The sequence below is a fragment of the Sorex araneus genome, chromosome 1 (genome assembly GCF_027595985.1).
Source record: "Sorex araneus isolate mSorAra2 chromosome 1, mSorAra2.pri, whole genome shotgun sequence".
NCBI classification, from domain to species: Eukaryota; Metazoa; Chordata; class Mammalia; order Eulipotyphla; family Soricidae; genus Sorex; species Sorex araneus.
Genome location: NC_073302.1, coordinates 450583020 through 450853866, shown reverse-complemented (window position 1 = coordinate 450853866; position 270847 = coordinate 450583020). Strand labels below are relative to the sequence as shown.

Sequence of the window (270847 nt, the reverse complement as noted above, 5' to 3'; positions counted from 1 at the left end):
CTCTCAGGTGAGGTGAAGGGACAGGAACGGGCCGGGGCTGGCGGGTGGGCCCGGCCCCGCCTCCTCCGCCTAGTTCACGTGTGGGCGTGTGAGCAGGATCGTTGTTGTGTGTGTGTGGGGGGGGTTCGGGGCTGCGGGGGGGGGGCACGGCGTCATGTTTAAAGCTTGGGGCAGATGGGCAGACAGATAGCACAGCGGGGAGGGCGCCAGCCTTGATACAGCCGACCCGGGTTCGATCCCTGGCATCCCACAGGGCTCCCCGAGCACCGCCAGGGGTGGCTCTGGAGTGCAGAGCCAGGAGGAACCCCGAGCATCGCCGGGTGTGGCCCCCAAACCAAAACCAACACAGCCTGGGGCAGAGAAGCAGAGTCCGGAACACGGGTCCAGAGAAAGTCGGCGAGCGCCAGCGGCAGCGCAGAGGGCAGCTCGGCACTACGGAGAGCCAGCAAGCGTGTTTGCCAGCCACGGCCGCCCCTGTCCAAGCTCCCAAACATTTGGGGTCACAGGTCTGGCCTGTCCCCGTGGTGAGGGCCGCTGGGCACCCGCACATCTCCCGGGTGTTTGCTGGGAGGGACCAGACGAGGGAACGAAGGAACGTGGTGCCAGGCCAGTGGCCAGGCGGGCAGAGAGTGGAGGGAGGCCACGACGGCGAGCCTGGGGCAGTGCTGGCAGTGGCCGCTGGCCAGCTCGGGGCTCACCTGCTCCGACGCCGCGTCCCTGCGCTGCGGTGTCTGATCCCCGCCACAGGCCCCGCACACCCGGGCGCCCTCAGCCGGACTCGCCAGCTCTGTTCGCAAACACCGTCCGTCTGACGACTTCTCACCAGCTTTGTTCGCATCTGATGGTCTCAGGACCAGCAGCGTCCCTCCCCCCCCCCCCCCCCGCTCCTGTCACACCCCCTACCACCAAAGAAGCATTTCCCAGGGAAGTGGGTGGCCTGCTCAGGAGGCTGACCGGCAGGTCAGAATCTGGGAGGTTCCTGTCGGAAAGATGCTTCCGTGGCCTTCTGCGGCGTGAAGAGGGGCCAGGAGGAGCGAGGAGGGGGAGGGGAAGCCGGCTGTGTCGGTCAGACCCCTCTCTGAGTGCTTCGATCCTAAACCAGGCTTTGCTGATTTGGCTCAAGGTCAGCACATGCAGTACAAGGCCAAGCGACCTGTAAGCCGTGGCAAGAAGGTGGCAGAAAACACGCGGCAGAAAAGCCGTCCACACTCAGTGTTCATGGCAGCACTGTTCACAGTAGCCAGAATCTGGGACAACCCGAGTGTCCGGGAACAGACGACTGGTTAAAGAAACTATGGCACATCTACACAATGGAATACTACGCAGCCATTAAGAATGAATTGAAGAGATTTGCTTACACGTGGGTGGTGAGTGTCATGCTGAGAGATGTGAGTAAAGGGAGAGGGACAGACTTAGAAGGAATGACTGCGCTCGTTGGGAGGATGTAGAAATACAGCAGGAGAATAATACTTAAAGGCAGTAGGAAAAAAGGGCCAGGAGGACTGGTCCATGGCAGGAAGCTGCCCCAAGTGGTGGGGGAAGAGGGCAGTTAGGACAGAGAAGGGACCTCTGTGACAATGGTAGGTGGAAATGATCTCTCTGGACTGAAGGAAGTACTGTGTGTGCTGAAGAAAGTACAGTGATACGCAACCTTTCAGTAATGGTATTGCAGACCACAGTGCCCGAAAGGAGAGAGAGAGAGAGAGGAGAGAGAGGAGAGAGAGGAGAGAGAGGAGAGAGAGGGGAGAGAAGAGAGAGAGAGGGGGGGAGAGAGAGAGGAGAGAGGAGAGAGGGGAGAGGAGAGAGGGGAGAGGAGAGAGAGGAGAGGAGAGAGAGGAGAGAGAGGAGAGAGAGAGGGAGAGAGAGAGAAAGAGAGAGAGGAGAGAGAGAAAGAGGAGAGAGAGAGAGGAGAGAGAGAGAGAGGAGAGAGGAGAGAGGGGAGAGGAGAGGGGAGAGGAGAGAGAGAAGAGAGAGAGAGACAGTCTGCCAGTGGCAGGGAACGCACACAGTGAAGAGAGGGGAGGGTGTTGGAACAATGTATAACCCAGTCATGAACGACAACATTGTAACAGTGTCTTAAGGTGATTCAATTTTTAAAATGTGGCGTGTTTTCTTTTCCTTTTTTCTTTGCGAGGGGGGAGGAGGTGAGCGATGTTTTCCATCTTTGGAGACCTTCTGCGTCAGGCAGGTGAGGACGCCGTGGTCTCAACCTGTGTCAGGTGACCCCAGGGGCCCAGGAAAGGATCTGCCGTCCTTCTTCTCATCCTTCTGACGCTGGGTCGGTCTCGACAAGAAGGAGGCATTGCAGGAAGCGGTTCCAATGCCAGGCTCGGGGTCATTCAGATCCGCGTTGCTTTGGGTTAGTTAGTGACCCCTTGGGTAAAACACTGGGTTTTGTCTTCCATCAAGAAGAGAAATGCGGGCTGGAGCCATAGCACAGCAGGGAGGGCGTTTGCCTTGCACGCGGCCGACCCAGGTTCGATTCCCAGCATCCCATATGGTCCCCCGAGCACTGCCAGGAGTAATTCCTGAGTGCATGAGCCAGGAGTAACCCCTGTGCATCGCCGGGTGTGACCCAAAAACCAAAAAAAAAAAAAAAAAAGAGAGAGAGAAATATTGGTTTGGGGCCATCAAGAACATTGTTGGATAAAGACAGGAAGGACAAGCGCTCTAGACCCGCGGTCAGTCACCCCAAATGCCAACGCTTTCCTGAGAAGCATCGCCTGGGGGCTTGAGCTTCGGGGCCTTGGCGAGCACTGGCCCTGGAGTCTTCCTGCCACCACCCTGCTGGCTTCCTGCCTGCTCAGCTCAGCGATGGAATCACGTTCAAACTTAAGGGGGTTTTTTGGGGGGGCCTCACCCGGAGATGCTCAGGGGTTCCTCCTGGCTCTGCTCTCAAAATCACTCCTGGTGCTCCTCGGGGGTTGACTCCTATGGGATGCCGGGGATTGAACCCGGGTCGGCCACGTGCAAGGCAAACCCCCCCCCCCCTGCCATGCTGCGCTATTGCTCTGGCCCCATTTCCTTGTTTACTTTGGTCCAGGGCTGCACCCAGTAGAGACCAGGTGGGACCAGGCGCAGCTCAGCGCTGGGACCGGGGTCGGCCCTTTCACAGTCTGGCCTGGTTCACACTTGGTGGTGTTCGGGGGCCCTGGAGGGCCAGAGTCCGGGGCTCCTGTGCGCAGCTGCCGGGAGAGGGGAGTTCTCGGGCCGTGACACACAGGCGGGCCAGGAGGGCAACACGCTGAGGGGAAGAGGCGAGTGCCACAAGGAAAGACACTGGGGCCCGCAGCCAGGATGGGAAGTAGGCTGGGGGTCCCAGGGGCCAGGGAGGGCGCTGGGGGGCTACTGAGGCTTACGGGAGGCAAAGTTCTCCCGTAACTGAGACCCTGAAACTCTCCTCCCTGGATTCAAAGTGGTGAGGATGGGGCGTCTGGTGCTGTGTGTGTGTCTGCCCATAAATAAAGGGTGGGCAAGAGAGCACTGGAAGGGAGCACTTGGAAGAGAGCACTCTGCCAAGACGCGCCTGTTCCCTGCTTTTCCCCATGAGCCTCGGTGAAATCCCAGCCCCCGGCTTCCAGCTTCGTCCCTCCCAACCCCACTTCCAGCTCACGCATTTTTTTTAATTTTAATTTAATTTTTTTCTTTAGTTTTAGGGTCTCACCCAGCGATGCCCAGAGGTTACTCTTGGCTCTGCTCTCAGGAATCAATCACCGGCAGTATTCGGTGGCCCATACGGGATTGTGCAGTGCTGGAGATCGAACCCGGGCTGGGCACCAAAGGCAAACGCCCCATCCACCGCCCTCTGGCCCCAGCCCCTAACTCACACTGCTGCCCCTGTTTTCTCCCTCAGTGACTCCCCGGGCCCTGATACAGTGCTCGCACCCCTCTGGTCTCCGTGACAAGGCAGAAGCCAGCCCCGGCCCCTCCTCCTCCTCCCTGATTTTCGCATCATCACTGAACTCCTCGGGAAGAAAGGGCAGGGGCTGGAGCAATAGCACAGCGGGGAGGGCATTTACCTTGCACGAGGCCGACCCGGGTTCGAATCCCAGCATCCCATAGGGTCCCCCGAGCACCACTAGGGGTAATTCCTGAGTGCAGAGCCAGGAGTGACCCCTGAGCATTGCTGGCTATGACCCAAAAAGCAAACACACACACACACACAAATAATAATGATAAAAGAAAGGGCAGGTGTAATCCGGACCCCCGAGACCCCTCACTCATGTGCTCTGGGGGCGTGAGAGCCGCCCGCCTCCTACTCAACTGACTCGGGATGTGGCCCCGGCAGCTCTCCCCCCTCCCCTCACCCCCCACCATTCTTTTCCTTCGTTTCTCACAGCTGCCGCCTGGGGCTTGCGGTTCCTGGAACAGCCCTTCCCAGAAGGGGCGGACGGGACGGAGGTTCCTGAGCTCTTGCAAAACCCGCCCGGGTTCCTGGTAACGGCGAGGAAGGCCCGGGGTGCCGGCAGCCCCTGTGCGAGGTGCCCCCCCCCCCCGCGCCCTTCCCCGGCTGCTGCTCCTCCGTGTGGTGTTAGACACTCACCTGGCGGGCCGTAGGTGTCTGTTTGGCTGTGGGTTTGCTTGGGGCCACACCCAGCAGTGTTCAGGGGTGAGCGCCGCACTCAGGGGTCACTCCTGGGGGGCTCCCCGGCGCCTGTCTTTGGAGCCGGCTGTGTCCCTGGCGTCCCCCACCTATGAGTAGTGCCAGCACTGCAGGGGCCCTGCTGGCTCCCAACACTGAGGACCCAAGCACCGCCCAGTCCTCGGACCCTCACATTGAACCGCTGACCCCAAGGGTCGAGAATGGCCAGGGAGGCCCCGTCACCCCCACAGAAAGCCACAGCTTGAGTCTTTCCACCCTCAGCCGCGGGGGCCGTCCAGGAGCCCAGCGTGGCTGGCCAGCAGGGGGCGCTGCTCAGGTGCCAGGACCTATTGGCACCCAGAGGCTGCCCCCATGGCACTGGTCACTGTCCTCCGAGCCAAGGTGGCCTGTCCCCACGGGCAGCATGCAGGGAGGTGGAGGCCACGGGGCCCCCAGCCCCCGGCCAGAGGGAAAAGCAAGTCACAGGGGACGTGCGGGGACGGAGGTGGAGCCTCGGCAACGTCCAGGACGGGGGCTGGTGCCAGAGGAACGGCCATGAAGGACAGACCCTGTGGCAGGCTGGCCCTGTGACCGCGGGGTGGCGCCGAGCCTTGATTCCCAGGGGGGCAGCGTTGGGCGCAGGGGGCCGGGGGAGGGGCCCGCGTGCTGGACACTCAGTCTGTTGCGGCTTTAAGGCTCTGAGTGGGGGCCGAGAGATGGGACACTGAGCCGGGCACTTGCCTCGCATGTGACTGACCCGGGGTTGGTCCCCTGAGCACAGAGCCAGGAGTCAGCCATGCACAGCTGGGTGTGGCCCAACACCGTGTCCCCCAAAACCAAAACACTGGATTTGAAATAGCCCCGGGGCAAGTGTGAAGATTCAACCAGGTGGGCCGAGAGCGCGCGTCCCTGTGGCTCCGTCTGCCGCTCCCCCGGGCCTGTGGCCTCTGATGACGAACACGTGGAGGTTCCGTTGCACTCGGGATTCACGGAAAAGCTCTTTACGACCGCCCTGACTCACGGCGTGTTTGTCTTGCAGTGGGCCCCGACCAGGGGCCCGGAGTGATCCGGCACAGGGCCGGGACCCAGAGTAATCCAGCACAGAATGGGGATCCAGAGTAATCCGGCACAGAGCCGGGGTCTGGGACAGTCCAGCGCAGTGGACACTACTTGCGGCACCCAGTGTGTCCAGGCTGTCAGGGCCGGGCGAGGTGGCCATGCGGGCACTGGGGGGCGTCACCGTGAGAACGGCAGCTTCAGGACCAGGCGGACCAGGGCTCCCTGCACAGACAGGCCCCCTGCAGACCCGCGGCCGGCGCTGGGCTTCCTGGGACACGGTAGCAGTCAGGGCCGCGCCCCAGGGCCCCCTCCTGGGCCCTCCCGCTGGCGGGCGCTGACCGGGATGTGTCCGAGCCGGCGTGGCCGGGCTGTCCTCTGCTGTGTCTCGGGGCTGTTCCGGCAGGCGGTGGCGTCCACAGAACCGCGGCCCTTCCTGCCTGGACGTTCCTCAGGTTTGGGGTTGGGTTTGTCACTTGGGGTCATGCTCAGGGCGTGTTCCTGGCTCCGCACTCGGGGTCACTCCTGGCGGGCTCAGGGGACCATTGGAGGAGCCAGGACCAGACCTGGGTCAGCCCGTCCCGTCTCTCCTGCCCCCGGACACTTCTTGGTGAGCAGGAGAGAAACTCCTTCCTCCCGGGGACAGCGGGGTGTCCTGCCCCCTCCGCCTCATGTGTCTGCGGCCCCCTCAGCGCCCCGAGAGGTCACCGTGTCCTGTGGCAGGTTGTGGGCAGAGCAGGGCGGCGTGGTGTGCCAGGGACACACCGGGGACGGCCATCAGGGGAGGCCCAGAGTGGCCCCCGCCCAGCCCCAGCACCCCAGAGGGAGGACAAAGGTACTCGGTGGGGACAGAGCTCAGCTGAGGGGAGATAGAAAGTTCTGGAATGGGGGGCTGAGCAGGGTGGGAAGGGGCGGCCTTTATCAACACGCCTCTAGGGAGGAGAGAATCGGAGGCTCCACCCTGAGGGGCAGAAAGTTCTGGATGGCCTGGAGCCTTCTCCCTGCCAAGCTGTGGGCAGGAGGGTCCCTGGGGGGAGGCCGAGTCACTCCTCCCGCTCACAGCTGGCCCGGGCCCACAGAGAGGAGGTGGCCCCTGGGGTCCCCAGGGAGACCGGGCTGGCCTGGCAGGCGGAGGGGGAGGGGCTGAGCCCCGCAGGGCCGAGCCCCCGGGCCAGAGGCGGGTACTGCCCGCAGGGCCGAGGCCGGTCTGTGCGGGGGGGAGGACAAAGGCCGTGGGACGAGATCACGGGCCCATGGGGCCTCCCGGTCCTCAGAGGCTGCGGGCGCGGCCAGGCCGGCAAAAGGCTTTTCTTGCACAACCCGTCACGGGCCCCTGGGGAGCGGCGACACCGGGCACCCTGGCCCCGCCCACCCGCCACCGAGACCCCCCAGCGGGCAGGCGAGGGGCCCAGGGCACCCGGCCAGCACACGCCTCCGCACGCCTGGGGCAGCCTTGCTCTGTCCTGTCCATGAGCCACCCCCGGCCCTCCAGGAGGGCTCGGCCCGCAGTGGATAGTGCCTGTGCTGCGGGGACCCTGGGGTGCTGGGCGCTGCTCCCCCACGCCCCTGCACCCCGTTCCTCAGGGCTCTGGGGTCCCCGACACGCCCCGTGACTGGGACCCCTGATCAGGTGACAGTCGGGGGCCGTCTCTGCTTTGGGGCGTGCAGCACCCTAGCCCTGACACCCCCTGGGGGTCAGCTGCAGAACTGGGTCCCGTGTCATTCCGCGCATGGGGACACCCCCGGCAAATGGGCGCACGCGGGGGCGGGTGGGAGAGGAGAGGCGTGGCCAGAAGGGGGCGCTCCAGAGCGCTCCCAGGAACCGGCCTCAGGGCTCCCTGCTGGGCCTTGGGGTCTCCCCTGGGACAGAGCAGGGACCAGAAAGACGGAGCCCATCAGAAAACAGCCGCCCCCAGACGAGGAGGGGCTGGCGGCAGACAGAACCCGGGTGTGCAGGGCTCTCTGTCTCTGTCTCTGTCTGTCTCTGTCTGTCTCTGTCTCTGCCTGTCTCTCTCTGTTACTCTATCTGCCTCTGTCTCTGATTCTGTCTGTCTCTCTGTCTCTGTCTCTCTGACTCTGTCTCTGTCTCTCCCTCTCTGTCTCTCCCTCTCCTTTCCCAAGCAACCCCCCCCCCTGCCATTTCCAGCTGAGGACAGGAACAGGTATGAATATTCTGGTTCTACCACTTACTAATGACAGGCTCGAGAAATGCTAATTAACCTTTCTAAGCCGCATGTCTTTCCTTTGTAAAATGGGATATTACTTTTGTTTCACTGACTTGTTGCTTGAAGAATAAAATATACCCAAACAGAGTGTTTCTTTTATTGTTTTCCCATTTCAGAACTCACTGCATACAGGCCAACATTCACTTCATAGATGAAATAATTCCATCATCGCCAAACTGAACCGGGGCGAGGCAAGCCTTTTGCATTGCTATTGGTGTCTCGGTCACGGCAATTCTCTGGGAAAACATAATTATATGTGTATAGGTGTCTACACTCATGTATGCACATGCATTTGCATTATCATGTCATGTCATATATAAGGTTTCCAAAAAGGATTTCTAAGAGAAAAAAAAGGGATAGTCAAAGACTGCTGCCATTTAAATACTCCTGACTCAGCAGGTGGGAGTATCAATTAAGGCATTTCTGAGATGCATTTTATTATCTCGAGTCTTAAGATCTTTAAATATTTTGATCACTTCCAGAAACTCGTCCTTAAGAACATATTAAAGCGTAACCTGTTCCGAGGAGTTTATGACAGCCATTTTCATAAGCACAAACTTGGGAACCTGCCCACGTGTCTCACAGGAGAGAAGGTGAGGAAGCCTTCGGGAAGGGTGTCGGGAGCTGAGAGTCAGGAGGCATTTTGCAGGCGAGCTCGGGCCCTCTCAGCCCGCGCCAGCCTGAGCTGAGGGCGGAGGTGACGCTGCTCCTTAGTAGTTTGACATTTTAAAATTTCACAAGTTTACTTTTGTCAAAAAAAAAAAAAAATCCCTAATGCCAAGGGAGCAAACACACTGGGAGAGAGGGTAAGGGCGAGGCCCGCCTGGCCCCGGCACCGCCTCTGAGTCTGCAGCTCCGGGGGGCCGTGCCTGCCCAGCACAGAGCAGGAGTGCAGGGCGCGGGGGGAGGGGCAGCCAGGAGGGGTGCAGGGCACGCCCTCCCCTCCGGGCCCCCACAGCTCTGGGCCGAGACTCCCCTCAGTCGCCCTCCCCTCCCAGACCCCGGCTCCGGATATTCTCCCGCCCGCGGCTGCCTCTGGGGGCTCAGGAGAGCTCTGCCATGCCCACGGGGCCCCCAGCACACCCAGCCGGGGGAGCCCTCAGGGGCAGGGTCCGGGCAAACGTCAGATCCCAGGAGACCCGCGGGATGGCCAGGGGCTGGCCTGGCATGCGGTCCACTCAGGTTGGGTCTCCGGCTCCCCATGGGGTCCCTCGAGACCCACCAGGACTAATTCCTGAGCACAGAGCCAGGGACGACCCCTGGGCATCGAGAGGGGTGGCCCCCGCAAGACGGCCCGCTGGACTGCTGGACGCAGGGGGGAGAGCTGAGGTGGGAGTGTCCTGAGGGCACAGGGGGGAGAAGTGCAGGGGGAGGGGTGCAGAGGGGTGCTGGGGGGAGGGGTGCAGGGGGAGGGGTGCGGGGGGAGGGCACCGTGAGGGAGGGGCGGGGAGGCGAGGGCGGCCCAGGGCCCCTTCTGTCGGGAGGGTGGTTCTGGTCTCAGTCTCTGTGAACAGAAGAAGCAAGTGTCTTCAGAGGATGTGATGGTGTCGGGTCCATGTATGTACACACGCATGTGCACCTCAAGCACACACAGGCACACATACATGCACACACACCTCAAGCATGCACACGCAGGCACACACAGTCACCTGTGCGTACACACAGGCACGTTACAGGCACAGATTCGATGTACAGGCGCACACACATGTGCACACGTAGAGACACACAGGCACGTTACAGGCACAGATGCATGTACAGGCGCACACGCGTGTGCACACGTAGAGACACACAGGCACGTTACAGGCACAGATGCATGTACAGGCGCACACATGTGCACACGTAGAGACACACAGGCACGTTACAGGCACAGATGCATGTACAGGCGCACACATGTGCACACGTAGAGACACACAGGCACGTTACAGGCACAGATGCATGTACAGGCGCACACGTGTGTGCACACGTAGAGACACACAGGCACGTTACTGGCACAGATGCATGCACAGGCGCACACGCGTGTGCACACGTAGAGACACACCGGCACGCACACCGCGTGGAGGCCTGACACGCGAGAGCTGAGTGTGCCCAGGCGGCCGCCCTAGTGCGGGCAGTGCCCACAGCACACGGTGCCCGCGGGGCGCTGGGGGTCGCGGCAGAGGGAAGGGAGCAGGAGCCCTCCCGCTGCTCTCCTGCTGGGAACACGCGCGATGCGGCAGCCGGGGGTCCCTCACTGCAAGCGGGAAAGGGCCCGGGGACCAGAGGCCAGAACTGGGGTCTGCGGGCGGGCGGGCGGCCGCGGGGGCGTGGCCCCTCCGGAGTCCGGTCTGCGGCCTGGCTGGACGCTGTCGGGGCCTGCCCAGCCTGGGCTGGGCGCCGGGGCCAGCGGGCCTGGACGCCGCTGAGACAGGGTGAGGTCAGGCCTTGGCCGGGGCTGCCCAGGCCACTGCGGCCGGAAGCAGAGAGACACGGGAGGTGGGGGAGGGGCGCAGGGGCCCTGAAGGGCGGCTGGTGGGCGCGGGCGGGCGGGGGCGCGGGGGTGGGCCTGATTGCTGCCCTCCCTCTGCCCCTCGCCCCCCTGCCCAGGGCTCGCCTTGAGCTGGGGGACCCTGCCCGGGAGACTCCCGAGCACCCCGTCACAGAGCAGCCTTTGGTGGGTGCCTCCCCGCCCCTGAGCAGTCGGGTGGGGCCGCACCAGGGGCCGCTGCCGGCTCGGGGCTCAGACCCAGCAGAGCGTCTGTGCCCGCGTGGGTCCACTCCCCGCGCCCACGGGCTTAGTTTATTTATTTATTTATTTATTTATTTACTTTTTTGGTTTTTTTTTTTTTCTTTTTGGGTCACACCCGGCGATGCTCAGGGGTTACTCCTGGCTCTGCACTCAGGAATTACCCCTGGTGGTGCTCAGGGGACCATATGGGATGCTGGGATTCGAACCCGGGTCGGCCGCGGACAAGACCAACGCCCTCCCCGCTGTGCTGTCGCTCCAGCCCCACTCGGTTATCTTCGACTCACTTTGGTTGCTTCGTTTGCCGTTGTTATTTATTATTTGTTATTTTGTTATTTATCCTCCAATGTGAGGGGAACCATCTAGAAAGTGTCTTGCACTTCCTGCCTCCCAGGAGTCGCACCCGCAGCCCGGCCGGAGGCTGAGTGGACGCGTGTCCTGCTTTGGCCGTCCGCCGCCTGCGCCAGTGGCCAGAGCGTGGTGCTGGGCCCTGACTCCCGTCTTCGAGCTGCTGTGCACACGGGGTCTGTCTGTCTGTCTGTCTGTCTCGTTTCCTCTTGTGGATTTGGGGCCACCCCAGCAGTGCTCCTGGCTCTGTGCTCGGAGCCTGCATCTCCAGGACCCCAGCAGATTGCTTGGCTGTGCACAGGCGAGCGCCCTCCCCGCTGAGCTCTCTGGGCCCGGATCTCTGTGAGTTTCCGAACCTTCGGAGGAGCCCCAACAGGGGTCAGACCGGGCCCCGCTGCTTCCGCCCGAGTCTTCCTGGGGCTCCCCGTGCTGTGCCCGCAGCTGCTGCGCCTGCCCACGCCCGGCCCCGACGCCCTTGCCCATCACTGCTGCAGAAGCAGGACGGAGGGTCCCTGCCATCGGAACAGCAGGGCAGTGAGCGGCCTCTGCTGGCCCACCGAGTCAGGCTCCCTCCTGGCCAAAGTCCTGGGGCCTCTGCTGGGCTGAAAACCCAACGGACCTCCAGGACATGCTGGCAGGAACCGGCCCCCCAAGGGCACAAGAGAAGCGGCCCCCCAATCCCGCTCCAGCCCACGTCTCTCAGCCCCTCAGTCCCTCCTGAAAGGGGCCCTGGGCTCCTGGGCTGCTCATCCTCACAGCCTGACGTCCCCCTCGGTCCCTCCTGAAAGGGGCCCCGGGCTCCTGGGCCGCTCACCCTCACAGCCCCGACACCCCCCGCGCCCCGTCCTGGAGTCAGAATGCGTCGGCCAATCACGTCGGGGTGGAAAAGGAAAGAAATGGGTAAGAGTGTGTCTGAGCGGGCGCGTGGAGGTCACCGTGGAAAAGGCCCAAGGACAGACTGAGGCGGCGAGAAACTCTGACCCCGGACTGCCCTTGGCCAAGACAAACACGCAGGACACCCTCACCGCTGCCTTCCACAAACACTCGATTGTTCAATATTTAACAAATCCACCTCTCGGAAAAGCTGCAATTCGCCCAAGGAAACTCACCCAGCAGAACATTTTCTTATGGTCAGCTGGATGGTCTCAGTCGAGCTGTAGAGAGTTGGTCCTCTGGGCCGACCCCCACCTGGACATCCCCCACCTGGACATCCCCCCACCTGGACCATCCCCCCACCTGGGCCATCCCCCCACCTGGACATCCCCCACCTGGACATCCCCCCACCTGGACCATCCCCCCACCTGGACATCCCCCCACCTGGACATCCCCCACCTGGGCCATCCCCCCACCTGGACATCCCCCCACCTGGACATCCCCCACCTGGACATCCCCCCACCTGGACCATCCCCCCACCTGGACATCCCCCCACCTGGACATCCCCCACCTGGGCCATCCCCCCACCTGGACATCCCCCCACCTGGACCATCCCCCCACCTGGGCCATCCCCCCACCTGGGCCATCCCTCCACCTGGGCCATCCCTCCACCTGGACCCTCGGCCCCACCTGGACATCCCCCCACCTGGACCATCCCCCCACCTGGACCATCCCCCCACCTGGACCATCCCCACCTGGACCATCCCCCCACCTGGACATCCCCCCACCTGGGCATCCCCCACCTGGACCCTCGCCCCACCTGGACCAACCCCCCACCTGGGCCATCCCCCCACCTGGGCATCCCTCCACCTGGACCCTCGCCCCACCTGGACCAACCCCCCACCTGGACCAACCCCCCACCTGGACCATCCCCCCACCTGGACCATCCCCCCACCTGGACCATCCCCCCACCTGGGCCATCCTCCAACCTGGACAATCCCCCCACCTGGACCATCCCCCCACCTGGACCATCCCCCCACCTGGGCCATCCCCCAACCTGGACAATCCCCCCACCTGGGCCATCATCCCTCTCTGAGGTGGCCCCGTTGCTGGCCCACACGGGACACCAGCCTCCCCCCGGGGCAGCCTTCCACTGAGCCCTGCGGTGCCAGCGGCCAGCCTCTCCAGCAGGGCTCCGGCTGGGGCTGCCGCCCGAGAGAAGCTGGGGCAGGGGCCTTTGCTCGGCCTCTGGGATTCCCTGGCCGCTCAGTCAGGTGCTCAGAGCGTGCCCTGAGGTGCCGGCCACCCCCCCCCCCCCCGCCCCAGTCTGGTGGCAGGAGTGACTTGGTGCTGTGTGTCCGGCGCCCTCCGGCTCTGTGCGTCCATCCCCAGGCCAGGCCGCGGTTGGAAGGAGCTTCCTGCCCTGTCCCTGATGGCCAAGCGCCTCCGGTCAGGGCCGTGTTTCCCACTCAGGGTGGGCGGACAGGGCTGTGGGGCTGTGACAGAAGGGAAAGGGGGTCCCACCGTCGGGAGGTGGGCAGGGGGCGCCCGGCCCCAGGGAAGATGTTTGCTGACCGCCTGGAGCTGGTCAGTCCTGGGCCTCAGCCCACACCACAGGGCATCGCCCCAGGGCTGGCCGGGCCCCTGGCGGTGGCTCGGCCCCTGCACGCTGGACCGCGTGGCTCAGGGCACACAGGCCCCGGCTGCGGGGGGCACTGGCCTTGCTGCTGGCCGCATCTCAGCCCCCGGCTCCGACAAAGGGCGTTTGCCGTCCCTGGGCACCGGGAGGGAACCTTGTCCTGGACTGTCCCCGGGCCCTGCAGAGCCAAAGGAGATGGGAACGTCCCAGAGACGGGCGTTAGGGACGTGCTGCGGCCCCCAGGAGCACGTCCTCCAGCACGCCCGGGTCTGACGCCACGGGCCAGCGCCGTGCTCGGCACCCGGCCAGCCGCGCCCCCGGGCCGGGGCCAGAACGGGCGGCCTGAGGGGCTGACAGGAGCAGTGTGCAGACGAGTGTGTGGCACCGGAGGCTTCAGGCCAGCTGGTTCAGGTGACAGAAGAGCAGTCGGGGTCTGGGAAGCTTGAAAACTGGTGAGGGGGGCTGGAGCGATAGCACAGCGGGGAGGGCGTTTCCCTTGCACGCGGCCAACCCGGGTTTGATTCCCAGCATCCCATAGGGTCCCCTGAGCACCGCCAGGAGTAATTCCTGAGTGCAGAGCCAGGAGTAACACCTGTGCATCGCCGGGTGTGACCCAAAAACCAAAAAAAAAAAAACCTGGTGAGGGGTCGAGAGACGATACGGAGGTTAGGCCTGACCCGGGTTCGACCCCAGCACAGCCAGCGGTGCCCCAGCCCCCAGGAGAGCCCGGAGAACGCTCTGAGCACCAGTGTGGCCCGAATGCATGCCCCCTCTCGGGATTCCTGGCCCAGGAGAGAGTTAGGTCTTAGACAGGCCTTAGTCGAGTGGGTCAGTAGTTCAAGGGTGGGTCCCTGCGTGCGGAGGCCTCAGTCGTGCCCAGCCCTGCATGGTCCAGGTGATGCCCCCAAAGACAGACATAACCTTGAGGTTTCTAAAACATAGTGTGTGTGTGTGGGGGGGTGTCAGGGCTTAGTTAGAACCGGCTCTCGAGGCCGGGGGCATCTCCAGGACGCTGCTTCTCGGCCTCAGAGAAGGGCTGAGAGGAAATTCGGGGGTGGCCAGCAGCTGTCTCCGATCTCCTCAGATCCCAGGAGAAACACCAGCAGTCACACACGCTCACACAAGAGACAGGGCAAGGCGTCTCCGGAAACGCCCCGAGCTGTAGCCTGCCTGGTGCAGAGAGAGGCGTCAAGAGACCCAGCAGGCAGACAGGGGCAGGTGGCTGCTCTTGGGTGACAGGGGTGGTGACACCCTGCCAGGCTGCCCGGAGCCGGCCCTGCTGGGCGTGTGCACGGGGAGCATGAGGCAGACTCCGGGCAGAGGTGGGCAGGGCTCAGGGCTCAGGGACGAAGCACTCGGGCCGAGGGAGACGCGAGCCACCAGAGTCACCTGGTGAGCGGGGCACGGGCGACAGCAGGGTCCGTGCGGTTAAAGGAGTCTCTCAGAGCCCAGCTGGCAGTGGGAAGCGCGGAGGGGAGGACTGCAGAGCGATGGTCCAGATGAAGAAGAAAGACGGCGATGAGACAGACCTCTGAGGCGCCCAGAAAGTGCTGTCACCTGTGACAGACCCCATTGAGAGGAACAGGCTCTCCTGAGGGGAAAGGCTCGCCCATGACAGACCCCACTGAGGGGACAGGCTCGCCTGCGACAGGCCACACTGAGGGGACAGGCTCGCCCGTGACAGACCCCACTGAGGGGACAGGCTCGCCTGCAACAGGCCACACTGAGGGGAAAGGCTCTCCTGCGACAGGCCACACTGAGGGGAAAGGCTCTCCTGCAACAGGCCACACTGAGGGGAAAGGCTCTCCTGCGACAGGCCACACTGAGGGGGCAGGCTCTCCTGCGACAGACCCCACTGAAGGGACAGGCTCGCCCGCGACAGGCCACACTGAGAGGAAAGGCTCGCCCGTGACAGACCCCACTGAGGGGACAGGCTCGCCCGCGACAGGCCACACTGAGGGGAAAGGCTCACCTGCGACAGGCCACACTGAGGGGACAGGCTCGCCTGTGACAGACCCTATTAAGGGGGATAGGCTCACCTCTGACAGACACTGCTGAGGGGAACAGGATCACCCTTGACAGACCCTATTGTGGGAACAGGATCACCTGTGACAGACCCCGCTGAGGATACAGGATCACCTGTGACAGACCCCGCTGAGGAGACAGGATCACCTGTGACAGACCCCGCTAAGGGAGACAGACTCACCCATGACAGGCCCTGCTGAGAGGGACAGGCTCACCTGTGACAGACCCCGCAGAGGGGGGCAGGCTTGCCTGTGACAGACTGTGCTGAGGAGCAGAGACTCCAGGGACAAGACAGAGCCCGCCTGCACCAGGTTCATTCCCTTTTGTGGCAAAACAACTTGCAATTTAGCAGCCCAAAGCGGATCCACTTTCTTGCCCCTCTAGCAGCCCAGAGAGGGGCGGAGATGAGGCCTCAGGGCCTCGTGAGCCTGAAGGAGGTGTCGGCTTGGCCGTCCCCTGCTCTGAGCTCGAGTTCTCTTCCACACTCGCTGACTGGGGTTCGACTCAGTTTCCCCTCGTCAGGAAAAGGCTTCAGCTCCTGGCCGTGCACCCTCGCCACGGCAGGAGAGTCTCGTGCTCCGGGTCCTTGACTTCTTTCCTGTCTCTGGTGGCCAACTCTCACGTAAACCACTCGAGCGATAGCACAGCAGGTAGGGCATTTGGGCCGACCCGGGTTCAATCTCCGGCATCCCATACGGTCTCCCGAGCGCCGCCAGGAGTAATTCCTGAGTGCAGAGCCAGGAGTCACCCCTAGCATTGCTGGGTGTGACACCCCCCCCCAAAAAAAAACAATGATTCGGTGTGGCCACTCCCCACCCCGCACCCCGATTCTTGACCTTCTAATTAATTTAAAGCCACTTTTTGGGAAGGCCGTCTGAAAAGGAACTTCCACTTTGCCCAGATTTCTTTCTCTCTTTAAAGCAGTGCCATAATAAAGCAACCCCCAAGTACCTGCCTGATGGGAAGATACATGGTCTGCTCACGTAGAGACGGTCTGATCTTGACAAATGGGCGGGAATAGGTGGAGACGCTCCGTGAAGCCGACTTCTAAGAGCTTCCAGTCACCGTGACCAGTGTGGCAGGATTTGTCTGTTGACTTGAGACTACAGTGGTATATTGTATGGGGAATGAGAGAGCATGTTTTTTTTTTTTTAATTATAACATTCCCTATAAAACTTAGGATCAGGATTCTTAGAACAAGCCTGAAGAAAAAAGAACATGGAAGTAGATAAAATTTTGTATCAACCCAAGCTAGGTAGACAGGTGACTGAGAGATATCTCCACAGAGACACAGATTTATAATAATATAAATTTTCACATACATACGTGCATATTTATTGCTAAATGATGAAAGTGCAATCATACAGAAGATAATGGGCATTGCCTCGAGGGTATAACCTGGAGTCCCCATTCATCAAGAGAAGAAACCAGAGGGAAGGAATGAACTAGACGATTCTGGAACATCTTGAGAAACCAAATGGCAAAAGAACAACCAAGCTTGTGCCAGAACCACTCGGGAGTTCCTGGGGGTCACAGATAGGACAAATTAAGACTCACCGAAGATGGGAATTGAGAGCACTGAAAGACAGCTGTAAATTCACAATGGTTCTGAATAAACACTCACCACTCGCTCCTGATGACAGACCAGCAATCACCGCCTGGAGAACTGAGTGAGTGAAGAGCCGGACGGTCCACTTGCCCCGACTTTGCGTCTGGGCAGCGTCCCCGGGTAGCCCAGCAGCGGGGGGAGGGGAGCGTACGGCTCTCGACACTGTGAGTTGTTACGGCGGTGACAGCTGGCAGCGCTTGGGGGGTGGCGGAGGGGGTGGGGCGCACAGTGCTGGGAACAGCGTCGAGCCTCACCCCCCCCACCACGTGCTCTCCGCCCTGGCCCAGCCGATTCCACTGACAACTGTCCCCGACGGCTGGGCCTCAGCCTCGAGGGGGGGGCTGCGAGGTCCCTCTGAGCAGGACCCGCGTCTCCTGAACACAGGGCTCGTGGCCGGCAGTCCTGCCAAGGGAGGGCGCGAGTGTTCCCGGCCGGCCGGTTCCGCTGCCAGCTTGCAGGGGGGCGGAGCGTGCGCCAGCCGGGGTGAAGCCCGCCCCCGGGAACGCGGCGGGAGAGGGCACGGTGGGCAGGCCGCCGGCCTCGCGCACACCTGGCCTGGGTTCAGTCCCGGCATCCCCCCTGGGCCCCAGGCCCCACCCGGAGTAGGCCCCCGAGCACTGGTGGTGAGTGGGAGAGAAAGACGCACGCACGCACACACACACACACACACACACACACACACACACGCACACACGGGGGTGTCTGGCCGTGCTAAGGTGGGCAGAGCGGAGCAGGCCCGTGAGGAGCGGCCGCCCTTCCCCCCAGACAGCTGTGCGCCCGGGCCCCCCGCGGCCACACGGTGCTCCCAAGGGCTCTTGGCCTTCGCACTTGCATCCCCTTGCTCGGCTTTGAAGGATTCCCCTGCAGTCCCTGCTCCCCGCCCCCGCGACCCTGGGCGACCCCCACCTCTGGGCCCTGATGCGGGGGCTGCTGGGCCAGGCGGGGTGACAGAGTGACAGAGTGAGCGACTCCAGGGGCAGGAGGGGCAGGACAAGCACCTGTTTGCGGAGGGGCAGAGAGCGTTCGCCTGTGGGGGAGACTCAGGAGACCCTCAGGTGAGGGTGTGTGTGTGTGTGTGTGTGTGTGTGTGTGTGTGTGTGAGTGTATGTGAGATAGTGTGTGTGTCTGTGTATGAGTGTGAGTGTATGTGAGTGTATGAGGGTACATGTGAGTGTGTGAGCGTGTGAGTGTGTGTGAGTGTGTGAGAGTGTGAGTGTGTGAATGTGTGAGTGTGTGAGAGTGTGAGAGTGTGAGTGTGTGAGTGTGAGAGTGTGTGAGTGTGAGAGTGTGTGAGTGTGTGTGAGTGTGTGAGTGTGAGTGTATGCGTGTGTGTGAGTGTGTGAGTGTGTGAGAGTGTGAGAGTGTGAGTGTGTGAGTGTGAGAGTGTGAGTGTATGCGTGTGTGTGAGTGTGTGAGTGTGTGAGAGTGTGAGTGTGTGAGTGTGTGAGAGTGTGTGTGTGAGTGTGTGTGAAAGTGTGAGTGTGAGTGTGTGAGAGTGTGTGTGTGTTTCCATGGGCCAGACCCGCCAGGACGAGGCTCCCCGCTAGGAAGGCAGCCCTGAGGAGAGAGGCTCACGCCAGGCAGGGCTGAGAGGCCCCTGGGTGTGCCCAGCGCGAGCAGCCGGCCTAGCGGACAAACCGTCCGTTTAGCCTTTTCACACTGGACATGCTTTTCACTTTTATTTATTTTCTTGCCACACCTGGCCGTGCTCAGGGCTTGCTCCCGGCTGAGTGCTCAGGGCTTAGGGAGACAGAGGTACTTGCTGTCTGTTCCTACCTTCTCCTTCGCTCCCAACTCTGAGCCAAGCGGAGGGCAGGAGGGGCAGAAGGACGGATGGGAGCCAGGACAACTGTACTGACCCTGCAGCAGAATCCAGGCCGGCTGCCTCCGCCCGCGGGCACCCCAGGACCCAGACAGTGACCCCGCAGGCCCACCCCATTATCCGAACCGGCCTTATCCGTGCACAAAAGAGCCACCAAGTGTAAAGACCTGGTCAAGGGACCAACGTCCTACTCCAGGTGAGTGTGGGCCGAGAGGGAGGAAGAGAGAGAGGAAACAGAGAGAGGCAGAGAGTAAGAGAGCGAGAGGGAGAGAGAGGGAGAGAGGAAAAAGAGAGAGAGGGAGACAGAGTGAGAGGGAGAGAGAAGGAGAGACAGAGAGAGGGAGAGGACAGAGTGAGAGAGAGAGGGAGTGAGACAGAGTGAGAGGGAGAAAGAGGGAGAGAGAAGGAGAGATGGAGAGAGAGGGAGAGGGGAGAGAGAGAGAGAGAGGGAGAGACAGAGGGAGAGACAGAGAGAGGGAGAGACAGAGTGAGATGGGGAGAGAAAGGGAGAGTGAGGGAGAGAGAGGGAGAAAGACAGAGTGAGAAGAGAGGGAGAGAGAGGGAGGAGAGAGGAGAGAGAGGAGAGAGAGGGAGAGACAGAGAGAGGGAGAGACAGAGTGAGATGGGGAGAGAGAGGGAGAGAGAGGGAGAAAGACAGAGAGAGGGAGAGAGAGGGGAGAGAGGGGAGAGACACAGAGAGACAGGGAGAGAGGGAGAGAGAGGGAGAGAGGGAGAGACGGAGAGAGAGGGAGAGAGAGTGAGAGAGAGAGGGAGGAGAGAGAGAGATGGAGAGAGAGGGAGAGAGGGGGAGAGAGAGAGACAGAGAGAGAGGAAGAGAGGGGAGAGAGAGAGAGGGAGAGAGTGAGAGAGAGAGGGAGAGAGAGACGGAGAGAGAGGGAGAGAGGGGGAGAGAGAGAGGGAGAGAGAGACGGAAGAGAGAGGGAGAGAGGGGGAGAGAGAGAGGGAGAGAGGGGGAGAGAGAGGGAGAGAGGGGGAGAGAGAGAGGGAGAGAGAGGGAGAGAGTGAGAGACGGAGAGAGGGAGAGACAGAGTGAGAGAGAGGGAGAGAGGGAGAGAGAGAAAGGGGGAGAGAGAGGGAGAGAGGGGGAGAGAAGGAGAGAAAGGGAGAGAGAGGGAGAGATGAACTGTGTCCGAGAGCCAGCTGGGAGGACCTTCTGCGACTCACACACAATCACCGCAGGCACTTTCAATCCCTCCAACCTTTACTTGCCAATTAAATAAAGCCAAAATTTTGCCCAGAACCACACACCCTCTGTGGGTGTGCCCCCCTCCTGCAGGAGAGCCGCGCCCCTGCCCAGGGAGGGCACTCAGGCGAGGGAGACGCCAGAGGCAGAGCCGCAGGGCACCCGCGGCCGGGGCAGGCCGGGCGCGAGCGGCCAGCTGCCACTTCTGCCGTGAACTTGCCCGCGCTGAACCTCCCGGCCTTGTCCGCGCCTGCCCGGGTCAGGCCCCAGCACCTCGCACAGTCCCGGGGTCACCTCTTCCTCTTCCTCTCCTCCCGTCCTCCCTCCCTCCCCCCTCCCTCCCTCCCTCCCCGCCTCCTCCCGCCCTTCCTCCCCGCCCTCAGCTCGCCCACATCCTGCTAATAATCACGCCTGCATTTCGGGGCGCTGCTCCCCGCCTGCCCACCAGGCCGCACCGTTATTATCTCCGCTTCGTAATGAGCAGCCAGCCCCGCCCGGTCAGAGGGTCAGCCAAGTGTCCAGCAAGGGCCGAGCCCACCTCACCCCCTCTCGGCGGGGACTCCCTCTCAGTGCTCAGTCAGCCTGCAGGCAGGCGGGAAAAGGCTGTCCTGGCTCTGGGGCCTCCCCTAAACTTGCTTCTCTGGGACCCCTGGGGGCCGTGGTCCCGTGCCCAGCCCCAGGGAAACCGCCTGGTTCCCCCGAACGTTTCCGGAGCAGAGGGCGGGTAGAGGTGCCCGGGTGCCCAGCCACAGCTGCTGACCGAGGCCACCGTGTCTGGCCGCGGGGCCTTTCCAGGCTGCTTCTCCCTCTGGGTCCCCTGGCTGCCATGGGGGGTCACAGGGATGGGCTGACCCCCAGCTCTGCCGGGAAGGAGCCCCCAGGGGAGCTGGTGCCCAAGGCCTGCCCTACACCCAGACCCCTTCCCCGCCTTCCTACAACCACCCCTTCCTGGGGTCGGGGCGGGGAGCCCGGTGGAGTCCGGGGCATAGGCTGACCATGGGGGATGGCTCGGGGAAGGCAGCCGGTCCCTGGCCCCCCCAGCCAGAATGTGTGGAAAATGCCAGAAACAGAGCAAAGGAGGAACCAGGGCAGACCCTGTCCGTGTCTCACTGCACCCTGTCCGTGTCTCGCTGCACCCCTGTCCGTGTCTCACTGCACCCTGTCCATGTCTCACTGCACCCCTGTCCGTGTCTCACTGCACCCTGTCCGTGTCTCACTGCACCCCTGTCCATGTCTCACTGCACCCTGTCCGTGTCTCACTGCACCCTGTCCGTGTCTCACTGCACCCCTGTCCATGTCTCACTGCACCCTGTCCGTGTCTCACTGCACCCCTGTCCGTGTCTCACTGCACCCCTGCCCACGTTTCACTGCACCCCTGTCCATGTCTCACTGCACTCTGTCCGTGTTTCACTGCACCCTGTCCGTGTCTCGCTGCACCCCTGTCCGTGTCTCACTGCACCCTGTCCATGTCTCACTGCACCCCTGTCCGTGTCTCACTGCACCCTGTCCGTGTCTCACTGCACCCTGTCCATGTCTCACTGCACCCTGTCCGTGTCTCACTGCACCCTGTCCGTGTCTCACTGCACCCCTGTCCGTGTCTCACTGCACCCCTGTCCGTGTCTCACTGCACCCTGTCCGTGTCTCACTGCACCCCTGTCCGTGTCTCACTGCACCCTTTCCGTGTCTCACTGCACCCCTGTCCATGTCTCACTGCACCCTGTCCGTGTCTCACTGCACCCTGTCCATGTCTCACTGCACCCCTGTCCATGTCTCACTGCACCCCTGCCCACGTTTCACTGCACCCCTGTCCGTGTCTCACTGCACCCCTGTCCATGTTTCACTGCACCCCGTCCGTGTCTCACTGCACCCTGTCCGTGTCTCACTGCACCCCTGTCCATGTCTCACTGCACCCCGTCCGTGTCTCACTGCACCCCTGCCCATGTTTCACTGCACCCCTGTTCGTGTTTCACTGCACCCCTGCCCATGTTTCACTGCACCCTGTCCGTGTTTCACTGCACCCCTGTCCATGTTTCACTGCACCCTGTCCGTGTCTCACTGCACCCCTGTCCGTGTCTCACTGCACCCCTGCCCATGTTTCACTGCACCCTGTCCGTGTTTCACTGCACCCCTGTCCATGTTTCACTGCACCCTGTCCGTGTCTCACTGCACCCCTGTCCGTGTTTCACTGCACCCCTGTCCATGTCTCACTGCACCCCTGCCCATGTTTCACTGCACCCCTGTCCATGTCTCACTGCACTCTGTCCGTGTTTCACTGCACCCTGTCCGTGTCTCACTGCACCCCTGTCCATGTCTCACTGCACCCTGTCCATGTCTCACTGCACCCTGTCCGTGTCTCACTGCACCCTGTCCGTGTTTCACTGCACTCTGTCCGTGTCTCACTGCACCCTGTCCGTGTCTCACTGCACCCCTGTCCATGTCTCACTGCACCCCGTCCGTGTCTCACTGCACCCCTGCCCATGTTTCACTGCACCCCTGTTCGTGTTTCACTGCACCCCTGCCCATGTTTCACTGCACCCTGTCCGTGTTTCACTGCACCCCTGTCCATGTTTCACTGCACCCTGTCCGTGTCTCACTGCACCCCTGTCCGTGTCTCACTGCACCCCTGCCCATGTTTCACTGCACCCTGTCCGTGTTTCACTGCACCCCTGTCCATGTTTCACTGCACCCTGTCCGTGTCTCACTGCACCCCTGTCCGTGTTTCACTGCACCCCTGTCCATGTCTCACTGCACCCCTGCCCATGTTTCACTGCACCCCTGTCCATGTCTCACTGCACTCTGTCCGTGTTTCACTGCACCCTGTCCGTGTCTCACTGCACCCCTGTCCATGTCTCACTGCACCCTGTCCATGTCTCACTGCACCCTGTCCGTGTCTCACTGCACCCTGTCCGTGTCTCACTGCACCCTGTCCGTGTCTCACTGCACCCCTGCCCATGTTTCACTGCACCCTGTCCATGTCTCACTGCACCCTGTCCGTGTCTCACTGCACCCTGTCCGTGTTTCACTGCACCCTGTCCGTGTCTCACTGCACCCCTGCCCATGTTTCACTGCACCCTGTCCATGTTTCACTGCACCCTGTCCGTGTCTCACTGCACCCCTGTCCGTGTCTCACTGCACCCCTGTCCATGTCTCACTGCACCCCTGTCCATGTCTCACTGCACCCTGTCCGTGTCTCACTGCACCCTGTCCATGTCTCACTGCACCCTGTCCGTGTCTCACTGCACCCCTGTCCATGTCTCACTGCACCCCTGTCCCTGTTTCACTGCACCCCTGTCCATGTCTCACTGCACCCTGTCCGTGTCTCACTGCACCCCTGTCCATGTCTCACTGCACCCCTGTCCGTGTCTCACTGCACCCTGTCCATGTCTCACTGCACCCTGTCCGTGTCTCGCTGCACCCCTGTCCATGTCTCACTGCACCCTGTCCGTGTCTCACTGCACCCTGTCCGTGTCTCACTGCACCCCTGTCCATGTCTCACTGCACCCTGTCCGTGTCTCGCTGCACCCCTGCCCATGTCTCACTGCACCCTGTCCGTGTCTCACTGCACCCCTGTCCGTGTCTCACTGCACCCCTGTCCGTGTCTCGCTGCACCCCTGTCCGTGTCTCACTGCACCCCTGTCCATGTCTCACTGCACCCCTGCCCATGTTTCACTGCACCCTGTCCATGTCTCACTGCACCCTGTCCGTGTCTCACTGCACCCCTGTCCATGTCTCACTGCACCCCTGTCCGTGTCTCACTGCACCCTGTCCGTGTCTCACTGCACCCCTGTCCGTGTCTCACTGCACCCCTGTCCGTGTCTCACTGCACCCCTGCCCACGTTTCACTGCACCCTGTCCGTGTCTCACTGCACCCCTGTCCGTGTCTCACTGCACCCCTGCCCACGTTTCACTGCACCCTGTCCGTGTCTCACTGCACCCCTGTCCGTGTCTCACTGCACCCCTGCCCACGTTTCACTGCACCCTGTCCGTGTCTCACTGCACCCCTGTCCGTGTCTCACTGCACCCTGCCTGTGTTTCCAGCCCATTAGCCACCGTAGGCGTCAGCCTCATCAGTTGTTCATGGGTGAAGCTGATTCCTGGAAAGAGCCTCTGTATAAACAGCCATTTTCTTTTTTCTTTTTGGGTCACACCTGGCGATGCACAGGGGTCACTCCTGGCTTTGCACTCAGGAATTACTCCTGGCGGTGCTCAGGGGACCATATGGGGTGCTGGGAATCGAACCCGGGTCGGCTGCGTGCAAGGCAAACGCCCTCCCCGCTGTGCTACCACTCCAGCCCCTAAACAGCCATTTTCTAATTCACGTTCTTGTCTCTCCCTCAGGTAGGTCAGCGCTTTCAGTTAGCCGTTAACTCCGTCATTACCGAGACGACAGGGAACGAAACAGACTTTCAGACCAGCGACGCTGAGCCAAAACACCGAGAGGCGCTCGGGGCCTGGCCAGGCGTCTGGGGCGAAGGGGCTGTGTGGGGGGCAGAGCCACAAAAGCTTCTCCCACCGGTGGCGACGGGAGCGTTGGCTGGTCACAAGCCTGAAAACAAAACACGGAAACAGACACTGGAACCGCGTCTCACAGCGTTCATAAAACTGGACTCGGGGCCCCGGAGACAGCGCAGGGGGAGGGCGCGGGACGGCGTGCACGGATGCCGCTTGTATCCTGGCACCGCGAGGATGCCGGGGGCGGCTCCGGAGGTGGCCTGAGGGTCCCAGGCACTGGGGGGCGCCAGCAGCGAGGTGCCCTGGGGACTGTGTGCTGACAGACGGCCCAACTGGGCAAGAAACAGCAGTGGGGTCCGAGTACTGCTCGGAGCACCCCAGACTGAGTCCAAAGTAGATTAAAGACCTCAAGATTAGACTAGACCAGCAGATGCGCCAGAGAACACGCAGGCAGCCCGTGCACCCCCTGGTGTGGCCCTCAGGGGGTCCTCAGGACCCTGCTCTGGTGGCAGAGATAACAGAGAAGGCAACGGGACCGTGCCAGATTTATAAAGGGTTTGCACAGCAAGGCAAGCTCAGCTGGAGAGACTGACGGGGGTCATCAGAGAAAAGGCCAATATCCAGGCACTGAAGTCACTCTCAAGGCTCACCGGTTGCCACAAGGCCAACAAGCGGCAATCCCGTGCAGGGGAGGGGAGAGGTCGTCAGAGACGCGCCCGGGGAGGTCATGATGGCCAGTTCTCATGTGGGCAAGTGCCCACGGTCACCGGGATCGGGAAAATACGGGTGGAAACCACCATGAGACATTACCTCACAGGGGTGAGAGTGGCCACAACCCGAGCAGGCGGGGACGCGGGACGGGGAGCGTCTTTCCCTGCTGGCGGAGGTGACGCCGCTTCAGCCTCTGTGGGAGGCAGCGCGGCAAGTCCTCAGCGAAGAACCGAGCTCCCCCATGACCGGGACATTCCGCTTCCTTCCCGGCCTCTACCCCCCACCACACACATAAAAACGTTTATTCAGAGGGCTGGAGCAATAGCACAGCGGGGAGGGCGTTTGCCTTGCACGCGGCCGACCTGGGTTCGATTCCCAGCATCCCATAGGGTCCCCCGAGCACTGCCAGGAGTAATTCCTGAGTGCAGAGCCAGGAGTCAGCCCTGAGCATCGCCGGGTGTGACCCAAAAAGAAAAAAAAACACGTTTATTCAAAACGACAAACCCACGCCCATAGTCACCGCGAGCTGTTGGTACGACAGCCAGGACACAGGAACAACCCAAGGGTCCAAGGGTCCAGCCACGGCTGGTGGGGCAGGAAGCCGCGGTCTGTGCGCGACGGAGCACTGTGAGAGCAGGAGAGACGGAGCCGCGCAGCCGCCGCAACACGGACGGGCCTCACGGTGGGCAGGGCAGGGCAGGGCAGGGCGGCAGCCACGCCCGGGCTCGACGGGCTCATGGCAGCGGAGAGAGGAGGGCCGGGCGCCGGGCGCGCAGTGACCGCCCAGCTCTGGATACGAGGCAGCAAGTGAGGGTCACGCTCCGAGTCGCCCCTGCAGACTCCCGGGCAGGTACAGAGTTGTCGCATCACGGCCTGGGAGACGCTTCTGGATGCTTTCTGGAAACGCTGCCCACTTGCCAGTGCCCACTGTGACTGCGGGGCAGCTGTCTCGGGCTGAGCCGCGCTGGCTGCGACCATGCCGGGGTGGCCGGGAACAGCCCCGCACGGCTTCCCGGCACCCGCTGTGACGCCAGCAAGTCCCCTCTCGGCGGGAGAGCTGCGGAGAACCGCCAGGGCGAGAGGGAAGTGTGCGGCAGGGGTGGGGCCATGCGCCCTGCCTCCCTGCCTCCCCCCTCCCGGAGAGCGGGTCAGGCGGCAGCCAGCCCCGCCGTCCCCGCCGCAGATGGATCGATTGTCGGTAATGTCCATTACAGCGGCCCCTCCGCGCTGGCCTGAGTCCCCCGGGCCTGCTTCCTGCTGCCCTGCTCGCCACCCCGTCCTGTTCGCAGTCATCTGCAGGAGACGCACGCCCTCGGGGGCCTCGGCCCTGGCGGCCGTGCCTCCCGCTTTCCCGTCCCGACTCTGCAGAGGACCCTCTGGGGGTGCATCCCCGCGGGTGCCGGGGCTGCTCAGGGCACCCTGCCGTGCCGGGACTTGAACCCAGGCTCCCGGTGCCAAGGCCACGCTGATGCTGGGCGGCCTGGCCTTGGCGCCCGGGAATCCCGTTCCGAAGGGACAGGGTTCCGGCCTGGGCTTTTCCACTGCACGGTGGGGCCGGCTGGTGGCTTTCTCGCATCAACATCCTCAGAGCCTGGCTCGGCTCCCGCCGCGGTGCTGCCCCTGCCAGCCCCTCGGCCTGCCCCTGCGGCTCGGTGTGGGCGGCCTGCACCCGGCTCGGCTTTCGTGCCTTTGACGCTGGCCGGTTGTTATTATTGCAGAAGGGAAACGTGCGTTTGGAGTGTGTGCTCTCCGGAGTCAGCCTCCGCCGGCCTGCCCGTCTGCCCTTCTGCCCGTCTGTCTGTCTGTCTGTCCCAGAGACCCCTCCCTTGTCTCTGCTGGCCCCCCCGTGTCCCCACAGTCTCCCCCCGGGGCGGGCGCAGCCTGGACCTCACCTGGCGTCTACACTCAAGCCTCAGTCGCTTCTGCCTCACGACTGGAAACGTCACGAAATCCTGCCCCAGCGCCCAGGGCCCTCCCCCGCCGTCCCTCTAGCTGCCCCGCGCCCGCGGACACCGGGAAACGTGCGTTTTAGCCGCCTCCTGAAACGCTGCCCTCGTGCCAGTTTCAAGCGACCGTGGGGGCAGCTGTCCCCGGCCTGAGGACAGCCTGGGTGTGGCTGGCCGGGGGCAGGGAGCAGCCCCTCAAGCTTCCCAGCAGACGCCACGTCTGGCCCCTCGCGGGTTCCTGAGGCGCGTCCCCCCTGCTCCCCGCCCTGCCCGCCCGGCCCTCGCCACTGACAGCCCCTGCGGCTCGTCCCTCTCAGCCTCCCGTCACCAGCTGCTGCCCGGGCCTCTCTCTGCTGCCAGATCGTTGTCGACGCCCTCCCAGCCCGGGCCCGGCCCCTCCAGCCTCCCCGCTGCCCACGCTCCCCAAAAACATCTGTCCAGAGGGTCCTGGGGGCATGGTGCCAGCTGCCTGCAGGAGAGGGTTGGCCGGAGGGGCTGCAGCTGCGGGGGGAGGGGGGTCCCCGGCCTCCCTCTGCCCCCCACTCCCCACCTCCCCATCTGTGCCCCCTCGGTCCTGGTCCACCATAGCTGGGACAGGGGCCAGGCCTGTGCGGGTTCTGGGCCACAGGAGCCCCTGCCGCAGAGCGTAGCCCCACTGGGCAGCGGGAGGGCACTGGCCTTGCATGCAGCTGCCCCGGGTTCAATTCCCTGCCCAGCTTAGGGTCCCCCGAGCCCTTCCAGGCGTGATCCTTGAGCACAGAGCCAGGAGTCAGCCCTGAGCACCACGGGATGAGGCCCCCAAAGCCAGATATAAGCCAGCAGGACACGCGGCCCCTCCGTGTCCCTTCAGCGCACACGCGTGTCCCTTCTGCGTGTGTGGCCTGGCTCTCCAGGATCTGCCCAACCGTCCCGGGCCCCCGGAGTCCAACCCTGTGCCCGCAGGGTGCCAGGGGGCTCCCTGGGCCCCACTCCACGCCAGAAAGGCCTGGTCCAGAGCCTCAGACTCCAGGCCCCGCCGTGCTCAGGCCTTGGGCAATAGGGAAATGTTTTCTCTGCCAGTCAAAGGTCGGCAATCTTGGCAATCAGGATTTTTTTTCCTTCTTTCTTTTGTTTTTTGGACCGTACCCAAGGTGCTCAGGGCTTACTCTTGGCTCTGTGCTCGGGACTCACTGCTGGTGGGCTTGAAGGGCGTCACAGCAAGCCGGGGATTGAACCTGGGTCGGCCAAGTGCAAGGCAAGCGCCTTATGCCCCTTCCCCAGTTCTGGGGCGGGGGTGGGGCTGGGGGCCGCTCAGACTTTTGGGTTTGGGGATCCAGCGGTGCTCAGGGGTTACTCCTGGCTCTGTGCTCCTCGTTCCGGGCGGTGCTGGGAGGATATGAGCGCGGGGGGCAAGCAGGGCCACGCACACAGCTGGGCGTGCCCAAGTCTCGCCCAGCCCCTGGTTTTGGGGTTTTGTTTTGTTTTTTTTTTTGTCTTCTCGGAGGGTGAGGAGCTGCTTCAGGCACCGGGAAACGTCCCCGCTGGGCCCGGGGTGGCTCTCGGTGGCTGGGGCTGCTGGGGGCGTGGCGATGTCCCCGTGACCTTGTCCTGCTGCGAGTCCGACTTGGAACGCCGTCCCCGCCTGCTCTGGGCCTTGCACCACCCGCCCGTTATATTTAGGCACATTTTACAAAATATCATTTTGCCCCACCTGGCAAAACCGCTATGTCCTTGAAGGAGAACCAGGCAGGGCCCTCGGGCTCGGCCCCTGGGGCCTGTCCCGCTGGGCACCGAGGCCCTCGCTGCAGGGGAGAGGCGGGGGGCAGAGCCGGGTGGGGGGGTGTGCGCGTCGGGGCACGCAGAGGCAGGGCGGTGGGACTCTGCAGACCCAAGCACCGCCCCCCGCGGGTACAGACCTCCTGGTCTGGGTCCACGCGGGACCCCGCCAGAGACCCTCGAACCCAGTTCACACCCGGCAGCAGCCCGGCACCAGCCCCGTGGCCAGCACCGAGGGACCGAAGCAGCTCTACCGGCCTGAGCAATCCTTCGGGTGCTCGCGAGCCCGGAGCCACAGGCCAGAGGAGAGGGGCCCCAGGCCCAGCCGGTCACTAGGCCAGGGGTCACGGGGAGCCTGGACGCCCAGTCCCCGCCGTGTCCCCACAGCCCCTGCACAGCGCGCAGACGCCCCGGCCCACCTGCGGGACTCCCCAGGGCACAGCCGCGCTCTGCCTGCCGGGACACAGGCGCGGGAAGGGGGTCCACAGCACAGGGCCACAGGGAGGGGGCAGGAGGGACGGGCAGGGCCTCGCCCTGCACGCAGCCGAGCCTGGGTCAATCCCCAGCACCGCATAGGCCCCCCCCGAGCCCACCAGGGGCCCCAGCTCAGAGCCACAAGGGAGCCCTGAGCACGGCCGGGCGTGCCCCCAAACCTCCCGCTAACAAATCAAGGGGGTCCGTGCCCTCCCCAACAGGCTGTCCTCCCTCCACCTGGGCTCGCCTCTGCCCCCACCGTCCCGCGGGACCAAGGCTCCCTCTGCACAGGCCCCCGAACCAGCCCAGGTTTCGCAACCCGTGCCCAGGCCGAAGGGAAACAGGAGGCTGGAATGTGACTCTTGGCCCTGGTTTGCACAACGCGATAACACCCTCGGCCAGGCGGCCGGGGAAGAGGCCGCTCCAGGCCTCAGTGCAGACGGGGGCTCGTGGAGCATCAGTGGGGGCCCTGGAGTATCAGTGGGTATCAGTGGGGGCCCTGGAGTATCAGTGGGTATCAGTGGGGGCCCTGGAGTATCGGGGGGACCCTAGAGTATCAGTGGGGACCCTGGAGTATCAGTGAGGGCCATGGAGTATCAGTGGGGACCCTGGAGTATCAGTGGGGCCCTGGAGTATCAGTGGGGACCCTGGAGTATCAGTGGGGCCCTGGAGTATCAGTGGGGACCCTGGAGTATCAGTGGGGCCCTGGAGTATCAGTGAGGGCCATGGAGTATCAGTGGGGACACTGGAGTATCAGTGGGATCATGGAGTGTCAGTGGGGACCCTGGAGTATCAGTGGGGGCCATGGAGTATCTGTGGGGACTATGGAGTATCCGTGGGGACCCTGGAGTATCAGTGGGGCCACGGAGTATCAGTGGGGTCACGGAGTATCAGTGGGGACACTGGAGTATCAGTGGGATCATGGAGTGTCAGTGGGGGCCCTGGAGTATCAGTGGGGGCCATGGAGTATCTGTGGGGACTATGGAGTATCAGTGGGGCCATGGAGTATCCGTGGGGGCCCTGGAGTATCTGTGGGGGCTCTGGAGTATCTGTGGGGGCCCTGGAGTATCAGTGGGGTCATGGAGTATCAGTGGGGGCCCTGGAGTATTAGTGTGGGTCCTGAAGTATCATTGGGGCCATGGAGTATCTGTGGGGGTCCTGGAGTATCAGTGGGGGCCATGGAGTATCTGTGGGGGCCCTGGAGTATCTGTGGGGGCCCTGGAGTATCAGTGGGGGCCCTGGAGTATCAGTGGGGCCATGGAGTATCAGTGGGGGCCCTGGAGCATCAGTGGGGCCCTGGAGTATCTGTGGGGGCCCTGGAGTATCAGTGGGGCCATGGAGTATCCGTGGGGGCCCTGGAGCATCAGTGGGGCCATGGAGTATCAGTGGGGCCATGGAGTATCCATGGGGGCCCTGGAGCATCAGTGGGGCCATGGAGTATCAGTGGGGCCATGGAGTATCCATGGGGGCCCTGGAGCATCAGTGGGGCCATGGAGTCCAGATGGGGCTCACGTGCTCAGTCACTGCTCTACAGGGCCAAGTGTCTGGTTTCCTGCATTTATTACTTTTCACCTTTTTAGATGACTGTTTGGGCCACCCTGGATCAGCCTGGGGTCACTCTCAGGTGCTTGGCCTCTGCGGTGCCAGGGATGGAGCTGGGGCTCGGCCGCAAAGGCCGTGCTCAGCCCCGGGGCGTCACCGGGCACCTCTCCCCCACGCTGGCCTGCCCGAGGGGTCCCTGCCGCAATGGCCAGTGGACGGGCATGCAGTGACCTCGCTCAGGGGCTGTCTGGAGCACCTCCCCGGGGGCGGTCAGGAAGCTCGTTCCCTTCTTCCGGGCCACGGGGCACACGGCCACCCGCCACACAGTGCCCCTGCCCCCACCCCCGAGTCCCCGCCGGGACAGGCCGGCCTCGGGCAGTGCCGCTCTCTGGCCTGGAGCCCCCACGGCCTCCGCCGAGCTGGTGTGTGCAGTGCTCGGAGTCAGCCTGGGTGGGTGTGGTGTGGCCACGGGGGTGAGGCTGCCTGGGCGCTGATGGGGTGCAGCCTGGGGTCAGCCTGGGGTCAGCGAACGGCCCCGTACACGAGAGACACCTGGACCAAGGCAGCCCGCAGGACAGGGCCCCAAGCCCATCGCTTGCTTTAACTTTAAAACCCATCTTGGGGGGCTGGAGCGACAGCACAGAGGGGAGGGTGTCTGCCTTGCACGTGGCCAACCTGGGTTCGATTCCCAGCATCCCACAGGGTTCCCTGAGCACCGTCAGGGGTCATTCCTGAGTGCAGAGCCAGGAGTGACCCCTGAGCACCGCCGGGTGTGACCCAAAATGAAAAGAAAAAAAAAACCTATCTTGGGTTCGGGGGTCGTACCCGGCAGTGCTGGGGCTACTCCGAGGTTGGAGAAGGGGCAGCAGGAGCCGCAATCGGGGGCCATGGGGGGGCAGGGCTCACACCTGGGCTTCCCGCACCCAGTGCACCGGCCTCTGTCATAGCCTGGCAGCGCTGGGGTGGCCCCTGGCACTGCTCCCGCGGGCCTCGCCAGTGCCCGGCCCCGGAGTGCTGGGGCGGGGCCGGGCTGCCCGGGGCGCTGCAGGGGTGGGGGCGCGGGGTCATTCGGCCTCAGAGAGACAACACTGGCCGGGCCCACCCCTGCGCCAAGCCCACAGTCCCTGCTCGCTGTATTTCCATCTTTTTGTCAAGTTCAGACGCGAGATGAGCAGAGCCATAAAACAGACGCAGCACGAGGACAGAGTCCAAGGCCCAGGAGGGGCCTCGGGAGCTTCCAAAGGCCAGGCCTGGTGGCCGCACCTGGTGGCCGCACCTGGGGCGGGGCAGAGGACCGGGCTCTGGACACGGGCGCGAGCGGGGAGCGACAGGGGCCTCACCTGGCCTCGGCCGCTGGAGGGGCCGAGCCAGAGAAAGTCGGGATCTGCTTCGGGGACCGCGGGGGCCCGGGAGCGCCTCCGGCCAGGACGTGGTCAGCCCCACAGCGCGGCCATCACGCGTGGCCACTGTCCGAGCGAGGCCGCTCAGTGGGTCACGCTGCTGACGCGGGGAGGACCCCGCGGAGCTCACCCCTGCACGTGGGCTGCGGCCGGGGGTCCCTGTGTTAGAGCGCCAGGTGTCACGCCCGTGCCAGGTCACCGAGAGCCGCCTGTGGACTAGGTCATTGCATGAGCGGGAAAAAATTCACGAGACGCCCAAAGCTCAGCCCCGGTGGTTGATACCCCAGGGCCGCCCTCTCCGGGCAAGTCTGGGCCCGGCAGCACGTAATTACCCGAACCTCAGCGGGTCTCAGCGCCTTCACCCGAGTCAAACGCGAGGGACTCGCCCCTCGGTCCTGTTTGCCGCCTGGAAGCCACAGGCTCTGAGCGAACCAGGGTGCCTGCGGGGGCCGGGGCGGGGGTTGGCGGGCAGAGAGGAATATGCGACTCCTCAGCTCACTGCCTGACCCGGAAATGCATCACAGGGATTCTGCCAGACGCTGGTCAGAGTTAATGACCTTTTTACACTGGCAGAGAGAGAGAGGGAGAGGGAGAGAGGGAGAGGGAGGGAGAGGGAGAGGGAGAGGGAGAGAGGGAGGGAGAGAGAGAGGGAGGGAGAGGGAGAGGGAGAGAGAGGGAGAGGGACAAGGAGAGAGGGAGAGAGGGAGAGAGAGAGAAAGAGGGAGAGGGAGAGAGAGGGAGAGGGACAGGGACAGGGAGAGAGGGAGAGAGAGACGGAGAAGGAGAGAGGGAGAGAGAGGGAGAGGGAGAGAGAGAGAGGGAGAGAGAGAGAGGGAGAGGGAGAGAGAGGGAGAGGGAGGGAAAAAGAGAGAAAAAGAGAGAGGGAGAGAGAAAGAGGGAGAGAGAAGGAGAGGGAGAGAGGGAGGGAGAGGGAGAGAGGGAGAGGGAGAAAGAAAGGGAGAGGAAGAGAGAGAGGAGAAAGGGAGGGGGTAGAGAGGAAGAGGGAGGTAGGGGGAGGGAGAGGGAGGGGGAGAGGGAGGGGGCCACACTGCTATTGGGTGTGGACTCCCCCTCTACACATACGCGTACACCAACACTGTACATGGGCCCGGAGTCTCCGTGAACCTGGGGTTAGTGCTGAGCTGAACAGGGCTGGGAGCTGAGACCAGAGACAGGTCTGTCGTTTAGACTGTGACCCTCTGCCCAGCACCCTCTCTTCTGTGCATGTGTGGGGGTCTCCCAAGTGCTGCTCAGGCGGTGCAGGGCCCCTCATGGTACTTCCCAGTGTCTGCAAAGGCCGGGGCTGGGGTGCTGGGACGCCTGGAGTCAGGACGGGACGGCCCCTCGGGCCTGCAGGAGCACTCAGCTCAGAGAACCAGCACGGAGGGGGCAGGGCCCGGGCGCGCCCAAATGGGCAACTACCGAGCTGCTCCCCGGCCCCATTCCACAAGGCCCACCGCCCCTGGGCCTTAGCCCAGCAGCTTTAAAGTCTTTTCCCAAGCAGAGGCCAGGCTGGCCAGTCCTTCCCTCCCCTCCGCCCCGCGCCACCTACAAGGCATGTCAGGAGCACTGACATGGGGACCCCAGATTCACACGAAACACAGGCAGTGTTTCAACGGGGGCAAGACGCGCTGCGGCATGGCAGGGCTCGGGCCTCCGGGGCCTGTGCGGTGCCAGGGATCAAACCCGGGTCAGCCCGCGCAGACCCGCAGCAGGACCACAGCAGGCCCGAAAAACGTTTAAACTCAGGACGCTGCACTCAAGCTCCCTGCCAGGAAAGTGACCCTGGGGAGCAAACAGACTCGGGGAACAAACAGACTCGGGGACAAACAGACTCCACTGTGCTCGAGGCCCAGGGCCGGTGCCAGCGTGCCTGAGTGGGCCAGGGTGCCCCCAGCCAGAACTGGTGCCCGGGGCCCGGGGCTGCGGGCACTGCCCGGCCCGGCCTTCCTTGCAGAGGGCTGAGGGGAGCAGCAGGGGGGGCAGGGCCTGCCCTCCCCAGGTCTGGGAATGTCCCCACAACCCACCAGGAAAGGCCACAGCTGGAGGCCCGACGGCCACCTGACTTGGGGGTCTTGGGGTCCCAGCAGGCTGAGGAGTGCCCGGGGGCCGGTGGTCTGCGGGGCGAGTGGGAGGGGAGGGGCGAGGGCCGCAAACGCGGATTGCAGCGGAGGCCAGAACTAGCGAGGAAGGGGGGGGGGCATGGAAGGGGCGACCCTCCTCCCGGGGCGCAGGCTCCTGAGACGTGTCCAGGGGCCTCTGGGCTACCTCGGTCTCCGGACCCGGCCGAGGAGAGGAGGGAGAGCCGGGGGTCCCCGGCGGGGATGGGGGCGGGGGCAGCCGGCCGCCTCTGCACCCCCCAACCCCCGCCCCCCGCCCCCCCCCCCGCCCGCTGGCGCCCCGCGTCCCTCCGGCGTCTGGGGGCGGCGGCACGTGCGCGCGGTCGGGGCGCGCCCACCCCGGCCCGGCCCCGCGGGAGGAGCCCCGGGCCCGCCCCGCCGCCGCGCCCGGCCCCCCGCGACCCAATGGCGAGGCCCGGCCGGCCCGGCGCCGCCTCCTCCCGCCCAGGGGGCCGGACCCGCCGCCGCCGGCGCGTTTATCCCGCGGCCGCCGCCCCGCGCCGCCCGCGCCCCGCAGCGCCCCGGCCCTGCACCTGCCCAGCGCCCCGGCCGGCCGGGGGAGGAGCCGAGGGCGGGGACGGTCGCGCCGCGCGCCGGAGGAAGCAGAACTCGGCCACCCGCGGGAGCCCCGACGCCCGCCGGCCCCGGGCGCGCTCCGGACCCCACGCGGTGTCGCCGCCGCCTCGGACCCCGGGCGCGGGATCCACCCGGGGCGCGAGTTATGGGCAGCGCGGCCATGGACACCAAGAAGAAGAAGGACGGCGCCAGCCCCGGCGGGAGCGGCCCCAAGAAGACCCCCGGGCCCAAGAGGCGCTCGCTGCGCGTGCACATCCCGGTGAGACCCCCGGCCCGAGACGCGCGTGTGCGGCTCGGGGCTCCGCGGGCGGCTCCGGGCAGGTCTCGCGGGCGTCCGCTCAGCCCCCGGCGGGTGCGGTGTCCGCTCAGTGTCCGCAGGGTGCGGGTGTCCACTCAGTGTCCGCCGGGTGCAGGTGTCCACGCAGAGACCGCCGGGCGCGGGGGTCCGCTCAGTCCCCGGCGGGTGCGGTGTCCGCCCGGTGTCGCCGGCTGCGGGTGTCCGCCCAGTGCCCGCCCGGCGCGGGTGTCCGCTCGGTGTCCTCCGGTGCGGGGTGTCCGCTCGGTGTCCGCTCAGTGTCCGCCGTGCGCGGGTGTCCACTCAGTGCCCGCCGGGCGCGGCGCGGGCGCGGGGGGAGGGCGGCGGCGCGGCGTGTTGTTTTGCTGAGGGCGGTGTGGACGGCGCGGGGAGGAGGAGCCGCGTCCGGGACCGCGGGGCGGGGCGGGGGAGGGGACAGCGCGGGGCAGGGGATGTGTCGGCTCCCGGCCCCCAGGTTTCCCCGGGGTGCCTCTGAGCCCGGGGCTGGGGGTCCGCCGCCCTCCCGGGGAGCGCGCCCTGCGCCCCCGTGGGGTCTGCGGGAACTGCCGCGAACTTCCGCCCGGGCCACGCCGTGCGACCTGCCCTCGGGGCCCGGGACCCCCGGGTGGGGTGTCGGACCTACTGCCCGGGAGGAGGGAACGCCCCCCTGACCACACCCCCGGTGTCCACCAACCAAGTCCGTGTTTGCCTAAACGCAGGAGCAGGCGAGGCGGACCACAGGCACGCACACGCGCGCGCGGATACACAAGCACACACACACACACACACACACACGCACGCACGCAGGCGCGCGCGCACACACAACACGCACACATATATGCGCGCGCACACACACACGCGCGCGCGCGCGCGGGGGTGCTGGGTCTGGGGCGCGGGGTGGGTCTGGGCTGGCCGCAGGGGCGGGGCTGGGCGGGGCTGCCCCGGCTCCTGCCTGCCTTCTGGGCCCCCCTCTGCAGGTCCGCTCTCTGGGTCGGTGACCTGCCCACCTGGGTGGCGACCCCCGTGTTCCCGGCGCCTTCTCCCTGGGAAGGAGCAGTCCCGGGCCCTGGGTCGGCGGCAGCCTGGCACCTGTCCGTGTGTGAGGTTGGTGGCGGGCACGGGCGCACGCAGCAGCCGAGACGCGCCGGAGCCACGGCCCCCCGCCGGCGCCGCCTGAGCCCTGCGCTGCGCTCCTCTGCCCGGGAGTTGGAGGTGCCCTGTGGGGCTGAGCACTGCGGGGCTGAGTCCCTGCTCTGGGAAGGACTGCGGGCAGGACGCTTGCGCTGGACCCGGCTGACTCCAGCCCCCCAGATGGCTTCTTGAGCCGGGAGTGGTCCCTGCGCGCCGCTGGTGTGGCCCCAAACCCATACACATAAAGAGGCAGTCGGGGCTGGAGGGCAGATCCGAGGGCCCCCCAGAGTGGTGTATGGGGGTGTGGGTGCCCAGCGGACAGAGGCTGAGCTGAGGCGGGGGAGCCCCCGACACCCCCAGATGCACTTTCGCTAGGAGCCGCCCCGCTGACCTGCTGAGATTCCAGCGGGACCGGGCGGCCTGTTGGGTGCCTGCAAATCAGGCCCAGGGAGGGCCCCGCCGCGGGGTGCCCGCGCCCTGCCCCGGGGTGGCCCTGGGGCTCAGCTCCACCCTTGCCGGCCTCTCCCCGGGGAGCCGGACCCGGGCCGAGTCCCTGCGGGCCTCAGCCTCTCTCTGAGGCACTTGGGCGATGTGACGGAAACCAGGGGTCTGGCGAGGGGAGGGCGGAGGGCGGTGGGCACGTCCTGGGCTCCGTCAGCTAGCTCTGGAGGGGCCGCGCCCAGCTGGGGGGAGCCGTCCTGGGCCCTGCCCTGCCGCTCGCCAGCACCCAGGCCTGGAAGCGAGAGGGGCGTGTGGGGTTCCCGCCCCCACCCCACCTTGCCGGTGAGAGCAGGAAGAACAAGGAAGGTTCTGGAAGGGATTTGGAAGAGCTCGTCAGCAGCAGGGCCAGGCGGGGCGCCTGCCAGGGCCTGGGCGGGGGGGGGGGGGGGGATGCAGGGCGAGTGGGGCCCCCGCGTCCGCCCCCCAGGAATGTCGCCGGGGCCGCGGGCCGGCTGCTCTGGGTGTCTGAGTGGCCCCGGCGAAGGCCGGCTGGGGAGAGGAGCGGGCAGGGGCCGGGACACTGGGCAGCGGGCAGAGCGGCCCAGGGGTTGGGGCTCACGGGGCACGGGAAAGGCCAGTTCACACGGCCGAGGCCGGCTGGGCGGCTCGGGAGACCCGGGGACGAGGCCCGGCCTGCGGGGCCGCGGGGGCCGCCTTCGTCCAGCCCTGCACCCTCTGCCCAGGTTCCCCCCAAAGGAGGGCACTGTGGGGGCGTAGGAGGAACAAGGGTGGGGGTCCTTGGGGCTGGGGGTCCACTGACCACAGCTCACTGTCCCGCACCTCCCCGAAGCCACCCAGGGTGAAAGCCCGGGGGCAAAGGTCAGGCTCGCTGGCACAGGGGCGCCTCGGTCTTGGTCAGCTGTCCTGCCCTCAGCAAGGCTTGTGTTCCAAAGGGGGCTCCTCTGGGGGCCTCGGCAGACCCCAGTATTGGCTTAAGGATAAATGCAGGTGCCACCCCTTCCTGCCCGGCCAGCAGTGATCGTGCCAAGGTGCTTCTCTCCGTCTGCAGGAAACATGTGCTGTTCTGTCTGTTTCTCTGCCCTCGGCTTCCTCCCTCCCCTCCTTCCTCCCTCCCCTCCTTCCTTCCTCCCTTCCTTCCTTCCTTCCTCCCTTCCTTCCTTCCTTCCTTCCTTCCTTCCTTCCTTCCTTCCTTCCTCCCTTCCTTCCTCCCTTCCTTCCTTCCTTCCTTCCTCCCTTCCTCCCTTCCTCCCTTCCTTTCTTCCTCCCTCCCTCCCTCCCTCCCTTCCTCCCTCTCTTCCTTTCTCCCTTTCTCCCTCCCTCCCTCCCTCCTTCCCTCCCTCCCTCTTACCCATCTTCCCTTAAGTTTATCCATGGATTGATCCATCCGTCTGTCCATTCGTATGTTCATTCATCCATTCATCTGTTTATCCATCCATCCATCCATTTCTTTATTTGTCCATTCATCCTTTCTCCCATCGATACATCTTTCCATTCACTCATCTCCCATCCGTCCTCCGCCCATCCCCCACCCACGCTATCTGTCCCCTGTCACTGTCGCTGGGAGGAGTTGTCCTGGGTCCCGACTGTCCCACAAAGCGTGGACGCTTCCGGCTGTGCCTCCGGCTGGGGTTCCCGTGCTGCCTCTCACCTCTGCCCGCAGGGCCCATCCTGTGCTGCCCTGAGCATCGGGTCGAGCTAACGGTGATGCGCCCAGAACTGTCCCAGGTCCTGGGATTCTTTTCTGTTTGTTTTGGGGTCACGCTCAGCAGTGCTCGGGGTCACTCCTGTTGGGCTCAGGGGACCAGCTGGGCTGCTGGGATTGAACCCGGGTCAGCCTTGGGGCTGGGCCCCGTCTCCCTGGGGGGCTCCGAGCACTCAGGAGGCCCCGGGGCCCCCAGCTGTTCTCCGTCACACAGCCACGGTTCCCTGCATGGGCCTGGATGAGGCGCGGGGGCTCCCCCGGGAACCCAGGAGCGTCTGGGGTCCTGGAGGACTGTACCCCCTGGTGCCCGGGGCCATGGGTTCGAGGGCTCCAGCCCCGTCGATGCGTGCAAGGCTGGAGGCCCCGGCCCGCTGTCCCCTGGCCCTCCTTGTCCTCCCCACCCCTGCCCCGCCAGGCCCGGTTCTGTTGTGATGACCAGGCTTGCACATCTGGCTTCCTCGGCCCTTGGGCTGTGCTCGGAGACCCCTGGCACGGCCGGACCCGCAGTCACAGCGCGGGGGCAGGAGGGCGGGGCCGCCACGACCACACTTGGCACAGGTGGTGACACTGGGGCTCGAACTCACAAGGCAGGTACCTGTGCCCCTGAGCCATCCCTGCCCCCCTCGGCCTCCAGTGCCCAGTGGGGCCTAAGAGCCATGAAGACGTGCTCTGCCCCCTCCCCAGCGCTGCCGCCTGGCCCGCTCTGCCCTGGGTTCGAGGTGGAAGGGTCCGAGCCCGTCAGGGTCCCATCAGCGGCTCTGATGACCCAAACCTACTTCCCCCAAACGCGGCCACCTGGACGGTGGCTGCCCTGCGGTGGGGCGTGCGCTCCCCTCGCCTCCTGTGGCGGCTCCCACTGACCCCCAGTGGCCCTGCCTGAGTGACCCGCCCCGCCCACGGCTCCCCCACTGGGCACAGGCGGTGACTCTGGTGCGACTCTCCGGCAGGAAGCACTTAGGGACATGTTGCCGCCCCGTCACCTGCCCCAGTGCGCCCGCTGGGGGTCTGAGCGGGCCCCCTGCCGTGCACACGGACGGACAGACGGATGGCCGTGCCCCAGACAGGGACTTCCTCTCTCGCTTCCTGTTTTCCGCGGTGGGGGCCTCTGCTTGCTGCCGACACTTTCCCTTTCGGGGGACCTTCCTTTAGGGGGGGTGGGCGCGGGATAGAGCCCACCCTCCATGGCCACACAGAGGGTCCCACGTCCCCAGCGTCCCGGGGAGGGACGGGCCCAACCCCGTCACCCCAGGGAGTCCTGTTTCGCTAGGAGGCCACCAGGGGTCCAGGCAGTGCAGCGGAAGGGCTGACTCCAGCCCCAGCGCGGGGGCTGGGGGCGAGCAGAGGGTCAGAGCCCCACGCTGGGCACCATGGCGGGCAGGCGGGGCCGCCCGTCAGCGCCTGACTGTGTCCTGACACACGGGTCCCACCGTGAGAAACCGTCCTTCTCGGGACTGTAAGTCCGGGTCCCCGTCCCCGAGGTGGAGAGTGTCCAAGAGACACACACCGGCGGAGAAGCATCTCCACAGCGGCCTGCGGGACCCGCACCACCAGCTTCTCTCTCTGTTGGTTCACTGGCGTGACGTGGCTCCAGGGCGGGCGCAGGGTGCCCCACGGAACTAGGGCTGTGTCCCCAAAGCCCCGCCAGCCCCGGGGCCCTGCTGGGGAGGAGAGGGGGGCAGCGCGGGCCCCCTCCGGCCTCGCGAGGCGCCGGCTAATCTGATTCTCGCTCCCCACTCGCTCCCTCTACCTCCTCTGACATAATTTGATCTCCATCCTTTCTTCCTGTTGACAGGAAGCCCTTGTGTGCCAGCTCGCGGCCTGCCGCGGGCCAATCAGTGCTCACCGGGCGCTGGGCCCGCCGGGCTCCCGCTTTGATCTGCTCTGCCCTGGCAGGGAAGCGGCTGCGGCTCTGGCAACAAAGGCCGCGGGGCCCTGGGAAACCCCGGGGGTGCGGGGCTGCCCGGCGGGGTCACTCGGGCTGCGTGGGCCGACGGGCGTGCCGGGGCGGGCACCGGGGGCCGGCCGGGGGATCCGCAGGCCGCTGCTGGCACTTACGTCGGGGTGGGGTGGCCGTGGGCCGACCCGTCCCCCCCAGAGATCCGCCGGAGTCCTCCCCTCAGCTCCGGAACCACCTCCCCTGGGGACGGGGGTGCTGCCCGCGCCGCCCCCGCAAGGACAGGCCCCCGCCGCCCGTCCCCACCTGTCTCCTTCCTGTGCCCCCCCGCCCCGTGATTCTCACCCGTGACCCCCTTGGAATGTCCTGGGGCCCTCGGAGCCCTGAGGAAGAGGGAGTGGGGCGGCCAGTGGGGGAGGGGCGTGTGCCAGGGGCCCGGGCAGGGTGGGCCGCGGGCGGCCTTGCTGGTGCCCGGCCCGCCCTGAGCGTCCAAGCCCCCGTTAGTGGCCTTGGCCTTCACCTGCCCACACCAGGCCACCAAAGGCCTCGGCGACATCCCGCAGGCTGTGCGCAAGTGTGGGTGGGGGCGGGGCCGGGGAGGCTCCAGCGTCCACTCGGAGGCCCGCCCTCCCAGGTCCCGGGGTGGGCGGAGACTCCCGGAGGCCCCAGGGCTCCCGAGGGCCCGAGATGGGGAGCAGGAGCTCAGCACCCGGAGTCCGGGGCAGCGGCCAGGGCGGCACATGGTCACGGGCAGGCTGACAGGGCGGCCCCGAGAGCCTCGCCCGCTGCTCGGCGCTGGCCGGGGGTCAGCGTCACTGGGGACCAGGGGCGGGCACACGGTGGACACGGGCGGAGCCCCCACTTCCTGCTCTCTGTCTCGGTCAGGGCGGCCGGGCTGGCTGGGGCGTCGTGACCTGGGGTCGCTGCCCCCTGCTGACCGAGGCCGATACGTGACGACGCAGGAGCCACAGTTCTGTGGTGTTTGGGGCCTTTGGTTTGCTTGTTTAATTTTGGGGCCACGCCCAGTATTCTCAAGGCTCAGTGCTCAGTGCTCACTTCGGGTGGGGCTCAGGGGACCTTACAGGGAGCTGGGGCCCCAGCCCAGGCTGGCCGTGTGTGTGGAAAACCTGCCTGCTATGCTGCCGCTCCAGCCCCTGTATTTCGTTTTTGGGGGGGTCACACCTGGCGGTGCTTTGGGGGGCTGCTTCCTGCTTAGTGCTCAGGGAGGCTCACTGCAGTGCTCGGACCGTGCGGTGCTGGGGTTGAACCAGATTCCCCAGTGTGTGCAGCCAGCACTCGGGCCCCTGGAGCTTCTTTCATCGCGTGCCCAGGTGTGACGTGAGAACACGCCGAGCTCTCAAACAGGCTCACATAGTCGTGGAGTTTCTAAGCCCGTAGTTACACGCTAATCCCAGGTGTCCGGACACACGCAGCACAGGCTCGAGGGTGGCCTCGGGGCAGCAACCGTGCTCGGTCCCTGGGCCTGGGGTCCGGGCTCCCCACCCCCTCCGCCTCCGGGAGAGAAACCCCAGCCGCCTGCTGGGGGCTGTGGCCAGGGCAGAGGCAAGAGAATGTTCTAGGCTCCAGGACAGAGGCCCCGGGGGCAGCAGCCGGCCTGGGGGGGGATGTGGGCCAGGTGACGCCCACCCCGGGCCCGTGGATGGGGCCCCCAGAGCTGGTGCCTGGCCAGAGGGCACGGGGTGGGCCCGTGGCACGGCAGGGCCCGGGAGTGTTGGGAGGAGACAAGCCCTCTGCTGGCGGGCAGTCCTCTCTGGAACCTTCCCTCTGGCACCCGCACCCCTGCGTGGCTTCCGTGACGCTGCCAAGCCACGGTGGCAGTGGGCAGGGGCTGTTCCTCTGTGCCGCCCCAGGGCCCTCCCCAGGTGTGGCCTTCTGGGCAGTTGGGGAGGCCTGGAGCTTGGGCTGGGCAGGCAGTGTAGACCTTAACCCGCTTGAAAGGCCTGACATTTGCCCCATCGTCACCGATCGTCCCCTCACTGTCCTTGTTACCCTCACCTGAAAGGGACTCTCAGCCAGCAAGGTCCCCGGCTTCTGTCTGACCTTCAGGGCTGGGGGGGAAGAAAGCCGGGCCCTCCGACGTGGACCGGGAGGCATTGGTGGGGGCCGGCTCCGGCCCTCTGGAACATTCCAGAACTGTACCGACCCTGAGATTGTCCCAGGCGCGGGCCAGGGGGGTGAGGCGCCTCTGCCTTCTCTGGCTGGCTGGTGCAGGGGTGAGGCCGGCAGCCCTGGTGACCCTGGGTTTGAGGGCACTGTCCGTGTGTCGGCGGCAGTGGCACGCGTTGGTGATGACGCTGGTGTCGTGGACGGCGCGGGCGGCCGTGTTGCTGCTGAGGCTGCTGAGTGTCACTGTGTCGGGGCTGGGGACGAGGGCGGTGACGGTCGCGCTGGTGCTGCTGTTGTGTTGATGACCCTCCGAGGAGGAGGAGGAGGAGTGGGGGGGCACGGATAACCGAATTTACGGGGGTCAGATGACGACGCGGTCACTGGGAACCGAGTGCTTAGTTAAGTCGCTCAGTTACCTGCCCAGATCTCGGCAGATTATTCACAAATCCCGCAAGACCCAGATGTGCAGCGTGAGTGTTTCTCCGACGCGCTCCTGCTGCTTGCGGGGGAGCCGTCCTGAGCAGCGTCACTGCGCCGGCCCCTTCCCCTCTCGCCTCGGGACCGTGATGTGGTGAGCTCACGGGTGCGAGCGTCACGCATGGCTGAGGGGGCGAGGCATCAGAGCCCTGGAGCAGGGGTGGGGCTGGCAAGGGGCAGGGAGCACGAGCAGGAGGGGCCAGTCTGTCTCCTGGGGCGCAGTCGGTGGGGACGCCCTCCCTCCCGCGAGGACAGCTTGGTCCCCGCCGTGTCCGTGGGGAGGGGGAGCTGCGGCTCTGTGGGGGGGTGCGTGGGGGCTGGCTTGGGCGCGGGGGCCGAGGCTGTGATTCACGGAGGCCTCTGCTTCCCTGTGCTCTCGGGCAGTTGACCCATGTCCTCGGGCTGCCCTCCGGGGGCTGGGGGTGTGGCGAGGCGGCTCAGTGCCACCCAGCGGGCCGGAAGCAGGCGTTCCTCTGCCGGCGGGGCTGAGGGCGGCCGCGGGCTCGGTTTCAGTTCTCTGCCGCCTCCCTCCCAGCCTGGCCGGTGCCGCCCGCCCTGCTCTCTGGTTATGGCCCCCAAAGCCCCCAAATGTGTCCTGCAGGAACCCGTGAGACCGGGGAGTCGGGCTCCTGGGGCTCCACGGGAGAGAGGCCGCAGAGCACGACACCCTCGACTGTGCTCGAACATTCCGTGTGTTCTCCGGAGAGCTGTGCTGGATTTGTTTCGTGTCCGTCTTTCTAATTTATCTGTTAACAGTTATGCCCCCTGACGTCCTTTGGAACGCTCCTCTTCCATGTTTCACTCGTTTTTCTCCTTTATAGCTAAGACGGCCCCTGGCCACTTAGTTCTGCAGTGAAAAGGTTTGTGGGTTCGACCCCAAACCCTCTAGAACTGTCGTTTCCTCTCCCTCAGGAAGGGGTTGGGCGCGGCAACGCCACGTTGGCTCCGGCTGTGAATTTCTAGGGTGGCCCTGAAGGCAGGCACACACGCACACTCGCAAGCACGCACACATGCACGCAGACACACATACACACATGCAGACACACATGCACACAGACACACATACACACATGCAGACACACATGTAGACATGCACACACTGCACGCGTGAAGACAGGCACACACACATGTTTGCAAGCACGCACATATGCACGCAGACATACACACGTGCAGACACACATACATATACACATACTCAGGCACACATGAAGGCAGGTACACACACATGCTTGCAAGCACACACATGCACGCACATGCACATGCATGCACACACATGCACGGAGACACATGCAGAAACATACATGTAGACATTCACACAGTCAGGCACGCATGAAGGCAGGCACACACTCTCACAAGCACACACATGCAGGCATAAACAGGCATGCAGGCATGCATGTGCACACATGCAGACACGCATGTAGACATGCAGTTAAACACGTAGGCAAGCACGTACACATGCAGGCATACACACATGCTTGCAAGCATGCATACATGCAGGCATGCACACAAGCATGCGTGCACATGGGCAGGCATGCACACACACATGCAGACACGTGTGTAGACATGCGCACATGCAGACAGCACGCAGGCAGATCACTGTTGCTTTGTGGCTCACAGGGGATTCCTCTCGCCTCTGGCTCTCCGCGGGCAGGTGCTCGTGGGTCCTGAGTGCCGTTTCCACAGCAGGACACGTGCTCCCGGCTCAGAACCGGAGCGAGAAGGCGGTGTTCCTGCAGACTGGGTGGTCGGGACACGCGTGGGTGTGCACGCCCCCAGCAGCTGCCGCTTCCCCGGCTCCACTGCTCCCGGGCAGGCTTGTGGGGGGGGGGGGTTGCAGGATCACAGGCCCCGAGCCTGCCCCCACGGGGAGTCTCTGACCCATTCTGGGGCATACCCCAGTCCCTCCACTTGCAAGGACTGAGCGTGTCCGGACCCTCTGCTGGTAGAGGCAGGCGAGGCGGGACCTGCAAGGAGGGGGCGTCCAGGAGCGGGGCTGGGCCCCTCCCGTGCCCTCCCAGTGCCCGGCGCGCCCGCCAGAGGGTCCCGCAGGTGGGGTTCCGCCCTGTAGCATTTTGCTGCCTGGCTTGACTCAACCGTAAGCAAGACCCTTCGGTCCAGTGCTGTTTGCGGTAGCAGAGTGTCAGCCAGCGGGGCCCCAGGAGCCGTGGGCTTGCGGGAGGGAGGCCACCGCTGGCCTGGTGACAGGGAGCCAGCCCCTGACCTCTGTCCTTGCTCACGCTTCTGCGCCCGCAGACCTGGGAGTCTGCCGAGACTTTCTCGTGGCCTCTCCGAGGTGACAGCGGTCAGCAGTGTGAGCGCTTGTGTTTCCGGACTCCCTGTGGCCACATGTCCACCAGAGGCGTCTTCCCGGCCACCTCAGCTGGCAGCCAGCCTGCGCGTCGGTTTGGTTTACCTCTTCCGTGCTTGGCCCTGCACCTCCTGTGCAGACGGGGGTGGCACTGGTGCCCTCTGCCAGCTTGGGGAAGGGGCTCCTCCGAGGACCCTCGGGCTGTGAGGGTGAGGCAGAGGGACAGCCACTGGTCCCAGTGCAGGTCCCCTAGGAGCCGGCGCCTGGTGGCCACTAAGTGTGTGACCGCACAGCCACCAAGTGTGCTTGTCTGTATGATTGTCCCCACCACTGAGTGTGTGACTGACCTGCGCCACTGAGTATGCATGTGTGTGTGTGCATGTGTGCATGTGTGTGCATGTATATGCATGTGTGTGCATGTGCATTGTGTGCGTGTGTGTATGTGTGTGTGCATGTATGTGTATGTGTTTGCATGTGTGTGCATCTGTGTGCATGTGTGAGTGTGTGCATGTGTGTGCATGTATGTGCATGTGTGTACATGTGTGTACGTTTATGTGTACATGTGTGCATGTATGTGCATGTGTGTGCGTGTATGTGTTTACATGTGTGTGTGAGTGTGTGCATCTGTGTGCATGTGTGTGAGTGTGTGCATGTGTGTGTGTGTGTGTGTGCATGATTGTCTCCGGCCGCTGCGTGTGCACAACTGTCCACGGCCACCAAGTGCAGGACTGCCAAGGCCACAGAGTATGCTCAGTGACCATCCCTGACCACCAGGTGCAGAGTGCGTCCTGTCGCTGTGCCTCGCCGTGTCTGTGCCCGCCCAGGAACCCGCACAGAAGGGCCCCTGGAAGCCCAGCCCTGATCTCCCAGCCCCAAAGGCCAGCCCAGGGGGCAGGCCTCATGCCCCCGAGGACACGTGTGGTGGGGACACGCGTGGCTGTGCTTTAGGCGGGAGCTGGTGGCTTCCAGGCGCCCCGTCTGCATCTCTGTGCACCTTCCACTGCTGAGGAGCCCTCCTTGGGCACAGATGGCCTCTGCAGGGACCCCCGCCCCGGGCCTCTGCAGGGACCCCCCCCCGGCCTCTGCAGGGACCCCCACACCCCTGGGCCCGTCCACTTAGCGGAGAGGGAGGCTCTGTGTCAGGCCTGTCCTGGCACGGGCCCTCTGGGCAGCAGAACTGGCCTCTCCCCCTGCCCTCTGGCCCTCCCGCCCCTCTAACCCCTCTGCTCTGTGGCCACGCAGGGAGGATCCACGACTGTGTTTGCTGCCCCGAGTGACTCACTTCTGAGAGCTGGTTGGTGTCCGCTGTGGTCACGAGGCTGCGCATGGGGGTCTCCGTGCTGGCTGCCCCTCACGCCCCCTGCTGCACCCCCACTGCGCCACCCCCGTGATGCCCCCCACCAAGCCCCCTGCCCCTCCCCCGCCGCCTCTGGCCCCAGTCCCGCCTTGGCTGCGTTCCTTCAGAGCGCAGCGTCGCCGGGCTTGAGAAACCTGCCTCTGACCCAGTTCTCGGCCCGGGGGTGCCAGTGTGCCCTGCCTGGCAGCCGCCGCCCCTTCCCGGCCCTGGGGGCCCCCGTGAAGCGAGGCGGCCCTTTCCCAGGCACCGTGGCCGGCTCCTGTTTGGGGCTGGGCTGGGGCCGGGGCCGGGGACACGGTGGGGCGGGCTGTGCCCAGATGCTCTCGCCCATCCACCCTGATGGCTCCTGGGCGCGGGGGGGACTCGGGGGCCGGGCTGTGACCCCGGCCTGGGGGAGCCGGAGTCCCACCCGGGAAGGGCCCACGGCAGCGGCTCGGGTGGGTCTGAGCAGCCAGTCTCGGGGTCGGCCCGAGCCGCCCGGACCTGGGTCTGTCGCGAGTCACAGCCCTGCGCCCGTCTCAGCCAGACTGGCCGCAGAGGGAGGGAGAGGCCGGGGCGGGGCTGCGGCTGTGGGACTCACCCGCCCAGTTCCCCGACCCCTTATCTCCCTGCGCAGCGCCCGGTGGCATGGGCGGGGCCGGGAGTCTCCGTGCTCAGGGAGCTCTGGGCAGCGGGGGTGGGCAGCTGGGCCCCGTCCAGCATGTTCCCCGCCCGCCGCCCCTTCCCTGATGGCGCGTCCCCCACACAGCTGCCACTCCGGCTGCCTCCTGCCTCCGCGGGATGGCGGGTGTGCCGGGAGACGGGAGACGGGAGACGGGCTGGCAGCAGGCGGGTGCCCAGGGAGGGGGGGCAGACGGTGGCTGCAAGGGTATGGACAGTGGGGTGGACAGCGGGGAGGACAGTGGTGTGGACGGGGTGGTCGGGAGTGGAACGTGAGATGAAGGGGTTTAGATGGCGGTGTGGACAGTGGGGGGACAGCGGGGTGGACAGTGGGGGGACAGCGGGGTGGACAGTGGGGGGACATTGGCGTGGATGTGTGTGCAGAGAGTGCTATGGACAGTGGTGTGGACAGTGTGTGTGGACCTTAGGGTGGGCAGTGGGGTGGAGAGTGGTGCAGGCTCCACTCGGGATCCTGGGCGGGGCGTCCAGCCCCCCGTGGAGCCCTGGGCTGGGCATCGGGGTCCCCCACCTGAGGTGAGTCGGGTGGTGGAGCCCCCAGCAATTTTGCCTCGGAAATGATTTTTTTTATTTTGTTTTGTTTTCTTGTTTGGGGTCACTCCTGGCGATGCACAGGGGTCACTCCTGGCTCTGCACTCAGGAATTACTCCAAGTGGTGCTCAGGGGACCATATAGGATGCTGGGAATCGAACCCGGGTCGGCCACGTGCAAGGCAAACGCCCTCCTCGCTGTGCTATGGCTCGGGCCCTGGAAACGCTGGTCCCGGAGGAACTTGTGGAAAATAGCAGAAGCCGCATGTCTCGGGAGGGTGGCTGGGCCCCTGGTGTGCTGCCCCGCACCCCTCACCCCTTCCTGTCTGCCCAAGGCCAAGGCGGCGGCCATGCAGGGGGGGCTGGGGTGCAGGCGTGTGGGGGACCCAGGCACCCGCCCTTCCAGAAGCTTCTGCGCCTGCTCATCCTGCCAGGCAGTGAAGGGGTCCCCACAGCCAGGACCCTGGGAATGGCCTGACACGGGACTTTCTGCAGAAAATGGGCGTGGCCCGGTGGCCGGGAGGGCACCCTGGCACTGCGACACCAGCCCCACGCGGGGCTTTCCTGAAAAGGGGAAGCGGAGGGGCAGAAGCAGAAGCGTCTCAGCCAGGGCCTGAGCTCTCGTCTCCGCAGGCTGCAGCCCTGCACCCTCCCCTCCCCCTCCCTCCCCTCTGCAGCCCTGCACCCCTCCCCCTCCCACCCCTCTGCAGCCCTGCACCCTCCCCTCCCCCTCCCTCCCCCTGCAGCCCTGCACCCTCCCCTCCCTCCCCCATGCAGCCCTGCACCCCCTCCCCCTCCCTCCCCAGGCTGCAGCCCTGCACCCTCCCCTCCCCTCCCCTCCTTCCCCCCTGCAGCCCTGCACCCTCCCCTCCCCTCCTCTCCCCTCCTTCCCCCCTGCAGCCCTGCACCCTCCCCTCCCCCTCCCTCATGGCTGCAGCCCTGCACCCTCCCCTCCCCCTCCCTCCCCCTGCAGCCCTGCACCCTCCCCTCCCCCTCCCTCCCCCCCTGCAGCCCTGCACCCTCCCCTCCCCCTCCCTCCCCCTGCAGCCCTGCACCCTTCTGACTGCAGGAGGGGGCCGAGGCAGTGCCCGGGTGTCCCGCCTTGCTCTGTGCTGTTCCCAGGTGGCTGAGACCCTGTTCATGCTCCTGCTGTGTCCCAGGTAAAGCCCGTGCCTGGGCCTCAGCCGGAGCACTGGGTGACCTGCAGGGTGACCTGCAGCCCCTCGTCTGTGGCGGCAGGGGTGGTCATGAGCCCGGTTGGTGGCAGTCCCTGGGGCCCTGGGTGACAGTGACGGCCTGGGGGGGGTGGTCTGAGGCAGCGAGGGGTGGGGGGTGGGGTGCAGCTGGTGCCCGGTGCCCCTCTGTGTCCACGGGGGACCCAGGGAATGCCACGCCCCCCCATGATTGGCAGCTCTGCTCGGCTGTGGGGCGGGGGTTGGCAGGGGCCGGCGCTCCTGGACGCAGGCCTGAGGGGCAGGAGGCACTGGGCAGCGGGAGGCCTTGGCGTCCAGCCCGGTTCAAGTCTGCCCGTGACGCTGGGGGATGGGTGCCCTCCCCGGTGGGGCCGGGGGTGCCAGCCGAGGCGTCACCGTGCGGTGGGAACCGGGCAGGTCCGCTGTCCCTCCAGGACAAACTCACCCCCGACCCGCACCTGCGCCTTCCACAGCGCTCCAGAGGAAGCTTCTAGAATGCACCTTAGGGAAGCCCCCGCCCGGGAACGGGACTGCAGGCTCTCGTCGCTTCTCCTGCGGCTGCGCGTTTTCAGGCTCCCTGTGCGTCTGCGCTGCGTCCCCGCGCCCCTCCTGCCGTCTTCTGCGTCTGGACTCGGGGAACTGAGGCATTCATCCCCCAGGGGGTCAGTGGGTGTCCCGGGGCATGTCTCAGCCTCTCGGCACCCCTCCTGCCCTGTCTCCTCCCTGTGGCCCCATGGCTGGGAGTAGGGGACAGACGCCACAGACCCAAACCAAGTGTCCCTTTAGCCCCCACGCTGTCTCTGCACAGAAATCACAGCCAAGTTTGGGCAAGAGGCGATGGGCAGCAGTGGCCACTAGGCAGTGATGGGCAGCAGTGGGCAGCAGTGGGCAGTGGACAATGGTGGGCAGCGGTGGGGAGCGGTGGCAGGTGGCAGGTGGCAGGTGCGTCTCCCAGGAGTTGGGTGATGGCTCTGCTGAGTCTCCATCACTGTTTCGAAAGGCTGGTGGGACTGACCACATCCAGCAAGGCCTGTCTCTCAAGGAAGGCGTTAGGAGAAGGGTAGGTGTGATCAGTTATGGCTGGGGATCAGGTGTGATCAGGTGTGATTGGGGATCAGGTTGATCAGGGATCAGGTATGATCAGATGTGGCTGGGGATCGGGTATGTGATCAGGTGTGCCTGGGGGATTGAGTATCATCAGGGATCTGTGTGATCAAGTGTGACTGGGGATCAGGTATGATCAAGGACCTGGTGCGATCAGGTGTGACTAGGGGTTGGGTGTGATCGTGGATCTGGTGCGATTGAAGTGACTGGGGATCTGATGTAATCGTGTGTGACTGGGGGTCAGATGTGATCAGGGATCTGATGTAATCGTGTGTGACTGAGGATCGCGTGTGATCATTGCTCTGAAGCCTCCCTGGGGCGGGTCTGCTCTGACCTGCTGCAGCCTCCAAGTGCCCGCTGACAGATGCCCCATGATGGTGGCCAGTGGCCGTGGGAACTCAGCACCCTGCAGAGACCCCTCCCCTCCCCGGTTCTCCACCTGCAGCGTCAGAGCGGGGGTGGATGGGGGTGGATTTCTGTGACCCCCAGACTGCCCTGCTCCCCTCCCCAGAGAATCAGCTGCGGAAGTCTCCCTGTCTCCGGGGAGGCAGCCAGTGACCGCAGCAGCGGGGCCAGCAGAGCCCAAGGCCCGAGGCCACGGCCCCTGTCCACCGCAGTCCTGAAGGCCAGACTGGCCGTCGCTGCCAGGCCTGGGCCTCCGCCCTGACGCCCAGTGCTGTGCCCTGGGCCTGACCCGGCTTGTGCATGAGTCTCACAGAGGCAGCAGAGTCACCCACCTTTGATGGGGAAACTGAGGCCCAGAGACCTGGGCTTGGTGCCGTGCTCCAGCTTCACTGCAGCCCTGGGGAGAATCCCGGCGGGGGGGACACAGCACATTCTGCCCCCAGACCAGGACACGGCCTTCGAGGCATCGAGGCAGCGGTTCCAGGCTCGCAGGAGAACCTGCTCTTGCCGCCGTGACCTTGTCTCCAGCAAGCAGAGCGCGGTCAGGAGAACTTTGTGTCCAGACTGCGGTGACCCCCGAGGCTGCTGGCGTGAGGGACAGCCAGGCCGGGCTGGGTGTCGCACGAGTCACGGGGCCCTGAGCTAGGGAGCTCCCGCCTGGGCCGCCCCCAGGCTCCCCCGAGGGCACCGTGGGCTGCGTCGCCTCTGGACTAGCGGCCCCCGTGGGAGTGTGGGGGCGTGGCTGCTCCCCACAGCCCCCGCACAGGCGTGGACCCCGCCCCGCGCTGGGGGCTCTGGAGGAGACGGGGAAAGCCTGGACCCCGACTCTCTGCAGACCAGTCTGGCCTCTGCGTGTGTCAAGTACTCAGATGCACACACACGCAACACACACTCACACTCATACACACACTCACACTCATACACACACTCACACTCATACACACTGTCACACTCATACACACACTCACACTCATACACACACACCGCACACACTCATACACACACACTCATACACACACTTACACTCATACACACACTCACACTCATACACACTCACACTCATACACACTGTCACATTCATACACACTGTCACACTCATACACACACACTCATACTCATACACACACTCACACTCATACACACTGTCACACTCATACACACTGTCACACTCATACACACACCGCACACACTCATACACATACACTCATACACACTCACACTCATACACACTCACACTCATACACTGCACACACTCATACACACTCACACTCATACACACAGTTACACTCATAAATCACTCACACTCATACACCGCACACACTCATACACACACTCACACACCGCACACACTCATACACACATTCATACTCATAAACTGCACACACTCATACACACACTCACACTCATACACACCACACACACTCATACACACTCACACTCATACACTGCACACACTCATACACACACTCACACTCATACACACTCATACTCATACACACACTCACACTCATACACACTCATACTCATACACACACTCATACACTGCACACACTCATACACACACTCACACTCATACACATGCTCACACACATGCCCGTAACGCACACTCACACACACACAGTCACACAGGTGCTCACACAATCACACAGTGCTTGCACTCATATGCTACACACATGCTTTTGCTCACAGTCACCTACGCGCTTACACTCACATTCGCAGTCACACCTGCACTCACACTCACACACATGCTCACACTCACATGCTCCCTCACATGTTCACACACCCACATGTGCCCACACCCTGGCGTGGCGTGCTGCCGTGTTAGTGACGGCGCTGACCCGGGACCTCTCCTGGCGGTTCCCTCCTCAGTGTGGAGCTCCCGGGCCCTGACCCCACCCTTGGCCACCTGGGGCTGCGGCCCTAGAGGAGAGGCCAGCAGGGACAAGTGTGTGCGCTCCCCCTCGCCTGCCCCTCGTCAGAGACGCTCCCCCTCGCCTGCCCCTCGTCAGAGACGCTCCCCCTCGCCTCCCCCTCGTCAGAGACCTCCGCAGTCGACCTCGGCCAGCCCGGCCGGAATGGGTCTGGGCTGCTCCGCGCCCCGGGCCCTGACTGCCCCCCTCCGGCTCCTGGGAAGGGGCCCGCCTGCCCCAGCTGACCCAGCGAGATGTCAGAGTGGTCCCGGTGGATGGCCAGACCCCCACAGGTCTCCCAGTGGCCTTTCCCGGCCTTGCTGGGGTCGCTGCGTCCCACCCAGCCCCGTGCACTGAGCCCCCAGACCTGCTGCAGTGGGGCACTTCCCTCCTGCCGCCTGCCGGGACCCTCGTCCTGCTGGGGGCGGGCACACGAGCCCCCCGGGCTGGGCCTTCCAGCCCCTCCGCTGGTTCTCCAGGCGGGCCCCCACCCCTCACCCCACACGCAGGTGCTGGTCTCTGCTGGGGGGTCCTGGCGGGTGGGGTGTGCACCTCCCTAGGGAGTGATACGGCCAGCACGTACCCCCGGCAGTTGGCCGGTTCCTGAGTCGCTTGTCCTGTGCCTCAGTTTCCGTCCAGGTTCCTTATCAGACACACGATTCGACACCCACTCCGCCCAGCCTCGGGCTGTCTTCGGTCAGTCCGAGACACCAGACACCAGGCTCCAGCCCTGGACGTGTCTCCCGCCTGTGTGGTCAGGACCCAGCGCTGCCCCGGCCTCCTCCCTGTCGCCCACTCTGGGCGCAGCTTTCCAGCCCGACTGTCTCTGGCCCTGGTTCCTTCGGGCAGAGCAGCTGGGATGCTCTTGGTCTGGCACAGCCCCGGGGCTGGGCAGCTTCCGTGGCAGCCACTGCAACCGCGGTGACACCTCTCGGATGGACGGACGGGTGACTGGGCGGGACGGACAGAAATATGGACAGGTGAATGGCGGGCGGGCTGGTTGGGTGGCTGGGTGGTTGGACGGGTAGATTAGTGGTGGTTGGAGGGAGGGAGGGAGGATGGATGGGAGGATGGACAGACGGGCAGACAGATGAACAGACGGAAGCCCGAGGCCATGGTGACGAGCAGGTCCCAGGCGGTGAGGCACGGTGTTCTGCATGGAGTGAGCAGCACTGGCTAGAGGCAGGGAGGACGTCGGTGCCGGGGACGTCAGCTTCTGGCGCTTTCTCCCTGGGAGCTCCAGTCTCACAGCGCAGGCTGGGTCCTTACGGGGAAACCGGGAGGAAGGGCAAGGGGGGTCGGCTTCCTCCGGCACTGCCGCGGGAAATGGAAACAGGAAGTGGGCGGGGACGGTGGGCGGGGACAGTGGGCAGGGGAGACCTGCGCCCTCCCTGCTAGGTGACCGCTGCCCAGGTTCTCTTGGAAGTGGGCGGGACCGCTTGGGTCGTGGAGCTTCTTGCTGGAAACGTGGGCAGAGGGGCAGGGAGACGCTCCCGGGCGGGCGCGCATGCCAAGGCCCCGGGGCCCCACGGCACCACCGGATTGCCGCGTCTGTTGTCGTCATTGGCCGAGCGTGGCCGGGAGTGGCCCGGGGCTGGGGGCAGCCCTGGGGAGACAGACACCTGCTGGTCACCTGGCCCTGGGCGTGACCGTTGCTGGACTTCCGTTCGGAGCTTTGACGGTGTCCTGGGACGGGGCGGGTGGCTTCCAGGGATGTGGGGTCGGGCCCGGGGTCCAAAGTGCTGCCAGGTGCAGAGAGGGGCCGCGGGGCGGAGGGGACCCAGGCCCAGGCAGGGGCCCCCGGCCCCCTTTGTGCTGGTGCCCCCCTCGCTGGCCCGCTCCCGCCCACGCCGGGCTCCCGGCCGTCTGCAGGGAGGGTGTCGGGCGCTGACACCCCGGGGAGGGTGTGGACGCGCGGGCAGCGAGAACTGCGGTTCCTAGAAACCGTGTTCCTGGCAGAGACCCCAGCCCAGGTGCTGGACCGGGTTCAGGCCTCTCCCGCTCACACAACTCAAGGGGAGGCTTGGGGGGGAGACGGGGGGACCGAGCTCAGAGGGGCGGCAACAGACTGGGCGAGGGCTGGGCTGGCCACGGACCCCGTCCTGGCTCCCGTGCCCCCGAAGCCAGTGTCTGGGGCCGTGCTGCCTCCTGTCCCGGGGCGCGGGGGACCCAGCCAGGGCAGCCCCCCCCCCCGCCCGAGTGGCCAGTGGGTTCTCCAGGCTGCTGGCGCAGGCGGGACCGGAACGCAGAGGCTGGTTTCCTGCACGGAGCCTCCACTCAGCCCGGGCCCGCCCAGCACCCGGGAACTCTAGAACCTGGGTGCCAGAAGGCAGCAGGGTGACGCACAGGGGGGCAGCTCGGTGCCACCCAAGCCGGGCAGGACCCTCTGGTGGCTGGCCCGAACCCCCACCCTGGCAGGGAGCAGCCCCATTCGGGAGCCTGCAGCCTGGTGAGCACGGAGGGAGCATGGAGGAGCAGGCGGGGGCAGAGGTGCCCCTGGGCCCCTCCCCCAGGCTCTGAGATGCTGAGCTGCGAAGGAGCCCCCCGAGGGGTGGAGGGCAGGACCCTCTCCTTGCAGGTGCTGGCTTGCTGGACTCCGTCCTTGGCAGCTGGAAGTGACCCCTGAGAGCTGTTGGGTGTGGCCCAGAGAGTGAAGGAATCAACTGCAGGAGGCTCAGGACCAGCCAGACCCGGCCCAGGCATGGCGGTCTGTCCCCAGGGGCCCCTCTGTGGGACGCTGACCCCCGAGGGAGCAGGGACCCCCGATCCCGGTGGAGCAGGGCCAGAGTCCAGGGTGCCCTGCCCACGGGGCAGCCGTGAGGCCACGAGGGGACAGGGACAGACAGGCAGGTGACGCCAGCTCACAGAGGTGACCGTGCACCGCTGGCCCAGGGGGCAGCCGAGTCTGCTCCCGAGCCCCCGCCCCCCAGCTGGGCCCAGATGGTTCTGTCTGCACCTGAGGGCCCCTGCCCCCAGATGGGAACTGAGCCAGCGCGGCTGGGCACCAAGTCTGGGGGCTTTGGGGGATCCCTGTGCTGTCAGTCCTGAGTGGTCAGCGGGTTGGGGGCCCTGGGGGTTCCTGTGCTGTCAGTCCTGGTGGCCAGCAGGTTGGGGTCCCTGGGGGCCCCTGTGCTGTCCGTCCTGAGTGGTCAGTGGGTTGGGGGCTCTGGGGGTCCCTGTGGCTGTCCGTCCTGGTGGTCAGCAGGTTGGGGGCTCTTGGGGGCTCTGGGGGTCCCTGTGTTGTCAGTCCTGGTGGTCAGCAGGTTGGGGACTCTGGGGGTCCCTGTGGCTGTCCGTCCTGAGTGGTCAGCGGGTTGGGGGGCTCTGGGGGCCCCTGTGGCTGTCCGTCCTGAGTGGTCAGTGTGTTGGGGGCTCTGGGGGGCCCTGTGGCTGTCCGTCCTGGTGGTCAGCAGGTTGGGGGCTCAGGAATCCCTGTGACTGCCTGGGTGCCTTGGCAAGGTGGCCTCTCCCCTACTGGACAGGGGAGGGGCCTGCAGGTGTGGTGGACACTGGGCGTGGCTCCTTCCTCCTGGGTGCCCCTTGGGTCGGTTCCTTTGCGAGCGCCAGTAGCCCACGGGGCTCGGGGCTGGTGCAGCATGGGGGCGCGGGTTGTGCCGGACGGGCTGTGGCTCTGCATGCACCCCACGCCGTTCCCCGGCCCCAGGGGTGAGACCTTGGGCCCTGGGGAGCCTGCCCCAGGTCCCGGCACTCCCAGCGTGCAGACCAGCTGCTCTCCCGGAGCTGGTCTGCGTGTTTGGGGCCCGCCCTCGGGGGGCCCCGGGGGTGCTTAGAACCCGCAGGGCACACTGGGCCTGGCTGGGCCAGCCGGGGGGGCCCCACTGTCCATTGAGTACGCAGGTGGCCCCGCACACTTGCCCGTGTCCACCCGCCTTGCTGAGCCCATGGCGGGGACAGGGCCAGTGTCCCAGGCAGATGCTTCCCAGAGGGCCAGGGCCCGGGGGCCACCCGGGGGCTCATTTACTGGCCAGAAGACCCCCGGTGTGTGTCTGGCCAGGCGGGGGCAGCTCGGGCCCAGGCCCTCAGGCCATTGAATGAACCAGAGACAGACGGACAGATGGACAGTGACTGCCCCGACCCTTCCTGCAGGGCCGAGGGGACCCCCGGAGCCCCCAGCCCTGCCCCACCCTCCCAGGCGCCCGCCCACTCAGCTGTTCATTTCCTCCCCCCCCACTCACACGGCCAGCGGGTCTGTGTCCACCCCTGCTCCGCCCTCCCCCCCACACACACCCTGCGGCCTCGCCTAAGCCTGCGGGTGCCAGTCAAGGACACAGAAGGCTGCTCAGGGGGTCCCCCAGGCGCGAGAGCTCCCCGCCACCTTCCCCGGGACACCCCCAGAAAGAAGGGCTGAACGGGGTCAGGCTGGTTCCAGAGCGGGTGCAGTGGGGCTCGGAAGCGGAGACCCCCGCTGCCTCCGACAAGGCCTCACAGACCAAAGCCACCCTCGCCCGCCCGCGGGGGCAGGGGCTGGGGTTGTTGAATCAGGTGGCGTCAGGCGCACCCCACAGAGGAAGGGGTGCCGAGTGCGAGTGCAGGGAGGGGCGGGGCCGGGTCACTCTGGGGGCCCTGGCCTGGGGCGTGTGGGCGGTGGGAGTTTGCAGGTGAAGGACGAGCCCCGGAGCTCCCCAGGGAGGCCCCGACATGGTGAGGGTCCGGGCCAGAGCCGGGGGCCGCAGCAGTCTCGCCACTCGCCCCAGGACAGCCAAGGGGCTGCCTCACCCCCGGGCGGCATGACCGTCCCCCCCACTGTGGGCCTGGCTCCCGCTCCCCGGCGCCACTCCAGGGACTGGCACCCGCCCAGCCCGTCCCCGCCTGGCTGCTGCCGCCGCGAAGCCTGGGACTCGCCCGAGCCGGAGGGGCCGGAGCCTTCTTCCCGCCCGCCAGAGGAGCCCGGCGCCCGCGGGCCGAGTGAGTGAGGGGGCGCGAGGGGGCTCGCCCTGCTGGGCAGGACCCGGCCACTCCCCAGGCAGCAGCAAGTGTCCCCCGGGCTGTTCGTCCTTATGTAACTCCCGGGGGCTTGCGGAGACACCCCGTGGGCATGTCCGGGTGGGCAGCGTTGGGGCCCCCCCTCCCCGGCCCTGCCCGGCCCACCCGCCCTGGAGTCACTCAGGGGAGGGGGAAGGAGTGTGCCCCAGGCGGACCCTGGGACCCCAGCCCCAGTAGGAACCGGTCAGCCGCAGGACGGTGAGCCACGGGGTGCTCTTGGGCACGGACAGAGGCGGGGGAGAGGCCGTGGGGGGGCGGGTAGGAGAGGAGGTGCCCCTCCCCAGCCGGGCCCACCCTTGACTGGGCCCCAGGCTGGGAGAGAGCAGCCGCAGCGCCCCCCTTCCCTGGGGGTCTCCTCTCTCCTGGGTCAGCTCAGGGCTGGGGCTCCCGCCCGGGCACACTGACCTGCACGCCGGGGACGGGGCTCCAGCGGCCATGGGCTCCGTGGCAGTGGCTTGGGGTGCTCTGTGGTTTGGGTTGCTCTGTGTTTTGGGGGTGCTCTGTGTTTTGGGGTGCTAACACCGATCGCCTGCCTGGACACAGTGGCCGAGGTCCTGGACGGGGCCCACGCAGCTTCTGGGCGGGCGGGAGCAGGACCCCCGTCCCCAGGCGAGGCTGCCTCCGCCGTGGGCACTGTGGACGGGAGTCCAGGACTGTCAGCATTCGCTGTGTGAGCCAGGAGCAGGCCCCCGGCCTCCGAACCCCGTTTCTCAGCCCCCAGATGGGCCGTAAGTCCCGGCGCTGGGCGCACGGCCCGTTTGCCGGCAGCGTGGCTCCTCCTCGGCCCACTCGCCATCTGCTCTGGTCTCGGCTGTGGTGTTCGGGCCACACGCGGTTGTGTTCAGGGGCTCGGGCCCTCTCGGTGTGGTGCTCAGGGGATGCCCACGCTCGGGCACCGTCAGGTGACAGCTGTGCCAGTTGGTGCCAGGAGCACTGGGTGTCGAGCCCCCAGGGCGGGGTGGCCAGCTGGACCTGGGCAGGGCCGTCAGAGCCACCGGGAGCAGAATCTTCCAGGAGCTGGACCGCGGTGTGTCACCGTCAGTCTCGGGGGAGCCCCCGGGCAGAGTGGGGGGTCCTGTCAGCGGGGCCCCGGGCTCACCTCAGCACCGAGATGCCGCCCTGGGCGCTCCTGCTCCCCCAGCCCCCGGGCCTTTGCAGCCGAGCCCCCCAGCTGAGGGTACGCCTGGCTCGGGCGCAGGGGCTGGAGGGGCGTCGGGGTGTGTCCCCCAGGAAGGGGTCTGGGGGCCTGTTTGGGGGGAGTCTGGCAGCCCCCGCCCCCAGGAGGGTCCGGCTCGTGTGGGGAGAGCAGGGCAGGTGCGGGGCAGCCGGGGGTCTGCTGGGCAGCCAGGGGACAGCGGGGCAGAGGGCAGTGCTGTAGGGACCTGCCCCCACAGGCTGCGGTGGGGACTTGACCCCCCCCAGAAGCGCCTGTTCGGGCTGGGTTGTGGCAGGCGCCCACCCCTGTCCCGGGCTCACATGCCGGCCAGCGGCCACTGCGCCTGCGCTGCCGGGGGCTTCACGCAGCCTGTGGGAGGGTGTCCCCTCCACCACCAGCCTGTTCTTCATCACCTTTCAGTCACTCCTGGACCCACAGGGCGCCTGAGAGAGGCCACCGTGCTCCCCCGGGCTGGGGCACAGGACGCTGACTTCCCTGGCTGGTGCTGGGGGCTGGGGCTGGAGGAAGGGAGCGGAGACACCTGTGTGAGTCGTCACGGGGGTGTGGCGCTGGAGGGGGACAGCTAGCAGTCCCGTGTGCCGGGACGAATCGTCAGCCCTGCCGGACTGTGAGGGGGAGAGGGTGGGGCCCCCCTCACTGCCCACCGCCCCCCTGCACCAACCGTGGTCTCCAGCACCCACCGCCAAGTTCCAGCCCCGGGTGAGAGGGGCTGGTTACGACCGGCTACAGAGCAGCACGTCTCTCTGGGCGCCGAGGGTCCCGTGTCCCTGCAGCCCCAGTGGGGGTGTCTGTGGGGACCCCCGAGCCCCCGTCCTGCCGGGACGGCCGCGCTGCGAAGCAGACGCTCCAATGAGTAAACACGCCCGCGGTGCTCACAGCTCCCTCCATCTCCCATCCCTCCCGGCTCTCCCCCTCGGCCTGTTTTGAAAGATTATCTAACAAGCGCCGGACCGTGGTCCGAGGCTCCGGGTCAGCGGGAGAAGCAGCGGCCAAGCCGCGGGGCTCCAGCAGAGATGCGCTCTGCCGCCGTGGGGCCACCGGGCGCGGCCAGAGCGGGCACAGCGCGGGGGCCTGTAGCCTCCCCGTGGCCCGGACACCCCGGGGGGGGGGCCTGTGCCACCCTCCCAGCCCGCCTCTGCCCTGCCCTCTGAACTGCCCTGGGGCTTGAGAGCCGGGGGCGGGCCGAGCCGGACACATCACACTCTCGGGAGCTCGGGGTCCCCTGAGCCCGGGCTGGGATGCCTGGGGGAGCCCGTGTGTGCTCCGGCGACCCGTGGGCCCGCGTGTCTTTGCGACTCTGCTGAAAGATGCTGAAGCTGGGTGGGGCGGCAGGTCCCGCCGGAGGCCCCGCGGCGTGACTGTGGCGCTTTTCGAGGCCCCAGGTCCACAGAAGCGGGCTGGGCAGTGCCAGGCACGGCTGCCACGTCCCGCCAACCAGCCGAACCCAGGGATCTGATGGCAGGACCACTGTGGGGACCGTGGGGAGAGACCCGGGCTGGGTGAGCAAGGACCCTTGCGTGTGTATAGGGGGGGACCCACCTGTCTCACACCTGGAGTAGGCGCACCTGGACACCCCCTTCACACCTCCTCACGCCCCTTTCACACCCCTTCACCCCCCTTTACACCTCTCCATGCCCCCTTCACCCCTCTTCACCCCCCTTCACACCCCTTCACACCACTTCACCCCCCTTTGCACCTCCCCACGCCCCCTTCACACCCCTTCACCCCCCCTTCACGCCCCTTCACCCCCCTTCACACCTCCCCACACCCCTACCCACCCCTACACGGCTCCTTTCACAGGCTCCTCTGGCAGTGGAGAGAGAAGCTTCACCGTGGGCAGGGCTGCATCTGTGGGTGAGGGGCCCCCCCAAGGGTGCCCCAAGCTGAGGGCATCTACAGGGGCACCCCTTTCTGTTGGCAAAGAGGGGAGACATTTTACCTCTACCTTTGTGGCACCCTGAGCGGAGCCCCAGTTCTCAGGGGTGATTTGGGGTGTGGCAGGCCCAGCCCGTTGTTTTCCCATCTGTTGAGGGGTGTTTTGTCAACTCCTGGTTCAGCTCACACGGACTCTCACGTGGCAAAGGGCCTTATTACTGTGCCGGGCTACGCCCAGAGGCGCCTGGGGTGAGTGCCGCGGGTCCTGCCTGGAGTCCTGTCTGCCCCGGGGTGGCCCCAGCTGAGCCTCTCCCCCCGGCACCTTACCCCGGTGAGCACACCTGGAGCCAGAAGTGGCCCGTGGTTTCCCGGGGACTCTGGGGTCCCAACAGGGGCTGCGGCTGGGGGTACAGGTGGCGGTAAGTTAGTCCACATGTCTCCAGATCGGGGGACAGTGGGCGCACCCTCCTGCACTGGATCCCCTCGCTGGATCCCAGTGCTGGACCTTCATGCTAGACCCCCTCGCTGGCTCCCCGTGGTAGATCCCCATGCAGGATCTCCATGCTAGATTCTCCCACTGGGTCCCCACACTAAACCCCCACGCTAAATCCCTCAGTTGATCCCCGCGCTGGATCCCTGCACTGGATCCCCGTGCTGGATCCCTGCACTGGATCCCCGTGCTGGATCTCCATGCTGGATCCCCATGCCAGATCCCCGTGCTGGATCTCCATGCCGGACCCCCATGCTGGATCCCCACGCTGGATCCCCGCGCTGGATCTCCATGCTGGATCCCCATGCCGGATCCCTGTGCTGGATCTCCATGCTGGATCCCCATGCCGGATCCCTGTGCTGGATCCCCATGCTGGATCCCCATGCCGGATCCCCGTGCTGGATCTCCATGCTGGATCCCCATGCCGGATCCCTGCGCTGGATCCCCACGCTGGATCTCCACGCTAGGTCCCCTCGTGGCTCCCTGGACTGGCTCCAAGAGGCAGAGCCCACGTGCTCGCCCAATTCCCCCGGCTGCTCCCCGGAGCATCATGGCTGCCTGCATGGTGCCTTCAGAACCATCTGGATAGAAGAGCCTCAAACTCGGGGGCCCTGACCCCCAAACTGCAGGTGGGGTGGATGAAGGGTGCTGGGACCAGGAGGAGACAGAGCGGGGCTGTTTCTGGCAGTGGGAAGTGGGGGCTGGGCCCCTTCTCAGCCCCTGTGTTCCACAACATCCTCTCGGGGTCTCCTTGGCCGACTCCGTGCAGGGGTTCCTCTTCTTCCTGCCCCCCCCAGGTAGCGTGGGGACCCCACTCAGCTCCAGGGCCTCTGTGGGACCAGCTCTCGCTCAGGCCAACACAGGGCTGGGCCTGTTGCAAGGCCTGCAGGGGCCAAGGTATCAGCACTGGACATGGGCAGTGACCAGGAGCAGGAAGACACAGAGGTACCGCCAGACAGACACCCTCGACTCCGGACAGCCCTTGGGCCCTGCCCCCACCAGAGACCCCAGGCCCGCCCTGCAGGGAGGAAGGGTTGGAGCATGGCCGGAAGGAGGGAGAAGGTGTGTGGCCGGCTACTATTGGACAGACGGCGGAGTTTGTGCCTGTTCCTATCCAGACAGGGTGGAGGGGGGGGAGTCTGTGCCTGTTCCTACCCAGACAGGGTGGGGGGAGTCTGTGCCTGTTGCTATCCAGACAGGGGTGGGTTGGGGGGAGTTTGTGCCTGTTGCTACCCAGACAGGGGTGGGGGGGATTTTGTGCCGGTTGCTATCCAGACGTTGGGGGGGGGGGGGTTCGCCTGCTGCTATCGGGACGGGGGGTTGTGTTTGTTACTATAGGATGCACGAGGGAAGGTTCGTGCTGAGTGAAGTGAGTCATAAGGGACAGAGACAGACATTTGGGCGGCTTGTGTGCGGAGACAAACATGGCGAGGGAGGGACTAACGCCCACGACGGAGACGGGGAGCAGCAGAGCTGGTCCTTAGAGGGGACTCGCCACTGGGGAGGGCCACTGCGGCAGAGACGGGGACGCGGCCACTCTGGGAGGAGGCAGCCCACGTGCACAGTCCGCATCAGCGACAGTATTGCGAACAGCGGTGCCTAGAAGAGATAAAGATAATAAGCAAAGAGGGAACTGAAACACGCCTGCCATCGAGGCAGGCTGCACGCGCGGGGGGACAGCCGGGGGCTCGCGGAGTGGGCACTGGGGAAGGGACAGGAACTCGAACACTGCACGGCTGAAACCCGGTCCTGAATGTCTCTGTGAGTCACAGTGATTGACTCAAGGCGAGGAGCAGCGGTGCGTGCAGGGCGGGGGGGGAGGGGAGTCTGTCCCGGCAGCACACGCACTCCACACCGCACAGATTCGGGCACACAGTGCTGAGAGATCAGGGGGGCCCAGCGGACATACTCACGCCCTCATGGCCTCGGCAGTCCCCAGGCCCTGCTCCCCTGTCCCCTGAAATCTCCCCGGGCCCCCAAAAAGCGCTTCCAGGACAGAAGATGCGGCGTGGCCATGTGGGGCCCTGGCATGCGATGGCCTCGGACCCCAGCCCAGAGAAGGGCCTGGCCTCACTGCGGAGCCTCTCAGTGGCCGTGTGGGCCTGTCGCTGTGAGAACGGGGCCGTGTTCCTGCGGCGGCTGCTCCCTGGCCGTCACTCTGTACGCCCCGTGTCCGCTGCCGCCCAGGGCCCCTGCACCCCCAGGACCCAGCGCGGTGCCTGCAGAAACGGGGGAGCCTCAGGTTTGGGGGTTCTAGACATGCTCGTTTGCTCTCCAGAAATCCCGAGCTGCGGGCCGGGCCGGGGGCACCTACTGAGCCTCTCTGGGGGCTGACGGGAGAGCGTCCCTGCGTCACACTGGGCCCAGCCCTCTCTGTGTCTCGGCCTCAGCAGCCCCCCACGGGCCCCGGGGACTCGCCAGCTCCCCTCTCGCTCCTGGGGGTCTTTCCCTTCTCCAGCCGGAGGTGAGGCCACACCCCAAGAGCTCTGGCATGCAGGCACGAGCTGGGGGCCCGCGTTCTCCCGTGGGCGCTCAGCCCCCCTCGCCAAGCCCAGAGCAGCCGTCCTGGCCCCATGGGGTGTGTGCAGGGCGCTCACGGGCACGGACAGAGCCCTGGAGATAAGGAGGGTTGGGTCCCAGATGGCCCCGACTGGCCTCCATCTATCCTCTGGGGAGCCAGAAGACCCCTCCCTGCCCGCCACCCGCCTTGGGCTGTGGACACTCACGGGGAGGGAGCTCGGCCACCCGGGCCGCGTGTTTTGGGGCACAGAGCCCCTCGGGGTCCTGCTGCGCCAGCGGGGGAGGTGACAGCTGCCAGGGAGGAGACGTGCTTGTCCTGGGGCAGCATCGGGGCCAGCTGACCTGGCGTTTCTAGGTGCCAGGGAAGGGTCAGTTCTGCTTCCTGCCGCCCACTGTGTGTCCAGGCCTGGGACCCGGGTGCCGTGTGAGCAGACGCAGAGCTGTGGGGACGCAGCCCTCCCTCCTGTCGACATCCTGCCCACAGACAGATCTGGAACTGGCCCGGTCTTGGTTCGGCCGCCCGCCGGGTCCTGCCCCTACCCAGTTCCAGTTCTCAGGGTTTGCACCTTTTCTGAGGTTGTGTGACTCGGGTGTTTCTGAAAGGATCCAATGGACAGGACCCTACGTGCCCCCACCCGACACACACGCATGCACATGCACAGACGTATGTATACATATGCACGCATATGCACGCACATGCACACATCTCTGCACATGTACGCACATGCATGCACATATGTATACACACACGCACACGTACACATACTTATGCACATGTGGATGCATGCACACACACGTGGGTCCGCCGTGCCGTCTGGAGACTGTGCAGAGCCAGCTGGACTGAGATGTCCTGTGCTACCCCCCAGGGTCACCCTGGCCTCTCCAAGGGAGAACGTCAGATCCACGTGCCAGGGCTCAGACAGGCGGGCCACATCAGACAGGAGACGGTGGCCAGGGGCCCCGCCCAAGAGACCAGTCCCCATGGCTCCAGGGGTCCCCGGCGGCCTCCGTGAAGCTCCCACAGGGCACATCCGGCACTGGGGCTCAGGTCCTGAAGGCCGAGGGACCTCAGCCATGACGGAACAGCCCAGGTGGCCCTCGGGACTGGGTGGGGGCAGCTGGCAGGAGGCCTGTGTGCCTGGACGCGCTGTCCCGGGCCCCGGAGCCTGCGGCCGTCTGGACGTGGGACAGCTGGTGGCCGAGTGGACTGTCGTCCACCAGTTCTTCCCATGGTTCTGATCCCACTTGCTGTCAGGTCAACAGAGAGCACCGAGGAGCATCTTCCAGAACATTCAGGAGCCTTCCAGAGACTTGAGCCCAGTCCCCTGTGCCCCCCAGTGGCAGCCTCTGGCTTTGTGTGCCCTGGTTCTCTGTGCGGAGACCTGGGGGTGCTGCCCTATGGCCTAGGCTGCCCAGAGCCAGCTGGCCAGGCACGTGCTCGCTGCTCTGCGGGAGCGAGTGACCCCAGGAAGGAATGCTGGCCGCGATCCCACGGCCCTCAGGTGCGGCCCCTGACACGTGCGGCTTTTCCATGCGTCCTTCTCTGGGGCCCTGCAGGGCTCGTTCTGGGGTGCCCAGCTGCATCAACAAGCGAGGGCTGAGCAGGAGAAGCCTCGGACGGTCAGCCCTGGACCTGCTGTCCCCAGCCCGGGGGGCTCGTCCAGGTCAGAGCCCCAAGGAGAAGGGCCGAGAGGTTGGTGGGGAGCGTTAGGAAGAGCCTAACTCGGGCTGCGGGCAGGAGGGGGCGCGGCTGTCAGAAAGACCCCCAGCCCTTCCCGGCCCCAGAGAGGAGCAGGCGATGACACGGGACCCCTGAACTCTGGGATGTCAGTGTGTCACATGTGCAATGGCCCCGGGAGGAACGTGGGCCTGGACCCGTGCTGACACGCCTTCCCCTACTCTAGGCTGCTGGGAACATGGACCCCCGGCCTCCCCGCTGCTGACTCTGGGGGGGCTGCAAGTGGGGCAGAGCCGGGGGGCCTGTGAGTGGGGCAGAGCCGGGGGGTGGGCTGTGAGCAGGGCCGGGCCCTGGCCGCACAGGGCTGAGGCGGGGCAGCCTGGCACAGGGCCTGCTCTCCTGCTGCCAACCGTGGGCACAGCTGGCCTCGCTGAGCCTCAGCACCCTCGGGGTCTGCACGGGGGCACGTGGCTCTCCATGTGTGGTCTGCTCCGGGGCCCACAGAAGGTTCCAGAAGGATGCTTGTGGGCCAGGGCCGGGTGCCTCGAAGGGCAGAGTGCAGGCTCTGCGTGTGGGAGCCCAGGTTTTGTGCCCCCAAAACCGCTGCCAGGAGCAGCCCACGCGGTGCCAGGGACGATGGGCGGAGGGTGAGGCTGGCTCGGCTGCCCACAGCGCGTTTGGGGCTCTGATGAGTGCTGCACGGGTGAACATGGGGCCCTGGGCCAGGCTCCCGCGGCCGGATCCCTGGGCTGTGGGCGGAGCCAGGACTCGTCCCGAGGTTCCTGTCCATGGCAGGTGCCCGTCTGGCAAGAGGCCAGAGGAAGGAGCTGGTGGCGGGATGATGGGTGGGGGTGCCCCTCCTCTTCCCAGTCGTCTTGGACCCGGGCCCGGCCCAGCCCCCACACAGCCGGAACTTTCTCACATCCTGGGGTCATGCCTCGGGGATCCTGTTTTCCTGCCAGCGTGAGTCTGTCCGCAGCCCGGAGACACCCCCGTGCCCCTGCTGCCTCCCGGCTCTTTCCTGGCCTTCCTGGGCTGCGGGTCATAGCTACGCACCTGGGAGGATGCGCAGAGAGCGGGGGTGCCGACACCTCTGAAGGACGTGACACGGTGTCCCCCTCCCCACGGGGACCCCCACCCCCAAGGGGTTGCCATTTGAGGAAGACTCGGGAAGGGCATGACATGGGCATGGTCAGGGGGTACCTGGGGGCTCGGGACTGACCAGTATCCACTTCCCTCGCAGGACCTGAGTGCCTTCGCCATGCCACTCCTGGACGGAGACCTGGACAGTTCCGAGAAGCCTTCCCGGAAGGTAGCCCCGCCCCCACTCCGCCCGCCCCAGCCCTGCCCCACGCCCTGCTCTCCCGAGCCCACCAAGCCAGACCAAAGGCAGTGCTCCCAGATGTGCTCCTACCTGCACACGCACCTGTGCTCCACCTGCACATACACCTGTGCTCCCACTGACACATAACCTGTGCTCCCACCTGCACCAACCTACACACACCTGTGCTCCACCTGCTCATACACCTGTGCTCCCACTGACACATAACCTGTGCTCCCACCTGCACCAACCTACACACACCTGTGCTCCACCTGCACACACACCTGTGCTCCCACTGACACATAACCTGTGCTCCCACCTGCACCAACCTACACACACCTGTGCTCCACCTGCACACACACCTGTGCTCCACCTGCACATACACCTATGCTCCCACCTGTACACACACCTTTGCTCCACCTGCACATACACCTGTGCTCTACCTGCATGCACACCTGTGCTCCACCTGCACATACACCTGTGCTCACCTACATATATACCTGTGCTCCACCTGCACATACACCTGTGCTCCCACTGACACATAACCTGTGCTCCCACCTGCACCAACCTACACACACCTGTGCTCCACCTGCTCATACACCTGTGCTCCCACTGACACATAACCTGTGCTCCCACCTGCACCAACCTACACACACCTGTGCTCCACCTGCACATACACCTGTGCTCCCACCTGTACACACACCTTTGCTCCACCTGCACATACACCTGTGCTCCACCTGCATGCACACCTGTGCTCCACCTGCACATACACCTGTGCTCCCACCTACACATACACCTGTGCTCCACCTGCACATACATCTGTGCTCCACCTGCACATACACCTGTGCTCCCACCTGTAAATGCATCTGTGCTCCCACCTGCACACACACCTGTGCTCCCATCTACACACACCTGTGCTCCACCTGCACATACACCTGTGCTCCCACCTGCACATACACCTGTGCTCACCTACATATATACCTGTGCTCCACCTGCATGCACACCTTTGCTCCACCTGCATGCACACCTGTGCTCCACCTGCACATACACCTGTGCTCCCACCTGTAAATGCACCTGTGCTCCCACCTGCACACACACCTGTGCTCCCATCTATACACACCTGTGCTCCACCTGCACATACACCTGTGCTTCACCTGCATACACACCTGTGCTCCCACCTGCACATACACCTGTGCTCACCTACATATATACCTGTGCTCCACCTGCATGCACACCTGTTCTCCCACCTGCACATACACTCGTGCTCCCACCAAGTCCCCACCTGCATACTCATCTGTGCTCTCATCTGAAATTCTGCTCCCACCTGTGCCTCCATCTGGCTCCCTTCCGCGTGCCCCCAGCACTGGGGGGAGGCTGAGACCACCCTCAGGATGGCCCCGGCCTCGGCCATGTCAGGGGGTGCAAGGGAAGAACCAGCCCTCCTTCCTCCTCCCCACCCCTGCTTGGCTCCCCCAAGGGCCGCGGTCCTGGGGACCCTGCAGGAAGCAGGGCCAGAGACCCCCACTCCAAGGCCTCCTTCCTCCCCCACCGCCCCCCTGCACCTGCCATCCACCCTCCTCATCCCCTCCCGGCTGCTCGTTAGGGGCCAGAACCCTGGGCAGGGGGAGCCAAGGCAGAAGGGGACGAAGCCCTGCAACCAGTAACTGAAAGCGGGGCCCTACGGGCCAGCAGGGGTGGGGCTGGACCTGGACACGGCGGGGGCCTCCAGGCACCCCCAAGGGCAGCCTGCTGTTCCCACGCGAGGCCCGTGGGTGCAGGCGCGGCTGGGGCTCCCTGCTGAGGCGGGGGTGGGGGCCAGCCAGACGCTGCAGGGGTGAGTGGGTGCCTCCACCCTGGCAGCCAGTGCCGGGCCCCACGGGGCAGCGCCCAGCCAAGCCGCTTCTCCATGCCAGCCCGGGAATCTTCCAGCACCCACGGGCCAGCCTGTGGCACCCTCTGGTGGTGCGGGACTCCCAGAGGTGTGGACGGGTCAGAGCTCTCGTGGGCCTTCCCAGCCCTGCAGGGAGTCGGGGTCTCCGCCAGCCGGACTGTCCCAGCCCCGTCCCATCCCTCCTCCCGGCCTGCAGTTCAGGGGTGACGCGGGCGGCCGGGGCCGAGTGTGAGCACGGCGCCCTGTCTGCTCAACAGCACTGAGGGCAGCCGTGGTGCCTTGGTCCCGGGGGTCCCCCACCCCAGGCCGGCACGTCTCTGGGCGACACTGTGTCTCGGGAGAGAGCTGCAAGTGAAGCGGGGCCCGGGAGACCTCGTCCAGCCCGGAGCCGGGAGCTCGCCACGGGCGGACCCTGGGCCTTCCCGGACGAGCCCCTCTAAGCCAGACGCCCCTCGGGCGGCAGACGCCACGGAGCGCACCGGGGCCACGCATCCGTCCTTGCTGCCCACTGGACGCATCCCTGGGGTCCCCAGAGCAGCTCCGTGGGCGGGGGCAGGGGGGCGTCAGTGTCAGACTTGCCGGGAGGGGGGAGGTGCCAGCGGCGGTGGGTTTCTGTGCTCAGAGACGCTTCAGGTGGCGCCTCCGGTGGCGCTTCGGGTGGCTTGGCAGCTGTCAGGGGACCAGCAGGACAGGCGCAGTCTCGAGTGGGGGGCGGAGACGGGCTGCCCGCAGGCTGAGGGGCTCTGCCCAGGCCCCAGGCCACCAGGGGCCCCGCTCCCGGCAGAGCCCGGCGAGCTCTGGGCGCAGTGCCGGCGGGGACACTGGGCGTGACGCGGCCTCGGTCTGTCTCTCCACAGGGGGACGGTGTCTTCAGCTCGGGCAGCCCCTCCAAAGGCTTCTTCTCCCGAGGCCCCCAGCACCGGCCCTCCAGCCCCGTGTCTGCTCCCGTGAGGCCCAAGACCAGCCCCAGCTCCCCCAAAACCGTCTTCCCCTTCTGCCAGGAGTCGCCGCCGCGCTCCCCACGCCGCATGAGCTTCAGCGGCATCTTCCGCTCCTCGTCCAAAGAGTCTTCGCCCAACTCCAACCCGTCCACCTCTCCCGGGGGCATCCGCTTCTTCTCGCGCTCCAGAAAAAGTAAGGCCTGAACTGCGGCCGGGGGCTGCCGCGAGGCCCGTCTCTCCGGAGCAGCGCGCCCTGCGGGCTCAGTTTCCCTGCCACGCTTTTCCCGCCCCGTGTCCGCCCAGCTCCCGGGGGCCCACCTGCGCCCCCAGAGCTCGCTGTGCTCTTGATGCCAGAGGTTGGAGCCAGCGGGAGAGCCTCGGGGTCAGGAGGTGGGGAGGACGCGGACAAGGCAAGGGGGCGGGGTGTGTTGCGAGCCCACAGACACCCCACGGAGCTGAGTGTGAGGGTGTAGATGTCGCGGAGTCACGCCGGGGGATGATCTGGGCAGCTGGGGGCCCTCGTCCTGGCCCCCTGGGCTCTGGCGGGCCTCAGTTCCTTGACAAGCTCTGCCTCTTCCCAGCCCCTCAGGCCCCTCCCCAGGGCCTCCCTCCGCCCTCAGGGCCTTCCCCTCCAGGCCTCCCACCTCAGGGCCCCAGCCCCCGAGGGCGCCTCCTCTGAGGGCCCCTCTATGAAGAGCCTCTCTCTCCCCTCAGAGCCCCTCTCCCCCCTCAGGCCCCCTCTCTCCCCTCAGGCCCCCTCTGTCCCCTCAGACCCCTCTGTCCCCTCAGGCCCCTTCTCCCCCCTCAGGCCCCCTCTCCCCCCTCAGGCCCCCTCTGTCCCCTCAGGCCCCCTCTCTCCCCTCAGGCCCCCTCTGTCCCCTCAGGCCCCTCTCTCCCCTCAGGCCCCTCGGCCCCCTCTCTCCCTCAGGCCCCCTCTCTCCCCTCAGGCCCCTCTCTCCCCTCAGGCCCCCTCTCTCCCCTCAGGCCCCCTCTCTCCCCTCAGGCCCCTCTCTCCCCTCAGGCCCTCTCTCCCCTCAGGCCCCTTCTCTCCCCTCAGGCCCTCTCTCCCCTCAGGCCCCCTCTGTCCCCTCAGGCCCCCTCTCTCCCCTCAGGCCCTCTCTCCCCTCAGGCCCCCTCTGTCCCCTCAGGCCCCCTCTGTCCCCTCAGGCCCCCTCTCTCCCCTCAGGCCCTCTCTCCCCTCAGGCCCCCTCTCTCCCCTCAGGCCCCCTCTCTCCCCTCAGGCCCCCTCTCTCCCCTCAGGCCCCCTCTCTCCCCTCAGGCCCCTCTCTCCCCTCAGGCCCCCTCTCTCCCTTCAGGCCCCTCTCTCCCCTCAGGCCCCCTCTCCCCCCTCAGGCCCCTCTCCCCCCTCAGGCCCCCTCTCTCCCCTCAGGCCCCCTCTGTCCCCTCAGGCCCCTTCTCTCCCCTCAGGCCCCTCAGGCCCCCTCAGGCCCCTCAGGCCCCCTCTGTCCCCTCAGGCCCCCTCTGTCCCCTCAGGCCCCCTCTCTCCCCTCAGGCCCTCTCTCCCCTCAGGCCCTCTCTCCCCTCAGGCCCCCTCTCTCCCCTCAGGCCCTCTCTCCCCTCAGGCCCCCTCTCTCCCCTCAGGCCCCCTCTCTCCCCTCAGGCCCCCTCTCTCCCTTCAGGCCCCTCTCTCCCTTCAGGCCCCTCTCTCCCCTCAGGCCCCCTCTCTCCCCTCAGGCCCCCTCTCTCCCCTCAGGCCCTCTCTCCCCTCAGGCCCCCTCTCTCCCCTCAGGCCCTCTCTCCCCTCAGGCCCCCTCTCTCCCCTCAGGCCCTCTCTCCCCTCAGGCCCCGCCCACAGAGCCGCTCTGGCCCCCAGGTGCTGCTGTCCGGCTGCACAGCGCGGGTGCTGGGGCCCTGAGCCTCCCATGCGCCGGCGGCCCTGACTGACCGGGACGGCAAGTCGGTGCCCCGTGGAGGCCTGGGTGCTGCGGGGCGCCCCTCCCTGTCCGCGGGCCACGTGGGCAGGCGCGGGCGGGCCGGGCCCTGAGGGGTGTCCTTTCCCCAGGGGACCCTGCCGCGGGAGGGCCGTGCTGCGCGGCTCGCGGCCGGCGGCCACCAGGGGGCGGGCAGCCCCGGCGGGGCCGCGGGGAGGCGCGGGGCGGGGTCGCACGGGGAGACGAGGCTGCGGCGGCGCCCCTTCCCGGCTTCCTCCCTGACTAGCCGCCTGCTGACGGGCTTCTGGAACCTTCCGAGCACCTGCCTGCCTCTCGGGGCCCCGGGCCGGGTCGCGTGCGGGCGTGGGGCCCCGTGGCTGTGACCGCGCTGCGCGGTTTGGGGCCCGCCCGCCGTCGGGAAGGTTCCCGCAAAGGCCCCTCCGGGCGGGCGCGCCTGCCGCTCTGCGGCGCCCACCGGCCGCTCAGGCCGGGACTGGGGAGCGGCCGTTCCGGGCGGGCGGGGCTGGAGGGGTGGGCGGGGCTCGCGAGGTGGGCGGGGCTGGGAGGGGCGTAGGAGGGCGAGGGCGAGGGCGGGGCGAGGGCGGGGCGAGGGTGAGGGCGGGGCTGGTGGGGTGGAGCTGGCGGGGCGGACGGGGCTTGCGGGGTGTGCGGGGCTGGGCGGGGCGTAGGAGGGGAGGCCTCGAGGGCTTGGCTCGCGGTTGTGCGGGGCTGGGCGGGGCGTAGGAGGGGAGGGCGAGGGCGGGGCTCGCGGGGTGGGCGGGGCGGGGCGGGGCGTAGGAGGGAAGGGCGAGGGCGGGGCGGACGGGGCGGGGCGGGGCGTAGGAGGCGGGGCGAGGGCGGGCGAGGGCGGGGCTGGTGGGGCGGAGCTGGAGGGGCGGACGGGGCTAGCGGGGTGCGCAGGACTGGGCGGGGCGTAGGAGGGGAGGGCGAGGGCGGGGCGGACGGGGCGGGGCTCGCGGAGTGGGCGGGGCTGGGCGGGGCGTAGGAGGGGAGGGCGAGGGCGGGGCGGACGGGGCGGGGCTCGCGGAGTGGGCGGGGCTGGGCGGGACATAGGAGGCGGGGCGAGGGCGAGGGCGGTGCTGACGGGGCGGGGTGGGCGTGGCGTGGCGTAGGAGGGCGGGGCGAGGGCGAGGGCGGGGCTGACAGGGCGGGGCCTTGAAAACTGCTGACTCTTCTGAGCCCAGGCATCCAGACAGCTGGAGTCCCCTCTGGCCCTGAGTGGGAGGGGCGCGGGGAGGATAGCCCATGCAAGTGTGTCCATACGGGCACACACACATACTCCAGCATGCACACCCAGGAACTCACATGTGCAGGCACACAGATACGTACGCACACAAGAAGGCATACATGCACTCAACACACAGGAACAGACATGCAGTGCATGCACACATACAGACACATATGCACACATGCACTTGCACACATCCCATACAGACACATACAGGCACGCATATACACAGAAACATGCTCTGTACAGGCACATATATAGGCACACACATACATACCTACACATAAGACATATATAGGTGCAATATACATGCACACCCATGCATGCACAAGTAGAAGCACATATAAACATATACCTGCACACACATACAGGCACATACATACAGGCACAGGTACAGGCAGTCATGCACATGCACATACGGCACACATTCATGCGTGCACGTACAGGCACAGGCTCGCACACAGGCCCATGCACACCTACTGCCCTTTCCCCGGAAGCCGTCCCGCCCCTGCTCACTTGTTGCACCCTGAACCCTGACTCGCTTTCCGGCTGGGCCAGGTGGGGCTGGACGGGGCAGGGACACGCTGCTGTGGACGGGCAGCAGCTGGGCCGTGTGTGGGTGGCCGGGACAGAGCGGTGGGGCTCGGAGTCCAGTGTGGGGGTGCAGGGCCATGACCTGCCCCTGAGCCTTCTGCCACCTCCCCCGCCGCCTCTCGCTGCTTCCTGGGTGCCCCAGGAGCCGCCGCTGTCCAGCCCTGGCCCTGCAGCGCCCCAGCCACCAGCCTTCGGAGTCAGAGACATGGGGCCTGGTGCTGCTGGGGGCTGCGGGGGAGCCAGGCTCTCTCAGGCTCACGGCTCACGAGGGGCCCCCGCCTGCAGACCCGTGCTGCCCCCCGAATGCAGTGCCGGCAGCTGGGCAGCCTGGGAGAGCCATCGGGGGCTCACTGGGGATGGCAACACCCCAGCATCGGGATGGACTCGGGGGCCCCGTGAGCCCTCCCTGGGGGCCCAACTTCGTCTTCTCACAGAGCTGCCCACCAGCCACCAGCAAGTCGGGACCACCCTGTTTGCTAGTGAGGCACCAGGCAGAGTGGGGGCAGGAAGGAAGGGGGAAGGAGGGCAGGGAGGGAGGGAAGGAGGGAAGGAAAGAAGGAGGGAGGGAGGGAAGGAAAGAAGGAAGGAAGGAGCGAGGGAGGGAGGGAGGGAGGGAGGGAGGGAGGGTGGGATCGAAGGAAGGAAGGAAGGAAGGAAGGAAGGAAGGAAGGAAGGAAGGAAGGAAGGAAGGAAGGAAGGAAGGATGGAAGAAGGAAGAAAGAAAGGAAGAAGGGAGGGGAGAGGGAAGGGGAGGGAGGACAGACAAACGGAGTATGTTGCCTAGAGTGGACGGGGCAGGACAGGTGGACACGGTCACTTGCCCGGGGCAGGGACAGGGTCCTGGCGGCAGGCGTGTGGCAGTGTGGGCCCCTCTGGCTCCCACCACCCAGAGGCTGTCCCTGGATGTCAGGACCCAGGAGTTGCCCACCCCCGGCCCGTGCCCTGCTGGGCTGGCCGCCCCGCGCAGGTGAGGGCGCGGGTGTGCAGGCTCAGGGTTCCTGCACCAGGGCCGCCCTCTGGCCCCACCCCAGCCCCGGGGAGTTTCCAGAAGAATCTTCATTCCACGGTGATGGAAGTTCGCCAGGCCTCCCCGAGACAGCAGGAAGAGACCCCAACAAGGCCCCGCCTGGCCCTGAGCACCGCCTGGAGTCTTGCGGCGGCCGCTGAGAGGAAGGGGGCCCCTCGCTTCTCTGCGGGGTCCGCAGAGCTGGGCCTCTCCCTGAGGTCACTTAGCCGAGACGGGGAAGTTCAGGGGTCTGCCCAGCCCCTGCTCAAGTGGGCTGCTCCACTCTGGGGGGCCGGGCCTGCGCTGGGGGGTCGCACTCAGCTGCGGGGTGGCACCGCTGCCCCAGGGCCACGGGGGACTCTGTCCTGCGACACAGGCCCCAGCAGCTGCCCTGAGCCAGGCCCCTGCTCAAAGCCAGAGCTGCTCTCCCCACGTGTGGGGCCAGGTGTGAGGGCTTCGGGCCCCCTCCTGTGCCTCCATTTCCCCCCTGGGGTCCTGCTGGCTCCATGGGGCAGGGCCGTCGCCTGGCCTCTCCGCGCGGCCGTGTGCCTTCCGGACTCTGGGCGCCCCCGCCCCTCCCTGCTTGATTCTCCTATTTCTTCTTGTTCCTGCCTGGGCCACTCCAGGCCCGGGGCCAGGGGAGCGGGTGGTGCGGGACGGAGCCGACATTGTGCCTCTCTCGACTCGGTTTCCCGGGTGGAGGGCCCACCGCACAGCTGAGGGCGGGGAGACGTGTACCGCCCGTGCCTGGGGGGCCGTGGGGGGAGGCCCTGGACAGTCCAGTGCCTGCGGAGCCCAGCACTCAGAATCAGGCCTGGGGCCCACCCCTGGGTGACAGTCTCATGAAAACGAGCTCTGGGGTGGCCGGAGAGACAGTGCCGCGGGGAGGGGCTGCCCTGCGTGCAACCAACTCGGTTCGATCCCAGCACTCCATAGGGCACCCCGAGCCCTGCAAGGAGAGATCCCCGAGTAACCCAGAGTCACCCTGAGTCACCCAGGAGCACCATCAGGTGTGACCCAAAAACAAAAACACTAGTTCTGAGAGGATGTGGGACCCTGAGGACCCCCTCCCTGGTCAGAGGCTCAGGGGTGTTCCCCCAGGCGTGAATGCCGGGCTGGAGAGCCCGAGGCGTGCATCCCTGTCCACAGGCTCTCAAGGCGCAGTCAAACCAACCGAGTGTCCAGTTTCCGTGGGCGGCAGGAGCGGCTGCAGGTGGCCACATTGTCATGCATGAGGCCCTGCACACAGCCCTGGGCACCAGTGGGCCCAGCCTCCACACAGACCCACTGCCACAAAGCTCACACTCAAGCCTGTGCCGCTGGGTCTTTCTCAGATTTTACACACACACACACACACACACACACACACATACACGCATGCATGCATGCACGCACATGCACACCAGCCTCAGAGTTCTTACACAACTCCAACCTCATTGTTCTCACACACACTGGCCTGAGTTCTCTCTCACATGTACCACTTCAGAGTTCCTAAAAAACACTACCAGCCTCAGAGATCTCTCACACACACAATCAGCCTCAGAGATCTCTCACACACACAATCAGCCTCAGAGTTCTCACACATGTACACAAGCTTCAGAGTTCTCTCACACGCACACCAGCCTGAGTTCTCTTACACACCCACCAGCCTCAATGTTCTCTCACATACTCTGGCCTCAGAGTTCTCTCTCACACACCAGCCTCAGCGTTCTTGCAGTCGCACCACCTCAGAGTTCTCCCCTCTCTCTCTCTCTCTCTCTCTCTCTCTCTCTCTCTCTCTCTCTCTCTCTCTCTCTCTCTCTCTCTCTCTCTCTCTCTCTCCCTCCTCTCTCTCTCCTCTATCTCTCTCTCACACACACAGAGGCCTCAGAGTTCTTACATATGCACCACCTCAGAGTTTTCTCTCCCAGACACCAGCCTCGGAGATCTCTCACAACCCACCAGTCTCAGAGTTCTTGCAACACCTCAGAGTTCTTTCACACATGCAACACCTCAGAGTTCTAGTTGTCTCTCTCTCTCTCTCTCTCTCTCTCTCTCTCTCTCTCTCTCTCTCACTCACACACACACACACACACACACACGCACACATACACACACTCTCTCTCTTTCTCCAGCTTCAGAGCTCTCACACATGCACCGTCTTAGCGCTCTCACAGAGGCACTGGTCTGCAGAGTGCTGTCACACACACATCAGCCTAGAGTGCCCTCACACACCACCCCAGTGTTCTCTCATACACACAGCAGCAGCCTCCGAGTTCTCTCACATGGACATGAGCCTCAGAGCCCTCGCACACACTGGATTCAGAACTTCTCTCCTGTAACAAATACAACGGCATGCATGCGCGCAGGAGGGGTGATATGTGTGTTGTGTGTTGTTTGCGGGCTCTCGGGGCGGCGCGCTCTCTCTCTCTCTCTCCGCTTGCATTCAGTGCTCTCGAGCCACTGTGTATGGACCGGATCGGGATGGTTGCTCCTTGTTCTCTGCTTCTCTTCTGTCTGTCTCTCTATCTCTGTCTCTGTCTCTGCCATCTCTCGTGTGGTCTCTTCCGACCTCTCTCCTTCTGATCTCTCTCTCCGGAGCCCCTTCACTTCTGTGTCTTCCCCCTTGCTTCTGTGTTACCTCTCTCCACCTCTGTGGTCCTCTTCTGTGTCTTCTGTCTTGCCTCTGTCTCTTCTCCCTTGCTTCTGTGTCTTCTCTCCACTTCTCTCACAGTCTTAGTTTACACAGCAATCACGTAGGGTGGTGACACAAAGGTGGGTTGAACATTAACAAATCAACAAAGAGGGTAAGACCACTTCTCCAGGAGATTAACAAAACCTCATCTAAGGAGATTACTCCAGATTACTAGGAGATCTGCTTAAGGGCGGGATCCCATCCAGGGCGTGTTGCTTTCTTCCTTCCTCAGTTAGTAATTCACTTAAACAGTTGTAGTAAATCTACTTCTAATTTTTCTAGCAATGTCATTCTGTATGAGCACAGTAAGAGATACATCAGACTTAAAGTTTGGTTCTTCCTGAGGACATTCACTATATATTCCATACCACAGTCCTCAGGCCAGGTTAGTCTTCCCAACCCCAGCAGGGTCCTAGTCTCGTCGTTACTTTTGGATCACGACAGCATTTGTCTATGACCATGCTCTCAACTTATAGTTGAGTATTGTGGCGCTTTGGCTTGGCCCATTTTGATGCCAGGGTAGCTCACAGCTTGCCCTGGGTCCATTCAGTCCCTCGTCGGGACCCTGCTTTTGGGGTGCTAGGAACTAAGGGCAACTAAGACAAGAAAGCAGATGCCCGGGAGTAAATATTATTGGAGTCAATCAGCTCCCAAGTTACAAAGCACAATATTAACTGTCTTCCTGTGTCCATACAGAAAGGCCATTGCTCTAAGGTAAACTAAGTTCCCTGTGGCAAGGCTGAAATGACAAACCCCGTGTTATCCTACACTCGACCACACACTCGCCTTAGAGTTCTCTCTCTCTCACACACAGCCTCAGAGCTCGCTACATGCACCAGCCTCAGAGTTCTCACACACACCAGCCTCGGGGTTCTCTCACAGGCACTAGAGAGACTGAGGCAGTGGAGTGGAGGGGGGCCAGCTGTGCCTCTGGTCTCTTCTCCGTCTCAGACTCACCCCAAGGATACCCCGAGCTCCTCTCCAAGAGGATGCATGGTCACCCCCAGCCACACTAGCCTTTGGAGATCCCCACGGCCCCCTCGTGCCATGCAAGGCGCTGGAAGGGGCAGTGAGGTGGCAGGCGGGCGGGAGGACCAGGGCCAACCTTTTCTGGGTTCCCTTTGCCGTGACTGTTTCCTGCGCTGGGACCCTCTTGTGCCCTCCGTGAACTTGTACTGGACACTCTTGAACCCCGAGGCCCCCCTAGATGGTGTGTGTTGGTGGCCGTGGCACTGCCCGGGGTGCTCGGCCCTGTCACAGGGTCCTACTTCGTGCTTTGGGGTAACTGGCCCGACAGTATGTTTCGTGTGGCCAGGGATCTGGGGAGAAGCCCCCACTGGCACCCCCTTCCTGTTGGAGCTGGGGTTTCTGGAATCCGATTCCTGGGGTTAGATTTGGGGGATTTCTGGAAATAGACTGACTAACCCCTAACACAGTCTGAAGGGAAACTGAGTCCCGGTGCCAGACGTCGCCTTTCCCCAGGGCTGGTGGGTAACACCCGCCTTGTGCCTTACGGCTTCCTCCTGGCGCCCCAGGGCCTGCTGCTGGAGGAGTCGGGGGCAGCACCGGTTCCCGCCGATGGCCGGACCTGGGGCCTATCAGTGTTGCTCCCCGTGCCTCAGTGTCTCCTTCTGGTGTGGGAGCTGACCCTTCAGAGAGCTCCCTGTGCTCCGCCCCAGCCGCGAGGAAGCCCCGGCCTGATCCCAGGGAGCCGCTGGGCGGGCAGTGCTGGCGGAGACCCCGCGCCCCCAGCTCCGGACCTGCCTCTTCCTCCTGGGGGCCCCAGGGCTGGTGCCTGGGGCGCCGGAACTCGGGTTCGGAATGGTCATGTGACGTCACAATAAGGCCGTGCTGGCCAGCGGGCGCCAGGGTGTGTCCGGCGGGCCGCTCAGCCTCCCTCTGCCCACTCGTCCGGTCCGAGGGCGATGCCCCGGCTCTGCTGACCTCCGTGGCCCCTGCGCGTTCCCTCGGCGACGCTCCAGTGCCGGGAAACAGCCACTGCTTCCCGAGAGGCCCGGGGCCCCCCCGCCCCAGCAGGGACCCTCCCCCGGGGCAGGGGCCGACGTGCCCCCGTGCCCCGTCCATGCTGGCCCCCGCGGCCGACGCTGACCTGAGCGGGCCTGGTGTGGGCGCCCGCCGCCGCCCATGAAGCGCTTTGGCACCTTCCGGGGCAGCAAGAAGCACAAAGACCTGAACCGGGGCGCCGAGCGGCACCAGTCGGAACCTCACGGCCTCTGTGGTAGGCAGGACCCCCGCCCGCCCCCGTGAGACCTGCCGGGGGGGGCTGTGCTTGCTCGTGTGTGCTCACAAGCTCACACGTGTGCCTGCATGAGCGTGGACACCAGCCCGGGCGCCTGGGCCAGAGAGCGGGAAGGGGCCTGTAGGCGTCTGGGGGCAGCGCTGCCCTGCGCGGAGCTGGCCGGGGGTCCCGGGGCCTCTGCAGGGTTAAGGCCCCTCCGGGAGCCGTGGGGGGTGCTGTGGGCCGTCCCCTGGGGAGGGGACATGCGCGCATCAAGGGAACTGTCTGGAGTCGCCGGGGCCACAGGGAGCCCCGGCCCGGCACGCTGGCCGGCAGGGCCTGGGGGCAGCACAGGGTCACGCTGCGGGAGGAAGCCTGGGAAGGACACGGAGGCCATTTCTGGGCCGGGGCCTGGGGGGGAGGGTGCTCGGCCCCCGGCTCGTGCTCTGCCGGGTGTGCGGGGACGCGAGTCTCCTGAGCTGAACCGACGGCGCCTGCGTGTGAGACTGCGGCCTGCTGTCCGCCACGGCACCGTCCCCCGGGCTGTCGGGCCCTCCCACTGCCCCGTCCTCTGCTTCTGTTCGCGCCTGGCCAGCCCTGGCCAGACCCTTCCGGGGGCGGCAGCCAGGACGGGGGCTGCCCTTCACCCCAGTGGGGCCCAAGCCTGCAGGGGGGAGGGGGCAGGGCGCCCTGTGCGAGTGCAGGCCCTGTCCCTCAGCCTACCTCTGAAGGGGGACACTGAGGGGAGAGAGAGGGAGGGGGGAGGAAGGGAGGGCGGGAGGGAAGGCGGGAGGGCGGGCGGTCTGGTCTCGGCCTGTGGGGCCCGTGGGGTGTCAGGGGGACTGGCCCACCTGACAGACTGGGACCCGTGAGGCCTGCCCGGGGGTCTGCCCCCGTCATGTGAAGCGCGCCCGCCCCCTCACTGGGTCCCCTCGCCGTGAGTCACGGGGACACTGAGTCAGCCTGAGCCTCGTCCTCCTCTTCCCTTTCCTGAGTCTCCCCGTGACTCAGCAGGTGCGGGGAGGGTGCTGCAGGCGGGGCTGTGGCCGTGACCCTGAGCAGGTGGCAGAGGTCGCTCCAAAGTCAGCCCCGGACGGTCGCGGCCGGTCAGGCTTCCTGTGCCCCTCTCAGCTGCTGGGGGGTCCCCCCGCGCCGCCAGCTTGCCACGACCAGCCGCAGAGGGGCTGGGCCCGGGGCCCCGGGGGCCACTCTGTCCCTGGCCTGCTCACACTCCCCGCACAGCCCGCCCCCGGCCCGCGGCCTCGCGCCTCGTAGCTGAGGTCTGTGAGGCCGCGCCTTCCTCTCCCACGTGGACAAGTGACGGTGTGGTAACAAGTCCCCTCGCTGCAGAGGCTGTCCCACCCCCCGCCAGGGCACCAGGGCAGCTGCTGGCAGGCGCGTCCTTGCCACATCTGCGTGTGTCTCTGTGGGGACTTGTCTGGGAGCTCGGAGCTGGGTTGTGCATACGTGCTCATCTGTGCACATGCATGATTGTGAGTGTCCATGGAAGCCTCATGCATGCATGTGGGTATGCCCATGTGTGTGCAAGACATGTGCCTTGCATGCAGGTTTACATGTGTACATGTATGCATAGCATGTGCCTTGCATGTGAGTGTACATGTGTGTGCCTATGAGTACATGTGTGGTGCATACGTGCAGGTTCACGCGTGTGCATGCACATGCAGCTTTCATGTATACGTGTGTGCCTTGAGCATGCCTGGGCTGGTGATCGTACATTTTTATGTGCCTGCTCTTGTGCACTTGTGTGTATGCATGGACCTTCCCTAGGTGCAGGCTTGTACGTACCTGCTCTGCGTTCATGTGCTTGTATGTATGTGTAACTGCGCTTATGTGCATGTGTATATGTATGTGGTTATGTGTGTGCATGTATGTACATACCTGCTCAGTGTACATGTGTACGTGTGTGCGCATGACTGCTCAGTGTATATGTGTGCATGTGTGCATATATGCTCTGTGGTTCTTGCGTGTGTGATGTGTGTTTGTACATGCATGTCACAGGCGTGCTCTCTGCATGTGGGCACTTTCTCCAGCCCGGCTAGTGAAGCTCTTGCCCTTGTTTCTCGGGTGCTGCCTCCCCTCGCGCTTTGCCTGCCGCCCGGCTCCTCCCCAGCGGGCCGTGGTGTCAGCCCCCAGGCCCCAGCCCCGGAGGGCGGCACTCCTGCCCCCGTCTGCGTGCCCCGAGCCCAGGGCCGGGAGGTGTCGGGAGGAAACTCTCTCACCGCGTGCGTTGAGTTATGGCTGGGAAAGGTGGCGGGGCCTGGCGGGGAACCACCAGCTGTTGCTATAGCAACGCCTCTCGAAGCCTCTGTGCTAAAAATAGATCACCTTCTCTGGGCGGAAAGCCGGGAGCCGCGTGGGGGAGGGGCGGGCGGCTCAGCGGTGCCACCCTGGGGTCCCATGGCACCCCGTGTCCTGCAGGACGCCCCATGCCCGCCCCCTCTCGTCTTCTCTGGAGTCCAAACTACAAACTCACACAGGATCACAAGTGGCCGTCTCGCAGGGCTTCTCGGCCGGCCCTTCTCTTCCAGGGGTTGTAAATACCTCGCAAGGTCAAGGGCTTCAGTAGCAGGGCTCCCTCCGAGGCTCCTGGCAGCTGGGAAGGAGCTGGGAGAGGGGCAGGTGGGCTGGGCGGAGGGAGGGAGGAAGGGAGGGCAGCAGAGACACTTGCAGACTCGGATCTGGGGGCCAGAGCAAGGGCACAGCGGGGAAGGCGTTTGCCTTGCACGCGACCAACCGGGGTTCAACTCCCAGCATCCCATAGGGTCCCGGAGCACCACCAGGAGTGATTCCTGAGTGCAGAGCCATGAGTGACCCTTGAGCATCGCCGGGTGTGACCCAGAAAGACAAAAACAATATATATTTTTTAATCAGACTCAGCATCCTGGCCGCCCAGGGCGGGGAGGGGGCTCCGTCCTCACGCGGACTGACTCCTAGTGTGTGTGCAATATCGCCACAGCGAGTGACACTCCAGAAGGCTTGGAAGGGCCCCTGCCCGCGGCGGGAGGGAGGGAGGGAGCGCCACCTCCCGTGGGAACTGGACGGAAGGTCCTGGCTCTCGCCGCGCAGTGCTGGGGTGCTGGCCTGACCCGCGCCGTGAGTGCCCCATCAGCCGCAGACCCTCTCGTCCTGTCCCGAGAGCCGGGGCCCACCAGCCTCTCCCTGCCTCACCGCGTCCCCGCACCCACCTCCACATCCCCCCGGAACTCAGGGACTCCAGGTCACTTCCCTGCGGGGGTCAGCGCCACGTCCCAGGCCTGGCCGGGGGGTCGCACTGCTCCTTCCCGTCTTGCTAGCCCACCCTACTGGGGGCCTCGGTGTCAGGAGAGCCCAGGGCCAGGGACACGTGGCTGCTGCCCATCTGTCCGTCCGCCGGGAACGTCCCGCGGCTGCTCGGGGACCCCGGCGACCAGCTCGGAGGAAACGCCCAGAGCTGCCCCGGGAGCCACCAGCTCAGAGAAGTGGGCAGGGCGCCTGCTGCCTCCTCGCTGGGACCCCCAGGACTGCCCCCCGGGGAGGTGGACACGGGCCCCCTTCGGGCCGCTGCTCGCTGACCCCGAGTGCGGGCTGCTGACATGCCGGATCGGCTGGGCCCACACGGGGAGTCACGGGTTCCGGGCCACGTGCTGAAAGTCAGGGTGCCCTGCTGCCCTCCCCGGGCCCCACACCCCGCGACCAGCGTCTCCCCCAGCCCGTCCCGGCTGAAGGAGAGAGTGCGCAGTCTCCCCTGGGCCCCCCTTTCTGGGGGCAGAGCCCCGGGTCCCTGGAGGGGACAGTGGGCGCCTGTCCCAGCGAGGGCAGGAATGTGCCTCCCGGGGGCCCGGCTGCTCTATCTAATCAGCTTGGGGTGTTGGCAGCACCCCACGAAAAGCGACTGTGGCAGAGGTGTCAGCCGGGCGGAGGGTGTCGGCTGCCGGCGGGGGGCGGGTCTCCGCCCCCGGTGCAGGGATCCACCCCCCCTTCCACTGGCGACAAAGGCCCAGAGGTGCCAGGGGCCGGCTGGGGGCCGAGTCCGAGGGGGCGGGCCCCAGGAAGAAGAGGTGGGGGCCACGGGGGCACGGCGGACGCCGGGCAGCCGCACCCGTATGGGCGCTGCAGACGGACAGACAGACAGGCCGGCAGACAGACAGGCAGAGGGGAGCACCACAGGCAGGGGCAGCAGTCGGGCCTGCTCCAGGGTGCGCTCCTGGAGCCACGGCTCAGCGCTGCCGGCCGGGACCCGCTCGGGCACCAGCTGGGCCAGCGCCTCCCCCGAGCCAGGCTGGTGAAGTGCAGGAGCAGCGGGCGGGGCTCGGAGCCCGCCGTGGGTGTCGGGGCTGGGGGCCCCGTGACTGGCCCTCGAGCCCCCGCCCGCCCACAGGCGAGGACGGGGTTCAGGGGTGAGCCCTTCTCAGTCCTTTGCTAAAAACAACAAAGAGAGAGGAAGGTGCCGGCCCACATGGGCTGACCCGGGTTCGATCCCCGGCACCGCACAGGGACCCTCAGGCCCTGCAGGGGTGACCCCAAGCACGGCCAGGTGTGACTGCCGCCCCCTCCTGACACAGGCCTGGGTCCCCTTTCTCTGCATTTGTTTGGGGCCGGGCGCAGCGGTGCGGGGTCTCTCCTGGTGGGCTCGGGGGCTGCGTGTGGCTCAGGGTGGAACCCGGGTCAGCCTGGAGCAGGCAGGCCCCTCCCTGCCCGTCTCTCCCCGGGCCATCAAGCCCAGGGAAGACGAGGAGGTGGCTCCCCCTGCACCCCTGCCCCCTGCTTCCTCGGGCAGCCGCCAGCACTGGGAGCAGGTCCTCGTGGTGCTGTGGACTCAGTCCAGGTCCCCATGGTGCTGTGGACTCAGTCCTGGGCCTCGCCCCAGCCAGGGTCCCCCGAAGCTCCCGAGCCCCTCCTGTCACCAGGCAGCCGGGCCCACTGCGGGACCCTTTGGGGCCGGCCTGCAGGGGCGTGAGGGGTGAGGGCAGGAGCCGTGTCCAGACCAAGGGACTCGCTTCCCCCGCCCCTGCTGTCCTGCCAGGCTCGGGGCCGCCCCGCCTCACCCTGCCTGGCTCTGCCCCAGGTCCCGGGCCCCCGCGGAGAGCAGACTAGGCGCTGAGGCCCTTAGTGACCCGCGGGCTCGGACACGCAGCCCTGCCCGCTTCCCACCCCCAGCCAGCGTGCAGGGCACCGGCTCCCCCCGGGGTGCTCCTCCTGGGTCTGCCGGCTGCTGCTCGTCTGCTGTGTGCATACTCGGCGTGCTCGTATGCGTCCATGCGTGTGTACACGTGTGTGCTTGTATGACTGAGAGCCGGGTGCAGACACCAGAAGCCTCGTCGCCTCGGACGGGGCCGAGGGCCACGGGCCCAGCGCTGGGTCCTCCCTCTGCCTTGTAGCCAGAACCCAGGGAAACCCCCTCCAGCCGCCCCTCGGGGGTGCCGGGTGCCAAACCCCAGGGCAGCGTCCAGCGGAGGGGCCGGTGGTCCCGCGAAGCCCCGTCCACGCAGCCTGTGTCTCCGTGTCGCCCCGTGGGCTGGCCGGGCGTGAGCCCACCCCCGCCCCCGCGCGCTCGGCCTCCCTCCCTCCGTCTCCCACCCAGCACCCCAGAGAGGGTCACCCCGCCCGGAGTGGGTGTGGGCTGGCCAGTCCCGGCTCCTGCCCTCGCCCCCCCCAGGAGGGTTTGTGCCCAGAAATACTCAGATGGAACCAAGCCCCCCCGGCGTCCGCGCCCCCCGGCTCCCCGGAAGGCTGAGGAGGGGGTGGACGCGCCGTGGTGAGACGCGAGGGGGGTCCCGCGTGTGAGGGACCCCCGGGGGCTCCTGGGGTGGGGGACCCGCCCTCCATGCGCACTTTTCCGCCCGAGCCCCACGCGCCCTCCGGGCTGCATGGGGGCAGGGGGAAGCCCACGCGCTGTCGCGTTCATGTCAGTGAGGGGGCGGCGCTGAGAGCAGGGGTGCGGCCCGAGTGGCAGGAGGCCACTGGAAACAGACTGGGAAAGCCCAGGGCTGGGACAGGCCCCTCCTCGCCTCCTGAGGCTCTCCCGCCCGCAGGGAGCGGCTGTGCAGGCTGCAGGCCACAGGCAGGGCTGTGGGGACGGGCTGCAGAGAGAGGAGAGGCTGCGGGAGCAGTGAGAGGGAAAGGAGAGGGTGTAGGGGTGAGGGGACAGGAGAGGGGTGCAGGGGCCAGGGGCAGGAGAGGGTGCAGGGGTATTTAATGGATAATAGAGTGAGGACAGAAGAATGCAGGGCTGTGTGAGTAAGGCAGGGGTGCAGGGCTGTGTGAGGGCAGGAGAGGGTACAGGGCTGTGTGAGGGAGGGGAGGGCGCAGGGCTGTGTGAGGGAGGGGAGAATGCAGGGCTGTGAGAGGGAGGGGAGGGCGCAGGGCTGTGTGAGAGGGAGGGGAGGGCGCAGGGCTGTGTGAGAGGGAGGGGAGGGCGCAGGGCTGTGACAGGGAGGGGAGGGCGCAGGGCTGTGACAGGGAGGGGAGGGCAAAGGGCTGTGACAGGGAGGGGAGGGCGCAGGGCTGTGACAGGGAGGGGAGGGTGCGGGGCTGTGTGAGAGGGAGGGGAGGGCGCGGGGCTGTGAGAGGGAGGGGAGGGTGCAGGGCTGTGAGAGGGAGGGGAGGGCGCGGGGCTGTGTGAGGGAGGGGAGGGTACGGGGCTGTGAGAGGGAGGGGAGGGCGCAGGGCTGTGACAGGGAGGGGAGGGTGCAGGGCTGTGTGAGGGCAGGAGAGGGTACAGGGCTGTGAGAGGGAGGGGAGGGCGCAGGGCTGTGACAGGGAGGGGAGGGCGCGGGGCTGTGACAGGGAGGGGAGGGTGCGGGGCTGTGTGAGAGGGAGGGGAGGGCGCAGGGCTGTGACAGGGAGGGGGGGCGCGGGGCTGTGAGAGGGAGGGGAGGGCACGGGGCTGTGAGAGGGAGGGGAGGGTGCAGGGCTGTGTGAGGGCAGGAGAGGGTACAGGGCTGTGTGAGGGCAGGAGAGGGTACAGGGCTGTGAGAGGGAGGGGAGGGCGCAGGGCTGTGACAGGGAGGGGAGGGTGCGGGGCTGTGTGAGAGGGAGGGGAGGGCGCAGGGCTGTGAGAGGGAGGGGAGGGCGTGGGGCTGTGACAGGGAGGGGAGGGCGCAGGGCTGTGAGAGGGAGGGGAGGGCGCGGGGCTGTGAGAGGGAGGGGAGGGCGCAGGGCTGTGTGAGGGAGGGGAGGGCGCGGGGCTGTGAGAGGGAGGGGAGGGCGCGGGGCTGTGTGAGAGGTAGGGGAGGGCGCAGGGCTGTGAGGGGGGAGGGCACAGGGCTGTGAGAGGGAGGGGAGGGCGCAGGGCTGTGAGGGGGAGGGGAGGGCGCAGGGCTGTGAGGGGGAGGGGAGGGCGCAGGGCTGTGAGAGGGAGGGGAGGGCACAGGGCTGTGTGAGAGAGAGGGGAGGGCGCAGGGCTGTGAGAGGGAGGGGAGCGCGCAGGGCTGTGTGAGGGAGGGGAGGGCGCAGGGCTGTGAGAGGGAGGGGAGGGCGCAGGGCTGTGTGAGAGAGAGGGGAGGGCGCAGGGCTGTGAGAGGGAGGGGAGCGCGCAGGGCTGTGTGAGGGAGGGAAGGGCACAGGGCTGTGTGAGAGAGAGGGGAGGGCGCAGGGCTGTGAGAGGGAGGGGAGCGCGCAGGGCTGTGAGAGGGAGGGGAGGGCGCAGGGCTGTGAGATGTGGGGAGGGAGCAGGGCTGTGTGAGCTGTCTGCAGGGAGCTGTCTGTGACCTCACCCCTCTGCTCGCAGCCTGCGCCCCTGTCCTACGCTCGCGAGTGATCGGGAGGCCAAGGGGCAGCAGGGAAGTGGACACGGGCTCGCCCTGCAGGTCTGAGCCTCTGAAAGTCCAACTGTCCACCTTTTCTCTCTTCTTACAAAGCCGTTCTCAGAAGGACACTGCCCGCTAGAACCTTCTGGAAGGAAGGAGCGGGTCTCCCTCTGCGTCCCCTAGGCCCCGTGCCGTGTCTCGTGAGCACAGGAGGTGGGTCAGCCCAGCTCTGAGAACCCCAGGGTGCTGGAGCCACGGTCCCGGCGGGCCTCACAGGCCAGTGTCCTTGGCACTCGCAGGGGTCAGGCTGACGGCAGGCGCGAGGTCTGCAGGGGACCGTGCCTGTCCCCTGCTCAGCCATAGACAGCTGCCCGCCCGCCCTCTGCCTCCCTCCTCTCTCCCGCCTCTCCCTCCGCCTCCGTCTCTTTCTCTCTCGTGTGTGGTGTGTGTTTACGTGGGTGTGGGGTGTGTATTTATGTGGGGTGTGGGGTATATATGGGGTGTGTGTGGTATATTTATGTGAGGGTGTGGGGTGTATGCAGTGTGTGTGTCTGTGTAGTACGTATGGAGGTATGGTATGTATGTTTGTGAGATGTATGTGTTTTTGTGAGGTGTGGGATGTGTGTGTATGTGTGGTTTGAGGTGTATGTAGGTAGGTGTATGTGTGTATGTGGAGTATGAGGTGTTGGTATACAGGGTTACATGTGCAGGGTTATGTGTTAATGTGGGATGTGGGGTGTGTGCTTGTAAGTGAGGTGTGGGGTATACATGTGTGCTTGGGGTATACATGTGTACGTGTGGTATGCGTGTATATGTGAGTGTGGGTTATGTACATATGTGGGGGTGTGTGGAGTGTACATGTATATGTGGAATGTGGCGCTATGTGTGCATATGAAGTATTTGGGGGATTACATATGTATCTAGGCGTGGGATTTATGTGTGTATGTGGAATGTACATGTGTATGTGTGGTGTGGGGTGCATATTGAATGTATATGCATATGTAGGATGTGGGGTGTATGTGGGGTGTATGTAAATGTGTATGTGGGTTGTATGTGTGTGTGGGTACACATGTATATATTAGGTGTGGGGTATATGTGTCTGTGGAGTGTGTGTGGGGGGTTGTGGGGTATATGTGGAGTATGTGTGTATGTGGGTGTATGTGGAGTATATGTGTGTATGTGAGTGTATGTGGAGTGTATGTGCTTATGTGGGGTGAGTGTGTATGGGTTTATGTGGAATGTATGTGTGTATGTGGGTGTATGTATGTATGTAGGTGTATGGGGAGTATATGTGCATATGTGGGTGTATGTGGTGTGTATGTGTGTCTAAGAGTGAATGTGGAGTGTATGTGTATATGTGTGGGTGTGTGAGTGTGTGCATGAGGGTATGTGATGTATATGTGTGTATGTGAAGTGGGTGTATTTGGGGTGTATGTGGAGTGTATGTGTGTCTAAGAGTGAATGCGGAGTGTGTGTGTTTTATGTGTGGGTATGTGTGTGTGTGCGTGAGTGTATGTGGTGTGTATGTGAAGTGGGTGTATTTGGGGTGTATGTAGTGTGTATGTGTGTCTAAGAGTGAATGGGGAGTGTGTGTATATGTGTGGGTGTGTGAGTGTGTGCGTGAGGGTATGTGATGTGTATGTTTGTATGTGAAGTGGGTGTATTTGGGATGCATGTGGTGTGTGTGTGTGTGTCTAAGAGTGAATGTGGAGTGTGTGTGTATATGTGTGGATGTGTGAGTGTGTGCGTGAGTGTATGTGGCGTGTATGTGCGTATGTGGGGTGTGGGGTTATATGTGGGGGTGTGTGTGACCCCCACTCCTTAAAAGGACCGTTTGCTCTGGGTGGGGCGGCCCAGGGACTCCCCCTAAGTGTCGGCTCTGCCAGAGCCTCTTCCCAACAGGGTTGCACTGGCGGGGCCGTGGGGGCGGGGCTAGTCTGCCCCTGACGCGGCGGGCACAGGTGGGCGGGGCCGTGGGGCGGGGCTAGTCTGCCCCTGAGGCCTGGGCGGGCGGCGGGCACAGGTGGGCGGGGCCGTGGGGGCGGGGCTAGTCTGCCCCTGAGGCCTGGGCGGGCGGCGGGCACAGGTGGGCGGGGCCGTGGGGCGGGGCTAGTCTGCCCCTGAGGCCTGGGCGGGCGGCGGGCACAGGTGGGCGGGGCCGTGGGGGCGGGGCTAGTCTGCCCCTGAGGCCTGGGCGGGCGGCGGGCACAGGTGGGCGGGGCCGTGGGGGCGGGGCTAGTCTGCCCCTGAGGCCTGGGCGGGCGGCGGGCACAGGTGGGCGGGGCCGTGGGGGCGGGGCTAGTCTGCCCCTGAGGCCTGGGCGGGCGGCGGGCACAGGTGGGCGGGGCCGTGGGGGCGGGGCTAGTCTGCCCCCACGGCCCGGGGGCGGCGAGACTGCAGCGGGCGCCTGGTGTCCGGGTCCCGGGGACGCTCCTGCGGGAGTGCAGGCGGTGCTGACCGAGGAGGTGACAGTGTGGGGGCCCCGCACCCCTGCTCCCGCGGCCTGGTCGCCCCCGGGCCCCGTTGTGTGGGCCCCACCTCTTTGCTCGTGAGGGTCAGCCAGGGTGGGGACAGGTCAGCCGCTCCCCAGCGCCCCGGGAGCCCCCGGCCTCGCTTCCTGCACTGTTCCCGGGAAGGGCCTGGGGGGCCTGGCCGCGGGGCCCTCACAGGGGAGCACTTCTCGGGTGCAGGCGGCCCCGGTGTGGCCCCCGCCTTCCCCTGCCGCCCGCCTGCCCGGGGAGGGGCCTGAGGTGACCCCAGAAAGGAGAGGCGCGGCCACGTGGCCCTGAGCACTGGCCCGGGAGCAGGGCCGGGGGGGAACACGTGTCCTCGCTGTGTTTACAGAACACACGTCGGGGGGCAGAGCCGCGGCCCAGGGGGGCGTCCCTCCCGCCCCCCCCCGCAGTGAGGGGCGTCCCTCCCGCCCCCCCACCCCCTCAGTGAGGGGCGTCCCTCCCGCCCCGCCCCAGCCGGGCCCCTGTTCTCCTGGGCGTGAGCCAGTCTCTGTGGTGTGAGGTGGTGTCCCGGGTTGCTCCGTGGGCATCTCCCGCTGACGGGCGTCGCTGGCCTCCCAAGCCCCTGACCCGGCCGAGAAGGCGACAGTCATGTCCTGCCACTGGTCACGGTGGAAAGTGCTGCTGTTTTTAACGAGCTACTTTCGATCTGCACATCAGGCCGTGAGGAAAGCTTCCTGCCCGCTGCCGGGTATCCCGCCAGCTACTGTCCCCCTCCCCTTCCTGCCTGCTAGCTGTTGCCACTCACAGTGCTCACACCTCACCATCCACAGTGCTCACACCACCACCCACAGTGCTCACACCTCACCGTCCACAGTGCTCACACCACCACCCACAGTGCTCACACCTCACCGTCCACAGTGCTCACACTTCACCACCCACAGTGCTCGCACACTTTACCATCCACAGTGCTCACACACCTCACCATCCACAGTGCTCACACTTCACCACGCACAGTGCTCATACACTGGGCCGGGTCACCCGTGTCACCTCGTGTCACCCGTGACACCTCATTTGTGCCAGAGACGCTGCTCGGTGCCAGGGCCGCACTGGGGCAGCAGAGCCTGGCCTCGGCGCCTGGACCCGGGGCCACAGGGCTCACTCTGGCAGGGCAGCGCCTTCACTCTGGGTCAGGCCCCCACACCCCTTTTTTTTTAATTTTTTAACTTTTTTAATAGTTTATTTTTTAAATTGAGTCACCGTGAGAACAATTGCAGGGCCTTTAGGATCGAGTCTCAGTCATACTATGCTCAAACACCCGTCCCTTCACCAGTGCACATGTTCCACCACCAGGGACCCCCGCATACCCCCCACCCCCCTCACCTGTGTGGCGGATGATTTTCACTCTCTCCTTACTTTGTTTTTTTTTTGCTTTTTTTTTTTTTGCTTTTTTTTGGGGGGGGTCACACCCAGCAATGCTCAGGGGTTACTCCTGGCTTTGCACTCAGGAATTACTCCTGGCAGTGCTCAGGGGACCATATGGGATGCCAGGGATCGAACCCGGGTCGGCTGCGTGCAAGGCAAACGCCCTTCCCGCTGTGCTCTCGCTCCGGCCCCTCTCTCCTTACTTTGATTACATTCAGTTTTCGACAGGAAACTCACAATCATGTCTTCTTGTGTCTATACAAAAAAGACATAGCTTTAAAGTAAATTATTCAAAAGGCCCAAAGAGGGGAGAAAGGCAATGTTATAATATTCAGTGTCCTAGGAAGGTCTGACTTTACAAATTAGCAGAGTCAGATTAAGGGAAAGCCGCGGATTAATTCTTTTGGGGAAAAGAGCATGGAGAAGTGATTATAGCTAATCACGGGGCCTGGCCGCGGGGCCCTCACAGGGGAGCACTTCTCGGGTGCAGGCGGCCCCGGTGTGGCCCCCGCCTTCCCCTGCCGCCCGCCTGCCCGGGGAGGGGCCTGAGGTGACCCCAGAAACAAAGGGATGGGAGAGATTCGGGAACACCTTGATGGGTGTGACTGGGGTAAGCCTAAACTCTGGGAAAAACCGGGGCAAGCTACTCATGCCAAGGGGGGAGAGGACAAAGTAATGTCATCCTACAATCATTGTTTGGAGTTTTTCCCCAACAGTCAGACCTGTCGGAACCGCGTCATTAGATCGTGTGTTTTCTATGTTGGTAACAAAGAGCCTACGACGTTGCACGGTCGTGAATGCGCCGCCCAGTTTTGGGGTTCTGGGGGTTCTGGTGTCAAGTCCAGAGGTGTTTCTGCCAGCAGCCGCTGCATTCCGAGACTGGTTTATGACCCGCACCCCATTTTGTTGGTTTGGGGGAGGCAGGACGACCCCAGGGTGCGCCCCCTTGCGGTGCCGGGCTGGACCTTCTGCTGGCCAAGACGCTGGGCGCCTGGGGCCATCCCCCAGGCCTCGGGGCGTCTCCTCTGCGTGTGCCGTGATCAGGCCGCCCCGCCCTGTCCACTGCCAGGTCACCTGGCCGCGTCCCCGGGCTCCGTCCTCGCCGTGTCTGAGGGGCTCTGCGTGGGTGACGAGACTGACCCCTTTCCCACCTGCCGGGTCTCAGAGCCTGGGGGTCCCCGTGGGGCAGGGTGGGCGCGTGGGCGCTCACACCCAAGGCAGCGGAAGGAGCACTGGTTCCGGCCCGGTTCCGGCCCAGTCCCGCCTCGGCTCTCCCCCGAGGCCTGAGCCCCGGCGGGTTGTTTGTTTTGTTTCAGCTTCTGTCACGTCACTGCTGGGGGCTGGGCCGGCCTCCCGGTGGCCTTGAGGCAGCCGTGCCCGCGCCTGCCCGCGCCCCTTCTGGGGGGACACGCCGGGGTGGATGCCGGTGCAGGCACGTGCTCCGCCCTTCGAGCATCCTCCCCGCACCCACGCACGGCTCACGTCCCGTCACAGCTTCGCACGGGGCTGCGGTGCCCACCTGTGACCCCACCTCTCCCGCCGCCCTGCCGCCCCCGCCACTGGCCCGTCACGCCGCCACCCCTGCCCACGCCCCACCCACCTCACTCGGCCTCAGACCCAGACGCTGATCTCACCTTCGTTCCGCCTGTCGGGGGACCCAGGAAGGAGTTGGGGCTCATCTCTCTGGTGCTCCCAGAGCCCCCCACCCCCAAGCCCACCTGCAGGGCCACCCCCAGGACCGTGGGGGGCCGGGGAGTCCCTCTGAGGCTGCCAAGGGCCAGGGCTGTGGGAATCCCGCACGAAGCCGGGTGCAGAGGCTCTTCCTCGGGTGGCCCCGGAGTGGCTGTGTCCCCCCACGGGGTCCTGCCTCTGCCCCCCCATCTGGGGAGCTGCCCTGGGGCATGCACAGCCTCGGGGAGGTACTGGGCAGCTTCTGGGCCCTGCGCCCCGTTCTGGCTCACAGCCGGCCTGGGCCAGCTGATGTGTCCAGTCAACACACCCGAGTCCGGCTGCAGCCGCACCCCAGGAGGGAGGCCTGGCGGGCTGGGGGGGGCTGGGCAGTGGGCGGGGCTCTGCGCCTGGAGGCTCTGGGCTCGGAACCACCCACATTGGCCAGCATGGTCATGGTCAGTGGCTGGTGGAAGGACGGGTCTTGAGCACGCCCACACAGACAGGGCACGCAGGGCGGGGCACACAGATGGGGCACATGGGACTGGGCACATGGGACAGGGCACACAGGGCGGGGCACATGGGACTGGGCACATGGGACAGGGCACGCGGGGCGGGACACATGAACAGGGCACATGGGACGGGCACACGGACAGGGCACATGGGACAGGGCACATGGGACAGGGCACATGGGACGGGGCACATGGGATAGGGCACATGGGACTGGGCACGTGGACGGGGCACGCGGGGCGGCTGTGTGGAGGTCGCGTCTGCACCAGGGCCCGAGCAGCTGCCCGGAAATGTGCCGCCCCCACCCCACTGCCCACCCGTGGCCAGGAGCCCCCAGCTCCTCCACCCCAGACCCGGCAGGGCCTGGCAAGGCCTACGCTCCCCTGTGCAGGCTGGGCCGGGCAGTGGGCTCAGGAGGGCAGAGGATGCCCGCTGGCACCCTGCGAGACTCTCCATCACTCCCGCACCCCTGCAGGACTCACCTGTCACCCCTCACCCCTGCAGGACTCACCCGTCACCCCTCACCCCTGCAGGACTCACCCGTCACCCCGCGCCCCTGTGAGACTCCATCACCCCTCCGGGGGCCCAGGAGGGAGGGCACAGCAGGGGGCCTGGGCAGGGCTTTCCGCACTCCCGAGGGTGGGCACGTGGGTGCTCATACCCAAGGCGATGGAAGGAGCACTGGTTCCTGCCCGGTTCCGGCCCAGTCCCGCCTCGGCTCTCCCCTGAGGCCTGAGCCGGGTTGTTTGTTTTGTTTCAGCTTCTGTCACGGTCACTGCTGGGGGCTGGGCCAACCTCCCTGTGGGGACTTGCTCTCACCCCGCACTCCTGCAGGCCACATCATCATCCCTGTACCCCTGCAGGACTCGTCATCACCCTTGTACCTGTGGGGGTGTCAGCCACACCCAGGCCATGCCTGCCTGGGGCTGGAGGCTCAGAGGGGCCCTGGCGGGGGCAGCTGCATGCAGCCTTCGGCCCACTGTGGCAGGGGTGGGGTCAGGGCGCGCAGGCCCCCCTCCCCCCTCCACCTCTGGTTTGCGTTCCGGGCTAGTTTCCGGCACGGTCACTGGCCACTTGACAGCGGGGACGCCTGGGGCTGGGCTCACAGCCTCCGCCCTCCCGGCCACCCTGACACACTGGAGCGGTGGGACCCCCCCACTGTCCTCAGCCCACCCCCAGGTGCACCCGGGAAGTCACGCAGGCGCAGTGCGCGTCAGGAGTCGGGGACGCTGGGAGCCCACGGGGTCCCCGCCCCGTCCTGCTGCTCTAAGGACACTGGGGTGGGGCGAGGCGGGGTGGGGGCTGCAGCCCGGCTCACTGCAGGAACCGTCTGCCAGCGGCTCTCCGCACCTCGACTTTACACAAAGCCGGGGGGGCCAGGCCCCAGCACCGGGACAGGCCTTGGCTGCGGGCCCGCTCCTGCAGGCCTGTGGGCGTCGCCCCGCTGGGGCTCAGCTGGGGGCTGCGGCCACCCTCCTGCCCCTGCTCCCCTCCCTGCCCTCACTGCCCCTCACTGACACTCACTGACCCTCACTGCCCCTCACTGCCCGTCACTGCCCCCTCACTGACCCTCACTGACACTCACTGCCCCTCACTGCCCCTCACTGCCCCTCACTGACCCCCTCACTGCCCCTCACTGACCCCTCACTGACCCTCACTGACCCCCTTACTGCCCCTCACTGACCCTCACTGACCCCCTTACTGCCCCTCACTGACCCCTCACTGACCCCTCAGTGACCCCTTACTGCCCCTCACTGCCCCTCACTGACCCTCACTGCCCCTTCACTGCCCCTCACTGCCCCATCACTGCCCCACACGCTGCCCGGGCCTTGGAAAGGCCTGAGCGTGGCCGTCCACATTCGTGTCCACGCCAAGGTGTGAGCTCGGGCTCCCAGGTGGACCCCATGACTGCGACACCCTCTGCATTCTCGGGGGTCCAGCCTGGGAGGACGCTGGTCTCGGGGCCTGGGGTCAGCACTCGTCCCCCTGCCTCTCCCCTGCGCCCGCACGGGGCCCCGCAGGCCTTGCTGCCCTCGCTGGGGTGGTGGCCGCTGGGCCGCGGGTTCCTGGTGTCCTGGGCGGCCCCGGGTCCCGGGACATGCTGAGCCGGGGCCGGGTGGGGGAGGGAGAGTCCAGGTGCCGCTGGACTGTGGGAGCCCCTGCAGGGGGCCCCGAGACCCCGGGCCGGAGGGGGGCTGCGGGTCGGCCGAGGCTCGCGGGGCCCGCCCGCCCTCACGGCTGTCTCCCCGCAGGCCTCTCGTCCTCGCCGTCCGCGCCCAGCGGGGCCGGCAGGCAGCACACGTTCCCGCTGGAGTCCTACCGGCATGAGCCCGAGCGGCTGGAGAACCGCGTCTACGCTTCCTGCTCCCCGCCGGACTCGGCACAGAGGTTCTGCCCGGCCCGGCCCCTGCCGGTGTCCCCAGCGCACTACCCTCCCCCCAGAACCGTAAGTCCAAGCCCCGCGGCGGCGTGTGGCCCCAGAGGGGGGTGGCATCGCCGCCAGCTCAGCTCGGAGGGGCCTGGGGGCAGCGGGGACAAGCGTCAGACCCCGCGGGGCTGTGCCCAGGGCTCCCGTCCCACGTTGCGGGGGCCAGCGGGGTGTCGTGGTCGGCCCTGGCCGGGAGGGAGCTGGCACTAACCCCCACGCCACCCTCCCCCCGGGCAGGGCTGGGCGAGGACCCCTGTCCTCACGGCGGACCCTGGGCCCGGCCCCCGGCGTCAGCGCTTCGCCCCGTGAGCTGTCCGGCAGGGGCCGGGCCGGGCAGAAGGCCGGTGGGCAGGACTCGAGTCTCGCTCTGCGGGGGCCCCAGGGCCGCCTCGCTGCCCGGTGGGGGTCTCGAGCTCATGTTTGGGGGAGGAAGATGCTCTGTGATGTCGGGAACATGCGTCACCTGTGCTCCTTCCAAGTGCTCCAAGGTGCTCGTGCTCGTTCCTTTCTCGTTTCATCCCGTTCGTTCTTGTGGGGCCGCCCCCTGCGGTGCTAAGGCTCCTCCCGGCACACGTTGCTCCCGGCAGTGCTCGGGGAAGACCAGGAGGCAGTGGGGGTGATCCCGGGGGTCCCAGCTGCAGACCCTGAGCTCGGCCTGCAGGGCGTTGGGGGCCTCCTGGAGCTCTCGGGCCTGGAGAGGCTCGGGCCAGCGCAGCTGGGCAGAGTGGACAGTGTGGCCTGGCCACAGCCCTGGCAGGGGCAGAGGGGACGTGACTGATGGGGACAGCGAAGGCTTTGGTGCTGGGGCACCGCCCCTCCCCTCTGCGCCTTGAGTGACCGGCGGGGCTCAAAGAAGGGGAGAGGTTAGCAGAACCTTCTAGAAAAGGGAATCGTCCTGGGCTTGGGGAGTGAGTGACGCGTGGCGGTGTGGAGGAGGAGGCCGGGCAGGGTGGGCCGGCGGAGGACGGGGGGGGGGGGGGGGGCCAGCAGCACTGCCCGGAGCCAGCCGGGGCGGGAGGAGGGGCCGGGCTCTGGGGAGAGCTCACCCGTCCTGCCGTAGTCAGGGGACGTCAGTCGAGGAGCGGAAGGCAGACTTGGTGTCTGTGGCGCTCGAGAACGGGCGCCAGGCAGGCCGCAGGGCCAGGGGTGCGGCCATGCCCCCTGCAGCCTCCAGAACAGGCAGAGCCTCCCCGCTCGGGCACCGCCTGCAGCCTGGCCCACCCTCTGCCCATAAGACGGTGGCGAAGGCGGCAGGACAGGGAGGGCCAGCGGCCAGCCGGGAGAGTGGACGTCACCACCCGTGTTTTCAGCCTCATCCTGTGGGACAGACGCCAGCATCTCCGAGCCCCTGGGAGCGAGCAGGGGGGTGGGAGGGGGACGTGGCCTGGGAGGGGCAGGGCGGGCTGGGGGCCCAGGTGTGACCTGCCTGTCCCTGGAGTGTCAGCCCGTGCAGAGCCCATGAGACCCAGAGGGCCAGGCCTGACCGTCGCTTCCACTGGGGGGTCGAAGTGACACTGGAGCTTTCTGCACTCCCAGCCCTCAGCGTGTCAGGACCCGGGATGGTCTACACTCCCCCAGCCCTCAGCGGGTCAGGGCTGGGATGGTCTACACTCCCCCAGCCCTCAGCGGGTCAGGCCCGGGATGGTCTACACTCCCCTAGCCCTCAGCGGGTCAGGGCTGGGATGGTTTACACTCCCGGCCCTCAGCGGGTCAGGGGTCAGGATGGTCTACACTCCCCCAGCCCTCAGCGGGTCAGGGGTCCGGATGGTCTACACTCCCCCAGCCCTCAGCGGGTCAGGGGCCGGGATGGTTTACACTCCCAGCCCTCAGCGGGTCAGGGGTCAGGATGGTCTACACTCCCCCAGCCCTCAGCGGGTCAGGGCCGGGAAGGTCTACACTCCCCCAGCCCTCAGCGGGTCAGGGCCGGGATGGTCTACACTCCCAACCCTCAGCGGGTCAGGGGTCAGGATGGTCTACACTCCTCCAGCCCTCAGCGGGTCAGGCCCGGGATGGTCTACACTCCCAGCCCTCAGCGGGTCAGGGGTCAGGATGGTCTACATTCCCAGCCCTCAGCGGGTCAGGCCCGGGATTGTCTACACTACCCCAGCCCTCAGCGGGTCAGGCCCGGGATGGTCTACACTCCCAGCCCTCAGCGGGTCAGGGCCGGGACGATCTATACTCCCCCAGCCCTCAGCAGGTCAGGGGTCGGGATGGTCTACACTCCCCCAGCCCTTAGCGGGTCAGGGGTCAGGATGGTCTACACTCCCCCAGCCCTCAGCGGGTCAGGCCCGGGATGGTCTACACTCCCCCAGCCCTCAGCGGGTCAGGGCTGGGATGGTCTACACTCCCAGCCCTCAGCGGGTCAGGGCCGGGATGGTCTACACTCCCCCAGCCCTCAGCGGGTCAGGGCCGGGATGGTCTACACTCCCAGCCCTCATCGGGTCAGGGCCCGGGATGGTCTACACTCCCAGCCCTCAGCGGGTCAGGGCCGGGATGGTCTACACTCCCCCAGCCCTCAGCGGGTCAGGGGTCAGGATGGTCTACACTCCCAACCCTCAGTGGGTCAGGGGTCAGGATGGTCTACACTCCCAGCCCTCAGCGGGTCAGGGCCGGGATGGTCTATACTCCCCCAGCCCTCAGCGGGTCAGGGGTCAGGATGGTCTACACTCCCAGCCCTCAGCGGGTCAGGGGTCGGGATGGTCTACACTCCCCCAGCCCTCAGCGGGTCAGGCCCGGGATGGTCTACACTCCCCCAGCCCTCAGCGGGTCAGGGGTCGGGATGGTCTACACTCCCCCAGCCCTCAGCGGGTCAGGCCCGGGATGGTCTACACTCCCCCAGCCCTCAGCGGGTCAGGGCTGGGATGGTCTACACTCCCAGCCCTCAGCGGGTCAGGGCCGGGATGGTCTATACTCCCCCAGCCCTCAGCGGGTCAGGGGTCGGGATGGTCTACACTCCCCCAGCCCTCAGCGGGTCAGGGGTCGGGATGGTCTACACTCCCCCAGCCCTCAGCGGGTCAGGGGTCAGGATGGTCTACACTCCCAGCCCTCAGCGGGTCAGGGGTCAGGATGGTCTACACTCCCAGCCCTCAGCGGGTCAGGGGTCAGGATGGTCTACACTCCCCCAGCCCTCAGCGGGTCAGGGCCGGGATGGTCTACACTCCCCCAGCCCTCAGCGGGTCAGGGGTCGGGATGGTCTACACTCCCAGCCCTCAGCGGGTCAGGGGTCGGGATGGTCTACACTCCCAGCCCTCAGCGGGTCAGGGGTCGGGATGGTCTACACTCCCAGCCCTCAGCGGGTCAGGGGTCGGGATGGTCTACACTCCCAGCCCTCAGCGGGTCAGGGCCGGGATGGTCTACACTCCCCCAGCCCTCAGCGGGTCAGGGCCAGGATGGTCTACACTCCCAGCCCTCAGCGGGTCAGGGGTCAGGATGGTCTACACTCCCAGCCCTCAGCCGGTCAGGGGTCAGGATGGTCTACACTCCCCCAGCCCTCAGCGGGTCAGGGGTCAGGATGGTCTACACTCCCAGCCCTCAGCGGGTCAGGGGTCGGGATGGTCTACACTCCCCCAGCCCTCAGCGGGTCAGGGCCGGGATGGTCTACACTCCCGGCCCTCATTGGGTCAGGGCCGGGATGGTCTACACTCCCAGCCCTTAGCGGGTCAGGGGTCGGGATGGTCTACACTCCCCCAGCCCTCAGCGGGTCAGGGGTCAGGATGGTCTACACTCCCAGCCCTCAGCCGGTCAGGGGTCAGGATGGTCTACACTCCCCCAGCCCTCAGCGGGTCAGGGCCGGGATGGTCTACACTCCCAGCCCTTAGCGGGTCAGGGGTCAGGATGGTCTACACTCCCCCAGCCCTCAGCGGGTCAGGGGTCAGGATGGTCTACACTCCCAGCCCTCAGCGGGTCAGGGCCGGGATGGTCTACACTCCCAGCCCTCAGTGGGTCAGGGATGGGTTGTCTGGCAGGCGTGGCCCCTGCTGACCTGGCTGAGTGAGGGTCATTCTGAAACGGGGTGAGGAGGAGGCTCCTTCGCCCCGTGGCGGCCCGGTGGTGGCTTGTTCCGCGCACGCTGAGAAGGTGGCACTGCCCACGGGCGGGATGAGGGTGCCGGGTGGGGCTGCCCGGGGTCCCGGGCCTGTGCGTGGCCCTGGGGGAGGTGGCCGGGCAGGCCTGTGCTGGGGGCAGGCCGGAGACAGTGCCCGGATTCTCAGCGCCGCAGGGCAGTGGGGGCGCCACTCCAGGGCCCTCTGGCCGGAGGGCGCAGTGGCCTGGTCCTGCCGCCCGCTCCTGGTGGTTCCGGTGGCGGCTGAGGGGGGAAGATGCTGCAGCGGAGGCGCGAGCTGGCCCGGGGCTGGTGGGCTCGGGCGGGTTGGGACAGCAGGAAGGAAGCGTGTGGCGCCTCAGTCTCCCCCACCCCGGGCAGCCCCTGCTGTGACCGCACCTGCACGCCCTGCAGGCACGCGTGTCCTCTCAGGGTCGCGGCCACACCCTCGGCACCGCCTAACCCGAGTGGGCCCTGGGGCTGTCACCAGGCCCAGGGGGGCTTCCCAGCAGTGGCTGGAGCCTGTGCAGGTCACTCCAGAGATTCTTTCTCATTTGTTTTTCCTGGTTTTGGGTCACCCCTGTGGTGCTCAGGCTTACTCCTCACTCGGTGCTCAGGGATCACTCCTGGTGGGGCTCAGAGGCTCGAACCCGGGTTAGCCGAGTGCAAGGCAAGGCCTTTCCTGCTGTGCTCTCGCCAGCCCCTCCTCCCCCCCCAGGGTTCTCCGCCCACCAGCCTGTGGCTCTGTGGTCGGCCCTCGGGGTCTGGGGCTGGGCGCCACCCGCCTGGGCCTCACTCCCCGCATCTCCCTGGCCCTGCTTCACTCGGGAATGGCCGAGGAACGTTGTAGACACTCAGCCCCGCAGGGATGAGAAGGTGCTACGGCGTCTCTAAAGGTTCCAAAGGTCAGGCCGCAGCCTGAGGTCAGTGCCCAGTCAGCCCTCCCGCGCAGGTGGGCTGATCCGGGGGTCAGCGGGATGGATCCAGGGCGCGAGGAGGGGTTTCTGCGGGCCCAGGCCTGTGGGGAGAGGGACACAGCCCAGACAAGAGGGGCTCAAGGGGCTGGGCGGGGCAGGGGGCTGGGTGCTGGGCGGGGCTGGTTTGGGGGCAGGGCGGGGGGATAGAGGCCACCTGAGTCCGGGGTCTGTGGGGTTGTTGACTCTGGTCCCTGGCAGCTGCGTTCCCAGTTAAGGTATTGGATCTTTGTGCGTTTATATACATACATGCACATGTATGCGCTTAATGTGTGTATTCTGCTGGGGTCTCAGTACAAGGCACGTGCTCTGCCACCGAGCCGCGCTCCCGCCCCACACACACTGAGCATCTTTCCTCACGGCTCCATGTGCCGCCTGTTTCCTCTGCGTCACCCTGTCCGGCTCTTCCTCTGCATTCACGGTGTCGCCTGTTTCCTCTGTGTTCAGTGTGTCTGTCTCCTGTCGTCACCATGACCGCCTGTTTCCTCTGTTCAGTGTGTCTGACTGTCTCCTGTCGTCACCGTGACTGCCTGTTTCCTGTCTTAAGTGTGTCTGTCTCCTGTCGTCACTGTGACCACCTGTTTCCTCAGTGTTCAGTGTGTCTGTCTCCTGTCGTCACTGTGACCGCCTGTTTCGTCTGTGTTCAGTGTGTCCAACTGCTCCGTATTAACTGTGCCCGCCTGTTTCCTCTGCATTCACCATGACCGCCTGTTTCCTCCAATTCACTGTGTCCGCCTGTTTCCTCTGTCTTCACCGTGCCTAACTGTTTTGTCTGCGTTCACCATGCGCGCCCATTTCCTCTGCGTTCCTGTCGTGCATTCCCTGTGGTTGACTGTTTGGGCTCTGCACTCCCTGTGCCCGACTGTCCCTCTGTGCACTCACCCTGCACGGCTGTGCACGCTGGTGGTGCAGTGGCAGCTGAGGAGCTGAGGCCCAGCAGCCGTCTGCCAGCCCGAGCCCTTGTGCGGCCTCTCCTCCAGGTCTGTTTCCTTGTTTCCTGCCGGTCACGCCAGAGCTCCCCGTCCCGCCACCCAGCTGCCAGGCCGGTGGCCTTCGGGGCAGCCACATGGCGTTCCCCAGCAGGGCCCGAGGGGGCGTCTGTCCCGGGCCAGAGGCCTGCAGGAGATGGCCGAGCCCCGGGCCTCCGAGCCGTGTGCTGGGGTGGTCCTGGGCGGAGGGGACCCTTTCTGAGGAGGGCCACGCCCAGCTGTGCTCGGGGGTCCTTCCCGGCGGGGTTCAGGGAGGCAGGCACTGAAACTGGGCCAGCGGCAAGCCGGGCCGTCTCTCCTGTCCCGTCAGCCCGGAGGAGGCGTGGGGGGGAGTGTAAGTCGCAGGGCAGAGGTCCCTGGCCCCCCTCTGCCCCTGGCCCGCCCGCACGACAGCCTCCCCAGCACGCAGCCGCACCTTCACCCCTGTGCTCCCCGGGAAGAGACTGAGCCTGCTGGGGCCCGTGGTTGGGGGGGGGGGACTGAGCAAACTGACCTCGAGAGACCCCAGGGGCCTGTAGAGTGCGGGACGCTCTGTGCACTGGTGCAGACGGCATGCTGGGGGAAGAGCTGGTGGGCGGCGGGCAGTAGGTGGTGGGCAGCGGGAGGCGGGCAGTGGGCAGTGGGTGGCAGCAGGCAGTGGACACTGGCAGCGGTCAGTGGGTGGGAGGAGCCGCTCTCCCTCTCCTGCCTGAGTAGGTGGGCAGCGGGGTCCGTGGGGGAGGAGGCAGTGGGGGGAGGGGCACTCCCGAGGGGACGAGGCCTCTGGTCCCTGGAGCTCGGGCTGGAGGAGCATCGGGGCAAGAAGCAGGACTCGTGCCCTTTGCCTGGGCCGCGCCTGGAGTCAGGGACACGAGGCGGGATGGGACCGTGGCCTGCCGGGACAGCGGCCTCCCCTGCTCCCTGCTGGAGCCTCCCCCCCCCCCCCTGCACCGCCCTCCACCCCCGCCCTCCCAGCCAGCAGCCCTGATTTGCATTTAGATGGGAATTCCTTCAGCTCCCAGCCTGCAGTGCCTGCAGCACCTGGAAAGGCATCAACCCCGCTGCAGGGCCCCCCCAGAGCGAACCGCACCCACGCCCGTGTGAGTGGGGTTGCTGGCTGGAGGCTGGTGGCGAGTGCCCGGGGCTCCGTCGGCGTCTGTGGGGAGAACAGGGGCTGAGGCTGGCCTCAGAGGGGCGAGCACACGGTCTCTGTACTGTTGGGGGCCCAACCGCCAAGCCTAGGTGGGGCCCGGGCTCCCCGTCGCACACCGGGGAGAGGAGAGGAGGCCGTTATCCTGCTGTAGTCTGACCTGCTGTAGTCCTGCTGTAGTCCTGCTGTAGTCTGACCTGCTGTAGTCTGACCTGCTGTAGTCTGACCTGCTGTAGTCTGCTGTAGTCTAACCATTGCATTTGACTTTCCAACCCGTCTGGAGTTTAGGCCCATCTGGAGAAGAATTTGATTAGCCCCGTGAAAAGACAGGATTCCTGGATCTGGAGAGACAATAGAACGGGGACAGCGTTGCCTGGCACGCGGCCGACCAGGTTCAGTCCCCGGCCTCCCATAGGGTCCCCCAGCACCGCCAGGAGTGACTCCTGAGTGCAGAGCCAGGAGTGACCCCTGAGCACCGCCGGGTGTGGCCCAAAAGGGAAAAAAAATCCTCTTGTAAGAGGAGAACTTCCTGGTGCGCCACACCCCAAAGCCTCCGTGCTCAGTGCTCCCAACTCTGCACTTGGGAAAGAGGGTCTGGAGATGCAGGGACCCCTGGCTCCACCCACAGCACTGATGCCCCCCCCCCCCCCCGTGCAACACCAGGCACCGCCCCACCCCCAGACCGAGCGTGAGGACGGTGAAGGGTCTATTCTGTGCATTTTGCGGGATTATCTCTGGGGGTGGCTCTATGTTTCGCTTTGGAGGCAAAAATAAAGTAAAAAGATAGGAATTCAGAGTCTGGCCTCCGGGACTCCGGAGCGACAGCCTTCGTGTCTGCTTGGGGACTGGCTGTTCCTGCTCCCGCCAGCACTCGGCCGGGCAAACACAGGTGACACAGGTAACCCAGAGCACATCAGCGAGAGACGCTCGAGGCTGACCCCACAGGGCCCAGGTCGCCTCCCGGTGACGCCTGGCCCGCCAGGCCCAAGGGCGGCGCTGGTGCTACTTGGCCCCGCAGTGTCGAGACCTCCAGGGCGGCCTCCTGGGGACCCCCAGAGACGCACTCAGGTGCAGGGGAGATCACAGCACGTTTCTGGGTGTGCAAAGCGCGTCCCTACCCCCTCCCCCCACACACTGTCCCCTCTGCTTTCACGCGGCCACACCCTGGCCTTCAGGCTGCCGCAGAGGGTCCCTGCAGCTGGCGAGCGAGCCCGGTACTAACCGGCAAACCCCCTGGACGTGCCAGTGTCCTGCGGAGGGCGTCGGCTCGGCCACTGCGCAGCTGGCCCGCTGGCCCGGCACGTCCTCCGCCTGTTCTCAGCTCGGCCGCTGCGGGTGGGCCGGTCCCTTAGCAGGACACTGCAGGGACGTCCCTGGGTTGGAAACGGCTCGGGGAAGCCAGTCCCCCAGGGTGCGTGGGGCCAGTCCCCAGGGTGCGTGGGGCCAGTCCCCCGGGGGCGTCTGAAGCCTGGGGGTCTCTCGGCTCCTGCTTCGCGCGTGATGCCAGCGCGGCCTCGCTCTCCCGAGGCAGACCCGGGCCCTTCCAGGGGACGCGGGTCTCTCCCGCCTGCTCCGCAGAATCTGAGACTTGGGCCTGGGTGCCAAGCCCCCGTCGTGCCGGTGAGGGCAGGCGAGCCTGCCGGCTCTTCCCGTGCCGCCGCCTGCGTCTCCTCTGCCCGGGGGGAGCCAGCCCTGGAGCCCCGGGAGCCCGTGTTCTTTCCCAGTGCACCCCCAGGCCACCCGGCCCAGCACTCGGCACGCGCTGGACATGCCTGGAGAGCGTGCGGGCGGGGCCGCGGCCAGACCCAGAGACACCTTCCTCGGGGCCGCAGAGCTCCACGGCCGCACACTGCCTGTCCCTCCCCTCTGCTCAGTCCCACGAGGTGGCGTGGCGCTAACGCACGCCCCGCTCTCCAGAAGAGCGCCGGGAGATGCCCACAGAGTCCAGGGTCAGTCCCTGGCACCGCGTGGCCCGAGCACCTCTGGATGTGCTCAGGTGGCCCCCATGCTCCTGGCCAGAGCCGCGCCCTATGGCAAGGCCTGGTGGGAACCGGCCCAGCAGCGCCCAGGGCTGCGTGTCACTGGGAGGCCCCAGGCACCCTGAGCACTGCTAGTGAGTTCCCATACCACTCACACACACTCACACACTCACACACACACTCACACACTCACACACACACTCACACGCTCAAATATACACTCACACATTCACACACACTCACATGTATACTCACATACACACACACTCACACATTCATATATACACACTCATACACATCTATAATACACTCACACATTCATACACATTCACACACATTCACACACTCACACATACACTCACACGCTTACACATACACTCACACATGCTCACACACACTCACACACGCTCACACATACACTCACACATGCTCACACACGCTCACACACGCTCACACATACACTCACACATGCTCACACACACTCACATATACACTCACACATTCACACACTCACATGTATACACACAACACATACACTCACACACACTCACACTTTCATATACACACTCATACACACCTATAATACACTCACTCACACATTCATACACATTCACACATTCACACACTCACACATACACTCACACTCACACACACTCATACACACTAACACACACACACACATGCTCGATGCTCAGTGACGGCCCTGAGAGTTCGGCCCCATGTGGCGCGTGAATGAATGACAGTGACCCCATCAGTCACGTCTACTGCGAAGTCAGGAACCGTTTGGCCCGACTCCCGTCTGGCCGGACACTCGTGTGACTGTCCTCCGCATGTCAGAGACGTGAGCGCGTGTGGGACGTGTGTGGGACAAACACTCACGGCGGCTGGTAGGGTTTTCCTTTGTCAGCACGTGGGCTGGTGGGGATCCCAGGGCCCTCCACGGCCACCAGCAGTGCCTGGGTGCTGCGTATCTCGGGGCAGAGTGGGGTTCGTCCCTGCAACCAGCCCGGCCTCGGGGCCCGTGGAGAGTCCACGGGGCGAGCAAGCGGGTGCGAGCAGTCTCCTCTCGGAAGCTGCCTCGGAGTCTGTATCTGGGCCCCTGTGCTGGGGGGCGGGAGACCCCGACACTCCGTCCTGCACGAACGGGCGTGTGCTGGCCTCAGCCCCCACGGGACACACCGCCGAGACGAGCCTCCTGAGTGGGCGGGGCGACGCCGCGAGTGAGCAGGTGGGAAGGGGCCCGGCTTGGGGGCCAACGGACGGCAGCTCAGGGGTGACCCCTGAGCACTCCCCAAAACAAAAGAAAAAAAGGAAAGAAGACAGGAAGAGCGGGAAGGCGAGAGAAGAGAGAGAGGGAGGGAGGGAAGGGGGGAAGGAGGGAAGGAGGGAGGGAAGGGGGGAAGGAGGGAGGGAGGGGGGCTGGGGAGGGCTCGGGCCCCAGAGCAGGGACATGGCGCCTGGGAGGAGGAAGATGCGGAGAGGGCGGGGCTCACCCCCAGACCCAAAGAGGAAAGAGGCGCCGGGAGCACAGACCAGGAGCGACCCTGAGCCTGCGAGGGGTGGCACAGCAGGACTCCCTGCAGATGGTGGGCGACCGCAGGAGCCCAGGGCAGTGGACACACCTGCCGGCTGACCGCAAGGCGGGAGATGGGCCATGCAGCTGGCGGGGACGTTCCCTGTGCTGGGAACCGCCAGCCCTCCTGGTGCCGTGGACCCAGAGCCGTGAGGGGTCCCGCCCCGCAGATGGGGAGCCCCTGGGGAGGGTCCCGATGGCCGCTGGACAGGGGCCGTCTCCCGCGAAGACAGATCTCAGGTGTGGCTCGGACATTTGGGGGCCTGGGGTCACAGCTGTGCTCGCAGCTGTGTTGGGTCTGGGACGGGGCAGGGGCCGTTCCTGCCCCGCAGCCCGGCTGAGCTTGTGAGGTGAAGTTCGCGGTGTTTTGCTTAAGCTCCGACACGCCGGCCTCTGCTGTCTCCGTCACCTTGAAGACTGACGCCATCAAACGGGAAGAAGCGTCTCTGTGCGCGCAGAGCCACCGAGAAGGTGGACAGAGGTGACCGGCGAGCGATCAAAGACGAAGTCCGGGGCCACTCCCTGCAGGCCTCGCGGCACACGGAGCAAGCCTGAGCCAGTGCATCTGAGGGCCAGGCCCATCCCAGAAGGGACAGCGGGGGGCTGACCCGCAAAGGGCCTGTGGTCTCAGCAGGCCCGTCGGGAGGCTGAGCCTTGCGCTGGGCTCTGGTGTCTGACCGCTTCTGGGGACTCTTGCTTTGGCCCAGGGGTAAGGGCCCCAGGCCGAGGAAACAGTCTCACCCAGAAGCGCCTTGGAGCGGCAGTACAGCGGGGAGGGCACCAGCTGACTTGAACCCCAGCACACGCTGTGGCCCCCGAGCACCGCCCGTGCAGAGCCAGGAGTAGTCACGGAGCACCACCTGGTGTGACCCCAAAAACGAAAAGTAAAAATCTCGTGCACTGCGAGCCCCTGGCATGGCTCTTGCTAAGCTCCCGGACCCCGGCCTGGCGTTCCAGGCTGGGTGGGACTGTGTAAATCAGGCTTCTCACACTGCCAGGAACTCAGCGACGGCAAGGTGAGTGAAGCCACGCGCTCAGCACTGAGATAGCGTGAATACCTCTAACGTCTGCGTGCTGAGGAGTGGAGAGCCAGTGCGCTGGGTCAAGTGCTCGCCTTGCTCATAGCCGGCCTGGGTTCGACTCCTGGCATCCCATATGATTGCCTGCGCCCCTCCAGGAGTGATCCCTAAGCACAGAGTCAGGAATAAGCCCTGAGCATCTCCTGGTGTGGCCCCATGCCCAAATAATAAATAATAATAATAATAGTAATAAATCTGAATGCGGATGGAGAGGCGAGATGGTACGGCCAGTAAGGCACTTTCCTCTTATGCAACCCTCCGGGGTCGATTCCTGGCATCCCACATGGTCCCTCCGCCCTGCCAGGAGTGATTCCCGAGTGCAGAGCCAAGAGTAACTCCTGAGCATCGCTAGGTGCGGCCCCAAACCTAAAACAATAATAGTAGTAAGAATAGCAATGACCTGTGTGCTGAGCGGCCGACCCCTCACTGGTGGGAAACACGGCCCCCGGCCCGCCGAAGTGTGGCCTCGAACACTCCTAATATTAAACTGTCTATGAAAACAACTTAGGTTAGGAAAAACACCCAAGACCCCTCCTATCTTTTGTTCCAACGTGCCAGCTTCCTGGTCGCCTTTTGCCGTGGGAAGGGCGGTGCCCTGGGCCGAGGGAGAGGAAACGGGGCTCTGAGAGGGTGACGTGTGTCACCAGCCGCCCGGCTCGGCCGTCCAGCTCCTCATTTTCCCTTCTGGTGCTGGGAGTGAGTTTCTCGGGCTGAGGAAAGGAATGCGGCCCACAGGGGCACCCTCCCGCCCCCCCACCCCGACGTCAGTAGCAGGCTCCCCGGTCTGGCCCTCGCTGCCTCCCCCTGCACCTGGAGGCCAGAGGGGCTCCTGTGCCTTCTCTCTGCCTCCAGCCACGTGGAAATCACGACTGAGGAACTTGAAGGCCTTGGACCCAGATGGGGCTGTGCCGGGGCTGGGGGGCGAGTCGTCTGCGGTGAGGAGCTGGTGAGCTGTGCCCCCTCCCTGCGCGGCCCCGCACAGCCGGAAGCCACGGGGCGGCCGCCAAGGGGACTCCGGGGCAAGTGTCGCCTGGACAGGAGGCCGCGAGGCAGGCCAGCCGCGCACGTGGCCACTGGGGAAGGGACGGGCGCGCCGGTCACTCCAGAGAACCCCCGAGACTCCTGCTGGCCAGGCGCTGCCTGACGGGTGGCTGGCATGGGCTATGATGCCGGCCGTGAGCTGTTGTTGGTAGTCGGTTAGGGGGCCACACGGGGGCTCCGTGCTCAGGCCCGTTCCCGGCAGTGCCCGGGAGGGAAGCCCAGCCCTCCGGGAGCCTCCCGGGCCTCCATTTGGGAGCGAGTCCTCTCAGGGTCCGTCCTGGGGCCGGAGAGCGAGTGCCGCGGGCAGGGCGCTGGCCTTGCCCAGAGCTGGGCCCCAGCACCGCGGCTGGTCCCCTGGGCACTGCCAGGAGTCATCCCTGAGCACCGCCAGCTGTGGCCGCGAACCAGACCAAGAACAGTCTGTTCTGTTACCAGCCCTCGCTCGGTCTTGCGCTTTGAGGCCGAGTCGCGAGTCAGTCTGGACTGTCGGGCGTCCGTCACTCAGAGACTTCTGGGTCACCTCCCGTGCCGGCACCCCAGCGGCCAGATCCCGCTGCCAGCCTGCCCCTGGGAACGCTCCGACGGTCAGCCCCGAGTGCCACTGGCAGTAGCCCGAAATGTGTGTGTGTGTGTGTGTGTGTGTGTGTTTGAGTGTGTGTGATCAGCCAGAAAATATACAGATTAGGGGCTGGAGTGATAGCACAGCGGGTAGGGCGTTTGCCTTGCACGCAGCCAAATCCCAGCATCCCACGCGGTTCAAATCCCAGCATCCCATATGGTCCCCTGATCACCGCCAGGAGTGGTTCCTGAGTGCAGAGCCAGGAGTGGCCCCTGTGCATCGCCGGGTGTGACCCAAAAAGCAAAAAAAAAAAAAAGAAAGAAAGAAAATACACAGATTAGGATGATTTGTGGATGGTAAGAAAAAGCATCTTTGATCCTGAGACCTTCTGATCTCGAGGGGTGGGAGCTGAGGGTGCCTTGCCCCAGGCCCCGGGGCTGCCAGGGCCTCCCTGATGCTTCTGGGGCCCGTTTCTACGTTTCTAGTCACTGCAGAGATTTCATGGAGACACACGTGTCCCTGGCACGGCGCAGCTGGCAGCTGTTTGCTGAATGCCTGTTCTCCCAAGCTCCGAGTCGCCTACCTGGGAAGCTGAAGGAGCAGCGAGGGAATCGGAGCAGCAGAGGGGCTTTCGGCTGCCTGCATTTCCTTGACGGCTTTTTTTTTCCTTTTTGGGTCACACCCAGCGATGCTCAGGGGTTACTCCTGGCTTTGCACTCAGGAATTACTCCTGGCGGTGCTTGGGGGGACCCTATGGGATGCCGGGGATCAAACCCGGGTCGGCCGAGTGCAAAGCAAACACCTTACCCGCTGTGCTATCGCTCCGGCCCCCTTGGCGGCTTTTTAAGTAACATTTCCCCTGAAGAAGTGTCCTGCCGACTCGTGCTATAGGAATGGATGGCCCCACTCTGAGTTTATGGGCTAAATGCTCTTCAAAAGAAATTCTAAATAAATGTTAGGAAGGGGGGTTAGAGTGATAGCGCAGCGGGTAGGGCGTTTGCCTTGCACACGGCCGACCCGGGTTCGAATCCCAGCATCCCATATGGTCCCCTGAGCACCGCCAGGAGTAATTCCTGAGTGCATGAGCCAGGAGTAACCCCTGTGCATCGCTGGGTGTGACCCCCCAAAAAAAAGAAAAAAAATGTTAGGAAGGACTAGACTTTAGAGCGTCCATTATAGTCATTTGGAAAAGTATCTCATTGAACCAGACCTTCCTCACTCCACCCCGAATATATTGATTAGAAGAAGCCGGCAGGACGAAAATAAGGAGCGAAGCCGGAAGGGCCCTCTGCCTTCCAGTTTGAAACGTTCCATTTCAGTATTGACCAAATTTCTCTTCTCCTTTCCAAAACTAACTGCATGGAACAGAATCCTGCTGCCCGTGTAAGGCTGTGGCAGGCGTGTGCCAACCCCCTGCCCACCTGCAGGCCAGGGGGCCGGGCTGGCAGCAGCCTCCCGGGAACGCTCCAGAGCTTGTTTTAGCCCTGAGGTTTGCAGCCCTTCCTCCCAGCGCCTCTGCCGGCACACAAGGGAACTCGGGTCAGATCATTTCTGAGTTGGAGTTTAAAGCTGGGTGAAGCATAAGCAAATGGCCTGGGAGAACCTCTCAGCCCGTGTGTGTGTGTGTGTGTATGTGTGTGTGTGTGTGTGTGTGTGTGTGTGTGTGTGTGTGTGTGTGACCGGGGTGCCTGCCCGCCTTTCACGGGCTCGCTAATCAGAAACAATGCGCCTGACTGCAGTATTGTTTGAGGGCGCCCGAGTGCAAGGCAGAGGGCACCGAGATCAAAGTCCTCCTTCCCCTTCAAAGACCCGGCGGGATGTAGGGGAGAGCGGGCGAGGCCCCTGCCCGGTTACGGGGGCTCACAGGAGCGCTAGGCTGGGGCGATGCTGCGTGGTAAAACCCTGCGTTCCCCCCCGCTCCCACCCGTCCACACACCCTGTCCAGAGGAGGAGAGAGAGACGGGCTCCTGGCAGACGGCCCACCTCCTGCACACCCAGTTTTGAGCGGGCCCCGCTGCGGGGGGGGGAGGGAGACCGAGCAGGGCCGGTGCCGGGCCAGAGCGGCCCGAGACGAGAGGCTCTCGGCCCGGCTGCGGCAGAGGCGGCACACGCAGGAAATTCCTGCAGCTCCTGGGAGCCGAACAAGAGCGGCTCTGTCCCGCCAAAGGTCAGCGCGGCTCCAGGCCAGCGAGTGCCTGAGGACAGGCAGACGGGAGGGCGGGCCGGGCTGGCCGCGGAGACAGTGGGCGCCAGGCTCAGGCCTGGGGCTGGACGTGGGCAGGCGCTGGGCCCAGAGAACGAGCAGAAAGATGGGGAGAGTCGGCAGCCGCTTCCTCCTTCTTTCTTCTTTCATTTCTCTGTTGGCTGTTGGGACACACCCACCAGAGCGCGGTAACTCCAGGCTCTGTGCTCGGAGGTACCAGGGATCGAGCCCGGGTCAGCACGTACTAGGCAAGCACCCCACCTGCTGCTGTCCTATCACTCTGGCCCCTCTTCTTTCTGACTAACGGGTCCGAGATGGAGGTTCTGAGCTTTACAGTACAGCACCGTCCACTGTCATCCCGGTGCTCATCGATGTGCTCGAGTGGGCACCAGTAATGTCTCCACTGTGAGACTTGTTGTTACTGCTTTTGGCATATCGAACACGCCACGGGGAGCTTGCCAGGCTCTGCTGTGTGGGCGGGATATTCTCGGTAGCTTGCCGGGTCTCGGAGAGGGACGGAGGAATCGGAACTGGGTCGGCCTCGTTCAAGGCAAACGCCCTAGCCGCTGTGCTATCGCTCCAGCCTAGGTTTACAATAGTGTTAACGATGGTTTCACAGGCACATAAACCCCACACCACGCCCATCACCAGGGTGCCCACCTCTCCCCCCCCACGCCCCACACCACGCCCATCACCAGGGTGCCCACGTGCCCACCTCTCCCCCCCCACGCCCCACACCACGCCCATCACCAGGGTGCCCACCTCTCCCCCCTCCCCCCCGTGCTCCTCCTTTTGAACCACCAACAGCTAGCTCCATAGTGTAGTTCAGTTCCCCGTTGCCTTTGCCCTGTCTTGGCCCCATGCTGCATCTTTCGGTCCGCCTGTGAGGGAGATGGCTCTGCATCTGTCCCTGTCCCCGCTGCACTCGGCACCGTGTCTAGTCCCATCCGCGTTGCTTTCTCGGAGCTGCCTCTATTCGGTGTGTTTCTCGACGCCTTCACCCGCCGTTGCGTGCTGGGGCGGTTTCCCCGCCCGAGGTCCTACATGGCCGCGGGCAAAGGTCTGTGTGGATCCTTTTGAATTCATGCTTCTGTGTTTGGGGGGGTAGACGCCACGGAAGTGGGGTCGCTGGGCCGTGTGAGAGCTCTGATCCTGTTTGGGGAGATTTCCAGTCAGCGCTGTTTCAGACTGACTGAATTTTCTCTAGAGGATTCCAAGGGAGATGACCGGGAGGCATGTGGGGTTGGGGGCCGGGGTCTCCAGGGTGCCAGCCCACGAGGGCCCGCCTTGGCCGAGGACACTGGGGCCCGGATGTGCTCACTGACTCGGGGCGGCGTATCCAGGATTGGAGGCCGATGTATTTTTCGTGGTCGTTATTTAAGGCTGTATTTTTAAGAGCCAGAAAGATAGTGCAGTGGGTGGGGCGCTTGCCTTGCACACTGCTGACCCGGGTTCAACCCCCAGCATCCACTGTGGTCCTCGAGCACTGCGCATGGAGCCAGGCGTGAGCCCCGAGCACTGCAAGGTGTAGGCCGTAAAACAAGCCAGGATGTGTCTTTAAGGAGCACAGCAAACCCGTTTAAACCTCAGCGCAGGGGCCGGAGCGATAGCACAACGGGTAGGGCGTTTGCCTTGCACGCGGCCGACCCGGGTTCGATCCCCGGCATCCCATATGGTCCCCCAAGCACTGCCAGGAGTAATTCCTGAGTGCAAAGCCAGGAGTAACCCCTGAGCATTGCTGGGTGTGACCCAAAGAGCAAAAAAAAAAAAAAAAAAAAAAAAAAAAACCTCAGCGCAGGGAGGGACGCTTTGGGGGCTTAGGGGGCTTTGCCTTCTTGCCCCGGGGACTTCCCGAGTCACTCAGATGCCAAGAGCTAGGCCCACCTCGGACCTGAGCACTTTCACCCACCACCAAGACCGCCATCCGGCTTCTTCTCTCTGACGTCCAGACACAGCGACTGCCCCCTTGCGCCAGGCCAGAGTCCAGGGGCTCCAGCGAGGGTAGAGACGCCGGGGTCCTGCGCGGGGCTGCTGCCCGTCCCCTGGGGAGGCCCGTGTGTGCGCTCGGGGTTTGCTGGGGCAGCCCCGTTGCTGCAGGACGTCTCCGGGGCACTCCCCCCCCCGCCGCCCCGCCAGACAGCTCAGAGGAAGACACTCAGGTCCCTGGAAGGCGGAGATGACTGATGACCACCAGCCTTCCTTAGCGTGTCCTACATGGCCATCACTTGCCACCTTTGCATCACTGCGGAGCCCCGGGGGGCGTCCCTGGAGTTCTGCTGCAGGGAACTGTCTGTCCCGACTGAGCGCCCTTCTGCGGACGAGAACAGGAGCTGCCTTGGTGCCCATCAGCCCAGCGTGGGGCGATTCCAGCACGGGCGCCCGCGTCTTGCTCCCGCTCTGCGCCGTGACGGGACATGTGGCGCTCGGCTAACTGGCATCCACCTCTCCCAGCTTTTGCGGTGACGGGGCTTTTCCAGCCCCAGGCCACTCTGGGATGTTCTCCGCCTCCAGAGATTCCGTGTTCCTGCCCGCTTCTGCCCCCCGGCTCAACACCAGGAGGGGTTTCTCTTTGACTCTGCCAAAAGTACGGCAAGAAGTGAAAAATGTAGACTTTCAAATTAGGGTGATGGGCACATCTGCGGGCTACCAACCTAATTTTGCTTGGGGGCCTCACCCAGCGGTGCTCAGAGCTTCCTCGTGGTTCTGGGCTCAGGGACCACTCGCAGGGGCACCCTGGGGACCCTCTGTGGTGCCAGAAATGGAATCAGCGTCAGCTGCATGCAGGGCAAGCGCCTCAGTCCCAGTCCCGTCTCTCTGACCCAGCCCGACTTTCCTTTAAGTCCTCTTTGCGTTTGGTGTTCATGTCGAGTCCCGGCGTCATCCCGCACGCCTTCCTCCTCCTCCTGATCCGTGGTAGCGGTTTGTGAAACTTCCTAGTCCGGAGGAAATAAGCATCCTCTCACTTTTCTGGAGGGAATATAAAAAAGAAGCAACCAAGGTGAAAAATAATTTTCAGAAACTTCCCAGAGTGGCCGTATTCACCCCAGATTCTCCAGCCCCGACTCACGGCCTGGGAGGAAGGGGAACAGCGTGACGGGAGCCAGGACGTGGCTACCCCACACCGGCCACGGCTCAGCGGTGGACGCACTGGGCGGTGGACGCTGAGTGAAAGAAGACAGAGGCCCCCTGTTGTCCGGTTCCGTTTCTGTAAGACATCCAGAGCAGGACATTCTAGAGGGGGACCACAAGTGGCCGAGAGCCCGGGTGGGCGTCAAGGAAGTGGCCGTGACTGGGTCAGGGGTGATGAAGATAGAGGTGCGGGGGGCAGAGGGACCGCGCAGCAGGGAGGCACTTGCCTTGCGTGCAGTCAACCCAGGTTCCATCCCTGACATCCCACACGGTTCCCCAAGCACTGCCAGGAGTGACCCTTGAGTGCAGAACCAGGAATAACCCCCGAGCACTGCTCGGTGTGGCCCCAAACCCAAAAAGAAATGAACAGAGGTGCAGAGGGCCGCATCCCGACAGTATACGAAGCCCCCTGTACTCTCCCCGGCTTGTGACTCGTGTCTCAAGAAAGACTTTTAGGGACCCAAGTTCCCGTTTCTGCCACAGCTCATCAGCACGGCCTGACCACACGGCAGGCCGCAGGCCGCAGACCCACCCGGGATGGCCACCATCCCAGCTCCACCGCTTCCCCTCTGCCACTTCAGGGGCGTCACGAGGATGAATGCACGCAGGGCCTGGAGTGTGCAGTGGGCCGGTCCCTGCTTGCACCTCACCCTCGGCCACGCATTCTGCATCTCTGCGAGAACCCGGGTGCCGTGGAGTGGGGGGATGGACCCACTGGCCTGGCGCGCTGGCCCCTGGACAGCACTGCCCGCCTCTGGCTGGGACTCCCAGGAGAAACTGTGCAGGCCGATGTCTGGGTTCTGCGTAAGCTCCCGCCCGGGGGAGAGGCCACAGGTGTGCAGGGGCGGGGGGTGGCGGGGGTGTTGTGAGGCCCATGGCTGGAACAAGTCCTTCCCCACGTCACTGGCACCGTTGAACGCCTACCTAGTCACCTTTCGGGTCGTGGTGGTGGTGGGGTTTGGTTTGGGTTGGGGACGCCCAGAGCTCTACCCTGTGGGCCCTGAGTGACCCCTTGGTGCCGGGGGCCCAGCCCGGGGCCTTGCGTTGGCCACGCTCCAGGCCTCTGAGTTCCCAGCCCCGCCCGCTGCCCCCTCCTGAAGGTTTCGGGCCAACCCCTGCTTCTGTGTGCCCCCGAGCTCTCACCCGTCTTTCCTCTGGAATAGTCTGTGCGGTTCCAGGCGCTGGCTCTGCCCGTCAGTGTCTCCGGCCCCTTGGCAGGCTCTGCCCTCAGCAGACTTTCTCAGCCCATTAAGTTAAAACTTACTCATTTTCCCTTTAGAAACCATCTCTTGGCTTAACAATAAACCCAGTGTTTCTCCTTTTTTTTTCTTCCCCTAAACATTTCATTGCTTCACTGTTATTTTTTTGGGGGGAGGAGGGGAGTAAAATGGTTTAATTTCAAGAAATTTGCTTAATGTGAGGGGAGAGAAGAGAGACTCATATTTTAAGGGAGAATTGCGGGCTTCTCCAGCGGGAAACGCGGAGAGCCCACCGAGAGTGAGTCGTTATTTCACATTTTCTTTCTTTATTGCTTTGAGGGTCACAACTGGCCGTGCTCAGGGCGCCTCCCAATGTGGCGTGTGCGGGGGGGGGGGGGGGGCGCCCCTGGGGGTATTCCAGAGGTCGGCCCCGAGGCCTCCTGTTCGCAGGGTCCCGGCTCTGCCCATGGAGCTCCCTCTCGGCCCCGCCGTGTTCTCTGAGATCCAGTGTGGGCCCGGGTTTGTGTTTTGGCTTGGTTTGGGATTTTGCCTAGTCATGGCTGCTTCACGGTCATTTCTGCCTTTGCCAGATGTGGCCTGGCGCCACTCCTGGCTCTGGCTCTGGTTTGGGTTTTTTGGTTTGTTTCTGTTTTGGATGTTGTTGGGTTTTTTTTTGGGGGGGGGGCCACACCTGGTGATACTCAGGAGTTCCTCTTCCTGGCTCTGCACTCAGGAACTACTCCTGGAGGTTCTTGGGAACCACACGGGATGCCGAGAGTGGAACACGGGTCAGCCGCGTGCAAGGAGAGCACTCGACCTGGTGTACATGCAACCCTCCGGCCCCGGGCTGCTGGCTCGGGCCAGAGTCTACCCCTGCCCACCCACTCGGCCTGATTGCCGGTGCTCTTGGCCCCCGCCCCCACCTCATTCCCCTTCACCGGGGTTGTTCCAGCCCGCAGGGCCCCTCCGTGCCTTTGCCTTCCAAAGTGAGTTTGTCGTGGCTGTGGAAAACCTTGTCAGGGTTCCAGTGGGGACCCCACGACACAGAGACGCTGGTTTGCGGGAGTGGGGCCCTCTCCGCTCTGCTGGTGGTGGGTCGGGACCCCGGGGCTTGCCCCCTTGATTTTGGCCATCTTGCCTTTCACCTGCATTTTCTCCGCTTCGGCAGGTGTCTCTCCCAGCCTGTCTTCCATGCCTACCTGGTGTTGGGTTTTCACTGCAGCGACTGTGAACTGCTGTTGTTTTCAGTAGCGGCCGCGTGTTCATGACCCGCACGTGGACATCTGATTGATTTTTGTGTCTTGGTCCGGAGCGCTGAGCCCTCACTGAACTCACGGGTTCCGGTTCTGAGTTTTATCTCTGGCAGATTCCTGGGGCCTTTCTCTCTGGCCAAGCACGCCGTGTGCAGACAGGGACGGGGTGGCGTTTGGCACGGGGTGTGCAAACAGTGACGGGGTAGCCTCTGGCTCGCCTTGTGCAAGCAGGGACGGGTGGCCTCTGGCACCCAGCGCGTGCCCCGTTCTTTTTCTTGCCTTATTGCTGTGGCTGAAACCTGGGCCCGGAGTGAGCAGAAGCCGGGGCCTCGCTTCCTCCCGAGCTCAGAGGGGAGCGTCCTGGCTCTCGCCGAGACCTGACACCGCAGCCCTTCTGTCCACCAGATGTCCTACTCAAACCCTTTCATCTCCTCGGCCCGCGTGCCTCCATCTGCCCCCACCCCCACGCGTCCGAAGGCGGAGCCTAAGGCCCGGGAGGTTGGCTGCACCGAGACGATGGGGCGAAACAGAAGCCCCCGGCGTTTGGGTCCTGCCCCCTCCCGCTAGGTCAGCCCCGAGTGCCGGACCCCGGTTCCTCTGCAGCCGGGCCCCGCCAGCCGCGCGCTCGGCGCTCCCGCCCCCCGCGCCCCTGCCCGGCGCCCGCGCCCGCGCCCGCGCCCCAGCAGCCCGGGCCGAGCGCGGCGTCGCGGGCCTCCCCGGCCCGGCCCCGGGGGCCGCGATGGCCAGGGCCGGGCCCCGAGCCGGGCGGGCTCCCGGCGGCGCCCCCCGCGCGGCCCCGCCAGGCTCCGCCCCCCGCGGCGCCGCGCCCGCCCCGCGCGCACGCTGACCGCTGTCCTCCTGCTCCTCAGGCGGCGCTGGCGGCCCCGGGACCCGCGCGAGCCGGCATGCTGGAGAAGCTGGACGCGGAGGAAGGTGAGTCGCGGCCCTTTGTCCTCCCGGGGCGTGTCCCGCCCGCCGGGGAGGGTCCCGGGGCGCCCCCGGCCGCGCGCGCCCACCTGCCGCCCCGGCCCCGCCGCGCGCCCACCCGCCCGGGCGCCTCCTCCGGGCCGGGGTCGGCGCGAGCCCGGGAGAAAGTTTAGGGGCTCGGCAGGGGGAGGGGCTGGGGACGCCGGCTGCCGCGGGCCCCCCGTTATTCGTGCGGGGACTTCTCCTGCCGCGGAGGATGGGGAAAGCCGCGGGCACACGTGTGCCATGTGCGCACCGGGCCCGGTGCCACCTCTAATCCCTCTGCTCGATTACAGGCAGCGCCCGGCCGGCCTGGGGGGGGGGGGGGCAGAGAGACAGAGACAGAGACGGAGAGACAGAGAGGGAGAGAGAGGGGGGAGGAGGGGGAGAGAGGGAGAGGAGAGAGGAGGGGGAGAGAGATAGGGAGAGAGGGGGAGAAAGAGAAATGGGGAGGGGGAGGGGAGAGAGAGGGAGACAGAGACACAGAGACAGAGAGGGAGAGGGAGGGGGGAGAGCAGTATTGCTGGGAGATGATGCTCACGTTAGACCCCCAGAGTCTGCGCCCCCTCCTCACTCGCAAGCCCTTACTCGATACCTTCCAGAATTCCGCTGGGACTTCCCTGCAGCCCGTGCTGCCGGAAGGGGTTCCGTGTCCCACACGGGACCCGTGGCACCACTCCTGGCCACAAGTCACATTCTGCCCCTGTTTGTAGGGCGGTGTGGTGTGGTGGCCCTTTCCAAGAAGACTTTGAATATCCACAGCAGTGTGCCGGGCCCTGGGGGTCTCTGATGCCCCGTCACCCCCAGCGTCCATTGCGGTTAAACTCTGCAGAGTCACTGGGGACAGACGCCAGACAGAGATGCGGGCCTAGCCTGGGCTCAGTGCTGCTGTGTGACCGTGAGGAGTCACTTGACCTCTCTGGGCCTTACTTCCCCAGTGTCTGAGCGGGCGCTGGTATCAGTGTTCGGGGGATTATACTAGATTACCCCTCTGCCAGTGGGTGTTGCAGAGAAACCCCACAGGACGCTGTCCGTCGGGCAGGGCGCCCTGGGCGGTGCAGTGAGGTCCTGGCGCTGGGGAGGCTTTGCTTTGAATGCTAACATTGGGATTGTTTTCAACACAGCGCCGAGGGAGTGGCGTCTTGCTGGAGTTATTAAGTTCATGACGTTGCATTTCTCAAAACAGACACACAAGTGGTTTGGGGGTTGGGTTTTTTTTTTTTTTTTTTTGCATTATTCCTGCCATGGGGATGCGTGTCAGATATCGAGCTAGACATCTAAAAAAGGGAATTTCCCGTTTCACCCATCTATTTTTATCGGGAGTGCAGTCCTTGCTTTCAGGCTTACCGATCCCACAAATAACCCTGTCAAACTCTGGAAGGAGGCTCAGTGCTCCTGAATTCCGGGGAAGCCGTTGGCTGAGCCGGTGTCGGAGGGCGCTGGCTCGCTCCCTGCCGTCCCGGGCCCTGTCGCTTACTCATCCCAAATAGGAAGAAACTGGGCCAGCCGGTGGAATCCTCCCAGGGCCGACGCAGCTCGCCGCCCTCCGGCTCCCGGGCGGGTGTCCATCCTGCCGGTCCCCTCCCGACACGGGGCCATGCGGGGGTGCTCAGTTTTGTCACCAGGTAGTTTTCTGTCCCCGAGTAAGCCTGACCCCATGTGTGTCTGTCAGAAGCGCCGGAAGTGGGGCCTCGAGTGAGCGGGCGGCGGGGGCCCGTCTGTGCTCCGGCCACTGCCCACTGCCCACTGCCCACCACCTCCCCGGCCTCAGTGATGGGGCGTCTGCGTCCCCACCCCCCACGTCTCCCCAGGCATGCGTGGGGCCGTGGGCTTACCTGGTTCCCCCCACCAAGTCTCTGTCTTCCTCTGCCACGCTGTGTCCCCCACGCCTCCAGGGACCCCTGCGGCCCCTCCACCCCCCACAGACGCTTCAGCCCCCCTCGCCCTCCCCCGATCTGGTGAGTGCCGGCGGGTCCCGGGTACCGTCACTCCCCGGGGACACGTTGGGGTCGTGGGGGCATGCAGAGTCGAGGACACCCATGCAGAGGCTGTTGGCTCTCTTAGGCCAGGCCAGGTCCACTCAGCACAAGCCGGAGGTCCGTGCTGCCCAGCACCAAGCTTCAGCACCTCAAAGCCCTGGGTGCTGTGTGCTGGCTAATGTCGGGGCAGGCCCAGCGTTGCTGCATGGTTTGGCGGGCACCGGGGTGCTGGGGTGGAGAGGGGACATCACCAGGGCTGGTCCTGCGCGCTGCCCTGTCTCCTGGTCCCGGGTGCCGGGTCCCCTCTGCCGTGTCCCCCACGCCGGGTGCTGGGCCCACCTCTGCCACTGCCCTGTTGTGAGGCTGGGCCTGGCAGGCCGGAGCACTTGCATTCTCCAGCTGTGGGTTTAACCCCCGCCCACCCCCCGCCCGCTGTGCTCCAGGACGGTGCCACCTCCCACTCCTGGCTCTCCAGGCATCGGGCACTTGTGCTACGGCCCCCACCTTCAGTGGCGTGTCCACCGGGCCACCTGCCCGTTCCTGCCACCAGGCCATGCTGCCTGTCCCCTCACCTTCCCCTGCCAGGCCTTTTGCAAAGGGTCTTCTCAGCTCCACTCCTCACGGTTACAAAACAAGAACAGGTGACCAGTGTGCGCTGGGGTGCCCGCCAGCATGCTGCCATCAGAGGCTGGGGGAGATGTGCCGTAGTTAGGGGTTATCTGGTGAGAGCGGTTGTGGTTGGGGTATCTGGTCAGGACTGTACTGTAGCCAGGGATACCCATGGTTAAGGTATCCGTGGTTGGGAGTATCCGTGATTAGGGTATCCGTGGTTGGGAATATCCGTGGTTGGGAGTACCCGTGGTTAGGGTATCGGTGGTTGGGAGTACCCGTGGTTAGGGTATCCATGGTTGGGAGTATCTGTGGTTAGGGTATCCGTGGTTGTGAGTATCTATCTGGTTAGGGTATCCGTGGTTGGGAGCATCCATGGTTAGGGTATCTGTGGTTAGGAGTATCTGTGGTTAGGGTATCTGTGGTTAGGGTATCCGTGGTTGGGAGTATCCATGGTTAGGGTATCCGTGGTTGGGAATATCCGTGGTTAGGGTACCCGTGGGTAGGGTATCCGTGGTTGGGAGTACCCGTGGTTAGGGTATCCATGGTTGGGAGTATCTGTGGTTAGGGTATCCGTGGTTGTGAGTATCTGGTTAGGGTATCCGTGGTTGGGAGTATCCATGGTTAGGGTATCTGTGGTTAGGAGTATCCGTGGTTAGGGTATCCGTGGTTAGGGTATCCGTGGTTAGGGTATCCGTGGTTGGGAGTATTCGTGGTTAGGGTATCCGTGGTTAGGGTATCCATGGGTAGGGTATCCGTGGTTGGGAGTACCCGTGGTTAGGGTATCCGTGGTTGGGAGTACCCGTGGGTAGGGTATCCGTGCTTGGGAGTATCCGTGGGTAGGGTATCCGTGGTAGGGAGTATCCGTGGGTAGGGTATCCGTGGTCGGGAGTACCCGTGGTTAGGGTATCCGTGGTTGGGAGTACCCGTGGTTAGGGTATCGGTGGTTGGGAGTACCCGTGGTTAGGGTATCCGTGGTTGGGAGTACCCGTGGGTAGGGTATCCGTGGTTGGGAGTATCCATGGGTAGGGTATCCGTGGTTGGGAGTATCCATGATTAGGGTATCCGTGTTTGGGAATATCCGTGGTTAGGGTATCCGTGGTTGGGAGTATCCGTGATTAGGGGTATCCGTGGTTAGGGTACCCATGGTTAGGAGTATCTGTGGTTAGGGTATCCATGGGTAGGGTATCCGTGGTTGGGAGTACCCGTGGTTAGGGTATCGGTGGTCGGGAGTACCCGTGGTTAGGGTATCCGTGGTCGGGAGTACCCGTGGTTAGGGTATCCGTGGTCGGGAGTACCCGTGGGTAGGGTATCCGTGGTCGGGAGTACCTGTGATTAGGGTATCCGTGGTCGGGAGTACCCGTGGTTAGGGTATCCGTGGTTGGGAGTACCCGTGGGTAGGGTATCCGTGGTTGGGAGTACCCGTGGGTAGGGTATCCGTGGTTGGGAGTATCCGTGGGTAGGGTATCCGTGGTTGGGAGTATCCATGATTAGGGTATCCGTGGTTGGGAGTGTCCATGATTAGGGTATCCGTGGGTAGGGTATCCGTGGTAGGGAGTACCCGTGGGTAGGGTATCCGTGGTAGGGAGTATCCGTGGTAGGGAGTATCCGTGGGTAGGGTATCCGTGGTATGGAGTACCCGTGGGTACGGTATCCGTGGTTGGGAGTATCCATGATTAGGGTATCCGTGGTAGGGAGTATCCGTGGGTAGGGTATCCGTGGTAGGGAGTATCCGTGGGTAGGGTATCCGTGGTTGGGAGTACCCGTGGGTAGGGTATCCGTGGTTGGGAGTATTCATGGGTAGGGTATCCGTGGTAGGGAGTATCCATGGGTAGGGTATCCATGGTTGGGAGTATCCGTGGGTAGGGTATCCGTGGTAGGGAGTATCCATGGGTATGGTATCTGTGGTTGGGAGTATCCATGATTAGGGTATCCGTGGTTGGGAGTACCCATGGGTAGGGTATCCATGGTCGGGAGTACCCGTGGGTAGGGTATCCGTGGGTAGGGTATCCATGGTCGGGAGTACCCGTGGGTAGGGTATCCGTGGTTGGGAGTATCCATGATTAGGGTATCTGTGGTCGGGAGTACCCGTGGGTAGGGTATCCGTGGTCGGGGGTTGCCATTGGGAGTATTCGTGGTTGGCATCATCTGTGGTTGGGGTCTCTGTGGACCCCAGTGCTTGGTTGGCCATGTGGTTGTGTCATGTGGTTGGGGTCTCTGTGGTCAGAGGTGCTATGGGTGGTACACTGTGTCTGGGAATATCTATGATGGGGTGAACTGTGGTCGGGTATCTGTGATAGGGGTACTGCGTCCAGGGGTGTCTGTGACCAGGGGTATCCGTGGTTGGGGATGCACAGTGGTTGTGACCAGGCTTCTGTGGGTGGGGGTACTGTGGTTGGGGATATTTGTGGTCAGGGATGCTGTGGTTAGAAGTCGGGGTACTCTGGTAGGGAGAATGGTGGCCAGGGGTGTACTATGGTTGGCGTATACAGTGGTTCGGGTGTACAGTGGTCCAGGCATCTGGGCCAGGGTCCTGTGGGGGGTCTCTGATTGGTGTGCTGTGGTGGGGGTCTATGTGGTCGGGGAGCTGTGGTGGGGGTCTCTGTGGTGGGGGTCTCTGTGGTCCGGGTGCTGTGGTGGGGGTCTCTGTGGTGGGGGTCTCTGTGGTCAGGGAGCTGTGGTGGGGGTCTCTGTGGGGGGGTCTCTGTGGTCAGGGAGCTGTGGTGGGGGTCTCTGTGGTCAGGGGTCTCTGTGGTCGGAGGCTGTGATGGGGGTCTCTGTGGTGGGGGTCCCTGTGGTCGGGGGCTGTGGTGGGGGTCTCTGTGGCGGAGGCTGTGATGGGGGTCTCTGTGGTGGGGGTCCCTGTGGTCGGGGGCTGTGGTGGGGGTCTCTGTGGCGGAGGCTGTGATGGGGAACTCTGTGGTGGGGGTCTCTGTGGTTGGGGGCTGTGGTGAGGGTCTCTGTGGTGGGGGTCCCTGTGGTCGGGGGCTGTGGTGGGGGTCTCTGTGGTCAGGGGTCTCTGTGGTCGGGGGCTGTGGTGAGGGTCTCTGTGGTGGGGGTCTCTGTGGTCGGGTGCTGTGGTGGGGGTCTCTGTGGTCCGGGGTCTCTGTGGTCGGGGGCTGTTGTGGGGGTCTCTGTGGTCAGGGGTCTCTGTGGCTGGGGGCTGTGGTGAGGGTCTCTGTGGTCAGGGGTCTCTGTGGTCGGGGGCTGTGGTGAGGGTCTCTGTGGTGGGGGTCTCTGTGGTCGGGTGCTGTGGAGGGGGTCTTTGTGGTCAGGGGTCTCTGTGATCGGGGGCTGTGGTGAGGGTCTCTGTGGTGGGGGTCTCTGTGGCCGGGGGCTGTGGTGGAGGTCTCTGGTGGGCTCCCCCACCAGGGCTGCAGTCCCCGTCACTTGTCAGCGTGGCCCAGTGCCAGGGTCCCCGTTGTCTCTCTCTTACCCTCTCACTCCAGGGCTGCGTGTCCCCGCGAGAGGACCTGGTGCTTGAGGGCCCACTGAGCTGTGCCTGCTGTCCGTCCCGGGCACGGGCACCATGCTGAGAGGCCCCGGCCGGCCCTGCAGTACCGCGGGTAGGGCCGGCTGCCGCGAGGGTCGGCACCACCCCTCTTGGAGAGGAGATGGACTGTTTGGGGGCTGCGTGGTGGGATTGTGCCCCCACCCCCCCTGCCTGGTGACAGAGCAGTCCGGGCCCCGGGGGGCCGCCCTGGCCCCTTCCAGCAGACCCCCGACTCGGGCGTGCACGCAGCTGCGGGGGCTCCGGTCTGACAGGGCCTCAGGGGCGGGCCGACGGGGAGTGAGCCGAGGAGGGGCTCCCTGGGCCGGGGGCCTCGGGCCCGTTTGGGCCCTGGAGAGCCGGCAGCAGCCTGGGGTGCCCTGGCCGCCCAGGAAGAGGCTGAGCCGCACCCCGAGCTCGGGTGCTGGCAAGGGCCTGGGGTGCCGGCGAGGCAGGGCCCCCGCGGCTGTGCGCAGGGCCTGGGGCCAGGCTGGGCTGGGGGGTCACCACAGTGCAGGCGGCGTTTGCTGGAAGGGAGAGTTTTCTAGAGTTTTCTGTCTTCCCTCATCACCTTGGTGACGCACGCCCCGTCCCTGGGCCAGACACGTCCAGCCCTGCAGCGCCCTGAGGGTCCAGAAGTCCCCCGAGCCAGAGTCCTGCCGGGGCCCCCCAGGTCGTGTCTGGGAACTGGGGGGCAGCTTCCGCCCCTGCCCGACACCTGAGGCAACCCCTGGGCCCCAGCTGGCTCGCGCTGGTCTGGCTCTGGGGGACTGCGGGCACGTGGCCCCCAACGGCCCTGCCTGCCGCAGCCAGGCCGGTTGTCCCCCAGCTAGCTTGTGGCGTGCTGTAGTGGCCGCCCAGGGCAGGTCTGGGGTGTGCGTGCCCAGGAGGACACGCGCCTTGTGACCCTGGGTGGGTACTCGGGCGAGCACTCGGCCACTGGCTGCACTGAGGCCTGGGTTGGTTTTGGTTCTTGAGCCACGCGCAGGCTCGCTCCTGGCTCTGCACTCAGGGGTCACTCTTGGCGGGCTCGAGGGACCACGCGGGGTGCCGGGGTGCCAGGACCAAACCCAGGTCGGCTGCATGCCAGGCAAACGCCCTCCTCGCTGTACTATTGCTCCAGCCCCTCTCCTCCCTCTCCTCTCCCTCCCTCCCCCTCTCTCCCTCCCCCTCTCTCCCCTCCTCTCTCCCCCTTTCTTCCCCTCTCTCCCCCTCTTTCCCCCCTCTCCCTTCCTCTCTTCCTTCCTCTCTCCCCCTCTCCCTCTCCCTCCTCTCCTCTCCTCCCCCCTCCTCTCCTCTCCTTCCCCCTCCTCTCTCTCCCTCACTCCTCTCTCTCCTCTCTCTCCCCCTCTCTCCCCCTCACTCTCCTCCTCTCCCCTCCCCTCCCCCTCCCTTCCTCTCCCTTCTCTTTCCCTCCCTTTCTTCACTTGCTTGGGAGAACATTGTTTGGTGTCTGGCTCAGACCAGGGTCAGCCAGACGCACGGCGAGCACCTCGCCCTGGCCCTTGGGAGAGGTTTTAGTGAAGTTTTGTTTTAAGATCTGTCCCTGGGGCCCGAGAAAGAGTTCAGCAGGCTCTTTGTCTTGCACGCAGCCGACCTAGGTTCAATCCCCAGCACCTCAGACGGTCCCCTGAGCCTGACAGGACTGATCCCTGAGCACAGAGTCAGGAGTACTCCCTGAGCACTTACAGGGGTGGCAAAGAAAAATAAATTAATGAAATCTGCCCTTGGTCTGGGAGAGCGGTCGGGGCTGTGTGTGGGAGGCTCATGCCAGCACCTCGTGGTCCTCGGTCCTGCCCGGTGTGGCCCAGAGGCAAACAGAAACACGCCTCTCACAGTGTAAGCTCCGGTCATGAAATGAACCAGCCCCGGTCCTGGCGGGCAGCGCGGCTAATGAAGTCGGCACTGACGGATGCACTTGGGAGCGGGTCACGTGTTGGAGCGTGTCGGAGAGAGCATGCGTGGAGCCGGGGCGGGGGAGCACTGGGGGCCACGACTCACCTGCCCGGTCCTCCGTGTGTGCCCAGGGTCCCGTGCCCTGGAGCCTCAGGTGCTGAGGGCACCCCTGGCCGTGGCACCAAAGGGCGGGGTCCCCACTGTGTCAGGGCAGACGGTACCAGCGAGCCAGTGCCTGCACGCGGGGCCCCGGGCTCTGTCCCCAGCTCAGGCCTTGGGGACGGGACAGCGAGAGTCAAGGCTGCTTGTGAGGCCCCCGAGGGGGTGACCAGAGCGACAGGACAGCGGGGAGGGTGTTTGCCTTGCACTCGGCCGACCCGGGTTCAATCGCCGGCATCCCATAGGGTCCTGTGAGCACCGTCAGGAGTGATTGCTGAGTGCAGAGCCAGGAGTGTCCCCTGAGCATCGCCGGGTGTGACCCTAAAAGCACTGTCACTGTCACTGTCATCCTGTTGTTTATCGATTTGTTCGAGCGGGCACCAGTAGCGTCTCAATGTGAGACTTATTGTTACTGTTTTTGGCATATCCAATACGCCACCGGGAGCTTGCCAGGCTCTGCCGTGCAGGCGCGATACTCTCGGTAGCTACCCTGAAAGCAAAAAAAAAAAAAATAGAGGGTGATGGGAGGGAAGAATTGGGGCGTCCAGGGGGCTGGAGTGATAGCATAGCGGGTAGGGCGTTTGCCTTGCACGCGGCCAACCCGGGTTCAAATCCCAGCATCCCATATGGTCCCCCTGAGCACCGCCAGGGGTAATTCCTGAGTGCAGAGCCAGGAGTAGCCCCTGTGCATCGCCAGGTGTGACCCAAAAACCAAAAAAAAAAAAAAAAGGATTGAGGCGTCCAGAGGGGAGGGGCTGGCCTCCTGCTCGGGGCTGGGGGGCTGGTTCTGGCTTCGCGCTCCAGGATCGTCTTCTCTGTTCGAGTTAGTGGGTTTCAGCTCTACCCCCCGCCACAGGCCCCCGGCCCATTTCTCATCTCTGCCTGCGGGAGGTCTCGGCCCCTGCCCGGGCAGTTGTGAGCCAGGGACCCGATCTTGCTGGACGTCCCGTGAGCAGGCGGAGGCCCGCCGAGAGCCTGGGGAGGAGCTGGGCCGCCTGCTCCACTGACCTGCGCCTCCTGCCCCGCAGCAGAAGACTCGGAGAGCGGCGTCTACATGCGCTTCATGAGGTCCCACCGGTGCTATGACATCGTGCCCACCAGCTCCAAGCTCGTCGTCTTCGACACGACCCTACAGGTGCGTGCGCCCCGCTCCGCGCTTGGCGGGGTGTGGGAAGGAAGGGAGCTGGGGGCGGGGCGGGGGACGGAGGTGCAGAGACGCGGTTCCTCCTGAGGCTTTGCTGCTCGGGGTCTGCGGCACGTAGGTGGGAAGCAGGAAAGGGGAAATGCTCCCGTGGCCCGGAGTCCTCAAGGGCAAAGGTCACTGATCTCTGTGTGGAGACTCTGAACTCGATCCTTCTGGCATTCACATCGCACTTACCGATGGAGCGTTCAGATACTCAAGTCAGCAGCCAGTAAGCCCAGATGACGGTGTCCACAGCGGGACAACAGCAGGGGACTCGGGAAGGGGTTGCCGGGAGCCCCTGCAGCAGCGTGGCCAAGCCCAGAAGCTTAATTTTAAAAAACACTGGGTGGGGGGGGGGCTAGAGCGATAGCACAGCAGGGAGGGCATTTGCCTTGCACGCAACCGACCCAGGTTCAATTTCCAGCATCCCATATGGTCCCCTGAGCACCACCAGGAGCAATTCCTTAGTGAAGAGCCAGGAGTAACCCCTGAGCATTGCCGGGTGTGACCCAAAAAGTCACTGTCACTGTCATCCCATTGTTCATCGATTTGCTCGAGCGGGCACCAGTAGCGTCTCCATTCGTCCCAGCCCTGAGATTTTAGCAGCCTCTCTTTACTCGTCCTTCCCAGCGGTGCCGCATTGGAGGCTCTTTCAGGCTCTTTTGGGTTAAACAGTAACCCAAAAAGTAAAAAAATAAAAATAAATAAAAATAAAAAATCTTAAATAACAACCCACTGTCACGGCTGGATTGATGAGTTAGGCAAAGTGTCAGCAGCCAAGCGCTGGAGAGACGGGCCGCCACAGCCCGGGGTCCTTGGACCCCAAGAGCCACGTCCCCCTTCTTCTCCCTGGACATCCTTCGAGATTGACTCCACTCTGAGTCACAAAATTTGTCCCTGTAAGACCAAGAAGACAGAAATCACTTCAACTCTCGTCAGATGACAAGGCTTTGAAAATGAGAATTGATGAAAACAAATGGGGAGATGCTTGGAAATTAAATAAAGCAAAAATACTTTTTGAACTTGAAAGAATGTGGTGAGCTGCTGAAAGAGAGAAGGAAGGAAAGGAGGGAGGGGGAGGAGAGAGGAGAAACAAAGTAGCGAGTGAAAAAGAAAGAAAGGAGATGCAGAGCGGGAGGGCGGGTCCCTGGGAGGGGCGGCCTCCAGATGTGTTGTTGGAGCACTTGACATGAAACTGTCGTTGATGGTCTTGTCAGGTTAGTTCAGTATTTAAAGGGGGGTTGGTACCTACCTCCATCCCGGCACCCGCTAAACCATCCAAAAGTCCGTGTTCCTGTGAGAAGGCTCCGTGGGGTCGGCGTAGCTGCGGGCACCACTCCCGGCTCCCTTGGGGACACGTGCAGGGGGAATTCGACTCGGCCTTCCTCTCTTCCCGGGACGTCTCATCGGCCAGACTCCGTGGAGAGGCGTTCGAAGTCGTCTGCACAAGTCGGCCAGCTCGGCACGGCTTTCCGTGTGACCCGGCAGCATCACATGGATCTGGGCCACTTCCGGCCGCTCAGACCGTTTCCCAGAGGCCCTGCGTGGGGTCTGGGTAGGTCCGGCTGACGCGTGTGCCCTCTCTCGCCCTGTCCCCAGGTGAAAAAGGCCTTCTTCGCCTTGGTGGCCAACGGCGTCCGGGCCGCGCCCCTCTGGGAGAGCAAAAAGCAAAGCTTTGTAGGTAAGCCACGCGGCTCCTGGCGAAATCCGGAGCGGAGGCGCGACAAGTGGAGAATCCGGGTGTCGTAGCCCTGGCTTGGGGACTCGGGCCCCGTCCCAGCCACGCGCTCTTCCCAACCCCCTCGGCTTGGGCTGTGCAGGCCGGGCGGGGCCTTGGCCAGGCCACAGACCACAGCAGGGCGAGGGGGGGACATGCTGGGACCATTTCTGAGCCCACTCACGGCCCGTGCACAAACCCGGGGCCCCCCTGCCCTCAGTGGGACCCCCGTCTGTCAGGACAGGTGGGCAGTGCCAACGTGGCTGACCCGTCGAGGCACTCTGAGCTCACATCAGCTCCCGGGACTGTCCAGACACCCCGTCTCCTCTCGCCAGGCAGACGGTGGAGAGCGTCTCTTTCCGGTCCACACCCCTCCCCAGGGAGAGCTGGCACCTCTGCGTCTTGACACACCGGGTGTCTGGGTGCCGTAGTGGGCTCAGAAACAGTGACCGCTAAAGGCCTCATTGGCAGAATGGTCTTGAGAAAATGATCCTTGTGCCTCAGAGGGGTCTTGTTTCTGGAGCTTCTAGAATGTACTAGAAGAGGGGGCATGCAAAAAGGGGCTCCAGTTCCACATGGTCCCCTTGCACCACTCGCTGGGAGTGACCCCAGAGACCACAGTGTGTGACCCCCTCAAAAGGAACAGGAGCAGCTGAGAGCAGGAAGGCGCTTGCCTGGCCTGCTGCCGACCTGGCTCCGACCCCCGGCACCCCGCACGATCCCCGAGACCCCCAGACGGATCCCGGAGTGCAGAGCCAGGGGCCAGCCCTGAGCACCACCAGGTGGGGCCCAGCCAAAAAAATAAAGTATTGACAGTTCCTAACTGTCACCTCAAGACTCCAGTGAGCGGAATCATGCCCGGTTCAATCAGCTTAGCCAATGGCTGCATAAACAGCAGTGCTCCTACGCTATTTAAAAAAAAAAAAAAAAAAGACTTCAGGGGCTGGAGTGATAGCACAGCGGGTAGGGCGTTTGCCTTGCACTCAGTCGACCCGGGCTCGATTCCCAGCATCCCATAGGGTCCCCTGAGCACCGCCAGGGGTGATTCCTGAGTGCATGAGCCAGGAGTGACCCAAAAAGAAAAAAAAAGTTTAAAAAAAAAGACTTCAGTGATGTTTCACGACCCCTGGGCTTGCTCTGACGCGTTGCCCTGAGCATCAGGCAGGTGCAGGGTCGGGGGTGGCTCAGCGGCAGGGCACTTGCCTAGCGTGTGCGCAGCCGAGGGCTTCAGCCTCCCAAGGAAAACGCGTCAGGTGGAAGCGATGGCCGCAGGGCCGAGCGACAATGCCCGCAGCCGTGCCTGGCACCGTTCAGCGCCGTCATGGTGCTCCTCTTGCAGATACTCCGTTTGCTTGTCACAGAAAGTTTACATTCCGGGGTTTCACGTTTAATGCATGAAATTCTTTGTTGCAGGAATGCTAACGATTACAGATTTCATAAATATACTACATAGATACTATAAATCTCCCATGGTAAGTGCGGGTGGTGGGAGCTGTGTGTGGACGGGGTGCGGGGGGGCGCATTTCTGGGGGCATTTCTGGGTGTTGGTATTTTTCTCTCTTCTGTTCTGGGTGGGTGGGTGGGCAGTGACTAGTGCTCCCGCTCGTAGAATGTTCTGGAAACCTCAGCACAGAGCAGGTCCCGGGCCCACGTGATCCCACGGTGTGGGGGGGGCAGATGGGGGGGAGGTGCTCAGAGGGTGGGCTGTTGTGGGGCGTGCCTCCCCCAGGGCACGCACCCTGTTTCTGTGAGCATAACCATCCCCTATAGTTTAAAGAAAGAAAAGGCCCGTGTAGGGTAGAGCCTCGTGCAGACATGGCGACCCCAGGACGCTGCACTCTGGCCCTGCCCCTGGCAACAGCGAACAGAAATAAAGACGTCAACAAGGAAGTGGACGGAGTTCAGTTGTCGTCTTTTTTTTGCCAGTGAAAGGAAGACTGACCCCTCCCGGCCGCGCGGAGCGCCACGATGCCCTCTCACAGCCTCGTGGGGGGCTCATTCCCACCATCTCTAACCACGGGGAGCGGCACGCTCCTTCCTGCTCCCCGTCACGTGACGAGCGTGTCCCACCCCAGCCACCGGCATGGCAGGTCCCCACTCTGGACCACTCCCCCAGCCCCGTGGGGGGCACGTTCACGCTGCTCCCGCCACCTGACGTGCTCTGGCCCGCCCCTCCCAGCATGTCCAAACGCCCGCCACCTGACAGGACCCACCCGTGCCCACCTCTCAGCCACGCGCTCCCTGCTGCCTCTGGCGACTTGTGGCCTGGGAACCACGTGGACTTTTCTCCCACGCGCAGCCGAGAGGGTGTCACGGCTGGTTTGCTTTGGTCGTGCCATTTGAGGAGCGAGTTTTTCTCTGGTTTTTCAAAGGTGCAGAAGGGGGCAGAAATGGACAGTCGCTGTCTTTAACTGGGGCTGCCCGGGGGTGTCTCAGAAGTCAAAGGGTCACCCTCGGGTCTTACCTGTACTGGTTAATATTGCGCAGTGAATTCCTATGCAGGGGCCAGAGAGATAGTGTAGTGGGTAGGGCCCTTGCAGGCAGCCGTCCGTGGTTACATCCCCAGGACCACCAAGAGTGATCCCTGAGCACAGAGCCAGGAGTAAGCTGTGAGCGTGGCCATGTGTGAGCCAAACTCTCTCCGCATAACACATTCCCGTACAGGAGTGGAAAACCGTTTCTTGGTAGAACAGGGTCTCGAAGGCAGCCTGACTGCGGAAGTGCTCCCTCCCGCCGTCTCGGCGTGACAGGGCTAACGCTGCAGCCCCGCGGTGCGAGGGGGCGGGCTGGCCAGTCCTCGGGCTCGCAGCTCTGCTCTCCGACCAGCAACGTCAGCCGCAGTGGCCGCTAAGTGGACGGAGTGTGAAGCCTGCCAGACCCACTAGCGACCTCAGCAGTAGCTAAAAAGGACTTGCAACATTAAAGAGCCGTTGCTGTCCAAATATAGACACAATGTATCCTTCATGCTTAAGGATGCGCCTTCCCGCTTCCCTTCACCGCGCTTTCTGTGTGCGAACAGGAAAACGCTACTCTGAAACTGAAGGCTGATTTCAGTTTCCCAGTATGTATTCTTGGCTGTGCTCTGTGTGTGTGTGTGTGTGTGTGTGTGCGTGCGCGCACATATGTGGAAATTATTCAACCAGCCTCACACATACGCATCCTGTGCCCTGCCCCAGAGCCGCCCCCGCCCTCTCGTCAGCATGTAAAGGCTCCCTGGGGGGCTGTGGGGGTCCCACGCTGGCTGGGGCACACGCTTGCAGGCAGGATCCCCCACGCCGCAGGCCCCACCCGCGGGGCGCTGAGCACCGCACCGGTGTGTTTGCAGCTGACCCTGGCTGATTCTCGTACGTGGCCTTTCATCCCTTCTGGGCTACCGACTAGAGCTGGGGAGACAGAGCACAGGCTCCGCACGCAGGGGGCCCGTGTGCTGTCCCCGGCACCCCACGCTCCCCCGAGCACCGGGGACAGCCCAAAAGGAATCAAGCGGGAGATGTGCTCAGGGGTCCCGGGCGCCTGATGCTGTGTCAGTCCAGGTGTTTTCTGCCCGTCTGTGTGTGTGCGGTGAGGACCCTGGTCATGTGACACCCCCTGCTACCTTCTCCCGTGTGTGCGGGTCCCTGCTCAGGGGCCACCAGCAGTGGGTCCCGCCCGGACCCGTGTTCCTGGCTCTGCCCTCAGGCAGGGCGAAGGCGCGAGTCAGCGTGGGGGTCTGACACAGCAGCTGGGGGCTGGGGGTCCCAGTCCAAGCCCCCCGCTCCGTTCGGGGTTTGCCGTCTCTGCACAGTGCCCCCCACCCTCCGGCCCATGCTGAAGGCCTGAGACCCGCTGACGGTCCCCGCGTGGGGCGCTGGGCACCCGAGTGTGCCCCCGCTGGCCTGTATCAGGAGTCCCGAGTGCCCACAGTGCCGGCAGCTCTGCTTCCAGCCCGGCGCCCGCAGACCCCTGTCGGCGCCTGGTGTCTCTGCAGGAGAGACTGTGCGGTGCCTCCACCATGCTCCTGGCGCTGCCTGGCTGGGGCCTTGGGGCAGATGACCGAGTGGGCCCCGAGGCAGCCAGAGCAGAGTGCCGTGGGACCCAGAACGTTCCCTAGAAGTAGGAAGAGTTGGGCCCGAGAGATGGGACCGTGGGGAAGGGGTCCGCCTTGATGCAGTCACCCCAGGTCTGTCCAGCACCGCGTAGGGTCCCCAGCCCCTGCACGGAGATCCCTGAGGAGAGCCAGTGCGGCCCCCAGACGGAGAGGTGAAGGCCAGAGCACGAGAGCGGGAGGGCGCTTGCCTTGCATGTGGCCGGCCTGGATTCAATCCCCGGCATCCCATAGGGTCCCGAGTCCCTCCAGGAGTGAGCCCTGAGCCCTGAGCACCACCGGGCGTGACCCCGAAACAAAAAGAAGGGCGTGTGCGAAGGGAGAGCTGGGCAGGGCTGTCGCGCGGCCGGGCCCCTGCCGGAGAGACGAGCCGTGGGCAGCCCCTGGCAGAGGACAGCTCGCACGGTCTCTCGCCACGGGGCCCTTGCTGGCTCCTGGCACCCTCAGCCCCGCTCCGGCTCCTGCGGGGTGCCCCTCAGTGTTCTCCCGGGGTGCCCTGCCCCGTCTCCACGGAAGGACGCGCTGACGCTCCGGTCCGCTTGTGCCCGGGTCTGTTCTCGGGCCCCGGCTCTGCTGCTCTGTAGGGTCGGAGGGTCCCTGAGTCTTCAGAGCAGAGGGACTGTGGGGGGTGGCAGACCCCAGCGGCGGCTCCCCGGGTCCAGTGTGGCGGGCAGGGCCCAGGCCTGGGTCTGGGCCCGGTCCTGCCCCGTCCTGCCCGTGCGCTGGGTTTCGAGCGTCCGTCTCCCCTCTGGGGTTTTGGAAGTTTTCAGCCTCCGGCTTTGCCGGTTTTGCCGTAAGTGTTTCAGCGTCCGCACGGCAGCCATAGCGACAGCCCTGAGGCTGCGGGCAGAGGGCATGGGGCCTCCCTGGCCGTCTGTCGCCCACCCCAGGCCCTCAGGATGTTGGTGGGGGACAGGGCCTCGCCTTCCCGTCACTCCCCTGCCGTCCAGGGCCTCTGTCCGCCCGTGTGTGAGTCGGTCTGCCGACGCCTTTGCCTCACCCCTTCTTGCCTTGACCCGGCCTGAGAGCAGCCCCAGCTCTGGTGCTGAGGAGTCGACTTCTGGAACCATCCGGCCCTTCCTTCCACCTCGGGGACCCACCCAGAGTCCCCGGGGGCTCGGTGCTCAGGGATCACTTCTGGCAGTGCTCTGGGAACCATACGTGGAGCCAGGCCTTGCACTCGAGGCTCCTGTGTGCAAGGCAGGTGCCTCAGCCCACCGAGCACTCCTGGCCCCTAGGTGAGGTTTCAAGCAAAGGGATACGAGAAGGGCTCAGGGGCACCCGCCCAGGCGCTCTGTGCGGCCCCTCTCTCTCCTCCCCGTATAGAGATACAGAGATGACTCACTTTAGCGCAGCCCTATTCATCCCCCTTGGAAAGAAGAGATGGTCAAATCCTCTCTCTGCAGAGGAGGGGATGGCGCAAACAAGCGTGCGTGTGTGTGTGTGTGTGTGTGTGTGTGTGTGTGTGTGTGTACACGTAAGTGCATCGAAGTTTCCTGTACATTGATACAGAGATGGTGCAGCGGGGTCACTGGGCCTTGGGTGAAGGGTTTGTCTTTGAGTCCCCAGCGGTTTCCTTGTTTGCCTCCTCTGGGTGCCCTGGACTCCGCCGTTAGGAAACTGGCCCTTTTTTCTCTCCCTTCCACTCTGTTGAGGCTGTAACAAGGTGTTTCTTACTGCAGGTGCAGATTTATGAGCTAGAGGAGCATAAGATTGAAACCTGGAGAGGTAAGCGGGGGCCTGCTGGGGTCTCTGGTCGTCTCTGAGTTGCAGACTCCTGTCTTTCTCTCGGGGGGGGGGGGCGGGGCGCACTGTGTTCTTTTGAGTTGTCCTGAGGACCCCCAGAGCAAGTCCCTGCACGAAGGCCGGGGTGGCAGGATATGCACCTGGTTTCTGGCCCGGGGGCTCCGCTGAACCCCCGCAAGTGTCCCCACAGGCGCGTTTGGACGCGCCAGCCTCCCATGGAGCCGCTAGCACCGAGTCTGTGAGCTGCCGTGTGAGGAAGAGTCAGGCGGGGAGGCGTGGAGCCAGGTGCTTTGGCCCGAGCAAGTAACGTGAAAATAACATCAAGACTGTTGGCAGCTGGTGCAGGGAACAAGGTGTCGCAGACACAGCCGCCCCCAGACGTGATCCCCGCCCCACATGGGGTCCCCTGAGCACCACGGGCGTCGCACAGAAGCAAAGCATGCACAGCTGCCTTGTGCCGGAACGTTCTGGCCGTGCAGACCCTGAGTCGCAGCACCTGCCCCTGAACTGGCAGCTCAGAAATGTGTCGGGCTGTAGCTCGTCCTGTGTGAGGGAAAAGCTCCGTGTGGGGTACGGGGTGGGGACTGGGGCACCACAGGGCGGCCGGGAGGGATGACAGAGGAGCTGGAGGGCACCCAGGGGAGCTCAGTCTGATGGCACCTGGGGAGGCCTCTGCGGGGGCGCTGGGAGCGGCCAGAGAGAAAATGTAGCTTCGTGCTGTGCATTGGGTCAGCCTCCTCGGTGCCTGGCTGAGCGGAGGCCCTCGGAGGGCCCCGGGGTGCTCTACCTGCCTCCCACTCTGGTGCTCCCTGTGGGGTGTGACAAAGCTGTCGAGTGACCCCAGAAAGCGTGGGGCAGCATGGCTGAGTGTGGCGGCTCCCTGCTAGGGCCTGGGGGGCCGAGGGGGGCGAGCGTCTCACCCCCCTGGGGAGGGAGGTGCAGACCAGGGTTTGGTGTGTCCCCACCAGACCTCACTGTTCCCTCCTTGTCGTCATCCTCTCTCCACATTCTTTTTTTTTTTCTTTTTGGGTCACTCCTGGCGGTGCTCAGGGGACCCTATGGGATGCTGGGAACCGAACCCGGGTCGGCCGCATGCAAGGCAAACGCCCTCCCTGCTGTGCTATCGCTCCAGCCCCTCTCCACGTTCTCGAGGGCCTTGGGTGAAAACCTCAGTAAAGCAAATGAGTTTCCGTGGCTCTTTACATGAGTGGTGCCCGCGTCCCAGGAATTCCCCGGCACGCAGTTTATTTTAGCATTAGCTTATCAAAATAAGACTGGAGAGGGCTGGAGTGATAGCACAGCGGGTAGGGCGTTTGCCTTGCACGCGGCCGACCCGGGTTCGAATCCCAGCATCCCATATGGTCCCCTGAGCACCGCCAGGGGTGATTCCTGAGTGCATGAGCCAGGAGTGACCCCTGTGCATCGCCGGGTGTGACCCAAAAAGAAAAAAAAAAATAAGACTGGAGAACATTTACTGGACCAAGTTGATTCCAACTTTAGTTTTCTTTTTGTTTGTTTCGGGGCACACCTGGCAGTGCTCAGGGCTCACTCGTGGCGGTGCTCAGGGGCCTTAGGGCTGCCGGAGCTCAGACCCGGGTTGGCTGTGTACGAGGCGAGCGCCTCCCTGCTGCCCCTTCTCTCTGGCCACACTTGGGCTCTCTAGCCTGGAGGGACTGTCTGAAAGGACAAACGGCCGGACTCGGTGGCATTCTGGTGACCTCTGCTGGCTTTGCTCTGTCTTCGGATTTCTCCTGGCTTTCACGACAGCCACCGTGAGGCTGTTGACAGCAGCTGCCGCGTTGCTGTGTTTAAATATTTCTTTCTTCCACAAAAGCCACCTCTTAAAGTCACCGTGGAAGTTGTTTGAAATAGCCGTAACCAATTACCCGACAGTTTTCGGTCCATCAAGTGTGTTTGATTTGTGCTTTTAATAGGTCTGAGTCTCGCTCATTCACGTGTTTCTCATTTTGTGATAATGCAAGCAGCCTCCCCGGGGTTAATTGCCGCCTTTCTTTTCCTCAACACAGAGCTTTACTTACAAGAAACATTTAAGCCTCTGGTGAACATTTCTCCAGATGCCAGGTAAGCGGGAGGGGCTGCTCTGACAGTGAAGACCCCTCTGGGCCGCGCGAGTCTGCGCTCACGGCCGCCTCCTCCATTCCAAGGCCCAGTGCGTCCCCAGGATGGACGCTGGGCTGGGCCAGCGGGGCGGGGCAGGTGAGAACTGCGGCCCCTTGGAGCTTGGAAAGCAGTCAGACCCCCCTGTGGTTTGGGGCACTCAGGGATCCATCTGCAGTTCACTTGGAAGGAAGCCTTTGGAACATTCTAGAGCACTGGTGAGCAAACTGGGTACAAAGTTTAGGACCCGCGACTGCTCCAGTGCAATAGCTCAACAGTTTTGCTTTTTTTTTTTTTCCTTTTGGGTCACACCCGGCAATGTCACACCCGGCAATGCTCAGGGGTTACTCCTGGGTCTTCACTCAGGAATTACTCCTGGTGGTGCTCGGGGGACCAAATGGGATGCTGGGAATCGAACCCAGGTCGGCTGCGTGCAAGGCAAACACCCTCCCCGCTGTGCTACCGCTCCAGCCCCCAGCGCAGCAGTTTTGAGTAACTGTAGCACCCACTTGCACCTGGAGTTTCTCCGCAGACGAAAGCTCCCGGAGCTTTCTGAGACCCCGGTTAGACCCTCCCCGAGAGCAGCTCCCGGCCAGCTGTGCTCTCCCGGCTCCTCATCCCTTTGCTGGCTCCCCCTGCAGTCTCTTCGATGCCGTTTACTCGTTGATCAAGAATAAGATCCACCGATTGCCCGTCATCGACCCCATCAGCGGGAACGCACTTTACATTCTCACCCACAAAAGGATCCTCAAGTTCCTCCAGCTCTTTGTAAGTAGCTCGTGTTTCCCAAGACGGGGCTGCCTCGGCGTCTCCTGACTTCACGGAAATCGGCCCCCGTCAGCCGGCACCATGGGGGAAAAATGGTTGTTTTAAGGCCTCTGTTTCTAAACTTGAGTTTCTCACTCACTGCTGTTGGAATTGTGCTTCTCTAATGCCTCCCGGTTAAACAGTCACCATCCTTCACACTGAATAGCCAAACAGTGGGAACAGGGGACAGAGCAGCAGGACAGCAGGGAGGGCGTTACCTGGCGCGCAGCTGGCCCGGTTTCAATCCCTGGCATCCCATATGGTTCCCCGACAGCAGTAATTCTTGCATGCAGAGCCAGGAGTGACCCCTGAGCATCTCTGGGTGTCGCCCCCAAACCCAAAAACAAACAAAAAGAAAAAAGAAAGCAAGCATAGGCCAGAGAGATAGTACAGCAGGAAGGGTGCGTGCCCTACCCCAGCTGCCCGGGGGTTGGTCCCTGAGCACAGACCAGAGTGAACCTGAATGCCACCTGGTGTGGGGAAAAAAAAAACAAAACACAACCAAAAAATTAATAAAAACACATGGAACTTGGTGGGTTCCTTTGGTTTGGGGGGTCACACTGGCACTGCCCCGTGTGCACCCCTGGCGCTGAGCTCGGGGATCACTCTTGGCGGGCTCCGGGCTTTATCTAGGGCCCCTGGGACGGAACCCGGGCCAGCCGTGTGCAAGGCACGGGCCTTCCCACCATCCTGTCTCTGCGGCCCCAACGCCGGCCCTGTTAGTGTAAACCTGAATACCGTACCACGTGGGCAAAGGAAGCCGTTTGCAACCATCTCCTTAGAAGAGATTGTGAGTAGGTGCGTCGGGCCAGCATTCACGGCCGACTGCCTGTGGGTGTGCGCGCGGAGCCGTAGTGGAAAGACCCAAGAGGATCCTGTTAGCTGCAGCGGTGCCAGGAAGACCCAGCGTTTCGCAGGAGAGGGGAACCTTGTGGGTCCAGAGCAGGGCGGTGGGATGCGGCCCGGCTCCCAGCGGTCTGGAAGGCCCAGCAGGTAGAGGGGACAGGAAGGCAGGCCCAGGCGACCAGTCACTGCACCTCACTGCACGATCACTGCACCGTCTTTGCAAGAATTCCGACACTTATTTTGTTTTTTTCCTTTGGGTCCTTGTGTTGGGGGCGGGCCACACCCAGTGTGCTCAGGAGGTACTCCTGGCTCTGTGCTCAGGGGTCACAGGCACTGCGTGGGGGGACCGTATGGGATGCCGGGGACTAAACCCACGTGAACCGTGTGCAAGCCAAGTGGCCTATTTGCTGTGCTGTCTTTCCAGCCCCCAACACAAATTTTTAGAAAAATTTTTACATAGGCTGGGGCCTGGAGCTGAGCCGCTTGCCTTGCCTGTAGCCAGCCCTGACTTTCTTCACCAGCGTCACTTACAGCCCCCCTGAGCACTCCCGGAGTCATCCTGAGTACAGACCAGGAGTGAGGCCCGAGGACCTCTGGTTAGGACTCAGACGCCAAAAAAAAAACCAATTTTTTAATTGACATAAGGCCAGAGGGAGAGAGCACAGGGCTGAAGGGCTGTGCGGTGATCTGTGCAGGTCGTGGCATGGTCTCCAGCCCCCTACCACGCCCGAGCACTTGGGAATTTCCAGGAGTATCTTCACATAAGGGTTGCACCTCACTTTTATTTTTTTTGCCTTTTTGGGTCCCACCCAGCAATGTTCAGGGGTTACTCCTGGCTCTGCACTCAGGAATTACTCCTGGCGGTGCTTGGGGGACCCTATGGGGTGCTGGGAATCGAACCCGGGTCGGCCGCGTGCAACGCAGATGCCCTCCCCGCTGTGCTATCGCTCCAGCCCCAAGTACCCCACTTTTTAGCAAAATAAAAAAGCCTAAAACTCTGCAAACTTTAGGTGCCGACTGTGGTAGATGGTCTCCGCCAGCAGGGCGGGGCTTGGGCCTTAGCGTGGGCGCGGGGCGGGGCCTGCGGGGCAGGGCGGGGGCGGGCAGGGGGTCGGCAGGAGCGAGGCCGGCCCTGAGCCCGCGCCCCTCCCCAGATGTGCGACATGCCCAAGCCCGCCTTCATGCGGCAGAACCTGGAGGCGCTGGGCATCGGCACGTACCGCAACATCGCCTTCATCCACCCCGACACGCCCATCATCAAGGCGCTCAGCATCTTCGTGGACAGGCGGGTGTCGGCCCTGCCTGTCGTGGACGAGGCAGGTGAGTGCGGCCGCCGCCACAGCGACGCGGCCAGGCACGGGGGCACGAGTCTCGGGCCGGGCGCTGGGGGTGCTGCCGGAGGGCCAGGAGCGCCCCGTGGGGGCAGGAGCAGGTGCGTCTGCAGTGCCCTTGTTTGGTTCTCACAGTTTTCTAACACACTTTTCTCTTTTTCACTTGTAGGAAAAGTTGTAGATATTTATTCGAAATTTGATGTCATTGTAAGTATCGTTTTATTAAACCCGACATACAGGGGCCAGGGAGATGGTGGAGGGGTGGGGGAGCTTGCCTCGCCCACGCCAGCCCTGGTGTCGCCCCCAGCACCACGCAGGGTCCCCTGAGGAGCGGTCCCTGGTAGAGCCAGGAGGGAGCCCTGGGCCGGCTGCGAGTGGCCCCCGAGCCATGAAACCCAAGCAAGCCCCCGCCTTGCCGAGTGTGCTGGGGGGTGAGGGAGCCTGCTGCGTGCGGCTCGAGAGCCGGAATCAGGTCTCCCGCCCTCCCCGAGGCTCCGTCTGCACGTCCGGTGGGGGCGGGATGGTGACCCACTGCAGCCCAGGGCTCCCACTGTCCCCCTGCCCAGCCGTGCCCCCGGCCCCAGCGAGTGCTCCCAGAGCACCGGCGTTCCTGGGCTTGAGTTCGTTCTCGGCCCTGGTGTGTCCGGACTCGCTGCTCTCGGCCCCAGGTCGGCCGCGATCTCAGGGGCTGGTTCTAGGGCCGGGGCAGGAGCCTGCTGACCCCGCGGTGGCCGTGAGGGCCCCCACCTTGCACCCTGCTCCCTGTTTGCTGTGCCGGGCTCCAGACCCTGAGCCCCACGTGTCCGGAACAGACCCTTGCGGCGGTGGCCGAGGGACCTGGGGTCAGCCCTCCTGAGCACTGCCGGGCGCCCTCTCGCACCCTGTTCTCCTTCGTGCGGTCACCGCGAAGAGTGATGCTTTGGGGCACGTGTTGAGGGGAACTGCGTCGGCTCTCGGAACCCTGGGAAGCCACCTGCAGCCCTGGGTCTGCCTCGGCCTCTTCTCCCTCTGTGATGACTTGGTCCTGAGGGGGGGGGCCAGGGGGCTCCCAGGACACACGGCTGCAGCGCCGTGCCCATCCCGCACAGGAGAGGGGGCAGCGAGCGGGAGGCAGCGGGAGAGCCCAGCCCGAACTCACAGGGCTGCGCCCCCACCACGGGCCCCGGTGAAAGTCAACCCTGCCCTTCAAACCCAGGCGGCTTTGGGCCGGGGTGATAGCACAGCGGGGAGGGCGTTTGCCTTGCACGTGGCCGGCCTGGGTTCGATCCCCAGCATCCCATAGGGTTCCCCAAGCACCACCAGGAGTAATTCCTGAGTTCAGAGCCAGGAGGAACCCCTGAGCATCGCTGGGTGTGACCCAAAAAGCCAAAAAAAAAACCCAAAAAACAACAACAGGCGGCTTTAAGCGGTGCACTGGTGGCCACTGGAGGCCCCTGAGGGACAAGGTCTCCTTGTCTCCCGGCTGCAGAATCTTGCTGCTGAGAAAACGTACAACAACCTCGACATCACGGTGACGCAGGCGCTGCAGCACCGCTCCCAGTACTTCGAGGGGGTGGTGAAGTGCAGCAAGCTGGAGACGCTGGAAACCATCGTGGACCGCATCGTGAGAGCCGAGGTGAGCGGGGCCCGGCCGGGCGCCCCCCTGAAGCCCTCGGGACCCTCAGGCACTCGCTGAATTGGCGGCGTGGGTCACAGGGTTCAAGGGGCTGCTCGGATGCGTTCGTGGTTTTCCTGCTGTCTTGGGCTTTGGGGCCTCATCCGGCAGTGCTCAGGGCCAACTCCTGAGGGGGCTCCGGGTGCAAGGATGGATTCTGGGTCAGTTTCGGGCAAGGCAAGCACCCCCCCCACACACATACTCTCCAATCAGCATTTTCTTTCTTTCGTTGGGGCCACACCCAGTGATGATCAGGGGTTACTGCTGGCTCTGCACTCAGCACTCACTTTGGGGGGTCCATATAGGATGTCGGGGATCGAACCCAGGCAGGTGGCCTTCGAGGCAAGTGTCTTTCCTGCTCTCCTATCGCTCTGGCCTCATCAGGGCACTTCCTGTTGCTAGATCCAACCGTTGTCTTGATTCATAATTAATTATGTTCATTACAATATTTTTTGCTTTGGGGGCCACACCCGGCCATTCTCAGAGGCTAGCCCCAGCTCTCCGCTCAGTGCTCACTCCCAGCAGTGCTTGGCGGACCCTGGGTACAGGGATCCAACCCAAGCCTCCTGCTCACAAAGCCGGTGCTCCAGCCCGTCGCAGGGATATGCAAGATGCTGAGTATTTTTAGAGAAACTCACAAAGAAATGCATTAGGTGACACTGAAAGGTGGCTTTTCCTGAGCCTCACACAGCTGTGATGTCGGAAGTGTTCCCAGTGGAGAGGAGATGTGAAGGCGTCGTTCCCCTTTCCGTACCCCCTTCTGCTGGCCCCCTCTCCGTCCGGGGGTGTGGGAAAGAGGAAGCTGGTCTGGCCTGTGGGCTGGGCCTGGAGCCAGCTGTATGTCCGTGTCTGTGAGGTGCAGGGGCAGCGGCCCCCCCTCCTGAGACCTGCCCTCGGGTCTCGCACCCAGCACCCTGGGGCCCCCGGGGCTGGCCTGCTGTGTGACAGACGTTTAGGTGGCCGCGGCCCGCCTTGCTCCCAGCAGTCAGTCTGTGACCCTCGTGCCTGCGTGGGCTCGGCGCCGTGGCCGCGTTTGTGGCCCACGGAAGGTGATTTTTCTTTCTTGACTCTCCCAGGCTTTCTCGTCCGCAGGTCCATCGGCTGGTGGTGGTCAATGAAGCCGATAGTATCGTGGGTATAATCTCCCTGTCGGACATCCTGCAGGCCCTGATCCTCACCCCCACAGGTACGCCCCCTGGCCCCCTGCACGCTGAGCTCTCGGGAGAACTGGGCGGGGGCTCCCTGCCCAAGGCGGGGCCTCTGGGCCCGGCTCCCCAGCCCTGGTTCATTTCTCTGAGTTTCCCCCAAATCCACCAAGCCGGGGTGAGAGAGAGAAGCGCGTGGCGAGTGCCGGGGTTCCCGGGGCCCCCAGACCCGGGGCAGCTGTGCGCTGGGGCCCTCCCGCTTTCCAAAGGGAACAGCTCGCTCCTTCCCTCGCACACGAGAGTCGGCGGACTTAGTAGGAGCGTGGCAGCATCGCCCCAAAGTCACCCAGTACAAGGTCCTGGGAAGGGGTGCAGGACGGGCAGCTCAGTGGTTACAGGAGGCCGGGGGAGGGGCTCCAGGGCCTCCAGAGGCCTGAACGCGTCGAGTCCAGCCGCTGGGAGGGGCAGCGTCTGAACGAAGGAGGCTGCGGAGTGAGCGGCCCCGAGAGTCAGCCCCGAGCTGCTGCCTTCGCCGCCAAGACTCCAAGACCCCGGGTGGGCGCGTCGGAGCCGCAGCTGGTGTTTGGGAAAGGAAAGGAACCGGTGTCGTGACCATCTGCCCCGCGCGGGGAAATGTGCAGGCTTTTAAGGAAGACACAGAAAAGGCTCCAGCTCTGCTTTTTCCTTTGCCGTTTCTAACCGGAAGCACAGGAGGTCCTGGGGGTGAACTGTCAAAGCTACCTGACTTTTCGAGCAAACTCGTGTGTTGAGTATGTGAGACTCAAACCCAAAGACACATTTCCTTTTTGTGTCACACTGTACGCAACGACTTTAAGCGCCCAACCGTGTGGACGGCCGGACCGTCCCTGGAGCCTCTACACCTGTGGGCGCGGGGCGGGCCCGGGGCCCTGTGCGGCCGTAGGACAGGGCAGTGTCCAGCCCACCCCGACAGGGAGGGCCTCATGCCTTTCTCCAGTCTGCACCCCCCACCCCCGCCCCGTCTGGGACCTGCACACACAGCCCCGGGCTCGATTGCCTCGTGACCTGGCGGGAGCGGGGCATTGCTGGGGGCGGGCACGGGGGGGGGGGCGGTCATTGACTTTCCTCCCCTGCAGAAATCCAGGGGCTGAGACCTGCTTCAGGAAAGCAGCTCCGTCCCCCACCCCAGACACGTGGGGACTGGGCCTGCCGGTCCTGATTCATGAGCACTGGTCAGGCCCTGGGCACGGAGCACGCAGCTGCTGCTGGGTCGGGGAAACGGGCCCTGCTGCTTGGGTGACAAGAAGCACTCGGGGGGCAGGAACGATAGCACAGCGGGTAGGGCGTTTGCCTTGCACGCAGCCGACCCGGGTTCAATCCCCGGCATCCCATATGGTCCCCTGAGCACTGCCAGGAGTGATTCCTGAGTTCAGAGGCAGGAGTAACCCTGGAGCATTGCCGGGTGTGACCCAAAAAGCAAAAAAAAAAAAAAAAATGGGGGCCAGCACTGTGCCTGCCGTGACCCAGGGGACTCCGCCTGGCATGAGCACTGAAGAAGGAGTACTGCCTGCATGGCCCATCTGAGTGTGTCAGGGTGCTCCAGAGCCCCCCGGCCAACCACTGGGCGCCCCTCTGTCCCTCCACAGGACCTGGGAGGACGGGACCGTGTGGCGCGCAGCTGTTCTGGCAGGGGTGGGCGCCCTCGGCAGCAAGAGGCCCTCGGAGGAACAGCTGGTGCGCAGGGGTGAGGTGCGGCCTCTCCCGTCCCCAGGCGGGTCCCAGTTCCCCCTCCGAGGGTGCTGCTCTGCGCATCTGTGAGGCCTGAGCTCCGGCCCCAGAGACCAGAGAGAGAGAGAGAGACTTGCTTTGCGTGACGGCCCCGGTGCGGTCCCCAGACTGCGAGGGTCCCCGAGCACCACCGGATGATCCTGAGCCGCGTGGGTGTGACCGCCGAGCCCCCGGGCCTCTCCGCGGGAGCAGTTCCGTGCCAGTCGCCCCTCCTGCAGACAGGCCGAGGCGCCTCAAGGCTTGGACGCACCTGGCAACTGTCCACGTGCCTCGGTGGGCTGTGAGGCCCGTGTCTCTCGCCTCTGCGAGGAAGTGGAGAGAGGCTGTGTGAGCAGGGACACGGCAGTGCTCCCGCCTGGCAGGGCACGCTCCTCCCCAGCCCCCAGAAGTACAGACAGCGGGGACCCTGCCCCAGGCCGCCTGCGCTCCAGACCCCGTCAGACGCGGCCCAGCGTGGCTCAGCGGGGAGCCTGCTCCCCTCCCAGCCATGACTTCCGGCTTTTTGGTTGGGTTTTTGGGGCCTTCCCCAGGGCTGGCTCCTGGCTCTGTGCTCAGGGATCACTCCTGGTGGGGCTCGAGGGTCCCTGTGGAGTGTTGGGAATCGAACCCAGGCTGGCCGTGTGCCAGGCAAGGATCGCACCTGCTGTGCTGTCGCTCCGGACGTTCAGTTGTGAGTTTCCTCCTCTGCAAACAAAGAAGACAGGTTGTTTTTTTTCTTTTTGGGTCACACCCAGCGATGCACAGGGGTTACTTCTGGCTCTGTGCTCAGGAATTACTCCTGGCAGTGCTTGGGGGACCATATGGGGTGCCGGGGATCGAACCCGGGTCGGCCGCGTGCAAGGCAAACGCCCTCCCCGCTGTGCTATTGCTCCGGCCCCCGAAGAAGACAGGTTTTAAGGGCGACCGTAGCCTCGAACCCCTCTTGCCAACCCGCCCTGGCGCCCGGGCACTGGCTGCGCGTGGTGGGGGTCCAAGGCCTGTGGGGGCAGAACGGGTGCCCCACACGGTGCCCCCCAGAGCCGGCGGCAGCGTGGCTGACCTTGTCCCCTCCCCCCCGCAGGTGCCAAACCGCAGGAGACGGAGGCCGAGTGACATGGGGACAGGCAGCAGCCAACGGCCAGGTTGGACCAGGCACCGGCACCCGCTTTGCCTCCCTCACAGTGCTCGCTGGAGGAGAGACCAAGGCTCGTGACGGACTCCGGGGTTTGCGACGGGGTCTCCCCCAGCGGTGCTGGGCCTCGGCCGGGAGCAGGACGGACAGAGGGATCGGACGGTGTGGGCTTGTCCGACGAGACGCCCGGGGCCTCTGCCAGGTCCCCGATGCTGTACGTCATTAAAGTGCACTGCGTCCTCCACTCTCCCTCCTTTTCCTTTCCGAGGGCGCTGGAGGGCGCTGGCGTGACGGGCGCCAGGGCTCGCCCGCGGCGGGGCGTGCGGACCGAGTGCCTTATGCCAGACCCCAGCGGCCGGGCCCCTGGCCCGCCGGCCCTCGAGGCTGTGGACCTTTACCAAATCCTTCGTTTCATTCCGCTCGGCCGCAGCCGTGTGTGTCCCGCGCCCTCGGGGACGTGACACGTGACGACGTGACGCGTGCGCATCCCCGCGAGTGAGCAAGACTCTCCAACAGCTTTACTGATTCTTACTCTCACGCCATTTTCTTACGCGCCTTGCGGGGGCCCGTCACGGCCCCGGCCCTGGGCGCGGCGGCGAGTGCAGTTCCCGCGGGCCCGGGCCGGGCGGAGCTCTGGGGAGGTGTTTATCTTCCCCTTACGTGTTTGACTGTAAAATCACGCTGTGTGTGCACACGTGTGTGTTTGTGTGTGTGTGTGTGCGCGCGCGCGTGTGCGTGCCACCGTGGCTGTATTTGTAAACCTGATGGCAGCGTCTCTGAGTTCACGCGGCTGAACAGAAGCTGTTTCCCGACTGACACGAGTGCTGGGCGCACGTTGGCGCCCGTGTACACGGAGGCCAGCTTCGGTTTCTTACTCGGGGAGGGGTTTGGGTTGGTGTGGTGGTTGCTGTGTTTTTTGTTGTTTGGGTTTTGTTGTTTGGTTTTTCCTTTCTTGCGGACTGAAGAATTAAAGGAAACCTGACTACCTTTCTGTCGAGCCTCTGCTCTGTAGACCGCGCGGCGCCTGTGTTCAACCTGTCATTCGCGTCTTAGCGCTCGCTCCTGTCGGCCCACGGACCCCCACTCCAGAAGGGGTCTTGCCCTTCTCGTTCATCCCCAGGTGAGAGGCTCTTTGCGAGTTAGTCCCTCGTCTCCTGACCGGAGCCAGCACATGGCACCTCCTTGCTCGGGGCCCTCTGAGCTGAGGGAGCTCTCGGGGGACCCCCACCTTTATCTTCCGTTGCTTGAACCCCACAATCCCTAAGCCTCAGGGTCAAGGCCCCAGTGGGGTGGGGCCCTCCCAGGACCCCCACCGGCTCTCGGGCCCCAACATCACCTCCTGCCTGCGACACCCCGTCCCCTACCCCCACAGCCCTGCCCGTCTGTGGGTACGGAGGGACCCGGGTGTGGCCACAGCCCTCCCTGTCAGCTCCCAGCGGCCTCTCGGGAGGGTGGTTTGACCTCAGGCCAGGCTTCAGTGGCAGCTCGGGGACGACTCTGCGCCCAGGGCCACCCCAGTGGGCCGCGGGAAGGAGCAGGCCCGAGATGCAGCACCCCAGCCCGGTGGCAGCTCGGCGAGCCCCCACACCCCACTGGAGCTCAGGAATCTCACCCCCTTGCTGCCGAGTCTTGCCCCGCAGTGCAAAAGACAGTGAGGCAGAGGCCCCGGAGGGGGTGGGAAGCCCCCAGCAACCCCCCCGCCATCACAGCGTCCCCCCCACTCCCTCTTCAGCCCGCCCCTTCTGAATTCTGGAAGGTTCCCTCAGCCGTCTGTTCTGTGGGCTTGGTTTCGGGGACCTGGGCTCCTTCTGGAGCCGGGGCTGAGTTCCGTGGGGGTTGCTTCCTGTCCCCCGAAGGGGCCCGCGGCGTCTGCACTGCGGGGTGAGTGGGGGGGTCTTCCCTGTTTGCAATAGGACTTGACTGCTCCAGCGAGTGACGGGGCGAAGGTGCTGCTGAGGGCTGCCCGGCGGCAGACGCTTCTCAGCGGGGACCAGGGGGATGCCCCGATAGGGGCGGGCAGGGGCGGGCAGAGGCGGTGGGGCCGGGCCCGAGCCCAGAACGACCAGTGTCCCAAAGTAACACACTGTTCGCACTTTCCGCACAGGCCCTGAACCCAAGCCGGCTCTTGCTTCCTGTTTTGCTTTTTCAATATTGAACCGGCACCTGCCCGGGCTGGGGGCCACCGAGGCCACTGAGTCTGCCCCAGCCTCGGGGGGCAGTGGGGGGCAGTGCTGGGCGCCAGCCCCGACTCACGCCTCCCCGGTGCGTGTCCTGGCGCCGAGGGGTGCTCAGAGGCTGTCCCCGGCGCCCCCGGGCTGAGCACTGCGGGGTCGGGCGGCTCGGCTGCAGGCTCCCCAACACGAGCTTCTCCTCACCGGCAGATGAGACCCGGCCGCGAGAGGCTGTGATGGGAATAACAAGCAGATGGTGGCCGAGGCTTCCCGGCGGCTGGGGCCGTCGGCAGAAATAGGACATGCTGCTATTCTTAGCCCCCAAGGGAAGGGCTCCAAGAACTGGCCCGTGTGATCTCGGCGCCGGCCCCCACCGCCACAGCGAGCGCTTACCTGCAGCGCCCCGGGCGGCCCTCGCTTTGCGCTCGCAGGCGTCACTGACCCAGATGCCTTATTTTGGGGGGGGAACAGCTTTTTTAAGGGCACGCAAACACCTCTGAAGAGAGCACCGTGTGCTCCTCCTATTCTCCCCAGGTATGCGCCCCACCCCCACCCCGTCAGGGAGGCAGAGAAGAGGCTTTGAAGTGGGGGGGGGCTTCGTGTTGACAGTGAGGGGACATGCCCACCCGCAGCCCCCAACCCTCCTGCTTCTCCATTTCCAGCGAGGGAGAAGAGGTGACCGGTAGCGACCCCTCCTGCCCCCGGCCCGGCCACGGTCCTGCCCCCAGAGGCCCACAGCCCTCGCCCTCCGCTCCTGGCTGCGCCCCTCCCCCCTCAGCCCCAGTTCTTCTGTTTCAGTCTCTCTCCGGACCCCGCAGGGGGCACTGCCCACCCCCGCCCACTCCAGGGGCAGTGGTCCCCTCCGTCCATCTGTCTACCAGGGCCTTCTGCTGCCGTCTGGACACACGGACACACAGAGGCCACTGTGATCCGCGGGTAGCGGTGTGTCCCCCTCAGGGCTGTGCAGCGGTGGGTGCCGTGGGCTGGGCCAGGAGTTCCCTGGAGAGCATCTCAGTCCCCTTGCAGGCTTGCGTTTTCGGACGTGTGTTCCTTTACTGCTTATTTTCCAGTTTCCTTCATCGTCGCCTCCTGGTGCCGGACAGAAGTGTGTTTCCTATTTCCCGGACGTCCGGGCTGCTCCTTCTGCCCCAGTTTCTGGCTTCTGTGTGACTGGCTGTGGCCAGAGCCCAGGGGCATGTCTCCCGCCTGGGTGCGGCTGGCGGGGGAGGGTTGCGGGTCCCTTGTCCACCTGTGCTTCCCCCAATGTCTGAACATGCATCGTGGCCTGGAGAAGTGGTGCCGGAGTTGAGGTTCTTCTCTTGCACACAGCTGACCCAGTTGGATGCACGGTACCACCTCGAGGCCCGAGCCCTGCTAGGGGTCACTCGGGAGCACAGCGCCAAGAACGGTTCCTCAGGCCCCCGGGTGTCACCAGCCCCGCCCCACCCCCAGTTCCTGAGGAATCAGAGTGCCCCAGGGGATTTGCTTCTGGGCTGAGTGGGCATCACAGTTTACATGAGTAGAAAGGTAGAGGCTGCGTAAAAGTTTAGGCTGTGGTGTGCTCCCGGGGGAACAACCCTTTTAGAATTAAATCAGGGCCATCTCTTCCCAGAATACTAGTTTTGCTTTTACTTATTTATTTATTTTTGCATTTTGGGTCACACCTGGCGATGCACAGGGGTTATTCCTGGCTCATGCACTCAGGAATTACTCCTGGCGGTGCTCGGGGACCATATGGGATGCTGGGAATTGAACCCAGGTCGGCTGTGTGCAAGGCAAACTCCCTGCCTGCTGTGCTATCGCTCCAGTCCCTAAACCTATTATTTTCAATTCCACGTCCCTCCCAATGTTCCCTTTAATATTTGGTACATCGCCTGGGCAATCTCAGGCCTGGGCAATACCGGCGCACTCTCCACCGAGACGTGACCCAGGTGGCCACTCATTTGTGCGGCCGCTCTACTGCTGGTCGACCACGATCCGGAGGCCAGCTAGACCACTCTTGGTACCAGCAACTGCTTCCAGCAGTGTCTCTAGACTGTGGACTAAGCCACAGCCCCATGCTGCCCCAGGAAGGGAAATGATGCAATTTCTAACATAAATCTCCCTGGACTTAATTACTAAAGTACTAAAGTACAGAAATCCTAAACCTTCATATCTCTTCATTCTCAGCAGTGGAAAACTAATTATCACAAATGCTTCCTTGTCAGCAGGACTGTTTTTTTAGGGGAAACTCCAACAACAATAGTGAATTTTTGTGTTGAAATATGGAATGAAATCAAGGTAAAGAGAAAATGAAGTGAAATTTGTCAGCTACGCAGGTGGGGGTGGGGGGTGGGGGGTGGGAGGTATACTGGGGTTTTTGGTGGTGGAATATGGGCACTGGTGAAGGGACGGGTGTTCAAGCATTGTATAACTGAGACATAAGCCTGAAAACTTTGTAACTTTCCACATGGTGATTTAATAAAATAAAATTTTTTTTAAAAAGCTGAAAAAAAATATTTGGAATATCTTTATCCACTGCCGAATGTTGTTTTAACTGTTCCTCTTGTCATAGTTACAAAGGTGAGTATTTTTCTAACTTTAAGCACCACGGTTCACAGATTTGTTCCTAATAGTTGTTTTGTGCATTCAATGTTCCATCACCAACCTCACATTCTCACATATGGTTACTATATATATATATATTTATATTGGGGGGTGATTTGGGGGCCACACCCGGTGGTGCTCAGGGATCCCTTCCGGCAGGCTCGGGGACCAGCCCAGTCTCTGGGCAGCCCGAGTCCACACTCTGCTCCAGCCCAGGCAGACGTGACCTCAGCCGCAGAAAACCTCATCAGAAGTAGAATTTTAGGGCTGGGAGAGTTTGGCAACCCCCCTCCCCCAAATGAGAATTTGCCAGAACTGTCGTATGAGTATAGCAAATATTAGTGGGAGGGGCCCGAAAGGCAGAGGAGGGTAAGCGCTGACCCCGATTCCATCCCCCGTACTTCACGGGGCCTCCTGAGCACAGCCGGTGTGGGCCCCAAACAGCAAAAGAGAAAAAAAATCCAGAGAATGCACAAAGCAAGAATGCAGTGTAATACCGAATCCTGGCTGCCAGAACTGTGTTGCCTGTCTAGGGCTTGCATCTTCCACCACAGACGCAGGGCCAGAGAGAGGACAAGGTGGGTAGGGCGCTTGCCCTGCTCACGGCCACAGTTCCAATCCCCAGATGGCCCCCAGAGTCCTGCCAGTCGTGATCCCTGAGCACAGAGCCAGGAGTAATCTTCGACCACCATCGGATGTAGCCCAAAACAAAACACAAAACCAGAAAAAACAAACATTTTATTACCCAAACTACAATTTAAAAAATCTTTTAAGAGAAAAGTTGTTAGTTTAAGCTGAATGACCCAGATGTTAGAATCAGCAAAATCCTTTTTAAAAATCCTCCTCCAGGAGCTGGAGCGACAGCATAGCGGGGAGGGTGTTTGCCTTGCACGCAGCCAACCCGGGTTCGATTCCCAGCATCCCATACGGTCTCTTGAGCACTGCCAGGAGTAATTCCTGAGTGCAGAGCCAGGAGGAACCCCTGTGCATTGCCAGGTATGACCCAAAAAAGAAGGAAAAAAAAAGTATAGCTATGTAGAATGGAGCTAGGGAGAGAGGTGGGAATTATAGAAGAATGGAAGTTCTAGAACTGAATACATTCTAAATTATTCCACTATAAAGGGGTGAAACAATAAACAGAGGCTCCGTGACCGTTGGGTTCTCATGTTGTCCAATCCATGTCAAAGAGCGGCTGGAAAGAAGGAGGGAGGGGAAGGGGCAAGGAAGAACATTAAAATATCACTGGGTGATCTCAAAGTTGGGTCGGAATAAGTAGCTCCCAAATCTAAGGCAGCGAATCTTAAAACAGCAAAAAGTAAAAAAGCAAAAACAAAAACAAAAGCCAACCAACTCAAAACAACTCACAGACACTTTGTAGCCAGACTCCCGACACCAAAGACAAAGCAGGGTGAAAGCGCGGGAGGAACAGACCACACAGTGGAGGCCGAGGGAGGGGGCCGCTTGAGAGTGCCACCGGCAGGCACAGATGCACGGCATTGTGTACCCCAAATTGTATCTGCGCACACACAGAGAATGTTATCTCCCCAAGATGCTGTGTCCTGCAAAAATACCTTTCAAAAAAATAATAAAACAGCAGGGACTGGAGTGATAGCACAGCACGTAGGGCGTATGCCTTGCACGCGGCAGACCTGGGTTCGATTCCCAGCATCTCCTATGATCCCCCGAGCACCACCAGGAGCGATTCCTGAGTGCATGAGTCAGGAGTAACCCCTGTGCATCACCGGGTGTGACCCAAAAGGAAAATAATAATAATAACAATAATCATAATAATAATAAAACAGCAGAGTTGTCCTAGACAATCCCGGCGCCCCAGCCGTTCTCAGCCTCCTCCAGCATGTAACAGCCCACTTCACAGCTCATGACTAACCCACTAATCCAGAAGAGATGCCACATTGCAGGACCCACCGCAGTCCACAGCTCCTGGAGCAGACGCCTGCACGCACGGCCGCAGGACACTCCTGATGTCTCCCTACTGGCGGCCCCGTGGGAGCACAGCAAATTAGAGGAGGAAGTTGCACGGACGCCCACTAAGCTCAGTGAACAAACACAGTAACACAAAAGGTCGAACCAGCACCAAACAGCTCAATAAATCCGCAATGACTCCAGTCACACCATCACGAGATCTATGTTGTGGGAAGCAATATAAAGGAAATCACTTTGTGTCTCCTAAGGGGGACGACTTGGGGCCGGGTGGGAAAGTGAGGACAATGGCAGACTGAGTGACGGTCACACTGGTGGTTAGGGTTGGTGCTGGAACACTGAATACCTGAAACAAATGGATTATGAGCGACTTTCAAATCATGGTGTTTAATTAAAAAATATATAGTTGTATGAGGGAGCTGGAGGGATAGCACAGCGGGTAGGGCATTTGCCTTGCACGCGGCCAACCCGGGTTCGATTCCCAGTATCCCATATGGTCCCCTGAGCACCACCAGGAGTAATTCCTGAGTGCAGAGCCAGGAGTAACCCCTGTGCATCGCTGGGGTGACCCCCCAAAATATATATATATATATATATATATATATATATATAGTTGTATGAGAGATCTTTGTGATAATAAAACATGTTTTCTAATTTTGGTTCTTTTGTTGGTCTCACAAACCTGTCTATACTGTAGCACTGTCTTCACGTTGTTCATCGATTTGCTGGAGCGGGCACCAGTAATGTCTCCATTGTGAGACTTGTTACTGTTTCTGGCATATCGATTATGCCATGGGTAGCTTGCCAGGCTCTGCCATGTGGGCGGGATACTCTTGGTAGCTTGCCGGGCTCTCCAAGAGGTGCAGAGGAATCGAACCCAGGTTGGCCACGTGCAAGGCAAGTGCCCTACCCGCTGTGCTATCGCTCCAGCCCTACACAAGCCTACATATACCACTGTCATCATCATCATCACGGTCATCCTGTTGTTCATCGATTAACTCGAGTGGGCACCAGTAACATCTCCATTCATCCCAGCTCTGAGATTTTAGCAACCTCTCCTTACTCGTCTTTCCCAACAATTGGAGGCTTCTTTCAGGGTCAGGGCAACGAGACCTGTTATTGTTACTGTTTTTGGCATATGAAATACACCCAAGGAGCTTGCCAGGCTCTGTCGTGTGGGCGGGATACTCTCGGTAGCTTGCCGGGCTCTCCAAGAGGCGTGTATATTTATTTCCCTCTATGATAATGTGTTGTGCAGCTGCTTTGCGGCCACGTGGTCCAGGACTATGTTCACTCATGTGTGAGGCTCAGCCTGAGCCTGTGGAAAGCGGCCTGGAGCGTGGTGGTGGTTGGGTAGTGGAGGTCAGCTGCCGGGGCTGGGTCCCTTGGGGCGGAAGGACTTTCACCCATCCACCTCTGGGGCGCCGAGTGAAAACAGCCTGGCGCGGAGTCTGGTAGCCATGGTCATGGGGGTCATTTTATGCTCCCTTCCGGGAGGAGCAGCCATGAGTTCTTAGCAATCATAGAATATGGTGAGTGGAAGATGGGCCCTAGCTCGGAGAAGCAGCCTGTCGGTTGCGTCTAAACCCTGGAGAACTGCACTCTAGCCTACATCCTTTTTCGCAGTAGGCGGGTCGAGTCTGCGTGTGCAAATAAGCCAGAACTTTGCTCATACTTCTCCAGTGCTGTTGTTTCTTGGTCAGAAAAAAACTTTTTTGTTTTTATTTCATTTTTGGGGGCCACAGCAGGTGAGGAAATGCCCAGAGAGAGTCAAGGAGAGGTAAGGGAGATACGTTGTGTTTTTTGCTTAGACAGTTTCTTGTTTCACTGTCTCAGCTTTTGCAACTGATGCAAACAATCATAGTATATACAGTTCATACTTTTTTGCCTTTCTCCCATTAAGGGTCTTGATGCCACACCCCAGGTTCCTCCTAGCTTAGGAATTACTTAGTTAATTCCTTAGTTACACTTGGGAATTACACTTGGTGCTCAGAGGACCATATGGGACTCTAAGGAGGGAACCTGGACTGACCTGACTGTGTACAAGGTGAGTGCTCTACCTGCTGTACTACAGCTCCGACTCCCTAAAAACGATTCTTATCACTGGTTTATAATAATTTTGAATTTCAGGGGTTTATGTGTGATTCTCACCAATCCCACCATCAAAGTTTCAGCACCCCCCAATATCAGACATGCATCCATTTTGTCCAAAAAGCACAATCTCTCTCTCTCTCTCTCTCTCTCTCTCTCTCTCTCTCTCTCTCTCTCTCTCCTCCCTCCTCCTTCCCCCCCTGCCCTTCTCCCCACTGCACTAAGGCAGAGAAGTATCCCACTGAGTATATGATATGTGCCCCAGCCCCTTTACCCAGTCATTTGGACCAATGAAACTCATTAAAGGACACTTAGGTGGATTCCATGGGAGAGGCGGGGTCACCACCCTGAGTGGTACTGGAGGTCACTCCTGGTGATGCTCAGGGGACCACACAGTGCCAGGCACTGAACACCAGCTTGCTGCATGCAAAGCAAGTGCTCCAGTCCACTCAGCGCTTCACTGGCCCTGGCTCTGCCTTGACTGTTATGAAAATACCCACCAATGACCACGGGGTAACCATGGGATGGAAGAAGCCTTTTGGGTTAAGGTTTTCATTTCCTTCAAACAAATGCCAAGGAGCACTATTGCAGATCACATGAGTTTCCGTTTTTCTTTTGTTTAAGAACCTCCCCACATTTTCCACAGAGGCTGCACCCATTTTCATTTCCACCACAAGACCCCAGAGTGCCCTTGCCGATAATAGTTTTCAGTCTTAGCAATATGGACCATGCTCCTTGTCAGAAATGAGATAAGTGATGCTAAACATTTTCGTGTGCCTATGGCCATCTATACACCTTTGGAGAAGTCTTTTACCCCTATTTTATTGGGCTTCTTCCTTTCTTGTTGTTGAGTTCTAGGAATTATTTGCATATTTTGAATATTAGCTACCCCCTTGGGATGGATATATATATATATGTGAATGTGACTATATATTATCAGATACATATATTTATTCATCATCATCATTCATCATCATCATCCCGTTGATCACCGAATTTCTCGAGTGGTCTCAATAACGTCTCCATTCATCCAAGCCCTGAGATTTTAGAAGCCTCTCTCTACTCGTCCATCCAATGATGCCGTACTGAAGGCTCTTACAGGGTCAGGGGAATGAGACCCAGCTTGCTACTGGTTTGGGCATATTAATACACCATGGGGACCTTGCGAGGCTCTCCCATGTGGGCAGGAAACTCCCAGTAGTTTGCCTCCCAGAGGGAGAAGTAGGATATAAGATATCGAAAGGCCGTGAAGTGGCCGCGCGCTTCCTGGAGCTTGCTTTTAAGTCTCTGGATGCGGGCCGTTGACAGGATTACACGGCGCTGGGGTCAGTCACTGGGTGTGACTCCCTAGCTACTGGGAAATGGGAAATCTGGGCAGAGCAGGCCCAGTCCCGATCCGAGCCGCCTTGGAGGTCTCAGCCCCAGGTCCCACACACCTGGGTTCCACTGCCGGCTCCTTCATGCGTGAGGCTAGTCTGAACGTGGGAGAGGGGCCTTGAGCATGACTGTGGCTAGGCTCCCTAGGACTTTGGCTGCCAGAAGCTCTGCTCTGGGTGGGGAGGGAAACTGGAGCCCATTCCCTCCGAGGAGGCCCCGGGGAAGACAGCCAGGTGCGCGGCAAGAGACTCTCTACATGTATTTATTTATTTATTTATTTATTTATTTATTTATATTTGCTTTTCGGGTCACACCCAGCGATGCTCAGGGGTTACTCCTGGCTTTGCACTCAGGAATTACTCCTGGCGGTGCTTGGGGGACCATATGGGATGCCAGGGATCGAACCCGGGTCGGCCGCGTGCAAGGCAAACGCCCTACCCGCTGTGCTATCGCTCCGGCCCCTGTATTTATTAATCTATAAAATTTAAACAAGTTTTTTGGGTTGTACCAACTTACATGGGGTTTTTTGGTTTTTGTTGTTGTTTTGTAATGTTTGGATTTTGGACCACACCCAGCAGTGTTCCAGGCTTACTTCTGGCATTGCTGGGACCAACCGAGGGTCCCAGCAACAACTTGCCCCGCTGTGCTCTCTCTCTCTCTCTCTCTCTCTCTTTCTCTCTCTCTCTCTCTCTGGCCCTGCAACTCCCATTTCATTTTTCTGGGGCCACGGAGGGGAGCTGCCACACCTGGTGGTACTCCAGGGCTGCTTCCAGCTCAGCGTTAGGGCACTAACACTCCCCAGTAACACTCAGGGGACCTGAGCAGTGCAGGGATCAAACCCAGAATTGGCCACATGTCCCCTGAAGCCACTAGAGGGTCCCCCCTTGCCCCTGCTGGTGGCGCCACGCCAGTCCCTGCCTTCTCTCCGCATCATGGTCTCTCCTACAGGCCGCGAGACACAGGATTAGGAGCCCACCTGCCTGGGCTGCCACGAACTATTTCCAACTCAGACACTTTCTCAGATGATGGGGACAGTGACCCGTCTTTAGAGTGCGGACACATGCAAGTGTTAGCAGAGGGGAATAAGCTGTAAGTACCGTCTACACCTCCACCAGTCCTCCAAGCTCCAGGGGCCGACTGCACACAGGACTCGGCCTGATGGATCCGGAGCATCCAACAGCGATCTTGGACCCTCCCCAGGGCAGTTAAGGCCTTGCCTTCCCTGGGCTCTGCCGGGAAACCCTCCTCCCACCCAAAGTTCATAGGGTGGAATCACCCTGAGAGTGTCCCCAAGTCTGCATTTCATTTCAGTGCCCTCTGGAGAGTAACAGATGAGTCTGATTTCGTCTGTGCCACGATTAAGACGAGTCTAGTTCGTTTCCAGTCGTCATCAAATATTTAATAAACAAAACCAGAACAAGGCTTCAGGCCTCCTTTTATTTAGGTCACACTTTCTCACATTAAAAAAGAGGGGATAAAAATAACTCCACAAATATCCTGTTAGGAATAACGAGTAGTAGTTTTCGCTTCTCTGAGGCTAGCCTGACGGTAGAAAAAAATAAAGTGTTGGGTATGATCTCCAGAAATTTAAAAATACGTTATTTATGTTGGAACTAGAAGTCTGATGTCACTGGACTTGGACAAGCGCCCTGAAAGCTACTAACAGTCCCCTGGAAAGCTTAAGATGCACATCATGCCATTTAACGCTCTTACAGGCCACCACGGCCTCCTTACCAAGGGACACTGGCAACCAAGCACCAGACCGGCCTTTCTCCAGAATTTAAGTGGAAGCAATGCAGCTCCCACTGGCCAGGGAGAACAGCCCCACCCACGGAGACCCGAGGCTGGGCACAGGCCGCAGTCACTCCTGCAGGCAAACCCGTACCCCTGCTCTGGGTAAGGGACCTCTCCAATTCCCGGAGCTGCACAGCCGCGGGAAATATGCCCGAGTGAATTTCCCCGCCGGGTGTTCCAGTCCAGACTAAGAACAGGCCTGAGCAGCGTGTTCAAAAGTTTCGAGGCTCATACCTCTTCATCCTCAGCAATGGAAAACAAATTATCTAATGCTTCCTTTTCAGCAGGTCTGACTTTAGGGGGGAGACTCTCCAAACAATAATAGTGAGTTTTGTTGAAATATTGAATGCAATCAAAGTGAAAGTAAAGTGAAATTTATTAGTTACAGGGGGGGGTTAAGGGTGGGGGGGTTAGGGGTGTGTGGGGGTTAGGGGTGTGGGGTGGAGCTATACTGGGATTCTTGGTGGTGGAATATGTGCACTGGTGAAGGGATGGGTATTCGAGCATGTATAACTGAGACTTAAACCTGAAAACTTTGTAACTTTCCACATGGTGACTCAATAAAAAATTTAAAATTGAAAAAAAAAGTTTCGAGGCTCCCTGGGTACCCCAAAACACAAACACGTTTTAAGGCAACACAAAGAAACAGATTTTTTATAATGGTATCGGCCCACGTGACAGATGTAGATTATAAATCTAAATATAGGCACTCAAAAGTCCTGAAACAATCTCCGCTTGTCACGCCGGTTACTGTGTAAAGGGAAGACTCCTTCCAGCAGGGGGATGCCCCCAGCCCCCTCGCCCCCGCGTCCCGCCCATCCAATGTGGCACGGAGTGTCACCGGTTAAAAAACCAGCTGTAGGGGCTGGAGCGATAGCACAGCAGGTAGGGCGTTTGCCTTGCTCGCGGCCGACTCAGGTTCGGTTCCCAGCATCCCATATGGTCCCCTGAGCACGGCCAGGGGTGATTCCTGAGTGCAGAGCCAGGAGTGACCCCTGAGCATCGCTGGGTGTGACCCAAAAAGCCAAAAAAAAAAAAAAAGCTGTAAAGGAGTTAAACCCTAGAGTAGAAACTGAAAACCCGTTTTTTTAAAAAATAACGAAACACTTCAAAAGTATTTCCCCTCTCGGCGGGTGCGAGACGCGGGGCTGCAGCCCCGAGGCCGCGCCCCCTTCCAAGGGGGTCTGTTCGGGACTGTCACCCGGCTCTGCCCGCCGTGCGCCGCTGGGGGTGGGGGGGCAGGGACCCTCTGCGCGCGGGGGGGGGGGGGCAGGGGGCGGCCTCGGTCTCGGGGGGAGGGGGGAGGCGGCCCGGGGTCTCCCCGCGCGCCGGCGCGTCTCTGGCGGGGAATGCAGCCCCCCCGCCCGAGGCCCGGGGTGGCGAGCCCGGCCCAGACGGTTCCAGAACCTTGGCAGCGGGCACCGGGCGGGGGGGGGGGGGGAGGGGGGCGGGGAGGCAGGGGCGGGCTCCGGGGGGCGCGCGCGGCCCCACCCCCCCGGCCCGTCGCCCGGGGGTGACACTTAGTCATCGCCGACATCCGCTACCCGGATTAGGAACGCCAAGATGGCAAAGGGGGGTTGGAAAACAACAAAGGCGCGAGGCGACGCGCCCAACCGCCAGCCGAGCCGCCAACGGCCACGCGCCTCGCGCCTTTTAGGGGCGCGGGCTCCGCCAATCGGCGCGCCGCCCCCGCGCGCCCGCCCCGCCCCCGCCGCCCCCGCGTTATTTTTAGCTCCGGGCCGGCAGCCCCGCCCCGGGCTCCGTGTCCTCGTCGCGTCCAATGGGAGACGGAGTTTCCGCCGCGTCATCGCGCGGGCGGAGAGGCTTTCGTCCAATCAGCTCCCGGGATCCGCGGGCGTCATTAAAAAGCGGCGGAAAGCCGGTGGGTGGGTCGTGACGCAGCGACTTTCGGGCGTCACATTTCCGGAGGGAGAGGGGGTGGGGGAGGGGGCGGCCTCGCGTCGGCATTTCCCCCCCAGACCCCCCCCGCCCCCGGTCACCCACCCCCACGCCCCGCGCCCTTCCACTTATTTATTTATTTGTTTATTTATTTATTTCCCCTTCCGAGCCCCCGCCGCTCGCGCGCCGCCCCGCCCCCGCCCCGCGCGCCCGGGGGCGGGGCGGGCGCGGTCACGTGGGCGTGTTTGGGGGCGGGGCGCGCGGAGGTTCCGGCGGTTGGGCGCGCGCGAGCGAGCGACGAGCGAGGAGCCGAGGCGCCGCCGCCCCGCCGCCGCCCCGCCCCTGGATGCCGCGCAGCCCCGGCGCGGCCGCCGCCGATCGCAGCACACGCGCCGCCGCCGCCGCGGTGGGGGAGGGGCCGGGCCGAGGAGGCCGCCGAGATGCCGCAGTCCAAGTCGCGGAAGATCGCCATCCTGGGCTACCGGTCCGTGGGTGAGTGCGCGGCCTGCGGCGGGCGCGGCCACGCGGGCCGTTTCGTAACCGCCGCGCCGGCTCCATGTTGGGCGGCGGCGGCGGGGCGGGGGCGGCCGGGGGTCGCCGCGGCGCGCGGGGCGCGAACAAAGGGCGCGCGCGGGCGGGCGGGCGCGGCGCGGGGGCCGCGCGGGGCGCTCCGGGCCGCGGGGGCTGCGTCCTCACGGCGCCCGCCGGCCGCGGGACCCCCGGCCCCGACCCGCCGCCCCCCGCCCGCCGCCCCCGGCCCGGCCTTTGTCTCCTGCCGGGGCTCGCGGCGCGCCGGGCCGGGCCGGGCCGAGTTGGGCGGGCCGAGTTGGGCCGGGCCGGGCCGGGGGCAGCCGCGGCCGGCGCGCGCGGGGGGATGCCGGGCGTCGTGACTGACGGCCACTTCCTGCGCGTTCGTCGTTGCCCAGAACTTTCCGTTTTTGCCCCATTTGCTCTCCGGAAGCCCGAAGGCCGGGGCTGCGTTCGCGCGGGGCTGCGCCGCGGAGGCCCGGAAAGGCGGGCGCGTGGCCGGCGGGGGCTGGGGCTCCCCGGGCGCGACCCCCGCCCGCCCCAAAGGACACGTCACCGGGAGCGGGGGGGCGCACCCGAGCCCCCTGGAGGGGCGGCTGGACTCGCCCGGCCGGCGGGAGGCCGGAGCACGGGACGGGGACCGAGGACAGGGAAGGACGCGGCGGGCCCGGCCGGGGGTGAGGGTCGCGGGCCCGCGCCCGGGCGCGCTGCAGGGAAGGTGCGTGGCTGCGTTTCTGCCCGTGAAGCCCATTGGCGTGTGCCCTCGGCTACTGGGTATCAGTCAACCCATCAGTTCCGAAAGTTTGGGTCGGAACATTGTGCCGCGCAGCTGTTGTGGGTGCAGGTCTCACCGGTGTTTGGGTGGGCGCGGGCCCAGGGCCCGTTTCTGTTGGAACTTGGAAGAACTTTTAGTGTCGTTACTGCTGGAGTTGGATTCGGGTGGACTGTCACGCAGGAGGTGGGGATGTGTTCACCCCGCCGTGCGCATCCCTCTCCCCCGCCGACTCCCATCCCCCCTGCAGAAGCGGGGGTCCTACGCGGAGGGTGCGTTTCTGCTCCCTGCTACCGCGGTCCCTGTGTGTTCGCAGGCCGCGCCGTCTCGATGGCCGTCATTCTCTGACTGCGTTTTTCTTACTCATTTTGGCTAGTCCAAGTGCCTTGCATTTTTCCTGTCAATTTTAGGACTAGCTTATCAATTTATCCCCCCCCAAAAAAAAAACCTACTGGGGTGTTGATAGGGTGTTGCAGGTATCCTTAAATGTCTCACTTGAGACGTTGCGGAAGTCTCTTGTCTCCCGAGTTCATGTCGTCGTGGTTTGTCCCTTATGAGAGGTACTGAGGCATCAGCCTCCAGCGGCCCGGGGCCAGGCAGGCTGGTTCCCGCGCACCCCCGCTTGTAGGTAGCCTGTTCGTGCAGGCAGTTCCTTAGCGGTGTGCAGCCTGGCCTTTCTGTTCGCTGGACTTCCTTGATTTTCCGATTTCAGTGCATCTACCTTGCTTGGTTTTATGTCATGTTGGTTGCGTGGAAAATGTTGACTCACTGTTCTGCGGAACCTTCCACATTTGACACTTCACAATATTTGCATTTTTGAGTCACTTTCTCGTTTAATACCACCACTAATCTCCGAAAAAATCCATAAGGAAGCTGCTGAGCACACTGATGAATGCAGGTTTTCTAAAATTAAATTTTTCTCTTTGACTTTCGAGTGTGATCCTTGGCAAAGTGCTCCCACTTCTGCCTGGAGGAGCAGTCTGGTTCCTTCCATCTCCAGGAGAACGCTGCCAAGGGCCCCCACTGGAGATGATGGTCGCTTGTCAGTCATTCTGGAGTGGCTGCCTGGAGGGCTCCAGGGAGGCACTGGCTTCCATCACTTCCCAGTTTTACCTGCCCTCGCCCTGGAGAGGAGCCCCTGGCAGAGTGCTCGCTGGGCAAGTGTGCTTGTGGGTCGAGAGGGAATGCAGAGAATCACTTCTGCTTTCTCAAGGGCCCCACTAAGTGCCGGTGGCTGCCTCCCCACCCCCCCCCCCCCCCGTGGTGCTGAAGACACCAGCTCCCTGGGGCTTTGCGATTGGCCCCAGCCAAGCTGGCAGTGGGAAGCACCACGGCTTTGGCAGCGTGAATACAAGTGCGGACTTGGGGAAAGGGCAGTTAGTGCCACACTGTCGGTGGGGAAGTGGCTTGGGCCTCCAGAGCCCCCCGCAGCCCGCTGACACCCAAGGGCCGTAGACATAGACTCGAGACTGGCACACGCTGTAGAATCAGTGTGGGGCCACCACGCAGCACGTGGAATGAGCTCAGGGAATGTTCAGCGTGGAGAGCGCTGGGGCGTCCCCGCCTCTTCCCTTCCCTATGACCTGGTGCCGGGGAGGCTCCCAGAGGGAAAGAATTGTTGAAGATGGCAGGGTTGTCAAACGGGGGGGGGGGGGGAGGCCGGCAGTGGAGCGCATGGGGTCACACCACATGTGAACACACACACACACACACACACACACTTTTGCTCCGAGGCGAGGCCTTTGCACAGGTTTGATGCTGATGGTGGGGGGCTCAACAGCATTGCTGACCAGATGGATTGCTGAGCCTGCCCACATGCCAGGTTAGCCCTTGAGTGCCTCAGCCTCTGAGGCCTCCCAGCAGCCTTAGGAGGCCGGGGAACCCGTGTTAAAGAAACAAGATGGGAAGCTCAGTAGAAGTGCCTCTGGCTGCTTTGAGTTGGTTTTTTTTTTATTTTTTTTTTTATTTTATTTTTATTTATTTATTTATTTTGCTTTTTTGGGTCACACCCAGCAATGCTCAGGGGTTACTTCTGGCTTTGCACTCAGGAATTGCTCCTGGCAGTGCTTGGGGGACCACATGGGATGCCAGGGATCAAACCCGGGTCGGCCACGTGCAAGGCAAACGCCCTACCTCCTGTGCTATCGCTCCGGCCCTGAGTTGATTTTTTTTTAATCTAAACTAAAGCATGACTGGAGAAATAGCACAGTGGGTAGGGCGTTTGCCTTGCACGCAGCTGACCCGGGTTCGATTCCTCTGTCCCTCTTGGAGAGCCTGGCAAGCTCCCTGTGGCGTATTCAATATGCCAAAGACAGTAACAAGTCTTACAGCGGAGATGTTACTAGTGCCCGATCGAGCAAATCGATGAACAACGGGAAGACAGTGCCTACAGTGCTAAACTAAAGCATGTTTGAATATTTTTTCCCCTAAGAAAATAGATGTGCGCTGATGTGTGTGTCTGGCTTGTAGGCATCCCCAAGGTCCGTCCCTACCACTAGCCAGAGTCCTGGGAAGTGGTCCCCGCCCCTGAACACTACGCTGGGGAGGCCTCCCCCTATTTTTCCCAGTAGAGCGTCTCAATTCTTTCTCAGGGTTTGTTCAGTGACTGAGTAAAAGCATAAGGGGCAAAGGTCCACTGCAATAGCTAAGGGGAACCTCCAGGGGGTCCCAAGGGTGCGGCTGGGGGGTGAGGGGGCAGGACCTTGGCAGTTTGGGCTGTGTCTGCCTGGAGGGGCCTGGCCGGGGCACTTTCAGCCGACCTGAGCCCTGGCTGAGCCCACCTGGGAACCAGGGAGAGTGCGCTCGGTCCCGGCACCACACTCACCCACCGGCCCCGAGTGGGTACAGGCCTGGGACCCAGGCTGAGCCTTCGACCAGCCGCCGGAGCATTGCTGGCCCCCAGAAGAGGGATTGCTAGAATCACTGCCCTCTTGCAGGGCTGGCTTGTCCCCTGTGCTTCAGGTGTCAGTCACATCTTTGCATCATCCAGGCCCTGCTAGGTGCCAGGCCCCGGGATCCTGTTGAGGGGCTGGAGCAGCTGCCAGCGCTCCTGAGATTCCCTCGTGGGGTCTGTTAGTGCTGGGCGTTTGCGGAGAAGGGGTGGGGGCCCCAGGAGGGAGAGCTGGTGCGCCCCACTGGACTCCAACCCCTTAGGGTGACCTCATACCTGTGTGCTGAGAACTTGGCGCAGGGGGAGCCCCTCACTGGGTGGGGAGGGGGGAAGGGCACGGGCCCGGCAGAGGCTTAGCCCTCCAGGAGGCTCTCGGCCACAGGCATGAGGGGTTTCTCTCCCTGGGGGCACCCGGGCTCTGCTCCTGCTTCCCCCTGAGCAGCTTGGGGGGGGGGTCTGCCAGGGGACACTGGCCTGGGACCAGATCTAGGTTCCGACCTGCCTCTGAACTCCAGCTGTCCCCTGGGGTGGCGTGGGAGTGGGGCGGTGTCTGGACAGGGCAGCACGGCAGGTGGAGAGGGAAGATTGGGGGTGGCTGGAGGGTGACACAAGGTTTGGGGGGCCTCGGAGCAGGAATGTCAGCGGGGTCCTGAGCTGGGTGCCCTTGGCCCCCTCATGCTCACACACACCCCGCGCCTTGTCCGCCACAGTGCAGAGCCTGGAGCCTGGAGCGCCCAGCACGGCCCAACAGAGCACGCGTTGTTGGTGCCGGCCCGTGTGGGGGCCTTTCCTGCCGGCGGGCGCGCGGCAGCTCCCTCGCGGCTCCGATGTTCCCACTCCCTGGCCAGGGCCTTGCTGCGACACTCAGTTCTCTGTCACCTTTCATTTTCCTCGGTTTTGGCGCTTACTCCAGTTTTATCAGTCCTGAACTGTACACTCTTTGTTGAAGATGTGTTGTAATTTGAGAGTTTATCTTTTGGTTCTCTGTGGCTCCTACCCGCCCCCACGCTCACTCCTCCCCCCACTTTGGGCCACAAATGGAGGAAGAGCCGATCTTTACGGTTGCCAAAGGCTGTGCTTCCTGCGTCACCAGCCTGGCCCCTTGCCCTGCAGCCTGACTGGTCTGAGTCACCCTATCGAGTGCAGGATTCTAGTTTAAAATCTTCAGGGAGACTGTTCAGGGCCTTTCTTGGCAGCATTTTTCCCCTTTTAGTTCAGTAAATCCGTTGGCAGAGGTCTTCATTTCTGTAGCTTGAGTCTCATGTTAGACTAGGAGTTTCCTAAACGCTGCTCGTCATTGTGCCCTCATCTGTCATGGAGTCTCTGGCGCGGGGCTGTGCCCAGTGGAGGGTATTCAAATGGCAGAAAGGCTCTGAGCCCGTGTGTACTTGGGGACTCGGCCTGCTCTTGGCCACAGAGCTGATTGCACCTTTGCCTTCTGCTGGCGTTTGGAAAGCCGGGGCGGGGTATGGGAAGGACTAGGATGAGGTCATAGCCTGCCTCTGGCAGAACCAAGTGCGGATTGGAGGAGGGTGGGGCAGCTCCCAGGAGCAGGCGCCAGGCACTCCTCCGTGGTCTGTGGTGGAGAGGTGGGAGCGTGTGCTAGACCTGGGGAGTGAGCTCCAGGGCGCTCCGGAGGTCTCCCGGGTGACCCGAGACCTGTCCCTTATCACTGGCACTCTGCGCTCCCCAGAAATAGCCCAGCGGCAGAGGGGCCCAGTTCACAGCCCGAGGCCGGGAGTGGGATGGCCCGCACTGCCCAGGGCTCCAGTGCTGGGACATGTGGCCCCAGTCACTGCAGAGGTCGGCCCCCTCGGACCCCAGCAGGCTGCTCTCCTAGGCCCCTGGGCGGGTCACGGGGTGGTTGGTAACAGCCCATTATGGTACCGTGTGTGTCTTTATTGACAGGTTTATCATGTTTTGCCGTTTCAGTGGAAGTGGTTTTACAGTGTACCTTTTCCTTGGATTATAATGGATTGGAATGCTCATTTTCTGTTAATCTGAGTTTTTTGACCTCGGGTGGTTCTAATCCTGTAAGGGCCCCACGGGCGGGCCTTCAGCCACACTGCTGGGCCTGCGTTGTGTCCTCCCTCTCCCGTTCCCCAGTGTGGTGGGCGTGTGTTTGTTGGTGGTGCGCGGGGGTTGCCCTTGCGCTGGGGGCGGAGCCTGGCTCGCAGCCTGAGGCTCGCCCACGTGAGGCATGCCTGCTACTGTGTATTTTCAGACTGGGAACTGCTCAGACACTGTGTCCAGTCACTGTTAATCACCGTCTCCCTCTGCTTAGGAGGAAGGCGCACGTCATCCCCCCACCTTTTTTTTTTTTCAGTTTCTGAAGAATCCAGTTGTGGAAGGTACAGTTTACACGCAGTAAGCATCCGTTCCCAGTGTAAAGTGCAACTCAGAACCCACCATAGACTGTTCAGAAACCAGCCATTTCCATGACCTTCAGGGCCCCTCTGGGTTTTTCCTGACTCAGGGTGAAGGCTTTTGTGGTCGTTTCTGAGGTCCACACATGTGCTGCTTGCCACCAGAATCCCCGGTGGCCTGAACATGGGGTGCGCACTGCTGAGTGGCTGAGGAGAGCGCCCACCCGGCCTTGTCTGTCTTTGGGGCTGCGCGTTTCTGCTCGGGGAACATCCTGGAACGGGGCTGCTGGGTCACTGTGTCCCGTGTGTGTTCAGGAAGGTGCCCGCGGGTTGGTGCCTGTGCCCACACAGGGCTGAGCTCCGGCTCCTCCAGCTCTGGGGAAGGCGTTTTGCTTTAACCTGATGGGTCCTGTTGGTGCGTTTTCCCGGGGACTGATGACCCCCTACTGCCTTTCATGAGCCCGTGGTCATTTGTAAACCTTTGTGACGTGTCCGCTCAAGTCTTGATGTTCTTTTTATTGACATACGTTCTTTTTGTTTGCTTGTTGTTGTTGTTGTTGTTGTTGTTGTTGGGGGGCCACACCCAGCATGCTCAGAGACCCTGAAATACCAGCGATCCCGGGCCTCCCTCGTGTGAAGCACCCACCCCTGTGAGCTCACCTTCTGGCCCAGAGTTAGATTCCAGACAACGTGTGGTTTATGTGTAAAGGACTTTCTTCCCGTCTCGAGCTTTTTCATTCTCTGTTATTTCAAATAGCAAGAATTTATTTGCATATTTGTTTTTGCAGAGATCAAGCCCTGGGCCTCGCACATGCTCAGCAGGTTCTCTCCCGGACCCCCCATGGCTGCAGGGTGGGTGCTTTGGCTGAAGCCCAGCCATATACAGCCTTTGGTTTATGGCTGACTTCTTTTTTTATTTTTTATTTTTTTTTTTTATTTTTTATTTTTTTTGCTTTTTGGGTCACACCCAGCGATGCTCAGGGGTTACTCCTGGCTTTGCACTCAGGAACTACTCCTGGCGGTGCTTGGGGGACCATATGGGATGCCGGGGATCGAACCCGGGTCGGCCGCGTGCAAGGCAAACGCCCTACCCGCTGTGCTATCGCTCCGGCCCCTGACTTCTTTTTTTAATCATCTAGATAAAAATACCAAAATTATCATAAATATTTTGTCATGTTTTCCAAGTTTTTTCATTTTAGCTTTTTTTTTTCCCCAGATCAGTTATTTTCAGAGAAACACAAATAAAAACAGCAGTAAAATATCACCTTAGACCTGTGAAAATAGTCTATAGCCAGAGTGGCCCTAAATAACAAGTGCTAGTGGAATACCGAAAAAGGAACATTGATTTGTTATTGCTAGAAATGTAAATGAGTACTCATTTTAGCTCTTCACTTCAGATCTGCGGCTCGGAATTAATTGGGAGTGGGGACATTGGGCCACATGTGGCAGTGCTCAGGAACCACTCTTGGTGGGCTGGGCGGCTGAGGGCCACAGGGTGCCCGGGATTGAAAGTTTCAGTAGGGTCGGCCACATGAAAGGCAAGCGCCCTCCCCACGGACTAGCTCTCTAGCCCCATTTTTAGTTAATTTTTATGTACAAGGAAATGGGGCTAATTGATTGAGTTTACAGACAAGTCAGGCTTTCAGGAAGTGTGTGACTCAGGGAAGGCCTGCGTGCCCCTCGTGCCCCTCGTGCCCACGGCTCACCTGGTCTTCTCCAGAGTTCAGGGAGACTGACCCGTGCTTCTGTGCGCGTCTCTTCCTGCCCCCTTACTGCCAAGGAGTTTCCTAGCGTGGACTGAACCGTGTTTACTGGGTCACTGAAGGACATTTGAGCCCCTCCTGGAGAAAAGCACTGTAAAGTGAGCTCAGCTGTTTGTTTCTCTGGGATAAGTACCTGGAATGCTGCTCGCCTGGCCCGCGGCCCCAGCATGACTAAGGCTGGGTGTTCGGGATCCCGCAGGGATGCCAACGCGATGCAGCGACAGGTCCCAGACCCTGCACATTGACCTCCCTGGGTTCTGCCCAGATGAGAGCTGCCCTGAGGGCTGCGTGACCTCAGGTTCCGGCTTGGCCACTCAGGTCCACGGTCCCTGCATGCCGGTCAGTGGGAGCTGGTGTGGGGATGCTCAGACTTGGGGCTTTCTTCAACTGCTTCTGGGAGGGAACTGCCTCAGGGGCCTCATGATCTGTTCTCTCCTTGTGCTTGAAAATTTGCTGCTAAGTCTCATTCAGTCCTTGGTCTCCAAATCTTGATCATTGTTTATAGTTTTTTGGGGTCAAGGAAAGTACACCCCAGATTTTTTCCTATTATGCTTCTCTTAAAATTTATTTCTCTGGGGACATTGGTGGAAGAAAGGTCACACGGGTGGTGTTGGAACACTAAATGACTGAAACAATTGCATTATGAACAACTTTGTAAATCATGGTATTTTAATAACAAGTTTTTAAAAATTGTTTCTCCATTAGAATTTACATGCAACAGAGCTGGAGCAATAGTACAGCTGGTCAGGCACTTGCCTTGCTCACGTGATAAACCGTTCAGTCCCCAGCACCCCACTTGGTTCCCCAAGCCTCCCTCTCCCACTCCGTCCCTCAGAGTGGTCCCTGAGGAGAGACATGGAATGAGCCGAGCACACCTAGGTGTGACGCCTCCCGCGATGAGTTTGCGTACAACAGAAAGGGAGTTCGGGGTTTCTTCTGATTTATCCCAGTGTCTAGAATGTGCTTGGCACGGAGAAGCTGCGTACTGGACGCTTGAGAAAACAGATTACTCGGTGTCCAGGCCTCTGGGAACTTGGGCCATCTTGAAGCTGTGAAATGCGGCAGGAGAGAGGGACGGGAGCTGGAGGGCGGTCGGGCAGGCTGGGGTCTGTCTGGTCTTTCCCAGAGTTCCACGGCCGGGCGGCAGGGGACATTTGCTGCCTGTCTCTCATTGCCCCCAGCGGAGTGACTGGGGAAACCATCTCTGCTGCGTGGCAGTGCCAGCTGTGTGCGGCGATGCCCGTGCACTCTGCCCGCTCTCCTTCTGTCTTTCCCCATGCTCTGTCCTGGAAACCATGTTGTCATTTACGTCTCTCTACTGCGGGCACACAGGGTCCCAGCGTGCCTGTAGTGGCTTAGTGGCGGCAGCCCTGAGGTGGCTGCAATCTGTTTCTGAGGGCTCCTGTCTTTCTGGGCAGTCAAGAAGCACCCAGCAAGAGCTTGAGGCGCCCGGGGAGCTACAGGAGGTCCCTGAAGAGCTGGGACAGTTTGGGGTAGGCCGGGGGCGCCCTGCAGCTGAGCGTAGGCAATGCAGCTTACGCTCTGTCGCCGAGGGAGTCAGGAGGGTCCCAGCAGGCGATGCCGATGCTTTGTCTCAGGGAAGGAGGCCTGACACTGGTGGCGGGCCTGGGGACTTTTGTGGTGAGTCTCCCTAGATGGGCCAGGGGTTCGCGGCTCGGCTCCCTGTGGTTCACAGGCGGGCCTAGTGGCCTCTGCTTCCCCGAGAGCCAGGACTGAGGGCTGGCCCGGAAAGGGTCTCCTGCCCGTGCTGGTCAGATGGTTCTCTCTGCGGAGGGAGAGGCCCCAGAGAGAGTGCCCAGGCGCGCCGCCTTCCCTTCCCGGGCCACGGCTGCTCTCCCCGCACGCTGCTTGGGGCCTCTTTTGCCGTTAAAAGCTGATTCAGCTTGTTGGATAATTTATGCCTTTCAGATACAAAGGAAGGTACAGAGCAGTCATTTTAAAGATACGCACTGACGCTTTTTGGTTTTGAGTTAGGGGTTTATGGGGGGGTGATTTTGGTTTGGGGGGGGCTTTGGTTTTTGTTTTGTTTTTTTTTTTAAGCCACTCCAAGTAGTGCTTAGGGCTTCCTTCTGGCTCTGTACTGCAGGGTCATTCCTGGTGGGGTTCCAGAGATCACATGGGGTGCCACGGATGGAACCTGCCCACAGGTCCCTTGAGCGCCCTAAACGCGGGGTGGGAATTGGAGGAACACTGTTCAGGAGAAACTCCTGCAGGACTCTGCAGGGCCCCTGTTCTAATCGCGAATGAAAATTGTGGGTAACAGATGGTGGGTGGTTGTGAAGGGGCCAGAATCGGACCCGAGCCTTGCTCTGCTGGGTCTGAGCAGTAGCTGGTCAACGGGGGTAGAGTCTGGCGTTTCGAGGAGGGCGGCATAAGTTTACCAGGGGGGCCGTGCGTGGGTCAGCGCGGAGATAGGGGAAGCGTTTTGCTGGGAGGGTCCTGCTTTCTGCAGATTAGTCAGTTCTGGGAAGCGGATGAGGAGAGGAGCAGCCCGTTCCGGGAAGGGAGGGCAGTGCATGCGTGTTCTGAGCCACTCACGAGAGGTGAGTGTGATAGGTATGGACTATCTGACGCTCGTCCCGGGAAGAGCGTGGCTGGGCCCGTTCTAGGAACAGCGCCACAGCCCTTCGTGGCAGGGAGGCCTCTGGGTGTTCTGGGCACGGCTGATTGTGCTCACAGGACAGTCTCGGCCTTTGGGCACTGGAGATAGAGGAGTAGAGCCAGGCCTTCATTGCAGGGCTGTCTGACCACTTTGGGTCTGGGAGTATACAGGCTCTGTTAGGCTAGCGAGTCTCGGAGTCCAGAACATTTTTTTAATGCTTAAAGGCATTGCTAGGTGGGGCTGGAGTGATAGCACAGTGGGTAGGGCGTTTGCCTTGCACACGACCGACCTGGGTTCGATCCCCAGCATCCCACATGTCCCCTAAGCACCGCCAGGAGTAATTCCTGAGTGCAGAGCCAGGAGTAACCCATGTGCATCGCCAGGTGTGACCCAAAAAGAGAAAAAAAAAGGCATTGCTAGGCCTTAATAATGAATGAGGGGAATTTCTGCCTTCGGGAAGCTTTAAAGCCTCTTGTTAACATATTTTCAGATGATCCTCTTTAAAAGGCTGCCTTTCTAAAGAACCATTAAATAAATAAATAAATAAATCAGAATCACGCCTGTAATGCCAATTTCTTTTTCTTTTTTTTAATGCCGATTTCTTATTCAAATGACTAACCAGATTTCAAGGCTCCAGAGAAAATGAGTTGAGACAGGTTTGTGTGTTTTTTTTGGGGGGGGGGATCATACTCGGCGATGCACAGGGGTTACTCCTGGCTCTGTACTCAGGAATCACTCCTGGTGGTGCTCAGGGGACCATATGGGATTCTGGGAATCGAACCCAGGTTGTCCGAGTGCAAGGCAAACGCCCTCCTCGCTGTGCTGTCGCTCCAGCCCCCCCCTTTTTTTTTTTGAGTTGAGACAGTTTTTAAGAGTTTATTTACCTTGGTGCTGAAAAGAGGGTACAGCAGGGAAGGCACTTGCTTTGCTTATTGGCTGACCAGAGTTTGATTCCTCTCACCTTATATGGTCCTCTAGCACAACGTGGAATGATTGCTTGTCATTGCCAGGTGTGGCCCAAGAAAACAAAAATAAAGAAGAGTTCATTTACCGGGGCTGGAGCGATAGTACAGTGGGTAGGGCGATTGCCTTGCACACGGCCAACCCGGGTTCGATTCCCAGCATCCCATATGGTCCCCTGAGCACCGCCAGAAGTAATTCCTGAGTGCAGAGCCAGGAGTAACCTCTGAGCATAGCCAGGTGTGACCCAAAAAGCCAAAAATAATAATATTAATAATAAAAGTTCATTTACCTTTAAAAACTGGAAAGGTGGCTCAGAGGGCTGCCACACACCAGGCCTAGTCCCCTCCCGCCCCCGCCCCCCCCCCCCCCCCGCACTGTGCTGGGCGCAGCCCCAAGGTTCACCTGGTGTGACCCAAAAAACAAAGACAAAAGAGATTTGTTGACAATATACAGTATGCCTGGCCAGTAATACTTGTTATTGTCACATAACTGTTTAGTGCATAATAGTTTAAATTCCTCTCTCATTAAAGTCGGTGAACCTGTTTGCTTTTCTGAAATTGCCCAGATGGTAATTAAAGGAATGTTTTCTAAGCTCAGTACTTGGATGTCTTGAGTGGGCTTTTAGCAAGAGGGCAGGATTCACTTGGCTCGCCTCCGTGCGTTGACCTGTACTGAGGTGTCATCTCTCTTACAGGGAAATCCTCGTTGACGATTCAGTTTGTTGAAGGCCAGTTTGTTGACTCCTATGACCCGACCATAGAGAACAGTGAGTACTGTGCGCCACGCGCCCGTCCAGACGCTGCCTTGGGCCCGGGGAGGGATCTGGGACTGTCCACCTCCTCTGGGCTCCCCCTGGATACGGAGTCATTCTTTTCTCCTTCCGGCTCCAGACTCCACCGTCTCGACTTTGTGGCTCCGAATTATGAACTCCTAGGGCTCTGTGCAGTCCTTCTCGGGAGCGGGGTCAGGGCTTCCGGGCACTGCTGCCCTCCCCTCTGCAGACATAACTGTTCCTTCCCGGCAGGGCAGTTGCTGCATTCGAAAGAGAGAGTTGATGCCAAAGGCCTCGGTGTTTCGGGCCGTGTGCAGAGAACAGGGCACGCACTGAAGAACAGGGTCAGCCTAGCACTTACGTCGTCCAGTTCTAATTAACACTTCCACAGTGTCCTGAAGGATTCTAGACTCTTCTTGAAGGACCTGGAGACCTATTTTGGTCCTCGGCATCCCAAAGGAGAATCTGAAGCAGCACTTGACTCGGAAGCTGTTTGTGGGAAGGCACGGACTCTTGGACACCAGGACTCCGCCAGGATTTATCCCAGGAACATGTAGCTTTAAGTGTGGCTTCGTCACACCTGGCGGGCTTGATAGAAGGAGGGCTTCGTGGCCAGGCACCAGGCCAGGGACACAGTTGCCCCATTAGCCTTTCACGCTAGGGCTTACCACAGGCCTTGAACACTCCTGGGCCCTCAGGCCCAAAAGGTCCCCTTTCTGGGGCCCACAAGCTCATAATGACTCGGACTTGCACTGCTCGGGGCCAGGGATCAAAGCCTCATGCATGTGAGGTATCACTCTGCCACTGAGCTGTATTCCTGACCCAGTTTTCAGGTATTAGTATTTGCTGAAAACTCAGGAATTATCACCTTAGTGGCACGTGCAAGTGATAGGAAATCAATTTTCACATGCCTGTGAAGTGCTGTGTGAGCTGTGATGCGTGTAATAGGTACAGCTAAGACCACACTGCCCACGGAACCCAGATAGGCTACTCACCCTTTCCAGAAGGCTCGCCCCTGGGCCCTCAGTGGCTGGCTGCTGCACCTGGGGACCATGGATGTCCAAGGTGCCTGCGTCCTTGGAGTGTTCCTGTGCTTGCTGTCATGGAGAGGAAGCAGCCGAGGGATGGGGTCAGGGGACTGGGCGCAGTGCTGCTCTGCATGCCAGCCAGCCTGTTCAGGGGCATCTCCATTGGCATCAGAAGAAAGAAAACAGATCTTAGCCTTACCGTTTGTCAGAGCAAAGTAGGATTTTGTGTTCTTAAAGAGAGGGGCTCAGGGGCTGGGGTGATAGTGCAGTGGGGAGGGCGTTTGCCTTGCACGCGGCAGACTCGGGTTTGATTCCCAGCATCCCATATGGCCCCCAGAGCACCTCCAGGGGTAATTCCTGAGTGCAGAGCCAGGAGTAGCCCCTGTGTATCGCCAGGTGTGACCCAAAAAGTTTAAAAAAAAAAAAAAGAGCAAGGGGGGGGCTCGGAATGGTCATAGAGTGACAGAAGACAGATACCCTCAAAGCGGTTTCTATGTTGTGTGACTTTGTCTCATTTAACGTGTATGATAAGGAGCCAGAGTGGTAGTACAACTGGTAGGGCGCTTGCCTTGTATGCCGGGCCTGGTTTGATCCCCGGCATCCCATAGGGTCCCCCAAGCATCGCCAGGAATAATTTCTACAGAGCCAGGAGTAACCCCTGAGCATCACTGGGTGTGCCTCCCCCCCGCAAAAAAAAATTAAATGTATAATAAATTGTGGTGGTGTCCATATGTATAATTTCTTATATATGAGTCATGAACCAGGTGAAGGTGCAGCTTACCTTGACAGTACCATGAAACAGGTGATATGCCCCATCTCCAAGGTCTTTAACCTGAGTTCGGTCAGCTAGTGCTGCAGACTGGAGTACCGGAAGTCACAGGCCATCGGCCGAGACCTGCTCCCCCTCCTGAGGGGCTTGGCCTGATCACTGGGGCTTGTTTAGTTCTGGTTATCGTTGTTTAAGCCGTACGTGAACATGACGGTGTTCAGCTAACGTTTGATTCCCTCTTCCCTAATAGCTTTCACAAAACTGATCACAGTAAATGGACAAGAATATCATCTTCAACTTGTAGATACAGCTGGACAAGTAAGTGTCTGAAGTCTCAGCTTCGCCTCCTGGGCCCACACCTGGTCCCTGCCACTCCCACAGCCCGGGCCGGAGATGACTGCCATGGGGGCGGGGGCTGCCGGGCTCCTCGTGCCCGGGCAGCTTTCCCCATAATGCTCTTGTTTTCCCCCGTGAAGGTTAAGATCGAATTTTTTGCATTGTGAGGGTTCATTCTTTACAAGGTGGTGGTTTTATGTCACGTATCCCGTGTTTGCCTCTGTTGAGCACCTTCTTCCGCCCCCAGTGACGGGTCAGAGGGTCCCTGGTCACAGAGTGGGTGGTTTGGATGGTCATCGGCACTAAGGGGCCATGATTAGTGTGTCATCAACAGACTGTCCCCCAGGGGCCCTGGGAGGAGGCACAGATGGACAAGAGGGAGCGCAGAGCGGGGTGTGTTAGCACCGTCCTGCGGGGCTGCAGTGTAAGCTGCGGGATTGGGTTCTGGCCTCGCACCTGGACCACACGCCTGGAGTGTGTTCTGGTCTGCACTGCTGGGATCTGGCGGGGGTGACGGTGTGAAAGGTTTGGGCCGAGGGGAGGGTTGCATGAGCCTTGGGGACCCGTCAGTGCCGGAAGCATCTGTTATAGTCAGTTGATGCGTTAGCACTGACGGGCCCTGGTGCCAGCCTGCGGGGGCAGACGGTGGCATTGTAAGAGCAGGCTCACACCTGGGCCCTGTGTGTAGACGGGAGAGAGGTGGGGAGCGGGGACTGGCGGCCTTTGGGATGGCAGCTGTGGGTGAGGGGCCGAGCCGCATGGGAAGGAGGCCCCCCTGTTGGTGGTGGGGCTCTGCCGCTTGGCTTGCACTGTTAGTGAGGCTCACGGACGTGGGGTGACGCTGTGGCGAGTCCACGCTCCGTGTCAGGTTGCTGTAGAGCACATGCCCACACAGCCCGGCTGTCCCCAGTCACGCCCCTGGGCTCTGAATCCCCAGCATGGGGCAGTGGCGTTCCGAAGACTCCTGAGAGACGGGTCCACTCACTCAGGTGTAGACCTGCCTGGCTCGGGGACTCCTGGGGCTGTAGCTGCGGCGGGGAGCAGGGCTCGGTGCCGCCGTGCTCTCCAGCCCCTGGACGGGGTGCCTCTGCCTTCGTTCCCGGAGTTAGGTGCTCGGGAGATCACGCTTTCGAGCCTCGCACGTGGGTGCACAGTCCAGGTACGGGTTTGGACTGTGTGGGCCCACTCCCTCCCGTGCTGGAGGCCGCCTGGCAAGCAGGAAGTGCTTGCCCATGCCGCGTGGACTCCGTCGTCTCAGACAGAAAGCTGAAGTTTATGCGTGACCAGCAGCACTGGCCGGTGCCCAGTGTCCAGGCTCCCGGGCTTTCCTGTGCCTGTAGGAGGTGTGGGCTCACCCTCATGGGCGGTCCTCTTTCCTTCCAGCTCTTGCTTCCAGAAGGTTCCAGAGTCCAGGCCTTCAGGGGACCTGTTACTGAGCCGGGAGCTAGAGCTGAGAGGGCTGGCCCCCGCTGGACCTGGGCGCTTCAGAGTGTGGTCAGATGTGACCCCAGGGCGCTCTTGGGAGTCCCTCCCGAGCCCGCCCGCTCTCCGTATAGCCGAGCATTTCCAGAGCGACTCAAGCCCCAGACCAGTCTTGGCTCTGTTATGTGGGCTTGTGTATCTAGAGTAACTTGTGAGCTACACTTTGTTTAATTTCTTTGATCAGATATTGTGTGGAGAACAGGGTGCAGATTGTGTTACTCTGTACTTACGTGTAATTCTTTTTCTTTACAGGATGAATATTCTATCTTCCCTCAGACATACTCCATAGATATTAATGGTTATATTCTCGTGTACTCTGTCACATCTATCAAAAGGTAAGAGGTGGGGCTGGAGCGATAGCACAGCGGGTAGGGCGTTTGCCTTGCACGCGGCTGACCCGGGTTCGATTCCCAGCATCCCATAGGGTCCCCTAAGCACCGCCAGGGGTAATTCCTGAGTGCAGAGCCAGGAGTGACCCCTGTGCATCACTGGGTGTGACCCAAAAAAAAAAAAAAAGGTAAGAGGTGCCCCTCTCGGCCGAGTCAAGCACAGCTCGGAGCGTGAGTAGCTCGTAGGGTCGTGTGTGCTTGGTGACTGCGAGGAGCCTGCAGCCGCAGAGGTGATCTGGGCCCGTCCGTCAGCCCTGGGCTCAGACTGCTGACTCGGGCTCCCTGGCTGCCGAGTGAGCGACCACACTGGCCTGTCCCTGTGACTGGCCTTTGCAGCACAGTCCGGAGCATGTTGTCCCTTTGGAGTTTAGGAAACAGACCCCTGAGCTGCAGGGGCTCCCGACCCACAGCAGGGCCAGTCTGTGAGCAAGCCCACGGCGTGCGCCTCCCCAGAGCTCCTGTGTCTGCTCCCTACACTTAGGACCGTGGCGTGGAGGGCCATGGGGGAGCCGGACGCCCAGGGCTGTCCTGTCCCCCGTTGGGCTCACAGCAGGGGTGGGGTCCCCTGTGGACACTGCCATAGCGATGCGGCCTGCGCCATTCTGGGTGTGGAAGGCGGGGCCAGGCCAGGGAGCGGCTCCAGCCAGCCCCGGGGCTCCCTGGGAGGTGGGGCTGCCCTGTGCCCCCTCTGCCTCTGCCTCTGCCTCTGCTCTCAGGAGCTCGGGTGGGTCTGCTGCGTCCTCCGCTCCCGCGTCCTCACAGCGTCTTGGGCTTCTGCTTCTGTCTTCCAGCTTCGAGGTGATCAAAGTCATCCACGGCAAACTGTTGGACATGGTGGGCAAAGTGCAGTAAGTGCCCGGCCCTCCCCGCGCCCCGCGCGCCCGCACCCCGCCACTCACCTCTCTCTCCCTTCCAGGATCCCCATCATGCTGGTCGGCAACAAGAAGGACCTGCACATGGAGAGGTGGGCCGGGGGCCGGGGGAGGGGCAGGGCTCTGCGTCTGGGGGGGTGAGCCTGAGGCCTCGGGGACCCCTGGCCCCTGAAATCTGGCCGTCGGCGGGCCTTGCTCGGCCCTGTGTCCAGGCTGCGGGCAGCCTCGCCCTGTGTTCAGAGTGTCGCGCACTTGCTGGGGGGCGGGGCCTTGCTCCACGCGGTGGAGAGGAAAGAACGTGACGCCTCGTGTGCTCTCTCAGGGTGATCAGTTATGAAGAAGGGAAGGCCTTGGCCGAGTCTTGGAACGCAGCGTTTTTGGAATCTTCTGCTAAAGAAAACCAGGTACTGCGACCCTCCCCGCTGCCTCTGGGCCCGCTCTCGTGGGCGTCCTCAGAAGGAGCTGGGGAGTAGCTACAGCCCAGAGAGGGGCGCCTAGAGCAGGCCTGTGCCCGTCCCACCCACAGCCCTTTCCCTGCCTGTGCCCTCGGACTGTCATGAGAGCCCGTCCGTGGCCTGCCTGAGTCCCTTTGGTCACCGGCCTCAGTTGCCCAGGTGTTCCAATGGGGGTTTGTCTGGAGGGCCCAGTCAGCCCAGGCCACCTCTCATCCCGGCTCTGCACCCGTCAGAGGATGGGCTGAGTCACAGGTACCCTCGTTGGCCCTAAGGTGACCAGGTTAAGCCCACTTGGGACTTAAGCCCTAGGGTAGGTGCTTTTTCTGGGGGCACTGGGTCTTGCAAGCACGCAAGGTTAGCGTCCTCTCCCTGCGCTTTCTGGAGGGAGGAATGTGGTCGATTGGGGATGGGCATGTGCTCGCTGCGCTTAGGGAAGAGTGCTGATGTCCGTGAAGGGGACAGAGTTGTTTGCAAGCGCAACCTGTGACATCTGTCATGTGAGGTGTGGCTGGAGACACGGGAGTGGGGGGGGGGAAGAGCCGAGAGCTAGATTTCCCACACACGCTGAAGCCACGTCATCCCTCAGCACTGCTGGGAGTGGCCCCAAAACTCACGTTTACTGATGTACGTGTAGACGTGTGTGTCCTGCGGGAGAGAAGGCAAGCGTGGTCACTGGGAGGGGGTTTCCTGGTGTGGCCTGCTTGGACGGAGCACAGGGTCACTTCGCAGAGGTCAGTATGGCTGAGTCCAGCGGGAGCCCAGTCCTTCCCGTCTTTATACTTGCGGGGTGTGTGGAGATGTCAGGAGGAGTCCCGGGATGTGGGGCCCAGCACACGGCAGGAGCCCGTGTTACTCCCTGGGCCGTGGCTGTCGCCTGGACGGGCGGGTGGACTCCCCAGGGTGGTCACTGATCCTCTCGGCGACGTCGTCATGTCCATGTTGCTGTCGAATGCGCGGTGGAGCGCAGGTGACAGGCCTCTGAGCACTTGTTTCTGCTCTTCACATGACTCTTTCCTCTGCGACAGCCCAGGCATCGCCGCGCGCAGTCCTGGGAGGTGGGTGCCCTCACAGCCTCTCCCGCTCTCCCGGGGGGTGTCCGCGAGCGCCTGTGCTCCGGCTCCCTGGAAGGCGGCTGTTGGGCTGCCAGATGCGGTGACAGCAGGTTCCAGCCGCTCGGGCTCCCTTGGGTTGTGAGGAGCCCAGCCCGTGGGCACTGCCAGGTGTGACCCCAGAGCCAAGCCCGAAAGTGCTCACTGATGACCAGAGCCTCTAGGGCAGCAGGGCATCAGCCTTGTACGCGGCTGACCATGGTGTGGCCCCCGAGCACTTCCGTGTGTAGCCCCAGGACAAGTTAGAAAGCTCAGTAGACAGGAGGCGAACACCCTGAGCGAAGACTCTTGTGCCCTCTGCCCTCTCTGGGCTGCTCACGGTCCTGTCCTGGTCTGGGGCCACACCCAGCAGTGCTCAGGTGGGCTCGGGACCGTGCAGAGCAGCGCCCTGTCCTGCCCTGTCCCTCGGGCCCCGCTCAGGGGCGATGGGGAGGACTCGCAGGGCCCTCCGGGAGAGGGCGATGGGGAGGGCCTGGGCCCACCCTCCACCCCGGGCTCCTCCCCACTCTGCTGGCAGGGCCAAAGGGAAGTTCACTGAGAGACATTTTTGTGCACATTTGGGGATAGAACCAGGGGAGCTGGCGAGGCCGGTGGCTCCGTTAGGCGGGCAGGTGGGGTGTGGGGGCCTGTGGCTGGGTGGAGGGCGGGGCCTCAGCGTGGCATGGCTGGAGGAAGAGAAGCCCCAGTCGGGCTCAAGGAACACGGGGATGGCAGTGCCAGGAGCCGCTCAGGATGACACTGGCACGGGGCATTGGGAGGTGGTGACCCCCGGGCTTCATCACAGACGCACCCCCCTCACCAGTACCGCCAAGGACTCCCCCCAGACTGGTGGAGAAGTTGGGGTGCCCGTGAGCCTGCACGGGGAGCGCCCCGGAAGGCAGAGGAAGGAGCGGGGCCGGGGGCCGGGGGCTGCCCGCTGAGCGCGGGTGTGCTGCTTTCAGACCGCAGTGGACGTGTTCCGGAGGATCATTCTGGAAGCAGAGAAGATCGACGGGGCTGCTTCCCAAGGCAAGTCGTCCTGTTCCGTGATGTGAGGCCGGGCCGCCCGCCCCGCCCCACCGAGGCCGTGGAGCGATAAACTGCTTTTCCTCGTCCCGAGCCGTCTCGCCGGGCCGGACCTCCGCCCTCCCGTCAGGTCGTGTTCGGCTCTGACTGTCCAGATGAGTTCACTTCCATTTTCAAATTTTAAGCAATCATATTTTCAATTTATATATTGTATTTCTTAATATTATGACCAAGAATTTTATCAGCATTAATTTTTCAGTGTAGTTTGTTGTTTAAATAATGTAATCATCAAGATGATCCCTATTGTCACACTACTAGGCCCCAGGCTTCAGCGCTGCCCTGCCCTGTGTTCATGTACACTTGTAAATAAAACAGCTGCCAACCTCCTCCAGTGTCGGGGCGGGAGGGGACCCCTTTGTGCCCGCCCCGAGCCCAGCATGAGGGGACGCTGCCTGAGTTCCGCGAGGGCCGGGACCTGACTGACTGTGTGGCACGTCCGTGTGGGGGACCGTCCCCTCCACGCAGGCCACTTCCATGCTGCAGTTCCTCATGCCGATGGAGGAGTCGGGCCCCGCCCCATCCCGGGTCTACAGGGAGGAGGGTCCCAGTCACGCAGGGACTGAAGGGTCTGTCGTGGCTCGGGACTGTTATAAGAGCCCCTGCCGTGAGCTGGTGTTCCCTGACAAGGAAGGACACACACACACACTGACACACACACACACACACCCTCGTTTCTGGCCGGCGTCTCAGGCGTTACGGTCGGTCTGTGAGGGGCAGGGCCGTCCGTCCGGCACCAGCGTCCCCACATGGGGACCCCATCCCGGGAGGGTTTCCTGGGTGAAGCTCCGAGGCACCGAAGCCCAGGGCGGTTTCTCCGCTGGGCTGGCCTCCACTTGGTTATCAGCAGTGTCCCCTTCTCCTGGGGAAGGCGCGCGGGACCCTGGGACCGTCCCCTCGCGTCAGCACCTGCCAGGCCACGGCAACCCAGGCGGGGCTTGGCCGAAACCAGGGCGGTGCTGTGCGCTCCTGCCTCCCCCCACCTTGGTTAGGGCCCTTGCCCACGCTGCCTCCTCGGCCAGCTCTCCCGGCCTGCGTTCCAGAACAGCCCACAGCGGCCGCAGCCCCCACCCTCAGCTTCTGGAACATGTCCACGCCGCGAGGCAGACCCGTGCTTTCCTCACATACCTGGTTCCCACCATATCCCCCACGAGACTCTGACAGCGGAAACTGGGGGCGCTGGCCTCACTTCACCCTGACCGGGCCTGGGGGCCCTGCACCCACCTTCAGAACCATTTTCTCGCCCCGCTGCCCCGCTCGGCTGGGAGCCCTCAGCTGTCCTTTCTTCCGAAGTCTCCTGACCCCACCCTGCTCCAAACCCGTCTCAATGCCTCACCCGCCACAGGGGTCCTGAGAAAACTGACAATCCCGTGCTCAGCATTTGCCCAGCCCGCCACCCACTCACGCTGCTCCTGCCCTCCCGTCACCGCTCACACAGCTGTAGTCCCGGGTCACTTCAGAACGCACTGTGTCCCACCCAGCTCCCCGGCTTGGGACTCGGTGCCTCTGTGCCTGGAACCTGACATGCCACGTTTTCATAACTGCGAAGACGTGGCTGCTGTCGGGAGCTGTAGCACAGGGGCACAGCGTTTGCCCTGCACACGGCGACCCAGCTTGATCCTGGTGCCCCGGCTGGTCCCCCAGACCCACCAGGGGCAGCCCTGGGCTCAGAGCCAGGTGTGCCCTTCCACAGGAATTGCGCAGTGTTGGAATATCAGGAAACTGCTGTAAATTGTTCGTGCGGACGGGCTGGGGAGAGGGCTGTGCGCTCTGCAGGACCCCAGGGGGCACCGGTGTGGTGGGGGAGTCGGCCTGGCCCCTCTGTTCTTGGGTGGCCCGGCAGGATAACCCCCCGTGTGGGCTGCGCCCGCGCACTCGGGAGAACTGGGAGGGCTTCCCCTCTCGCTAGAGGTGTACGAGGGGACACCCAGACAGCCCCGAGAGGCCCGGCGCTCTCCCCGCCGCCCCACACGGCTGCGCACGGGCCAGTCTCAGCTGCCCCTGAACCTGGCACCTGGTGCAGCCTCTGCTTCACGCCGCTCTGGGGGGTCCCGTGGAAGGGCAGCTGGCCTGGGCCTTCAGCGGGTGTCGCGGCCCAGTTCCCAGGACAGCCAGGCCATGGGCTCCCCCAGGGGCCGTTGGGGCCCTTGCCTGCCGTGGCAGCTCCAGCTGGCCCTGTCTGCCTGCATGGGATCAGCGGGAAGCCAGATGCCTGCCGAGACAGTCCCGAGAACATTCCAGAACATCCTGCCTCCTTCGCCTCCCCACCAAGGGAGCGTTTGGCAGGAGGCCGAAAAGGCTGTGAGAAGTCACCCAGGAAGGGCCGGGCAGGTCAGCCATGGGGCGGCTGGGCACTCGCTCAGTCTCCCGAGCCTCGACGGCCCGCCCAGCTCTGGGACACTGCAAGTGCCGTGACACCAGGCCAGAGGGACTCGAGCTGGGGTCAGTCCAGCAGTGGACAGCCGTGTCCAGGACCCCCAACTCCCGGCCTGGCCTCACCTCCAAAGGCCAAGGCACTGGAGCACCCAGACCCGCCTCCTGCATGGTTCACCCCAGGCAGCCGCCGCTGCTCTTTACTCTGGACGTGGCCTTGGCCAAAATGTTTCTCAAGACATCGCAGGCCTCTGGGCCAGTTCCCGTCTCGGACCCGAAGACCTTCCACCCAGTCCGGCCTCTGCCCACTGGGCCTCCGGTGCTCCTTAGCCCGGCCGGGGGCAGCCTCCTCTGGCCTCGCAAGATGGGGGTCTGGATGACCCCCCCCCGCTCGGGGCAGCCACCTGGACGCAGCCATGGGCTCCCCTGCAGTTCCCGGGGTCCTCGTGCCCAGCTGGAGGGGGGCTCGGCCCGGAGCGTCCCACCCAGCAGGCTGGAGCCCGTCTCCCGGTTTCTAACGGCTCTGGGTCCTACAGCTCAGGACCGGCTCTGAAGACCCTGGGCTTCGGCAGGGGACCCCAGGAGCCGGGGACCCCGCGATCGTGAGTGCAGGGTTCGAGTGTGGGGGCTTCCAGGGGGCTCGGCGTTGTTCGGAGGCGGTCCAGCCTGGGACCAACCGGCAGAGCTGCGCACAAGAGGTCTGGACAGGGAGAGGGGGCACAGTCCTGCACTCGGGGCTGCGTTGGTGGCCCTGCCTGGGAGGGCGGGGCTTGATCTGCTGTGACTCCGCGCAGCCTCAGCACCTGTGGGTGCCGGCCTCAGGGACCGGGTTCTGACGGGGCGTCTGGGCGAGGGCTCCGGGCCCCACAGCCAGGAAAGGGGCTTCACATTCTGCCCCCACGCAAAGTGCGCACGTGTGGCCGGCCACGCCCACGGGGTCAGGCCCTGGGCAGGTGCAGCCCAGCTGCGCCCTGTGTGTGGTTAATGACAAGATACGAGGACGCCTGGGCCACCTCAGGCAGCTGCAGCCCCTGAGGTAAAATGTGCCGGGGTCCCCCGCAGCACGGTGCCCGGTGGTCCCCTTGTCCCTCTGCAGGAGGCCCCGAGCTCGGCGCCCGCCCACCCAGCTCCAGTAAGGCTCAGGTGCAAACGTCACAGTTCCTGGTTCTTAGCCAGAACTTTGTTGCTGAAATTCTGAGGTGGCTTCGCCGCACACAGGTTCCTGGGACAGTGGCCCTGGGCCATGACCCGGTGGCCGCTTCCAGAGCCTGCAGTTGAGTCGGCGCCACCTGGAGTCTGAGCGAGGCAGCGCGGCTGCCCGCTTCTTCCTCGATTTACAAGTTTTTTATGACTTGGGGAGGCTACAGCGGGGTTCCCCCCGGCTCAGGGCTTGGTGTACCCCTGAAGTACTCCTGGGGCCCCTGCATGCAGCCTGACTGCCCCATGGAGCCCAGCCCCGCCTTGTGGCATGTCCGCGGGAAGCTGTGTGTGCAGATGCGTGGGGGTCCGGGCTCCCCCCGGCCATGTGTGGTTCAGGCTGTTGCTGGCCTGTTCCAGGAGCTTCCAGTAGGTGAAGAGGGGGTGGGCGGGGCCACTGCCAGGAAGGGGTCAGCCCGTAACTTTCCTGGGCCCTCACGCACCCAGGCCCAGCTGGTGTCTGGTGGCTCCCTGGGGACTGTCCCATTCTTCCTGCACGGGACCAAAGCAGCTCCTTCCCCGAGTCCTCCCGGGAGTGATCCCTGAGCACCACAGGCTGTGCCCAAACCCGCCCCAAAAAATTATTTTTCAACTCAGTACTTTTGTTTGTTGGGGCCACACCCAGCAAATCTGAAGGGCTACTCCTGGCTCTGCACTCAGGAACCATTCCTGAGGGTGCTGGGAATCGAACCCGGCTCAACTGCGTGCAAGGCAAACACCCTCCCCGCCGTGCTATCACTCCAACCCCTCAACTCACTTCTCAGTGATTATTCATTAATTCACAAATCAGCACATTTCCAGTCTCCCAGAATTGCAGCTACCTTTTTTGTTAGCTGCTCTATGATGCCTTTCTGGAACACCCTTTCTAGAGAGGTCGAGGTTGTCGGCCTTCGTTAAGAGTGCTCTCAGAATTTAGTTTTGGGGCCACCCCGGGCAGTGCTCAGGGCCTGCTCCTGGCTCTGCACTCAGGAGTTACTGCTGGTGGGATTCAGGGGAGCCAGGGGTGGGATCGCGTGCAAGGCAGGTGCTCTCCCTGCTGAACTAGTCTCTGTCCGTCCCCCTTTTTTTTTCTTCAGTTGCTTCTGGGAGAATTTCTCAAGGTGACCTTCAGATTTCTTAATTCTTCAGTTGGTTCCAGTTCAAATTTGCCCATAGAGTTTTGGTGGCATTTTTTTTTGGTGGTTTTTGTTTTTCTTTTTGGGTCACACCAGCGATGCTCAGGGGTTACCCCTGGCTCTGCACTCGGCAATCACTCCTGCTGGTGCTCAGGGGACCCTGTGGGATGCCAGGGATCGAACCCAAGTCAGCTGCATGCAAGGCCAACGCCATCTGCTGTGCTATCACTGCAGCCCCTGCCCATAGAGTTTTGAAGAATTTCATTTCAACAACAAATGTCGAAGAGAAAATTCGCTGTCCCTCTGGCATCAGGCCTCCCGCTGCCCCCTCAAGCCCCTCTCCCGCTCAGCGTACTCGGACACAGCTCAGGAAATACAGGAGCCCAAAATCCTGAGCTCCGGCTTGCTGAGCTGGAACCCAAATCCATTAAATTAACCCTGAGAGTCTGAAGCCCCGTGCCCACCTTCAGCCTGGTCGCCCCCTGCACAACAACCGCCCGGGGCTCCCTCGGGTGTCCCCAGAGAGCCCATGGGAGACGGAGGCGAGAGACAGGACAGTGGGGAACGGACAGACTTGGTCTCCCATGCAGCCGAGCTGGCAGGAGTGATCCCTGAGCACCACTGGGGGTGGCGGTCAGTTCCGGATCCCTGCGCTTCGTGTGTTGGCTGTAGGGAATCAGCCGTGTCCACAGCGTGCTCATCTCGGAACACGTCCATCTTTGAAAACGCTTCCTTGCACAGGTTACCTGGCCACGCTCAGGGGTTACTCCTGGCTCTGCACTCATGAGTCACTCCTGGCAGTGCTCAGGGGACCCTATGGGATGCTGCAAATCGGACCCGGGGTGGACGCGTGCAAGGCAAACACCAACACTCCCCGCAGTGCTATGGCTCCAGCCCCTTGCAGGAGTCTTGATGTGAGTCCACATTTGCTCACGCGCCCCCTCCACCCGCCACTGCCAGTGTTTCAGCTCAGCAGCAATGGGGTGGGGGGCGGTGGCCTCCCGAGAGCTCCTGAGCCCTCCGGGAGCCCGACTGGGAGCGCCTGCCCTGGTGCCTCAGTGTCCTCACTTGACTCGGGGTCGGTCCCTCCTGCGAGCTGCACATCTGGGCCAGGACAGGCTGGTGTGGCCGGGCCCTGGGACTCGGCATCCGACAGGGGGCTGAGCACGGTGCATGCGGTCACCCCGGTTCCACCCCCGGCTCCACACCGTCCCGAGCGCGGCTGGGAGCGACCCTAAGCACTGAGCCGGGAGTTTGCCCTGAGCACTGGGGGATGTGCCCACCCCCAAGCAAAACACAAGACTGGTCTGTAGGGGGACACAGCCGGGAGGGACCAAGGCAGGCTCTGAGCCAGTGTCCAGACAGCCCGGGGAGGGCGAGCACCCCGGGAGGGGCAGGACAGGCCGAGGCCCAGGGGGTGCGCCCTCGCTCCGGGGGGTGGTGCAGAGGAGGAACCTGCTCTGGCCCTTGGCCTAGGGGCCTCAGTGCCCGGGTGTGGACAGACGTGGGGTGTGAAAGGTCGGGGACAAAGGCCCTGGAATGGGGGCGTCTAAGGAGGGCGGACAGGGCAGGGTTCCCTACAAAATAGGAGGGCTGCAGGGTCGGGTGAGGGGCCCTTGGTTCCCAGACCATCTTTAGGTATAATTTGCACACGGCCCAATGTGCAAACGTCGGTGAGTTTCAACAAAAGGAGTTGGTCGTGTCTGCCTGTCAGCAAGCTGAGACCGTTCTCTCAGCGTCACCCCAAGGCTTCCCGTGACTCTCCTTTGAAGCTGCGTCCCTGCGGCTGGGCCGGGAGTGACCGCACGCAGATCCGGCCCGCTGGAGTCCTGTGACCGTGTTCTGGAAGCTTCTGCCCGGGTGCTGAGGGGTTCCCCACTGCTGTGTACTTGGTGGTCCCCGTCTCCCACTGGGGCCTGGGCCCTCAGCTGTGGGCACCTCCGGGGTCCTGCTCCCGGGGCGCCCTCCCAGGGGACCACGTGCACCAGAGGCCTCTGAGCCTGAGCCCCGCGGCCAGTACCCACAGGCCCTGGGGTGCCTGGGCAAGGGTGGGCGTGGTGGGGGGGGGCAGTGTGAGAATTAAGGGTAGTGTGGGCAGCTCTGACCTTGGAGTTGGGTCACCGCAGGGGGTCAGGGCTGAGACAGGCTGTACCCAGGAGGCTGGTGTGAGTCCCCGGGTGCTGGGAGTGACCCCGAGCACCGTGCCATGTGGCCCCAAACCCGGTCAGTGGGCGTCCCTCCGGGGTCTGTCCCCGAGCCTGGGGCAGGGGCAGCTAGAGCTCAGGGGTACCCGGCCCTGCCCCACCCCCCACCCCGGGAAGGGAGGGACAAGCCCCGCCATCCCGCGGGACCCCTCAGAGCTGGGCCGCCCCAGAGACACCAGGGTGCTCCGAGGCCCCCGGGGCCCTCTCTTCCCCGACACAGATTCAAGGCACGAGGGGCTCAGACCCAGGGCCTGACGCCCCCGCAACACGGAGCCCCATCCCTCGGGCGATGGGTGGGGCCTGGCTGAAACCCCGCCTCTTTCCCAGCCCCCAGCCTTGAGTCCCACCCCATCGCACCTGTGCCGGGCAGTGAGCAAGTCACCAGCACTATGCAGAGTGGGGGACACGATCAGGCCCCCAGACCTCCCAGAGTCAGGCCCAAGGCCCCACCCGGACCCCAGCATGCGTCTCTCACTAGGATGTGACGCCAAGTCGTGGCTCTGTGCCTCAGTTTCCCCTGCAGAGCTCTCCAGGAGAGATTCTCTCCTGTGGCTCTGTGCCTCAGTTTCCCCTGCAGAGCTCTCCAGGAGAAATTCTCCTGGAGAATTTCCCTGAGGGCCGCTCCGCATGAGCGGAGCCGGCAGCTCCCAAACATTCCGAGGTTCCTCCTGACCGCACCCCACCACACACACACACACACACACACACACCTCCCTGGGGACAAGAGAAGCAGGTTTCTGCAGACGGGCGCTCCCACTCCCCCTCTGTGGCTGGCACGGCCCCCCTCTACCCTGGGGCCCCTCTGCCCTGGACCCCTGTCCCAAGAAGAGCCGCGGGGATGGTTCCCTCTGAAGGGGGCGGGGCTGCAGCCAGAACCCCCTCGTTCCCCCCAAGGAAACCACAGGACATTCAGTCAAGACTGTCACTGTCAATGCTTCTTAGCGCCGCGGGGACGCTGTCGCTGAGGCCCTCGGACACTGGACGCGCACCTGCTCCCTGCTCCCTCCCGCAGCTCGGAACCTGGGGGGCAGCCACACTGGGCCCCAGAGTCACTCCAGACCCTCCCGGAACCTGGCCTAGTGCCGGCAACACGCCCCCCCCCCAGTCCCCAGCCCTGCAGCCTCACACACGGGTGGGGGGGGGGCAGCTGCAGGCCTGAGCCTCGTCTCTGCAGGCAGGGGGTCCGGAAGGTGGGGCGCCCTCGATCCTCCAGCCTGTGACCCGCACCCAGGGCCAGGAAGGGGGAGCCGAGAGCAGGGAAGCTGCCCCTGGATGCAGGGACCGTGAGGACAGCAGGAGCCTTGGGCGGCCCCGTGTCCTTCCCCAGGGGCCCTGCGGGTCACAGGCAGGACACTCCCGCCCGGTGGCCACTGTCAGCCTCAGGCTGGAGCTGAGCCAGGCCAGCTGGTAAGGCCCACAGAGCCATCACGGCTGAGCTATACGGCACAGCGGGGAGGACCCCAGATGGTGACTCCTGAGCACAGAGCCAGGACTGAGCCGGAGCATCACCGTGTGATTGATCATCATCACCGCATGATGAGACGAGGGGCGGGTTCCTGAGCGTTCGCTCCTGGCCCCGCTCCCTGCACGGTCCCCAGCTCGACTGTCTCTCCTGGGCACTCGTGCCTTGTCCCATCCAACTGCCACAGGCAAGTGAGACCCCCACTCGGGCACTCGCGGGCAAACAGGTGCAGCAGGCTCGAGGGCTGGCCAGGTGTTTGCAGGGGAGCCCTGGCTCGGCCCCCAGCAGCGCCTGGTCCACTGAACGCTGGGCCTGGAGGAGCCCCCAAACAACGGGGGCAGAAATGGGAGGCCCCAGAGCCAGACGGGAGAGTGGCCGACAAGAACAGAACAAAGGATGTGGGAGTTTTTATTTATTTTATTTATTTTATTTTATTTTATTTTTTGCTTTTTGGGTCACACCCAACAATGCTCGGGGGATCGAACCCAGGTTGGCCGCGTGCAAGGCAAACGCCCGACCCGATGTGCTATCGCTCTGGCCCCAGGATGTGGGAGTTTTTGATGACACAAGCCACAGCCAGGTCAGAGGGAGGAGGGCAGGGCAGAGACGTGGCTCTAGCTGGAGCAAGGGCCCGAATCCCGAGAGGGATCACACACACTTCTCCCCTCCAATCTACCTTCTTAAGCCAACCAGAACCAGGTGATTCCCCCGCTGAGACACACACACACACACACACACACACAAACACACACATTCCACAAACCCCAGAAGACAGATGCAATCAACAGCGAGATGCAAACAGTGATCCCAGTTCCGGGCCCCAGACCAAGGAAGAAATGCGATGACAGGCCCTGGTAATGAGGTCCCATGGGAGGAGGAATCAACCCCCTGGTGTGGGCAGGATGTGCCGTTACACAGGCCGTCCGGGTGGGTGCTGCAAAGCCAACCTGATCGTCATTGTAGCACTGCTCTGATTGGCTGGTGTATAGGCACCCCTATTGGTTGTTTTGTGTAACCGATCAGATCACACAACCATTAGATCTGTTTTATTTTATTTCATTTCATTTCATTTTATTCTTAATTTTTTTTAGCTTTGGGGGCACACCGGCCATGTTCAGGGGTTACCCCTGGCTCTGCGCTCAGGACTTACTCCTGGTGCTGCTCAGGGGACCCTCTAGTATGCCGGGGATCGAACCCAGGGACGGCCTAACCCGCTGTGCGCTCGCTCCGCCCCCAGATGTGCTTTTAACCCCGCCTTTGTATCTGATACGGCCAATCAGACAAGAGAAACAGTGAGGGGCGGGGCCACAGGCGTTTATAAGCACAGGCGCGCGGGGCGCTGCCCAGGGCGCGAGCGCGGAGCCAGGACGCCCACTCGCACGCAGGCAGGCCCGACCCCCGCGCCCGCTCCCGGGGAGCGCGGCCAGTGGCCTCGGCTCCCTGTGGGCCGAGACCCCGTTTCTGAAGCGCCAGCCCCGAGCCCACGAGCCGCGGGCAGCTGGGGGTCTCGGGTGGGTGAAACTACACATTCCCTCCCTAACACGCGCGCGGGTGCCCGCGTGCACGTCTGCGGGTGCCCGCGTGCACTCACGTGGGCTCGTGTGCAGTCCTGTTCATGCGAGCACGCGAGCACGTGAGCTGTCACGGAAGGCCGCGTGGGGCCCATGGCCGTGAGCAGCGCTGTGCCCACGCGGAGGGGCTGTGAGCTGTGACAGGACGGCGGTCCCCCCCGCACCTTCCAGGGGACACTCGCCGCGCCGTGGGAGCATCAGCCTCCAGCGGCACAGAGCAGAGCCCGTTCCTCTCCGGCCCAGCGGCTTCACCCCTTCCTCTGCATGGGAGCTCGGGGGTCAGCACCAGGGCCTGGGCGGTCCCCGGGGTCACTCCCGCAGTGCCAGGGACACGTGTACAGGCCTGTGACGGGGCCAGCCGCAGAGCAGGTATGGCCTTAGCCTCCGTCTCCCTCTCCCTGTCCGCGTGCCCCTCAGGTTTGGGGGGGTCTCCCCAGCAGGGCTGCCAAGCCAGGGCCACTCCTGGCCACATTCTGCTCAGCCAGGCCAGGCCTGATGGTCAGGGCTGCGGCTGGCAGGGCGGGGCCGGGCACGGGGCCGGATGGAAGTTGGGGTCTGGTGTACACGCAGCTTGGGAACATGGACCCGGGGCTGGAGCGTGCAGGGAAGGCCTTTGAAAGGCCTGGGGTCAGCCCCCCTCCCAGACCACACGCGCACACACATACACACACACACACACACACACACAGAGTCATTCACATACACACACTCACACACACAAGCATGCACACACACAGGCACATGCATACGCACATATACACGTTCACACACTGACACACAAAGTCATACATACACACAGTTCAGACACACACACACAGTCATTCACATACACACACTCACACACACAAGCATACACACACAGGCACATGCATACGCACATATACACGTTCACACACTCTGACACACAAAGTCATACCTACACACAGCTCAGACACACACACACACACACCTGAGTGTGGTGAGAAGTGAAGACAGTGACAGCGCGGGTGTTTTGGCTGGTCTGTTGGGGGGATTCAGGTCTGTAGCAGACAGAGCCAGGGGGAGACCCTTGGGGAGCTGCTTGCTCCGCAGCCCCGCCAGGAGGACGCCTGAGCACAGAGCCCGGAGTAACCCTGAGTGCCGCCAGCGTGGGCCCCAACAAAGAGCAGAGAACACCTGCCAGCCCTCCCGAGGGCCCCTCCCCGAGTCGAGACACAGCCTGGGGGGGAGGGGGCGGTGACCGGTGACTGTCCCTAGCAGAGACAAAGTGTCTCCGCCCAGGCTCCCCCTCTGCCTCTTCCACCGGGAAGGCCTCTGGGCTCCTGGGGCCGGGGCGGGTTTCCTGGGGAAACGCTTCCGCCCGTCCTTCACCCGTGTGTCAGCCAGACTGTTTCTCTTTCTGTGCTGAGTGGAGGAGCTTCGAGGCTGTGTTCTGGAATGGTCCATGTCCCTGGGTGCTTCTCCCTTGCGTGCTCCACCGAGGGTTTCCTTGGTTGGTGCTGAGGCGCCCTTGCCGGCTTCAGAAACGCACGCCTCTGCTCTCTCCCGAAGTCCTCTGGTTTTAGTAGTTTGGGGGCTGCGCAGGGCTCAGGAGCTACTCCCGGCTCAGTGCTCAGGGGCCGCTTAGGGGCCCATGTGGTACTGTGGGGGTCACGCCTGGAGCTCCCGCATGGAACGCTCGTGCGCAGCCCGGGGCGTGAGCTCTCCTGTGCCCTGGGATTCCTGCTCAGTCCACACCGACCCCCTGCTCGCATGTGGGGTAAGGCTGGGCCTCAGACTGTCTCTTCTGCAGGTGTGATCCGCTTGTCCCACACCGTCTCGTTCCACGGACCCTCGTGTGACGTGGCTGGGCCACAGACTGAGCCTAATCTCTAGCCCCGAAATGCAGCTCACCTCCATCTGCTCTGTGCCAAACTCTGTTTTTCATCTTTTTGGGTCACACCCAGCGATGCTCAGGGGTTCCTCCTGGCTCTGCTCTCAGGAATTACTCCTGGCAGTGCTCAGAGGACTATATGGGATGCTGGGAATCGAACCCGGGTCGGCCGCATGCAAGGCAAATGCCCTCCCCGCTGTGCTATTGCTCCAGCCCCCAAACTTTTTTCTCTTGGGGTCCCACCCAGCAATACTCAGGAATTATGCCTGGCTCTGCACTCAGAAATCACTCCTAGCGATGCTCAGGGGACCTTATGGGATGCCAGGAATTGAACCTGGGTCAGCCGCGTGCAAGGCAAACGCCCTCCCCGCTGTGCTATCTCTCCAGCCCCTTTGTGCCAAACTTAGGCCAAACTAAGTTTGGGGATTTTTTTTGGGGGGTCACACCCAGTGATGCACAGGGGTTACTCCTGGCTCATACACTCAAGAATTACTCCTGGCAGTGCTCTGGGAACCATATGGGATACTGGGAATCAAACCCAGGTTGGCTGCATGCAAGGCAAATGCCCTACCCGCTGTGCTGTTGCTCCAGCCCCCAGTTTGGGGATTTTTAAACCAGCCTCCAGTTCCTGGGCTGCTCGTCACTTGGCCATGAAGCTCTGGCTGCTGTACACTGCTGGAGTCCATTCATGGAGCTTGGTTTCACGTCTCTGCATCTGTTTTTACCATGAATGTCGAGATGCCCTTTTCTTGGGATGTCTTGGGTTTGGAGGCCGGGCTAAGCCTCGTGGAAGAATTGCAAAGGAAAACTCCAAGCAATAACAGTGAGGTTGTTGTTGTTGTTGTTGTATGTAATCAAGGTAAAGAGAAAGTAAAGTGTAACTTACCAACTACACAGATGGGGTGGGGGACGGGGGGCAGGGTGGGGTGGGGTGGGAGGTTTACTGTGGTTCTTGGTGGTGGAATACAAGCACTGGTGGAGGGATGGGTGTTCAAGCATTATGTAACTATGTAACTGAGACTTAAGCCTTAAAGCTTTGTAACTTTCAACATGGTGATTCAATACAAAAATAAATTAAAAAAAAAAAAAGAATTGCAAAGGATCCCCTCACTTCGGGCTGGAGCGATAGCACAGTGGGCAGGGCATCTGCCTTGCACGTGGCTGACCCAGGTTCAATTCCTCCGTCCCTCTCAGAGAACCCAGCAAGCTACCGAGAGTATCCTGCCCACACAGCAGAGCCTCCCAAGCTCTTCATGGCATATTCCATATGCGAAAAACAGTAACAAATCTCACAATGGAGACATTACTGGTGCCCGCTCGAGCAAATCGATGAGCAGTGGGACGACAGTGCTACAATGCTACAGTGCCCCTCACTTCAGCTTGTTAGAGGGTTCGTGGAGACTTGGTTGGCATCATTTCTTCCTTCGATGCCAGCACATCTCCCCATTGGAGCCGTCTGCAGATATAGTTTTCTTTCCTGTTTTGGTTTGGGGGTGCCCCCAGCAGTGCTGAGGGCTTTCTCCTGGCTCTGTGCTCAGGGATCATACCTGGTGGGCTTGGGAGACCATTTGGGATGCCAGGGATTGAACCTGGGTCAGCCGCATGCAAGGCAAATGCCCTAACCACTGAACTATCACTCCGGCCCCCTGTTCAGATATCTTCCCGTGTTCTCCCTCTCCTCTTCTCCAAGGACCCCAAGTATGCATTCACTAGGGCTGTTTCACAACACTTCATTTTTAGATTCATTTTCCCTCTCTTTATCTTGGAGGGGGTTGTGATGGGCTTACTCCTGGCTCTGTGCTCAGGATGGCTCCTGGCGGGTCAGGCAGGGTCAGTGGGAGCCGGGTATCAAACTGGAGCCACCAGGTCAGGCAGACGCTGCCCGCTGGTCTCTCCATCCTGGACAGCTCGTGCTTGTTGCTTCCTCTCTGCCTCTTCCAAGCTCACCCCTGGGGGGACGAGAGAAGGCTTCAGGCCCCCGGCGGCCCCAGGCCCCTGGGCGGGTGCAGAAGGTTTCCCGGGACACTCCCTAGGCGGAGCGGGTCTCCGACCTTTGGCCAACAGGTGGTGTGCACAGCACGAGCAGTTTCCACAGAGAACACGGTCGGGGCCGGCACCCTCCCCGCCTCAGTTCTTACAGTTCCTGCCCGGCCCTGTCCCACAGGCCTCTCCCCGCACTCGACTCTGCTCCCCAGGTCTGACAGCCCCGGCTGATGGGGCCCGCGGGGGGCCTCCCCTCTGCCCTGCTCCCCGACTCGCGGGGCCTGGGCGTCCGGGCATTCTCCCCTGCCCTGAGCCTGTGGGGGGTGAAGTGGGAGTCAGGGAGCAGGAGGGGAGGAGCCAGGCCCCAGGTGGGGTCTGCCCGCTCCACGGGGAGCCCACACCCTCTGGACGGGGTTATTTTGTTACTGAGTTGCGAGAGTTCTTTGCGAATCTTACTTGCTTGCTTGCTTGGTTTGGGGCCACAGTCGGCGATGGCCAGGGGTTACTCCTGGCTCGGTGCTCAGGGATCCCTCCAGGCGGTTCCGGGGGACCCTATGGGGTGCAGCTGATCAAACCCGCATTGGCCGTGTGCAAGGCAAGCGCCCTCCCGCTGTGCTCTCCTTCCTCCCGTCTTTGCAAATGCTGAGAATCAAGGAAGGGGCATCCTTCAGGAGTCAGGGCCCCCCCCACCCCGGGGTCTCGGTGGGGGGTGTTGGCCCACCCTACTGGTGGCTGAAAGAGCCTGGAGGGCTGGGGGATCTGAGTGGGGGGGTCCCCTCTCTGCAGGCCCCACGAAGTCGCACCAGAACTGCCCTAGTGGGAACCAGCAGACCCGCCTGGAGTTCTGTGGGCAGCCCCGGGGGCCCCTTCGAGGGGTGCAGGGGAAATGGGGCTGAGGCGCCCCCTCCCCGGGCGGCAGCGGGACTGCAGGAGTCGGGCCGTGCCTTGATTTCCCGGTGGGGCGTGCACGGCAGTGTGGAACCCCGGGGGAGAGGCTCGGGACCGGAAGGGGGTCCTGCCGCGGCCCGCGCGGCCAACTTGAACCTCGGCCGGAGAGAGGGAATGAGAGTTGAGTGGGCAGGGAGGGCTGCATGCAATACACGGCATACAGCAAGTTTACTGAAATCCAAGCGGGTTTACATAGTCTTAGCTTAGCAACGATCAGCAGGTTACATAAGTGGCATAAACTTTTTTTTTTTTTTTTTTTTTTGCTTTCTGGGTCACACCCGGCGATGCACAGGGGCTACTCCTGGCTCTGCATTCAGGAATTACCCCTGGCAGTGCTCAGGGGACCCTATGGGATGCTGGGAATCGAACCTGGGTCAGCCGCGTGCAAGGCAAACGCCCTCCCCGCTGTGCTATTGCTCCAGCCTCAGTAGCATAAACATTAATCAAGCAGTGCAGACAACTTTATTTTTGCCAATATTACTTGTTTTTCGGTTTCTTCTCTCAGCCTTGAGAAACATGGGAAAGCAGATGTGGCCTTGAGCATGGCCATGGCAGACGCAAGCCAATCCCCCCTTCAGCCTCCTCTCGAGTCCAGCTGCCAGAGCATGGTGGCCCTTCAACTTTTCTCACGAGGCAGGTCGCCAGAGCATGGTGGCCCTTCGACCCCCTTTTCAGGCTGGCCGCCAGAGCATGGTGGCCCTTCGACCCCTTTCCAGGCTGGCCGCCAGAGCATGGTGGCCCTTCGGCCGCCTGTCCAGGTCGGCTGTCAGGGGATGACTCGCCCTCATGCCACGTTTCTCCATACCCATTCCCGTTTACAGGAACTAAGGCAGGGGGTGCCTAGGCCCCCTCCTCACCCAGTCCCTGTTTACAGGGACAGAGGCAAGGGGTGCCCAGGCCCGTCCCCAACAGGGTCCAAGGAGCAGATGCGCCAAGACGCACCCCTAAGCGTCACCTGCATTTCCGGGCCAGGGTCCTGGCCCTGGGGACAGTGGGAGGGGACAGGCCGGGGGTGGTCTCTGAGGGACCAGTGAGGTGTGGGGGTCCCCGAGTCGCCTCTGCCCATCCAGGAGGGGTGGAGTCCCCGGGGCGGGGGGGGGGGGGGTCGGCCCAGGAGCAGGCCCAGCTCACCTCGCGGTGACGCCCAGCCCGTGTCCAGGCTCGCTGGTGAAGCTTCTCCTCCACAGGACGGGGTGGGGTCGGCCCTGAGGACCTGCACTGACCACACGGAGGCATCACTGGCTCAGCCTGAGCCCCACGGGTGGCCCGGCCCGGCTCTGGAGCCCGGGCCCTGGGTGCAGGGGTGGGTGGCCGGGCCCACAGACCCAGGGCACCCTGCAGGGGGCGGGTGGGGTGGGGCCAGGGAGGCTTGTGGCTGGTCCACACAGAATCGTTTTAACCCACAAGACGCAACGCCTGCGCTGGGCAGGAGGGTCTTGGCCCCTCGGGTTGCTATGGTGACCAGCGGCCCTGACGGCGGCCACGAGAGCAGCCACGGCAGCACCAGGTCCTCACGATACCGTCAGTGCAAACAGCGCAACTAAGGCCCGGGCTTGGTTCAGGAACTTCGGGGAGTCACTGAGGGGTGGGGGCAGGGAGTAGCTGAGATTCGGACCCCCAACCCAGCCGTGCGCCTACCAGCCCGGGCGGCGTGGCACCCCTCCCCGCTCTCCCCCGTGGCTTGTGTTGAGCAGACACGTGCTCGACCCCAGACCCCTTACCCAGGGCCACCCTCCCGGGCTCCGGAATGCAGGTCCCCAGGGCCCAGTGTCAGCACCGGCCACACGCCTTGGGTGGACACGGTGCAGTGTAGGCCTGGGGCCACGCTGGGGCCCAACCCCGCCCCGCCCAGCCCCCTCTGGAAGGGCCCTCTCTCTCCTACAGCCGCCCCAGAGCCCCCCAGACCACCGTGTCCAGCTCCCCGTGTTCCCGGCAGCGTCCCTGGAGACAGCTGTCCTGCACCCTGACCTGCTCAGGGGATTTGATTTTTTTTTTCTTTTTGGGTCACACCTGGCGATGCTCAGGGGTTACTCCTGGCTCTGCACTCAGGAATCACTCCTGTTGGTGCTCAGGGGACCCTATGGAACGCCAGGGATCAAACCCGGGTCGGCCGCGTGCAGGGCAAACACCCTCCCCGCTGTGTTGTCGCTCCAGCCCCAGATCAAGCATTTGGGGATTTTTTTTTTTTTCTTTTTGGGCCACACCCAGCGATGCTCAGGGGTTACTCCTGGCTGTGCTCAGGAGACCATATGGGCTGCTGGGAATTGAACCCGGGTCGGCCGCATGCAAGGCAAACGCCCTACCCACTGCAGTCCAAGCATTTGGAAAACCAGAGCCTGGCCGAGCCCAGGGCACGGCCCCACCTCCCCGCCACCCTTCCCCCACTGCCCGTCCTGCCAGGCGAGCGCCAGGCTCTGTCCTTCATGGTGCCCGCGGCAGGAGGGCTCAGGCCACGCCGGGAAGGCGGTGCCGCAGCTGCACCAAGCCCAGCCCGGGCCAGCCCTCTGCGGGGACTCGCCAGCGGGGACGTTCACACGACAGACGTTGCTTGGATCAGCATTTACCACTTTCCCATTTAATAAAAGTTTTTATTTTTGTAAAGAATCTTAAACACAAAAGTTCCACGTCCCAGGGCGTGTTTGGAGTCAGCAGGGCGCCGTGAGACACTCGGGCCCCCAAGGCCTCGCCGCCACTAGCCTGCTCCTGCGCCCAGCCAACGGCCCGAGCGGGCGGGCGGGCAGGGGGACAGGCTGTGGCAGCGGGAGAGGGAAGGGGACATGTGCCCGCCCGGCCCTGCTCCCAGCGCCCCACCCGCACTGACCAGCCCACCCACTCCTGGGCTAGGACAGCGGCGGGTCTGCAGAGCCCCTCGGCTCAGCTCCGTCCAGCTTGGCTGCGGCCAGGCGTGGCCCCCCAGCCCTGCCCACCCCGGCCCCTCGGCAAGGCTCTGGCAGCCCCAAAGGAAGAAAGGCAGGCCGGCACAGACTTAAGCACGGGATTTATGAGCAGCAGCTTAGTACTTATTTCGGTTCAGGACTTAGTTTTTCTTGGTGGCCGACTTGATGTTCTCCACGTAGGACAAGTACTCGGCAATGATGATCTCCTCGTCCTCCAGGGTGGAGTCCAGGTAGTCCTCCTCGTGCTCGGGGATATCTTCCAGGATCTCGTTGACGGCCTCCGTCTCCATGTCTTCGTCCGTGGAGGCGCTGGAGGTCCCTGTTGGCAGAGAGCGGGGCGGTCGCTTTCTCGTCCTGGCTGGCCGCGGCCCGGCCTCCCCCGAAGGGGGGCCCTGGGCGCCCCAGACCCACCTGCAGAATCCGACGGGGACGTGGAGGGCGTGGAGGCGGCGTCCTCGGGCGCCAGCTGCAGGCCCGGGGGCAGGCTCCCACCGTTGTGCGCCAGCGTCTGGGCCGCCAGCTGCACGCTGCCCCGGAAGGCACGCAGGGCAGCCTCAGCGGCCCCCGCCTCGAAGCCCATGTACACGAGCTGCGGGGACAGCAGGACCCGGAGCTGGCACCCCCCACGCCTGCCCGGCGGAGTGCCAGTGCAGGCGGTCAGCCCCGGGTCCCTGCCACGCCCCCCCCCCCACCTGGTCGATGCTCTCCTGGGATGGGCTTTCTCGGGGGCTGCTGTCGGAGTCGGAGTCACTGAGCCACCACATCTGAGGGTTGCTGAGGAGAATCTGGAGCGGGGAGACGAGGCCCGGTGAGGACTCCCGGAGCTGCCCCCCGGCCCGGTGCGGGCCCGCAGGAGAGCAGGGCCACAGGACAGGGCACCGGGCACGGCCAGAGAAAGTCGCCCACAGCCGCCTGGGGACTGACGCGTTCAAGCAACCGGCAGAGACCCTCACGGGCAAACAGCCCCCGGAGCCCCCACGGCCTTATGCCGCCGGCTGTGCCCCCGCCCTTCCCGTCACGCCTCTCCACGGCTCTGCCGGCCGGCGGGTGCCCACTGAGGGCCCAGCACGGGAGCCGCGCGCCCAGTCCACGCGCACAGCCCCGCCCTCCTGGAGAATCACATTCTCTGTCCACTGTGTGGACAGCCCTGTGGCCTCCTGTCCCCAGACCCCCAGTCCTGCCACCCGCAGCCTCCCCCGGCTGTCTGGGCTCCCTCAGGGGGCTGCCCTGGCCGCCCGGTCAGGGCCTGTCGGGGTCCCGGGAGGCGGACCTTGAGGGCGGCGTCCAGGTTGCCGCTGGCCTGGTGCAGGGCCTGCCTGGCGGCGCGCAGCGAGTAGCCCATGCCCTTCAGGGCGCTGATGCTCTCCAGGCGGCGCCGCCTCTTCTCCTTCTCCTCCCTCCTGATCTGCGCCAGCTCCTGGGAGGCAGAGCAGTCGGGCTGGCAGGGCTGCACGGGGCCCGCCGCCTGGCAGCAGGCCGGCTCCTCGGCACAAGCCCCGCTTTGGGTGGGGGGCGCTTTCCGCTGCTCAAGCCTTCACAGGACCACCGGAGAGGCCGACTCGCGGCCTGGGGGCTGCCAACGCGGCCCCGCCCCCGGCAGCAGGGGCCTCAGTGCCCGCTGGGCCCCAGCCGGCTGCAGGTCCCGGAACGCGCCCCGTGGTGACGAGGACACGGAACGCCACATGGCGTGGCCAGCAGGGCAGGAACAAGCCTCGAGGGGCCGAGAGACACGCGCTCCCTGCACCCGGCCCCCGGGTCACGCACCTCTCGGCGGCCGGTGATGTGGGCCGCCGCGTGGCCCACGTTGCCCTCACACGCCCTCAGGCCCAGCCGGGCCTCCTGGGCCGTGAAGCCCAGCTGCAGCAGGTCGTGCACCTTTGTGGGGTCGATGTACAGCTCCTTAAACAGCTGTCGCGCCTGCAGAGGGAGAACAGGGCAGGGCAGGAAGGCAACTCAGAAGCGACCGCCCCAGGTCTGACGTCTGAAGGAAGGGTATGGCAGGCTGCGAACGGGCCTGTCAGGACAGGGCACACGCACACCCTGCCCACAGGCTCCTGTCAGGACAGAGACACAGACGCCTGCCCACAGACTCCTGTCAGGACAGAGACACAGACACCTGCCCACAGACTCCTGTCAGGACAGAGACACAGACGCCTGCCCACAGGCTCCTGTCAGGACAGAGACACAGACGCCTGCCCACAGGCTCCTGTCAGGACAGAGACACAGACACCTGCCCACAGACTCCTGTCAGGACAGAGACACGCACACCCTGCCCACAGGCTCCTGTCAGGACAGAGACACAGACGCCTGCCCACAGACTCCTGTCAGGACAGAGACACAGACGCCTGCCCACAGACTCCTGTCAGGACAGAGACACAGACGCCTGCCCACAGACTCCTGTCAGGACAGAGACACGCACACCCTGCCCACAGACTCCTGTCAGGACAGAGACACACACACCTGCCCACAGACTCCTGTCAGGACAGAGACACAGACACCTGCCCACAGACTCCTGTCAGGACAGAGACACGCACACCCTGCCCACAGACTCCTGTCAGGACAGAGACACAGACACCCTGCCCACAGACTCCTGTCAGGACAGAGACACAGACGCCTGCCCACAGGCTCCTGTCAGGACAGAGACACGCACACCCTGCCCACAGACTCCTGTCAGGACAGAGACACAGACGCCTGCTCACAAGTTCACTGTGACGCACTAGAAGAAGAGGCCAGGGCATCTACAATCACTTTGGTTTTTGCTTCTGGGTGACACCGAGCAGTGCGTGGGGCTTACTGTGTGCTCAGGATCACTCCTCGCAGACTCGGGGGGCAGATGGGGTGCCAGGGATGGAACCCGGGCCAGCAGCATGCAAGGCAGGCACCGTCCCCGCTGTCTTATTGCTCTGGCCCCATCAGGTGTCTTTGCAAGGCAGCCCCGGGCTCCCACTGCGCACGTGGCCTCACGCCCCCGAGCGGCTGGGGAGCCAGATGGGTAGGTCTGTGGCGTGAGTGACCGGGCCTTCCCGACTCTCGGTCTGCAGCGACACTCCAGCGACACTCTCGCCCGGGCCAGACGAGGCTGTGACGGAGCCACCCTGGGCCACGCTGCGCCCACTGTCCACCACAGGTGGAGCCTGCGGCCAGGCGGCGCCGGGGCTGGTGCTGCAGACCCGGTGACGGAGAGGCGGGCGCGGTCAGGCAGCTGTCCCCTACCTTGTTGAGATAGTCACAGGCCTCTTCTCCGTTCCCACTGTGGTAATTCCGGATCCCCTGAAGCAAGTAAAGTCGTAGGAACAGGACCTTCTCTTTGCCGCAGTTTCCCTGGAGTTACGGGAGAGAGCGACGGTCTCACGGTCTCACGGCCAGCACCAGCCCGGCCCGCGCGCGTCTCCCCGTGGCCCTTCACCTCCGCGGCAGTGTCGGGCCCTCTCCCACACAGACGCGGCAACGCCCAACTCCGGTGCAACCCCTGGAGGTGGCTCTCCCGGGCGACAGGGAACCGGGACACCCCAAGGCCAGGGCCCGCCCTGCAAGTCCGCTGCAGCCAGCAAAGCTGCCCCCAGCTGCTCTCCCTCGCACCCTGGTCTCTGTGCAAACTCCTACTCCTGGCCAGCCTCCCCCGCCCGCGGGCCGCGCCGGGCGTGCAGGACGTGACCGAGGCGCACGCGGGGCTGAGCGTGCACCCGAGGACAAGCTCGACAGCGCCTGCCCACGCGCCAGCACGCCACCGGGGCACCCTCGGGCAGCCCCGGACACGGCAGCCAAACCAACCCCAGCCGACAGACGTACCTTTATGTGGACAAGCCGCTGGTGATTCTCCCCGTAGCAGTTCTTAAAGCACTTCTGGGCCAAGTTGAGCTTCCTTTCCGCGTCGTCCAGGCACTCCAGCTGCTCCAGGCGGAAGTAGCACCACACGATGTCCAGCTGCAGCACCGCGTAGTTGTCCACCGTGTCCAGGAGTTCTCTGCAGCACTCGCTGGGGGTCAGGAAGTGGCGTCACCGAGCGCCAGAAGCCGCCTTCCGTGAGCCGCTGGAGCCCCGGAGACCCAGCGCTTGGGCGCGCCGCGCGTCTCGGGGAAGCAAACGCCGTGGCAGTGGGCTCGGGCCCAACTCGGCCCTCGCTTCCACCCGCCAGAAGCGCCTGCTCTGAGGAAACACCCGTTTTCTCTCCAAGGACGGTGACCTGGAGCCCCCGCCTGGGTCCGAGGCAACGGGCCCGGAGGTCCCGACCTCCTCCCTGGCGCGGCAGCGCGAGAGACACCCGGCACGAACAGAGCCACTCGTGCCCGCTCACACTCAAGCTGGGAGGAACAGTCCAGACAGTGGCCCCGGGAGCAGGGCGGTCGGAGGGACAGGAGGCCGCTCGCCTCCATTCCACACGGCGGCTCGGGTTCAACCGGATCCAACCCCAGGCCCCAGGTCCCCACAGCAAGTCTGACGCAGCCCTGGACACCACAAGCCCCGCTGGGCCCGTCCCCACCGGGCCCTCCCGAGGGTGGGGCTGCTCTCGCCAGGAACGAAGTCTGGGCGCCCCACTCGCCCCCGGCCCTCAGAACCTGCGGGAAAGAAGACCCCCCAGGGGCCCCAGCAGGAAGGACCAGGACAGCAGGGAGGGCGTCGGCCCAGCACCACCCCGGGGTCCCCTGTGCCCGGCCGGGAGTGATCCCTGAGCCCTGCCGGGTGTGGCCCCAAAGGAAGTGGCTGTGTCGCGAAGGCTGCGCGGGGGCCGGGGTGCCGGACCCGGGCCTGCCGAGTTTCAGATTCACCCGCTTGTTTGCTCTTATTTGAGGGCCACACCCGGCAGTGCTCAGGGGTCACTCCTGGTGGGGACCGGGGGCCTCTGGGGGGCCGGGCACTGAGCCATTGGCTGCCCTCTCGCTCCTGCCCTGCAGTCACACGTCGCTTCTCTCCCCTGCCCCACCCATGGCGTCTCTCCAGCCCGTGAGCACACACAGGCCTCCTCCCTCCTCCCTCCTCCTCCCTGCGCTCTGGCCACATGGCAACGCTGGCTCCAGCCTGAACAGCAGCAGAAACGCTTCCGCCCAGAGGCTGGGAGAGGAGACGGACGCGATCAAGGCTGCCGCAGCAGGCCCAGCCGTGCCGCTGAAAGGACAGGGCAGGGGGACTGGCTCCAGCCCTTTGAGACGCCGGGGGTCACCGGTGCCCTGGCCGGGTCTGGGGGCCTCGCTCGCTCACAGCGCTGCCCCCCCCCCCCGCCCCATCCTGGGGATCCCCGCTCTCTCCCCTGCTCGCACTCTGGAGTTCCGAATAGGGAGAGGACCATGCTGGCCCTGCCCGAGGGGAGCTGCTGGCCGGGCAGGAGGCCTACGTGGGTACGCGGGGAGGGAGGGGCAGCCTGGGAACGGAAACGGCAGCCAGGTGGGTCCCTCCCTCTCCAACGGCGTCGACTCTCTCCTTGGCCTGAAGGGAGGCCGCAAACACCCAGCAAGTTTGGCTGAGAAACAAATCCTCAAAAACTGGCGAAAACCCGTCCTTCTCAGCAGGACACCAGCGGAGGGAAGAGTGCCCCCCAGAGGCAGGCCGGGTGGGGCGGCAGGGGACGGACGCAGGCCTGCCGCTTCCGGTGAGGGGCTCTGGAGTGCTGTGATCCACGCGGCTCACTAGAAAGATAAACTGGATCCGACACCCTCCATTTCCCAAGATGCGGCCGTGACCGGGGTCACCCTCTGTGCAACTTTCCGAGCAGGCTCGCTTACACTGACAGTTACTTTTACTCAGTGCTCCCTGAGGTCTACAATTATTTCAAGAATTTGTCCAGGCTACTGCAAACTCCAGGCTTCACGGAGTCGGGGAGGGGCGACCTCCCCCGTCTCCCCACCCTTCCTGATCTCTGTCAGTCACGCCCAAGAACTGCCGCTGGGCGCCATTTAAGTGCAGTAAAGCCATGATTCAGAGACTCACAAATGAATCTCAGAAGAAAGCAGCATGCCGCAGAGATGCCTTTGACCCCAAATATTTAAAAAGCTTTAGAATTCCAGGAGTGCACGGCCACTTTTGCGTCCATACCACATCTTATACTACTCAGAACAAGTAATACAAAATAAATTATTTAGCATCTGCCTATGGGGCGGGTTTGGTTGGAAGTGGGAAAATTCGAAATAATGGTGGTGGGATTAGCGTTGAAATGTTGAATGTGAACAACTATTGTGAACAACTTTATGAAAATAAAATTAAGAAGTTAATTTTTTGGGGGCCGGAGCGATAGCACAGCGGGTAGGGCGTTTGCCTTGCACGCGGCCGACCTGGGTTCGATCCCCGGCATCCCATATGGTCCCCCAAGCACTGCCAGGAGCAATTCCTGAGTGCAAAGCCAGGAGTAACCCCTGAGCATCGCTGGGTGTGACCCCACAAAAAAAAAAAAAAAGAGCAAAAAAAAAAAAAGAAGAAGTTAATTTTTTTTTCTTTTTGGGTCACACCCAGCTGATGCTCAGGGGTTCCTCCTGGCTCTGCACTCAGGAATTACCCCTGGTGGTGCTCGGGGGACCCTATGGGATGCTGGGAATTGAACCCAGGTCGACTATATGCAAGGTAAATGTGCTCCAGCCCCAAGAAGTTAAAAAATTTTTAAAAAAAAACATTTGTCCACAGTAAAAAACATCAAGAAATGCTCACAGTGATGAAGCAAGACCAACCATCTGCTAAGGGCTGAAGCTGAATTTGAAGAGTACAGAAATTCACTGTCCTGGGCCCACGTGACAGGACAGTCGGGAGGGAGTTTCTTTGCACGCAGCCAACCTGAATTTGATCCCCAGCATCCCCATGACCCTGAGTCCCCCAGAAGTAATTCCTCCTGAGTGCTGAGCACTGCCGCGTAAGGCCCAAAAATAAACAAAAAGAAACAGAAGGAAAACCAAGGCATAACCACTTACAAAAGTGGATTTGGAGAGACTGGAGAGTACAGCAGAGAAGGCGTTTGCCTGGCATGCAGCCAACCCAGGGCTGATCCCTCAGCACTCCACAGTCCCCAGAGCCTGCCGGGGGTAATTCCTGGGTGCAAAGCCAGAGGCACCACCAGGTATGGCCCCAAAACAAGAAGTGGATTTGGAGAACTGAATATTCACATCAGAATAAAAGCCACCCAGTGCTTCGGGGGTGAAGAGATGAAACAGTAGGAAAGGGTTTTGCCTTGCACATGGCAGACCCAGGGTCCGTCCCCGGGACCCCTCAGGGGTCCCGAGGTCACCAGGAGTGACTCCTGAGTGCAGAGCCAGGGGTGACCACCAGGTGTGGACCCCAAAACAGAACAAATCAGAAACAAAACCCCATCTAGTAAAACGACGTGTCCGAGGAGGCATTACCTGTCACAAACGCTGGACAGTTCCCTGACACCCACATTTCTCTGGTTCCTTGCAGGGACCCGAGCGACTCAAAGGAGAGGAGCAGGCCCCAGCTCAGACTGCCCCGCCGTCCTGGGGGAACCGAGAATGAGGTGGGGGGCGCAGGGGCAGCGGGGGAAAGTGCCTACCAGAAGTACCGGTCGGCGTCCAGCAGGCACGGCAGGGCTATCCCGTACTCCTTCCTTTTCAGGAACGCTCTGCCCTTCTCGTGGTACCCCATCGCCAGCATGAGGGCCTGGGGAGACACGGAGTCAGGAAACATCACTTTCCACTCGCAAAGCAAACTACAAGCAAGCTCAACGTAAGAAGCCAAATTAAAAACTAAGAAAATTAAAAACAAAGCAAGATCACGACGAAAATCTGTAGGTCAAAATTAAGGACAATATCACTAAAGACTTGTTACACAGCGAAACCCCAGTATTCTACTGATGGGCCTGACCACTCACAACCAGCGTCGTGCCCTTTGTTTGTACGTTCTGATCCAAACGCAGTACTAGGATTCTTTTTTTTGGGGGGGGTCACACCCAGTGATGCACAGGGGTTACCCCTGTCTCTGCCCTCAGGAATTACTTCTGGCGGTGCTCAGGGAACCCTGTGGGATGCTGGGAATCGAACCCGGGTCGGCCATGTGCAAGGAAAATGCCCTCCCCGCTGTGCTATGGCCCCAGCCCCACGACCAGGATTCTCAAGGCTAAACACCCGGGGCCAGAGAGATGGCCCGGGCCCCGGAGCCCCCCTGCGTGCAATCGTCCCCTCTGATGCCTGACCGGAGCCGAGGAGGAACAGACCTCGACCGCCAGTGGGGCCCAGGGGCCAGCCCCTGCCACACACACACACACACACACACACACACACACACACGCACGCACGCACGCACGCACACACGGCGCTCAATTCACTTTCCAGGGTTCTGTTTGGTTTTGGGGTCACACCCGTGGTGCTCAGGGGTCACCCCTAGCAGGGCTCAGGGCAGCCAGGACTCGAGGCCGGGTCAGCGGGTGCCAGCCAAACGGCTAAGTGCTGCCCTACCGCTCTGGCCCGAGCTGCCCAGCTTAACCAAGTTGTTTTTTTTCTTTTCTTTTTGGGTCACAACCGGTGATGCTCAGGGATTCACTTCTGGCTCTGCACTTAGGAATTACTCCTAGCAGTGCTTGGGGGACCATATGGGATGCTGGGAACCGAACCCAGGTCGGCCACGTGCAAGGCAAACGCCCTCCCCGCTGTGCTATCGCTCTGGTCCCCTGAAACCTAACTTTAGTCCTTCATTTCTGAATGGATCCCCCTCACAACCGTCCTTTCAAGACGGAACAGTGAGTTAAAGGAACCTGCCCCCAGTCCCCAGAGGTCTCAGGATCAGGAGGCTGGACTCAGGGGTCCACCGTGTCAAGTCCTGCCCAGAGCAGCCGCCCGCGCCACAGACAGCCAGGGGCAGGCGGCGGGGAGCTGGGGGAGGGCGGGGGCAGCCCCCAGGAGTGGGCCCAGCCCTCTGGGAAACACTCTGCCTGCAGCAGGGGTGACAGCTCGGGACGGCGCCCGCCACAGGGCGGGGAGACGCGGGCAGGCCTGGAGGCCGCAGCCCGGGCACTCACTTTCCTCTCCGCCGGCGGGATCCTGATGGACCTGCCCGTCTGGTTGGCGATGTCCAGGTACGGCGTGGTCTCGGGGTCCACCACCATCTCGGCTGGAAGGGAAGCCGGGGCGGGTGGGAGGGCGCCGGCGGGGGCGGGGGGCGCGGGGCGGGCGGCGGGTACCTCTCTCGGCCAGGATCTCCAGGCCCCGCTTGGTCCTCTGGATCCGCCGCTCCTTGAGCGCGGCCTCGCTCTGCTCCTCCTCGTCCAGCTGCAGGTGCCGCCGCACGTCCTCCTCCGAGTGCTCGAGCTCCAGCACCATCGCCTTCACGTTGTGCGCCACGCCCTGCCCCTCCAGCGTCTCGTCTGCAAGGCGCGCGCGTCACCCGCCTGCCCCCTCAGGGTGAGCCGGGCCGACCCTCCTCCCTGCTCCGCAGCACTCAGGACACTGGGGCGAGTCCATCTTTTGTTTTATTTTTTGAGTCACACCCGGCGATGCTCAGGGGATCCTCCTGGCTCTGCACCCCGGGGTGGCTCGGAGGACCGTTTGGGGTGCCAGGGCTTGAACCCAGATCAGCCACGTGCAAGGCAAGAGCCCTCCCCCATGCGCCACTGCTCCGGCCCCTGTAAACTGATTTTTGTAAAACACGGGGGCCGCCCTGGCGGTGGAGGCGTCTGAGAATCACCTGGGCCACACCCGGCCGTGCTGGCCACGGGGCATCGGCACTGGCCTCGGGGCTTCCGGCACGTTCCAAGCGAGCTCCCACTCAGGGCCCCATCCCGCCTGAGAACAGGTTTCCAAGTGATACTATGAGCTGCAAACTGGTAGGTTTAGTCGAGCACATTTGTGGGAAACCCCTTCCTCCTGTTTCTCTTTCTAAAGCTGACGACCACGCTAGCGTCCCTATATCCAAGGAGGACACACAGGCCCAGCCAAGGCCTCGAGGAAGGAAGCCAGGATGAGTTCATGGGAAGTGCAACCGTCAACTGTAGCATAAACTGTCGGGGCCGGGCGGCAACACAGCAGGGGGCATGCTGGCCTTGCTCGCCGCCCCCGGGTTCGATCCCCAGCGCTAGTCATGGTCCCCTGAGCCCCGCCAGGAGAGACTCCTGAGCACTGCTGGGTCTCACCCCAGAACCGGACTCGAGTTCTGACTGGGGAACGAGCCTTGGTGAAGAGAAGGTGCAGCCCGTACGGAGAGGGACCGCAGGGCCAGCAGGGGACACGGGGGCGCCCAGGGGCGCAGCCCGGCCTTTCCGACCAGCCTCTGGGCACAGACTGCGCTGACAGGACGAGAAGACGAGGGTGTCCTCGGGGCTGGGTCAGAACCACCAGCAACGTGAAAAGCTGACGGGCCTGAAGCCACCGAGGCTCCTGCGGGGGGCGGGCGCCCACCGGAGCACGCAGCAGGGGGGGCAGAGGGCAATGAGCACCCGCCAGCGAGTGCGGGAGGGGCGGCGAGACCCCGCGCCTTCACCCCGGCCCCCACCGCAGCCGGAGTGACCTTTAAGACTCGAACATCATCGTGAGTCGCTCTCCACTCCCGTCAGGAAAGACGCTCCAGCCTGAGTGAGCTCGCGCGCGGCGGGCACCGGCTCGGCAGGGCAGCCTGCTCGCCCCCGGGGGCCTGACCACTGAGCGGCACAGCCCCGGCACGGGCCCCCTCGGGCAGCTCCCTCCCCGCCCCGAGGGACCCGCACGGTGCAGGCACCCGCCTGCTGAAAGTGCCTCGGTGGTGTTTTCTGCTTCACTCTGACTCACACATGGACAGAGGCGTCTCGGAGCAGAGGAGACAGTGAGGAAAACACGCCAAGTCACGGTTTCTAGATCCCCTGGGCCGCTCAGCCGCTCTGCCCTGACTTACCGAGCTGCAGCTGCTTCTTGTTTATGACAATTTTGATATAATTTTCTTGAAATCCAAAGTTCTCGGCGATCCTGTAAAAGAAACGAGTAGGAACTGGAGGTGATGTGCTGGCCGGGAAGAGTCCCCGAGTGGAGGCGAGCCCCCGCCCCGAGGCTCCCAGAGCCCCGCGCGTCCACCAGGCCAGTTCCCTGGACAGCTGCGGACACCGAGAGACGGGCACCAGCGCGCTTTACTCTGCCTCCTCGGGGCCGGAGAGCGCGCCCACGAGCCAGCGGGCGCCCAAGCAAAGCCGGCGAGACCCTGCTGTCCGCCCGAAAGGCCGCCCCCACCGTCCACCGTCCACTGAGTGAATGACGCCTCCGACGCCAAGCCAGAGCCCAGCGGGCGCCCGGAAGCAAGGGCACAGTAAGCTCCGACCAGGGCTGCCTTCCGGGAGCAGCTCAGGGGCCGGGCACCCGCCGGGACTGTCCGAGTCAGGCCCTGGCTCCAGCGTCTGCTCGGAGAGAAAACCCACCCTGCACACACGCGTGGGTGCAGGCACAGACATACTACACGCAGGCTGGCAGACAGCACGAGGGCAGACGACAGGTTCTGCAGCGGGGGAGGGAGCGCCGGGCTCCATTCCCGGCCCCCAGGGTCCCCCGGCACTGCTGGGACAGTCCCAAAGTGCAGAGCTGAGCATCTGCACACCGGGGTGTGGCCCGAAGACAGGAATCACAACCGAAAAGCACAGCGATACAGCAGCTGCCCCACAGGGTCTGTAGCGCCGCCAGGAGTGACTCCTCCCCCGGGACGCGTGGGTGAGCCCCCCAGAAGCAGGGAGAATGAAACGCAGGGGAGGGAGCCCCCGTGCAGCACCTTCTCCCGGGGAAGGCAGCCACGCGTGACCCTGGTCTCACGCCAGGGAGAGCCACCAACATGCACGCGGGGGTGGGCGGAGAGGCCCCAACACCCCGAGTGCCCCCGCTCCCGGGGCCAGAAGCCACGGCCATGACAGGTGGGTCCCCTTCCTCCCTCTCAGAGGGACGACAGCTGGGACGCCAACCCTCAGGGCACCAGGACTGAACTCCGAGCCAGCGGCCAGGGACCAGCAGGCCAGCTCCTCTGCGTGTCCGGCCAGCAGGCCCCCTGGGGGCGGCCGTGGGCGGCCAGGAAGGGAGAAGCTGGGAGTCTGGACAGATCCTGCCGCCGAGGATCTGACACCCATCAGTCCTCTCCGCGGAGGGGCAGGGGGCGGTCCGGAGCCACCCGCGGGCGCCATTCCTGGCCCTGGGCTGGGGGGGCTCCAGGCAGTGCTCCGGGGCCACGCGGTACCAGAAACCAGAAACCAGGGCCCCCTGCATGCCCACTGTGAGCTTCTGGCCATCAGCCCTCCTCCAGGGCAGGCGGAGACCCAGGGGTTCCTACTTACTTTGACCTCAGCTCCCTGCCGGTGATATGCAATCGCGTCTCCAACAAGTTCTTCCTATCCTACATAAAGACAAAAGAAAAAAGCACTTCTGTTGGTGCGTTTTGGGCTGTTACCGTGTAAAACATCCACAAGGCATCAGCTGACCGGCTGAGATGAGCCGGAAGCAGGGCTGGGTGGGAAGGGGCTGGCCGTGACGCCAGGACCCCCCACAGGGGACCTCAGCTACAGGCATGCCGGTCACGGTGCCCACGCAAAGGGCAGGAAGCAAGGGGCAGGAGCTGGACGCTCGTCCTGCTGCGTGGACCAGAGCTGGAGGAAGCCACAAGTCCCTGGGGACAGCTGGGAGCTGGCAGGGCCCTGCCTGGGTGCCAACCTTGCCGGAGCATCCAGCCTGGTGCCCAACTGCCCAGGTGCTAGCACAAAGGAGGCCTGAGATGGCCAGCGCCCTGGATAGTCTCCACCGGCTTCCCAAGACACACGGACAGCTTTTTAATCTTCTTCCCTTTTGGGTCACGCCCAGCAATGCTCAGGGGTCACTCCTGGCTCTGCACTCAGGAATCACTCCTGGCGGTGCTCGGGGGACCCTATGGGATGCTGGGATCGAACCTGGGTCGGCCACGTGCAAGGCAAACGCCCTCCGCGCTGTGCTGTCACTCGGCCCACACAGGGACTGCTTTTATCTCACCTATTTCCCTCGAGGTCAGCAGGTCTGAGATACCCTGTGTCCATCATAAGGCCCCCGTGGAAGCCAGCCGAGCACCTCTGCGCCCAACACAGAGTGACCCTGGCCGACAAGTGTGAGAGCCCTCCCCGCCGCCCCCCAGAGACACCACCGCAGGGCCAGTGGCCGGGCTGGCGAGCAGGCGCAGGCCCGAGTCCCAGCTCTGCAGGGTCTCCTGAGCACTGCAGGAGCAACAGGGTCAGGACCAGCCCCTGAGCACCACCGGCTGCGAAACCAAACCCTTTGAAAATAATAAACAAAAACATATTCTGTCGGGGCCGGAAGTAGCATGGGGGGGTTAAGGACTTGCCTTCAATGCAGCTGACCTGGTGATGCCCAGACCCACTGGGACCCCTGAGCCCAGAGCCAGGGGAAGCCCCCAAGGCCCATCTCCCAGAGCACTGCTCCCTCCCAGCGCCCCGCCTGACCCGCTCGGGTCTCTGCATCTGCTGCTCTGGGCCATCTCTTCAGCAGTTGGGCTTGTGTCCGCACTGACCGCGACAGACCCCCGAGTCGCACAGGCAGGACACACCGTCTCTACTGAGTCCCCTCCCGTCCCTACTTCATTTTGTTCCCATGGTTTTCGGGGGCACCTCCCGGCTCAGGTTCAGCCACAGAGGCTGCCGGGCCAGAAGTGCTGGGCCCTGCCGGGGCACCCCAGGGGTCATCCTAGTGCCCGCCCAAACAGAGCCCTGGCAGTCCCCTGCTCCCACACTCCAAAACTGCCACCATGTCCCCAGCTGGAGTCCATTGTCTTGGGACGAACCACACCAAGAAACTGACCTGCCAGAATCCAGTTACACAGGTTTTGTGACTGAAATCTCCAGGCTTTCCTGCGAATTGGGATGGGCTACCTCCCCCCTCCATCCCTGTACCTCCAGAAGCCCGGCAGTCATGCCCACATCCCACAGCCACCATCTAGTTAAAAATTTAACTCCAGCTCTATCACCCCGTTAAAAATTCTGAGCTTCTTAGAGCACGCAGCCGCATGTAGCAGCACACCAGATTAGATGGTATGTAATGTACAAGGCAACAATCTCGATGAACGAAACATAAAACACAGACTCTTAACCCGTAATATCTTACTAATCTTTCACACAGGGACTTAACGACTCCATGTTGAGATACAACAGTTTACACTAATTTTTTTCTAAGGAAACACTTTTTGATCATTCTGTTAGGGAGTAATTGGTAACAAGCAATATAAAATAAATGACTGAGGGCCTGCTATGGGGGAGTCCTAGGGGATGGTTGGGAAAACTGCAGACAATGGTGGACGGAAGGTGTCATGGTGGTGGGACTGGTGTTAATACTGAATGCCTGTAACAAATCATCATGAACAACTTCGCAAACCACAGTGTTTATATAAAGCGTAGGGGGAAAATTTACATATGTAGGACTTACCTATTTCATGTAAACTCCAAAATATATTAACACAGAATTGCTTTAAAAGTTTAAAGCAGGGGCTGAAGTGATAGCACAGCGGGTAGGGTGTTTGCCTTGCACACAGCCGACCTGAGTTTGATTCCCAGCATCCCACTCCCAAGCACTGCCAGGAGTTATTCCTGAGTGCAGAGCCAGGAGTTACCCCTGTGCATCACCGGGTGTGACCCAAAAAGCAAAAAAAAAAAAAAAAAAAAAAAAAAAAGCTTAAAGGGGCCAGAGCGAAAGTCCAGCAGGGAGGGCGTTTGCCTTGCACACGGCTGACCCAGGTTTGATCCCTGGCATCCCATATGGTCCCCCAAGCACTGCCAAGGGTAATTTCTGAGTGCAGAGCCAGGAGTACCCCTGAACATTGCTCAGTGTGACTCAAAAAACAGTAAAATAATTTTTAAAAGAAGGTTTAATTAAAAAAAGAAAGAAAAAATGCCGGGGGCTCCCAGGCACCCCAGAGACGCGGGGGTATCTGCATCTCCCGAGCTGACTCCGGGCTGTGGGCATAGAGGGTGCACCCCATCCTCGGAGCGCTCTCCTGCCCCATGGCCCTAGTTTCTGCCTGTGGTGCCAGGGACAGAACCCAGGGCCTTCACATGCCGCGTGCCAGGGAAGCCTGAGTCGGTCCCTGCCCGCCTCTGTTCCTCACGGGCCACTCACAGCGCCCAGGTGGCCACCAGGGGAGGGTCACGGAGTGCCCAGGGTCACCTCTGGGCCTGCACACGCTGGCCTGCAGTCCCCTCCCAGCCCTTCCCTGATGCTCCCGCGGCTCACCACAGCTGCCCTCTGACCCCGGACACTGGCCATGCGGCCCGTCCCTTTGTTTCTCCTCCTCTGCTTGCTGTGAGCTGAGCAGTGACAAACAGTCACGTCCAAGTTCTGTCCCCGAGTAGCCCCTGTAGTTCTTCTCGTAAAGGGCTTGAGTCTGTGAAGTTGGGGTCTGTGAGCTATTGTTTACCCGTAAGGCCGGGCACTGTTCCTTCACGTCTGAACGAGTCTGGCCGGGTGAAGTATTAGGGTGAGGCGTTCATTCCGTCCAGTTTTTCCCGCTCTGTCCCACCGTTCATTGTCTCGGGCCCTGAGGGTTTCGTCTGGTCAATCTGCTGCAAACCTTTGCACATAACTTCCTTCTCTGGGGATCCACCCCGGGAAAAGGCGAGACCCTGACCTTCACTCGCCAACCAGCTCCGGGCAGTTCTCACTCCGGTGCAAACTGGCCAGTCACCACTGGCCCGTAACACTAGGCCTCGGCTCCTTAAAGTCGCCGTAACTGGAACACAAGATGGTCCCCTCAGGTCACTGGAGGGCTGAGCTCTCAGCTGACCGCCCTGACCTCACACTAGCACGAGCAAAGACCCAGGTGCCTCTGAGCTCTGTCGCCTGGCACGGGCCGCGCAGAAGCCGAAAGTTCTACTGAAGTTCCATTCTTCTGGGTTCTGCGGCCTTGGCGGGTTCAGGATGGACCATGCCGAGCCGTATCCCAGCCCCCGTTCCTCATTATTTCCAAACGTTCGTTCAGACTCTGAAAACACGAAGACTGGAGAGACGGCAGGGCCTTGCACTCGGCCGCCATGGATCGCATCCCCGGCATCCCAAATGGGCCCCCGAGCACCGCCAGGAGCAACTCCCGAGTGCAGAGCCAGGAGTCACCCCTGAGCATCGTTTTGACTCAAAACAAACAAACAAAAAAACTAAATGAAACAAAAAACCAAGACTCCCAACAAATAAGAATGCAATACACAGCTCTGTGAAGTGCTGGTGGACCAAAACTACCGCCTCAGGGTTCCAGGTTAAGAATCCACAAAAGTCACTCTTAAACAGGTAAAAATTCAATATATAAAGAGAAATAGAGAATTTTAACTTTAAGTTGTACTTTTAAAAACAATTTGATGACTTCACTAAGCTAATTAGACATTAGTAAGTAAGTAAATTTGGGAAAGTTACTCACTTTTCTTAGCCTCGAAGGTAAGAATACCTCGATGGTAGCAATTCCTGTCGTTTTATAGTTTTCATTTCCTGCGCCACGCTCGACTGCTTTACAGCGTATTTCTTCTATTATCTTTTCCACTTCGCTCTCGCAGCATTCGAGTTTGTCAGCATACTTTCTCGCAAGGTCCTACAGTGAAAAGTCAGAAACTCTTGCATCGATACACACAAGGCCAAGTGGCGAAGCAGACGGGCCCCGGGGTCCCTGCTTGGGCAGCTGCGGGGTCCAGACTGAGCAGACAGCCCAGGGCAGGGGCCCGGTGACTCCGGGAAACACGCAACAACGTGCAGAAAACAGTCTAGTGGTCCGAGCAAGGCGGTGAGACAATTCAAGTTATCGGCCCCGAGTGTGAAAGGGCTTCCAGGGAAAGTTCCAGAAGGGGAAGGAGACAGCAAAGGACTCGCGCTCTCTGACGAAGGCCTCTGGAGCCAGCCCTGTGCGGTCCCCAGCACTGCCAGGGCGACTCAAGTAAAGGGAGAGGAAGAGGAGGAAAGGGAGTGAGGAGGGGGCGGAGCGATAATACAGCAGGGAGGGCATTCGCCTTGCATGCGGCCAACCCGCGTTCGATTCCCAGCATCCCGTACGATCCCCCAAGCACCACCAGGAGTAATTCCTGAGTGCAGAGCCATCGCTGGGTGTGACCAAGGGGGGGGTGGGGAAGGAGTGAGGAGGTTAGAGGGACAGTGAGAAGCTGAGGCAGGCTTGCCTACGCATGACCAACCAGCTCTGGTCCAAGTCCTGGAGCTATACACCGGGGTCACTCCTGAGTGGCCCCAACCCTCTGCCCACCCAGGAACAAAAGCTGGGAGTTGCTCAAACAAGAGAAGAAAAGGAAGGAAAAGAAAGAAGACTTAAAAGACTGAGCAGGCGGGGCTGGAGCGATAGCACAGCGGGGAGGGCGTTTGCCTTCTCGCAGCCGACCCGGGTTCGATTCCCAGCATCCTATAGGGTCCCCTGAGCACCGCCAGGAGTAATTCCTGAGTGCAGAGCCAGGAGTGACCCCTGACCATTGCTGGGTGTGACCCAAAAAGCAAAAAAAAAAAAAAAAAGATTGGGGCTGGAGTGATAGCACAGCGGGGAGGGCGTTTGCCTTCTCGCAGCCGACCCAGGTTCGAATCCCAGCATCCCATATGGTCCCCTGAGCACTGCCAGGGGTAATTCCTGAGTGCAGAGCCAGGAGTAACCCCTGTGCATCGCCAGGTGTGACCCAAAAAGCAAAAAAAAAAAAAAAAAAAAAAAAAAAAAAAGATTGAGCAGCCTTCAAAAAAGGAAACCAGGGGCCAAGGGACAGCCGAGGATGTAGTCGGCCTGAGTTCAACCCCCGGAATCCCATAAGGTCCCCCGAGTCCTGCCAGGGGTGATTCTTGAGCACAGAGCCAGGAGTAAACCTGAGCACTGCCGGGTAAGGCCCCAAGCCCAACCAACCACACAAACAAACACAAAAGGAAGTGACCCAGTTCTGTGCCTAGTGAGAACACCGCATCCCCTCCTGAAACCCTCCTGAAACAACATTCACATGAAGGGGCTTTGCGGCTCCCTAAGCAGCTGAAATCCCAGATCATTACGTTTGCAACTATGTAGCTCTATGAAGCGCTTAAAAACAATGTGTCCACCCGCATCTCTCTTCTCCAAGGGGCCCTCCCAGCACCCTTTACCTGGTGGTCCCTGCGCTGAAAGTAGACTACAGGCTGAACATGATGGCCACTTAATACCCCCACTGCAAACCACAACACCCAAAAGGAGAGAGAGAGCCAAAAGGGAATGCCCTGCCACAGAGGCGGGCTGGGGTGGGGGAGGGACGCTGGGGCCATTAGTGGTGGAGGAACAGCACACCTCTGGCCCTGTTCCAGAGACACGGCGGCCAGCCAGGGAGGACGCCACAGCGCCGGAGATCCCGCCTGGCCCCGTACCGAGCCAAGTTCACCGGGTACCCCAGGCGGAGCAGGTGTGGTCTCCCCGCCTACTCGAGATGTAATCCCGGCGACCAAGAGCTTCCACAAGCAAGGCCCAGGTACGCGGGTGCCAGGACTGAATCTCCAGGCCGCGTGGCGCCAAAGGAGTCGGGCTGCCCCTTCCCTGGTCCCCGGGCCCCATCTTAGCGCACCAACAGCCCTGGTCCAGAACCTCCCAACTGAATCCCAAAATGGAGCAGCGCCCTACAGACGACTCTGGAACCCAACCATTTACAATCTAGAACGCCACAAGCGCGCGGCCGCTTTCGCGTAAGCTCTCATGATATTCGAAATGAGCAATGGAAAATAAATTATCTGGCGCCTGCCCCCAGCAGGCAGGCTTGAATGGTGGTGGGAAAGTTCAAGCAAAACTGAAGACCTAAAAGTAGAGAGTATTGGGGAAACTGTCGCCATGGAGGCCGGGGGAGGACTGGGATGGGGGCGGGGGTACTGGGGACACCGGTGTTGGAGACTGCACTGGTGGAGGGACGGGTATGGCTGAATGGGTATCACTGTATGGCTGAATCTCAAACATGACAGCTTTGTAACTGTATCTCATCGTGACTCAATTAAAAAAAAGTGTCAATATGTATTTCCCAGGAGACTCTGATAGACATAAAGCTGTACAATGGAAAGCAGAGTGTTCAACCTGTTTTGTACAATTTTTTTACAGGGTGACCTCCAGCGTGCGCCCGGTCCCTCCAGGGACAGGAGCAGGACAAAGGCCCAGTCCAAGAGTCCAGCTGTGCTGGCGCTGGCAGGGGCACCAGGACACAGCACTACCCCTGAGCTACCTTCCCAGAGAACATCAAACTGAATGAAACCTGGCGAGAGCGGGGCAGGGGGTGGATAAGGGACGGTGGGGCCACACCCAGTGGTGCCAGGGGCTGAATGTGGGGTCGGCCACATGCAAGGCTACCCACCTTCCCGTGCACCATCTCTCCAGCCCACTCCCAGCAGTCCGTATCTTTCTACACACACGAGAAACAACTAGAAGGATGTTCCGATACATTTAATACATGAAAGAAATAATATTCAGAGTCTGGGGAGTTAGCACGGAGGTTAAGACACTTGCATGCTAGGACCCCAGTCCAATCCCAGCCCCTCACGGTCCCCGGATTCCCACCCAGGCTCACTCACGAGCACAGAGGCAGAACAGCTTGAAAACTGCCAGACAAATAAAACAGCCCCCAGTGAAACGAGCCACAAGCTCGAGCCAGGGAGGCTGTGCAGCGGCCGGGCTCTGGCCTTGCGTGCTTGAGGCCTGGGGTCAACTCGACGGTCCTTCAAGCCCTTCAAGCACGGAGCGCCAGTGGGCAGAGCCCAACAGAAATAAAAGCCAGTTTTCGAAGGTCTTTTTGGTAACTCATAACTTTGCAAGTGACTGTACAGCAGGTGCTGGTCTTGCACGCGGCTGACCTGGGTTCAGCCCCCAGCACGCCACATGTCCCACAGGCCCTGCAGAAGAGACCCTGAACACGGCCAGGAGACCCTGGGCACAGCTGCGAGTAGCCAAAGAAACCAACCAAAAGAGAAGAAAACTCAGGACGGCACCAGAGCCACAGAACAGCGCGTATGGCGCCTGCCTGCGTGCGGCCCACCAGGCTTAATCCCCGGCATCCCGTGTAGCCCCTCAAGCTCCGCCAGGAATGACCCCTGAGTTCCGGAGCCAGGGGTAAGTCCTGAGCACTGCTGGTGTGGCCCCAAAACAAAAATAGAAAAAGGGAAAAAATAAAACGGAGGAGTCTCTTTTTATCACCAGAAATAACAACATTATTGAAATACTTGAGACATATATCCTCCAATATATCCTTTCTGGAAATCTCTAGAATACCTACCGAAGTCAGTCTTTCCTCCAGACACCACGTGAAGCGCCAACTGTGTGTCCTGAAGACCCCACACCGGGGCGCAGGCCAGGGGCTCAGCCCGCCCCACCCCGCCCTCACTTCAGGCACCGAGCGTCTGGTCCCAGGAAGCCCACGCTCGTGTCCAACGTGGCCACAGTCCCGGAGCCCCTCTGTCCTGCAGCGCCCCAGTGGCCTGCGAGGAGCCCCACAGGACCCACTGAAGAATGCTGCCAAGAATACAAACAGGGGGCTGGAGCGACAGCACAGCGGGGAGGGCGTTTGCCTTGCACACAGCCAACCAGGGTTCGATTCCCAGCATCCCATATGGTCCCCTGGGCACCACCAGGGGTAATTCCTGAGTGCAGAGCCAGAAGTAACCCCTGTGCATCACCGGGTGTGACCCAAAAAGCAAAAAAACAAAAAAGGAAGAATACAAACAGGATGGGGCTGGAGTGACAGCACAGCGGGGAGGGCGTTTGCCTTGCACAATATTGAACCAGGCTGACCTGGGTTCAATTCCCAGCATCCCATAAGGTCCCCTGAGCACCGCCAGGGGTAATTCCTGAGTGCAGAGCCAGGAGTAACCCCTGAGCATCACTGGGTGTGACCCAAAAAGCAAAAAAAGAACATGAACAGGAGGTGGAGACACACGCCATGTCACCCACCTGGGCCCAGCACAGACACATGTCCCGTCAGTCGTGTGCCACACCTTGCCAGCAGCTGGCAGTGCCCGCTGCTCCAGTCTCAAGTCCCCACACATGCACACGGACGGGTTTTTATGGACGTTCCACTACAAACTCTGAGCGAGTCAGTCACTGCTGCCAACAGACCCGGGAGGCGTGACCTGAGCTTCCAACCAAGGTTCATCTCGGGAGATTCCCCCCAGCCCTGAACCTGCGGGAAGACGCTCGCAGGGAAAGTCCAAAGGCCTCAGGAGCTCCGTGCCAGGGGCCTCCCCGAGACCAACTGATCTTGTTAAGCCACACCCGGTGCCTGAGCCAGAGATCTGACAAGGGGAGAAGGACAGAGATGGGTGGGGAGAAAAACAAGGTCAGAGAGAGACAGGGTCAAGAGATAGTGCAGTGGGAAAGGGGAAGCTGCTGGCTCTGCACACGGCTGGCCTGCGTTCCGTCTCTGCTTCCCAGGAGTAAATCCTGAGCACAGAGTCCAGGGTAACCCCCGAGCACCTCACTGGGGGTTTTGTTTTGTTTTTGTTTTTGTTTTTTGCTTTTTGGGTCACACCCTGTGATGCTCAAGGGCTACTCCTGGTGGTGCTCGGGGGACCATGTGGGATGCTGGGAATTGAATCGGGGTCAGCCGCATGCAAGGCATACGCCCTACCCGCTGTGCCATCGCTCCAGCGCCACATCACTGGGTTTTTTTTTAACACAGGACAGCATGACAGCCTCGAGGAATTCTCAGTCCCTGGTGAATGTCATGTTATTGATCACAGAGCATTCGGACTAAGAGAACTGAAAGCTCACGCTAGAATATTCTAAAGCTAAACCTATATTGAAAAATGTCTCTCATCAGTAGCAGTACTATAAACCACAGTGCAAAAACTTACTTAAAAATAAAAAGCACCTCTCCTAGAGGCAGACTGGGGGGAGCGGTGGGGGGGAGGGCATGGCATCCTTGGGGGAATCTACAGTGATACACTGTATGCCTGAAACCCAAAGATAAAGAACCCTGTAATATCACGTGACTAAATTTATAATGATGATGATGATGATGTCTCTAGCTGGCAAAACAGGCAAACTTCATATTCTAGAGATTTCACTTAAAGCTGTGCTATCTGTTATACCGACAAAAACCAAGGCTCGGGCCAGGGATGCCCTCAGTGAAGAGCACTGGCCTTGGACTCTGGGGTCCATCACCAACAAGAGCCACAGACTCTCTGAGGGCTGGAGCCCAGCCTCGCACGTGAGGGCTTTGAGTTCGACCCCTCCACCACACGAACCCCGAGCACTGCTGGGACGTACCTCTCAACATTAAAATAGCTTTGACACGTGCTAGAAAAACAAAGTGGGGGTCAGAGTGATGTACAGCAGGGAGGGCACTTGCCTTGCATGCAGCCAACTGGTGCTCAATCCCTACTGCCACAGACGGTCCCCAAGCCCACCAGGAGTCAGCCCTGAGCGCAGAGCAGGAGTAAACCCTGAGCACAGCCAGGCGTGCCCCCAAACACACATATATGTACACGCACACACACACACACATATTGTGGGGAATGAACAGACAGGCCTAGAGTAAGAACAGCTTTGGGAGGGGCGGGTCCCCTTTTCCTAACAGACACGGCGCGGGACAGGAAGGACTGAGAACCCAGTGGGCTGCTGTCTGAGCATGTACCTCACTCAGGCTGACCGGCCCTGACAGTGCCAAGGTAACCAGCTAAAACAAGTTCCCAGGTTAGTAACTATGTGTGTATGGGGGGGAGGTCAGGAATCGAACCGGTGTTGGCCTGTCTTGCAAAGCAAGCAATACCTTCACCCCTTCGCTATCTCGGGCCCTGCCCAGGTTAATGACACCTGAGAAATGAACCAACATTCTTCTATGAAACTTAGCCAAGGAAAATAAGCTTGTCAGCTCCTAGTAAGAAGGATCCTTACTTACACTAACACTTTGGTCACATCAAACATTAACAGTTCAAGGTGCCACCCTGAGGCTACACTCCATGGTCCTGCCAGAAGTTTCCAATGTTGGGCCAGTACAGCAGACAGGGCAGTACAGCCAGCAGGGCGCCTGCCTGGCACGCAGCTGAATGGGTTCAATTCCTGGCACCACATATGGTCGGTCCCCTGAGCAGTGCCGGGAGGGACCCTGAGCACAGAGCCAGGACTGAGTCCTGAGTACCTCCAAGTATGACCCCAAAACAAACACATTTACATGGTTGTGTCTAAAACTTTCTGGTGACTTTAGAATCTTATTTACCAAGCAGACTTCAACAGGCTGGAGAGATAGTACAGTGGGGGGGGCACTTGCCTGGCTGCGGCCGACCCTGGTTCAGCCCCCGGCACCCAATACGGTCCCCCAAAGTTCTGACAAGAGTGATCCTTGAGCACAGAGCCTGGAGTAAGCCCCGAGGAGAGCCCCCTCCCCAAAAAAGCCACAAGACAACAACTATGTCTTAAAAGAAAATTACCTTCAATACCAAACCAGCTTCTTTATTTTCATCTGTATATGGTGGTTTCCAAAGTTGAATTCTGTCTTCCCTTAAAAACTGGGTCAGTTTTGCTTGGAGATATTTCTTTTGTGCCATCCTTGAAAGCAAAACAGTTCATCACTGAGCACTCCCTGCGCCAAGGGGGTTACAACAGTTAACTTGTTTACAGAAAAGCAGCCCTCCCTGCCAGCCCTCCTTCCGGGCTGATCCTGTCACTTTCCAGTGAGGTTTAACTAGCTGCACCCCCCTCCCCCGAAATATACCTACTATGTACAGAAATCCGGATTACTCAAGTGTAATTACATCAGAGTATGTTTTAAAGTTGCTAATATATAGAAAAGTTTATTATACCTTTTTAGCCTGCTATTCTCTAATCTAGAAACAAGTGAAAAATGAAAGTACAGAACTTTCAAAAGACATTCAACAAAAAGTTTAAAGATCCTCTTATATTTTGGTTAATTTAACATGACCAATGACCTTACCAGGTAAACTTAAGTACTAGTTTGAGCCACGAACCTTCATAAACGCTCTCTGGAGGCCAAGCTCTTAAACTACAAAGGGTCCAGCCCTGGGCAGCTCGGCGAGCTGGGCCAGCGGGAAGACCCAGGCCTGGGCCTGCGAAACGACGCTGCCAAGGTCACAACTCAGTCAGGGTCCCCGGCAGCTCGGGGTTTTGCTGTTTGTCTGTCCTGTGTCCCATGGGCCAGCACCCAGCGGTTCCCTCCGGCTGGACACGCCGAAGGGAGTGGTGAGACCACAACAGGCGGTGGGAAGCTACTCCCGGGCGCAGAGATGCAGCGCACGCTCTGCACGCAGGACCCGCGAGCCCCACGCGGGGACTGCCCCACGGGAAAGCACCCGACACGGAGAGGCCCGGCACCGCCCACCGCGGGGTGAGGCCAAGCCCCCCCACAGCAAACCCCGGAGCCCTGGGCGCGGGAGCCCGTCCGCGCTTCCTCTCTCCCCGCTCCGCCCACGCGCGTCCAGCGGCCTCGGCCCAGCGGCCTCGGCCCCGGCGCGTTCCACGCGGCCCTGCTGGGCGCAGAGTTCCAGGCGGCCGTTTGCGGGGACAGGAGGGCCGCGGGGGGCCGGCACCCCGCGCACCCCGACCCCGACAGCGCGCCGGGGCCAGCGCAGGGACCCCGACCCGGCACGCGCCCCGGCCCCGGACCGAACCCCGGACGGGCCACCGTGCGCGTCACACCCACCGTGGGGGCCGGGCCCGGAGACCCTCGCGGGTCACACGCTCCACCCCGAGGGGCAGCGGGGCAGGCCGCCTCCCCGCCGCCCCCGGCCCGGGTCTCGGGCGGCCACGCACGGCCCCGGCCTTTGTGTCCACGCCCCGCAGCGCCCCGCGCCGCCGAGCCCGGCCCCGGGAGCCGCCGCCGCCGCCCCGCCGCCGCGCCCCTCCGCGGGGGCCGGGCCGGGCCGGGCGCGCCGGGCCGGGGGTCCCCGGCGGCGCGGCCCCGAGGGGCGTCCGGCACCGGCCGTCCGCCGCCGGCTCACCTGCGCCACCGTCGCGCCCGCCGCGACCCGCAGAATGCCCGGATGCGGCGCCCGCCGCCGCCGTTTGTTTTCATTCCGGGTGAGCCGGCCCCGCCCCCGACGCCGCAGCCCCGCCCCACGCGGCCCGGGCCGCGGGAGGAGCCAGCCGGGGCCCGGGCGGGTGGGCGGGGCCAGGGCGGACCGGAGAGGACCGGGCGGTGGGAGGGCGGGGCCAGGCCGGGAGAGAGGCAGGGCCAGGGTGAGTGGGCGGGGCCAGGCTGGGGGCCAGGGCGGGCTGAGAGGCCAGGGCCGGCGGAGAGCAGAGCCAGACCGGTAGGGAAGGCGGGACTAGGGCGGGCGAGCCGGACAAGGCCCGGGCCAGGGCGGGCTGGAGAGGTCAGGGCCGGCGGGAGGGTGGGGCCAGGCCGGGAGGGAGGCGGGGCCAGAGTGAATGGGCGGGGCCTAAGCGGACTGGAGAGGCTAACGCAGCCGGGAGGGCGGGGCCAGGGCGAGAGGGAAGGCGGGACCAGGGCTGGTGGGCGGGGCCAGGCTGGTGGTCAGGGTGGACTGGAGAGGCCAAGGCGGACGGGAGGGCGGGGCCAGGCTGGGAGGGAAGGCGGGGCCAGTGCGGGTGGGCGGGGTAAGGGAAGATTGGTGGGCGGGACCTAACCGCGGCGGGGCGGGGCTACGTCCTCAGTGTGGGCGGGTGGGGCGGGCCTGGGGAAAGGAAGGGTTAGTGGCCCGCGGGGTCCTGGGCGGGAGTGCGGATCCTGCCGGGGGTCCGGACCACGTTGGGGGCGAGGACGTGGACGAGGACCTTGCAGTGGGCTGGGGCGGGATCTCTGGGTGCTAGGCGCCGGGGTGGGAGGCGGGGGCGGACATGGGTGAGCCCTGCCGGGTCGAGGAGTGAAGGAGTGGGGGCGCGCCTGGGGCGAGGGCCCTGCGGGTACGCCCTTGGGGTGGCGAGTGGGTGTGGGGGGACTCCGCCGTGGGGCGAATGTGGGGGGCAGGGATCTGACGGGGGACTCTGGGGTGATTTCGGCGGAAGGAGGGAGAAGCGGAGTCGGGCTTCTTTGCTTCCTGAGCGCCCGGGCGGGGATCCCCCAGCACCGCAGCGTTCCAGCATGGAACCGTCAGACCAAGCGCGGCACGAGTGGCCAGACGTCCCCCAGCACCGCTTTGGGAGACCCTCCAAAATTAAAATAAAATAAAATAAAATAAACACGAAAAAGCACAAAACTGCACCGAGAAGCCCTCTTTTGCAAGCAGAGTAGGGAGCAGCGACCCTCTTGCTTGCAGCCTGGCCAGGCTGCAGGGAGGCAGGGACCCACACTGAGGGCAGAAGAAGAAACTGCCCCAGCTCCAGTTCCAGGAGCCCTCGAGGAGCCGCACCATGCCAACGGGGTGTTTCTCCAAGCCCAGCAAATCGGCTTTATTATTCCTGCGCTGTCTCTGCAAAGTGCCTCAGCTCAGCGGGCCTCCCTCCTTCCGGGAATTCTTGCTCACGGGTGTTGCGTTGGGTTGCTATGGATTGGGGGTGACAAAGAATCAAGGGATATCTCTCTGAATAACTGGTTTTGCAAGAGCCCCAGTGAAGTCAAAACATTCTTCAGCGCCCTGGCAAGAACAGCGAAACTCAGTGCTCCGTGTTATCAGTTCTGGCTGGGAAGGGGGGCAGAGGGTGTTGGTGTGGTTCCGCTGTATTTACTGCTGCTTTCATCGGAGCAATAGGCATACATGGGGGTAAGCTGTACAGTAGTCTGTTTGTTAGACGTGGGAGTGGATTTCAAAAGGAAGCAAGTTAGCCTTTGATTTTTAAAATTACAAATGGGGATTTCCACACAGTGTGGTTAGCCGCAGAGATGAGGGGAATTTACATGACTCACACTTTGGAGCCTGGTCAGTTTCTCATTTTACTGATAACCCTGTGTGGAGACAATGTCACTTATTCTGCTTCTTGGCTGGAGAAGAATAGGGAAGGAAAAGAGAAACCGAGTTGGAAAGGGCGGTGCATTCCCTCCTAGTTGGGGAATTCTCTGTTTTTAATCACCCTTGAAGATGAAAGAAAATTACCAAAAGATCCAATCTGGAGGGGCTGGAGAGAGAGAACCAAAGGTAAACTGCTTTTCTTGCATGAAGCCAACCTGGGTTGGATCCCAGGCATCCTATATGGTCCCCTGAGGCCATCAGGAGTGATTCCTGACTGCAGGCCCAGAAGTAACCCAAGTGTCACTGGCTGTGTCCAAAAAAAAAAAAAATCCTATCTGGAGCCAGAGCTATAGCACAGAGAGTAAGGCACTTGCCATGCATGTGGCTGATCCAGATTGATACCCAGCACCCCACAGGACCCCCTGAAGCCCACCAGGAATGATTCCTAAATGCAGAGCCAGAAATTTCTCTGAGTGTCACTGGTTGTGGGAGGAAAAAAAAAATCCAAAGATTGATCTGGAGCCAGAGCGATAGTACAAGAGGGAAGGCACTTAAGTGCCTTGCACGTGGCTGACCCAGATTCAGTCCCTAGCACCACATATGGTCCCCGAAGCCCACCAGGGGTAATCCCTGAGTGCAGAGCTGGGAGTAAGCTCTGAGCATAGCCGGGCGTGGCCCAAGAATAAACAAGAAGGCATCTCAGCCAGGATGTGGCTCAAGGAGAGAGAGTTTGCCTTATACGTGTGAGGCCCTGAGTTTGGCTTCTGGCACGGTGAGTTCCCCCAGAGCACTTCCAGGAATGAGCCCTGAACAGCAAGCCACAGGAAGTAGCCCCAGAGCCCTCCTGAGCGTGAGCCGAGCCCTCCCCACCAATGACAGGACGGGTTAGAGTTACTGCGGAGACGAGACGGTGTCTCGCTGCCCTTCTGTGTCCTGGTTTGCGTCTCTGACACATCCTGGTCCCCAAGGTTTACCGTATTTCATCCGCCAGTGGGCGTTTTGATGGTGTCCCTCCTCGGGATGACGGGGAAGAGCAGCGGTGATGTGTAGCACTGACTGCCGCTCGGGCGGCCTGAGCTCTCAGGGTTTGACTAGATTTTTATGTTAGGGGACTTTTATATGGGACGAAGTTGGTGCTTTGAAGCTGAGAGGCAGCTCTGGGTCATTCTGGCTGGATGCTCAGGCTGGTGTGCAGACCGGGCTGAGCTGGCTGAGGGCCCGGACCTAGAGCAGAGCAGCTGGAGCCACGGCACAGCATCGAGGGTGTTAGTCACGCACACGGCCACCCCGGGCGCGATCCCCAGCGCCTCATATGTCCCCCGGACCTTCAGGGAGTGATCTCTGAGCACTGTGGGCATGGCCCCAAAGCAAAAGCAAGCCGAGCACGGGATGGGATGCTCCTTTTCAGATCACAGCGTGGTCTCACTCACCAAGGCCTTCCTGGCTTCCTGCTGGTCCTGGGGTCTTTCATTCTCCCTTCCTCCCGGCCAGCTGGGCATGGCCACAAAGCCTGGAGGGTCTGCAGCTATCCAGCGCCAGCTCAGACTCCCCATCTGTCATACACCTCAGCATGGAGGTCACGGAACTGCAGCACGATGCCGGCCTCTACTCAGCACCAGGTGGGTCCCTAACTCAGTGTGTCTTTAACTTAGCACATGACAGGCAGGCCTTAACGTAGCACCAGGTGGGTCCCTAACTCAGCACCAGATGGACCCCTTAACTCAGCACCAGGTGGGTCTCTAAATCAGCATCACGTGGGTCCCTAGCTCACTGCCAGGTGGGTCCCTAACTCAGCACCAGGTGGGTCTCTAAATCAGAACCAGGTGGGTCTCTAACTCAGCAAACTTCACTTCACCTTCACTTTCACCTAAATTTACCTTCCAGTCAAGGTGTGAGCTGCTTCCCTCCCGAGAGCCCTGCCCCCAGGCCTCTGGCTTTTCCTTGAAAGAGCATTCCTCACCTTCCCCTTGCCAGCTGCCAGGAGACACTTCATCTTGCCTCCTCCCTCCCAGGACTGGCGGACTGAGTCAGTGATACTCTTTACAGGCCTGCAGGGAAAGAGGCAACAATCTTCCTGGTGGAGAATGGAAACAATCCTTCTAGGAAACAAAGTATCAGCAACCTCCAAGGTCTCTCAGAGGGCTGGGCGGAGCCTGCAGCTCCCAAAGAGTTTAACTATCACAAGGTAAGCCCAGAGCTGCTGGCGGACCTGATGCGGGGAAGACCCCTGCCAAGGAGGGAAGTGGACCCCGTCCCCTGCCTCTGCGATGGGCAGCCGAGCTGCTGGCCCCAGAGAGGAGTAAGCACGGCCGCGAGCGAGTTCCCTGTCCTGGGACCACAGAACGGCCCCCAAGTGCCCTTGAAACCCTGCCGGCCCTGCTCAGGAGCCACATGCGGGGAATTTCTGCTTCTGCGCTGCCCCACCACCTGCCTGCAGTGCCTGAGCCCGCACTCTAGGAAGCCCAGCCCGCACCTGTTGGCGGCCCCGTCTTTGGAGCAGGAGCTCAGCTGGGTCCGCTGGGGAAATCAACTGCGCTTGCTCGCTTTCCCGGTCCCTCACCGTGCGGTGCTGCTTGGTTTCCCACTGACTCTTGGGGAAATTTCTGCAACAGACCCAGGAAGTGTCAGGCGCGTGTCTTGAAGCCCTGCCTGGAGATGTCGAGGTGCCCGAACCCGGTCTGGCAATGTGGAATAGTTGCGTGACACTCCCTGTGGGTCAGCGGTGAAGGGAAACGGAGGGGTGGCATCTGGGGATGCCCTTGTTTTCCTGGAAACAAACCCCAACCAGACACCGTGGTACTGTTCTCAAACCTGCCTCCGGGGAGGGGGTCTGGGAGATGGCTCACAGGGGCCAGGGGCTCGCGCTCCACGTGTGAGAGTCCCAGTTTGACCTCTGGTACCACACGGTGTCCCATGCCAGGCCCAGGACTCGCTACTGGCCCCTGCAATCCTAGCTGGAATCAGCCCCTGAGTGGCCCTGGGTGGTCACTGAAACAAAATAGGAAAACCACTGTCCACTTCCAGGAGGGCCGGAAGAAACAGAAGGGGCAGGAGGGGAGAAAGAGACATTTTGTGGTTCTTGTGATGTTGCTTAGTCCAGACCCACCGGGCTACATCTGCCTGTTTCTTCTGGTGCTTGTGACTCTCCCTTGGCTTTTCTGAGGGGTTGGGAGGGTGCCATCAGCAGTGCACTGAGCTGGGCCGCACACTTCCTTTCCAGTGAGATCCTCAGTGGTCCCGTGAGCTCCTGGACCAGGCCCCTGCCTCAGGCATCTCAGCGATGGAGGTGTGATAGGAGCCCTTGGAGGGCTAGAGGGAGCCTCCCCCCCCCTACACACACACCTGCCTCCCTGGGCCGCAGGGAAACCGACCTCATTCTCCCCAAGGGACCTGGCCAGTATGAGGAAGACAGTGAGTTCCCCTTTGCTGTTTGACCCCGAGCACCTGTGTCCCAGCTAAAGGAAACACAATGGAGGTGGCAGGTAACGGTTCGATTTTATGTCTGCTCAGTGAGATAAAAGCTGTCAAAATCTATAATACAATGAAATAATTAAAAATCTTAATATTTTTGGTTTGTTTGGAGCTACACCCAGCAGTGCTCAGGGCTTACTCCTGGCTCAGTGCTCAGGGATCACTTCTGGGCGAGGCTTGGGGGGGTCCCTATGGGGTGCCAGAGATCAAACCTGGTTGGTCTCATGCAAATCAAGTGCCCTGTCCCCTGTACTGTCTCTCTCGCCCCCAAAACTCTTTTTATTCTGGGGCTGGAGTGATAGCACAGCGGGTAGGGCATTTGCCTTGCACGCGGTCGACCCGGGTTCAATTCCCAGCATCCCATAGGGTCCCCTGAGCACCGCCAGGAGTGATTCCAGAGTGCAGAGCCAGGAGTAACCCCTGTGCATCTCCAGGTGTGACCCAAAAAGCAAAAAAAAAAAAAAACTGTTTTTATTCCAGTCATAAGTGTATATTGCTTCTGTTTTCAAATATGAGAAAGGACGGAGGTATGGTGCCACCAGCAGATCAACCTGTACCTGCGGGTGAGTGCATCAGCTGCCTGATGGTGCCTTCAGGCTTCCTGACACCCCACAATTGCTGTTGTCCCTTTGGCCAGACCCCAACAACTCAGCACTAAGTTTACCAAGAAATTAAATGGCCAAAATTAGGTATGTAGGAGCCATACCCACAACCCATCTCTGGCTCTGCTATACAAGCTCTTTTATCAGCCATATTTCAGAGACCCATAAATTAATCTCGAAAGAGACCAAAAGCCACAATTAATCTCGGACCCGCTCATGACTGAACAGACCAGGGTAAATCCAAGAGGGGCGGGTCAACTTGGCGCCCGCCCAGGCAGAGCCCACAGCAGCTGCTTGCTTCCACAATCCGAAATCACCACCATAGCCCTGGCCTGACCCTACCGTCTCAGGATGGACCTCACCAAGATAAACTGTCACTGTCACCCTGGAGATTTCAGTCACAAATCCACATACCTGAATTTTGTGACTGAAATCTCCAGGCTTTCTCAGAGTTGGGGTGGGCTACCTACCCCCACTTCCCAGTACACAGGGAAGCACTGGCAGTCATCCCCACCAACCAACTCCAGCATCACCCTGTAATCTCTACTGCTAGTGGTTCCTTTAGAGACCCATAAATAAGTTTTATTCATTTATTTTTGCTTTTTGGGTCACACCCAGTGATGCACAGGGGTCACTCCTGGCTCTGCACTCAAGAATTACTCTTGGTGGTGCTCAGGGGACCATAGGGGATGCTGGGAATCAAACCCAGGTCAGCAAGGCAAACACCCTCCCTGCTGTGCTATTGCTCTGGCCCCACCACAAATAAATCTTGAAAGAGAGTTTTTAAAAATGAAAAATGGGAAATGTGGGGACTTAATTTGCAGCAGTGGTGGCTAGGCTAGGCTTCCATAAATCAGACCCTTGCAGATCTGAGCTCTGTGGCACCATAGCTCAGAAGTGTAGGTCTACCCCACCCCTGCACCTCGCTCATGCCTCCGCGGACCATAGTCTAAGGTGGAAATCTCCCTTAGGCTGAAACTGTTCTCCACGGAAGCACAGGTTGTGGGACCAGCAAACACATTCCAAACACTCAGGACACACACACACACACACACACACACACACACACACACACACACACAGAAAGACAGACACAAGAAAATCAGGTCAGGCGTTTCCAAAATGCGATTCCTCGTTCCCTGCAGTAACCATTTACACGTCAGCATCCCCACTAGGGGTGAAGGCCCATTGTCACATGGAGGACGACCCAGGGTACCCACCATGGCACCGAGCTCTCTGCCCTGGCAGGCACTCCAAGGCAAGGGACAAGGAAAGGCAAGCGTGAGACTCCTGCCTGGGCAGGAGGGAGGGACGGGGGAGATGACTCACCTCACCCACCCAGCAGCGTCTGCCAGACTGATTCCTGGGGTGCAGGGGAGCGTGTGGGGGGGAGGGGGGCAAGGGCCGGGCCAGGCTGGCCTGTTTAGGAGCCCTTATAAGTCCTCTTGGGTTTTCAGCACCAAAATGTTAGGCCTAGCTGCCAGAAACCAGGCTGGACTTACTTGCAAGTGAGAGAAACCTTGCTGGAAAGAAAAGGCTGCCAGGGGGGAGGCATCTAGAACCCAGGCGCCACCCGGGGATCTTTCTACAGGCCAGAAGTTTCCAGAAGGTAGGGAGGGAGGGCTCTCTCTCTCTCTCTCTCTCTCTCTCTCTTTGTTTTCCTTTTTGGGTCACACCCAGTGATGCACAGGGGCCACTCCTGGCTCTGCGCTCAGGAATTGCTCCTGGCGGTGCTCGGGGGACCCTCTGGGATGCTGGGGATGGAGCCAGGCAAACGCCCTCCCCGCTGTGCTCTGCTCCAGCCCCCGGGAGGGCTCTCTTCTTGTCTTATCCATACCAGCAGGCCCTGCTCACACCTTCCTGGGGCTTAATGATTTCAGAAACGTCTCCTTTTTCCTGGCCCTGGCGGTCTGAGAGCTGCCCCGCCAGCTCCTCCTCGGGAACCTGCTCCCCACGGCCTCCCGCGGGTGCTGGCGCGTCCTGCAACTGTCCGGTGGTGGCCCTGACAGGTAGCACCGAGTCTCTTCTCTCCCACGCTCCTCGGCCTCATCGCTGCTGTTCTGACGTAGCCATGCCGGGGCCTGGCCCTGTGCCCTCACGCACTGAGAGCAGTACTCCACCACTGACACCCTCTGCCTCTCCGTAGGCGGTGGCGGCCACACCCAGGGGTGCCCAGGAGCAGTTCCTGAGTGGTGCTTGGGGGTTGTGTCCAGCAGTGCTGAAGGGACCACCGGTGCCAAGGGTCATCCCCCAACCTCCTACGTCAAAGCTCGGCCTTCTGATCTCCCTGCATCGGAGCAAAACCTTACCCCGAAGTGAGTCACTGAGCCGCTTACAGCTTTGTTCTTGCATAATGTGAAATTAATGAGCACAGCACGCGTGGACGGTCTGATCTGAAAATCTTTCCCTCCAAACTAAAGGCTCATCACGGCTCACGCAGAGTCAAGGAAGGGTCATCCTGCTTTCAGTCAGCACACGTTAAAAATAACTGCAGAGGGCCAGAGCCATAGCACAGCAGGGAGGGCGTTTGCCTTGCAGGGGGCCGACCCGACCCTGGTGTGATTCCCAGCATCCCATAGGTTCCCCTGAGCACTGCCAGGAGTGATTCCTGAGTGCAGAGCCAGGAGTAACCCCTGAGCATTGCCGGGTGGGACCCAAAAAGAAACAAAAAAACCACTGCAGATAAACCGTAACACCCAAAAGGAGAAAGAGGGAATGCTCCTGCCACAGAGGCAAAGAAGGGGGGGTGGGGTACTGGGAAGCTTGGTGGTGGAGAGTGGGCACTGGTGGAGGGATGGGTGCTTGGTCATTGCATGACTGAAATGTAATCATGAGAGTTTATAAGTCTGTAACTATCTCACGGTGATTCATTAAAAAATAAAATAATAATTAAAAGATAATAACATAAAATAATCTAAAAATATGTCTATATAAATTTTTAAAAATAGCCACGGATGGTGCTGGAGAGAAACTCCAGGGCCTGGAGCACAGGCTCTGCGTGCAGGATGCCAGCACCCCACGGACTCTGAACACGGCCAGGAGCAACCTCTGAGCAGGAAAATCCCCTGACCACCTCTGTGTGTGACCCCAAATTAACGAACAAAAAGATCCAGAATAGTTTCACAGGAGGGGCCAAAGAGACAGGACAAGGAATAAGGTGTTGGTCTTGCGTGGGCGACCTCAAGTTCCTGGCACCAAACGCGTTTCCCCCAGGCACCGCCAGGGGGCACTCCTGAGCACAAGGCCAGGAGTAGCTCCAGAATATCACCAAAGGCGGCCTCAACTGTTCTGCAAAAAATCTGATCAGGGGCCAAAGCATAGCACAACGGGGAGGGCGCTTGCCTTGCACGTGGCCGACCCAGGTCCAATCCCCGACACCCCATGTGGTCCCGTGAGCACCACCAGGAGTGGTCCTGAGTGCAGCGCCCTGAGCATCAGCAGGTGCGGCCCCCAAACAAAACGGCCAAGCAATACCAATAATGTCTTCTTGGGGGAAGCGAGAGGGGGTGATCTGGTAGCCCAGGCCTGGGGCTTCTCTCTGGTGTAGACGGGAAGCATCGGCCTAGATCTAAACCAGCAGAGGCAACCTTATGGTTAGCCGGGACCCAAACTAACACAAGGAAACTTAAGAATGTGACAGTCAGGGGGCCAGAGCGATAGCACAGCGGGGAGGGCGTTTGCCTTGCACGCGGCCGACCCGGGTTTGATCCCCAGCATCCCATAGGGTCCCCTGAGCACTGCCAGGAGTAATTCCTGAGTGCAGAGCCAGGATCGCTAGGTGTGACCCAAAAAGCAAAAAAAAAAAAAAAAAAAAAAAAAGAATGTGACAGTCAAAGGAGGGAGGCTGGGTTCCCCCGGGGGGGGTGGGGAGTGGATATGGGGGTCTCGGCTACCTGAAAAGCCTTGTCAAGAACCACGTAAGTCAGCACCTAAATAGAACGTGTCTTGTTTCAGCAAAGGAATGAGTTGCTCAGTGGGAAAATAAAAACAATCTTGTCCGGGCCTGAGCGACAGCACAGCGGGGAGGGCGTTTGCCTTGCACACGGCAGGCCTGGGTTCGATTCCCAGCACCGCATATGGTCTCCCTAAGCACCGCCAGGAGTAACCCCTGAGCATCGCTGGGTGCGACCAAAAAAGACAAAAACCAAAAAGACGAAACCCCAGGAGTGATCCCTGAGCGCAGGGCCTGCGGCCTCCCCCGACTTCAGACTCCCAGGGGCTCGGGCTCCCTCTGCTGGTGAGAGAGGGAAGCGTGCTGGGAGCGCTCCACCGGCTGCTCTCGGCCCCGGGCCCCTCCCGCCAGGCTCTGGACCTTCCCGGGAGGCGGGAGCCCCCGACCGGCCCCGAGTCCATCAGGTCTCTCCCCGGCTCCGTTTCCTCCAACGCCAGGAAAGATGTTAGTCCTCTGCCCTATTCCAGGCCGCCTCTCCCCTCCAGGAAAGCAGAGGCCAGCGGGAGGGCGCGTCCCTTGCCCCAGGCCAGCTCGGGTTCCATCCCGGCCCCCCACAGCACTGCCAGGAGTGGCCCCTGGACGCAGAGCGCCGTCCAGTTCCCAGCATGGCCCCGCGTGGCCCTGAGCACCCCTGGATGCTGGCCCTAAACGCAAACCAACAGCCCGTGTATGTGGCCAGGGGCAGGCCTTCTTGGGCGGAGGGGAACATTTTTCCTTTGAGTGTGAAAGTGTTGCGCGACACGGCCATCACTTACAGCTCCAAGCCCAGGGTCTCCCACTCGGGTAAACGGGCCACGTCTGTTACACCAGGGTGCTGAACTGGGCACCAAACACAGACTTTTCAAATTTAATTTTTAACGAGCAGCGCCCCAAAAATGCCTCCAAACTGTGTGATCGGAGCTGCTGGCCCCTGGGCCTCCAGCGGGGCACGGTCTTTTCTCTCTCAACTCTCTCTTACTGAACGCAGCGAGGCGATTGCGGTTTTTAGAGTATGCAGGTACCGGCGGAAGTCCGGGAGAGCCGAGGGGGCGGGATTTCCGGATCCGCCCTGCGGCGATTTAAGCACAGCGCCACGTGGGTACGTTCTTTTCTGCTGCCGCGCGAGCTCGACCCCGGAGGCAACTGAACTCCTTTGGACACGAGCAGCGCCCCAAAAATGCCTCCAAACCGTGTGATCGGAGCTACTGGCCCATGGGCCTCCAGCGGGGCACGATTCTTCTCTCCAGGCTTCTCCATCATATGAGCACCATAAAAGGGAAGTAAAAGATTGCAGTGATGCAATTACCAAAAGAATTTTCCCTGGATTTCATATGGAAATCCCAAACCGCGCGGCTGCTGTCGCAGCTGCGCGACCTAATATCTCCTGATTGTCAGCAATGTGAAAAGGTTCCTTTTTAGCAGGTCTTACTGTGGGGGTAAACTCCAAATAATAGTACCGAGTTTTTTTGTTGAAATATTGAAGGTAATCAAAGTAGCAGCTATTTCTTTAGACTGTGAACTAAGCCAAAGCCCCACACCGGCCGAGGTGAGGAAATATCCTTCTTTCTCGGTTCTTTTCCCTTTTCTGGGAGAAACGCGGTGTGGTGTCCACCATATATATATATATTTTTTGGTGTCCACCATATTATGAAGTCTATTAAGCAGGCACGAACTTAGAGGCACGGGAATAGGAGGGGAAAAAAAAAATCAAAACTATATACTTTGAACAGCGGGACGCTTGTGAAGTCTCGGGCCAATACCAGCGCATGCTCCGCCGAGACTTGACCCGGGTGGCCACACTTTTGAGTGGCCGCGATGTTGCTGATCAACCAGAACCCGGAGCCTAACTAGACTACTTCGGTTCCAGAAACTACTTGTAACCATGTCTCTAGACTGAACTAAGCCATAGCCCCACGCCGGCAGAGGACTGGAAATATCCTTTTTTCTCGTAGGGCGGCGTGTTGTCAGCCATAATATGAGGACTATTCATTAAGCAGGCACGAACTTGGTGGCGCGGGAAGGAGGGGGGAAAAACTCTATGTACTTGAAACAACGGGACTTCATATCTCTCCAGTTTCAGCAATGGAAAACTAATTATCAAATGCTGCATGGGCAGTAGGGCTGTCTTTCTTGGGGGAAAACTCCAACAATAGTGAATGTTGTGTTGAAATAAGGAATGTAATCAAGGTAAAGTGAAAACGAAGTGAAATTTATCAACTAAGCAGGCAGGGATGGGGGGTGGGGGGCGGGGGTTGGGAGGTATACTGGGGTCTTTGGTGGTGGAATATGGGCACAGGTGAAGGGATGGGTGTTTGAGCATTGTATAACTGAGACATAAACCTGAGAACTTTGTAACTTTGTATCACTTTCCACATGGTGATTCAATAAAAAATAAATAAAATTTAAAAAAATAAAAATAAATAAATTTATTTTTTATAAACTTGTCCACAATAATTTGTTACATTCAACATTCCAACGTCAATCCCACCACCATTACACCTTCCCACTATCGTTATTTTGAATTTTCCAACTACCACCCAACCTGCCCCAATAACAGGCCCTACATTTATTTTGTATTGCTTGTTATAAAAAAAAATTCGCTGAAAGTGATTTTTTAAAAGTTTCCTTAGAAGAAGTGTGTGAAGACCGTTGTATACATCTGGGAGCCATTAAGCCATGTGATTACTAACACGTCGTTACAGATTGAGCCTTGTGTGCTAACAATTTTTTTTTTTTTTGCTTTTTGGGTCACACCCAGCGATGTACAGGGGTTCCTCCTGGCTCTGCACTCAGGAATTACCCCTGGCAGTGCTCAGGGGACCATATGGGATGCTGGGAATCGAACTGGGTGGGCCGCGTGCAAGGCAAATGCCCTACCCGCTGTGCTATTGCTCCAGCCTCAACTATTTTTTTTTTTTTTGCTTTTTGGATCACACCCAGCGATGCTCAGGGGTCACTCCTGGCTCTGCACTCAAGAATTACCCCTGGATGTGCTCAGGGGACCATTTGGGATGTTGGGAATCGAACCCGGGTCGGTCGCGTGCAAGGCAAACGCCCTACCCGCTATGCTATCACTCCAGCCCCGCCAACAATTTTTTAATTGAGATTGGTTGCCTTCTACTTTACATCCCATGCAACGTGGTGTGTTACTACTACTACTACGAGTCCATCAGTGGCGTAGAGTCTGAGATGTCAAATGGACACAAATGTGTCTGCATGCTCCAGGAAATCTAAACTTTTAAATAGGGTGATAGAGCTGGAGTTAAGTTTTTATCTGGATGGTGACTTTGGAGTCTGAGGCATCTCTGCGGCGTGTTGCTCTCTTTCGAGATTTATTTGTGAGTCTCTGGATCATGGCCGATAATGAACTTACATGGCGCCAGAGGCAGCTCATGGGCGTGACTGCCAGGCTCCTGGAAGAACAGGGGAATGGGGGGAGCTCGCCCACCCCGACTCCTTGAGAGCCTGGGGATTTGTCACAAAGCCGCATACCTGAGTTTCTCAACAGATTCATTCATGGACGAGCTTTGTCCTGAGTCTGTGGAGACCGGCCGTGATCATGGCGGCAACTGGGTTCTGAGGTTCTCGGCTGCTGGGGCTCTGCTTGGGCGGGTGGTGGGCTCACCCACCCACTCCGGGGTGCCCCGGATGAGACTCAGCCCGGCGTGGGGTCTGGAGGCATCGCTCCAAGCAGCTTTTGAACGTCACATTCTCATCTCAGGAACTGCATCTAGCTCCCGCCTAGACCCAAAGCTTTGGCCAGGGTCTGGCAAATTCTCGGTGCTGTCAGCAGAGAAATACTCTCCCCTCCACGGCACCTCTGGGAACGCTCCCTCTGTTGGAGATGACCCGCTGCTCAAACTGACAGAGCCCTGAAGATTATTTAAATAAGGAGGAGAAGAGGCAGAAGAGGTGGAAGCCAAGCCGGGTTAAGGCGCTGCCTTGCGGGCCGCTGACCCTGTGTTTGGAACCCGGCATCGCCTATGGCCCCCGGACACCGGCAAGGCTCATTCCTGAGCACAGGGCCAGGAATAGCCCCTGAGCACCTCCAGAGGGGCCCCGAAACAAACAAAAAGGACTGTAGCCAGGCTGTAGTCAAGGCCCCAAGCATCTCTGGTTTCACAGGACACACTCTTGGGCTTCCGACACACTTTCCTGAGCCAAAAACAGCAGAGGGGCACAGTGCCTGAGGGGGGACAGTGCCTGAGGGGGGATGGTGCCTGAGGGGGACAGTGCCTGAGGGGGGATGGTGCCTAAGGGGGGACAGTGCCTGAGGGGGGATGGTGCCTAAGGGGGGATGGTGCTTGAGGGGGGACAGTGCCTGAGGGGGGGACAGTGCCTGAGGGGGAATGGTGCCTGAGGGGGGGACGGTGCCTGAGGGGGGACAGTGCCTGAGGGGGGTGGTGCTTGAGGGGGGACAGTGCCTGAGGGGGGACAGTGCCTGAGGGGGGACAGTGCCTGAGGGGGGTGGTGCCTGGGGGGATGGTGCCTGAAGGGGGACAGTGCCGATGGGGGGACAGTGCCTGAGGGGGGGACAGTGCCTAAGGGGGGATGGTGCCTGAGGGGGGCGGTGCCTGGGGGGATGGTGCCTGAGGGGGGACAGTGCCTGAGGGGGGGTTGTGCCTGGGGGGGGGACAGTGCCTGAGGGGGGCAGTGCCTGAGGGGGGCGGTGCCTGAGGGGGGACAGTGCCTGAGGGGGGCGGTGCCTGAGGGGGGACAGTGCCTGAGGGGGGACAGTGCCTGAGGGGTTGGTACCTGGGGGAGTGGAGCCTAGGGGGAATGGTGCCTGAGTGGGGCTGTGCTTGAGGGGAGATAGTGCCTGAGGGGGTCAGGGTGCCTAAAAAAGGGAGGCAGGTGCCTGGGGAGTGCCTGAGAGGAGACAAATGCCTCATTCAGCAGTTGGGTCACACACATACACTCACACCCTCATGTGTTCACACACTCATACACTTTCCCGTACCCACACACTCTCATACCCTCAGAGTCACACACTCACACACCCCCACACACACACTCACAACATTCACACCCTTACACAGTCACACACCCACATACACTCACACCCTCACACAGTCACACACCCACATCCACACAATACTCTCACACACTCGCCCTCACCTTCACACACTCTTCCACACACACCCACACTCAGGCACCACATATACTCAGGCACACTTTCATTGCTCACACTCAGTACTCGCACTCACACCCACATTCCCACATGCTCACACCCACCCACACGCTCACGCTCTGTTGCAGGCCCCCCCCTCACACAGCCCCGCAGTCACACTTCTGTAGAAAGAGCCTGCAGTGACGGCCGTGTGACGGCTCCCTCAGTGTCTCCAGAACCTGCCCCCGCCCTGGGGTCAGACAGGAAACCCCCGACGCCCTCCCACATGGCCCTGCTCTGCCCTCGTATGTCCATGCATGGTCAGAGGGGCCGTGGGGTCAGACTGTAGCCCCGCATTCTACGGCTGCTCCGGGACTAGCGCCTCAGCGAATCCCAAGTTTTACCAATGCTGCTGTTTTTTTATTTTACAGATTTTTAAAAATTATTTTACAGCTCGTCTGAGAAACTCCTGATGCTCACAGGGTCCCAGCTAGTTATTCTAGCAGCTATAGGGAGGTAGTCTGGACGGGACCAGAGCAGCAGTACAGCAGGGGAAGGGAGGAAGGGGAAGGAAGGGAAGGAGGGAGGGAGAAAGGGAGGGAGAGGAAGGGAGGGAGGGAGGAAAGAAAGAAAGGAAGGAGGGAGGGAAGAAGGGAGGGAGGAAGAGGGAAGGGTGGAAAGAAGGGAGGAGGGGGAGGGAGGGAAGGAGGAAGGGAGGGAGGGAGGGAGGAAGGAAGGAAGGAAGGAAGGAAGGAAGGAAGGAAGGAAGGAAGGAAGGAAGGAAGGAAGGAAGGAAGGAGGGGAGGGAAGGAGGGGGAGGGAGGTGGGAGGGAGGAAGGGAGGGAGGGAGGAAGGAAAAGGGGAGCAGGAGCAATAGCACAGCAGGGAGGGTGTTTGCCTTGCACAAGGCCAACCCAGGTTCAATCCCCGGCATTTCATATGGTCCCCTGAGCACTGCCAGGAGTAATTCCTGAGTACAGAGCCAGGAGTGACCCCTGTGCATCGCCGGGTGTGACCCAAAAAGCAAAAAAAAAAAAAAAAAGAAAAAAGATCATTGAAGAAGTGGTTAAGAGGACGAAGAACCTCTGGCTCTGGGCACATCTTTTTTATTCCACCATTCTTCCTGCACTAACATATGCCTCAGAGACCTGGGCCCTACACAAACAGGATGAGAACGCTATTCGGGCATCCCAAAGAGGAATCGAAAGAGCTATGCTAGGAGTATCACGTCTCACTCAAGGGAGAGAAAGAATCCAGAGTTCCGACCTCCATCGATGGTCAAGAATCAGGGATGCTGTCTCATTTGCCAAGGCATTGAAAATCAGACGGGCTGGACACATAATACGATTCAGAGATGACCGCTGGACTCTGGACTAGAGCTGTTACTGACTGGATTCCACGAGATGTCAAAAGACTGCATGGCCACCCACCAACGTGATGGTCAGACTTCTTTGTCAAAACCCTGAATGAACGATTTGAGGCTCTTCCTGTTCCTGGAGTGAGCAGATATCATTGGGCTACACTAGGCCATGACAGGGACAAATGGAGATGTTACTGGAGCCTGCTCGAGCAAATCGAAGATCAACGGGATGACAAGTGATATAAGTGATAAAAAAAAAAATAGTTTGCTGGAGCAATCGCACAGAGGGTAGGGCATTTGCCTTGCACACAGCCGACTCTGGTTCAATTCCCAACATCCCATATGGTCCCCTGAGCACCACCAGGAGTAATTCCTGAGTGCAGAGCCAGGAGTAACCCCTGTGCATCACCAGATGTGACCCAACAAACAAACAAACAAACAAACAAACAAACAAACAAAATTGTCCACAATAGTTCATTACAGATAACGTTCAAACACCAATCCCACCACCCAGCTCCTTCCCACCACAAGAGGGAAGGGTATGAAGGTTGTTGTATTTCATTCTGGAGCCATTTAAGTCTGGATATAAGAGAATACAAGCAAGTATGTTAAAGCCAAACAAATGTGTGCTACTTTTGGTACGTAAGTGAGATCGAGTCTAAGAGATGGGGCGGCCTCGTGCTCCGGGACATTCTGGGTCGCTCTCTCCCAGGAGCTTTATTTCATAGTCTCTGGGTCTTGGGCGAAGATGAGGTTACTTGGCGCCAGGGCAGTTTGTGGGTGTGACTGCCAAGCTACTGGAAAACCGGGGATCTGAGGGGAGGAGGCCCAGTCCCGATCCCAGCGGGCTTGGAGATCTCTGTCACGGGCTCCAGCGTACCTGGGTTCTCCTCCCGGCCTGCTCTCTGGTGAGGTTCATCCCCTCTCGGGTGAGGCTGGTGCGAGCGTGTGGAGAGTGGCCTGAGCACGGCTGTGGCTGGGTTCTGGAGGTTTTCAGCTCCGGGGTTCTGCTTGGGGCAGGGAGGGAAACTCAACCCGCCCCCTCCAAGTGCCCCGGTGAGGACAGCCTGGCCCAGGGCAGGGCACTCTGCGGTGCTCTCTTCCGGGAGCTTCAGTTTATAGCCTCTGGGTCTTGGCCTGGCCCCTCTCTCAAGTTTCAGATTTGTGCTCTTTGCTTTCGGACCAACCTTAAGCTCGGTTTGAGCGAACGACATTTGTAACTGGAGCATCCCGCAATGAGGCGCACACGCAGGTCTGTCCTTTCCGCCGCCAGCGTTTCCCGGACGCTCCCCTCGCCCGCGTGCTCATCTGAGTCACCAGCTGGGCTTCCAAGCAAGCCAACGACTGTTCATTACGGCCCTTTCCCTTTTTCCTTTTCTCTGAATCAGTCACGACTTTTTAGTTTTGATGTTACACGTTGCTTCTCGACGCCAGGGTAATTCAGATTAATTTCCTCTCGCTTCTGTTTTGCTTTTGTTTCAGATTCCACTCGTCTCAGTGAAGGATGACAAAGCCAGGCCTCGCTTCTACAGGAAGTGCTAGAGTCTGTCATGTCTCACTCCTCCGATTAAAATGTTCCCAAACAATGTTTGAAATCGCAATTGAAAGGCTGTTGGGGCTGGAGCGATAGCACAGCGGGTAGGGCGTAGGGCGTTTGCCTTGTATGTGGCCGACCCGGGTTCGATTCCCAGCATCCCATAGGGTCCCCCAGCACCGCCAGGAGTAATTCCTGAGTGCAGAGCCAGGAGTAACCCCTGAGCATCGCCGGGTGTGACCCGAAAAGCAAAAAAAAAAAAAAGGTTCGTCCGTGTCTTGTCTGGCGTGTTCGTCCTTCCCAACCACAATAAGCCACTTGCTCCGCATGCTGCCGTGTTCTCCGTTGGGGGGCGACTCAGCTCGGTGCAGGGCAGGGGGGGGGCGCTCTGAGGTCTGAAAGATCCATCCCTTCTCACTTAGCTGCCCTCCCCCCCCCGCATCTAAATTTCTGGGGTTGTTTTGGGGGGTGGGCACACCCGGTGATGCCCAGGGCTTACTCCCGGCTCTGTGCTCCTAGCGGGGCTCAGGGAACCCTCTGTGGTTCCAGGGATTAAGCCCAGGCCAGCGTGTGCAAGGCAAGCTCCCTGCCCACTGAACTCTCCTGCCCCTTGCATTTATCTTAGTCTCCAACATGTCGGGAAATCCTTCAATCGGACACAAATCACATCCTGGTGGACATGCAGAAAGCGCCGGGCCACCCTTGGGGCTCCCCTGCAGCTACAGGGTGGACAGCCCCAAGCTTCTCACCCCGGGGCCTCGGCAGCCACTGCGGCGGGTGGGGGACGCGTCTGTGGGGCCCCGGCCCCGTCTCAGCCACGCGCAGGCCGGCTGACGTCACAGCTCCGCTTCCGGGAGGACCAGGGCCGTGGGGGCCCTCCCAGGACCTGCTCTGCCTCCTGGTCCCGGTTGGGCAGCTGGAAGTGGCCGCCACACCCCGGGGAAGCTGCCCTGCTGCCCCAGGTGCTGCCCGCTGCTGTCAGACCGCACGTGAGCCAAGGAAAGTTCCAGAAGGTTCCAGCACTGGGTGGGCCAGCACCCCCAGCTGCCATGGCAGTTTGCCCTCGTGCCCCTTTACAAAACCCAGGGGTGGGGACGATGGGTTGAGGGCGTGTCTGAGGGCCGAGACCCCCCAGGGCAGCGGCCCCAGGCCCAGGGAGGGAAAGGGCAGTGCCGGGGGGGGGGGGGGGGTTAAGGGTCACCCTCCTCCCGGTCCGGGGTGTGGCCCCAGGATCAGCCTCTGGGACCCCGGGCGGCAGGGTGGGTGGAGGGAGAGTGGGGTCCCAGGAGAGACCCCCCTTCGGCAGCTGGCTCCCTCTTCAGGCTGGACGCTGCCCCCAGCCCCCCACCCTGCCCCCCATGTGCGGCCCGCACTCAGGGAGGGGTGCGGAATACTAAACAGTTTAAATGCTGCAATCAGGCTCGGAGAGCGGCGGCGGATTATTGAGGGAAATTTACAAGTTAAATCACCTAAAAGGCAACGAATGCAAATGACGGGAATCAGCAGGGCTGGGGGGTGGGCGAGGGTCTGTCCTTCCTGGAAGCGGTGGCCCAGACTCAGCCGCCCGCGCCCGAAGGGGCTGCGACCCCTCTCTGATGCTGCCCCGGCTACCTGCGAAGCAGCCATGGCGGCAGACAGACGGACGGACGGACAGGGGGACAGGCAGACGGTGAGCAAAGCCACCACCAGCTGCCGGGGACCCCACCAGGACCAGGCCAGGGGCAAGGACAGCCCCTGACCCGGCAGAGATGGACGGTCCCTGGGTAACAGGGGTGGGGACCCCATGTCAGCAGTGGCACAAACACCCCCACAGACCCACGCACACCCCTCTCAGCTACACACCCCTCAGAGGCGCAACCGCCCCCCCACAGACACACACCTCACAGCTACACACCCCTCAGAGGCACAATCACCCCCAGACACACACCTCACAGCTACACACCCCTCAGAGGCACAATCACACCCAGACACACACCTCATAGCTACACACCCCTCAGAGGCACAATCACCCCCAGACACACACCTCACAGCTACACACCCCTCAGAGGCACAATCACCCCCAGACACACACCTCACAGCTACACACCCCTCAGAGGCACAACCGCCCCCCACAGACACACACCTCACAGCTACACACCCCTCAGAGGCACAACCGCCCCCCACAGACACACCCCTCACAGACACACACCCCTCAGAGGCACAATCACCCCCAGACACACACCTCACAGACACACACACCTCTCAGGTGCAACCACCTCCCCACAGACACACACACTCACAGACACACACACCTGTCAGAGGCGCAACCCCTCTCACAGTCACACACCCCTCACACACACACATGTCCTCAGAGCTGTGTAAACACCCTTCAAGGCGCACACACATAGGCACACATACCTGACAGGTGTGCACACGCCCCTGAGAGGCACACGTATCCCCTCACAGTCACACGCCCTTCACAGGCGCACACACCCTCCTCACAGGCACAGTCCCTCAGGGGTGCACGTGTACCACGCACCATGAGTGTTGCCCTGATACAGAACACCTTTCCTTCATCTGCTCCACACCAGCTCAAGTCCCACCTCCTCCATGAAGTCTTCCCGGACACCCTCATCTGCAGCCAAACAGCACACAGCCAGCCATGGACTGGTTACAGAGTCCAAGCCAGCTCCGTGCAGCCTCACACACACACATCGGCACCCGGTCTGGGCCAGGAAGCGTTTTGCATTCTCCAGGCTCCTGAGACGCGTCAGCCCGGCCTGGAGCTCTTCAGCTCTGGGAATGTCTCTGACGGTCACAAATCACTTTCCTCCAGGACCGTTTCCAAGACCGCCACCTGCACGGCCTGGCCATAGATCCTGACTGGATTTTCTCTGACGAATTCCCAGAATTGGGCTGGGGGGTAGGAAAATGGGTCAGGCACTTGGTTTGCACAGTCAACCCGGGTTCCACCCGGACACCCCGAGTCCCCTGACGCTGCCAGGAGTGATTCTCGAGCACAGATCCAGGGGGAAGCCTTGAGCAGGTGTGGCTCCCCAGACAAGTGGAGAAAAAGAAGTCAGCACATTCCAGAACTCAGCCGTGACCCACCCGCCCTAAAGCACTTTGGCATGGAGCGGGGATGGAGGAAAGACAGAGAGCGCCTCTGGAAAGAAAAAGGAGAGAGGGGGCTGGAGCGACAGCACAGCGGGGAGGGCGTTTGCCTTGCACGCGGCCGACCCGGGTTCAATTCCCAGCATCCCATAGGGTCCCCTGAGCACCGCCAGGGATAATTCCTGAGTGCAGAGCCAGGAGTAACCACTGTGCATCGCCGGGTGTGACCCAAAACAAAAAACAAAAAAAAAAGAAAAAGAAAAAGGAGAGAGGTGTGGCATCAGGGAGAGACGTGGCCAACAGGGAGAGATGTGTCTGTCAGGGAGAGATGTCAGTCAGAGAGACGTGGCCGGCAGGGGAAGATGTGGCCATCAGAGGGAGATGTCAGCCCTGGGGAGAGGTGGAGACGTGGCCGTAGGGGCAGAGATGCCACAGTCAGGGGCAGACGCGTCTGTGGGGGTCTGCACGGAGCCTCTCTCTTTCTCCCCACCCTGTGGCCTTCCCAGCTGAGGCCCGGCTCTCACTGCCCCGGGAAACTGGGGTGCAATCCCGCGTGTCCCCCCTTCTCAGGAGCCACGGGCTGTGACAGAGCAGAGGAGGAAGCAGGAAGTGGGCGGACGGGGTGGGGGTGGGGGGCGCCCCAGGGAAGGGAGCAAGGCCAGCTCTGCAGGGGCCGCAGGGGCCGCGGAAACAGTTCTCTCGGGCACTGAGGCAGAGAGAAGGAACATCGCGCCTGCTCTGAATCACCAGAGAACGGACACAGCCAGGGAAGAACCTGGCGTCCCACAGGGGAAGGAGCGGAGGACAAAGAGAACTCAGGCACGCAGCTCACCCCAGGCCAGGAGAGTCAGTACAGCGGGGGCGGGGGCGGGGCGGGAGAGGGGCTCAGGTTTGACAGCCAGTCCCCCCCCCCCTCCTGGGCCCAAGTCCCGCCCAGATGATCCCTGAGTGCAGAGCCAGGAGTAAGCTCTGAGCAGCCCCATGTGGCCCCAACGGGGGGGGGGGGGGGGGAAGTCTTGCAAGGGGCTGGAGCGATAGCACAGCGGGGAGGGCGTTTGCCATGCACGCGGCTGGCCCAGGTTCAAATCCCAGCATCCCATATGGTCCCCTGAGCACCGCCAGGGGTGATTCCTGAGTGCATGAGCCAGGAGTGACCCCTGTGCATTGCTGGGTGTGACCCAGAAAGCAAAAAAAAAAAAAAAGATGAATACAAAAAAAGTCTTGCGGGGCTGGAGCGATAGCACAGCGGGTAGGGCGTTTGACTTGCACGCGGCCGACCCAGGTTCGAATCCCAGCATCCCATATGGTCCCCTGAGCACCGCCAGGGGTAATTCCTGAGTGCAGAGCCAGGAGTAACCCCTGTGCAGAGCCAGGTGTGACCCCCCCCAAAAAAAAAAGCAAAAAAAAAAAGTCTTGCAAAGAGGGAAGTAACTGTGGTCATCTGCAGAGCCGCCGCTAACCGGTTACCGCCCAGGGGGACGGGGGTGGGGGGGCGGCGCCCCTCGGCCGCTCACCAGCCCTGGGATGGGACACCTGAGTGGCCGAGCAGGTCACCCAGCCTGACCCGGCCGCCTGCGCTTCTCACGGTCCCCTGAATTATTGGACTGTAGGCTGGACATGATTACAGAAGGCCCAGAGGGGTGTTCTCCTGGGGCACGGCGGGGGGGCCTGTTCCCGCCCTCGGGGGTCAGAGCACAGCGGCCCAGGCAGGACCACCCACGGTGAGTCAGGCTCAGTTCCCCGCGCCCCCCCCCATAGTGATGCCTGACACCCCCATGTGGCTCCACGGAGGGCACCAGGTGGCGCCAGAGCCCGCATCAGCCCTGCAGCTCCCTGGGGGTGTCCTCAGTGGGAAGTTTCAGACGCGCGCGGGAGCCTCCCCCGCACCCGCACCCGCTCCCTTAAGAGACAGGCCTGCCCGTTGCGGCTGTCTCGGTGGCCCTGAGGCCACGCGGGAATCAGATACCGGCCATGACCTCCTACCTGGCCAGTGCAGGCCCGGGCCACCAGGGACGGGACCGGGTGTGCGCCCGAGCCCCTGTGGGCCCCCGCGGCTCCGCCCACCCCCAGTTCTGCGTATCCGCCCGCGTCCTGGGCCCTCCTGCCCACGGGGCTGACCAGAGCCCCCCCACACCCTGCCCCTCTGCGCCTCCACTCCCAGGCTGACCGCCCCACCGCCCCTGGCGGGAGCACCTGCAGGCAACCCTACTCTCCACATGGGCACCGCCTGGGTGGTCTGTCACGAGTCTGGGGCCACACCCGGCGGTGCCCAGGGCTTACTCCCGGCTCCGTGCCCAGGAATCGCTCCTGGCAGAGCTCAGGGTTCTGAGTGGTGTACTGTGTGGTGCTGGGGGTCGGAGCAGGTCGGCTGCGTGCAAAGCGAGCGCCCTCACTCTCTGGCCCAAATTGCTAACTTTATTTTATTTTTTATTTTTATTTATTTGCTTTTTGGGTCACACCCGGCGATGCACAGGGGTTACTCCTGGCCCTGCACTCAGGAATTACTCCTGGCGGTGCTCAGGGGACCATATGGAATGCTGGGAATGGAACCCGGGTCGACCGCGTGCAAGGCAAATGTCCTCCCCGCTGTGCTATCGCTCCAGCCCCCCAAATTGCTAACTTTAAATGAAATATGTCCTAAGGGGTAGGAAAACAAGTAATGCTAACGTCTCAAAACGAGACTTTCAGTAGGAAGGAAATAGTGGGGGATTGATTAGAAACCTGGAATCTAAAAACAGAACTTAATAAATCTGTAATCTAAAACAGTACGACTGATGGGGCTGGAGAGATAGCACAGTGGGTAGGGCGTTTGCCTTGCACGCGGCCAACCCGGGTTCGATTCCCAGCATCCCATATGGTCCCCTGAGCACCGCCAGGGGTGATTCCTGAGTGCAGAGCCAGGAGTGGCCCCTGTGCATTGCCAGGTGTGACCCCAAAAAAGCCAAAATAAATAAATAAATAAATAAAACAGTACGACTGAAATTAAGACTCCCCATAAAGAGCTTCACAGAACAAGGACAGTAGATAACAGGACCCGTTGCCTGAGAGTCAGCGCCGTGGGAATTTGCATTAAGGACTGCTGATAGGAGATGAGGAAGCGATACTGCAGATGGCCTGAGAGATGCGACTCGGTCAGACCGTAAATCACTCCCGGCTACTGGTGTTCCAAAGCGGGGAGATAGTGAGGCAGGAGCAGTGCACGAGGTGACTGATAGCTGGGGGGGCCATACCTGTGGTGCTGAGGGTTGTTTGCGATTCTGTGCTCAGGACTTGCCGCCAGGGCCGCCCAGAGACCGGACGGGGCCTCCTGTAGGCAAGGAGGACAGGACACGTCCATGGCATGCCGCCGGACCCCACACCGGGCTGTTTCATTTGGGGCAGCCTCCCAGACCTCGCAGCGGAAACCTCCAGAACTCAACCAATGCCATGCTCACGGCCGCTCCCCACGCGCTCAGGCTGAGCCTCACCCACGAGTGACCTGACCCTGGACGTCTCGTACCTCACACCACCCAGACTCCAGGGGTGGCGCACCACATTGGACGGGGTTCAAAGTAGGAGGCAACCAATCTTAGAGGGAAATTTATATATATATATATATATATATATATATATATATATATATATATATTTCCAGCCTCCGTGCCTGGCTGTCTTCACGGGGCCCCCTCAGAAGGGGGCAGGTTGAGTCTCCCTCCCTGCTCCAAGCAGAGCCCCCGGCAGCCAAAGAGCTCTGGAAACCAGCCACAGCCATGCTCAAGGCCCCCTCTCCACATGTTCTAACGAGCCTCACGCACGAAGGAACCGGCAGAGGAACCCAGGTGTGTGGGACCCAGGGTTGAGACCTCCAAGTCTGCTCAAATTGGGACTGGGCTTCCTCCACCCAGAACCCCTGTTTTCCAGTAGCTTGGCAGCCACACTCACAAACTGCCCCCGGAGCTGTGTAATCCCATCAAAGCCAAGATCCAGAGACTATAAAACAAAGCTCCTAGTGGGCTGGAGCAATAGCAGAGTGGGTAGGGCATTTACCTTGCACGCGGCTGACCCGGGTTCGATTCCCAGCATCCCATATGGTCCCCTGAGCACTGCCAGGAGTAATTCCTGAGTGCAGAGCCAGGAGTAAGCCCTGTGCATTGCCAGGTGTGACCCAAAAAGCAAAAAAAATTAAATTAAATTTAAAAAATCTCAGGACTAGGACGAATGGAGACATTACTGGTGCCCACTCCAGCAAATCGATGAACAATGGGATGACTATGATACAGTGATATATATATATATATATATATATATATATATATAAGCACACAAGGCTCAACCTTAACAACATCTTAGTAATCTCATATAGAAGGGCCCTGGGTAAAATACAGGAAATACAGCAATCTTCACACACTCTCCTCTAAGGAAAGCGTTTTGGAGCATTTTCAGCAGTTTATCCATGACAAAAAATACAAAATAGGGGGCTGGAGCGATAGCACAGCGGGGAGGGCGTTTGCCTTGCACGCGGCCGACCCGGGTTTGATTCTCAGCATCCCATGTGGTCCCCTGAGCACCGCCAGGGGTAATTCCTGAGTGCAGAGCCAGGAGTAACCCCTGTGCATCGCCGGGTGTGACCCAAAAAAGCAAAAAAAACAAAAAATTAAAATACAAAATAAATTATCTCGGTCCTGCTTTGGGGCAGGGGTTGGGGTTTGGGATGGAAACATCCAAAATGTGGTGGTGGGAAGGTGTAATGTGGTGGGATTACAAATATTAAATGTAATCAAATACTGTGAACTACTTTATAAAAATAAAATTAAATTTTAAAAAAGCCTATCTTAGCCCTTTGAGGTGTCTCTTCAACACACCAAGAATTTATTTTAGGGGGAGGGCATACTCAGCAGTACGCAGGATTTACTCCTGCTTCTGTGCTCAGGGAGCACTCCTGGCCAGGTGGGTCTCCGCTGGCGAGTGACGGGTCTTGACGGCTGGGCCTGAGAGAGAGATGCTGAGTCTCAGGTCTGAGTTCCACTCCCGGGGCCAGCGCGTGAGCAGCGTGTCACCCTGTCAGCTCTGACCTCTGTGCTCGTGGTTTCCGGCCACACCCAGGGGCTGAGGGCGGGACCCCCGTGAGCACCGTGGCCACCATGAAAGATGCCAGAGGGGCCAGAGCATCAGCAGGGCCGGGCGGGCGCTGGCCTTGCGCGCGTCTGACCCGGGTGCAGTCCCAGGGGGCGCCCTGGGCCCGCCGGGAGAGACTCCTGAGCACAGAGCCTGGTCTTGGCCCTGAGCACCGCCAGGACAAAGACGCGCCGAGAAATGCATGAGCAGGAAGGCGCCCCGCCAGCACCCGCTGACCCAGCACAGCGGAAGGGCACTCGCCTCCGTGTGGCCCGCGCTGGCTCGATCCCCAGAGCCACCTGTGGGTCCCGGAGCACAGAGCCAGGAGTCAGCCCTGAGCACAAAACATCACCCCCGAAAAGTTGACGGTCGGTGCAACCTTAGGCAAGCAGGGAGGCTGAGTGTGCAGGCGGCAGAGCTGGGGTGCAGCCCCAAGGAGAGGAAGGACTCGCGACCACCTCAGCCGTGTGTTGAGACCCAGCAGCCGCTCAGGGGCTACTTCCAGCTCAGTGCTTAGTGCTCACAACAGCATCAGTGACGGGAGGTGGGGTGCGCATGCGGGAAGCACGAGGTCATGAGTGTGACCCCCACAGTGCTGCCAAGCAGCTCGCGGGGGGCCCCCAGAAAGCTGGTGGCTCTCCAGTGTGGGGAGGGTGAAGGTCCCTGGACGGGCGCCAGACCTGGCACCTCCTGTCGCTCCCACGGGCCCCCAGCCCCAGGCTCTGGGACCGGGGGTCCACCTCGCCCCCTCCCGCCGGCTTCACCGGGGTTGATATGGGAGCCCCCTCCCCAGGCCCGCAGCCGCAGCTGCCCAGAGACCCTCCTCTCCCGCCTCCCGCCTCTCACGGGCTCCACTGCTGGCCTGTGGGGGCGGGGCCTGTTGCCGGGGCAACACGACTCCGCGCTGCAGCGAGCAGGCCCGCGGCCGGGGATTCTCCGCAGCTCCCCACCCAGACGGCCCCCGCAGGCTCGCGGACCCCCCAGCCACGGCGGCCTGGAGCAGGCTCGCCGGCCCCACGCATGGCTTGGGAGCACGGGCTGGGGAGGATGGAGGTGTGGGGGACGAGAAAGGACCCCCGCCCCTGCAGAGCCCGGGCTCAGTAGGTCTCTTCTGTTTCATTCTGTGTTTGGGGGCTCAGTGCTGGGGGCTGCTCCCCCTCAGGGCTCAGGGCCCTTCCTCGAGCTCCAGGCTTAGAACCCAAACCTCCCGCACGCGAGCCCTCACTCAGCCCTTGGGTTTCTCTTCCTGGCCCCAAACTCAGTGGGTTTGGGGGAGCACTGTCTCTGAGAACACACTTGTTTGGAAGCCAGGGTCGCCTACTCTCTGTCCAGCTGCCCACTCCCCCAGAACTGGGCACGACACCGCCAGAGCCTGGCCCCCAGCCAGCCTGGCCGGCACCTCCCGTTCCTGCAGCCCCGTCCTGGGGGGGTGGGAGGGGGGCTTCGGGCACACAAGGAGACAGGCGAGCAGAGACCAGCAGTGCCCTCCGAGGCTAGGGGAGCCTGGAGCCCAAGGGGGGGACACCGCCTGTCCCCTTCAGTCTGTGTCCAGGGCCAGGGACCCTCCAGGGTCACCCCACCATACTCGGGGCAACCGTGGTTATACAGAAGAGGGTCCCACGCGCCTCCCTGTTCTCCGTCGGGGTCCAGGTGCTGCCTCCCCCTCCCCCACACCTGGGTGGGGGTGCAGCTTCACCCCCAAAGCAGGGAAACGCTTTCATCGCTGTCCTAGTGGCCTTCCGCGGGGCTCAGGGGACCACCTGGGGTGCGGGGGACTGAAGCGGGGCCAGCGGTGTGCAAAGCAGGTGCCCGCCCTGCTGTGCTGTCGCTCTGGCCCCTGGAACATGCTTCCCTTCATCACTGGTCCCCAGCTCCTGCCGCTGTGCCCAGCAGGGGGAGGGCAGTTTGGAGAAGGTCAGTGGGGGGCTCCGCTGATGCTGACAACAGCCACAAGCCCCTTCAGGACAGATGGTCTTCCCAGCCCAGCCCCTTCCCCGGGGCCCCGAAGTGTCCCCTCCCCTGGGCTGGCCTGCTGGATATTGAAGGACTCTCTTGGGCCTGCCCACACCTCATAAAGATGGCCCTGGGGAACACTCTCCAATTAAACCTTCTTTCTTCCTTTTACTAGTTTATTTTGAAGGGGGGGCACACCCGGTGATGCTCAGGGGGTAGCCCTGGCTTTGTGCTCAAGAATTACTCCTGGGCTGGGGGCCGGAGCGATAGCACGGCGGGGAGGGCGTTTGCCTTGCACTCGGCCGACCCGGGTTCGATTCCCAGCATCCCATAGGGTCCCCCGAGCACTGCCAGGGGTAATTCCTGAGTGCAGAGCCAGGAGTGACCCCTGAGCATCGCTGGGTGGACTCAAAATGAAAAATAAAAGAATTACTCCCTCTGGTGCCTGGAGGACTCTGTGGGGGCTGGACCCGGGTGACCGTGTGTGAGGCGAGTGCCCTCCTGGCTGCGCCGTGACTCCAGACCCAACGAGACCTCCCGCACCTCCACCCACCCTGGTCCTTGGAGTGATTCATGGTCACTGAGCTGTGAAGTTCAAGATGGGCGGAAGCAACGAGGAAGGGGTGGGGGTCACTTCTGAACCCTCTGAGCCACATCCTGCAGTGCTCAGGGATCACTCCTGAGGGGGCCCACGGGGGCGGGGGAGGGGCGCGGCATTCAGGGGCTGGAACCAGGATCGGCTGCATGCAAGGCTGGCGCCGTCCCCACTGTCCTCCCCCCGGCCCCAACCCACCCGTTTGCTGGGGCCGACTTGCCCAGACCCGGGAAGTCAGCTCAGCCCCAGCGGGCTGCTGCTGCATCCCCAGGAAGTGCTCGGAGCTGCTCCTGCCTGGCCCTCCTCCCCCAGAGGCACAGGCCCCTTGGGCTCAGGTCTGTGGGCCCCTGTGTGGGGCCTCCCTCCCCCCACACACAGCCAACTCCCCACCTCTCTCCACCTGCTGCTGCGGAGCCCCGGGCCTCACAGCCCCAGAGCCCACATGGATCTCAGAGCCTCGAGGTCTGGGTCCCACCGTCTTTCCTCGTTTTAAAAATGTAAAGTGGGGGCTGGAGAGATAGCACAGCGGGTAGGGCGTTTGCCTTGCACCCGGCCGACCCGGGTTCAAATCCCAGCATCCCATATGGTCCCCTGAGCACGGCCAGGGGTAATTCCTGAGTGCAGAGCCAGGAGTAACCCCTGTGCGTTGCCAGGTGTGACCCAAAAAGAAAAAAAATATATAAAATGGGGTCCCGGGACATAGTACAACCATCCTGCCCTGGCTGGGTCCCTGGCACCGCCTAGGGGTCCCAGTTCCCAGAACACCCCGCCAGGAGCCAGCTGTGAGCACCGCTGGGTGTGGCCCCAAACCCAAACAATGAAATCAGATCAAATTGGAAGCCGGGTCTGGCTCAGCGGTTAGAGCCCTATGCCCCGTGAGTGGGGGGCCCAGGTTTGACCCCCGCTGCAAATAACGAAAATAATCATGAAGGCAATGGCAAATAGCCTCAGGGGAGAGCCTGTAGCGGGGGAGAAAGTCGCCCGTCCTCAGGCACCCAACACCGTGGACCCCCAAAGGCACCCGAGGGAGAGCCCAGGCTGCCCAAGGCGCAGAGCAAGACCTGAGACCCGAACCCCGTCTCTTTCGTCCCTGCCACTTGTGGCCGTCCACCGCCTTCCTGGTGAGGAGAGGGATGCCAGGCGCCGCCCCGGACACCCCCACCTGCAAGTTGTTGAGGGGTGGGCTCCCCCTTCCTCTCCGTCTTGTTCAGAGGCTCGGTGGCTCCCTGCGGGGGCACCAGGCGAGGTGGAAATTAGGATCCATCCCTGCAGAGCCCCAGAGGGAGTGGCCCGGGGGTGAGTGGAAGTAAGAGGGGGGCTCCCGCCAGACCGTGAGTGCGCGAGGACACGGAGGGACCCCAGCGAATGCGCACGTGTGCACGAGTTGTGTGCAAGGCCTGTGTGCGTGTGTGAATGAGCGTATGTGCACACGCGTGTGGTCCTGTACTGGGATGCGCCTGGGTGTCGCCGCGCGTCTGTGCTTGCAGTGAGCGCGGGCACGCGTGTCCCCGGGTGCCGCCCCCCGCCTGGGGCCCACTGCCGCGGGCACTGCGCGCGGGCGCCAGGTGCCGCCCCGCCCGTGGGGCTGGCGGGCGCTAACGGTCCCTAACTCACGGGGAGGCTGCGCGCTCTTTGCAGACGCTCCCTGCGCCTCCCCCGCGCGGGCCGCGGCGGCGCCTGCGCCGACGCCGAGCTGGGAGCGGGCTGCGGGCTCGGGCCGGTCCGGGGAGCAGGTGAGCGACCCGCGCCGCCCCCGGGCCCGGCCGGCCGCGCTGTGCCCGCGCGGGCGTCGCCCCGGCCGGGCCTGGCATCTCCTCTCCCCTGCCCCAGCCCCTCCTCCCCTGGCACCCCTTTCTCCCCGCCTGAAGCCTCCCTCCTAGCCCGACCCCCGCTCCTGGCACCCCGCCCGGGGCGCCTCCGCTCCGCTTCCTGCCCCTCCTCACCCCTGGCCCGCACCCCCTCCTCGCCCCACCCCTCCTTCCTCCACCTGCATCTCCCTAACCCCCTCCGCCTGGTACCTTCCTCCCCTCCCTCAGTCTGGCACATTTCCTCCTCCCCCCTGCCTGGTACCTTCCCCTCCTCCCTCAGTCTGGCACATTTCCTCCTCCCCCAGCCTGGCACCAGCTCCTCTTCCTCGTGCCCTTACCTCCCTCTGCCTCTCACTTTCCCATTCTGCTGCCTCTTGGCGCCCTCCCCACCCCCCACCCCCCCCCGTCTGTCTCTTTTCCTCCTCCCTCTGTCTGGCTTCTCCCTCCTCCCTCTGTCTGGTCTCACCCTCCTCCCTCTGTCTGGCTTCACCCTCCTCTCTCTGTCTGGCTTCACCCTCCTCCCTGTCTGGCTTCACCCTCCTCTCTCTGTCTGGTTTCACCCTCCTCCCTCTGTCTGGTCTCACCCTCCTCCCTCTGTCTGGCCTCACCCTCCTCCCTCTCTCTGGCTTCACCTTCCTCCCTCTGTCTGGCTTCTCCCTCCTCCCTCTGTCTGGCTTCACCCTCCTCCTCTGTCTGGCTTCACCCTCCTCCCCTGTCTGGACTCACCCTCCTTCCTCTGGCTGGCTTCTCCCTCCTCCCCTGTCTGGCTTCACCCCCTCCTCTGTCTGGCTTCACCCTCCTCTGTCTGTCTGGCCTCACCCTCCTCCCTCTATCTGGCTTCATCCTCCTCCCCCTGTCTGGCTTCTCCCTCCTCCCTCTGCCTGGCTTCTCCCTCCTCCCCCTGTCTATCTCTTCTTCTCCTCCCTCTGTCTGGCTTCCTCCCTCCTCCCCATTTCTCTCTTCGCCTCCTCCCTCTGTCTGGCATCTCCTTTCTCCCCCTTCTGTCTCTTCTTCCCCTGCCTTGGCTTCCCCCTCCTCCCTCCGCCTCTCCTCCTCCTCCTTCTGTCTGGCCTTCTCCCCGCACCTACCCCCCTCGGACCCCTCCCCCTCTGGCTCCTCCTCTCCCCCTCATTGGTCCCTCTCCCTGCCCATCCTTCGGCCCCGCCCCCGCCCCTATGCTCCCTACCCCCAGCCCTGGCCTCTCCCCCTTGGCCTCCTCCTCCTCCTCCTCCTCTCATTGCCTCTCCTTCCTCCTCCCCCCGCTCAGAGTTGCCCCCACCACCTACACGTGTCCCTGCTTTCTGAGTTGTGTCCTGCCCGAGGCCTTCCTGCTGCGGGGAGGTCAGGGGCCAGTGGACAGGGGGCAAGGGGCAGCCAGTGTGGGGGCGGCAGGTGGGCGGCTGGAGGGGGGCGGGTCTCTGCCAGCACCCGGGAGGGCCCTGTGTCTGCTAGCCGCTGCCCAGGATGTCCTGGGGCCCGCCCAGCTGCAGGAGTGTCCCCTGCGGGGCAGCCCCTGGGCCGTCCCTCCCACGGACCTCTCCCTGCAGGCCCTCCTCAGCATGGCCCGGGGTGCTGCGGGGGCGGCCAGCCGCGGGCCCAGGGCGCGAGGGGGCACTGGATGACAGCAGCACCGTGCCACCTATGACTCCAGGCCTCCAGCACCCGCCAGCCGCGGTACAGGTAAGCGCTGACCCCTCCCCGCTGAGGGGCCCCTCACCTCCCCTGCCTGGGCACGGCAGCCCCCGGCGCCCCCGTCCAGACGCCGCACCCGCGCAGCCTGGCTCTGAGAGCCAGCCCTCGCCCCCCGCCCCAGCCTGCAGGCCTGAACCCAGGGGTGCCCTCCTGGGGCCCGAGAGCACTGGGCGTGGTGGGGCCTGACCTCCTGCCCCACTCGCTCTGCGGAGGGAAGGGGCTTCTGGGCTCGTGGCCCCTCGGTGGCGGGACCCACAACCTGGGGGGGGGGGGGGCGGTCAGGCTGAGGCCCGCCCCGGAGAGGCAGGACAGTGAGGAGGGCTCTTGCCGGAGTCCAGCAAGGCGACCAGGCTCCGTCCCTAGCACCCCAGAGGGTCTCCCTGCCGGAAGTGAGCCCCGAGCACAGAGTCGGGAGTAGCCCTGAGCACTGCCGTGTGGCCCCCAAAACAAACTGTGTGTGTCAAAGACGGGTCTGGGGGTGCAGAGCTAATCCAGGGAAGGCGCTCGTCCCCCCGGCCCCAGCCCTGGCGCAGTGCCCTGAGCCCCAGGGCCAGGAGTGGTCCCTGGGCAGAGCCGGGAGTGAAGGGGAGGAAGAAAGAAAGGGGAGGGGGGCGGCTTGCAGGGCTGAGGCCCGAGGGGCGGGGAGAGGGGGGAGGGGCCTTTCCAAAGGGGGGCCCCACCGCAGGGAGAGCAAACTGGGGTGCCTGAGCCCCAAGGTAGTGTTCTCCCGTGCGGCTGCAGGCGAGGCCCCCGGCTCTGGGGGGTCTGAGGATGGAGGGGCTCGGAGGGGGGGACACGGGGGCTCTGGGCGGCACCAGGGCTGGTTCCCTGCCTGGCAAGTCCTCGGGAGTCGTGGCTGTTGGGTGCGCGGTGCTCAGGCCTCCTGAAGTGGGGGCCCTGGGGGGGCACATCACCTGAGTGTCTGTGCTCTGGGGACAGCAGGTACCCCCTCAGGTCGCCCCGGAACCCTGCGCTGGGGCCCCCGAGGCACCCTGGGAGCAGGCACACCCCAAGGAGCAGGCCGTGTTGGCCCAGGCGGGGGGGGGGGGACGTGCTGTCTGTCACACGAAGGCCGCAGCCCACCAGCCTCCAGGCCCGCCCCTGTGAGGCAGGGGAGCCTGTGGCCCGACAGGACGGTCACCAGCGGGTGTCCCCGAGGAGGCTGTCCCACAGACACCCAGGCCGAGTGGACACCCCGGGCTGGGGGCTGGATCCTGAGTCCCCCGAGCCCCCCAGGGCTCTGCAGGCTTTGGGTGGGCACCCAGGGAGAGACCTTTTGGGGGTCACAGCCATGTCCCCCACTGCCCCGTGCTGGGGGGTCTGCGTGGGCCTCAGCTGTCACCTCTTTGGGTTGTTGTGTTGTTTGGTTTGGGTCTGGGCCACGCCCGGCGATGCTCAGGGCTCCCTCCCGGCTCTGTGCTCAGGAGTCACTCCTGGCCGTGCTCGGGGGCCCTGTGGGATGCCGGCATGGAGCCTGGCAAACGCCCACCCCGCTGTCCTGTCGCTCCCTTCGCCGTTTCTTGGGGTCTCAAACCTGGTGATGTCACCGCACCTGGGCCCCCAGGCCCGAGCGCACGTGCCCCCTCTGCGGGTGGACGGAAATCAAGCCACGAGGGCGTGTGCCCCGGGGGGCCCGGTGTCTCCTGTGTGGCACGGAAGGGGGACAGGGGCCCGAGACCGTCCTGCTGGCCCTCGGCCAGACCCAGAGACGCCCTCGGTCACCCGAAGTGCCCGCCAGCACCCGGGGCCTGCTGTGTCCCCGTGGAGGCTGACTAGGTGGAAATGCCGGACGGGAGAGACCCTCGCCTCGCACATAGCCAGTGGGGTCCGCCCCTCGCTCCCCGGAGGCCCCCAAGCATCACCGGGGGTGACCCTGAGCGCGGCCAGGATTGGCCTGTGCGGTGCCAGGCGAGGTCCAGCCCTCCCTTCCAGCGGCTTCGGTGGGCGTGAAGGGGCCCGGGATGTGGGGCCGCTCACGGTCCCTGCAGGGGCCAGTTTGCTCCCCGCCACCTGGCCCGACCCCAGGACCCTTGGACTTGCTCCCAGGGCCAGGCGTCACTGGGAGGAGCCGCGGGGTGCCCAGCACTGCCGAGGACCTGGGAGATCAGGAATGGGGGGACCCCAGACCCCCCGAGGATGCAGGACAAGCACGGCTTCTCTCCCCGCCGGGCTGCGGCCCAGCAAACGGCCCTGTGCCAGCCCCCAGCAGCCCCAGCACCCCGAGAGGGCTGCCCGAGGCGGGCACGGGGCTAGGAACAGGCCAGCGGAGAGGCCTCCCTTCCTCCACCTGGCTGGGGTCGGGGAGACAGTCACCCCCAGGGGAAAGTGGACCCCCTCCCCCCTCCCCCTGCAGGAGAGGGGCTGGCCAGACCCACCCTCAGGGACGGGAGCAGAGGCGCCCCCAGCCCCTCTACCTCCCGCCTTAGAACACGCTTCAGGGGTCTCCCCAGCGAGGGCGGCCCCCCTCTGCACACCTCGCTGCTCTCCCAGCGTGTCCCCTGAGGGGACCCCCGTGGGCCTGGGGAGGTTTCCGACCGTGGGGTCCCTCCTGACGCAGCTCAGCCCCCGGCCTCGGGGCTAGGCTTGAGCCTGTGGCGTCCCCAGGCTGTTTGTTTGTTCGGTTGTTTTTGTTTTGTTTGTTTGTTTGGGGCCATACCCAGAGATGCTCAGGGCTGACTCCTGGCTCTGTGCTCAGGAATGCATCTGATGACTCCGGGGACCCCATGGGGTTCCGGAGATCGAACCCGGGTCAGCGGCAAGCAAGGCAAGGGTGCTCCCCACTGTGCTCTGGCTCCGCCCCGGCCCCCCCCGGGTCTAGGTCCGGCCCTGCAGAGCCCCTCAGAGACGGGGCCTGCACGAAGTGGCGGGCGGCAGGGGAGGCTTGGCGCGGGCCAGCGGGTCCCTTCCACGCCCAGGCTGGGCCTCGCTCCGCTGCCCCCCTGCAGGACGCTTGGTGCCCAGGTTCCGAGAAGCCGGTCGGCCGAGGGGCACGTGTCCTGCGTGGCCGCCCCGTGCCCGGTACCCTGGCGTGTCCCCGCTGGCCCACAGGCAGCTCTGACATCTTCCAGGGTGCCCTGCGGAGGGCAGCCGCCCGGGCCGGGCGCGGGGGCCGGGAGAGGGACAGGCCCTGGGGTCCTGGGGCGCGTGGGGCGCCTGCAGTCTCTCAGCCCCCCGGCCCACGGGCAGGAAGCAGCGCGGGGCGTTCCCTCAGGCGCCCCTGCCCGCTCTAACGCCCTCCGCTCCCCTCTTACCTTTCAGAAGAACCCGAGTTTTAAAAAAAGGTTTTTTAACGTATAGCAATAACACAGTGGGTAGGAGGCTTGCCGTGCGCGTGGCCCACCTGGGCTGACCCCTGGCACCCCACGTGGTACCCTGAGCCCCTCAGCCACGCCCTGTGCTGGCCACACCCGGTGGTGCTCGGAGCTGACTCCTGGCTCTGTGCTCGGGGGCCACAGGTGGGGCCGGGAGCCAGACCTCTGTTTCTCTTCTCTGGCTGCTTGGGGATCACGCCTAGCGATGCTCAGGACTCGTTCCTGACTCTGTGCTCAGGGATCGCTGCTGGCAGGGACCCTATGGGGTACTGGGGTACTGAACCCAAGTCCGCCACATGCGAGGCCAACCCCCTCCCCACTCTGCTACGGCTCTGGCCCCTGTTTCTCGCTTTCTAAAGGGGTGTCGGAGTAACCGGCCCTGCCCTTCCCACGGTGCTGAAGATCCAGATCAAACCAGGCTCGCGGAATTGTCCTATAGGCTGCGGCGCTTCGGAGAAGAGCTCCAGTGATCCCTGAGCACAGAGCCAGGAGTCAGCCCTGAGCTCTGCTGGGTGCGGCCCCAAACAGGCCTGGAAGAGGCAGGTGTGAGTTTGGAGGCCCATCCGAACCCTCAGGTGGCCCCGCCCCAAATGCTGGCTATTCTGCGGGGGAGGAGCGGCCTGAGCCTCAGTTCCCGGCCTGAATCGGCGGGTTCAGGCCCCGCTCCTCGAGGCCGGTCCGTCAGAGGCTGAGCCCCGGGCCTCGCCTTTCCAGAACATTCACTGCCGGCTGGGTGGGGAGCCGGGGCCACGCTTCCTGGGTCCAGGAACCACACACAGCTGCAACAGACGGAGGCTGCGAGTGCAGGAACGCTCTCTGGCTCGAACCCAAGCCCCGGAGCAGGACTCCGCACAGGGGTCTGTTCTCGAGTCCAGGTGGCAGCGCCCCCCCACGTCTGGGCTGAGGAGACCAGTGGGGTCCCCGGAGGCGCAGAGAACGGCCACCCCGGCCTGTCCTTCCCGCTCGGGGCGTGGGAGCACTGAGGGCCGTGGACCCACTCTGCAGAGGAGACTGCGGCTGGCAGGCAGGCGGGCCCGCACCCGGCCCCCTCCAAGGCGGGCGGCAAGAGGACAGGCCGCCCGGGAACGGGCCCCGCCGGGTGGGGGCGGGAGGCTCCGGAGCTGCTGTGTCTCTCGGCCTGCCCGTGTCGCCACCCTCGGCACCAGCCCGGCCAAGGGCCCAGGGCTCCCTTTTTCTTTCCTGGGCCAGAGGTAGCGCCGAGGCTCGGCACGGGGCCTTCCGCGCCTTGCACACTGCCAGTCCTGGTTCGAGTCCCAGCCCTGCGGTGGTCCCTTGAACAGTCGAGAGTGAGCACTGCCTGCCGTGGGCTCCTGAGCACTGCCTGCTGTGGGCTCCTGAGCACTGCCTGCCGTGGGCTCCTGAGCACTGCCTGCTGTGGGCTCCTGAGCACTGCCTGATGTGGGCTCCTGAGCACTGCTGGGTGTGGCCAAAGAAAAAGAAAACAGTCAGAGCAGGAAGGACCGGACAGCAGGTGCTGTCTGCACGAGGCCGGCCCGCCGGGTCCCCGGATCCCGCCAGGAGCCGCCCTGAGCAACTGCCGAGTGCGGCCCAGACGCCAAACCACAAGCCGGAGAGCTGCCTCCTCCCAAGCCGCCTTTCTCCTGGGGACGCTGTCGGCCGAGTCGAGCCCAAGCCTCGTGTGAGGGTGGCAGCAGCCAGGACCCCTGTGGGGGCCCGTGAGGACGGAGCAGGGTGGGCAGCTGGGTGGGGGGAGCAGAGCCACGCCAGGGAGGGCAGCTGAGCCCGGCTCGGGGGCGAATTGTCCCCGGAACCCGGCCATTCCCTTAGCGGCTCCGTCCCGGGGAGCCACCAGGCTCCGCAGCCCTGTCCGGGGTCCCCGCCCCCCCTCCCGGGGCCTGGCTGAGACGCGAGGGGGTGCCCCGGGTGCGAGCATGGGCTCCCCGCCAGCTCAGGACTTCCCTACCTGCACCCCGCCCCCTTCCCACCGTAGGCTCCTGGCCCTGGGGAGCACTGGGTTGGGCTGAACCCAGACGCCCCTCGGGCCCACAGCATCACAGGTAACTGCACCTGCACACACGTGACCCTGCTGCCACCCACCTCCTCCGCCCGAGGGCCGCAGGGCTCCGGGACTCCGCCACAGGGCTCGGGCAGGGCAAGGAACAGGTCCAAGGTCGTGGCCAGGAGCGATAGCACAGTGGGTAGGGCATTTGCCTTGCATGCGGCCGACCCGGGTTCGATCCCCGGCATCCCATATGGTCCCCCAAGCACCGCCAGGAGTAATTCCTGAGTGCAAAGCCAGGAGTAACCCCTGAGCATCGCCGGGTGTGACCCAAAAAGCAAAAAAAAAAAAAAACCAAGGTAGTGGCCACTGGTGGCCAAGCTGATGGACCCCCGGGCTGCTGGACTCAGGCCTGGACACCTTCCCAGTGTCTGCAGCTGTGGTCGTCTGTGACGCTGGAGTGGGTGGGGGCTGGGAGGATGGATGTGGGGGGACCAGAGACCTGGGCTGGCGGAGACACTTGCCTTGCACACAGCTGACCAGGTTCGATTCCCAGCACCCTCTATACTCCCAAACACCATCAGGCACAATCCCTAAGCACAGAGCCCGGAATAAGCCCTGAGCACCACCAGGTGTGGCCCCAAAGCGGGTGTGCATGCGCGCGCGCACACAGACACACATGCACACACAAACACACACACACAAGGGAATAAAAGTTCCCTCCTAAGCCAGGCATGGCACCAGGCACGCCCGGACCCTAAGGGGCAGCAGGGCCCTGAGGCAACGTGTCCAGAAGCTGACCAAGCTCGTGTCCGTCACCCAGCAGCGGGGCCAGTGGGCCGGAGGGGGTGTGAGATGCACAGCCTGGGTCCCCCTCTCTGGTCTGGAAGCCGGGACACAGGTGGGCGCAGGCTGAGGGGCTGCAGAGGGCTGCTTGATAAAGCTGGGCGGTAGCCCCCTTCACTAGGGGTGGGGGACCCAGCAGTGGTCGGCCAAGCAGACCCAGGCCCCGAGGGCACGGCCCCCGCAGGCGGGAAACCCTGGGCTGAGCTGCTGCCCCCCGCCCCCGCCCCACCCACGGCTCTGCTGGCCCGAGCCAGCGCCCTGCGTGTTGCTCAGATCCTGGCTCCTCCCTCTGATGCCAGCTTAGACCCTCGGGTTCTCCAGACCCCTGGCTGCCGCCCAGAGGCCCTGAGCACCCACTGCCCGCAGCCAGCGACCAGCCAGTTCCTAGAGACACATGCCGGGGGGGCCGGCACGAGGAGCAGGAGTCTCGGGGGTCTTCCCTGGTGTTTCCTAGAACCTGTGTTCCCTGGGCTTGGGGGTGTGCTTCATTTTTCTGGGGGGGAGACAGGGCCACACCCACAGGTGCTCAGGCTCTGTGCTCGGGACTGGCAGGGCTCCACGTGCAGTGCCAGGGACGGACAGGATTGGCCACCACCGAGCCATCGAGGCAGGCGCCTTACCTTGAGGTGTATTTTACTTCCTCCTGGACGGCCTCACCCGGCAGTGCTCAGGGATCACTCCAGGGGCCTGTGTTCCCAGGGGCCGTCTGGGACGCAGCAGGCAAGGCTGGGCCTTCACCCTCCTCTGTGAGTTTGACAACCGAGCGGAATTCACCTTGAATGCGCAGATGTCTGCAGTCTTGATTTTCTCTATGTTGTGACTCAGTTTATTATTTATTTGTCGGGGGGCACACCTGGTGACTGATGCTCGGGGGTTACTCCTGGCTCTGAGTTCAGGAACCACTCCTGGTGGTGCTCATGGGATGCCGGCGTTGAACCCGATCAGCCTCGTGCCAGGCAAGCGCCCTCCCTGCTGTGCCCCACTGGCTTCCTTCTTTAAAAGGCGGCATTTGGGAACCAGGGGGGTGGCGAGAGCGGCTGGAGCACGGGGCTTGGACGGCAGGTTCGGTCCCTCGAGCGCTGCTGGCACCACGGGACGTGACACCCGCACTCCGCAGCAGGTGTGACCCCCAGAAAGGCAGGTGCTGTGCAGCCCACCAGTGTGGGGGCTCGGGCTGGGTCTCTGTAGAGAGACACTGTACACATGTGAGGCCAGGGAAGGAGAGAGAGGTGCACGCACTTGCATGTGTGTGTATGTGCACATGTGTGTGCGCCTGTGTGACTACGCCAGCAGGAAGGCTGGCCCCAAGGGACCCCCGGGATGCAGGGATGGGCATGGCGAGCACCCGGGCACTGCGGTGGGGAGACATCTCCCAATTTGCAGTCCCGCCCCCTTCTGAGGTCACAGTGACATTGGTGCCGGGGTCCAGGGGTCCAGGGACTGCCCTTGCACAGGGGGCTTGAGCTGAGAGCAGCCACACACCGGCAGGCGCGTGGGGAGTCTGAGCTCCAGTCTCCCCAGTGAGGGGTTCTCCCGGGACCCAGAGTCAGGATTTGCCGACAAATAATAGAACACTCCCTGCCTTTAGGGGACTTTCTTTGTTCGGTGGGTGGGGCCATACCCGGTGGTGCTCAGGGATCACTCCTGGTGGACTCGGGGCCTCTCTGTGGTGCGGGGAATCAAGCTGGGGTCGGCTGCATTCAAGGCAAGCGCCTGCCCGCTGGACTGTCGCTGGCCTCCAGGCTAACTTGACGTTCTGAAGGGAGGAAGGAGGTTAAAAGCGACCAGGGCTCATGCAGACACAGTGAAAACAGCACATAGCTGCCTGCTCTCCCTCCCCTAGAGAACCAAATAGCACTGTCGCACTATCGTCCAGTTGTTCAATTTGCTCGAGCGGGCACCAGTAACGTCTCCATTGTGAGACTTGTTGTTACTGTTTTTGGCATATCGAATATGCCACGGGTAGCTTTCCAGGCTCTGCTGTGCTGGCGGGATACTCTCGGTAGCTTGCCGGGTGGAGGAATCGAACTGGGGTCAGCTGCGTGCAAGGCAGACGCCCGACCCGTTGTGCTATCGCTCAACCAAAATAAGCAGCAGAAAAAAGAAAGTTGAGAGGGTAAGTGGGTGGGATGGACGTGCAGCTGGTGGAAGGGCCAGTGCTGGACCAGGGGCTGCAGGGAGGGGAAGGGCGGTGTGGCCGGGACAGACTGCAGGGCGGCGAGGGCAGGGCCGGGCAGCCCGAGTTTTTACCCGGAGAGCACTCGGAGGCCGGAGGCTGCGTGGGCCAAGAGTGCGGTGGGGATTCCTAGGACCCACAGGAACTTTGCTCCTTCCTGGGAACCAGCAGGGGGTCGGCAGGTTGTCGACAGAGAGTGGGCAGGCCTGAGCCCGCGTTCGAGGGGGGCAGTGTGCGAGCAGGCCGGCCACGGAAAGGGGTGGATTCCACATCTGAAGCCCCGGGGAGTTGGCGCCAGCTGTGGTGTTGGCGGTGAGTGACCAACGCGTCCAGAGCCACCCGGGCTGTGCGCCTGGCGCCCGGGACGGCGGGCGGGGCGGGTGGATGGTCGAGCACGGGGTGAGGCCCGGGGGTGCTGTGAACCCACAGTCCGTGCGTGTAGGAGGACACGCGGCGTGGCGCACGGCCAGCCTGGAGTGGGCACGGGCCCTGTCCAGACGCGGGGGGCACGTCCAGCTGCGAGACCGGGTGCCTGAGCACCCCCAGGAAGAGGACCGAGGGGTCTGAGACACCCCCAGAGGGACGGGCAGCGCGCGCTGGAGGGAAAGCCAGGCCGCAGAGGCGGCACTGCGGGCGGGCACCTGCCTTGCCGCGGCAGACCCGGTTCGATCCCGGGCACCACGAGTGGTCCCTCGGGTCCTGCCAGGAGTGATCCCTGTGCACCACCGGGGCGGCCCCAAGACAAATAAATAAGAACAGGAAAGGAAGGAGGGAGTGCCCGGCCAGCGGCTGGCAGCTTCCCTGTGTGAGGCCGGGATGGACGGAGCGAGGGGCAAGGAGGGTCCAGCTGCACCGGGGGCCGGAGTCAGCACCCCTGGGGCCTGGGGAGGAGGGGGGGGTCCCAGAAGTGGCCGCACGTGCAGAGTCCAGCCTCTGAGCATGGCCCCGGGGCCAAGGCCAGGGCTGGGAGGACCCAAACAGCAGAAGCGCCTTCTGGAGTGTGGGCCTGGCGCTGGGGGACAGAGAGCTGAGGGTGCTGAGGGGACGAGGGTCGTGAGGGGACCAGGGCCCTGAGGGGACCAGGGCCGTGAGGGGACCAGGGCCGTGAGGGGATCTGGAGCTTTCTGGGGGAAGGGACAGCTGGGGCAGGGGAAGGTCCTTGTGAAGATAAGGGGCATGGGGACTGCATGTGACAGGTAAGGATGTGGGGAGGGCTGAGGTGGGTCCCCTCAGTTGCCAGCAGGGGTAGAACCTTCCCTAGGGGTGGGCTGGGATATCCCTCCCTGCTCCCTGCACATTTCACTTCACCATCCTGTCACCACCTTTGGGCCTGCTCCCCCTAAAGTGCTCCGGGGAAACGCAGAGGAATTGCACTGCCACTCAACTCACTGACCCCAAAGCCCAGAGGGCACTGGGTGACCACAGAAGCTTCTTGGATGGGGGCGAGGCCACCAGGAGGGTTATTATTTGGGGGCCCATACCCGATGGTGCTCAGGGGCTACTCCTGGCTCTGCACTCAGGAATCACTCCCGGCGGTGCTCAGGAGTCGAACCCAGGTGGGCCGCACACAAGGTAAACGCCCTCCCCACTGCGCTATCACTTCCGTCCCCACCAGGAGTTTTGACCTTGGGGCGAGGTGGGAGAGGGGAAAGGAAGTGGGGTGCAGGGGCAGGGCTGGCCGCCGGCAGGGAAGGCAGGGGAGGAGGGAGACTCCCCCTTCACCCCACCCGAATCCCTGAGGGTCAAAGGTCAGAGTAGCTTGGAGGTCCCCATTGCAGGCCACACAGCAGGGCGAGCAGAGCAGGACACGGCACCCAGAGGGAGCCACAGGGTTCAGGAGGTGCCACCAACACGAGGGTCCCCAGCCCCCCGCCCCGGGGCATGCAGGGCCCAAAGGCGGGACACGAGGCTCGGGCACCACAGGATCGGGCCCGGGTGGGCGTCTGCAGCCAGGGCGGGGGGGGGGGGCGCGGGGAGCATGTGCCGGCCCAGCGCGGAGCCGCTCGGAGGAGAGGCCCGGCTGCTGCTGTCCTGCTTGTTTCCTTCCGTGGGGCCTCACCTGGCGGTGCCAGACTGTGCCCGGGACCCTTGGCGCCGTGCCTGCCCCGGGCCGGGCCGCCCCGCGCCCTTGGCCGCCCATCCCCCGGCCCGCACTCAGCTCCAGCCAGCAGCGAGGGGGTGCGGGAGCCTCCAGGCCCTGAGCAGCCCCCACACCCCGGGACTCTGTCCAGGCGGCCCCGGGGTGAGAGGGACCTCGGCCACCCCTCCCTCAGCGGCCATGTCCCCGGGCCCCCGTATCCCTGTGTCCCCATGGCCCACGGCCCTGCATCTCTGTGCCCCTGGGTCCCCAGGTCCCTATGCACCTATGTCCCTGTGTCCCCGTGTCCCTATGTCCCCATGTCCCAGTCTCTGCCTTTGTGTGCCCGTGTCCCTGTGTCCCCGTGTCCCTATGTCCCCGTGTCCCAGTATCTGCCTTTGTGTGCCCGTGTCCCTGTGTCCCCATGTCCCTGTGTCCTTGTGTCCCAGTCTCTGCCTTTGTGTCCCCATGTCCCTGCGCGCCCATGGCTGTCTCCCTCTGGACCCCTGGATTTCAGACAGAGACCCCCCTCAGACAAACCAAGTCCCCCAAGGTCACCTGCTGGTGACCTACTTCTGCTTTGAGTTTTGCTTCTTTCTATCCTAGTGTGGGTTCCTGTCCCCGTGGCCGGGGGAGAGGGGGTCCCGGGGTCGCCGCCCGCCCAGACAGGCAGAGCAGGAACCAGTGTCTTTAGTCCCGCAGTAAGGGGGTGGGGGCTAAACGGCAGACTCCCCTCCCCAGCTTTGGGGCGCACCTGGCCCCAAGGTCTCCCCTGGGTCCCTGAGGGCTGGGACAGCAGCCAGGCAGGCAGGCAGCACCGAAGCGCCCCTGGACCCGTCATACCCAGGGGGCAGCGCCCAAGGGCACAGGAGGCAGCGGGGTGTAGGGATGAATCAGAGCCGCCCGAGGGGGCCTGGGCTGGGCTGGGCTGCTCCTCCTCCCTCTCTCCGTATCTGTCTGTCTCTGTCTCCCTCCCCCCCCCTCCCTCGGCCTGCGCCCCACTCCCCCCCACGCGGGAGCCGGCCCGGTCCTCCAGCAGCGCTGTACGGACGGGCTGGGGGCGCGTCCCCCCCCCCCCCCCGCAGCCCGCTTTCCTTTGTTCCTCCGGCCTGCCTCCCTCGCCCCTTCCCGGCCCCCTCCGGCTCGCGGCGGCCTCCCTCGGCCCGGCTCCCCCCGCCTCGCCCCTCCCTGGCGCGGGGTCCCCGCAGAGGGACCCCGGGGCGGCGGGGAAGGGGTTAAGCGCGTCCACCGCGCCGGCCCCTCCGCCCGCCGCTCCCGCAGTAGGCCCCGCGCTGACCTTCAGCGGCGGCGGCGCAGTGCGCATGCCCGGCCGGGCCCGCCCGCCACGGCCGCCGCGGCCCCGGGCCGGGCGGGAGGGCGCGGGGGGCGGGCGCGGGCCGGGCGGGGCCGGCCGGGGCGCCGAGGGGGGCGGGGGCCGCGCCGTCCCGCCGGCCGCGGCGCATCTCTCCCCGCGCGGGGAGCGGCGCTTTGCCATTCGGTGCCGGTGGTGCCTCGGCGAGGGAAGGAGAGATGGGGGGACGGCAGGGGGGACTCCGGCTCCGGGCCGCTCCCCGGCCGGGTGGCGCGCACGGCCGGCGCCGGGCGGCCCGGGAGACTCGGGGCTTCCCCGGGGGCGCCTGGCGGGCGCGTGGCACGGCCGAGCCACGGGGTGCGGGGCGGGGGGCCGGGGTCTTTGAGTTCTGCCCGGGTGCGGAGGCCCGGCGCGCCTCACCCCTGGGTCGCGCTGCTCTCGTGCCGCCCGCAGACGTGTGTGTGTGTGTGTGTGTGTGTGTGTGTGTGTGTGTGTGTGTGTGTGTGTGTGTGCGCGCGCGCGCGGGCGGGGGCCCGGCGGCCGGGACGTGGAGCTGCCGCGGTGCCAAGCCAGGTGCCAAGCCATCATGCCTGTCTGTGCCCAGGGTGCCGCCCCCAAAGGTGGCTGCAGCGGGGAGGGCCCGGTGCCCCGCTGGCGGAGGGGAGGGGGCGTCTGTGGGCGTGAGTGAGAGTGACCAGCCGCCCGGGCACCTCCCTGTCCACCTCGGCAGCCTCTCACCCGCGGGCCCAGCCCCAGGAAGCTGCTGGCCATCCGCACCCCCGCAGGCCCCTCCCTCAGCCTCCCGGCCGGCTTCCCCCAAAGGCCTTCCCAGCAGTTTCAAATCTGGGCTCCTCCAGCGGCCTCTCCCCGAGCCCAGTCCGGGGAATGGCCACGTGGCCCTGCCAGAAGCTCCCAGCGCCGGGAAGGGGCCTGGGCACCCGCAGCAGCCTCAGGCACAAACCTGCGGAGGCGGGTGCAAGGGTCGGCGGCCCGGGGCCCTGTCCAGACCCTGCACACAGGCATGGAGGGACAGAGGCAGCCAAAGGCCCGGAAAAGCACCCAGACACACACGAGGTGCAGGGCACACTGGCCCTCCCAGTGTGGGCTCATGGCACGGGCAAGCGGGCAGAGAGACAGCCCAGGCACAGAAGTGGAACCACCGGGAGGCTTCCTGGAAGAGGGGGCCCACGCTGACTGGAAAGGATGAGTGTCCGTGGCATGGGCAGTGGAGCCAGCCCAGGCCAGAGAGGAGCGGCCGCAGGGGAGGCGATGAGCAGGCGGGGACTCAGGCTCAGCCCCACGCCCAGCCCCAGCCTGCAAGGGCACAGTCTGGCGGGGACTGGCAGGAGGGGCCCCTGGGTTCCCGCTGAGGCGCAGAGAGCAGAGTCCTGGGCCTCTCTGGTCCCCACAGAGGCACCCAATGACCAGGGATGGGGCGCGCAGCCAGGACGCGGGGGAGCCAGGCGAGGGGACAAGCCTCCGGGGGTCTCCATCCTCCCCTGAAGGCGGGGAGGACCCTCGGCGATGCCACGTGGTCTTCCAGCCAGCGCCCCTACCCCCACCCGGCCTCCGGCTGTGTCCCCGTCCCCACGGCCTCCAGCTCTCCCTCCAGGAGGAGGCCTCAGGACTGGCCCCCAGGAGCACCCGCCCCCAGCCCTGGGGTCCTGCACCCCCTGGCCGGCCAGCAGGCCCTGCAGCCGCCTCGCCCCCTCACGGGCTGTGGCCCCCAGCCCTCTTCCTGTTCCTGGGAGCCCGTCCACATTCCCGCTTTCCCAAGCCGTGCTCTTGGCCTCTCACTTTCTCACACGGAAACAAACAAAGACTCACAGACCCAGAAATAGACTCACACGAGCTGGAAGACGCACAGGCCGCGTCCAGCCCCCCGGCCAGCCCGGCTCGCGGCGCGGGCATCGCTGCGTGCCCGCACCCGCCGGGCGCGCGGGGACACACACACGCACACACGCACACACCTCCGGGCTGGCAGGGGACCCGCCTCCTGGGCACACCCACCCACCCACCCCCGCCGGCCGCCGTGGGGTGCGGGAGGAAGGCCCTCCCGCGGCTCCCCCCGGATTCCTCCCTCGCCGCCAATGCTTCCCTACTTGGCCGGCCGGGTCTCTGGGGACAGGCCCTCAGAAATGCAGCTCGGGGGGCGGGGGCGGGGGAAGGGGGGCGTCGGGACGGCCTGTTCCGGGCCCGGCCCTGCCGCCGGATTCCCTCGCCCGCCCGCCCGCCCGGCCAACTCTCGGCGGCGGCGGCGGAGCCGGGGCGGCCGGCCGGCGCGCCCCCCGCCCCCCGCGCGCCCCCCCGCCCCCCGCGCGCCCCCCGCGGCCCCCGCGCCCCGCGCCCCGCAGGCCCGGCCGGCGGCTTATCTGGCCCGGGAGCGGCCGGCGCCGGCGGCCCCGCGAGCGGGCGCAGGCGGACCCCGGGCCGCGACTATTTCGGGTTATCAGCGCAGGAATGCGGCAGCCGCGGCGGCGGGCGGGCGGCGGCGGCGTGGGCCGTGGGCCGTCAGGGCAGCCCTGAAGGGGCCCCCTCCCCACTCCGCTCGAGTAGAAGTGTGAGAGAGCCCAGCAGGACTCAGAGGGGAGAGTTGGAGGGAAAAAAAAGGCAGAAAAGGGAAAGAAAGACGGAGAGAGAGAGAGAGTGAGCCGAGCCGCCGAGCCCACCCCGATGGCCGCGGACGAAGTTGCCGGAGGGGCGCGCAAAGCCACGAAAAGCAAACTTTTTGAGTTTCTGGTCCATGGGGTGGTGAGTGGGGGAAAGTTAGCGGGGGCGGGCGGGCGAGCTGGCGCGGGCTGAATGGAGGGAGGGTCGGGAGGGGGCTCCCGCTCGCCCGCGCCCCGAGCGGGGGGCGCCGCCTCCCGCCCCCCCAGCCGCGGGGCCGAGCCGGCGCCCTGGCACCCGGCCACGTCGTCAGCGGCCGCGGGGACGGGAGGCGGCGGCAGGGGCGCCCGTCAGGGGCGGGGGGTGGGACTTGGGGACTGGGGGGTCCCCTCGCTGTCGCGGTGCTGCCTTCCTTCTTCCCCCGGTGGGCCCAGGTGTGGCCCCCGGCCGGGGCGGGGGCGGGGGCGGGGGCCGGACTTGAGCTGTCCGGTTCATCCTCGGAGGGTGCCTGGCTGCCGCGGGGTGAGGCGCAGGTGACCCCCCACGGCAGAGGGGGGGCAGAGAGACCCTCTCCAGGGACACAGCCGAGTTAACGGAGCCCAGGGCTCCCTGGGGGCGAGGCGGCCACCGGAAGCTGGTGTCCTGAACGCCTCAAAGGTGTGAAAGGAGGCGGGGAGGGGCGGCGCACAGACACGCGGGCCGCGGGGGCCACCTTTGCAGATGGCAGGTGTGGGGGGGAGGCTGGGAGGTGGGGGCGGGTGCAGAGGAAGCAGTAGGCTCATGATGGCCAGATTGGGTGGTGACCCCACCAGAGACACTCCGAGGCCCAGGGTTCCTGACTCCCAGTGACCGGTGGTGGGGCCTGGTGGGACCCCCCTGTGCTCCATAAATGGACGAGGGGCTGCCCCAGCCAGCTGCCCCCCCACCCCAGGCATCCGGGGGGTAACCACCCAGGGGTGCCATGCTTGCTGTTTAAAGGGGTCCCATGAAGAGCCAGCGAGGCCATACACGAGTTTTCATTGGCCAACTTGGTCCCCAGGTTCGGGGGCGGCTCCAGGCTCCTCTCCCACCACCCGCCCCGGTGCTGGTGCTGCTGGGGAACGGCCGGGCCTGGCCTCCAGGGCGGCTAACCCAGGAGGTCTGAGTGACAGGCTCAGCTGGGGTGGGAGCGGCCCCACTGGCACACAGGCCGGGGAGGGACGGGCAGGGACAGCTGGCCGGAGGGGTCAGGCCAGCGTGCAGGGGGAGCGCAGAAGGGCAGAGGGAGCCGGCAGGGGCAGCCGCCGTGCTGGGAGCACTGCACAGGGTGCACGGGCCATGGGCACTCTGGTCTGCCCCCTCAACTCCCTCCTGCTGCCTGCCCCCACGCCCCCTCCACCCTCCACCCTGCACTCCGCAGAACCCTGGGACTTGGGCAAAATGGGGTCTTCAGAGCCCCAGCACAGTCCATGGCCCCCTCGCACCTGGTGGAAGTGGAGGGGTGTAGGTGGCACCATCGCAGGCGGCCGGAAGGCAGAGGAGAGGCGTCCCCTGGCCTCCTCCAGCCCAGCTCCGTGGGGGAGGGGCTGCAGGGGGTGTGACCTCGCTGTCCAGGTTGCCTCCCACCCCCCTTCACCTTGGGCGCAGGCCATGGGTGTGCCACGTCTATAGAAGCCCCTGGGTGTGGCCATTCGGAACCAGGACAGAAGTGGGGGTCCCAAGGGTCCAGAGCGCCCCCCCTGGTCCCCAGACCCGGGAGCGGAGATGCGGGTGGGCCCCAGCAAGACCGGACTCCCCATACGCGGCCTGGGACCTGGGGAAGGGGGTGCGAGATGGAGCCTCGAGAAACAAAGCCGGGGTCCCTCCCAAACTGCGCGCGGGGCTCCGGAAGGCGGGGGAGCCGCGTGACCTTGGCCGTGTCGCATTTCTCCTTGAGCCCCAGTGGTCTCATCTGTCAAGTGGGGATTGCGGGGAGGTGGGGGCCGCGCCCCGGCGGCCTGCGGGGGGCGGGCGGGCGCCCGTCCTCGGGCTCGGTGGCGAGGCCCCCCGAGAGCGCCCGGCGCCGCCGCCCCGCCGCCCCGCCGCCGCCGCGCGCCGGCCTCAGTTCGCGTCCCGCCGCGGCCGCCCGGCCCCCGCCGCCGCCGCCGCCGCCGCCGCGCCGATCCCGCGCCCCGGCCCCGCCCGCCCGCGCGCCCGCCGCCCCTCGCTCGCGCCCGCCGCCTCGGGGGTCGCGGGGCCGGGGGCGGGGGCGGCTCGCGGGGCGCGGAGGCGCGCGCGGCCGGGCTCTGACCCGCGGCGCCTGTCTGTGCCGCCCCCGCCCGCAGCGCCCCGGGATGCCGTCTGGAGCGCGGATGCCCCACCAGGGGGCGCCCATGGGTCCCCCGGGCTCCCCGTTCCTGGGCAGCCCCGCCGTGCGACCCGGCCTGGCCCCCGCGGGCATGGAGCCCGCCCGCAAGCGAGCAGCGCCCCCGCCCGGGCAGAGCCAGGCCCCGAGCCAGGGCCAGCCGGTGCCCACCGCCCCCGCGCGGAGCCGCAGGTGAGTGGGGGGCGGGGGGCGGCCGGGAGGGGCGGGGCGGGGCCGGCCGCGCGGGCGCCGCGGCCCGGGGGGCGCCCCCTGGGGAGGGGGCGGAGGGGGCGCCGGCCGCTCCCTTTGTGTGCCCACCGTCGGGACGCGGACGGCGGCCGTCGCGCCCCGCCGGGCCGGTCACCTGCTCCGTCCCACCTCCCCGCCCGTCCCCGGGCTCCCGGGATGCTGGTCCGG

At 62.8% G+C, this 270847-nt stretch overlaps 5 protein-coding genes across 23 annotated transcripts in view; 3 read left to right on the top strand and 2 right to left on the bottom strand.

Annotated features, from left to right (window-relative positions):
- The first annotated feature begins 35016 nt into the window (after window positions 1-35016).
- Window positions 35017-146181, top strand: PRKAG2 (protein kinase AMP-activated non-catalytic subunit gamma 2). 9 transcript variants are annotated; one of them, XM_055131267.1, is made up of 16 exons: window positions 35017-35340; window positions 66642-66710; window positions 69468-69744; window positions 95262-95455; window positions 117456-117519; window positions 126642-126820; window positions 128468-128549; window positions 129999-130057; window positions 134352-134397; window positions 136443-136497; window positions 137175-137301; window positions 139341-139506; window positions 139687-139724; window positions 140986-141132; window positions 142264-142357; window positions 145144-146181. In XM_055131267.1, exons 1-16 carry the CDS (start codon window positions 35227-35229, stop codon window positions 145173-145175), a joined length of 1743 nt encoding a protein of 580 aa, XP_054987242.1. In that variant the 5' UTR covers window positions 35017-35226; the 3' UTR covers window positions 145176-146181. The 9 variants fall into 9 exon arrangements, with proteins under 9 accessions (XP_054987242.1, XP_054987259.1, XP_054987249.1 ...); XM_055131284.1 differs by having other exon boundaries at window positions 35018-35340; window positions 126717-126820; XM_055131274.1 differs by having other exon boundaries at window positions 35018-35340; window positions 126714-126820.
- Window positions 146182-159319: 13138 nt separating this feature from the next.
- Window positions 159320-179561, top strand: RHEB (Ras homolog, mTORC1 binding). The gene is made up of 8 exons (XM_055145517.1): window positions 159320-159545; window positions 171653-171724; window positions 173778-173845; window positions 175598-175680; window positions 176526-176582; window positions 176651-176698; window positions 176929-177010; window positions 179112-179561. Exons 1-8 carry the CDS (start codon window positions 159494-159496, stop codon window positions 179202-179204), a joined length of 555 nt encoding a protein of 184 aa, XP_055001492.1. The 5' UTR covers window positions 159320-159493; the 3' UTR covers window positions 179205-179561.
- Window positions 179562-196918: 17357 nt separating this feature from the next.
- NUB1 (negative regulator of ubiquitin like proteins 1) lies at window positions 196919-221757 on the bottom strand. Of its 3 annotated transcripts, none has more exons than XM_055142609.1 (15): window positions 221647-221757; window positions 220120-220237; window positions 213140-213307; window positions 209037-209095; window positions 207626-207696; window positions 205944-206126; window positions 205782-205873; window positions 204321-204427; window positions 200624-200810; window positions 200048-200155; window positions 198599-198751; window positions 198105-198251; window positions 197527-197619; window positions 197246-197423; window positions 196919-197153 (listed from the first exon to the last, which is right to left on the bottom strand). In XM_055142609.1, exons 1-15 carry the CDS (start codon window positions 221718-221720, stop codon window positions 196975-196977), a joined length of 1917 nt encoding a protein of 638 aa, XP_054998584.1. In that variant the 5' UTR covers window positions 221721-221757; the 3' UTR covers window positions 196919-196974. The 3 variants fall into 3 exon arrangements, with proteins under 3 accessions (XP_054998584.1, XP_054998589.1, XP_054998592.1); XM_055142614.1 differs by lacking the exon at window positions 221647-221757 and adding an exon at window positions 221349-221530; XM_055142617.1 differs by lacking the exon at window positions 221647-221757 and adding an exon at window positions 220657-221125.
- Window positions 221758-251875: 30118 nt separating this feature from the next.
- SMARCD3 (SWI/SNF related, matrix associated, actin dependent regulator of chromatin, subfamily d, member 3) overlaps window positions 251876-270847 on the top strand; it is a 23296-nt gene continuing 4324 nt past the window's right edge. The window contains exons 1-3 of one of the 3 annotated variants that reach the window (XM_055123757.1): window positions 251876-252030; window positions 253653-253785; window positions 270411-270622. In XM_055123757.1, the coding sequence (XP_054979732.1) occupies window positions 253747-253785; window positions 270411-270622 (251 nt within the window). In that variant the 5' untranslated portion in view covers window positions 251876-252030; window positions 253653-253746. Of the gene's footprint in view, window positions 252031-253311; window positions 253447-253652; window positions 253786-267954; window positions 268252-270410; window positions 270623-270847 lie in introns of those variants that run through there. The other 2 variants (XM_055123754.1, XM_055123755.1) reach the window with 2 other exon arrangements.
- Window positions 257472-267777, bottom strand: LOC129400809 (rho GTPase-activating protein 17-like). 7 transcript variants are annotated; one of them, XM_055123761.1, is made up of 3 exons: window positions 262186-263091; window positions 261557-261691; window positions 257472-261130 (listed from the first exon to the last, which is right to left on the bottom strand). In XM_055123761.1, exon 3 carries the CDS (start codon window positions 259021-259023, stop codon window positions 257680-257682), a length of 1344 nt encoding a protein of 447 aa, XP_054979736.1. In that variant the 5' UTR covers window positions 259024-261130; window positions 261557-261691; window positions 262186-263091; the 3' UTR covers window positions 257472-257679. The 7 variants fall into 6 exon arrangements, with proteins under 7 accessions (XP_054979735.1, XP_054979737.1, XP_054979736.1 ...); XM_055123760.1 differs by lacking the exon at window positions 262186-263091 and adding an exon at window positions 267348-267777; XM_055123762.1 differs by lacking the exon at window positions 262186-263091 and adding an exon at window positions 264171-265437.

Coding starts and splice junctions, on each gene's coding strand:
- LOC129400809 (XM_055123760.1), bottom strand. CDS start 259,023: ATGCTCGCACCCGGGGCACCCCCTCGCGTCTCAGCCAGGCCCCGGGAG.
- NUB1 (XM_055142609.1), bottom strand. CDS start 221,720: ATGAAAACAAACGGCGGCGGCGGGCGCCGCATCCGGGCATTCTGCGGG. Junction 213,308..220,119: donor AAGCTGGTTTGGTATTGAAG/GTAATTTTCTTT, acceptor TTTTCACTGTAG/GACCTTGCGAGAAAGTATGC. Junction 205,874..205,943: donor GGAGATCCTGGCCGAGAGAG/GTACCCGCCGCC, acceptor CTTCCCTTCCAG/CCGAGATGGTGGTGGACCCC.
- PRKAG2 (XM_055131267.1), top strand. CDS start 35,227: ATGGGCAGCGCGGCCATGGACACCAAGAAGAAGAAGGACGGCGCCAGC. Junction 137,302..139,340: donor TCAAGTTCCTCCAGCTCTTT/GTAAGTAGCTCG, acceptor GCCCCTCCCCAG/ATGTGCGACATGCCCAAGCC. Junction 139,507..139,686: donor GCCTGTCGTGGACGAGGCAG/GTGAGTGCGGCC, acceptor TTTCACTTGTAG/GAAAAGTTGTAGATATTTAT.
- RHEB (XM_055145517.1), top strand. CDS start 159,494: ATGCCGCAGTCCAAGTCGCGGAAGATCGCCATCCTGGGCTACCGGTCC. Junction 171,725..173,777: donor TGACCCGACCATAGAGAACA/GTGAGTACTGTG, acceptor CTTCCCTAATAG/CTTTCACAAAACTGATCACA. Junction 173,846..175,597: donor TTGTAGATACAGCTGGACAA/GTAAGTGTCTGA, acceptor TTTTCTTTACAG/GATGAATATTCTATCTTCCC.